General features: G+C 44.3%; 1 protein-coding gene, 2 long non-coding RNA genes and 1 pseudogene across 13 annotated transcripts; 1 reads left to right on the top strand and 3 right to left on the bottom strand.

Moving 5' to 3' along the window:
* Window positions 1-30,418: 30,418 nt before the first annotated feature.
* LOC134735666 (uncharacterized) lies at window positions 30,419-49,369 on the bottom strand. The gene is made up of 2 exons (XR_010119005.1): window positions 49,003-49,369; window positions 30,419-32,208 (listed from the first exon to the last, which is right to left on the bottom strand). It is a non-coding gene; the product is annotated as an uncharacterized lncRNA (long non-coding RNA).
* Window positions 49,370-58,365: 8,996 nt separating this feature from the next.
* Window positions 58,366-149,923, top strand: SAP130 (Sin3A associated protein 130). Of its 11 annotated transcripts, none has more exons than XM_055261467.2 (21): window positions 58,367-58,520; window positions 60,156-60,273; window positions 68,574-68,809; window positions 69,942-70,100; window positions 71,572-71,683; window positions 73,704-73,828; window positions 76,458-76,582; window positions 85,482-85,629; window positions 85,788-85,878; window positions 86,089-86,193; window positions 91,688-91,829; window positions 94,790-94,911; window positions 98,539-98,841; window positions 101,440-101,614; window positions 110,424-110,528; window positions 132,355-132,713; window positions 137,287-137,535; window positions 137,702-137,827; window positions 145,578-145,681; window positions 148,612-148,725; window positions 148,984-149,923. In XM_055261467.2, exons 2-21 carry the CDS (start codon window positions 60,162-60,164, stop codon window positions 149,140-149,142), a joined length of 3,171 nt encoding a protein of 1,056 aa, XP_055117442.1. In that variant the 5' UTR covers window positions 58,367-58,520; window positions 60,156-60,161; the 3' UTR covers window positions 149,143-149,923. The 11 variants fall into 11 exon arrangements, with proteins under 11 accessions (XP_063488180.1, XP_055117442.1, XP_055117440.1 ...); XM_055261465.2 differs by having other exon boundaries at window positions 101,437-101,614; XM_055261468.2 differs by having other exon boundaries at window positions 58,389-58,520; window positions 85,485-85,629; window positions 101,437-101,614.
* Window positions 101,608-106,097, bottom strand: LOC129472089 (uncharacterized). The gene is made up of 3 exons (XR_008653843.2): window positions 105,822-106,097; window positions 103,671-103,750; window positions 101,608-102,637 (listed from the first exon to the last, which is right to left on the bottom strand). It is a non-coding gene; the product is annotated as an uncharacterized lncRNA (long non-coding RNA).
* Window positions 149,924-164,305: 14,382 nt separating the features above from the next.
* Window positions 164,306-174,195, bottom strand: LOC129472164 (archaemetzincin-2-like; annotated as a pseudogene).
* Window positions 174,196-205,155: the final 30,960 nt, after the last annotated feature.

Below are 205,155 nucleotides of genomic sequence, written 5' to 3'. Positions count from 1 at the left end.
ATTCGGGCAGCGGCAGCTTAGTCTACAGGGACTACTTTGTCATTTTATTATTTTTGTTTAACTAATATAAACCAGTTTAAAATTGTTTTGGAATAGGTAGCATTTAACCCACCCAGAAATGAATACCTCTTTGGAGGGTATATTTTTAACTATATTAAGTCAAAGTGAATGAAAAGCCACAAATTTTTTTTGGAGTTGGAGTCTCGCTCTGTCTCCCAGGATGGAATGCAGTGGCGGGATCCCGGCTCACTGCAACTTCCGCGCCCCCACCTGCCGCCGCCGCCGCCCCCGACCCAACCCGCATTCAAGCGATTCTCCCACCTCAGCCTCCCCAGTAGCTGGGATTACAGGCGCGCGCCACCGTGGCCGGCTAATTTTCTTATTTTTAGTAGAGACAGGGTTTCACCCTGTTGGCCAGGCTGGTCTCGAATTCGTGACCTCAGATGATCCACCCGCCTGGGCCTCTCAAGTGCTGGGATTACAGGCATGACCCACTGCGCTAGGCCCAAAATAATTTTAATAAATAAACATGAGCCAAGATGATGATGAAGGGGAGGGAGGAGAGGAGGATGACGGAGATGACTAATGGAACACTGATGAAGGCCGGGCGCGGTGGCTCACGCCTGTAATCCCAGCACTTTGGGACCCCGAGGCGGGCACATCATGAGGTCAGGAGATCGAGACCATCCTGGCTAACACGGTGAAACCCCGTCTCTACTAAAAATACAAAAAAAAATTAGCCAGGCATGGTGGCGGGCGCCTGTAGTCCCAGCTACTCGGGAGGCTGAGGCAGGAGAATGGCGTGAACCCGGGAGGCGGAGGTTGGTTGCAGTGAGCCGAGATCCCACCACTGCACCCCAGCCTGGGCGAGAGAGGGAGACTCCGTCTCAAAAAAAAAAACAGCAACAACAACAACAACAAAACACTGATGGATTCCAACCTTCCTTTTTTTACATTTTCTCCAGTCCCTGAGAGCAAGTTGCAGTTTTTTGTTTTGTTTTTTTTTGTTTTTGTTTTTTCCCTCTTGTGCTCAGTCGCCCTGTTCTTAGGTTTCTTTTCTCTACACTATGGTTCTCAACTTATTTTGGGGGAAATACCTTCAGCAGAATACAATGGGAAAAGAGTCTCTACTCCTTTCTGTTCGAAATTCATTTTTTTCCCCTCCTGTCTGAGCAAAAACTGTATAGAATCAACATTACCCAGCTCTGTGGGAAAAAAGAAAAACCTGCTCCCTTCGCTCTGCTGGAAGCTGGAGGGCTCTAGGCCCCTGTGTAGCAGAGCATTCAATTCTAGCTTTCTTCCTGCTTTCTGTGTATATTGGGCTCGGAGACTACACTGGGTCTGTATGTGAATATGGACAGTTAGCATTTACCAACATGTTTCTGTCTACTTTCTCTTGTTTAAAAAAAAAAAAACTTTAAAAAATGGGATTCTAGAAATCAGCAAAGGGTGGGTCTGAGATGTTTGGGTGGGTTAAGTGGACATTTTGACGACATGGCTTCTCCTTTGGCATGTTTAATTATAATGTTTGACACACATCCTTGCAATTTAAGATGACACTTTTAAAATAAATTCTCTCCTAATGATGACTTGAGCCCTGCCACTCAATGGGAGAATCAGCAGAATCTCTAGGATCTTATTTGTAATTGGCATTCTCTATTGTAATTTTGTTCCTGTTTATTTTTAAATTTTGTTTCACTGGAAAGGAAAGATCATGCTCAGCTTTAAATGTTAAAAGTGTACAAGTTGCTTTGTTACAATAAAACAAAATGTGTACACACACATACGAAAAGAAAGAAACATGAGCATTTTAAAATTTATTTCACAAGGGAGCTGCTGTGTTAGCTTTCCATAATGTGTTTTCTAGCCCTCTTTAAATCACATCAGCTAATGCTTACATAAAAAGGAAATTATTAATTCACCGCATTACAAAGTTGATTATATACTTTTTCTTGGCCTTATCTTGATCTTCTGCTATGTGGTACATGAACAAAACCAAAGTTTGCTTAGTTTTAAAATACAACTAAGTGGCAGCATAGAGCTTCTAAGAAAGTTGGATTTCACCTTTTCTAAACCTTTCTCTGAAAAGTGCTGCTTTATTTGAACAAAAACAGATTTTAAAAAATTTTTTAAACTTTTTATTTAGAAATAATTATAAATTCACAAGAAGTTGCAAAGATAGTACACAGAGGTATTTTGTACCCTTAAGCCCATTCCCCCAATGATTACATTTCAAATATTTATATTAAAGTATCAAAACCAGAAATTGACTTGGCACATTGTGTGGGGGAGACAGGTATATTTCCGTCATTTTGTATATGTCTGTACATTTGTGTAACCACTGCCAAAATGAAGACCCACAACTATTGCAGCACCACAGAGATCTCCCTTGTGCTACCCTTTTATGAAGTCAGAACTACTTTCCTACCCCTAAGACCCCTAGCCAGTGGCAACCATCATTTTGATCACTAAATATAAAATTTTTCAATTCTAGAATGTTGTATGAATAGAATCACTTAGTATGTAGCTTTTTTATTTATTTTTTTGCTCAGCATAACCACCTGTGGAGCCATACAAGTTGTAGATATCAATAGTTTGTGCCTTTTTATTACTGAGTAATATTCCATTGTACAAACATACAGATTCATTTTAGCATCACCTATTGAAGGACATTTGGGTTTTTTCCACTTCTGGACTATTACAAATAAAGCTCCTATTAATATTCATGTATAGGTTTGTATTTTTATTTATTTATTTATTTATTTATTTAAAATTACAAAAATCAGCCGGGCGTGGTGGTGGGTGCCTGTAATCCCAGCTACTTGGGAGGCTGAGGTGGGAGAATTGCTTGCACCCAGGAAGCGGAGGTTGCAGTGAGTAGAGATTGCGCCACTGCACTCCAGCCTGGGTGAGGAGCAAGACTCCGTCTCAAATTTAAAAATTTATTTATTTATTTAATAGATCAGTTCTCACCATGTTACCCAGGCTGGTCTCGAACTCTTGGGCTCAAGCAGTCCTCCCGCCTTGGTCTCCCAAAGTGCTGGGATTATAGCCATGAGCTACCACGCCCAGCCCTATGTACAGGTTTCTTACATAAACACAAGTTTTTTGTTTGTTTTTGTTTCTGTTGGGATGGAGTGTTGCTCTGTCACCCAGGCTGGAGTGCAGTGGCGTGATCTGGCTCACTGCAGCCTCCACCTCTGGATTCAAGCGATTCTCCTGCTTCAGCCTCCCAAGTACCTGGGATTACAAGTGTGTGCCACCACGCCCGGCTAATTTTTTTATTTTTAGTAGAGATGGGGTTTGCCATGTTGGCTAGGCTGTTTTTGAACCCCTGACCTCAAGTGATCTGCCTGCCTCAGCCTCTCAAAGTGCTGGGATTACAGGCATGAGCCACCATGCCTGGCCTAGACCTAAGTTTTTGTTTATCTGGGATGAATGACCAAGAGTGCAATTACTTGATCATATGGTAATGTACATTTTGCTTGTAAGGAACTGCCAAACTATTTTCTAGAATGGCTGTACAATTTTACATTCCCACCACCAGTGTATGAGAGATCCATTTTCTCTGCATTCTTACCCACAATTGGTACTGTCATTGTTTTTTTATTTTTGTTATTTTGATAGGCATATGTAATTCCTCATCATGGTTTCAGTTTGCATTTCCCTAATGGCTGGTGATGATGAACATATTTTCACATGGTCATTTGCAATCTGTATATCCTTTGGTGGAATGCCTCATCATGCCCTAGCTTATTCTCTAATTAAAATTATTTGGTTTTCCACTATTGAGTTTTGAGGGTACTTTATATATTTTAGATACAAGTTATTTGTCAGATATGTCGTTTGGAAACATTTTCTCCCTGTGTATAGCTTGTCTTCTCATGCCCTTAACAGGATCTTTCTCAGAGCAAAAGTTTTTAATTTTGGTGAAGTGCAGTCTATCCATTTTTCTCTTATGGACCTTGCTTTTAGTGACATGTCTAAGAACTATTCACCAGAGCTGGGCGCGGTGGCTCACGCCTGTAATCTCAACACTTTGGGAGGCTGAGGCGGGCGGATCGCCTGAGCTCAAAGGAGTTCGAGACCAGTCTGGCCAACGTAGTGAAACCCCCTCTCTACTAAAAATGCAAAAATGAACTGGGCATGGTGGCACAAGCCTGTAATCCCAGCTACTCAGGAGGCTAAGCCAGGAAAATCATTTGAACCCGGGAGGCAGAGGTTGCAGTGAGCTGAGATCATGCCACTGTACTCTAGCCTGGGTGACAGAGCAAGACTCCGTCTCAAAAAAACAAACAAAAACAAAGGACCTTTCCTGACTTTTTGAAATTCAGTCCTCAAACTATTACTATCGCTCCTCCACCTTTTCTTTTTCCATTTTATGTATGTTGATAGTTTGCATCCCCCACTAGGTGTCACTCCATGAGGACAGGGACATCATTTAGTTCAGTGCTACATCCTTAGCCCCTAGGACTTTGCTCAACCAATATTGGATGAACAGTTCTCTCTGCACCTCCCTCCTCTATCCATGAGGACACACTCAGCTGAGATGGCCAGCTGTTGCTGTTCACATCCAGGTGGCTGATGGGCAAAGGACACACCTTGAAATCAGTAAGTGCCCCTTGAGCTGCTGGAGACACAGCATAGAATCCTCTAGGTTTCTAAGCTCCCACCCAAATCTCATGTTGAACTATAATCCCCAGTACTGGAGATGGGGTCTTGTGGGAGGTGTATGGGTCTGGGGTGGGGGCAGATCCTTCAAGGCTTGGTGCTATCTTCAAGATATTGAGTGCACTCTCTCAGGATCTGGTCATTTAAAAGTGTGTGGCACCTTACCCCTCCCCACTCTCTCTCTTACTTCCTCCTGCTTTCACCATGTGACATGCCTGTTCCCCCTTCACCCTCTGGCATGATTGTAAGCTTCCTGAGGCCTCCCTAGAAGCCACACAGATACCTGCATTATGTTCCCTGTAAAGCCAACAGAACTGTGAGCCAATTAAACCTTTTTAAATTACCCAGTCCCAGTTATTTCTTTATAGCAATGCAAGAATGGCCTAATGCAATAGCCAAATAAATTCATTGTGGAAAGCAAAGTTGGCATTTAATGTTTGATTTCCAGATGGAAAAGGAGTGCAACTCAACGAGAGTTATAGTGATGAGGCCAGGTGCGGTGGCTCACACCTGTAATCCTAGCACTTTGGGAGGCCGAGGTGGGCAGATCACAAGGTCAGGAGTTTGAAACCAGCCTGGCCAATATGGTCAAACCCTGTCTCTACTAAAAATACAAAAATTATCCGGGTGTGGTAGCGCATGCCTGTAATCTCAGCTATTTAGGAGGCTGAGGCAGGAGAATCGCTTGAACCTGGGAGGTGGAGGTTGCGGTGAGCCGAGGTTGCACCACTACACTCCAGCCTGGGTGACAGAGCAAGACTCCCGTCTCAAAAAAAAAAAAAAAATTTATAGTGATGGACTGCACATGTGCAAAAGGTGACACATGAGAAGGCCATCATTTGCACTCCAAGTTGGTGAGACAGAATACAGAAAAAGTGTTATGGTCACTAAAATATTACTCTCCATAGACTGCCCATCCCAGGGGAAACTTGTTCAGCCATGAACAGCAGAGGGTAACCCAGAGGGGAAAGATGAGTTCATCAGTGGTACAGGAGGGGAATCACTGAGATCAAGATTTGGGGGCTGGGCAAGGTGGCTCATACCTGCAATCCCGGCACTTTGGGAGGACGAGGCAGGAGAGTCGCTTGAGCCCAGGAGTTTATGACCAGCCGGGGCAACATGGTGAACCACCCCCAGCCACAAAAAAATACAAAAAAATTAGCCAAGCATGGTGGCTCATGTCTGTAGTCCCAGCTACTTGGGATGCTCAGATGGGAGGATCACCTGAGCCTGAAGAGGTCGAGGCTGCAGTGAGCCATGATTGCACCACGCCTTCCAGCCTGGACAACAGAGCAAGACCCTATCTCAAAAAAAAAAAAAAAGAAAGAAAGAAAAAAGATTTGGGGATTGTTTCCTTCTAATTCCTAGACTTTAGGGCAGGAGGGAGAAAAGTATGGCCAAACAAACAGGCTGTTTTACTGAAGTGGAGTCCCTTAGATGAGCTAAATGCTTTCTGGCAAGTAGGACAACCTCCCAGAAAATCTCACTTACTGTCCCAAAGCCCTCTCACTCCCATTGTCAGGTACTCTGTATATTTTGTCTTGGACTAGAGATTAGCAACATCCATTTTGTGTGTTGTGGCCTCCGTGAATCACGTCTCTCTGTTGTGTGATGTTGTCATTCCTGCCACCCAGAAGTGGAGTCTGTCTTCTCACCCCTTGAATCTGGACTAACCTTGTGACTTGCTTTCACCCGGATAATGCAGTGGATGTGTCATTCTAGGACTTCTAAGCTCAAGCCTTTGGAGATCTGGCAGCTTCCACTTTTGCTCTCAGGGCTCAACCTCCAGGTAGAGAAGCCCAAGGCTACCCTGCTGGAGAAAGAGGTCACTTTTTACTTAAGAACAAGTTGTTAGGCCGGGCGCAGTGGCTCATGCCTGCAATCTCAGCACTTTGGGAGGCTGAGGCAGGTGGATCACCTGAGGTCAGGAATTTCAGACCAGCCTGGCCAACATGGTGAAACCCCATCTCTACCAAAAATGCAAAAATTAGCCAGTCATAGTGGCGCACCTCTGTAATCCCAGCTACTCGGGAGGCTGAGGTGGGAGAATTGCTTGAACCCTGGAGGCGGAGGCTGCAGTGAGCCCAGATCGCGCCACTGCACTCTAGCCTGGGTGACAGAGTGAGACCCTGCCTCCAAAAAAAAAAAAAAAAAAGTTGTTAAATACTTACCAATCTTGGAAGGGAATGAAATATTTCACTCTATCTTTCCTAGCTTTTGCATTTTAAAACATGCAGATATCACCTGTATAAAAAAAATGGGAATGGGCAGGGCACGGTGGGTCACTCCTGTAATCCCCAGCACTTTGGGAGGCCGAGGGGTGTGGATCACCTGAGGTCAGGGGTTCAAGACCAGCCTGGCCAACATGGTGAAACCTTGTCTCTACTAAAAATACAAAAATTAGTGGGGCATGGTGGCGGACACCTATAATCCCAGCTACTTGGGAGGCTGAAGTGGGAGAATGGCTTGAACCTGGGAGGCAGAGGTTGCAGTGAGCAGAGATAGTGCCATCTCACTCCAGCCTGAGCAAGAGCGAAACTCCATCTCAAAAAAAAAAGGGGGCGGGGGCGGGGAATTAGCCAGGCATGGTGGCTCATGCCTGTAATTCTGGCACTTTGGAAGGCCAAGGCAGGAGGATCACTTGAGGTCAGGAGTTCAAGACCAGCCTGGGCAACATAGTGAGACCTTGTCTCTACCTTAAAAAAAATGGAACTTATTTTTAAAATATATTTCAAACATGGTCCAAACAATAAAGTAGAAAGGAGAAGAGGCAGAAAGAATATGCAGATGGAGGCTGCAAAGGAAAGAGAAGGCAACACCTACAACCCACCCCACCAGTGAGACTGGAGCACTGGCTTGACTGGTCTGCGTGAGCAAGGAGTTCCACATGTACCTGCCTTCTCCGCTGCACAAGAATCCCTGATTCTATAGTCTAACTAGCCATGGCCCCTCAGAGCTTATGACAAAGCCTGACCTTTAGGGCAATGATGGTGCTGGAGTTGGCCGGCTGTACCATCTAGCAGGACTCTAGGATCAGCCCTGCTGATTACCAGCTTATTTCATGCCTGTATTCCTAAGTGAGCAAGCTCTCCAGGCACAGCTCTGACTCTCCTCATTACCATTACTTTCCCAACCCTCTTGGGGGAGGCCCAGTTGAGCCCTACCCAAATTGAGAGGATACTAATGCATAGTTCCCCAGGAATCATCACCTGCCTTCAGTCCATCTTGGTCAGATCACCCCTATCATCTGCATACACTGTAATCACCTAACTACAGGGTTCTTCCTGCCTACTGCACAGACAAAATTAATTTACTGAGACTGGGGCATTGCAGTAGAGAAAGAGTTTGACTCAAGGCCAGCCCACACAGGGAAACTGGAGTTCTCACTCAAATCAGTCTCCCTAAAGGCTCAGAAACCAGGGGAATTTTATGGACAATTTGGTGACTAGGGGGTCTATGGAATGGGTGCTGCTGAATGGTTGGGGATGAAATTATAGGAGTGTGGAAATGGTCCTTGTGCACTGAGTCCACCTTCAGGTGGGGGCCACAGAATCAGCTGAGTCAGACCTCCCCCAGGTGGGGTCAGTCTGAAAAAATCTCAAAAAAAAAAAAAAACCTTAGTTTCTACAATACTGATGTTATCTATAGGACCAGTTGGGAAGGTCACAGATCTTGTGTGCTCTAGCCACATGACTCCTGAGCAGTGAGGAATTATAAAAACTACACCTATCTTGGCCAGGCACAGTGGCTCACACCTGTAATCCCAGCACTTTGGGAGGCTGAGGTGGGCAGATCACGAGGTCAGGAGATCAAGACCATCCTGGCTAACACGGTGAAACCCCATCTCCACTAAAAATACAAAAAATTAGCCATAGGCCGGGCGCGGTGGCTCACGCTTGTAATCCCAGCACTTTGGGAGGCCGAGGCGGGCGGATCATGAGGTCAGGAGATCGAGACCATGGTGAAACCCCGTCTCTACTAAAAAACACAAAAAATTAGCCGGGCATGGTGGTGGGCACCTGTAGTCTCAGCTGCTTGGGAGGCTGAGGCAGGAGAACAGCATGAACCCAGGAGGTGGAGCTTGCAGTGAGCCGAGATCTTGCCACTGCACTCCAGCCTGGGAAACAGAGTGAGACTCCATCTCAAAAAAAAAAAAAAAAAACAAAATACTACATCTATCTTGTGGCCTCTCATTCGTCTTACAAAGGCAATTTCAGTGCTGGAACAGGAAAGGAGTTAGTTTTAGGGAGGGACAATTCTTATTCTTTTTTCAAAGTAAAACTATAAATTCCTCCCAAAGCTAGCTTGGCCAAGGACATGACCAAGGACAACTTGGAGGTCAGAAGCAAGATGGTCTCAACTATGTCAAACTTCTCTTACTGTCATAATTTTGCAAGGGCAGTTTTAACATGTACAACAGTCAAACTCAGAGGTCATCGGTCACAGGAAGTAATGCCATCACATGATGTTTTTTCAGATGGCAATTGGACACACAATTCCCAACTATCACCCCTCCCCCTCAAAACTTATGAATTTGGAATGGGAAGATTGGTTTCCAAGTCTTAATTTTAAATACTTCTATATCCTGAGGTTCTTTGTTTAATAAGGCATCCAAGTCATAACAATTTCTTACTGTTCTTGCAATATGGGTTCAACAATTAGGCATCCTGTCATTCCCAGGCTGATTTCAGTTACATTTTTACAGAACTTTGAACTATCATTTAGATCTACCCTATATGCCAGATTGCTTCAGAGGTAATGGGGAGGTTTGGAGATGGAAAATTGGGCATAAAACAACTGCCCTGTATCTCAGCAGTACATGAAAGGCTTACAGTAGCAAGCCAGGCATGGTGGCTCATGCCTGTAATCCCAGCACTTTGGAAGGCCGAGGCAGGTGGATCACCTGAGGTCAGGAGTTCAAGACCAGCTTGGCCAACATACTGAAATCCTGTCTCTACTAAAAACACAAAAAACTAGCCAGGCATGGTGGCATGTGCCTGTAATCCCAGCTACTTGGGAGGCTGAGACAGGAGAATCGCTTGAATTCAGGAGGTGGAGGCTGATGTGAGCAGAGGCTGTGCTATTGCACTCCAGCCTCTCCAGCCTGGGCGACAGAGAGAGACTTCATCTCAAAAAAAAAAAAAAAAGAAAGCCAATCACTGAGACAACAAGTATTGCCAGGAAAGAAGGCTTTTTATTTTGGAATGTCAGCCAGAGAGATGGAAGGCAAACCTCAAATCTGTCTCTCCTAACTGACTGAAATTGGAGGTTTATATAGAGGGGAAGGAATATAGCTATGTGTGGGAAGGAATAAGAGAGAAGTCATGAAGGATCATGATGCATGAGGGGTCTTGCATCTCCTTGTCTGGATGCTGTGACTTGATGAGTTCCAGTCCCTTGTGTGAGAGTTGGTTTCCTGAGGAAGGAACCCAGGTAAGACAAATGTAAGTATCAAGTTTTAAGACCAGGAAGGGTCAATTTTTGTATTTATTAAAAGAAAAATGGTAAACATTAGTTCTATGGGACAATTGAACCAGTTTCACAACCTCATGAGAGACCCCAAGGCAAAATCACTCAGTTTGAGCCACTCATAGATTCCCAACTTATAGAAACTATGTGAGATCATGTTTCTTGTTGTTGAATGTCACTATGTTTTTGCAAAATTTGTTACACAACCCAAGGCCTCAAAGAAGTGTGGCCCTGTGCTAGTGCACATAGTGTGGCCTGGACACACAGCCCAGGCAGACCTGGAGGCAGATGGCAATCGAGGAGATCACAAATTTTGTGACCACTGGCCACATGATTCCTGAGAAGTAAGAGATTATAGAAACTATACCTGGCCCAGTGTGGTGGCTCACACCTGTAATCCTAGCACATTGGGAGGCCAAGGCTGGCGGATCACTTGAGCTCAGGAGTTTGAGACCAGTCTGGGCAAACATGGTGAAACCCTGACTCTACAAAAAATACAAAAATTTTCTGGGTGTGGTGGCATGTGCCTTTAGTTCCAGCTACTTAGGAGACTGAGGCGGGAGGATAGCTTAAGCCCAGGAGGCAGAGGTTGCAGTGAGCCAAGATCATGCCATGGCACTCTATCCTAGGTGACAGAGCCAGACCTTTAAAAAAAAAAAAGAAAGAAAGGAAGGAAGGGTGGGAGGGAGGGAGGAAAGAAGGAAGGCAGGAAGGCAGGAAGGCAGGAAGGCAGGAAGGAAGGAAGGCAGGCAGGCAGGCAGGCGGGAAGGAAGGAAGGGAACTAGACCTACATTTTAGCAGAATTCAAGCTCCCTCCTAATCATTGGCATTTCATTAGTTTCACAAAGGCAATTTCAATCCACAAATAAGGAGGGGGTCAGTTTTAGGGAGGTGCTGTTATCATCCTTGCTTCAGAGTTAAACTATCAACTAAATTATTTCCATGGTTAGCTTGGCCTACACCAGGAATGAGCAAGGACAGCCAGCCCTTGAGACTGGAAAGCAAGATGGAGTCAGCCATGCTAGACTTCTCTCTCTGTCAGAATCTTTGCAAAGGCACTTTCACTAAGAATCTTTTTTTTTCCTTTTTTGTCTTTTGAGACAGGGTCTTGCTCTGTCACCCATGCTGGCATGCAGCGGTGTGATCATAGCTCACCAGAGCCTCAAACTCCTGGGCCCAAGGAATCCTTGCACCTCAGCCTCCAGAGTAGCTAAGACTATAGCCATGAGCAGCCATGCATGGCTAATTTTTGTAATTTATTGTAGACACAGTCTCCCATTTTTGCCCAGGCTGGTCTCAAACTCCTGGCCTCAAGCAGTCCTCCTGCCTTAACTTCTTAAAGTGCTGGGATTACAGGTGTGAGTCAGCCAGAAGTTTGGGTTTTGTTGGTGGTGGTGGTGGGTTTTTGTTTGTTTGTTTGTTTGAGACAGAGTCTCGCTCTATTGCCCAGGCTGGAGTGTAGCGGCATGATCTCAGCTCACTGCCACCTCTGCCTCCCAGGCTCAAGCAATTCTCCTGCCTCAGCCTTCCCATGTTTTAGTTAGTTTTTCCTACCAGACAACACAAGAAAGGATAATGCTGAATTTATTTTCATTCTCCGAAGCAACTACCACAGGGCTATTTATACACTTAGGAGGTAATTAGTAACTATCTACTCAGCTAAATATTTCGCAGTTTTGTAAAGTTTGAGAAAATGGCGGCCAGGCACAGTGGCTCATGCCTGTAATCCCAGCACTTTGGGAGGCCGAGGCGGGCGGATCACGAGGTCGGGAGTTCAAGACCAGCCTATCCAAGATGGTGAAACCCTGTCTCTACTAAAAATACAAAAATTAGCCGGGCATGGTGGCAGGCACCTGTAATCCCAGCTACTTGGAAAGCTGAGGCAGGAGAATCACTTGAACCCGGGGGCGGAGGTTGCAGTGAGCTGAGATCGGGTCACTGCATTCCAGCCTGGGGGACAGAGCAAGACTCCATCTCAAAAAAAAAAAAAAAAAAAAAAGACACAATGGCTGAGTACTTTCTGAATTCACACTTAGGATGTCAACACAGACTATATGTCTATAATATACTTATTATAGCTTGTGATTCAAATGCAGCCATGGATGGTTCTTACTACTGTAAAAGGTCTCCCTCAGTGGATGGTATTATGACTTGGTATATTTGATCCTATTCCCTGGAAAAAAGACTCTGGAGATGAAAAGTTTGGGAGAAGTGCTCCTGTGATCAGCTCCTGGGGAAATGTAGAAACTGGAATTGGGAAGAGGGAAAAGCTGAACTACAGTGCAGGTGCAACAGAAGGCTCAGGTTATCTCACATGGAGCTATGGAGCTGGAATAGCCACCTTGAGATAGGGTTCCATGCTTTTCTAGTGCTGCATCTACAGTAGATGGATGCAGACCATCTCTGAAGAGGAGGGATCACATTCAATCAGATGACTGAGTTGCCCTCTAGTTGAGGGCCACTTTCAGAGAGCAACTCAATAGAGAGCTTTCAGCCTCCAATATTCCCAAAAAACTAGAGAAACGAGTGCCTCCACCCTAAAGGAGAGCCATGGTTGGCACACTACAACATCCACCAATGTACCCCTTTTTTCACTTAGATGCACTTTTTCACGTAATAAGTTTTGGAATAGCTCTTCCAGGATTCTGATGGGTCTCTCTTCTAGAACAAACTTTCTTTTTATTTTTTATTTTTTTTTTTGAGACGGAGTCTCGCTCTGTCACTCAGGCTGGAGTGCAATGGCACCATCTCGGCTCACTGCAAGCTCCACCTCCTGGGTTCAAGCGATTCTCCTGCCTCAGCCTCCCTAGTAGCTGGGATTACAGGCACCCGCCACCACACCTGGAAAATTTTTGTATTTTTAGTAGAGATGGGGTTTCACCATGTTGGCCAGACTGGTCTCGAACTCCTGACCTTGTGATTCACCCACCTCAGCCTCCCAAAGTGCTGGGATTACAGGCATGAGCCACTGCGCCCGGCCGTAGAACAAACTTTCAAGAGGAAGACTAGTAGAAAAAGATACAGCTCCTACCATTGTAACTAGTCTCAAGGTCACAAGTGACGCTCATGTTTTCCTGCTTTCCTTCTGGATTCCTCAACCTGAGCTAGCACCTCTGCTGGTCTAAGTGATTTACCTTGCGGGTGACCCAGAACCCCATCTCTAAGGGGTCTGAACCCCTATCATCATCATGCTCTCCTCAGAGATGGCTGTTCAATTTGTCCATTTACCATCAAAATTGGGCAAAGCGTACAAAAGAAACACAGCAGGTGACCTAACTGCAAACATAGTCTTCCCTGCCCCATGATGTGACAAAAGCCCTGATAAACAGCCCTCGTGATGATCAGAGTCAAGCACTTCTGCCAGGACAGTGACTTCAATCCTAGCCTGCTGGTCTCTTGACAAGAAGGGCTTGAAGTGAGTGGGTGGCAGTCACTGCTTAAATGTTAATCTCACAGAGAATTCTGGAGTTAGGATGTCCTTCAGAATGATCGTACCTTGGGTCACAGGGGCCAGGCTGCTACAGTCAACATAAATCAGCCATTAGATGCAGGCTGCACGAAGGGAGAGGATGTGACCTTGAGGAAGACCCTCTAATTGGATGAGGCCGACTAATGGAGAGAGACTCAGTGAAAGTTGTTAACCACTGACACTCCCAGCAGTGAGAAAATGAGTGCCTCCACTCTGAAGGGTGATCTGAATGGCACATCACAGAATCCACTACACTTGATCACAAGTCCTTTAATTTGTTCTGTGAAGGCTATTGCTATGAATGCTTTAAAAATTATTTTATGGCCAGGCATGGTGGCTCATGCCTGTAATCCCAGCACTTTGGGAGGCCAAGGTAGGCAGATCACCTGAGGTCAGGGTATTTGAGACCAGCCTGGCCAACATGGCAAAACCCCAGTCTCTGCTAAAAATACAAAAATTAGCCAGGTGTGGTGGCATGCACCTGTAATCCCAGCTACTTGGGAGGGTGAGGCAGGAAAATCTCTTGAACCCGGAAGGTGGAGGTTGCAGTGAGCCAAGATCGTGCCACTGTACTCCAGTCTAGGCAAGAGTGAGACTCAAAAAAAAAAAAAACTTACCACCTGCCCTCTATTTGCCTGAAATTGCCACCATAGATTCTCTTCTGTCTTCAAACCCCAATGCAGGCCAGGTGAGGTGGCTCACACCTGTAATCCCGGCACTTTGGGAGGCCAAGGCGGGCAGATCACGATGTCAGGAGTTCAAGACCAGCCTGGCCAACACAGTGAAACCCCGTCTCTACTAAAAATACAAAAATTAACTGGGCATGGTGGCACGTGCCTATAATCCCAGCTACTCTGGAGGCTGAGGCAGGAGAATTGCTTGAACTAGGACCCAGGAGCTAGAGGTTGCAGTGAGCTGAGATTGTGCCACTGCACTCCAGTCTGGGCTACAAAGCGAGACTGTCTCAAAAAAAAAAAAAAAAAGATGAGTCATGAATGTTTTGTGATGCCATGAAATAAAGTAGTGCATGAATAAATATGGGAGAATCTGAAAACGACACAGAGCCAACCAAAGTAGTACTCAATGCCCAAATCCAGACCAATCTGAGAAATGAACTAAACAATGAGAGTAATGGATAATCACACATAGAATTTTTTTAAAGTCCATGATTACATGCTGATATGAATAAGTAATTGAATAAATAAATTAATAGGAGAGATAGGAAGGAAGAAACAGCCCTGCCTTGTGGAAGAATACCAATTATAAATGTAGAAGGGGCTGGGCACTGTGGCTCGCGCCTGTAATCCTTGTTCTATGGGAGGCCAAGGTGGGTGGATCACCTGAGGTCAGGAGTTTGAGGCCAGCCTGGCCAACATGGCGAAACCCCGTCTCTACTAAAAACACAAAAATCAGCCAGGCATGGTAGCGCACGCCTGTAATCCCAGCTACTCAGGAGGCTGAGACAGGAGAATTGGTTGAACCCAGGAGGCGGAGGTTGCAGTGAGCTGAAATCACACCACTGCACTCCAGCCTGGGTGACAGCGCAAGACTCCGTCTCAAAAAAAAATGTAGAAAGAATAAGAGAAATGTAAAATAACCATGGTCCAAAAGATCCTCCCACCTCCACCTCCGGAGTAGCTGGGATTACAGGTATGCACCGCCATCCCCAACTTTTTTTCTTTTAGAGACAGGGGTCTTGCTATGTTGTACAGGCTGGTCTCTGACTGTTGGGCTCCCACCCAAGCCTCCCAAAGTGTTGGGATTACAGATGTGAGCCGCTGTGCCTGGCCAAAAAATAGTGTTTTACATTGGAAACACCCAGCAGATACTACCTGAAACAAGAGATGAAGATTGGCCTCCCACAGCTCCCCTTGCACGTGCTCCTGCGTAACTCACACTAAAGAACCATGAGCAAAAGAGATCTTTAAAGGATTTTTAGAAGCTGAATATGTGGGCAGTTTGGGAGCATATTTTTTGTTTAATTAGATGAACAGAAGCCACAATTTCAGGCAAATAATGAGCAAGAAATTTCCCATCATTTTGGAAGTTTATTACAAATCCACTGAACAGTCTGAAATATGTGGAATTGAAACTGCCTTTGCAAAAATTGTAACAGTGAGAAAAGTGTGACAGTGACAGAGACCTCACCTAACCAACACTATCTTGCTTCTAACCTCCAAGCTGCCCTTGTTCATTCCTGGGCGTAGGACAAACTAACTTTGGGAGGAACATAGTTTACAGTTTAACTTTCAAACAAAGATGGTAACAGCCCTTTCCCCAGACAAACCTCCTTTTTGCCTGGGGACCAGATGGCCTTCGTAGAACTAACAAATTAGCCACAAGTTTTGCAACTTCCTGCTGGGCGGGGTGGCTCATGCCTGTAATCCCAGCACTTTGGGAGGCCGAGGCAGGTGGATCACCTGAGGTCAGGAGTTCGAGACCAGCCTGGCCAACACGGTGAAACCTCATCTCTACTAAAAAATACGAAAAAAATGAGCCAGGCCTGGTGGCAGGCACCTGTGATCCCAGCTACTTGGGAGACTGAGGCAGGAGAATCGCTTGAACCCAGGAGGCAGAGGTTGCCATGAGCCGAGATCACACCAATGCACTCCAGCCTGGGTAACAGAGCAAGACTCCATCTCAAAATAAATAAATAAATAAATAAATAAATAATGCAATTGGAATTTTTTTTTTTTGAGACGGGGGTCTCGCACTGTTGCCCAGGCTGGAGTGCAGTGGCCCAATCTCAGCTCACTGCAAGCTCCGCCTCCCGGGTTCAAGCCATTCTCCTGCCTCAGCCTCCCAAGTAGCTGGGACTACAGGCGCCTGCCACCACACCAGCTAATTTTTTGTATTTTTAGTAGAGATGGGGTTTCACCATGTTAGCCAGGATAGTCTCGATCTCCTGACCTCATCATGTACCTGCCTCAGCCTCCCAAAGTGCTGGGATTACAGGCGTGAGCCACCGTGCCCAGCCGCAATTGGAATTTCAATTTACGATAATCCATTATCCTCTCAAAATCATTTTTTTCGCACAGAATAGGTAAATTAAGTGGGGAATCACTAATTCCACATCTTTGTGTTCTTTAATGGTGATATGAATCTCTGAAATTTCCCAAGGGATGCTATATTGCTTTTGAAGGGGTGTGGGGGCAATTTCAGGCCTTCCACTTAGCACTTCCTACCATAACAGCAGCCTTCCTTCCATGGGTAAGAAAGCCAATGTGAGGATTTTACCAGTTATTGGGTATAGAAAAAAAAATACAGAGTGGGTTCACAGACCACTAGACTTACTGTGGGATGAACTTAGACGATAACTCCATTTATCATGACTCCGAAAGTCGCCACTTTGACTAGTGTGGAGACACTAGTGACTCCATCTTGGACGCTAATTTCCATGTTGACTTCTGATTAACCCACGTCCCGGGAATGCCTCCAGGATTTCCACTTTATTTACTGTCTTTAGTGTAAGAGCATGTCAACCTTGATGTTATCAGACAAATTATAGGCTATGACTCATACACTCTCCTTGGAGGGTTGCCTTCAACTGTCCTGCACTTTTTTTTTTTTTTTTTGAGATGGAGTCTCGCTCTGTCACCCAGGCTGGAGTGCAATGGGGTGATCTCGGCTCACTGCAACCTCCACCTCCCAGGTTCAAGTGATTTTCCTGCCTCAGCCTCCCGAGTAGCTAGGATTACAGGCATGCGCCACCACACCCGGCTAATTTTGTATTTTTAGTAGAGACAGGGTTTCTCCGTGTTGGTCAGGCTGGTCTCAAACACCCGACCTCAGGTGATCTGCCCTCCTCAGCCTCCCAAAGTGCTGGGATTACAGGCGTGAGCCACTGCGCCCAGCCAACAAGTTGATTTTTTTTAAGAGATGGGGTCTCATTATGTTGCCCAGGCTGATCTCGATCTCCTGGACTCAAGCAGTCATCCCACCTTGGCCTCTCAAAATACTAGAATTACCAGTGTGAGTCAACATGCACAGTGCCTACAGCCCTTTCAGGAAACAATTAGAATTTGAAGTCTTACAGTTTTGGAGGTCAGGAGTTTAAAACGGGTTGACCAGCTGCATTCTTTTTGGAGGCTCTAGGGGAGAGTCTGTTTTCTTGCCTTTTCCAGCTTCTAGAGGTTGTCCGCATCACTTGGATCATGGCCCCACATGCTCCAATCTCTCCTTTGTTGTCACATGTCCTTCTCTCTCTGACCTTCCTGACTCCCTCTCATGAGGACCTTTGCGATCACGTTGGCTCCACATGGATGATCCAGGATAATCCCCCCATCTAAGATCCTCAGCTTAATGACATCTGCCAACCCACAGATTCCCGGTTTCTACTCCAAGGAGTAGGAAGTGGACTACATTGGATTCCTCAGGACATAGCATCAATTAAGAGACAGTATCCAGCAATCCCTGACAATTCTGGATATTTTCCTTTCTACAATACATAATCACTATGGTAAAAGGCCACAGATCTCCCGTGGCAAGGCAAGGAAGAAGAGGCCATTTGTCTGTGTGGCCACGCTGCAGAGTCATTCTCCCCGGGGCTTTTCCTCCCCTTTATTCAAGCAGCGCTAAGTCTATAAACTGGCTTAGGTGTGAGAATTGGATGAGCGATAATGACCCTACAATCAGGTCTGGGGACTCCATAATTATAACATTTGCACTTATTCAGCCAGGTGCGGTGGCTCATCCCTGTAATTTAAGCCCTCTGGGAGGTCAAGTTGAGTGAATCGCTTGAGCTCAAGAGTTAAAGACCAGGCCTGAGCAACATGGCAAAACCCTGTCTCTACTGAAAAAATAAAAAAATTAGCTGAGAGTGGTGGCACATGTCTGTAGTCCCAGCTGCTCTGGAGGCCGAGGCTCTGGAGGATGGCTTGAGGCCTAGGAGGCAGAGGTTCCAAGATCATGCTACTGCACTCTAGCCTGGGTGACAGAGCGAGACCCTGTATTGGGCAGGAGGGGTGGGGGAGAACATTTTTACTTCCTAATATCAAGTAAGGCCAGGCGCAGGGACTCACACCTGTGATCCCAGCACTTTGGGAGGCTGAGGCAGTAGGGTCACCTGAGGGTCAAGAGTTCAAGACCAGCCTGGCCAATATGGTGAAACCCCATCTCTACTAAAAATACAAAAGTTAGCTAGGCATGGTGGCACACACATGTAATACCAGCTACTCGGGAGGCTGAGACCGGAGAATTGCTTGAACTGAGGAGGCAGGGTCGCAGTGAGCCAAGATCACGCCATTGCACTCCAGAGAGAGCGACACTGTGTCTCAAAAAACAAAACAAAAAAAGTAAGACTTTAGTGCAGTTCCCATATGTTTTATGCCTAGGGACATCACAATCAGTGAGACATCAGGGAGAATATCTTGAGTAAAGCCATTCTGATTATTGTCCATCCATGCGTACTGTCCACTATGATAATGATGACCCTATTTCTTTTTTCTTTTTCTTTTTTTGGCTAGTCAAGAGATGCAGTGGGAGTGGAGAAGGAACAAATAAATCTGTAACTGGCTGTGATCAATTGGTTGTAAACACCACTGCACATGGACCAGCAAGATGACCCTGTTTCTAATGATGCTTGGCCTGTACTTGGCCTCTGACACTCTAGAAACTAACTAGCAGCAGTCAAAACCACAGTTGCCTTTTTTGTTTTATGTGTATGTTTATTTGAGACAGGGTCTTGCCCTATCACCCAGGCTGGAGTGCAGTGATCATAGTTCACTGCAGCCTCAAACTCTTGGGCTCAAGTGATCCTCCTATCTCAGCCTCCCAAGTAGATGGGACTACAGGCGTGTGTCACCATGTAAAGGTAGTTTGTTTTTTTTTTTTCGTAGAGACAAGGTTTTGCTATGCTGCTCAGGCTGGTCTTGATCTGCTGGGCTCAAGCCATCCACCTAACTTGGCCTCTCAAAGTGCTGACATTACAGACATGAGCCACTGCGCCTGGCCAAGGAGCTCCTTCTTTACACTGTCAGGTACCAGGGCTCTGCCTTTTGGAGTGATTTCAACCACCAAGTCATAAACAGTAATGTGCTCCAGTCCTTTCTCTTTAATTACTTTTACAGTTCCAGCCACATTCAACTAATTTAGCTCTCAGCAACTCTTTGAGGTGTTTTCTTTCTGCAGTTTCTATCAACTTTTGGTTAATTGCTGCTTTCATCTGCACATCTTTTTTTTTTTTTTTTAAATGGAGTCTTGCTCTGTTGCCCAGGCTGGACTGGAGTACGATGGCACAATCTCGGCTCACTGCAACCTCCATCTCCCAGGTTCAAGCAATTCTCCTGTCTCAGCCTCCAAGTAACTGGGATTACACACGTCCACCACCACGCTGGGCTAATTTTTTGTATTTTTAGTAGAGATGAGGGTTCACCATGTTGGCCAGGCTGGTTTTCGAACTCTTGACCTCAAGTGAACCGCCCGCCTTGTCCTCCCAAAGTGTTAGGAGCACAGGCATCAGCCACTTCGCCGGCTCATCTGCACATCTTTATCTTGCTAACCATATACTCTTTGGCGGACTGGACTAAGACCCTCACTCTAGTTACATGCTTTTATTTTTATTTATTTATTTATTTATTTATTTATTTATTTATTTTGAGATGGAGCCTCGCTCTGTCACCCAGGCTGGAGTGCAATGGCATGATCTTGGCTCACTGCAAGCTCTGCCTCCTGGGTTCAAGCAATTCTCCTGCCTCAGCCTCCCGAATAGCTGGGACTACAGATGTGTCCCACCATGCCTGGCTAATTTTTTACATTTTTAGTAGAGATGGGATTTCACAGTGTTAGCCAGGATGGTCTCGATCTCCTGACCTCGTGATCTGCCCGCTCCGGCCTCCCAAAGTGCTGGGATTACAGGTGTGAGCCACCATGCCCAGCCTTATTTTTATTTTTATTTTTGAAAAGGAGTCTCGCTCTGTCTCCCAGGCTGGAGTGCAGTGGCTCAATCTTGACTCACAGCAACTTCCGCCTCCTGGCTTCAAGCGATTCTCCCACCCCAGCCTCCCAAGTAGCTGGGATTACAGGCGCCTGCCACCATGCCCGGCTAATTTTTGTATTTTTAGTAGCTGGTTTCACCATATTGGTTGGCCAGGCTGGCCTTGAACTCTTGATCTCAGGTAATCTGCCCGCCTCAGCCTCCCAAAGTGCTGGGATTAGAGGTGTGAGCCACCACGCCCAGCTCTTCTGCACATCTTTACCTTGCTAACCATGGTCTTTGGCTGCGTGGACTTAGACCCTCATTCTAGTTACATGCTTTTAAAGTATTGTTGGAAACGTGCAGAACAGCATATATAATGTGCTACTGTTTCTGTAACGAAAGGGAACCATACATATACACAGATTTGCTTGTAAGCATGTCGGCAACCTTGGGAATGACACACTAGAGCTGGTAAGGTTGGTTTCCTCCAGAGAGAAGTAAGAAAGCAAGAGACAGAAGTGGGAGGACTTTGCCATGTACACACATTTATAATGTGTGAATGCAAGGCCTATTTTTTGTTTGTTTTGTTTTGAGACAGAGTCTCACTCTGTCACCCAGGCTGGAGTGCAGTGGTGCAATCTCGGCTCACCACAACCTCCGCCTCCCTGGTTCAAGCGACTCTCCAGCCTCAGCCCCCCGAGTAGCTGGGACTATAGGCACAAACCACTGCGTCTGGCTAATTTTTTAATTTTTTTTTTTTTTTTTAAGTAGAGATCGGGTTTCATCATGTTGGCTAGGCTGGTCTTGAACTCCTTACCTCAGGCGATCTGCCCGCCCTGGCCTCCCAAAGTGTGCTGGGATTACAGGTGTAAGCCATCATGCCTGGCCTTTTTTTTTTTCTTTTTGAGGCAGACTCTCACTCTGTCACCTAGGCTGGAGTGCAGTGGCACGATCTCAGCTCACTGCAACCTCTGCCTCCTGGGTTCAAGCAATTCTTCCTTAGCCTCCCAAAGTAGCTGGGATTACAGGCATGCACCACCACACCCGACTAATTTTTGTATTTTTAGTAGAGGCGAGGTTTCACCATGTCGGCCAGGCTGGTCTCGAACTCCTGACCTCAAGTGATCCACCCACCTCAGCCTCCCAAAGTGCGGGGATTACAGGCATAAGCCACTGCGCACGGCCGCAAGGCCTGTTAAAAAAGAATAAAATGTGAAACATAAAATAGAGGGATTACTGGGTTTTTTGTTCCTCGAAAGCCTGGGCTCTGACTGGCCTCTTAATCAGAGTCAGCACTAGGCCCCACCGAACCATTAAAAGACAGGCTCAATGGTGGCCCTTGGGAACAGCTGGAGGCAACAGCCTGGCACTGGGTGCCTGCCTGCCCCTACTGATCCATCTGCTGAGAAGCCACCTGGGGGGATAATGGAATAATAAAGGACCCAGCTTCTCTGGGGACCCTGGAGCTCATTGCAGCAAGTTAGCGTTGGAGAAAATTATCCTTCTTAGGGGATGCTTACTGAAGTATTTTATAGTGAAGCAACTATGCCTGAACGTATATACAGTTCAGCGGAAAAAAGTGGGTGTATACAAATGTACACAATTATATACATGTATAGGGGGATGACTGAGGGCACAAGAAACGCAGATGTCCAAAATATTAAAAATGGTTGAACCGGCCAGGCATGGTGACTCACACCTGTAATCTCAGTACTCTGGGAGGCCGAGGCAGGAGGACCACTTGAAGCCAGGAGTTTGAGACCAGCCTGGGCAAAAAAAAAAAAAAAGTGAGACCCCATCTTTACAAAAAGCAAACAAACAAATAATCAGGTGTGGTGGCATTCACTCTGTAATCCTAGCTACTTGGGAGGCTGAGACAGGAGGATCTTTTGAGCCCAGGAGTTTGAGGCTGCAGTGAGCTGTGATTGTACCACTGCACTCCAGCCTAGCCTAGGTAACAGAAACTGTCTCAAAAAAAAAAAAGGTTGAATCTAGGTGGATGGAATATAGCAGGTCATTATACTTTTTTTCATCTCTTCTGTGATGTTTGAAAATTTCAAAATAAGATGGAAAAATAAAAATATTTTAAGTACTTCTGACAGTAAGCTTAAAGGACAAAGTCAAAACTAAACATAATGCAGAACACTGTTTCATCCTAGGGAGAAGCCTAGATAAGACTGGATATGTACATTTGCCCATTTGCCCATTTGCTCAGACTGGTTGCTTTCTAGATATATCCACTGTACCTGTTTGTCAAACTCTGGGTTTTGTTTTTTTGTTGTTGTTTTTTTGAGATGGAGTCTCACTCTGTCACCCAGACTGGAGTGCAGTGGCATGATCTCAGCTCACTGCAACCACCTCCCAGGTTCAAGTGATTCTCCTGCCTCAGCCTCCTGAGTAGCTGGGATTACAGGCATGCACCACTACACCTGGCTAATTTTTGTACTTTTAGTAGAGACAAGGGTTCACCATGTTGGCCAGACTGGTCTCGAACTCCTGACTTCAGGTGATCCACCCGCGTCGGCCTTCCAAAGTGCTGGGATTACAGGCATGAGCCACCGCGCCTGACCAAACTCTGGAGTCTCCATTAAGGGAGTGCTTGGGTACTGATGGTGAGGCCAGGCTCAGCCTAAGCAGTCATAGATGAATGTTGCCAGTGGCCAGAGAGAAAAAACAGACCAGGCAGGGTAAATCAAGCAGGACATGCTTGCCCAAAGGATACCAAAGGACATCAGTGCATTTAGAGATACGGTCAAAGCATGAGCCCCCTTTTCCAGGACAGCTGATGATTTAAGCTCCTGGACCCCCATTCTGTGACAGTGTGGTGCCTCCTTCTCTTCCTTGTTCTTGGAGATCCCTCTAGAGGCCAGAGTGTGCCACTGACACACAGGGAGTGCAGGAGCTGAGCTGCACAGAGTTCTCTCTGCGATGACCTCTCCTACAAATGGGGTTGGTTGGTTGGAGATTTAGGAGTGGTTCTTTCCCACCACCTGAAGGTATCATTCTGGTCTTATGGGAGCATGGAATTGCTCCAAATGTTGAGCAGGTGCCAGAGTGGGAATGCTAAGGAAAACCAAGGGCGTGGCGAACCTAATTACTGTAAACTGGCAGACGGGCTCTGCAAGGATGCACTGCGGGAGGTGGATGTGTTCCATATGGCCACCGACGGGGTTAAGTGAGCGATGGAAATGCGGACATCTTCGATCTAGAAGGCCATGTGTGGCACTACAAATGCAGGTCATGAGCCAGGCGTCAATATATGGAATGATATGGTCAGGGAAGCCACAGAAGTGGGGCCAAAACCCTCAGGAGGCAGGAATATGTCCACGGGACGTGGGACTGCAGGAATTCCTATTCTGTACTGCTGATGCTATTAGCTGTTTTTCTTTTTCTTTTTTTTTTGAGACAGAGTCACGCTGTGTCCCCCAACGCAGTACAGTGGCACAATCTTGGCTCACTGCAACCTCCACCTCCCAGGTTCAAGCGATGCTCCTGCCTCAGCCTCCCTCTTGCCACCATGCCTGGCTAATTTTTTGTGTATTTTTTTTAGTAAAGACAGGGTTTCACCATGTTGGCCAGGCTGGTTTCAGACTCCTGACCTCAAGTGATCCACCCGCCTCAGCCTCTCAAATTGCTAGGATTACAGGCATGAGCCACCGCTCCCGGCCTGATGCTATTAGCTGTTTTTCTAAGGGCGATCGGCTTCTTGGGTGGCCTTGTGGCCTTGGGTGGCTAACATGCCTTCTGGCTGGTGCATGGCGGTCCTGAAGTCACGGCACTGTGGGTCATTGCCTGGGCCAGGTGCCAGAGTAGGACCACTACGCTTGAGCTGCACTGCCAGAGCAGAGATGGAAAATGAAGAGGCAGCCTCAGGAAGATGTCAAGTCAATGTTAGGACCAAAGAAGTACTCAGTTAAGAGACTGGTCAGAAGGAGAGTCCTGGTAGTCACCAAAAGGATGGAAGCTGGAAGAAGCAGATAAGACAAGAATCAAGGTGAAGCACAGAGGAGGCAGGGCCTGAGTCTCTAAGAATGGAGCTGTAGAGATGTCCTTAACCTTTTATTTGCCACAGACCACCTTTGACAGTCTTAAGAAGCCCAGTCATCCTTCTCAGAAAAATGTCCTCGGCCGGGTGCAGTGGCTCACGCCTATAATCTCAGCACTTTGGGAGGTCAAGGTGGGCGGAGCACAAGGTCAGGAGTTCAAGACCAGCCTGGCCAACATGGTGAAACCCCGTCTCTACTAAAAATACAAAATATCCGGGCATGGTAGCAGGTGCCTGTAGTCCCAGCTACTTGCAAGGCTGAGGCAGGAGAATCGCGTGAACCCTGGAGGTGGAGGTTGCAGTGAGCCAAGATTGAGCCAGTGCACTCCAGCCTGGGTGACAGAGCGAGACTGTGTCTCAAGACAAGAAAGAAAGAGAGAAAGAAAGAAGAAAGAAAGAAGGAAAGAAAGAAAGAAAGAAAGAAAGAAAGAAAGAAAGAAAGAAAGAAAGAAAGAAAGAAAGAAAGGAAGGAAGGAAGGAAGGGAGATGTCCTTGAGTGTGTAAGATAAAATATATAGGGCTCCAAAGGGAACAAATTATATACACACGTTTATTATCAAAATGTATGAAAAACAAACCTGGGTCAGGCACAGTGGCTCATGTCTGTAATCTCCGCACTTTGGGAGGCTGAGGCGGGTGGATCACTTGAGCCCAGGAGTTCAAGATCAGTTTGGGCAACATGATGAGACCCTATCTCTACAAAAAAAATTTTAAAATTAGCTGGGCACAGTGGCTCACGCCTGTAATCCCAGCACTTTGAGAGGCCAAGGCAGGTGGATCACCAGAGGTCAGGAGTTTGAGACCAGCCTGGCCAACATGGTGAAACCCCGTCTCTACTAAAATCCAAAAATTAGCTGGATGTGGTGGCGCATACCTGTAGACCCAGCTACTTGGGAGGCTGAGGCAGGAGGATTGCTTGAGCTGGGGAGGTGGAGGTTGCAGTGAGCCAATGTGGCAGAGGGAGCCCCTGTCTCAAAGAAAGTGAAAAGAATAGAAGAGAGGAGAAGAGAAGAGAAGAGAAGAGAAGGAAAAAGAAAAGAAAAGAAAAAGAAAGGAAAGAAAGGAAAGGCAAATCTGTGCATAGTAATACCTATGCTTCATCAATTTTTTTTTTTTTTTTTGAGATGGAGTCTCATTCTGTTGCCCAGGCTGGAGTGCAGTGGTGTGATCTCAGCCCTCTGTAACCTCCATCTCCCAGAGACAATTCAAGTGATTCTCCTGCCTCAGCCTCCTGAGTAGCTGGGATTACAGATGTGCACCACCAAGTCCAGCTAATCTTTTTTGTATTTTTTTTAGTAGAGATGGAGTTTCACCATGTTGGTCAGGCTGGTCTTGAACTCCTGACCTCATGATCTGCCCACCTCTGCCTCCCAAAGTGCTGGGATTACAGGCGTGAGCCACCACACCTGGCCCTTTATCAATGTTTTAAGGAGCAAACTCTATCAGTAAATCTAATAACCAATATACCTTCAATATAGTGATGATTCCAATTTGTATTTTGACACAGAGTTTGTGCAATGTGATTTGAAAATACATGTAATTTCTATGGGTGACAATGTTACAGGTACTGCTAATATTACCAAAATCTGTTCTTGTATTTATAATGGAAGGAAACGGCAATTTTCAGAGACAGTGATGAAAATTAATATGCACTTTTTGGCCATCCAAGTTCACAGACCCAGTTGATCCTATCTCGACTCCTCCACTTTAGAACAGTGCTCTAGAGTTTTTAACCTACAGAACCCAAAGCCATAGAGGTCGTTTCTTTTTCTTAGTCCTTCCCTGGGAAATGTGGGACCAGGGTTCCTCTAAGTATGCCTTGTGGAAGGTTCTACTTCAACTGTCTTGCTTCAGAGGGAGAGGCAGAAGCTTTCCTTTTTCTAGCTCAGTATTTTTCAAACATTTTGACCTACACCCCATAATAAGAAATGCGTCTTGGCTGGGCGTGGTGGTTCACGTCTGTAATCCCAGCATTTTTGGAGGCCGAGGCAGGCAGATTATTTGGGTCAGGAGTTTGAGACCAGCCTGACCAACATAGTGAAACCCCGTTTCTACTAAAAGTACAAAAATTAGCTGGGTGTCATGGCATATGCCTGTAGTCCCAGCTACTTGGGAGGCTGAGGCAGGAGAATGGCTTGAACCCGGAGGCGGAGGTTGCAGTGAGCCAAGATTGTGCCATTGCACTCCAGCCTGGGCGACACAGTGAGACTCCATCTCAAAAAAAAGATAAAGATAAAAAGAAATGAATCTTGTATTGACACCCAGTACACATACTCACAACTGAAACTGCAATTTCAGAAAATAATATTCTACTCCATATAGCACATTAATTTGCTAGTGTTGTCATAACAAAATGCCACAGACTAGGGGGCTTAAGTAACAGAAATTTGTTTTCTCATAGTTCTGCAGGCTGGAAGTTCTAGATCAAAGTCTCAGCACAGCTGGTTTCTTCACCTCTGTCCTTGTGGTAGCCACTTCCTTGCATGATCTTTCCTCCATGTAGTTGGATGCTCCTGAAGTTGCTCTATGTCCAAACTTCCTCTTCCTATAAAGACATGGTCAAACCGGGGAAGCAGAGGTTGCGGTGAGCCGAGATCGCAGCATTGCACTCCAGCCCGGGCAACAAGAGCAAAACTCCGTCTCAAAGAAAAAAAAGACACCGGTTAGATTCTATTAGGGCCTGCCCTAATGACCTCATTTTAACTTAATCAGCTAAAAGCTCTGCCTCCAAATACGGTCATATTCTGACGTCCTGGGGCTAGGACTTCAACATATGAATTTAGGGGGAACATCATCCTACCCATAACATATAGTAAGGAAAACAACTATATTTACATAAATATATATATATATATATATTTTTTTTTTTTTTTGAGACGGAGTCTCGCTCTGTCACCCAGGCTGGAGTGCAGTGGCACGATCTTGGCTCACTGCAGGTTCCGCCTCCCGGGTTCACGCCATTCTCCTGCCTCAGCCTCCCGAGTAGCTGGGACTACAGGCGCCCGCCACCAAGCTGGGCTAATTTTTGTATTTTTAGTAGAGACAGGGTTCACCGTGTTAGCCAGGATGGTCTCGATCTCCTGACCTTGTGATCCGCCCACCTTGGCCTCCCAAAGTGCTGGGATTACAGGCGTGAGCCATCACGCTCGGCCTAAAAATATTCTTTTTTTTTTTTTTTTGAGACCGAGTCTCGCCCTATAGCCCAGGCTGCCATGCAGTGGCATGATCTCGGCTCACTACAACCTCCGCCTCCTGGGTTCTAGCAATTCTCCTACCTCAGCCTCCCAAGTAGCTGGGATTACAGTTACCCACCACCACACCTGGCTAATTTTTTTGTATTTTTAGTAGAGATGAGGTTTCACCATGTTGGCCACGCTGGTCTCGAACTGCTGACCTCAAGTGATCTGCCCGCCTCGGCCTCCCAAACTGCTAGGATTACAGGCATGAGACTCTATACTCGGCCACATTCTTCTTTTTCTTTTTTTTTTTTTTTTGACAGAGTCTCACTCTGTTGCCCAGGCTGGAGTGCAGTGGTGTGATCTTGGCTCAGTGCAACCTCTGCCTCCCAGGTTTAAGCAATTCCCCTGCCTCAGCCTCCCGAGTAGCTGGGACTACAGGCGTATGCTGCCACGTTCCATCTAATTTTTTGTATTTTAGTAGAGACGAAGTTTCGCCTTGTTGCCCAGGCTGGTCTCGAACTGTTGAGCTCAGGCAATCTGCCCACCTCAGCCTCCCAGAGTGCTAGCATTACAGATGTTGCCCAGGCTAGAGTGCAGTGGCGCTATCTCAGCTCACTGCAAGCTCCGCCCCCCGGGTTCACGCCATTCTCCTGCCTCAGCCTCCCGAGTGGCTGGGATTACAGGCGCCTGCCACCACGCCCAGCTAATTTTTTTGTATTTTTAGTAGAGACAGGGTTTCACCATGTTAGCCAGGATGGTCTCGACCTCCTGTCCTCATAATCCACCCGCCTGGGCCTCCCAAAGTGCTGGGATTACAGGCGTAAGCCACCATGCCCAGCCCAAAATATTCTTTAAATACAGCAGTGTCTTAGTCCATTTGGGCCACTATAACAGAATGCCATAGACTGGGTGGCTTGAAAAACAGACTTAAAAAAAAAAAAAGACAGGGTCTTGGCTGGGCTGTTGGCTCTCACCTATAATCCCAGCACTTTGGGAGGCCAAGGTGAGTGGATTGCTCGAGGTCAGGAGTTTGGAGTTTGAGACTAGCCTTGCCAACAAGGCAAAACCCCGTCTCCACAAAAAATACAAAAAAATTAGCCGGGCTGATGGCATGTGCCTGTAGTCCCAGCTACTCGTTAGGCTGAGTTGGGAGGATCACTTGAACCCGGGAAGTTGAGGCTGCGGTGAGCCGTGATGCTGCCACTGTCTCAAAATAACAAACAAAGAGACAGGCTCTCTCTACATTGCCTAGGCTGGAGTACAGCGGCTATTCACAGGCATCACCATAACACACTGCAGCCTGGAACTCCTAGACTCCTGCCCCAGTAGTAGCTTGAGACTACAGGTGCACGCCACCACACGTGGCTAACAACAGACATTTATTTCTCACAGTTCTGGAGGCTGGAAGTCCAGGATCAAGTCGTTAGCAAATGCAGTGTCTCCTAAGGGTGCTCTTCCTGGTTTGCAAATGCCATCTGCTCCTTGTATCCTCAAATGGTAGAGAGAGAGATGGATCATCTGTCTTATGACTCTTTTATAAGGGAACTAATCCCATAATAAGGGCTCTGCACTCATGACCTCATTATCTCCCAAAGGCCCCTCTCTGAATCCCATCACAATGGGGACATAGGAATGTGAGGAGACACACAACCATTCAGTACATAACAAACAGATAAATCCACTCTCTTCCACTGGGAAAAAAAAGTTTCTTATATATTTTACAGTTATATATTAATATATATATTACATTATATTTTCTCTATATATTGTAACGAGTGTCCTTGCTTCTTGATACATTCAGTACAGCCTGAAACACATGGACAACACACCATGCACAAGAGCCAGGACTCGCTTTTGACTTTAATCAGCTCAGGGTCACCTTTGTATTTGACATTGGAAGGTCACTGGAAACAGCGATAATAATAACACTACAATCTTTCTACTTGAGAGTTACATTTTTTCATCTTAATGTTTCATAATCATTCTTCAATGTAAATAAGAAATCGGCTTGTTCTTCAGGCCCCACATTTAATTCAATTATCAACACGTGGATACTTTATCTCAATATTTTTCTTTAATGTTTCACATTTTTCTTGTGGAATGGCAAGAGCAAAAGTTAAAGTAAGACAGATACTGTGAGATGTAACAATATCTCCCATTTTGTTTATTCAACCTATCTTCATTGTAATATTTTCTTCATATTGTAGCTAAGGCAATCATCATTTTATTCTTTTTTTTGTAACTTAGTGTAACAATAATGTCCTTTGAGCCCTTAAATATCCTGAATATGATAAATCATGCTTCCCGGACCTGCGTGGTATGTTGCAATGGTGCATGCCTGTAGTCCCAGCTACTCTGGAAGCTGAGGCAAGAGAAACGTTTGAACCCAGGAGGCCAAGGCTGCAGTGAGCCCAGATGGCGCGCTACTGCACTCCAGCCTGGGCAACAGAGTGAGACTCTGTCTCAAAAAAAAAAAAAAAAAAAAAAAATCTTACATGTCTCCAGGTTCTCAGCCATTTTTAGATTGGCCACCTGACATCACCCCAAAAATTATACCTTTCTGATGGTGGAGAGCAAGAGAGTGTTCCCACTTGGTCACAAGTCAAATTCTCAAGGACCTAAAACAAGATGAGACTTTTCATTTTGAGGACCACCAACAAAGTTTATCTAAATAGATGCCAGTGTGGTCAGAACCACAAAACTGACCAGTGTGCAAAGCCACCTGGAATAATGGGCTTACGGGGTTTTAGGCCATGTTCTACCCCCATCATATCCCTCTTTATGACGGAACAACACAGAAAGACTATGGCAAATGACAAGACTATTTCTGGGAGGAAAAGGGTCAGACAATACGAATATTCATACCAAAAATATCCAGAGTCTCTATACCCAACTAGTCACACAAACCTTTTTCTCCCATTTGTAAATCAAAGAAAATGACTGAGGTAAGTCTGAATATTTTAGGAGGCTTACTTGCCAAAGTTAAGGACACTCCCAGGAAAGACCTTAGGTCCACAGGAAAAGCTGTGGTCCATGCTTTTTCCAAAAAGAGTCTAAGGGGTCTCGATATTTAAAGGGAAAAGGGAGAGTATTGGAGAGAGAAGAAGTAATTTTTAAAAGGATATGCGTAGGTTAAGAGGCAAGTGCCTGCATCCTTTTGAGTCTTTGATCAGCCTTTTTGTTGTTTTTGTTGTTGTTGTTGTTGTTTTGAGACAGAGTCGCTCTGTCACCCAGGATGCAGTAGAAGTGGAGTGGCATGATCTTGGCTCACTGCAATCTCCATCTCCTGGCTTCAAGCAATTCTCCTGCCTCAGCCTCCCAAGTAACTGGGATTACGGGCATGTGCCATCATACCCAGCTAATTTTGTATTTTTAGTAGAGACGGGGTTTCTCCATATTGGTCAGGCTGGTCTCGAACTTTGAACCTCAGGTGATCCACCCGCCACGGCCTCCCAAAGTGCTGGGATGACAGGCAGGAGCCACCATGCCCGGCTGTACCTACCCTTTTTCATAGGGGAGGGAGGACGTGGGAATGTACACAATTCTTTTGAAGGGCAGTAAATGATGATTAGGGAGAATGAATGGATAAGGGAGATAAAAATTAACTTACAAATGATTCTGTTTGGAATTTGAATGAGCCTCAGAGGCACGCGTTAATCTTGTGAAAAAGTGTATCCAGGTATAGGTTGGTGCAAAAGTAATTGCGGTTTTGGACCATGAATTTTAAATTATTATAACTACGCTCAAACACATCTTTATTAATCAAAATAGGAACCATTACAATCAACACATATTTGTCAATGAGAAATAAGTTTGTTTATTCCTGTAGCATAAAAATCCATGCTTCAGGGCCAGGCGCGGTGGCTCATGCCTGTAATCTCAGCACTTTCGGAGGCCAAGGTGGGTGGATCACCTGAGGCTGGGAGATCGAGACCAGCCTGACCAACATGGAGAAACCTCCTCTTTACTAAAAATACAAAATTAGCCTGACGTGGTGGCGCATGCCTGTAATACCAGCTGCTTGGGAGGCTGAGGCAGGAGAATGGCTTGAACCGAGGAGGCAGAGGTTGCGGTGAGCCAAGATGGCACCATTGCACTCCAGCCTGGGTAACGAGCAAAACTCCATCTCAAAAAAAAAAGTTCATGATTCTTAGAAAGCATTTTCTGCATCCTGCTGGTTATGGAAGCATTTTCCTGCAAAAAGTTGTCAAGATGCTTGAAGAAGTGGTAGTCAGTTGGCAAGAAGTCAGGGTAATGTGGCAGATGAAACAAAACTTTATAGCCCAATTTGTTCAACTTTCGAAGTGTTGGTTTTGCGACATGAGGTCGGGCATTGTCATGGAGAGTTGGACCCTTTCTGTTGATCAATGCTGGCTGCAGGCGTGGCAGTTTTCGGTGCGTCTCACTGACTTGCTGAGCATTCTTCTCAGACCTAACGGTTTCGCTGGGATTCAGAAAGCTGTGATGAATAAAAAAATAATAGATGTTGAGCTGGGGCTGGATCATGGCAGATGGGAGGGAGGACTAGATTGCAGCCCTGGACACAGCAGTGTGTGGAGGCTTGCACTGTGAATTTTAGCTCCAGATCCACTGCAAGAACAGACCAGCAATCCTGAGAGGACCCACAGACCCTCTGAAGGAAGTGGACTGCTCCTGCAGGACCTGGGAGACACCCCAATACTGTGAGTGCCCCAATCCCAACCACAGAAGAGGGAAAGGGAGACCCCCCACTCTCCTGAATATACACCCCCTACTGGAGAAGCTGAAGGTCTGTTTGCAGGAGAAGTTCCCGACTTTACCTGGAGCTGAGTCAAGTTAGAGCCAAGCTGAGTGAAACACAGGGGTAGAGGAAACAGCAGAAAGGCCCTGGTAGCTCGCTGGGTCCCCAAGCAGCCCATTCCTGCCTGGCACCATAGGGATCCATTAGGAAGGTGACCAGAGGAGCAAGTGAGAGGTGAAGCCAGCTGGACTTCTGGGTTGAGTGGGGACTTGGAGGACTTTTTTGTCTTACAAGAGGATTGTAAAATATACCAATCAGCACTGTGTAGCTAGGATTGTAAAATGCACCAATCAGCGTTCTGTAGCTAGCTAGAGGTTTGTAAAATGCACCAATCAGTGCTCTGTAAAAGCGCACCAATCAGCGCTCTGTGGCTAGCTAGAGGTTTTTTAAATGGACCAATCAGCACTCTGTAAAATGGACCAATCAACACTCTGTAAAATGGACCAAACAGCAGGACGTGGGTGGGGACAAATAAGGGAATGAAAGCTGGCCACCCCCCGCCCCTCAGCCAGCAGCAGTAACCTACTCAGAAGCTTTGTTCTTTTGCTCCTCACAATAAATCTTGCTGCTGCTCACTCTTTGGGTCCGTGCCACCTTTAAGAGCTGTAACACTCACCGTGAAGGTCCGTGACTTTATTCTTGAAGTCAGCAAGAGCAAGAACCCACCGGAAGGAACCAACTCCGGACACAAAGGGGGTAAAACTCCACAGGGAGAAGGGATTCTCTAGCTGAACTTAGTAACAATTTGAGCCGAGCAAGAAGCCTCCTGGCTAGAACTGGGGCGGCGGGTGGAGGGGGCGGGTAGGGTGTGAATCTGGCAGAATTCACAGACAGAGGAAGAACTAAAGCCCAATTCTTTCACAATTGGGAGGTGGGAAGCCATGGGCAAATTTTCAAGCCCATTTTACCCTCCACCTGGAAACAGACTTGGGGCTATTGCAGGGGGCACAGTGAGAGTGAGACTGGCCCTTCGGTTTGCGTGGGACCAGGGTGAGGCCTGTGACTGCTGGCTTTCCCCAACTTCCCTGACAATCTGCATGGCTCAGCAGAGACAGCCATAATCCTCCTGGGTACACAACTCCAGTGACCTGGGAGCCTCACCTCCATCCCCTACAGCAGCTGCAGCAAGAACCGCCCAAGGACAGTCTGAGCTCAGACGTGCCTAGCCCTGTCCCCACCTGATGGTCCTTCCCTACCCACCCTGGTAGTGGAAGACAAAGGGCATATAATCTTGGGAGTTCTAGGACGCTGCCTACCACTGGTCCCTCTCCACACGGCTACAGCTGATGCTTTCTAGAAAACGCCACCTCCTAACAGGAGGCCAACCAGCACAAAAATAGAGCATTAAACCACCAAAGCTAAGGACCTTCCCAGAGTCCACTGCACTCCCCCGCCACCTACACCGGAACAGGCACTAGTATCTATGGCTCAGAGACCCATAGACAGTTCACATTACAGAACTCTGTGCAGACAATCCCCAGTACCAGTCCCGGACCCTGATAGACTTGCTGGGAGGCAGACCCAGAAGAGAGACAACAATCACTGCAGTTTGGCTCACAGGAAGCCACATCCATAGGAAAAGGGGGAGAGTGCTACCTAAAGGGAACACCCCGTGGGTCAAAAAAATCTGAACAACAGCCTTCAGCCCTGGACCTTCCCTCTGACAGAGCCTACCCAAATGAGAAGGAACCAGAAAACCAACCCTGGTAATATGATAAAACAAGGCTCGTCAACATCCCCCCAAAAATTGCACTAGTTCACCAGCAGTGGCTCCAAACCAAGAAGAAATCCCTGATTTACCTGAAAAATAATTCAGGAGGTTAGTTACTAAGCTAATCAGGGAGGGACCAGAGAAAGGTGAAGCCTTATGCAAGGAAATCCAAAAAATGATACAAGAAGTAAAGGGAGAAATATTCAATGAAATTGATAGCTTAGGCTGGGCGCAGTGGCTCACGCTTGTAATCCCAGCACTTTGGGAGGCCGAGGCAGGCGGATCACAAGGTCAGGAGATCGAGACCATGGTGAAACCCCGTCTCTACTAAAAATACAAAAAATTAGCCAGGCATGGTGGCGGGCGCCTGTAGTCCCAGCTACTGGGAGAGGCTGAGGCAGGAGAATGGCGTGAACCCGGGAGGGGGAGCTTGCAGTGAGCCGAGATTGCGCCACTGCACTCCAGCCTGGGTGACAGAGCGAGACTCCGTCTCAAAAAAAAAAAAAAAAAGAAATTGATAGCTTAAAGAAAAAACAATAAAAAATTCAGGAAACTTTGGACACACTTTTAGAAATGCAAAATGCTCTGGAAAATCTCAACAATAGAACTGAATGAATAGAAGAAAGAAATTCAGAGCTCAAACACAAGGTCTTCCAATTAACCCAATCCAACACAGACAAAGAAGAATAAGAACATATAAACAAAGCCTCCAAGAAGTCTGGGATTATGTTAAATGACCAAACTAAGAAAAATTGGTGTTCCTGAGGAAGGAGACAATTCTAAAAGCTTAGAAAACATATTTGCAAAATAATCGAGGAAAACGTCCCCAGTCTTGCTATAGACCTAGACATCCAAATACAAGAAGCACAAAGAACACCCGGGAAATTCATCCAAAAAAGATCTTCACCTAGGCACATTGTCATCAGGTTATCCAAAGTTAAGATAAAGGAAAGAATCTTAAGAGCTGTGAGACAGAAGGAAGCACTGGGTACCACATAAAGGAAAACCTATCAGATTCACTGCAGATTTCTCAGCAGAAACCCCACAAGCTAGAAGGGACTGGGGCCCTATCTTCAGCCTCCTCAAACAAAATAATCATCAGCCAAGAATTTTGTATCCAGTGAAACTAAGCATCATATATGAAGGAAAGATATAGTTGTTTTCAGACAAAAAAATGCTGAGATAATTTGCCATTACCAAGCCACCACTATAAGAACTGCTAAAAGGAGCTCTAAATCTTGAAACAAGTCCTGAAAACACATCAAAATCTATCTCTTTAAAGCATACATCACATAGGACCTATAAAACAAAAATACAAGTTAGAAAACAAAAACAAAAAACTAAGTACACAGGCCAACAAAGAGCATGATGAATGCAACAGTACCTCACATTTCTATACTAACACTGAATGCAAATGGCCTAAATGCTCCACTTAAATGATACAGATGGCTGGGCATGGTGGCTCACACCTGTAATCCCAGCACTTTGGGAGGCCGAGGCGGGTAGAGGGAATGTTGAACACCTGAGGTCAGGAGTTCAAGACCAGACTGACCAACATGGTGAAACTCCGTCTCTACTAAAAATAGAAAAATTATCCGGGCTTGGTGGCACACATCTGCAATCTCAGCTACTAGGGAGGCTGAGGCAGGAGAATCTCTTGAACCCAGGAGGCAGAAGTTACACTGAGCTGAGATCATGCCATTGCACTCCAGCGTGGACAACAAGAGCAAAACTCCATCTCAAAAAAAAAAAAAAAAAAAAGATACAGAACAGCAGAATGGATAAGAACTCACCAACCAACTATCTGCTTTCTTCAGAAGACTCACCTAACACATAAGGACTCACATAAACTTAAAGTAAAGGGGCGGGAAAAGGCGCTTCATGCAAATGGACACCAAAAGAGAGTAGGGGTAGTTATTCTTATATCAAGCAAAACAAACTTTAAAGCAACAGCAGTTAAAAGAAACAAAGAGCGCCAGACTCGGTGGCTCACACCTGTAATTCCAGCACTTTGGGAGGCCGAGGTGGGCAGATCATCTGAGGTCAGGAGTTTGAGACAAAGCAAACAAAAACATAAAGTGGGGAAAGGACACCCTTTTCAACAAATAGTGCTGGGATAATTGGCTAGCCACATGTAGGAGAATGAAACAGGATTCTCATCTTTCACCTTATATAAAAAGCAACTGAAAATGGATTAAGGGCTTAAACATAAGACCTGAAACTATAAAAATTCTAGAAGATAACATTGGAAAAACCCTTCTAGACATTGGCTTAGGCAAGGATTTCATGACTAAAAACCCAAAAGCAAGTGCAATAAAAAGAAAGATAAATAGCTGGGACCTAATTAAGCTAAAGAGCTTTTGCATGTCAAAAGGAACAGTCAGCAGAGTAAACTGACAACCCACAGAGTGGGAGAAAATCTTCACAATCTGTACAACTGACAAAGGACTAATAACCAGAATCTACAATGAACTCAAACAAATCAGTAAGGAAAAAACCATCCCATCAAAAAGTGTGCTAGGGACGTGAATAGACAATTCTCAAAAGAAGATATACAAATGGCCAACAAACATATGAAAAAATGGCCACCATCACTAATGATCAGAGAAATACAAATCAAAACTACAATGCAATACCACCTTACTCCTGCAAGAATGGCCATAATCAAAAAATCAAAAAACAGTAGATGTTGGCGTGGATGTGGTGGTCAGGGAACACTTCTATACTGCTGGTGGGAATGTAAACTAGTACAGTCACTAGGGAAAACAGTGTGGAGATTCCTTAAAGAACTAAAAGTAGAACTACCATTTGATCCAGCAATCCCACTCCTGGGTATCTACCCAGAGGAAAAGAAGTAATTATATGAAAAAGAAACTTGCACATGCATGTTTATAGCAGCACAATTCACAACTGCAAAATTCTGGAACCAACCCAAATGCCCATCAGTCAATGAGTGGATAAAGAACTGTGAGATATATATATATATATGATGGAATACTACTCACCCATAAAAAGGAATGAATTAATAGCATTTGCAATGACCTAGATGGACTGGAGACTATTATTCTAAGTGAAGTAACTCGGGAATAGAAAATCAAACATTGTACCCTAAAACCCTAAAGTATAATAAAAAAAAAGAAAGAAAGAAAGAAAATCAAACACTGTATATTCTCACTGATACATGGGAGCTAAGCTATGAGGACAAAAAGGCGTAAGAATGATACAATGGACTTTAAGGACTTGGGGGGAAGAGTGGGAGGGGGACAAGGGATAAAAGACAACATATATGGTGCAGTGTATACTGCTCAGGTAATGGGTGTGCACCAGGATCTCACAAATCACTACTAAAGAACTTACTTGGGCCGGGCGCAGTGGCTCAAGCCTGTAACCCCAGCACTTTGGGAGACTGAGGCGGGTGGATCACGAGGTCAGGAGATCGAGACCATCCTGGCTAACACGGTGAAACCCCATCTCTACTAAAAATACAAAAAATTAGCTGGGTGTGGTGGCAGGTGCCTGTAGTCCCAGCTACTCGGGAGGCTGAGGCAGGAGAATGGCGTGAACCCAGGAGGCGGAGCTTGCAGTGAGCCAAGATCATGCCACTGCACTCTAGCCTGGGCAACAGAGCAAGACTCCGTCTCAAAAAAAAAAAGAACTTACTCATGTAACCAAATACCACCTATACCCCAATAACTTATGGAAAAAAATAATAATGAAAAGATAACTGAAAAAAAATAGATGTTGGCATGACTGTGGTGAACAGGGAACACTTCTACACTGCTGGTGGGAATCTATACTAGTACAACCACTATGGAAAACAGTGTGGAGATTCCTTAAAGAACTAAAAGTAGAACTACCATTTGATCCAGCAATCCCACTACTGCATATCTACCCAGAGGAAAATAAGTCATTATATGAAAAAGATACTTGCACATGCATGTTTATAGCAGCAAAATTTGCAATTGCAAAAACATGGAACCAAACAAAATGCCCATCAATCAATAAGTGGATAAAGAAACTGTGGTATATATGGCTGGGCACAGTGACTCACAGCTGTAATCCCAGCTACTCGGGAAGCTGAGGCAGGAGAATTGCTTGAACCTGGGAGGCAGAGGTTGCGGTGAGCCAAGATCGTGCCATTGCACTCCAGCCTGGGCAACAGAGCGAGACTCCATCAAAAAAAAAAAGAAGAAAGAAACTGTGGTGTAAACATAGACAATGGAATACTACTCAGCCATAAAATGGAATGAATTGGCTGGGTGTGGTGGCTCAGGCCTGTAATCCCAGTACTTTGGGAGGCTGAGGTGGGCAGATCACAAGGTCAGGAGATCAAGACCATCCTGGCCAACATGCCGAAACCCTGTTTCTACTAAAAATACAAAAATTAGGCCGGGCACAGTGGCTCACGCCTGTAATCCCAGCACTTTGGGAGGCCGATGCAGGAGGATCACGAGGTCAGGAGATTGAGACCATCCTGGCTAATATGGTGAAACCCCATCCCTACTAAAAAAAAAAAAAAAAAAATTAGCCAGGCATGGTGGCAGATGCCTGTAGTTCCAGCTACTCAGGAGGCTGAGACAGGAGAATCGCATGAATTTGACAGGCAGAGGTTGCAGTGAGCCAAGATCGCGCCACTGTACTCCAGTCTAGGCAGCAGAGCAAGACTCTGTCTCAAAAAAAAAAAAAAAAAAAAAAAAAAGGAATGAATTAATGGCATTTGCAGTGACCTGAATGAGATTGGAGACTATTCTTCTTTTTTTTTTCTTTTTTTTGAGATGGGGTTTTGCACTTGTTGCCCAGGCTAGAGTGCAGTGGTGCAATCTCGGCTCACTGCAACCTCCACCTCCCGGGTTCAAGCAATTCTCCTGCCTCAGCCTCCCGAATAGCTGGGATGACAGACACGTGCTACCACTCCCAGCTAATTTTGTATTTTTAGTAGAGATGAGGTTTCTCCATGTTGGTCAGGCTAGTCTCAAACTCCCGACCTCAGGTGATCCACTCGCCTCAGCCTCCCAAAGTGCTGGGATTAAAGGCATGAGCCACCACTCCCGGCCTCTGGAGACTATTATTCTAAGTGAATTAACTCAGGAATGGAAAACCAAACATTGTGTGTTCTCACTCATATGTGGGAGCTAAGCTATGACGATGCAAAGGCATAAGAAAGACACAATGGACTTTGCAGGCTCGGGGGAAAGGGTGGGAAGAGAGTGAGGGATAAAAGACCACAAATTAGGTGCAGTGTATACTGCTTGGGTGATGGGTGCACCAAAACCTCACAAATCACCACCAAAGAACTTACTCATGTAACCAAACCTATGGAAACCAAACCAATAACCTATGGAAATAAAAAATAATAATTAAAAAGAAAGAAAGAAAGCTATAGTGGATCAGACTGGCAGAAGACCACCAAAGAGTGACCATGACCTTTTTTTGGTGCAAGTTTGGCTTTGAGAAGTGCTTTGGAGCTTCTTCTTGGTCCAACCACTGAGCTGGTTATCACTGGTCATTGCATAAAGTCCACTTTTCTTTCTTTTTTTTTTTTGAGAGGGATTTTCACTCTTGTTGCCCAGGCTGGAGTGCAATGGCTTGATCTGGGCTCACCGCAACATCCGCCTCCTGGGTTCAAGCAATCCTCCTGCCTCAGCCTCCCAAGTAGCTGGGATTACAGGCATGTGCCACCATGCCCAGCTAATTTTGTACTTTTAGTAGAGATGAGGTTTCTTCATGGTTGTCAGGCTGGTCTCAAACTCCTGACCTCAAGTGATCTAAAATCCAATTTTTACTGTCATAATTAAATTGAGAAATGGTTCACCACTGTTGCATAGAATAAGAAAAGATGACACTTCAAAACGACAGTTTTTAAAATTTTCCCTCAGCTCAAGAGGCACCCACTTACTGAGCTTTTTCACCTTTCCAATTTGCTTCAAATGCTGAACAACCATAGAATGTTCAATGTTGAGTTCTTCGGCAACTTTTCGAGTGGTTGTAAGAGAATCGGCTACAATGAGTGCTCTTAACTGGTCATTGTCAACTTCTCATGACCGGCCACTATGCTCCTCATCTTCAAGGCTCTCATCTCCTTTGCAAAACTTCTTGAACCACCACTGCACTGTTCATTAGCAGTTCCTGGGCCAAATGCATTGCTGACATTGTGAGTTGTCTCCATTACTTTACAATCCATTTTGAAATCAAATAAGAAAATCACTCAAGTTTGCTTTTTGTCTAACATTATTTCCACAGTCTAAAATAAACATAAAATAAGCAGCAAGTAATACGTCATTAGCAAAAAAATGAAGCGAGAAATGTGTGCTAAAATGATGCATAACATAACCACATTTATTTATTCATTTATTTATTTATCAAGACGGAGTCTCCCTCTGTTGCCCAGGCTGGAGTGCAATGGCACAATCTCAGCTCACTGCAACCTCTGCCTCCTGGGCTCAAGCAGTGCTCCAGCCTCAGCCTCCTGAGCAGCTGGGCTTACAGGCACCCACCACCACACCTTTTTGTGTTTTTAGTAGAGGCAAGACTTCACCACGTTGGTCAGGCTTGTCTCAAACTCCTGACCTCAAGTGATCCACCCAACTCGGCCTCCCAAAGTGCTGGGATTACAGGCATGAGCCACCATGCCAAGCCAATAACCACATTTATTTAAGAATGAATTCCAATATCAAATGGCAAATTCCAAAAATGCAAAAACTGCAATTACTTTTGCACCTAGGAATTCAAACATCCCTAGGTCTGAAATGAGATTTCAGTAAGGGGTTTAAAAGGCAATTGTGTTTCTTTCGACAAGAAGCTTTTTTAGTTTAGATAAGAAAATTTCAGAGAGAGTTCTTCTGTGCACTTTGGGGGAGGGGAGGGGAGAAAGAACAATACGAGATTAGAGGGTCCTTGACAAATGGGATCTAATTAAACTAAAGAACTTCTGCACAGCAAAAGAAACTACCATCAGAGTGAACAGGCAACCTACAAAATGGGAGAAAATTTTCACAACCTACTCATCTGACAAAGGGCTAATATCCAGAATCTATAATGAACTCAAACAAATTTACAAGAAAAAAAAAAAAACCCCATCAAAAAGTGGGTGAAAGACATGAACAGACACTTCTCAAAAGAAGACATTTATGCAGCCAAAAAACACATGAAAAAATGCTCATCATCACTGGCCATCAGAGAAATGCAAATCAAAACCACAATGAGATACCATCTCACACCAGTTAGAATGGCCATCATTAAAAAGTCAGGAAACAACAGGTGCTGGAGAGGATGTGGAGAAATAGGAACACTTTTACACTGTTGGTGGGACTGTAAATTAGTTCAACCATTGTGGAAGTCAGTGTGGTGATTCCTCAGGGATCTAGAACTAGAAATACCATTTGACCCAGCCATCCCATTACTGGGTATATACCCAAAGGATTATAAATCATGCTGCTATAAAGACACATGCACATGTACGTTTATTGCAGCACTATTCACAATAGCAAAGACTTGGAACCAACCCAAATGTCCAACAACGATAGACTGGATTAAGAAAATGTGGCACATATACACCGTGGAATACTATGCAGCCATAAAAAATGATGAGTTCATGTCCTTTGTAGGGACATGGATGAAACTGGAAACCATCATTCTCAGTAAACTATCGCAAGGACAAAAAACCAAACACCGCATGTTCTCACTCATAGGTGGGAATTGAACAATGAGAACACATGGACACAGGAAGGGGAACATCATACTCTGGGGACTGTTGTGGGGTGGGCGGAGGGGGGAGGGACAGCATTAGGAGATATACCTAATGCTAAATGACGAGTTAATGGGTGCAGCACACCAACATGGCACATGGATACATATGTAACAAACCAGCACATTGTGACATAGACATGTATATACCTATGCTGTTTACAAAAATTAGAATATACTTATTAATAAATAAGTGGGTATGGTTGTGTTCTAATGAAACTTTATTTACAAAATTTGACATATTGGGTCCATAGGCCATAGATTGCAAAACCCTGCTATAGACCAATTTGGGAAAACTGACATAAACAGTATTTAGTCTCAATCCATGAACATCATTCCCAATTTATTTAGGTATTGCTTAATTTCTCTCAGTAATGTTTTATAGATTTCATTGTACAGATCTTGGATATATTTTAAAAATTTTATTCTTACATGTTTTGTGTTTTGGGATACTACTATAAATAGTATTTTAAAAATTTTACTTTCTAATTGTTCATTTTAATATATAGAAATACAACTGATTTTTGTATATTGAAAAAAAAATTTCAAAATAAAATGTTGGGAGAAAAAAAAAAACAAAAAAAAGATTAGAGGGTCCTTGATTCTGGGGCTTATTTCTGAGGCATTTCAATTTTCAGAAATACTCAGCATGCCCAAGAGCCATATTTTAGAGAATCATTTCTGCATTTCTGCATGCCAACATCTAGCTTTTCACATATTCTGATGCCTCCTCTTCCCCAGAGGAGTCCTCTGCTATGTTCCTGCTTAGGCTTAGTCTTTGTTTTTTTATGGGGCCAGAGACAGGGCTGGGAGGTTGTCGGAGTTGAAGAATAAAGAGAGACTAGAAGAGCATCAAGGATATTTGGCAGGTGGCAGGGGGATTGAAGACTGAGCTAGTGTTAGAAACAAGTTTTGGTGCCACAAAATAGCACTCGAACAGAAATTTTCTCAGCAAGGCAAATTTACTTCTGCAGAAGGGTGCAGCTTGTGTCAGTCACGATCACAAGAGCACACTGAGCAGGGTAGGGGAGGGGTTTTTATCCCTAATGAAATTGGTTCCTACTGCTGTGTTCTTTCTTCATTGGCTGGGGTTGGACTGCACAGTCTAAACTAATCCAATCGGCTAATGTTTGAAATTGAACACAGCTATCCAGGTGGGAAGGGGAAGGCTATCCATTATGCATGTCTAGGCATATCCGAAGGCATATCTAGGCTTCTCAGGGCATGTCAGGGCACGGCAAGGGTGGGAAGGGTTGTTTAACAGCACAGGTAACTACAGAAACTAAAGAAACAAAGAACTGGAAGAACAGGGAATTAAAACCTTTTGAAGAGGAATTTATCATCTCTGCCAATTTCCCCCTCTAGATTTTATAGTTTTTCCTCTTCAAAATGCCTTAGCATATCTCAGCTCTGTTGTTCTTCTTGGGCATCTAGAAGGAAGAGTTTATCTGAATAAGGTGGGGGTGAACTAAGGGAGGTTTTGGTGAGAGCTGTTTCTATAATTTTTGCACTAAACCACGAATACAGTATATGATACAGCATCCTACAAGAATGAGCACACCTATAGTGATTACAAGGGAGGTGAGTATTGAGGTCATAATTCCTTTCCATTTTCCGAACCATTTTTCCATGAGGCTTGTAAAGGGGTCATTTATTCTAGAATTTTTATCTAACTAATTTGATAAGAAGGTAAGACCTTGTAAGGCTTTTTTTATTGTTCCATTGGGGATGGTGTTATTAGGAATAAAAGTACAACAATGGACTCCAAACATGACACAACCCCCACCTTTTTCAGCTAATATCATGTCAAGGGCTATTCTGTTTTCCCAGGCCATTTAGCTGGTAGGGCCTAATTGTTCAACTATTCCTTTAACAGCATCTCTAGTATAATTAACAAAGTGTTGTTGATTATAATAGATATAATTTATCTAAGCTACATTCTTGTTTACAGTTGACCACCAGAACAATATAGACTCGAATCCTGCAGCTATTTGATTTCAGGATTTGAATTCATCTGGTATCCCTCATGGTATTCTGGTAGTGTCTATATAAATATGAGGATCAAATGATCCGTGAGAGACATCTCTCTTTTTATGATATTCTGTTTTCAACTTTCTTGGTTAATGAAATGTCAAGGTGAAAGGGATAGCCAATTTAATTAGAGCGTAAGTGCCACTCCAGTTACTTGGCAGAGTACCCAGCAATAGTCCCCCGCAATACCACCATGTACCTGCTTGGGGATGAACAAGGGCAGACTGCTTGGTAAGCTCTTGAAAAGGCTTGATTTCACTGCACCCTGTTAAGTCTCCAAGGAATTCTAACATTTCCCACTGCCATGAAAGGCATGAGGTGAAGTTAACATTAGGGGCTGGAGGCCAGATGGCCCTCAGGGCTGACCCACACGGCTCTTGACCTCAGGAAACAACAGTGAAAGACTCTTGCATGACTCATCACCCCAGGCTGTGGGGTTCTGGAAGAGAGCTACCATACAGCTCATGCCTGGTCATGACAGTCCGTGAGTGGACAACCCAAGTGGAAAGGGGACAATTTGGGTCTCTGGCCTGCCTGTCACACAAGCATAACAGTCGCTTTTGTTTAGCTTGCGAACAGAATATTTAATCCATTCCAGACAAGCATTTGCATCCTGATACCCTGTTTCAATTGCTATAATCTGTTTTAAATCTTTAACCACTACAACAGCTACTTTGGTTTTATCATTGGATATATAACGAGAAAAGGTTTGGTTAGCAGAGAACTTAAGAGAGGGAGAAGGGGGTGCAGGAGGTGGGGAAGCAATGAAGCACATTTCAAAGGATCCTATGGGGTCCTTCCCTGAGACTTCTGCTCCTATATCATAAAAATGGCTTAATGAAGGGGAAGAACTCTGGGGAGCAGAGATGGTAATCTGTGCTGGATTACATTGGTTCAGCTGACAATTGGGAGGGGTAATTCCTTTAGTAAAATGAATATATAGTTTTAAGAAACTGAAAGTACTAGTTGGGGTGGTTCATACTTGCTCTTTAGTATTTCATAGAACATTGAACCAATTTCAGCAGAGAAGCTCTGCTCTAAGAGGACAAGATTCCTGGTTCACACTGGAATCTTCGTCAAACTTTTCCCTAACTTATCCCAGTTAAAAAATGCCCAATCTGAGGAGAACCAGGAAGGACAGAGATACTTTTCTGAGGTGGAGAGTTGCTTTTGACTTGACAAATCTCTGTGGGGTATAACAAGGCAAGCATCAAAGGTAATAGTTTGGGGTGAGCTTGACTTGGTTACATTAATGATAAGGGGACTAGTGATGGTGGGGGGCAGGGAAGGAAAGAAATACAGAATAAGAGGGTTAAACCTGCTTTAGACTTAGTTTGGAAAGAGTTGGTCCTGGAACAATGGTCCATGATTCTGGGAAGGGGGGTGCCTGCTTAACTTGTGTGTGATGAGTCCAGCTCTTCTCGGTGGTCCAAACTGCTGTCTCAGTTGTTAAGGGCACTAAATAAGGTCCTTCCCAAGTGGGCTCAAGCTTCCCTTCTTTCCAACTCCTGATGAGGACGTGATCTCTAGGCTGGTGTTGGTGAACTGGAAATTCAAGAGGTGGAGTCTGGGCTAGAATGCCTTGAGTCTTAAGGGAGGAAAGGGCAGAAGGCAGACCTAATATATAGTTTTTGAGAAATTGAGTGAGGGTTTTCTCACTCCAAGGCAAATAGGTCTCGGCTGTCCTCTGCTATTGGACAAGCCCAGAAGGCATCTTTTAAACCTATTACTGTAAGCCACTGGTGACTGTATGGGATCCTACTGATAACAGTATAAGGATTGGGAACAACAGTGTGTGTAGTTTGGACTATCTGATTAATAGCTCTAAGGTCTTGCACTAACCGGTATGACCCGTCTGGCTTCTTTACAGGCAGTATTGGAGTGTTATAGGGAGACATACAGGGTTCAAGAAGCCCATCACGGAGAAGACCTTTAATTATAGCTTTTAAATTTACCCTGGCTTCTAAAGGAATAGGGTATTGCTTTCGCTTTACTACTTCCCCAGGGGTTTTTAATTTAACAAGAATTGGAGGAATCTGTAACTTTCCTCTATTGCCATCTTTTGACCATACCTCGGGATGAATGTGTTCTTCATCTGCAGTGGTGAGCAAGTTTAGGGAGGGGAGGAATTTTCCATGATTGATTTGGAGGCCTAAGCATAATTTTAGCATGAAATCCCTTCCTAATAGATTTGTCCCTGCTTCTGGAATTAATAGAAATTTGATACTAGCTGATCGGTTTTTATATTTCACTTGTGTCTCCTACTTACTGTTTCCTTCTTTAAATCCATATTTTCATTCCTGGTTGTTATGTCTCCCGCCATCTCTCTCAGCCCATACGTCCTACCCAGAACAAAGCACTATTAGTTGGCCTATTAGAGAGGAGCTGAGCTGCTGGCAGGAGTGTGCTGATGGTCCTAATAGGCCCTGACCGCAGCCAGCCACACCTTTGCAGGGAATCTGGTTGCCGTAAACACACAGCTGGGCTGAAGTGGGCAATGCCAGGCGCAAGAGCCCTCCAGAGTGGTCCCTCAGCCAACATGTCCCAGCCACCCAGCTTGCAGTCAAACTTGCCTTTCTTCCTGTTTCCTCGCCAGCTTCACAGTCGTGCCGGGATGGGGTAAAATGATAAGCTTTTATCCACTTTAAACAGTCATGCCACACTGCCAACAGTTTTCAAAGCATTATAGCCTTCAAAGAGATCCTTTCTTCCTTTTCTAATTTTTAAGTTCGAAGGCTTTGCTTTTTGGTGCTCTTTCTATGGCTTGGAAAGTGGGGGCCTAGGCTCTTTATAGGTTCTCAGCCCCTGAGTACTTTGTTGTATGGTTGACGCAGAAGTCTTGCCTTCTGCTTTTGTTTTCTGTTTCTTTTCGCCCCTTCTTACGTACACTTTTGAGTCTCCCTAAGAAGTTTACTCATGGGACGGTTTTTCCAATTTTCTGTCTTTTGTAATTTCTTTGAAATATCTGTCCAACTGTTAGTAACAAAATGAAGTTTTAACATTCCCTGCCCAAGAGGATCCTCGAGATCTAGACCAGCATACTTTCTCATTTGTTCCTTTAATCTGTCTAAAAATTCTATAAGCCCTTTAGCTTTCCCTTGTTGAATATGAAATGCTTGGGTAAGATTCTGGGTTCAGGGTACTGATTTTTAGTTCCTTTTATCATCATTTCCCTAAGGTCTTGCATATTTTCTTGGTGGACTGCATTGTTATTGTCCAACCAGGGGTCTTGGGAGGGGAATTTTTGATCTGCTGCAGGAACGTTTTGGCCAGGAGGGTGTTCACGTTCCCAGACTACCATAGCAGCTCTGCGGATGATGCTTCTTTCTTCTCCTGAGAAGAAGTTGCCTAGGATGGACATTAGCTCAGCCTAAGTATATAACTGTGGTCCTAGAAATTGGTCAGTTTGGTTTGCTACCCCGTAAGGGTTGTCTAATAGTGGCTCAAGCTCTCTTTTTAGGGCCGGGCGCGGTGGCTCCCAGCACTTTGGGAGGCCGAGGCGGGCAGATCACAAGGTCAGGAGATCGAGACCATCCTGGCTAACACGGTGAAACCCCGTCTCTACTAAAAATACAAAAAAATTTAGCTGGGCGTGGTGGCTGGTGCCTGTAGTCCCAACTACTCGGGAGGCTGAGGGAGGAGAATGGTGTGAACCCGGGAGGTGGAGCTTGCAGTGAGCCGAGATAGCGCCATTGCACTCCAGCTTGGGCGACAGAGGAAGACTCCGCCTCAAAAAATAACAAAAAAACAAAGCTCTCTTTTTAGGTTTTGTACTTCTGAGCTGGTTAAAGGAGCATTTACAAAGCCAATGCCTCCTCCTCCTAGGGGCACCTCCCTCAATGGGAAGAGAGCTGGAGCTGATTCCCCTGAGGTAGAGGGGAAGGGGAAGTTTAGGGAAGTTTTGAATATCTTTTTTACATTTCTGTATTTCACGTTGAAGTCCCTTTAGGGAAGGGTACTTAGGCTGGTAGTGAGTGGGCTCTTGGGATGATTACCAAGAGGCAGGGTTATAAGGAGGGGGAACAACGGGGGTAAGAGAAGAGTCTGGGACAGCAGCTGCTTGAGGGGGAGGAAAGTTAGGAGTGTTTAGTGGGGGAAGGTGATTTAGCAGGTCCAAGGTGTAGATTGCTTGGAATTAAGAGTTCAGTTTCCTTAGGGGAAACATTCTCTGGCTTATGCTTATCTTTCATAGTTTTGGGGTGTAGAGAAGAACAGGTCCTTGCCACCCACACAGGCATAATCTATCTCTTCTTGGGAAACAGGACTCTTGTTATTAACATGTTCTATTAGAAGCTGACAAATCCAATACTCATTAGACCCAAATTTTGGCTAGAAAACTGAGGGTTTGAGGATTGGTTCCTGGGTCCAAATAAAACAACAATATTTTATCATTTGTTGCTTTTTCTTATGCTTAGTCCTTTATTATCTTTCAAATACTTTAACATGAGACCTAGGGGACTATCAAGGGGAATATCATTGCTGTTAGGTTTATCCTTTTTACTCCCTGTCTTACTTGGGGTATTTCCAATCTTGATGGTTTTGGGGTGAACCTTAACTTCCCCTACTGGAAATTTTTTTTGCCTTCCCTAACACTAGAGGTTTGTGTGAGGCTCAGTGCCCCCTACTGGAGATTTCTCACCTTTCCTTTCTTCTAGAGGCTCAATGCCTCGTATTAGGGATTTCTTGCCTCCCTTTTCTCTAGAGGCTCAACCCTCCCTGGTGGAGGCTTCTTGCACTCTTTTCCTTTTGTTTCATCCTCTCTGGCCACTTCCCCGAAGGGAACATCGGGTCCCTCTTAACGTTGGCGGGTCAGTATAAACCCCTGATGGGACCCTCAAAAGGCCACCATATGAGGTGACCATCGAACCACAGACTGAACTCACTCACTCTGCACACCAATAGTGCTTATTCACACACTTTCAGCTTTCAACCTCCAAGATGTCCCAACAACCAAGGAAATACGTTGTCAACCCAGTGATGTTTCTTACCTTGGTCTGTGCACAGAGTTACCTGGTTGCCATGGTATATGATGATCTTTTTCTTTTTTTTTCCCAGTTGTTGGTCTGTTTTTTCCTGCATTGCTGAGAGTCCAGGTTTATTTGTCACACCAGATGGGGTCTCGATTCCTTACCCCTGAGGCCACCACAACGAGGCAGCAGGGCACACCTCCTCACAGGAGAGGACTGGACCCTTCCCCAGAGGAGAATGGGAATCCCAGACAAGCCCACAAATTTGTTAGAAACAAGTTTCAGTGCTGCAAAAGAAATAGCATTCAAACAGAAATTGTCTCAGCAAGGCAAATTTACTTCCGCAGAAGTGTGCAGCTTACACCAGTCACGATTGCAAGAGCACACTGAGCAGGGTGGGGCGGGGTTTTTATCCCTAATGCAATTGGCTCCTACTGCTGTGTCTGTCTTCATTGGCTGGGGTTGGACCTCACAGTCTAAACTGACCTGATTGGCTAATGTTTGAAATTGAACACAGCTATCTAGGTGGGAAGGGGAAGGCTATCCTTTACGACATAATGCATGTCTAGGCTTGTCAGGCATGTCAGGGTGCAGCAAGGGCAGGATTAGTTGTTTACAGCATGGGCAACTATAGAAACTAGAGAAACAAAGAACTGGAAGAACAGGGAATTAAAAACTTTTGAAGAGGAATTTATCATCTCTGATGCTAGGAAGGTCAAAAGACAGTTGACCAATGTCTGAATTAGAGGTGTTACAACAAAAATGTGGATGTAAATAAAAAACAAAATTCTAAGTCCTCCAACTGACTGAATGGAGCCCCGTCTCCACCAAGGGGACCCAAAGACGCCTGAAAAACTAGTTCACGCCGTGACAGGAACGGGAGGTTTGGACATGCCTCATTGTACTCTCCTTCCCTTCCAATTTGGGCACAACTGACCAGCATTAACATTGAAACAGAGATCATAAGACTGACAAAACAGATTATTTGTAGCAAGAAAATAGCAAATTCCAACCTGACTCTAGTATATCATGATATGACAAAGAAGGAAATGAAAATATTTTACCTCAAAATTATTTCTTTGCCATACTTTGAGATGACCCTGCAAAGCCATATTTTGCAGGGAGAAATTTGCATCTGTGAAAAATCTCTGTTAATATAACTAGATTTTTTTCCCCTTGCAGGTCCTCCCAATCCTGAAGAGAGTAACTGAGAGTTTTGCACCCTTTAAAGGTCTAAATAAGAAGCATTTGGCCAGGCACGGTGGCTCACACCTGTAATCCCAGCACTTTGGCCAAGGCAAGTGGATCACTTGAAGTCAGGAGTTTGAGACCAGCCTGGCCAACATGGTGAAACCCTGAAACCCTGTTTACTAAAAACACAAAAACAAAAAACAAAAAAAACCAAAACATTTGCCATCTCTCTCTAAGAGTGACCACCTATGTAGACTTCATCTACATAGTAAGAATCTTGATCTCCACAATCCCCGATCTTAATCCAAAGAGTCTGTTCTATTGATTCCAGGTCTTTAGATAATCACTTTTTTTGGGGGGGGAGGTGGTTGGAGGGAACAGGGTCTCACTATGTTGCCCAGGCTGGAGTACAATGGCATGATCTTAGCTTACTGAAGCCTAGATCTCCTGGGCTCCAGTGATGCCTCCACCGCCCTCAGCCTCCTGAGTAGCTAGGACTATAGACATGCACCACCATGCCTGGCTTTTGTTTTTGTTTTTGTTTTTTTTGGTAGAAACAGGGTTTCACCATGTTGCCCAGCCAGGTCTCAATCTCTTGGGCTTTAGGGATCCTCCCACCTTGGCATACCGAAGTGCTGGAATTACAGGCATATCCCAACATGCCTGGCTAGATAATAACTTATCTCTTTCAACCAATTGCCAATCAGAAAATCTTTTAATCTGGCTGGACACAGTGGTTCATTCCTGTATCCCAGCACGTTGGGAAGCTGAAGCAGGTGGATTGCTTGAGCCCAGGAGTTCAAGACCAGCCTGGGCAACATGGCGAAAACTTGTCTCTACTGAAAATACAATAACAGCAAAAAATTAGCCAGGCATGGTTACACATGTCTGTAGTCTCAGCTACTGCAGAGGATGATGTGGGAGGATCACCTGAGAGCAGGAGATTGAGGTTGCAGCAAGCCATCATCACACCACTGCAGTCCAGCCTGGGCAACAGAGTAAGACCCTGTCTCAACAACAACAAAAAGAAAATCTTTGAATCCGCCTATAACCTGTAAGCACCCCTTCCCCTGCTTCAAGTTTTTCTGCCTTTCCAGATGGAACTAATGTATACATCACATGTATTGGTTGATGTCATCCGTCTCCCTAAAACATATACAACCAAGCTGTAACTCAACCACCTTGGGCACACGTTCTCAGGACCACTTGAGACTGTGCCTCAGGCCATCATTACTCATATTTTGCTCAGAATAAACCTGTTTAAATATGTTACAGAGTTTGGGCCGGGTGTGGTGGCTCACACCTGTAATCCCAGCACTTTGGGAGGCCAAGGCAGGTATATCACCTGAGGTGAGGAGTTTGAGACCAGTCTGGCCAACATAGTGAAACCCTGTTTCTACTAAAAATACAAAACTAGGCCGGGAGAGGTGGCTCACGCCTGTAATCCCAGCACTTTGGGAGGCCGAGGCTGGTGGATCATGAGGTCAGGAGATCGAGACCATCCTGGCTAACATGGTGAAACCCTGTCTCTACTAAAAATACCAAAAAAAAAAAAATTAGCTGGCCGTGGTGGCAGGCACCTGTAGTCCTAGCTACTCCAGAGGCTGAGGCAGGAGAATGGCATGAACCAGGGAGGCGGAGCTTGCAGTGAGCCAAGATCACACCACTGCACTCCAGCCTGGGTGACAGAGCAAGACTCCGTCTCAAAAACATAAAAAATAATAATAATAATAAAAATACAAAAATTAGCCAGGCGTGGTGGCAGGCACCTATAATCCCAGCTACTCGGGAGGCTAAGGCAGGAGACTCACTTGAACCCGGGAGGCAGAGGTTGCAGTGAGCTGAGATGGCGCCACTGCACTCCAGCCTGGGTGACAGAGTGAGACTCTGTCTCAAAAAAATAAAAAAATAAAAAATTTACAGATTTTGGTTTTTTTTTTTTTTTTGGGATCGAGTCTCACTCTGTCGCCCAGGCTGGAATGCAATGGTGCCATCTCGGGTCACTGCAACCTCTGCCATTCAGGTTCAAGGGATTCTTATGCCTCAGCCTCCCCAGTAGCTGGGACTATAGGTCCACGCTGCCACATCTGGCTAATTTTTGTATTTTTTAGTAGAGACAGAGTTTCCTCATGTTGGCCAGACTGGTCTCGAACTCCTGACCTCAAGTCATCTGCCAGCCTCAGCCTCCCAAAGTGCTGGGATTACAGGCGTGAGCCACCATGCCTGGCCAAGTTTGGCTTTTTTTGTCAACATAGGTACTATGGTATATAAAAATATTATGGTAAGAAAACAAGCCAGGCACGGTGGCTCATGCCTGTAATCCCAGCATTTCAGGAGGCCGAGGTGGGAAGATTGATTGAGCATAGGAGTTCAAGACCAGATTGGGCAACATATCAAGACCCCATCTCTACAAAAAAAAGTATGTTATATACTTTTATACAACTGGCAGAGCAGTAGTTTTGTTTGTTGTTTTGTCTTTTAAAATAGATACGACAGCCGGGTACACTGGCTCAAGCCTGTAATCCCAGCACTTTGGGAAGCTGAGGCAGGAGGATCACCTGAGGTCAGGAGTTCAAGACCAGCCTGGCCAACATGGTGAAACCCCATCTCTATTAAAAATACAAAAATTAGCCAGGCGTGGTGGTGCGCACTTGTAATCCCAGCTACTCGGGAGGCTGAGACAGGAGAATCGCTTGAACCCAGGAGGTGGAGGTTGCAGTGAGCCGAGATCACGCCACTGCACTCTAGCCTGGGTGACAGAGCAAGACTGTGTCTTGAAAAAAAAATTAAAATAGATATGGCTTCTCACTATGCTGCCCAGGCTGGTCTCGAACTCCTTGGCTCAAGTGATCCTCTTGCCCCAGCCTCTCAAAGTGCTGGGATTGCAGGCATGAGCCACCACACCTGGCTCAGTAGTTTTGTTTACACCAACATTACCACAAATATATGAATAATGCTTTGCAGTAGATATTATGACAGCTATAAGGTCACTAGATGACAGGAATTTTTCAGCTCCATTATAATCTCATGGAACTAGTCATATATGCAGTCTGTCCTTGAGCAGAACATTGCTACGGACCACATGGCTGTATAAGTTAACATTGTACAGGAAGTGCCATCCCACCACCTCTGCCATTTGCCATCGGTTAGTAGAAAGTTGCAGGTCCTACCTACACTCAAGGCAAAAGAATGATCCCTTTGCCTTGGTTCCTACATAAGGATAGGACCACTGGGAAGAGATCATGGGGGACCATCCTAGAGTATCCTGCCACACCTGGCATAGGTGCTGCTGGGGTGGGGGCAGTGGTATAGAATGTGATACCAGGAAGAGAGAGACTCTTGAGTTTGCCCAGGGTAATAAACAGATGGAAGTTATAAAAACAATGGATACGGGCAAGCTCAAAAGCAACACATCCTTTATGTGTGTAGCTCATTTAATCTATACAACAAGCTGGAGATAAATAAGGGTATGCTCGTGTTACATGAGTGACCTGGAAGAAACTAGGATTTCCTTGACTGGGAGGTTGAGTCAAGGGGAGTATTTGGACAGAGGGCAACTGCAGAGAGTCAGTATCATTAGACTGCTCATGCAGTGACTAAGTGAGAACCATCTGGGTCCGATGGTAAACAGGCCCACCAAAGTGTAATTACCTGGCTGACTCTGGGCACTCTGCCTATGAGTTAGCCCTGCTCCACAATAAAAAGTTCAATAAAAAGTTGCAGGCTACTACCACCAGTTTGCCCTGGAATTCTTAAAAACAAAATTTTTTAAGAGGAAAAAAATGCAACGAAGTGTTGGATCACCCAATGGGTTCTTTCTGTCCACTGTACAGACAAAATCAATCCACTGAGACCTTGGCATTACAGCAGAGAAAGTGTTTAATTGACAGGAGGTGGGCAACAGGGAAGAATTAGATTTATCACTCAAACCAGTCTCCCTGAAGGCTCAGAGCTTAGGGTTTTTATGAACAATTTGGTAAGCAGGGGGGATAGGGAATGAGTGCTACTGATTGGTTGGGGATGAAATCATAGAGGTATGGAAAACATTCCTCGTGTGCTGAGTCTGCCTCTAGGTAGGGCCACAGGACCAGTAGAGCCATGAGACACAAGTTCAGATCGGATCAGTATGAAAGATACCTCAAAAAAACAATCTTTACAACAGTGATGTTATCTATAGGAGCAATTGGGACCTCTGGCCACATGACTCCTGAGCAGTAAGGGATTATAGAAACTGACTACATTTTAGCAGAGTTCAGGCCCCTCTCATAATCCTATTCTTGTGGTCTTTTGTTGGTTTACAAAGGTGGTTTTGGCCTCCAAGCAAGGAGGGGGTTAGTTTTAGAAAGGGACTATTATCATCCTTGCTTTCAAGTTAAACTATAAATTCTGAAATGTAGCTTGGTCTATACCCAGGAATAACCAAAGACAGCATGGAGGTCAGAAGTAGGATGGAGTCAACCATGTTAGATAACTCTCACTGTCACGATTTTGCGAAAGTGGTTTCAATCACATCACCAAGTCTCAGGGACCATTTGCTGACATCTGACTGACTTCCACAGAACACTGACATAGAGAATCTGCTTTTCTCTAGAAAATCACCAAGCAGATATGATGCCTGTTGTATCTTTGCTGAATCCATTCAAAAGATCATGGGTGGACAACACTTTTTTTTGAATTTTTTATTTTTTGAGACTGAGTCTTGCTTTGTCGCCCAGGCTGCAGTGTAGTGGTGCAGTCTTGGTTCACTGCAACCTCCGCCTCCCAAGTTCAATGATTCTCCTGCCTCAGCCTCCCATGTAGCTGGGATTAATTTTTGTACTTGTTGTACTTTTAGTAGAGATGGAGTTTCACCCTGTTGGCTAGGCTGGTCTCGAACTCCTGACTTCAAGTGATCTGTCTGGCTTAGCCTCCCAAAGTGCTGGGATTACAGGTGTGAGCCACTGCGCCTGGACAATTTTCCAGAACCTCAAATACTAATAAGCTCCTGAAACTGGCATAGAGCTTGAATACTTGAGGAGTGTAGAAGGTTCAGTCTGGCTGGGGCACAAGGTGTGTTTTCTGCACACCAAGCTCAGTTGATGGGAATTCTAAACCGTAGTGATAAAAGATGGGTGAAGCACCTGTTTTCCTTTAAGTGTCCACTATGTGCAGGACCAGAGACATGGATGAATAAAGCCGTAGCTGCTGTCCCAAGTAACTCAGGAAAACTCCAATTTCAATCATATAATAACGCCGATGTGTTTGTGATTATATTTAGCACACATTTATTGAATGCTTCCTGGATCTAAAACCCTGTTGATAGGAGATATAAAGATAAATAATTTCTCTCTTTGCCTACTCCAGGAGGAATATGGGCAGACACAGATCAGTGCTCTAAGAGAGGTACTGAGGAAGTTCTATGGAAATATTCTAGAGGGTGGGGAAAAGAGAGGAATTGGAGGAAGGCTTCTTGCAGAAGAGAAACGGTTTTCTTTCCGGTTAGGCATTATAGAATTGGCAGAACTCTTCTAGATGATTGCTGAGCATCCTAGCCTATTAGAAGACACTTCAGGCCAGAGCAAAATGCTGGAAGCCAAACTGCGCAGATAACTAGTAGAAACTGTTGTTGGCAGAGTATCCAGTTTTTGGAGAGGTAGGAGAGACTAAATTATTAAGGCCTTTGGATAATGGGCATAGGGATTTGGAATATATTCTGAAGATACGAAAACACCGTGTACGGGAAAGATAGATCCAAGTTAGTGATTTAGAAAAAGAATTCTGGAGGACATAGTGGGTGTAGGAAGAGATTTCAGTGGGGGCAGCAGCACTGCTGCAATTCAGATAAATAATGACAGCTTGAGCCACAGCTATGGAAACAATAGAAAAGGAGGCAGAAGTGCATATCAATGTAATATGGTGGCTGTGGGAGATGGAAGAGTGTGAAACAACATATATGAAGCTGAAGACAGAAAGCATGGTGATGCCAGTAAGTAAACCCAGGTATCAAGGGGAGTACATAGGTGAAGCAAATCAATAAAGGTGTTCAATACATTAACTTTGAGGGGCTTGTAAGGCTTCTGTGTGGATTGGCCCATCAGGCGGAAATACAGGTATACAACTCAGAGAGGTCACCTATGCATAGGTAACATTTTCAAAGATATTTGAGGCTGGGTGTAGTGGCTCATGCCTATAATGCCAGCACATTGGGAGGCCGAGGTGGGCAGATCGCTGAAGCCCAGGAGTTCGAGACCAGCCTGGGCCTATGGTGGAACTCTGTCTCTACAAAAAAAAAAAAAAAATATATATATATATATATATATACACACACATATACACACACACACGTAATATACATATATATACACACACATATATACATATATACACATACAATTCCATCTCAAAAATATATATTATATATATAAAATATATAAATATATATTTTTGAGACAGAGTTTCGCTCTTGTTGCCCAGGCTGGAGTGCAATGGCTCGATCTGGGCTCACAGCAACTTCTGCTTCCCGGGTTCAAGCGACTTTCCTGCCTTAGCCTCCCGAGTAGCTGGGATTACAGGAATTTGCCACCTCTCCCATTTAATTTTGTATCTTTAGTAGAGACGGGGTTTTTCCATGTTGGTCAGGCTGGTCTCAAACTCCCAACCTCAGGTGATCCCCCTGCCTCGGCCTCCCAAAGTGCTGGGATTACAGGCGTCAGCCATGTGCCCAGCATATATATATATATATATATATATATATATACATATGTTTAGCGGGGTGTGGTGGCATGCACCTGCAGTCCTGGCTACTCAGGAGGCTGAGGCAAGAGGTTAGTTGAGCCCAGGAAGTCAAGGCTGCAATGAGCTGTGATCACGCCACTGGACTTCAGCTTGGGCTGAACTGAGAACCCGTCTCAAAAAAACAAAAAACAAAAAGGATGACATTTGAAACTGTGGAAATACATTAAACCATTTAGGAAGGCAGTATAGCATTAGCGTGTTGGAGCCCTGAAGAATACTGTATTTATGAGAAAGAGGAGGTATAATGGAGCTTGAGATAGGAGAAGCAGGAGACAGCCTAGTTCTAGAGGCCACGGGAAGATATGAGGAGGAATTACTACTGGTCAGTAAGCTAAACAAGATGAGATCTAAGTGAGGACCGATGGGTTTGAAGTTGAGTAGGTGTTGGCAACTTTTGGGGAGCAGTCTGAGAAGAGTGGCAACTCCAAAAGGGATAAGGACTGCCTAGGCGGAGAGGAGGCTGAAGTCTATCACAGCAGTCACTCTTCAGAAGTTTGAGAATGAAGGGAGGAAGGTGGAAAAGGAAAGTGGCTTGAAGAGGAGGAGTATCTGAGACTCATCCCTGGGCTATAGCCAGGAGCTACTCTCTTCTAACCAAGCAGTTGTCTTACACAGCTGTGCATGATAGGAAGAGGGGGGTCTGAGCCCCATTTATTTCCTAACTAACCACAAAACTCCAGGCCTAAATTACCATCTGGCAAGGGAAGAGGGAGACTTAATCTCTTATCAGACGCAAATATGGCCTCAAAAGATATGGCTAAGTCTTCTACAGGTGCATAAACTCCAACCCTGGACCCCAAATAAAATGACAAAACTGCCCCCTTCAGCTCCTTTATAATCCGGAAAGCGCGCGCAGGTGCGCCCCGGCCGCCCAGAGCCCTGCGCCCTGCCGGCCTGCTTTCACAGAGCCGCGCCCGCGCTGCGCCTGGCGGCTCCCGCCGCGCGTAGGCTGTGCCGACCGCGGTCCCCGGTGGGGACACCGAGTCCCACTCGCGGCATAGGGAGGCGGGCACCGTCACGACACTGGCCCGGCCCGCGGATCCCTTGGCCGCCGCAGTTGGCCTCCATTACCCTTTCCCGAGCCGCGCCTCCCCCCGGGGAAAATGAAACCCAGTGCCCTCAGGTTAAGGCACAGGGTGGGATCCACTGTCTTCTCACTTAGCCAAGAGAAAAGGCAGAACCGACTTCAGACAGCAAAGGGGTGTGTTGCCCTGGCCGGGTCGCCTGCGGCCCCGCCCCGGCGCTCTCCACCTCCTTCGCGGCCCGCCCTCCTGGCTCCCGCGACTACATTTCCCAGAGGACGCCGCGGCTCAGAGGGGCGGGCCCGTCCGCTCTCCCGCTCATGACCACCGGCGACTGGCTGACTCGGCAGGGGGCGGGGCCTGCGCCAGCCAATAGACGGGAGGCTCGTTACGGCGGCGGAAGCAGCGGCGCTGGAGTGAGGGGTGGGGGGCAGAGTGCTAGCTCCCCGGCGGTGGCTGCGAGTCCGGAGCCTGGGGACGTCGGCCCCGCAGACGGAGAGCGCGCGGGAGCGAGCTCAAGGCGGCGCGGCGGCCACTGGGCGCAGCACTCAGGTAATGGCGGGACGGGCGCCCGGGAGGGAAGGGGAGGAGACGAGGGGGCGGGGCGGCCGAGCCGGGCTGCAGCGTCCGTCCCGTGGCGCGTCCCCGGGGAAGGGCAGAGGATCCTCGTCTCCTGCGGCTCGGACCGCGGCTCTTTCGCGAGCTGGGCACGGCGGTTGGGCCGGCGACAGGGGCTGGGTGTCCTGTGGCGAGGAAGGGAGAGGCACCGGGAGGGGTGGGCTGACCCGGGCGTGGGGGCGTGGCGGACGTGGGCCTTGGCGGGGAAGCAGAGCGGCCGGGGGAGCGCGGGCGGGCGGGCGGCCCAGGGAGTTTGGCTCCTAGAGCAGTTTAAAGTGACTCTCCACATCCGGGCCCTGCGCCCGCCGCTTTCAGACCCTGGCCGAGGCGGGGCCTCCCCGCTCCCCGCCCCCCTCGCCGGGGGCGGCTGTCTTCCTCTGCCATTGGCTCAGCCTCGAGGGGTTTGGGCCGCCCCGGCCAGGCTCGCGCCTGATTGGCTGGCGGTCGGCGGGAGGGTGGGGCGGGCTCTGAGCTTGCAGGTCGCTGTGGATTGGTCCTGAGCCTCCACTGACGCGCCGGGCGTGGGGCCAATGGGCGGGCGGGGGAGGCAGGGGCAGGTTTTCGGGGGAAGAGGACTGCAAGCACAGCGGCGGCCGGGTGGCGGGGGTGAGTGGGGCCAGCGGGGCTGGACAGCGGCGGGCCCCGGGCGCCGCCGCCGCGATCCCTCCCCGCGCCCGCCGAGCACATCGCCGCCGCTGAGATGGGCCCTCCGCGGCACCCCCAGGCCGGCGAGATAGAAGCGGGCGGTGCGGGCGGCGGGCGGCGGCTACAGGTAAAGAGGCACAGTGCTCGTCTTGTGGTCGGGTCCCCAGATCGCCCGTCCGCACCCCCACCCCGGAGACGGGGGGGTCTCACACTCCGAGGTGTCTGGAAACCGGCGTCCTCCGGTCTCAGCGGGGGCTTCGCGGTGGGGTGGGGTTGCGGGCGAATCAGGGGAGATCGCTTGGCTCCTGAGAGAAAAGCGGGGGGCGATTTTAGGGAAGATGGAGAAGGTGTAGGGTCCTCTGGCTCTGTGAGGGGGTCTGTGAAAGGGAAAGAAAAGGAAATCCGTAAATGGATGCCTTTGCCGAAAAGCACTGGAGAATTCCTTTTGCATCAGGTCTGGATGTAAGATATCCGATCCTTTCTTAGGGCTGGATATCTTCCTCCGAATGTTCCTATGACATACTAATCACAGTTCTGTTCACCTTGTTGTGAGATTTGAGTGTTTCAAAGAGACATGCCATTTTCCATAAAACTTTACACAGAGAAATACACATGCATTGTGGTAATACCTGTCATGTGACTCTTGTACAGGATTCAATGGTGATTTTTTTAGCATAGCAATCCACAAGTATTTATGGAGGGTCATAGTACCCGCCAGCTCCGTATAAACAGTATTGGTAGAAAACTTAGGTAGTTTAGATAATGTCTGCATTTATATTGATCCGAAGTTATTGTTTTTAAATAAATGATGCAGCATTTGCTTTTCCAAGGGACTATCTCATAGGTACTAAAGATGCTTTAATTTCTCAGTATTGATTCAGATCTCAGAATCTAGTAATAACCATATAACTGTATGTACTACAGGTGGAAATGAGTTCTCAACAGTTTCCTCGGTTAGGAGCCCCTTCTACTGGGCTGAGCCAGGCCCCTTCTCAGATTGCAAACAGTGGTTCTGCTGGATTGATAAACCCAGCTGCTACAGGTGAGATATGTAATATTCTAATATATTTCTTCCTACTTTAAGAATATTACCAGTTTTCTAACTTAAAAATTAGCAGATTCCTTCTAGGATTTTAGTAAATTCTTGTTTCTTGAATTTGAAGAAAGGGTATATTACTATTCTAATTTAAACAAGGCTTTTTTTCCTTCCTGTTTTAATCACTTCATTCACATAGAGTACACATGCAACTTACAGCAGAGCGTGCCTGTAAGAACTATTTTTGAAATGCATTAATATATTCTTGTTTAATTAATGTCCAGGAGTATAGCATTAGTGCTGTGAGGGAACCCAGAGGTGTTTAAGGAACAGATCTTGCCTTTTAGGAGTTTATTATCTAGGAAAAGAAGTGGAAAACAAAGGATATGCGGTTTCCCTGTGGTGTCTGTGGGGGATTGTTTCCAGGACCCACCTCAGATACCAAAATCCATGATGCTCCACTTTCTGATGTAAAATGGTATAGTGTTTGCATATTACCTATACCTATCCTCCAGTATATTTTAAATCACCTCTAGATTACTTGTAATACCTACTACAACATAAATGGTATGTAAATAGTTGTTATACTGTATTGCTAAGGGAATAATGACAAGAGAAAAAAGTCTGTATGTGCTTAGTACAGATGCAACCAGGTTTTTTTTCCCCCCTGAATATTTAACATCCAAAGTTGGTTGAATTCACATCAGAGAATCCATGGATACAGAGGGCTGATTGTATACACATAGATAAAACTTGATTTTTAGTCTTACACCCTTTGAGTGGTAGAAATTAGTGGTTCTCAGTGACGGGTGTTTGGGGAGGTGATTTTTCCTCCAGGGGAATACTTGGCAATATCTAAAGACGGTTTGGTTGTCACAACTAAAGAGTACTATTGGCATCTGATAGGTAGAGGTCAGGGATACTGCTTAACATCCTACAAGGTAATGGGAAGCCCCCCACAACAGAGAAGTATCCAGTCCAGTCAGCAGTGCTGAAGTTGAGGAATTCCTTCAAATACTCTTTTTCTCTATGTATTAAGTAAATATATGACATTGCAAAGTGAAATAAATGCTTTTCTATTCCTTTTTCTTCACCACTCGATTCTGATGTTCCTTATGGTAAATGATACCACTGTCTACTCATTGCTCAAACCAGTAGCTGAGGCCTTTTTTTTTTTTACGCAACAGGGTCTCACTCTGTCACTCAAGCGGGAGTACAGTGGGATAATCACAGCTCACTGCAGCCTTGATCTTTTGGGCTGCCCAGCTAATTTTATTTTTTTTAAATTTTTTGAGACAGTGTCACTCTGTGGCCCAGGCTGGAGTGCAGTGGCGCGATCTCAGCTCACTGCAGTCTGTGCCTCCTGGGTTTAAGTGATTCTCATGCTTCAGCCTCTGAGTAGCTGGGATTACAGGCATGCGCTACCATGCCTGGGTAATTTTTTTTTTTTTTTTTTGTATTTTTAGTAGAGACAGGGTTACACCATGTTGGCCAGGCTAATCTCGGACTCCAGACCTCAAGTGATCCACCCTCCTTGGCCTCCCAAAGTGCTGGGATTACAGGCATGAGCCACCACACCCAGCCACATGTTCAGCTAATTTTAAATTTTTTTGTAAAGAGGGGATCTCACAATGTTGCCCGAGCTGGTCTCAAACTCCTGGACTCAAGTAATCCTCCGTTCTCAGCCTCCCAAAGTGTTAGGATCACAGGTATGAGTCACTGTGCTGGGCTGGAGGCATCTTTAATTGCTCTGCGTTTTCTTATGAGCTGTGGCCCTTGTCTAATGTTCCAGCCTCATGTCTCACTATTTAGCCTTCCTCCTGCCAACTTAATTTTTTTTTTCCAATGGAGATGGAGTCTTGCTATGTTGACCAGGCTTGTCTCAAACTCCTGGCCTCGGGGTATCCTCCCGCCTAGGCCTCCCAAAATTCTGGGATTACAGGTGTGAGCCACTTGCGTGGCCGCCAACTTAGTTTTTGTTATAAATTTATTTTAGTTCTCTTTAGACTTGAAGTGACTTTAAGCTACTTTATGACTCCTGCTCGATGGTATCTACTCGTATTTCTAAATAAATGATTTAAAAGTTCCCAATTTCATGACTTTGGGACTTTGCACATTCTTTTCCTTTTGCCATAGTCCTCCTTCTTCCTTTCCATATACTTACTTATTTGGCTAATTCCTTCTTTTTTCAAGTTTCAACTTAGATGTTATTTTCTCTAGAAGAAAATTATTATTATTATTCTTTAGAATAACAAGACTGTCTTCCACAAAAACTCAGGTAGAGGATCTAGAAATAGAACCAGATATATATAGCCAATTGATTTTTGATAAAAGTTCCTAAGTAATTCAATAGGGAAATGATAGTCTTCTTTTTTTTTTTGAAGCGGAGTCTCGCTCTGTCTCCCAGGCTGGAGTGCAGTAGCGTAATCTCGGCTCACTGCAAGCTCCGCCTCCCAGGTTCACGCCGTTCTCCTCCCTCAGCCTCCTGAGTAACTGGGACTACAGGCACCCGTCACCGTGCCCGGCTAATTTTTTGTATTTTTTAGTAGAGATGGTGTTTCACTGTGTTAGCCAGGATGGTCTCAATCTGACCTCTTAATCTGCCCATCTCGGCCTCCCAAAGTGCTGAGATTACAGGCATAAGCCACCGCGCCTGATAGTTTTTTCAGTAAAATGGTGCTGGAAGATCATAACATCTTTATGGGGGAAGAAAGGCTGGGTGTGGTAGGCTCATGCCTGTTACCCCAGCACCATGGGAGGCCAAGGCAGGTGGATCGCTTTGAGCTCAGGAGTTTGAGATAAGCCTGGGCAACCTGGCAAATCCCCGTTTCTAAAACAAATACAAAAATTAGCCGAGGCCAGGCTAATTTTACAGTGGCTCATGCCTGTAATCCTAGCACTTTGGGGGGCTGAGGTGGGCAGATCACCTGAGGGTGGGAGTTCGAGACCAGCTTGGCCAACGTGGTGAAACCTGTCTCTACTAAAAATACAAAAATTAGCTGGGCGTGGTGGTGGGTGCCGGTAATCCCGGCTAATCGGGAGGCTGAGGCAGGACAATCACTTGAACTTGGGAGGCAGAGCTTGCAGTGAGCCAAGATCGTGCCACTGCACTTCAGCCTGGGCAACAGAGCAAGATTCCGTCTCAAAAAAAAAAAAAAAAAAAAAAAAAAATTAGCCGGGTGTGATGGCTCATGCCTATAGTCCCAGCTACTTGAGAGGCTGAGGTGGGAGGATCGCTTGAGCCTGGGAAGCAGAGGTTGCAGTGACCTGAGATGTTACCACTGCACCCTAGCCTGGGTGACGGAGTGAAATCCTGTCTCCAGGGAAAAAAAAAACAAGAACTTATAACGCAGTAGTAAAAAGACAAACAACCTGATTTTTTTTTAAAACGGGAAAATATTTGAGTAGATACAGAAGAGCTAGATAAATCCCAAAGAAGCACATGAGAAGATGCTCACCATTATTAATCCTCAGGGCAGTGCAAATTAAAACCACTGTGAGAAACTACTGCACATCCAGTAGAAAGACTGAAATTACAAAGACTGACAATACCAAGTGTTGGTATGGTTGTGGCACAAATAGAACTCATACTTTATTGTTGGGAATGCAAAATGGCTAGCCACTTCAAGAAACAATTTGGCAGCATCTTATAAAATTAAATATACGCTTACCACACCACTGAGCAATCTCATTCCATAGGTATTTATCAAAGGTAAATGAAAATGTATGTTTATACAAGGACTTATATTCACATGTTCATAGAAACTGTATTCATAATAGCCAAAACAGGGTTCTCACCAAATGTGTATCAGATGGTGACTGGATAAGCAAATTGTTGTGTCTCCATCCGTGCAGTGGAATACTATTTGGCAATAAAAAGGACCAGACTACCAATACACATAACATTATAGCTAACCCTCAGTAACATTACACTAAGGAGAGAATCCAGATACATAGGACTACAGATGGTATGATTGTGTTATATGAAATTCCAGAAAAGACTATGCCATAGTGACAGAAAGCAGATCAGTGGTTTCTGGAGAATATAGGTTGGGGGGAGGGAATTGACTACAAAGGGGTATAAATGAACTTATTGGAGTAACAGGAAATGATCTGTATCATGATTGTGTTATACCGCTGTATACTTTTGCGAACATTTATCTAATATTACACAAAGAATTAGTGAATTTTATATGTAAATTGTACCTCAGTAAAGCTAATTGATTAAAATGGACAAAAACAAGCACGTCACTAAAGAAGATATATGTGAATGGGCTGGGATCACATAAAAAGATGTTCAATATTACTAGTCATCATGGAAATGCTAATTAAAACTACAGTGAGACACACACTACAACCCACTAGAATGGCTGTATATCAAGCATGAGTAAGGAAGAGAAGCAGCTGGAACTCTTGTATACTCTAATGGGAACAGACAATGCTACAACCACTTTGGAAATGACTTCGGCAAAGTTAAACATATACTTACCATTTGACCCAACCATTCTGCTCCTTGGTGTTACTGAGGATATTTGTAAAAAAATTATTGAACTTTTCTTGTAAACCAGTGGTGTTATTCTATGTGATTTATTCCCCAATAAAGAGGTTTTATAGATCAAAATTTTTAAAATTCTGAATGACCTGGGAGAAAAGTCAATATATAGTGAAAAAGAAAGTGTATATCAGTCTTTTCTTTCCTCTCTGTTTTTTTGTTTTTTGGTTTTTTTTTGTTTTTTGTTTTTTTTTTTTTTGAGATGGAGTCTCGCTCTTTTGCCCAGGCTGGAGTGCAGTGGCGCGATGTCGGCTCACTGCAACTTCCACCTTCCAGGTTCCAGCAATTCTGCTGCCTCAGCCTCCCCAGTATCTGGGACTATAGGCGCCCGCCACCATGCCCGGCTAATTTTGTATTTTTAGTAGAGACAGGGTTTCACCATATTGGCCAGGCTGGTCTCAAACTCCTAACCTTGTGATCCGCCCACCTTGGCCTCCCAAAGTGCTGGGATTACAGGCTTGAGCCACCGCGCCCAGCCACATCAGTCTTTTCATCCAGCACTTGTACTTTTAGAAATTTTTTCCTGAAGAGATCACTGGACAAGATTGTTGATAAAAGCAAAAATTTGGAAATAACCTAAAAGCCCATCAATGATACAGTGATTTTAAAAGCTATAGTACATCTATACGATAGAATCCCATTTCACTTTTTTTTTTTTTTTTTTTTTTTTTTTTTTTTTTTTTTTTTGAGACAGAGTCTTGCTTCGTTGCCCAGGCTGGAGTGCACAGTCTTGGCTCGCTGCAACCTCTGCCTCCTGGGTTCAAGCGATTCTTCCGCCGCAGCCTCCCGAGTAGGTGGGATTACAGGCAACCGCCATCATGCCCGGCTAATTTTTGTATTTTTGTGGAGACGGGGTTTCACCATGTTGGATGATGGTCTTGAACTCCTGACCTCAGGTGATCTACCTGCCTCAGCCTCCCAAAGTGCTGGGATTATAGGCGTGAGCCACTGTGCCCGGCCCCATTTCACCTTTAAAAAATCATGCAGTATTCTCTACTCAGTAGTTCCACTCCTAGGTATATGTTGAGTAGAAGTGATACATATGTTCACCAAAAGACATGTACAAGAACATTACTAGCACTATTCAAAATAGGAAAAAACTGAAAACTAAAGTGCCTCTGAAGAGTCAAATGGATAATTTGTACGTTACTCATGTGTCGTACTATATACGGCATTGAGAATGAAAGATCTACAGCTGTGTACACTAATGTGGATGAATCTCATACCTGTAAGTGAAAAAGGCAAAGCACAATAGGGTGTATTTGTTATGAGTCTGTTTATGTAAAGTTCAAAAACAGACAATACTAATCTATAGTGTTACAAGGTAGAAGATTGATTTCCTTGGGAGGATAGTGGCTAGAATAGGGCCAAACTAATTTGGGTCTCTGGGGGACGAATAATGTTTTCTATCTTGAGCTGGGTGCTATTTACTCAGGTTTATTCAGTTTATGAAAGTCCATTGAGCTGCACAGCTAACATTTGTTCACTTATCTTTATGAAAATCATACTTCAAGGAAAAAAAGTCAAATGAATAAAAACCCAAAATTTAAGAGGCGAGAACTGTCACCAAAACTTTAAGTGTTGGTGCATTTGTGGGGTAAGTTTGGGGGCAACATTACTTTGTTTATGGTACTCCAAATAATTTAAATTCTCTACATAAGTAAATGTTATCTTTATGCTCAGAGAAAATATTATTTTGGAAAAGTTATAGACAAATATGAGTTAGTATTTTCACAGGCTCTTCCTTTATTACATTAGTATTGTTCTCTTGATTTTTTTCCACTTAGTTTTTTTTTTTTTTGACACTGAGTCTTGCTCTTGTCCCCCAGGCTGGAGTGCAGCGGCAGGATCTCCCAACCTCTGCCTCCTGGGCTCAAGCAATTCTCTGGCCTCAGCCTCCTGAGTATCTGGGATTACAGGTGTGCACCATCACACCTGGCTATTTTTTGTATTTTTAGTAGACACAGGGTTTCACCATGTTGGCCAGGCTGATCTCGAACTCCTGACCTCAAGTGATCTCCCTGCCTTGGCCTCCCAAAGTGCTGGGATTACAGGCATGAGCCACCACGCCCGGCCTCCACTGAATTTTTAAATACTTAATTTTTAAATAGGCCAGGTGCAGTGGCCCACACCTGTAATCTCAGCACTTTGGGATGCCAGAGGTGAGAGGAACACTTGATCCCAGGTATTCAAGACCAGACCAGGCAACATAGTGGAACTCTGTCTTCATAAAAAAATAAAAGAATTAGCCAGGCGTGGTGGCGTGCACCTGTAGTCTTAGCTGCTTGGGCAGCTGAAGCAGAGGATCACTTGAGTCCAGGAGTTTGAAGCTGCAGTGAGCTGATATCCTGCCACTGCGTTACAGCCTGGAAGACAGAGCAAGACTTTGTCTCAAAAAAAATTTTTTTTTAATTAAAAAAAAAATTTAAATAGATTATGTTTTCTGGTAGTCCAAAACACCAAAAGAAAAAGAGCGCACAGTGGAAAATATCTCTCCTATCTCTGTCCCTCAGTTTTGAAAAATTGTATGTTCTTAAAGTTAGGAACTGTACTTAAAATATCTTTTTTTTTTTTCTTTTTTTTGAGACGGAGCCTCACTCTGTTACCCAGGCAGGAGTGCAGTGGCGCAATCTCAGCTCACTGCAACCTCCCATCTCCTGGGTTTAAGTGATTCTCCTGCCTCATCTTCCCTAGTAGCTGAGATTATAGGTGTGTACCACCATGCCCGGCTAATTTTTTTGTATTTTTAGTAGAGACAGGGTTTCACCATGTTGGTCAGGCTGGTCTGGAACTCCTGACCTCAAATGATCGGCCTGCCTTGGCTTCCCAAAGTGCTAGGATTACAGGCGTGAGCTGCTGTGCTCAATCCCCCACCACCTTTTTTTTTTTTTTTTTTTTTTTTTGAGACAGAGTCTCACTGTGTCATCCAAGCTGGAGTGCAGTGGCACAATCATGGCTAGGCTCACTGCAGCCTTGACCTCCCAGGGTTAAGTGAGCCTCCTCCCTTTGCCTCCAATATAGCTGGGATTACGGGTGCATGCCACCATGCCCATTTAATTTTTAAATTTTTTACAGAGATGGAGTCTTACTGTGTTGCCAAGGCTGGTCTTGAACTCCTGGGTTCAAGGGATCTGCTTGGCCTCTCAAAATGCTAGGATTGCAGGTGCAAGCCACTGCACCAGCCATACTGGTTTTTTTTGTTTTTTTTTTTTTGGAGACAGTCTTCTCTCTCGCCCAGGCTAGAGTGCAGTGACGCAATCTTGGCTCACTGCAACCTCCGCCTTTTGGGCTCAGGCAATCCTCCCACCTTAGCCTCCCAAGTAGCTGGGATTACAAAAAGTGGTTTTTGTTTTTGTTTTGTATTTTTAGTAGAGAGAGGGTTTTGCCATGTTGGCCAGCATAAAATATCTTTTTAATGTCAGGCTTTTATAACTTTTTCAGAGGATGTTTGAAATGAAATTGTCTTACATCCTATATTGTACTTTTAACTATTTCGGCTCATTTTAGATGATTTTCAGGTAGTTTATTCATAAGGCTACAATATCCAGAATAAATTCTATATTTCACAGTTGTAGCTCTTTTGTCTGATGTCCGTCAGGAGAATCCAGTGCCCACATTGACCTTGTTAAGAAAACACAAGGAAATGGCCACTTTGTCAATCCTGAGATTTAACTTCAGGTGCCACTCTTGTCTGTGCTGCTATCTTACACTGGGAGACTGTGACATACTGTCTCACTCTTAATGTCTTTACTAGTCAATGATGAATCTGGTCGAGATTCTGAAGTCAGTGCCAGGGAGCACATGAGTTCCAGCAGCTCCCTCCAGTCCCGGGAGGAGAAGCAAGAGCCTGTTGTGGTAAGGCCCTATCCACAGGTGCAGATGTTGTCGACACACCATGCTGTCGCATCAGCCACACCTGTTGCAGTGACAGCCCCGCCAGCACACCTGACGCCAGCAGTGCCACTTTCATTTTCGGAGGGACTTATGAAGGTAATGGAGAGGGTTAAAACTTCACACCGAACCAGAGCTCAAGACTGGCTGTTTGTAACAATTTGTACAAAATCTTAAGCTGTATCTTAGGATCATATTTCATTTTTTCTTTATGACCTATGAGTTCAGCTCCTTTGTGTAACTCAGCCCTGATTTTCTGCAGTGCCTTGTCTTGTGCTGCTAGGCAGTTGGCATCATAGGATCTTTGCTGTTATCCATTTTGGTATTGATATTATTCAACTTATGGGCATGTTAAGTTAGATATAATCTTAAAGGGACCCTCTTTTTTTTTTTTTAAGCCAGTCAGATTTAGCAGTGGGGGCTTAATGACACTAATGTTTTGTTTTTGTTTTTGTTTGAGATGGAGTCTTTCTCTGTCATCCAGGCTGGAGTGCAGTGGTGCGATCTCAGCTCACTGCAACTTCCACCTCCAAGGTTCAAGCAGTTCTCCAGCCTCAGCCTCCCAAGTAGCTGGGATTACAGGCGCACGTCACCATGCCTGGCTAATTTTTGTATTTTTAGTAGAGATGGGGTTTCACCATGTTGGCCAGGCTGGTCTCAAACTCCTGACCTCAGGTGATCTGCCTGCCTTAGCTTCCCAGATTGCTGGGATTACAGTCGTGAGCCACTGTGCCCAGCTGACAGTAATGTTATAAGTTCAGATAACCCAGTACCATGGGACCAAGTGGAGTGGCACTCTTCTTTAAGGTTTGTTTTAATAACTGGTTAATTTAGGGGTTTCTGAGAATATTGCCTGTGTATTACCTTGGGGTTATGTTTCGGTTACTGGGAGTTTTGTTCAATCCACCCAAACTTGGGAGGCAGCATCATGTAGAAGAAAGGGTGTGGGCTGTGAGCCATACAGCTCTGGGCTTTATTCCCAGTTCTACTTCTTACTGTGTGTGTGGCTTTGAGCAAGTCAGTTAGCCTTGCTTTGTATGTTTATTTATCTGTGAAATAGAAATGCTAGTACTTTAATGGAAACACTGTGATGCTAATAGATAAAATGTATAAAGCTTATGGCATCTTTCCTGGCACTTTCCGGGTTCGATTTGTGTACTTTTAATTGTGGATTGAAACGCATCACCAGTATGAGGCCATTGATATGTTTTGTGTGGTTTTCTGTTTGCAGCCGCCCCCGAAGCCCACCATGCCTAGCCGTCCCATTGCTCCTGCTCCACCTTCTACCCTGTCACTTCCCCCCAAGGTTCCAGGGCAGGTTACCGTTACCATGGAGAGTAGCATCCCTCAAGCTTCAGCCATTCCTGTGGCAACAATCAGTGGACAGCAGGTTTTTCCTTCCTTTTAATTTGCTGATTTTCGAACTGAAATGCCAAACTGTTGATCATGATTTATTGAATGCTAGCAGTACATTAGGCACGGTAATAAAAAAAGATTAAACAGTCACTGATACCTGCAAGTGAAGATAGTAGGTTTGAGAGAGAAGGATAACTGTAAAGGGAGTAGAAGCCAGTATCCATAGTGGCTATTTAGTCAGAATTTATTGAGTAGCTACTAGATGCTCGATTCAACCCTCAGTGTGATACATAAATCTAGATGAAACAGTCTATGTCCTTGAGGAGTCTGGAGTCTGGTTCGTGTTTGGTTTTAGTGTCAAGAACCTCCTCCCGGGGGTAGGCAGTGCTGCTCTGTGGTTTCTCTGAGGAGAGCAGATGTGCATCTCTTGGGATAGGTTACCTCAAGCAGCTCTCTAGTTGCAAACTTTTTTTTTTTCTTTTTTTTTTGAGACAGAATCTCACGGTGTCACCCAGGCTGGAGTGCAGTGGTGCAATCTTGGCTCACTGCAACCTCCACCTCCCGTGTTCAAGCGATTCTCTTGCCTCAGCCTCCTGAGTAGCTGGGATTACAAGTGTGCGCCACCACGCCCAGCTAATTTTTTTATTTTAATAGAGATGGGGTTTTACCATGTTGGCCAGGCTGGTCTCCAACTCCTGACCTCAAATGATCCACCCGCCTCGGCCGCCCAAAGTGCTGGGATTACAGGCATGAGCCACCGCACCCAGCCTTAGTTGCGAACATTTATTTTGAAGTCTTCTGTTTTAAGGTTTTTTTGTGAAATTTTGCAATCCTACTCTGCTGTGTACTTGATTAATTGTTTTACATTTTTTACCTGGAGAAAAAACTAAAAACTTTCCCTTCACATTTTCAAGAAAAATTTATATCCCAAAGAGGTGTACTGTGTTTTTTCCTTTTGTCATACTGCTGAGTACTCTCAGAAGTACCAGAACCCTTAGCTGAGAAGCCCTGACCTCTGTGGTTTGGGAGAATGTAAGGGACATTTCAGGGTTGAACTGAAGAACTGGTAGGGGAGCACCTGTTGGATACTAACTGACATTTACTTAGAAATGACAAAGCTTAAAGAATGGATGGATGCAGTGGTATGTAAAGGAAATAGTGAGAATGGGAAAAAAAATAAGCATTTGGCCAGGACAGAGAAAACAAGTGTGAAAGGTAATATTACAGATGAGAGTTTCTAAACGTAGATATGAAAGCATATTATCTGTTATTATGTGGGCCTGCAGCAGTTGTGGGGTCCTCATACTTCTCACATGCCTGTTAGCACCATTCATAGTACGGTATGGCATTAAAAGTAGCTCAAGCTGAATGTCCTTAGCCCTTTCCCTTGGGATACTCGCTATCTAAAAGAAACAACCTGACCCACATTTGGAGGCAGGTGACTTCCTAAAGGCAATGGCTAAGACCAAACATGTAAAAATAACGTTCTATCCTCTTTCTTTCAGGGCCATCCTAGTAACCTGCATCACATCATGACTACAAATGTGCAAATGTCTATCATCCGCAGCAATGCTCCTGGGCCCCCTCTTCACATTGGAGCTTCTCATTTACCTCGAGGTAACGACTTGCAAGTTTTGTTCAAACTCTCAAAATGCAGTAGTAGATACACGTTTGGTAAAATATATAACATAGAATGTATCTAGAATCAGCTTGTTAAAGTTTCAGGACAACAGTCTGCAGAACCGTGAACCAAATAAATAAAAGAAAAAAAGGCCAGGTGCTGTGGTTCATGTCTATAAACCCAACACTTTGGGAGGCTGAGGTGGTAGGTTCGCTTGAGTCCAGGAATTTGAGACCAGCCTGGGCAACATGGCAAAACCCTGTCTCTACAAAAATACAAAAAATTAGCCAGGTGTGGTGGCATGCGTCTGTAGTCCCAGCTACTGAGGAGGCTGAGATGGGAGGATGGCACTCAGGAGGCTGAGATGGGAGGATGGCACTCAGGAGGCTGAGATGGGAGGGTGGCACTCAGGAGGCTGAGATGGGAGGTTGGCACTCAGGAGGCTGAGATGGGAGGATGGCACTCGAGGCTGAGATGGGAGGATGGCACTCAGGAGGCTGAGATGGGAGGTTGGCACTCAGGAGGCTGAGATGGGAGGATGGCACTCGAGGCTGAGATGGGAGGGTGGCACTCAGGAGGCTGAGATGGGAGGTTGGCACTCAGGAGGCTGAGATGGGAGGATGGCACTCGAGGCTGAGATGGGAGGATGGCACTCAGGAGGCTGAGATGGGAGGTTGGCACTCAGGAGGCTGAGATGGGAGGATGGCACTCAGGAGGCTGAGATGGGAGGGTGGCACTCAGGAGGCTGAGATGGGAGGTTGGCACTCAGGAGGCTGAGATGGGAGGATGGCACTCGAGGCTGAGATGGCAGGATGGCACTCAAGAGGCTGAGATGGGAGGATGGCTTGAGCCCAGGAGGCAGAGGTTGAAATGAGTTGAGATTGCGCTGCTGCACTCCAGCCTGGGCGACAGAGCGAGAACCTGTCTCAAGAAAAAGAAAAAAAAAAATTGCAAGACAGTAGAAATAAACTTAGAGCAATCCATGTTTTTAGCATGGATTAATATGTGCTTATTATAGTTGTATTACAAGTGTGTATACTTATGCAATTAAAATGTTTAATATGGTCTAAAATTGTCCTTTGTATTGAGGAACTGCCCAAGCTTTGATAATGTCAACATGGTCTTTATTATTAGACTGCTTATCTGCAACATGGTCTTCATTTTTAATACGTAAGTCACAAATATTAATACTGAATATTTTTAAAGTTCAATGATGATCTTTACTCAGTTTTTTAACTTACGTAACAATAAAATGATGATGATGATAATTATTTTTTGAGACGGGGTCTCACTGTGTTACCCAGGCTGGTCTCAGATTTCTTGGGCACAAGTGATCTTCCCACTTTAGCCTCCTGAGTGGCTGGGACTACCACACTGGCTAAGATTAATTTATTTTTACACTTAAGTTCTAATAGGTTGTGAGGTAATAAATTAAATGAGTTTTGACTAGAAATTTTTACCTTTTGTTGGAGACTGTACAACAGTTGGAGATTGTTGGCAAAATCAAGTTAGCAAACGCAAGACCAGGTTTGCTTGGTTATAGCATAACTCAGCGGTTCTCCAAATGTGGTTCACAGGCCCTTATGGGGGTCTGCAGGGTGAAAAGTGCACGGTTAGGGTAAAGGTTAGGGTTCATAATGTGTCCCTTTCGCAATGTTGACATCTGCTCTAATGGAACGAAGACTGGAAGGCAAAGTGCCCGAGCCCTCATCAGAGCTGAGGCAGTGGCATCACACTGCTGTTCCCTGTGTGCTTTACCACTGTGCACACTTGCAGTTAACAGAAACAAAAAACAGCAGCTAGTTTCACTTAAGGTTGTCTGTGAAGAGGCAATATAAATTATTATTAAATCTCTTGAATACACATTTTCTTTGTTTTCCCTGTGATGAAATGGGAAGTATACATACCATACTTCAGCTCAATACTGACATGCTATCTGAGTTTTAGGAAACATACTGATTATTTTCCTAGGGAATATAACTAGAATAAATATAATAAACACTTTTTTTTTTTCAGGTGCAGCTGCTGCTGCTGTGATGTCCAGTTCTAAAGTAACCACAGTCCTGAGGCCGACCTCACAGCTGCCAAATGCTGCTACTGCTCAGCCAGCAGTACAGCACATCATTCACCAACCAATCCAGGCACGTCGGAGCCTGGGGTGCATTAAGGGCCTCATTGGAGTTACTCACTCTGCCAGGCACCAGGGACTTTCCATCTAGTTGCCAAGACATAGGGAAGTTTGAAAGATGCACAGTGTCATGTGGCAAGCTGTAAGAATGCAGAGGAGAGATGGTGGGAAGCCTTCCTGTTGGAAAGGCTGTGCTAATGAGGAATCAGAGAAGTGAAGAGGAAGTGAAGGGGGAAATGGACAGTGGCAAGGAAGGGAGTGATGGTTGTAGACAGCAGTTAGTAAAGGCTAGCTAGGATTGAGGGATTTTAATTTGGATTGGGGGGATCTGTGGACTCCTAAAAGTTATGCATATATCTATGTATGTTCCAAGAACATGGTCCATGCCATTCAGTTTTTTTTTTTTTTTAAGGAAATCTATGACCTCATTACTACTGAAGTATAATATATTTACAGGAAATATAGTATCTATAAATTGGGTTCTCTAGGATATGGAGTATAAACTAGACTTTATATACAGTAAAGAGCCACTGCGTTTTTTTGTTTGTTTGTTTTTGCTTTTGGAGACAGAGTCTCACTCTGTTGCCCAGGCTGAAGTGCAGTGGTGTGGTCCCAGCTCACTGCAACCTCCTCTTCCTGGGTTCAAGCGATTCTCCTGCCTCAGCCTCCCAAGTACTTGGGACTACAGGCGTGCACCACCATGCCCGGCTAATTTTTATGCTTTTAGTAGAGACAGAGTTTCACCCTGTTGGCCAGGCTGGTCTCGAACTCCTGACCTCAAGTGATCTGCCTGCCTCGGCCTCCTAAAGTGCTAAGATTACAGGCGTGAGCCACTGTGCCCGGCCAAAAATCATTTTTGTCTTTTTAACACAATGGCTCTGTGTATCATTGAAGTAATACTGTTGAAAGATGAGATTAGGCCAGGCGCAGTGGCTCACACCTGCAATTCCCAGCATTTTGGGAGGCCAAGGCGGGCGGATTGTCTGAGATTAGGAGTTTGAAACCATCTTGGGCAACATGGTGAAACCCTGTCTCTACTAAAATGCCAAAAAATTAGCTGGGCATGGTGGCGCGCGCCTGTAATCCCAGCTACCTGGGAGGCTGAGGTGGGAGAATCACTTGAGTCCGAGAGGCAGAGGTTGCAGTGAGCCAAGATCGTGCCAGTGCACTCTAGCTGGGGCGACAGTGAGACTCCATCTCACAAAAAAATAAGAAAGATAAGATTAATCTAGCCGAATCACATACAGGAGGTCTGTCCCCTTAAGCACTTTCAGGGGATAGACAGATGTATGAAACAACTGGGTTTAAGATAATAAGGAAGAGTCTTGATTATGATACTGGGTAGTATCTGTCTAGCCTACAGCTTTCAAGATAAAATACTTTTCTGGCCAAGAAAACAGAGTCAGAGGAATATTAGGCCTCTGGTAGTATATGTGATACATCTGAAGGGATAGAGGAAGACGAGAACCAAGACAAGGAGCTCCCAAGTGAGGAAGCTGGTGCTGTAGCCCTAGTGTGAGACACGCACCTGCATATGGTAGGAGCGGCAGGTGAAAGGGCTGCAGATGAAAAGCAAGGATGAGGAATGGGCAGAGATCGGCCATTTAGATGCATGTTTCAGGGTTAAGAGCAAGGGAAGAATCAGAACTCAGATGTTTCGAAGAATAATGGTGGGTACGTGGATGAAGCCCAGTGTGGAACTTATTTTTCAGAGGAAGATTTCACACATAAGTGTGATAAGGGTACTCTGTCCACGTGAAAACATCCAGAAAGCATGTGGGCACCCTGAACAATTACCTAGAAAAGAATACTGTTACCTTGAGTTGCCCTTGTACTCACTAACGTAGATGGCCTGAGAGCCAACAGCTCTATTCAGCAGCTGAGTAGGCCCTCTGTGGAGGTGCTGGGTTGGATGGCAGCATAAAATGTCTACACCAGGACCAACAACAGATCTGTGGCAACTCTAGATTGAAGGGTGAGATCCCAGTGGTACCAATAGTAGGGCAGAATTTTGACTCCAATCACATTTGCACAGGAGGGACTCATGTACTGTTCAATCAAAATGGGATTTTTTTTTTTTTCAAACACTTCTCAATGTTATCTTAATAAGGGATTTTTTTTTTATAATTCTGACTCTTAGTCTTTTTTTTTTTTTTTAATTTCTATTTTTTCAAGACGGAGTTTCGCTCTTGTTGCTCAAGCTGGGGTGCAATGGTGCGGTCTTGGCTCACTGCAACCTCTGCCTCCCAGGTTCAAGCAATTCTCCTGCCTCAACCTCCTGAGTAGCTGGGATTACAGGCGCGTGCCACCACACCCGGCTAATTTTTTTTGTATTTTTAGTCGAGACAGGGTTTTACTGTGTTAGCCAGGCTGGTCTTTAACTCCTGACCTCAGTTGATCTGCCCACCTCAGCCTCCCAAAGTGCTGGGAATTACAGGTGTGAGCCACTGCTCCTGGCCTGGCTCTTGGTATTATAACAACCTATCTGAAAAGAGAATTCCTTAATTGGAATGGTGAGAATTTATTTTTACTTGGGCAGAAACATACTTATCTGTAGGCTCAAGTTTCAAATTACACATTTAATATTTGGCTTCCTATATTTTATTTTTCTTTTAAATGAACTGTTTTTTCTCTTTTGGTAGTCTCGGCCACCTGTGACCACCTCCAATGCCATCCCTCCTGCTGTGGTAGCAACTGTCTCAGCCACCAGAGCTCAGTCTCCAGTCATCACTACGACAGCAGCACATGCTACTGATTCAGCACTTAGGTATACACGGGGAGTATGACGTTTGAACCTTCCTGCCATCCTCCTCCTTCACTCTTTTTTCTTTCATTACTTCATTTAAGTAAATATTTATTAAGTGGCTTTTTTTTTTTTATCATGAGCTATGTAGTGTTCTAAATCTTGGGGCTAAAGCTGTGAACAAAGAAATTCCTGCCCTCGAAGAGCTTCTGTTTTTATGGGCTGGAGACACAATAAATATGTAGCTTTTTAGATGGTGAAAAGTGCTTTGGAAAAAAATAAGGGTAAAGGGATTGGGAGTGACAGGGTGGGTGGCGCGGGGGGCTTACAGTTTCATGTAATGTGGTCGGAGAGGGCTTTGTTGATAAGAATACATTTCAGTAGAAAATGACAAGATACAATGAAGTGAGTGAGCTATATGATTATCTGAGAGAAGAGTTTTCTAGGCAGTGGGAACAGTAAGTGCAAAGGCTCTGAGACAGGGTTGTGTTTGCCACTTATAAGGACCACCAATGAGGCCAAGGTGGCAAGAGTTAGTTTTGGGGAGGTAGCAGGGTCTCCAGATCACATAGGCCCTTAGGAGCCACACTAAGGATGTGGACTCGGCTGGGGCATGATGGAAAGCCTTAGTGGAGTTTTTAAGCAGAGCGATGCAATGATCTGAAGTTTCAGTTGGTTCAGCCTGGTTGCTGGATAGAATAGGCTCTGGAGAGGCCAAGTTAGAAGCAGAGGTTGTGTAGAAGGGTATAGCCGGCATGTAGGAGAGATGAAGATGGATGTAGAAAGACACGATTAGATTCTGGGTAGATTATTATTATTTTTTGGAGACAGGGTCTCGCTCTGTCGCCCAGGCTCGAGTATAGTGGCACAATCATGGCTCACTGCAGCTTCAAACTCTCAGGCTCAAGTGATTCTCTTGCCTCAGCCTCCCAAGTAGCTGGAACTCCAGATACACACCACCATGCCTAACTTTTTTTATTTTCTTGTAGAGACAGGTTCTCACTTTGTTGCCCAGGTTGGTCTTGAACTCCTGGGCTCAAGTGATCCTCCTGTCGCCCTAAGTGCTGGGATTACAGGCATGAGCCACCACGCCTGGCCCTGGGTAGATTTTGAAGGATAGAGTCAAGAAGATTTCTGAGGACTCATTGGGGCAGTGGGTGGGGGTGTGGGAGTGTGAAAGAAGGAGAGGAGTCAGGATTATTTGCCAGTGCTAGTTGACCTGTACACCTAACAGGGTGGAGGAGAATGGGAGATTTGGGAAAGGAGTTTTATACTTTGATTTTAGGCATTTTAAGGTTGTGATGGCAAGATATAATGGCTCGTGCATGTAATCTTAGCACTTTGGGAGGCTGAAGCAGGAGGATCACTGGAGTCCAGAGGTTTGAGACCAGACTGGGCAACATAGGGAGATCCCATCTCTTTAAAAAATAAAAAAGTAGCCAGGCATGGTGGTGTGTACCTATGGTCCCAGCTACATGGGAAGCTGAGGTGGGAGGATGACTTGAGCCCTGGAGGTTGAGTCTATAGTGAGCTGTGATCGTGTCACTGCATTCCAGCTGGGGCAACAGAGCGAGACCCCATCATCTCCACCAAAAAAAAAAAAAAAAATAGGGAAAGAATTTAGGCTAGGTGCAGTGGCTCGTGCCTGTAACCCCAGTGCTTTTGGAGGCCAAGGTGGGAGAATCACTTGAGGCCAGGAATGCAAGACCAGCCTCAGCAACATACCAAGATCCCATTTCAACAAATTAAAAAAAAAAAAAAAATAGATAAGCGTGGCGGCATGTACCTATAGCCCTAGGTACTTGGAGACAGAGGTGGGAGGATCATGTGACCACAGGAGTTTGAGATGACTATGAGCTATGATTGTGCCACTACTCTCTAGCCTGGGCAACAGAGCGAGATCCTGTCTCTAAAAAAAAAGAAGCAAGAAAGATTTGTAGAGCCATACAGGGATAAAGTCTGGTTGATGAGGGATGATCTTAAAGGCTTTTTGTGAGTGACACAATCAGGGATGACATCATGCTGTTTTTCCTCATGATCTCCAAGTCACATTACAGGGAGGTTGGGGAGGGCAGTTGATTCTTGCCATTGGTTATATTGAGGGAAGGGAGCCTTTGGCAATAGTGCAGACAAGAAGGGATTCACTGAATCAAAGCAAGGATAGTAGGTGTGGAGAGAGGAATTGTTAGAAGCTAGCGGGGCACCACTAGGACCTGTCAGCTGGAAGCAGGGCAGAGTGGCAAGGAAGCAAGAGGAATCAGAGATGCCTCTTTGATTTCCTCCTTACTTGACCTAGCAAATGAAAAGGAAAACAAGGGAAGGAAAGCAGGTTTTAGAAAAGCTTGAGCTTTGGGATACTGAGTTTATCTGTGTAACAACCAACTGGCTGTTGTCAGTATGTGGTTGAAGAGATGTCTGTGCTAGAGATAATGGGTTTAGGAGTGATCAATGCGTGGGCCACAATGAAAGCCTTCAGGTGTCTATCCAAGGGTACTAGAGAGTGAGAAGAGGACCTAGAACAGAACTTTGAAGAAAATTATATTTAAATGAACAGCAATACCTGGAACTTATCTTTAGCCATTAGCTGTATTATCTATTTGTGTGACATTAAGCAGGTTTTCAACTCCCCCGATCCTTTGTTCTCTCTTCAATAAAAGGGATTCTTTACTTTGTGGCAGTTATTAATAAATATGTTGCCTGAGGTACAAAGAGACAGAACTACCCAACATAAAATAGACTACTTGTTGTTGCTCATTTTAACTTTATAAAAGTTACTATGTTCAGATGGTATGAGGAAATTCACAAGGTATAAATGGATATACAGTCATCTCTATCTATGGGGTCTTGGCTCCAGGCGCCCCTGCAGATGCTGAAATCCAAGGATGCTCAAGTTCCTTCATACAAAGTAGCATAGTATTTGCATATAACCTACGCACCTCCTCCCATGTATTTTAAATCATCTCCAGGTTACTTAGAGTGCCTGTTATGATGCCTACACATCACTTCATTCATGTGGATTCCATGTAGTACTTGGTGCTCAGCTAATTCAAGTTTTGCTTTTTGGAATTTGGGGAAATTGTTTTCCCCCTTGAATATTTTCAGTCCATGCTTGGTTGAATCCATAGATGTGGCACCTATGGATACTGAGGGCCAACTGTATGATGAAAACTAGGGGTAGGCTTTTTATTTTTAATCGTTTTGTCAAAGTATCTTTTCCATTGTGTTGAATGTTTTAATAAAACCTGGATATTGAATTTTGTTGAATGCATTTTTAGCATTCACTCATATAACACTAGCAATATACTACAAGTAGTGAATTAAACAGACAAAAACCCTAATCAGATGATTTTTCTCTTTATATCTACAATTACAATAAATTCCTAATGTCTAACTTTTTTTGAATTAAGATAGAAATTTTTCAACAGACCAATTTCCTAAGAAGAAATATAAAAAAATTTTAAGTACTATCTCTCACAAAAGCACCAGATCAGCTGGTTTCATAGAATTCTTTTTTGAGACAAGGTCTTGCTCCGCCAGCCAGGTTGGAGAACAGTGGCTCGATCATGGCTCACTGCAGCCTTGACCTTCTAGGCCCAAGTGATCCTTCTACCTCAGCCTCCCAAAGCTGGGACTACGGGCAGATGCCACCATGCACCATGCCTGGCTAATTTTAAAATGTTTTGTAGAGACAGGGTCTCTCTATGTTGCCCAGGCTGGTGTCAAACTCCTGGGCTCAAGCAATCCATCTGCCTCAGCCTCCCAAAGTGCTGGGATTACAACTGTGAGCCACCACACCCAGCCTTGGTTTCATAGAATTCTACCAAACCTTCAAAGGGGCCAGATAAATAGTGATAATGAAATTGATTCAGGTATGGAAAAAAAAGTAAAATTCCAGAAAAATATAAGTCATATCTTAATTTTTCTGCTAAATACATTCAATCTGTCAGTTCTTTGACCCTTGTCTTTTCAGTCATTACTTGGTTGAATGAAATTTATTTTCTATCACTTTCTTCAAAAAGGGCATATTTAAAGCACCAATATTTTGAAAGTTTACATGCTGAGAATCATTTCCCATTTATACTTAGGCAATAGTTTGGCTGATTGAGTGTTTTATTGTTTCTATATTCTTTCCATGATTATTTAGTGGGTAATTTTTCCCCCGTCTTCTAGATCTGGATGTTACTGCACAGAGTCTGTTTGTTTTTTTTTTTTTTTTTAACTGCTTACAAAGGCCTTGGTCTTTTTGCCTCATTGCCTGATTCTTTTTCGTTGAATATCAGCAAATTTAATAGCATTTATTTTGTAATGACCATTATTTATGGTTTTGTTCTAAACATGGTGTGCCTTTTCAATCTGTAGCATAAAACTATTTATTGGCCAGGCGTGGTGGCTCATACCTGTAATCCCAGCACTCTGGGAGGCTGAGGCAGGCAGATCACTTGAGGTCAGGAGTTTGAGACCAGCTTGGCCAACATGGTGAAACCCTGTCTGTCAGCTGGGCATGGGGCTGGACACCTGTAATCCCAGCTACTTGGGAAGCTGAGGCGGGAGAATCGCTTGAACCCTGGAGGCGGAGGTTGCAGTGAGCCAAGATCGCGCCACTGCACTCCAGCCTGGGCAACAGGGCGAGACACCATCTCAAAAAAAAAAAAAAAGAAAAAGAAAAACTATATTTATGAACAGTTTGGTTTTTTTTTTCTTTTGAGACCTAGTCTTGCTCTGTCTTCCAGGCTAGAGTGCAGTGGCGCAGTCTCGGCCCACTGCAGTCTCCACCCCCCGGGTTCAAGCGATTCTCTTGCCTCAGCCTTCCGAGTAGCTGGGATTACAGACACCCACCACCACCCCCGGCTAATTTTTGTATTTTTAGTAGACGGGGGTTTGCCATGTTGGCCAGGCTGGTCTCGAACTCCTGACCTCAGGTGATTTGCCCACCTCAGCCCCCCAGAGTGTTGGGATTACAGGCGATTCCCAAGTGTTGAATCTTTTTGCACTCCTATGTAATTTTTTTAACTGTTCCCTTTAATGTTGCTTTCGTACTCTTCTCCGTCCTTGACTGCATTTTCAGCATTGTCTCTCATGTTCCACTTCTAATTTTGCCTTCATTCTTGAAACTGCTGAGCAGTTGCCTTCTGTTTCTCTATTGAGCTTTGCCCATATATTTTGTCTTCTGTTCTCTCATAATTTCCACTGAGTTCTTATGTCTTTGCTTTGTGTTTCCATTTCATAGAAGCGGTTACTTCATTAAGTTTTTACATTCATGGTACAGTGTTCATCTGCATAGTGAAAGCACTTCTGGTGTGTTTCATTCCACCTTTTGTCTTTTAGCATCTTTAAATAGATCCTGTTTTGGGTCCTTTCTGAGTATTCATCTTGATTGGCTTGGCTTTATTCTGGATCCCCTATTTGTAATTGGTTCTTACTGTAGCCTGGACTATATACTGGGTTTGGATAAATTTTCCAAATGACTCAGTGTCCTGTGTTTGAATTTTGTTGGCCATTACCACTCCTGTCAGTGCAGATAGACCACTTAAAATGGCAAAGCCTCTCTTCCCTAGGTCCCCCGCACACTGTTCCCCACAGATGGGGCTTATCTGTGTCTGTGTGATTCCTGGTTTAACCCTAGATCTTTTGCTTTTTAACCCTTGAAACTGGTCCAAATGCTCCTTCACTGCCAGCTTCATTCCCACTGTTACACAAAAGATTTTGGTTTTCTCTGTCAGTTTGTGCTCATTTTGAAGCATTATACTTCATTACTGGATTTTATCCCCGGAATCATAGCCCCAGAAATTCTCTCTTTAGGCTGGGCAAGGTGGCTCATGTCTGTAATCCTACACTTTGGGAGGCTGAGGCAGGAGGATTGTCTGAGCCCAGGAGTTCAAGACCAGCCTGGGCAACAGTGAGAACATAGTGAGAATCTATCTCTTTAAAAAAAAAAAAAAAAAGGAAAGAAAGCAGTCCTCCCTTCATTGGCTCCTGAGTCCCTGTTTGGTTGTCCCTACCTTTTGCAGTTCTTCTGTCCCGTGGTTTGAGATTTCAGGTGTCTCCTAACTTTGCGAAAGGAGGATACTGTATTTCTCTTTTTTGTTTTCCTTACTATTTCCTTACTATTCTCTGAGAGGAGAAGGAGAAAATACCACACTGGTAGTCTCTGCCTACAATACCCTTGTCCTCCAAATAAGCCAGTCATGCAAGGACCCATCTGACACTGGAGGATAATCACAAGTCCATTTATCATTTAACCCCCGTATTTTCTGTAGATGTCAGATCACCGAATTGGGGCTCTATCCTTGGAGTTGCCTTTCAGGCTGTTAACACACACACACAAAAAAGCTGATCTGTGGGAGAACTACACAGCTGGGTATCCCTAAACTAAAATCCATAATATGCCAAAATCTGAAATTGTTTGAGCACAGACATGACACTCAAAGGAAATGTTCCTTGAAGCATTTCTGCTTTTTGGATTGGGGATGCTGAGTCTGTAAGTATATAATTCCAAAATCTGAAACACTTCTCATCCCAAACGTTTTAGATAAGGTATACTCAATCTGTAATATGGTGATTAAGACAACAGATTAGGGAGCACTTTCTGAATGACCTTACTTACTCCCTCTGACTGTTTTTGGTATGTGTGGGTGAGTCACTATGGACCTGTCGATATTAAATATTCAGACTGAATTTTTTTTGTTGTCGTTTTTGAGACAACGTCTCACTCTGTCACCTAGGCTGAATCACATCTTGACGCCCACCTGTAGTCCCAGGTACTCAGGAGGCTGAGGTAGGAGGAGACCTTGAACCCCAGAAGTCAAGGTTGCAGTGGCGGAATCATAGCTCACTGCAATCTTAACCTCTGTGCTTCAAGCTATCCTCCCGCCTCAGCCTCCTGAGTACCTGGGAGGTATGCCAAGATACCTGGTTAATTGTTTTATTTTTCATAGAGACTGCACCTTGCCATGTTGCTCAGGCTGGTCTCAAATTCCTGGGCTCAAGCAGTCCTCCTGCGTCAGCTCCCAAAGTGCTAGGGCTTACAGGTGTGAGCCACTGCGCCCAGCCTCAAAATGTTTTAATCAAAGTCTCTTTCTTTTGCTCCCAGTGCCCCAAATTGGGCTAGTGAGAACCCCTTTGAGCTGGCTCAAGTGTCTTTTCTTTTTTTTTTTTTTGAGACCCTCTGGTGTCGCCCAGGCTGGAGTGCAGTGGCACAGTCTCAGCTCACTGTAACCTCTGCCTCCCGGGCTCTCAAGTGATCCTCCCGCTTTGGCCTCCCAAGTAGCTGAGACTACAGGTGTGTGCTACCATGCCCAGCTAATTTTTCTATTTTTAGTAGAGGTGGAATTTTGCCATGTTGCCTAGGCCAGTCTTGAACTCCTGGACTCAAGCAATCTGCCTGCCTTGGCCTCCCAAAGTGCTGGGATTACAAGCATGAGCCACTGTACCAGGCCTGGCCCAAGTTTCCTTTTGATGGCTCCTGTTAGCCTTTGAGTGCTTTATTGTTTTTGCTACACAATGTCTCATGCTTTCTCCTGTTTGTTTTTTTTGTTTGTTTGTTTTGTTTTTAGTTTTCAAATAAGCTAATTCTCCTTGGTTCTTTTTAGTGGAGAGTAGTATTTATAACCCAAGTTCTCGGTGTTAGAAGTGTTCATTGTTTCTGGTGTGTCATTGCTTTTGGGCTCTTTCTGGGGACAAAGGTACTCAGTGTAGTAAAGATAGTCATGTCTTTCTGCTGATATTTTCCTCTTTTTTTTAATTTAATTTTATTTATTTTTTCAAGGCAGACTCTTGCTCTGTCACCCCGGCTAGAGTGCAGTGGTACAATCTCGGCTCACTGCAGCCTCTGCCTCCCAGGTTCAAGCGATTCTCCTCCCTCAGCCTCTACTGTGAAGTAACTAACTTCACAATTCTTTTTGTCCTCCAGCTAGATCCCACTAACCAGAGTGGCAATGTGTTTGAATGTCACAGTGATTCTTTTGTATTTTATTTTATTTTATTTTATTGGAGACAGGGTCTCACTCTGTCACCCAGGCTAGAGTGCAGTGGTGTGATCACAGCTCACTTTAGCCTTGGCCTCCCAGGCTTAAGCAGTCCTCCTGCTGGGATTACTGGTGTGAGCTGCCGTGTGTGGCCTCGCCTTGATTTGAATAGCCAACTCTGTTATATTGTCAAATTTTCTTGCCAGTGTTGCCGTTTCAGTAGCTTGCTACCAATTAATTTGGCATTCTCTGTTGATTTCCCTTCCAATCCTGAGGCAGTCATAACTAACTTTTTATCATTTTAGGAGTGTTCTTACATTTGCTAAGGAATGATGTAAAATTAGGGGGAAGGTCCGTGCTTCTAGGGTCGTAGTTTAAGCTGCTGTTAATCCAAATTGTCTCTGATCTTTCTTCAGGAAATTTGTCAAAAACTTATAGCATGTAAATTTATAGTATATTTTCAGATTTATCCACAGAGTTAAGTGCAGTTATTTTATGTTTATTTTTTATGTAGGCAAGGTCTTACTCTGTCCCCCAGGCTGGAGTACAGTGGCACAGTCATCATTCACTGTAACTTTGACTTCCTGGGCACAGGCTTTCCTCCAGCCTTTGTGCCCCCCAAAAGCACTGTGTCTACAGGTGTGAGCCACTGCACCTGACCTGAAGTGCAATTATTATAATGATAATAACTCAAGTTTGTTACGGAGTGTTGATTAACTACATCAAGGATACTGAGAACAACTAAGGGTTAATTTCTTCAGTTTGTGGTACAAATTGATGCCTTTTAAAACGAGACAAACTCAGTGCCCTTTTGCCACATTAGTGTGATTAAAGACCAAGTATTGATTTAACTCTGAACTTCATAGACCTATGAAAAAGTATAACTTGCACGACTGTAACCTAGCAGAAGATTGTAAATGACCTTGCCTGTCTGCATTGTGTCTTTGTTATCTTTTCAGTAGGCCAACTTTGTCTATCCAGCATCCACCATCTGCAGCAATCAGTATTCAGCGTCCTGCCCAGTCACGAGATGTCACAACAAGAATCACACTACCATCTCACCCTGCATTAGGGACGCCAAAACAGCAGCTTCATACAATGGCTCAGGTAAAACCAAAGGTGGAGAACCACCTGTGTATTTTGTTGGGTAAAACCAAAAGTGGGCAAAATGTGCTGAGGGCCTGGTGATACTGAAGGCATTGATTGCGTTTACCCTGGATGCAGTGGATAATGTTCTTATAAGTGTTGTGGGGTTTCCCTCACAGAAAACAATCTTCAGTACTGGCACGCCAGTGGCTGCAGCCACAGTAGCACCTATTTTGGCAACCAACACCATTCCTTCAGCGACCACAGCTGGTAAGTCCATGACCCTCCTCTTCCTTCTACTGGGGAAAAAGGAGGCAAGAGTGGTGGGTTAATTTTTCATTTCTCACCTTCAGTCAGAGAAAAACAACGGGCTAGAAAAATTCTCTTAACTTTTTCCAAGAGATTTCCCAGGTTTTTGAGAATCTGTAACGTGTGCAGAGAAGTTCTTGTTAAAGAATTTCCTTTTTTCCCCTATTTCAGGATCTGTGTCACACACGCAAGCTCCCACAAGTACCATTGTTACCATGACAGTGCCCTCCCATTCCTCCCATGCTACTGCTGTGACCACCTCAAACATCCCAGTCGGTAAGTGGCATGCTGCCTTCGGACAGAAGCTTACCAGGAGTGCTGTAACCCCTCAGACTAGGCCTTCATGGTGATGGCTAGTATTGATTTTTACAATTGTTGATTTCCTTTTTTTTTTTTTCTTTTTCTTTCCTTAAGTCTCACTCTATTGCCCAAGCTGGAGTGCAGTGACGCGATCTCAACTCACTGCAACCTCCACCTCCCAGGTTCAAGCAATTCTCCTGCCTCAGCCTCTCGAGTAGCTGAGACTACAGGCACACACCACCATGCTAATTTTTGGCTAATTTTTTTGTATTTTTAGTAGAGACGGGGTTTCGCTACGTTGGCCAGGCTGGTCTTGAGCTCGTGATCTGCCCGCCTCGGCCTTCCAAAGTGCTGGGATTATAGGCATGAGCCATTGTGCCCGGCCCAATTGTTTATTTTCAAAGCAACACTGAATATGACTTGTAATATTATGTATCATACAGACTTGGCATTGATGGTAGGGGAAAAAGACTATAACAGTTCTTGAGTACTCAAACTTTAGTTTTGACTTCCTTTCTTATCAAACTATACCTTTTATAAAAATAAGCAATACTGACATAGACAAAAACAATAGGAGAAGCAAAGATCTGGAATGGGGAAAACTTGTATACTTTGACAGATTGTTCAGGGAAAGTTTCTCAGTGACACAACAGTGGGAAGAACACCAAAGCTCAAGTGTGTTCCCCAGGTTTTCATCTGAGTGCTGCCCCCTAGTACATCACACCCATCCTAGAATTTCTTCTAGGCTTTCTTTATTCTCTTTCTAAGTATACGTATACTTGGAATTTTTAAAAAATCCCTGAAAAGTTTTTGGCAGTTCAACTTCAGTCATCAAGATCAGGGATTTGCACACTTTCTATAAACATTTTAGGCTTTGCAGACCACGTAGGTGTGTGTCACCACTGCTCAACTCTGTGTCGTGAAAGTAACTGTGGACAGTATGTAAACAGATGGGTGTGACCGTGCGCCAATGAGACTCTGCTTATGGATGGAGAAATTTGATTTCTTTTTTTTTTTTTTTTTTTTTTTAAGAGAAAGGGTCTTGCTGTCATCCAGGCTTGAGTACAGTGGCATAGTCATAGCTCACTGTAACTGGGGCTCAAGCTATCCTCATGCCTCAGCTTCCCCATTAGCTGGGACTACAGGTACATGCCACCATACTTGGCTAATTTTTGTTTTTTTTTGAGACGGAGTCTCACTCTGTTGTCCAGGCTGGAGTGCAGTGGCGCGATTTCAGCTCACTGCAACCTCTGCCTCCTGGGTTCAAGCAATTCTCCTGCCTCAGCCTCCTGAGTAGCTGGGATTACAGGTGTATGCCACCACGCCTGGCTAATTTTTGTATTTTCAGTAGAGACAGGACTTCACCATATTGATCAGGCTGGTCTTGAACTTCTGACCTCATGATCTGCCCACCTCGGCCTCCCAAAGTGCTGGGATTACAGGTGTGAGCCACCACGCCCGGCCTCTGGCTAATTTTTAAAAATTTTTTGTAGGCTGGGAGCAGTGGCTTACACCTGTAATCCCAGCACTTTGGGAGGCTGAGGCAGGGTGATCACTTGAGGTCAGGAGTTCGAGACCAGTCTGACCAACGTGGTGAAACCCTATCCCTACTAAAAAGAAAAATAAAAAAAGAAATTGGCTGGGTGTGGTGGCACATGCCTCTGTATTCCCAGCTACTCGGGGGGCTGAGGCAGGAGAATTGCTTGAACTTGGGAGGCGGAAGTCGCAGTGAGCTGAAATCGTGCCACTGCACTCCAATCTGGGTGACAGAGGGAGACTCCGTCTCAAAAAGAAAATTTTTTTTTTTTTTTTTGTGGAAAGAAGGTTTTGCTGTGTTGCCCAAGCTGCTCTCAAACTGCTGGCCTCAAGGAGTCCTTCCACTCTCAGCCTCTCAGAGTGCTGGGATTATAGGTGCGAGACACTGATCCTGGCCTGAATTTCATATCATTTTCGTGAGTCACAAAATATTCTTTTGATCTTTTTGCCCTCATCCATTTAAAAGTGTTAACTTATTCTTAGTTCATGAGACAGCAGACTGGATTGGCCTATAGACCATAGGTTGCCGACACCTATGCAGGGGACTGATATCTCACTGCCATAGCATCCGAAGCAGGGACTGTGGCCTCCGAGGCAGAACACAGCTTTCATTAGCCTGCCAGCTATAGGCTTTATTAATAGTTTCTAGTATTGTCTCTGCCTTGCTTTTATAGTGAAGAGCATGTCATCTTATTGTTCTCTACTCTCAAAAGATACATACAGGACAGCTGCCATAGCATCCACTTAGAGATAAGACTGCTTTTTTTTTCCCCCGAGACAGAGTCGAGTCTTGCTCTGTCACCCAGGCTATAGTGCAGTGGTGCGATCTTGGCTCACTGCAAGCTCCGCCTCCCAGGTTCACGCCATTCTCCTGCCTCAGTCTCCTGAGTAGCTGGGAGTACAGGCACCCACCACCACGCCCGGCTAATTTTTGTATTTTTTTTAGTAGAGACGGGGTTTCACCATGTTAGGCAGGATGGTCTCGATCTCCTGACCTTGTGATCCGCCCGCTTCGGCCTCCCAAAGTGCTGGGATTACATAGTCGTGAGCCACCGCACTCAGCCGAGATAAGACTGCTTTTTGTGAAGAGGACACCCTGACATACTGGTGACTGGACATGAAGTGTGGGTTCCAGCCCCTCTAAGCAAACTTTGAAGCCCATTTTCTGGAATAATGGTAGTACCCAGGAAGTCCCTACTCCTGTTCTAGGGTGACTAGCCTACACCAGCTCTTAAGTAGGTGCTCAGCCTCACAGAAGTCTTTTAGCACAGAGGGTGCTGCTACTGGGTCTTTTCTGCATCGCTGCTCACTATGACTTGCCATTGGAGAGACCAAATTTTTCCCGTAACCTTCTGAATTTAATTCATATTTGTCAAAAGAAGTTTTTTTTTTTGTATCTGTTTAGCATTAACCCACCTGTTGAAAAGGTAGTAAATTGTCCATATTGCCATTTCAGCCCATTTCCTTCCTCTGCCTGCGTCATCAGCTCTCCTGAGTGCTATCACGGCAGAGCCAAGCCCAGACGCTTAACCTTTATCAAGTCAGGAGCCTCACTCGGGTATTTGTATCTATGATCGAAAGTCAGACCAATAAAGAGGGGCCATTGTGGCCCAGAGGGACTGTCTAGTTTCCTCCTGACCCTCCACCATGAAGAATTTTTTAGAGATTGGTTCTTGTGAATGTCCTTCTATGTTCCTAAGAGATCCCACTGTGGAAGCAGACTCACTAAAAAGTACCAGGAAACGTACGTACATGTATTCTATGTTCCATGGGGTTTATGCTGTCATTTTGTTTTTCTCTTTTATGCTAACCCCATTATTTCTGAATTATAATAGGATCTCTCTAAGAAAGGTAGCTCAGTTGAGAAGGGAAACCTGATATAACCCTAGACCACTGATTTGCAAGTTTGGAAGTAAAACATACATATTAAAATCACCTAAGTGACTTTTTCCAAGTGAGCTTACCCTCTCCAGGTGATATTAAATCCAAATTCAGCTATTCTTATTAGGAATATGTTGACTCAGAAAAAAAGCCTAATAAATCACAAGTATAAGGTTTTTGCCTCTATTCCAATAGAATACCATTCTTATTTTCTTCATGTTCTGGTCAACATATGATCATGTTCTCAGGATTATAGAAAGCAAAATCTGTTTATCACATTATTCAGAAAATAGGGATAAGTTTTGAAGATAACATTATGACAGACTTAATGTTTTCTGTGCTATAGTTCCTTGGTTTTTATTTAATTATTGAGAATATATGGTTTTTTCTTTTTTTTGAGATGGAGTCTCACTCCATTATGCAGGCTGGAGTGCAGTGGCATGATCTCAGCTCACTGCAGTCTCCCAGGTTCAAGTAATTCTCCTGCCTCAGCCTTCCGAGTAGCTGGGATCACAGGCACGCACCACCACGCCTGGCTGATTTTTGTCTTTTTAGTAGAAACAGGGTTTCACCATGTTGGCCAGGCTGGTCTCAAACTCCTGACCTCAGTTGATCCGCTCGCCTCGGCCTCCCAAAGTGTTGGGATTACAGGCATGAGCCACCGCACCCAGCCTTTATGGCTTTCTAAATTAGAAAACAAGTAAAGATTTAAATTAATGGCTGAGTGGTGGGATGTGTCTGGTTACCAACCACTGGTTAGCTACTCTGTCACATGGCAGCTTCACTCCTACTGGAAGCATCATTTTCTCCCACCTTTCATGGGGCTCAGTGAAAAAACAAGGCTTAGTTGCTCCCTGCTCACCATCCCCACTGCTTACCTCCCTGGTGGAAAACCCTATCATGCCAACTTCTCTTTGCATTGGCCAATAGATGCGATCTTCAGTGGTCAGATGGGCATTCCTGTTATCACCCTGCAAAAACTTCTCCAGCTGCCTCCCACAGGAGCTGGCTGGGCATCACAGTGGGTCTGTGCAGCTTACCTTTGGTGTTAAATGCTCTGCATTTAGGGTAATATGTTGGCATCCTCCTAGTCTAGTCTCTTTGTTAATGTGCCTCTCACTGGTATAACGGGTTTTTACACAGATGGAAGCTGTCTGTCTGTATTTCTGATATAGATCACGGCTTTTCTTTCTGAATTCCCAGGCATACTGTTAATAGATAGATCTATAAAAAATAGTGTCAAGTATATTCTAGTTCAGCTATACCTTCCAAACAAAATTGGATTGCAAGTTTTAAAGGAGTACACATTTGGAGCCTCAGATTGAATTTGAAAACTCTATGGTCATTGATTTTGATTTTGCTGTAAAGTATTATATAAAATTGTAGGCCATTGAAAGGACCTTAGAAATTATTAAGTGATCTAGAGAAGGTGTCCTTATAGGTAAAGAAACAGACTTGGGAATTAAAGTGGTCTTCTCATTGCTAATGAGCTGCATTTTTTAGTTATGGACCTAGAGTAGAATCTAAGGTTTTTGGGTTTTTTTCCATTTTTTAATCCAAAATTGTGTGTTTATTTATTTATTTTGAGAGAGGGTCTCAGTCTGTGAGTGAGGCTGGAGCATAGTGGTGCAGTCACGGCTCACTGTAGCCTTGAACTCCTGAACTCAAGCGATCCTCCCACCTCAGCCTCCCACAGTGCTGACATGACAGATGTGAGCCACCGCGCCTGGCCTATTTACTTTTTAAACAGTTTACCCCTTTTAAAAACAGGTCATTAAAAAGCCAGGTTGGGAGAAAAGAGCCTGGTCACTTCTATCTTTGTTTCAGTATTAATGTTGAACCCTGCTTTAATAACAGTAGGAATATATCAGTGAATGATAGGATTGAAATAATTCTGTTGAACTTTGTACTTATTTTTCATTTTTTATTTTGATTAAAAATCCAGGCTTATTTTAATTGTTTGCTTTCCTAAGATTGCTGCTAGCCAAGAATGTTTTGGCATGCCAAAAAAAAGGTGTAGAATGGTCATGGAATTGGCGTTTACTGTTTGCAGCCAAGGTGGTGCCCCAGCAGATCACGCACACTTCTCCTCGGATCCAGCCAGACTACCCTGCCGAGAGGAGCAGCCTGATTCCCATCTCCGGACATCGGGCCTCTCCCAATCCTGTGGCCATGGAAACCCGAAGTGACAACAGGTAGGAGGCCGCGTGTCAGTTATTCTGCCTCACTGTCATTAATCGTTCTGCTTTATCAGCATAAAACAAAGTGTCCCACAAATATGGCCTATATTTATTACTCATGTTTTCAGATTTTCCCCCAAAAGTAACACTTCGTATAATTCCTTTTTTATGTGCGATTTTTTTCAAGCCAGTCTCCTTTTGATGGATGTTTTCCTAGTATCCATTTTTTGGGGTTTGTGTGTTTAATATTTTTTGGCCATTTTGAGAGTAAGGGTTGCAGCATTATGACTATTTATCCATAAGTACCTCCATTTGTAGCACAGAAGAGTAAAGACATTCTTTGACGTCACCGCGGTACAGCTATCTGAAAGGATTCCGAGCTCTCCCTTCTCTTTTTGAAGAGTGTGGAGAGGCCGGTTGTTTTGGGGAATTAGATACTGTCACATTGTTTCTTCATGGTTACATTCAGGTTATACCAGGTAAGCAGTGTGTTCTTCCCATTGCATCAGAGAGCTCATGCTGTCTGTTTTTCCCGTATTGGTAGTGTTAACATTCATTGCTTAGTGAAGGTGATGTTTGCCGGTTTTTTCTACTGGAAAAGCATGTTTTTATATGGAAATATCTGAGTATAAATATCCTGTTATCCAGTAAACGTTCATTCAATAGTTGTAGATCTATTATTAATTCCTGGCTGAATCAATTATTAATATGATAGTTGCAAAATAGTGAGTTTTTCTAACGCGTTGTCTATATATATTACCTGGCATTCTGATGTAAAGAAACTTTCTCTTATCCACCCCCATTTATTTATTATGTTGAGCATTTTATTGTTTTTTAATTGGCTCAGCCTTGTAGATTTGCTTTTATTCGTTATTAGAATCCATTGCTATCATCTATTTTGGTGCTCACATGATCTCATTTGGTCCTTGGGGGTTCTTTCTGTCTGCTTCTGTGGATTTTGCCACATCCCCTCTATTCTAGCCTTTCCTTATTTTCCAATGATGAGATATTCTAGATTCCTATTGAACTTTATCTGTCTGGCTCTGAAATCTGCTGTTTCTCCAAGGAGCCCTTTGTCATTTACAAACCAAGATCTGGGCATTAGCCCTGCTTGTTGCTATGGGTTGTCATTCTTCTAGGCCCTTTGAGCAGGCAGAGGTAGAAAGTATATAATATTTTAAGAACATTTGAGTTCATGCTGATACCTCTAGTTCAACCCCATCGCTTCCCCCATTCCATGTTTATATCTGCGTCTCCCATAAAGAACCCTATACAGTATGCACAAAGTAATTTCAAAAGCAAGTTATTGTTAAGTGTTCTAATTTGATCATTTATGTCTAGGAATGCTTACAGATTTTGATACATTGATATGTCCATCCACCTTGTTGAATACTCCTATTAGCTCTAAATGTTTATAGATTCTCTAAATAATTCTGTAAATTATTAGCTCTAAATGTTTATAGATTTATAAGTTTCCTATGTACATGTTTATTTTGCCTACAAATAAGGACAGTTTGAGGGGAAAGCAAGAGGGTCTTATCATTTTCATTTGTTTTTTTGTTTTGTTTTTGAGACAGGGTCTTGCTGTGTTGCCCAGGCTGGAGTGCAGTGGCACCATCATAACTCACTGCAGCCTCGACTTCCGGGCTCAAATGATCCTCCCACCTCAGCCTCCCAAGTAGCTGGGACTACAGGCACATGCGATCATGCCTGGCTAAGTTTTTTTATTTTTTGTAGAGATGAGGTCTCACACTGTTGCCCAGGCTGTAGTGCAGTGGTGCGGTCTCGGCTCTTGTAATCCCTGCCTCCCAGGTTCAAGTGATTCTTGTGCCTCAGCCTCCTGAGTAACTGAGATTATAGGCGTGTGCCACCACACCTGGCTAATTTTTGTATTTTTAGTAGAAGACGGAGTTTCGCCATGTTGGCCAGGCTGGTCTTGAACTTCTGGCCTCAAGTAATCTGCCTGCCTCAGCCTCCCAGAGTGCTCAGGCTGGTCTCGAACTCCTGAGCTCAAGTGATTCACCTGCCTCAGTCTCCCAAAGTGCTAGGATAGCAGGCATGAGCCACTGTGCCTGGCCTACTTCTATTTTCTTAGGCATTTATATCATGAATAACTATTGACTGCTGTCAAATATTTTTATCTTTTATGTTTTAAATTATTGTTCTCTTTTAATTTTTAAAATTTATCTAAAACGTGAATAGACACTTTGATGTTGAAGCATTTCTCTCCCTATGATAAACTTTATTCGATCATGATGTATTTAACTTTATATGGTACTTAATTCAATGTTATGTAGGATTTTTTTGTTGTTGTAGTGAGATTTGTTTATAATCTTTCTTTTGTCATATTCTCCCATTCCAATATTAGTATCAAGGCTATGTCTGTAGTCCCAGAATTCAGGCAGCTGAGGCAGGAGGCTTGATTGAACCTAGGAGTTCAAGGTTATAGTGTGCCATGATTGTGCTGATGAGTAACCACTATGCTCCAGCCTGGGCAACATAGCAAGACCCTGTCTCTAAAAAAATAAAAATAAATTGGATCCCATTTCTTCTTTCCATTGTTTCTGAAGCAGTTCGAATGAAATTGGGATTATTTGTTTTTTGTATTTTTAATGAAATTGGCCAGTAAAACCAATTTGAGTTGGGTGTAGTTCATGAGGAATTGAGCAGGGAATTTTTGATTACCGAGTTTTTGTGAATTGGTTTTCAGACTTATTCTCAAAAATCACCCATAGAATATTATCTATGTTTTTACATTTATTGATATAGTTATTTATAGTATCTACTTTTTTTTTATTTTTTAAGTTTTGCATTCTTGGTGTGTGTCCTGTGATGTAAGAGTTTGTTTGGGACACAATTTGAGCAAAGCTCGTTTGACAGTTCTGAAGGATACAGAGAGGAGCGGGGGTACAGGATCATTTGAAAGTGAAAAAGAAAATGACTGTTTTGTTTGCTATCATCTGTTCTGTCTCTAGACCGTCTGTTCCCGTTCAGTTCCAGTATTTTTTGCCAACTTACCCCCCTTCTGCATACCCACTGGCGGCACATACCTACACCCCAATCACCAGTTCTGTGTCCACTATCCGACAGTATCCAGGTATGAGCCCTGCTTTTTAGATGACTTTTCAGTTTAACTTTTGCCAACAATAACGTAGAAATTGATGAGGGGTTATTTTTAGTATGGGATTAATTATTTCAGCTTCTGTTTTCAGATTGAGATAAAACGTGAAGCTTGAAGGTCTTAAATAATCATCTTTGTGATCTATAAAATGTTGTTACTCAGTGATATTTGCATAGTATTATGCTACCCTGAGGATACTCATGTTAACAATTTTTGTTACTCCTTAAAATGACAGTAGTTACAATGAATAGAGCTGCACTTTTATAGGGTTTCCATTGTTTTATGCAAATATTGACTGTATTTTTAAAAAATTTATAAAGGTTTGTTTATAATAACTTTTACTTTAGGTTCCATGGTACTTTGTGCAGGTTTGTTATATTGATAAATTGCATGTCACAGGGATTTGGTGTACCAGTTCTATGTTTTTTAGTTCGGTTATGCTCTCCTCTCGCCATCATGACCTGTGAATAGTGTTCTTTTTGCTAATCCAGGAAAAACAATCCTTAAATGTCAGAGTCTGTGTAGTCTTTTCCTGTGGGACCCTCAGGTCACTCTGGGCATCAGAAAGCCTTATTTCCAGCCAGGCGCAGTGGCTCATGCCTGTAATCCCAGCACTTTGGGAGGCAGAGGCAGGGCAGGCAGATCACTTGAGGTCAGGAGTTCGAGACCAGCCTGGCCAACATGGAGAAACCCCATCTCTACTAAAAATACAAAATTAGCCAGGCGTGGTGGCACATGCCTATAATCCCAGCTACTTGGGAGGGTAAAGCAGGAAAATCGCTTGAACTTCGGAGGCAGAGGCTGCAGTGAGCCACGATTGTGCCGCTGCACTCCAGTCTGGGTGACAGAGTGAAACTATCTCAAAAAAAAAAAAAAAGCCTTATTGCCTGGGGCCAGGCGCTGTGGCTGATGCCTGTAATCCCAGCACTTTGGGAGGCCATGGTGGGCAGATCACTTGAGCCCAGAAGTTTGAGACCAGCCTGGGCAATATAGGGAGACTCTATCTCTACAAAAAATTTAAAAATTAGGCAGGCATGGTGGTGTGTGCCTCTAGTCCCAACTACTAAGGAAGCTGAGGTAGGAGGATTGCCTGAGCCTAGGAGGTTGAAGCTGCAGTGAGCCATGATGGCGCCACTGCACTCTAGCCTAGGTAACAAAGTGAGAGCCTGTCTCAAAAAACAAAAAAACAAAAAGACAAAAGAAAGTGTTATTCTTGCCTGGATTGTGGACATTGCCCTCCTGCCACACGGTGCTGTATGGCAGCCAGCGGCATGTGTGGCCACAGAGCACTTGAAGTAGGTTAGTACATGAAAACCTCGATTGTTAATTTTGTTTAATTTCAAGAAATTTCAAGTATGTTTGGAACAACTTAGCAATGCAAAACTACTTTTTCAGTTGTAGGCTTTGTGAAATCAAAATATAGATTAAGCATTTCTGATAAAAATTCATGAGATGTACTCGAAGAGTAAAATATACCCTAGATTTTGAAGACATAATATAGAAAAGAGGATGTAAAATATCTTGTTAAGAATTTTTAGGCCAGGCACGGTGGCTCACGCCTGTAACCCTAACACTTTGGGAGGCTGAGGAGGAAGGTCGCTTGAAATCAAGCTAGATGAGACCTAGTCTCTACCAAAAATAGAAAAATTAGCCAGGCATGGTGGTGCATGCTGTAGTCCCAGCTGCTTGGGAGGCTGAGGCAGGAGGATTGCTTGACCCCAGGAGGTTGAGAATGCAGTGAGCCATGTTGTTTGCGTCACCGCACTCAAGTCTAGGCAAGAAAGCGAGACCCTTGTCTCAAAAAAAATGTTTATTGATGACATATTGAAATGGTAATATTTTTAATATATTGGGTTAAATAAAATGTATGATCAAAATTAATTTGGTCTGTCTCTTTTTTTTTTTTTTTGAGACGGAGTTTCACTCTGTTGCCCAGGCTGGAGTGTAGTGGTGTGATCTTGGCTCACTGCAACCTCCACCTCCCAGCTTCAAGCGATTCTCCTGCTTCACTGTCCCCAGTGGATTGTATTATAGGCATGCGCCACCACACCCAGCTAATTTTTGTGTTTTTAGTAGAGATGGGGTTTCACCCTGTTGACCAGGCTGGTTTTGAACTCCTGCTCTCAAATGATCACCTGCCTCAGCCTCCCAAAGTGCTGGGATTACAGACGTGAGCCACCGTGCCTGGCCTGTTTCTTTTACTTTTTTTTTTTTTTTTTTTTGAGGCAGAGTCTCGCTCTGTTGCCCAGCTGGAGTGCAGTGGCGTGGCGCAATCTCTGCTCACTGCAGGCTCCGCCCCCCAGGGTTCACGCCATTCTCCTGCCTCAGCCTCCCGAGTAGCTGGGACTACAGGCGCCCGCCACCACGCCCGGCTAATTTTTTGTATTTTTAGTAGAGACGGGGTTTCACCATGCTAGCCAGGATGGTCTTGATCTCCTGACCTCGTGATCCACCCGCCTCAGCCTCCCAAAGTGCTGGGATTACAGGCGTGAGCCACCGCACCCGGCCTTCTTTTACTTTTTTTTTTTGAGACAGTCTTTCTCTGTCACTCAGGGTGGGGTGAGGTGGTGCAATCATACCTCACTGCCTCCTCAATTTCCTAAGTTCAAGGGAATCCTCCCATCTCAATCTCCTAAGTAGCTGGAACCATAGGCATGTGTTATGATGCCAAGCTAATTCTTTAATTTTTTTATGGAGATGGGGTCTTGCCATGTTGCCCAGGCTGGTCTCCAACTCCTGGGTTCAAGCATTCCTCATACCTCAGTCTCCATTGAGATCATAGGCACAAATCACCACACCGGACTCTTTCTACTTTTGTATTGTAGCCACTGGCAAATTTAAAGTTGTGGGGGGTGACCCACTATGCCATTGAACAGTGCTGGTCTAAAATTTCAAACATTATACGATACTTGTTTATTTAGGGAAAAGGCAGTTTATAAGTGTAAGATATTTAAATAGCTTTGAAAACAAGTTCCTACGTCTCTGGATTGGTTTGATGACTGAGGAAAAAGTCCTCTGTGTTTATTTTCTTTCCACAGATAGTGAGAAATTCCTCCTTTTTTGTTGCTTTCTGTGAATGCTTTTGTTTTCTTTTTTTTTTTTTTTTTTTAATATACACAGTAGATGGGGTGTTTGCCTTGTAGGACACAGGACACTTGCTTTGTTTTCTCTTTCTGGTGGATACGTGCCATTTGAAATTCATAACTACTGTATTTCAAAACCGCCTGTGATAGTGGCCCCATCAATTAAAGCAGAGGTTCTTGACCTGGGACCTCTGGGTGTATTTCTGACGTTTTATATTAATTATTTAGCACAGTTGCCTGGCTAAGATTTGCAATTTAATAGCTGATTGCCTTTTTTCTTGTTTTAATCATATTTCTAGTAATCTTTAGAAAGACAACATATTGGTAGGAAGTGAAAGGAAATAACAATCCCAAGTATATTAAGTTTCAAGTAACAGTGTTTGTTTATTTTTTTTTCAAACCATGGATTTAGATCTTATACAGTAGAAGAAATCTGTTTTTATTTTAATGTTTTTCTCTTTATGTGGACTGTGTGGAATGAAGCTAACCTTCTTGTAGTTACCTTTTGCATCATTTTTAGTTTCAGCTCAGGCTCCAAACTCTGCCATCACAGCTCAGACTGGTGTGGGGGTAGCGTCTACCGTCCACCTAAACCCCATGCAGTTGATGACAGTGGATGCATCGCATGCTCGACATATTCAAGGGATCCAGCCAGCACCCATCAGTACCCAGGGCATCCAGCCGGCTCCCATCGGGACCCCAGGGATACAACCCGCACCACTTGGCACACAGGGAATTCACTCAGCAACCCCAATCAACACACAAGGGCTTCAGCCTGCACCAATGGGCACTCAGCAGCCTCAGCCTGAAGGAAAGACTTCAGGTAATTTTAAATTTTTGCACAGAAGGTGGTTTGGACAAAAGAAATACATTTGGGTTTAAATCCTTTTTCTGCCACTGGCTTTGTCGTCTTATAATTTCTCTAGGCCTTCGTTTCTTCTTTGTGTTAATAATATGAGTTGCTTAGAACTTACAGTTTCAGGGTCACTGTAAATGTTAGAAATAATATACCTCACTGTAATCCCAGCACTTTGGGAGGCCGAGGCAGGTGGATCACGAGGTCAGGAGATCAAGACCATCCTGGCTAACGTGGTGAAACCCCATCTCTACTAAAAATACAAAAAAATTAGCCAGGCGTGGTGGCGGGCGCCTGTAGTCCCAGCTACTCGGGAGGCTGAGGCAGGAGAATGGCGTGAACCTGGGATGCGGAGCTTGCAGTGAGCTGAGATCGCGCCACTGCACTCCAGCCTGGGCAACAGAGTGAGACTCTGTCTCAAAAAAAAAAAGAAAAAAAAATACATCAACAGCCCTAGTATTCATTTGCACATAATGAGAAGTGTTGTCTTTTTTAAAAGCTCCTAGTTGTATAAAAAAAATTCACCTTATAAGTAGTATTCTCATTGAAGATTTTCTTCAGAGTTGTACATAAAGCTGTAAAATCTTATGCTGATGTTAGCTAATATTATGAATTCTTAAAAAAATACTAGTGGAATAACATTTTGAAAAATGGAATAAGTCATTGTATTTAGATCTTTTTGAGACAGAGTCTCACTCTGTCACCCAGGCTAGAGTGCAGTGGTGTGTGATCTTGGCTCACCACAGCCTCAACCTCCTGGGCTCAAGTGATCCTCCCACCTCAGCCGCCTGAGTAACTGGGACTATAGGTGCAAGCTACCATGCCTGGCTAATTTTTGTATTTTTAATAGAGACAGAGTTTTGCCATGTTGCCCAGGCTGGTCTCAAACTCCTGGGCTCAAGTAGTCTACTCACCTTGGCCTCCCAAAGTGCTGGGATTACAAGCATGAGTCATTACACCAGCTAGGTTATTTTTTTTTTCGGCTGAATTTAAGATTCCATGTACTTGGATTATTATTAATTAGCCATTTCTCTGATGTAGTTTAAAAAAACAAAATGGCTGTTTCTCAGCCAAGGCACTGATTTTTTTTTTTTTTTTTTTTTAAAGACAAGGTCTCACTCACTCTGTTGCCCAGCTGGAGTACAGTGGTACCATCATGGCTCACTGTAGCCTTGACCTTCTGGGCTCAAGCAGTCCTTATGCCTCAGACACCCGTGTAGCAGGGACTACAAGTGCATGTCACTACACCTGGCTAATTATTTTTGATTTTTTATAGAAACAGGATATTGCTTGTTGCCCAGGCTGGTGTCGAACTCCAGAGTTCAAGCTATCCTTCAGCCTTGTCCTCCCAAAGTGCTGTGATTACAGGCATGAGCCACTGCGCCTGGCTGGAGCTATGAATTTTAATTGTTCTGTAGACCTTGAATTCAACTATTTAATCAAAGTCTCTCTGATTTTTTATTACTAAACTACATGTCTATGATAGAGATGCAGTTTACCCATAATGACCCACCTGGTAGGATGGTGTACTACATGTTTAAGGGCACCTGCCAGAAAACTCAGGATATTAAGTTGACTCCTATGAAATTGCCATTTTTATAGGTCAAAAACTGTCAAACATGGGTATTTTCTGATTATGATCTCATGCTCACCAGTATTTTGTTGCTAACTTTAAGTGTATAGTTAAAATATCTGTTAGTTGAATGTGTTTCTAAAGATAGACTGGGGAGGGTACCATTATTGAGGGTTGAGAGAGATTGGTATTTTACAAAAACTGAATGAGTACATTTCTTGAAGTGTACATTGGAGCATGCTATCAGGCTGGTAGATGGTGTTTTCTATTTGTGGCTCTTGTATTAAGCCTTTCTTATCTGTCAGTTTTCTTATCTCTAAAATGGGAATTACAATGATGGTAAGAATTATATCAGTAAAAAATGTAAAGTAATAGAGTGAGAGACTATACTAGATACTATATACTTTGTTCACCTTATCTCATTTATTAGTAACTGTGATTATAGAGCAAAGAAAAAATAATGGTATGGGCCAGGCGTGGTGGCTCATGCCTGTAATCCCAGCACTTTGGGAGGCCAAGGTGGGTGGATCACTTAAGGTCAGGAATTCGAGACTAGCCTGGCCAACATGGTGAAACTCCATCTCTACTAAAAAATACAAAAATTATCCAGGTGTGGTGGTGCACGCCTGTAATCCCAGCTACTCTGGTGGTTAAGGCAGGAGAATCACTTGAACCTGGGAGGTGGAGGTTGCAGTGAGCTGAGATTGCACCACTGTACTCCAGCCTGGGCAACAGAGCAAGACTCTTTCAAACAAAGAAAAAGAAAAAATAATGGTATGGATCATGCATCAGTAGACTTAGTAACTGCTCCCATTTAGCTATCTGCTCTTTGTCGGATGAACGTTGTGCTCCTGTCCCTTGTCAATTTGAAATTGGACAGTTAGAACATGGATACCTAATTCTAGTGGTCTCATCATTTTTATTTATGTCTTCTGTGGCATTTTGTTTCCCTCTCTTCAATGGTCTTTCCTGTTGCCTCCCTCCTCTAGCAGTGGTGTTGGCAGATGGAGCCACAATTGTGGCCAACCCTATTAGCAATCCATTCAGTGCCGCTCCAGCAGCAACAACCGTGGTGCAGACCCACAGCCAGAGTGCTAGCACCAATGCTCCCGCCCAGGGCTCATCGCCACGGCCAAGCATACTCCGGAAGAAACCTGCCACAGATGGGTGAGTAGACCTGGTAGTGCCAAATGACACCTCTGGTTCTGGATATAACTGGTATACATAATAGTCACTCTTATCTAATGCTGGTATCAAACTCATCTCTCATTTTCTGTGGCGTGTTAAAATTTCCTCCAAAACAACTTGACCACAGGATTATTCAGTACAGCCTTACCCAGCTGAGACTGTAAGATCTTAACAAATCCTGGAGTCAGTGAGGTGTTAGTTTGTAAGCATCCGTTGCATACTGCTTTAATTCTCTCTAGTTCTGGAACTTCAATCATAGAACTTTTAAAGTAGTTTATAAGTAACTCTTGGGCTTGTGTAGATAGTTACATTAACTCATACTATATACTTCATTCAGCATGAATCGTTGCTGTTGAAATGGGAAAAGTTCCCTTGTCCCCCTCGCAGGGCGTGCAACAGTGGGAGTGGCTCACTTCTTCATTGCCCTGCTACTCAAACCTCTAGGGGAGCATACAGACGGGCAGGCTGTGGCGCTCCAACCCTGCAGCAGTGTCTAGAGGTGAATGTTTACAGCTGAAACCCCAGTGGGCATGTGTCACAGGGTGCTCTTTTAGTTTAGCCATCCATAGATGGCTTGTATTAACCAGCTCAATTAGACCCCTGCCTTATGGCAAGGACAGAGAGCTTTCTGTATCCCAGGGTTCTTGCCTTGGTGTACTGGAAGAATGGGATCACACGTGGGCTTGGAGAATGAGTGTAGGGTTTTACTGAGTAGAAGTAGCTCTCAGCAGATGGGGGAGCCAGAAGGGAGATGGAGCGGCCCCAGCTCTCTGACTGCCCTGGCCAAACTGCGTCGTTCCGCTGGTCAGTGGCCTGCTGGCATGCCAGCGTCTATCATGTGCTCTTCCACCAGCATGCTCCCGTTGCCGTCCTCTCGCCGTCCAGCTGCCTTTGTCTTTTGCCAGTGTGTTCCTCTTGACCTCCAGCCACTTGTGTGCCTGTCTGCTAGGGTTTCGGAGGTTTTTATAGGCACAGGATCAGGGCGTAGCAGGCCAGGGTGGTCTGGGGGAAATGCAACATTTGGGCAGGAAAACAAAAATGCCTGTCCTCACCTAGATCCGTGGGCACAGGCTGGGGATGGAGCCCTCACCAGGGACCCGCCCCTTCCCAGCACTTCCCTGCTCCCCTTCTATATCACTGTGGGCAAACAAATTCTGAAGTGTAGTAAGGGTCATATTTGGTAGCAGATAGTGTTTTGTGTTGCCATGTAAGCTTCTCAGTTCGTGGATCATAGGCAGGAAGGTATGTGCTGTGCTGTTTGACTTAAACGTTCTGGAGGTGGGAGATGAGCAGACATGTTTCAGAGAGCAGAGTTTCTGTGGCTCAGCTGAGCTAATAGCGTCAACATCAAAAGATTAAAGCAAGTGCAAACTTAAATTGCTGGGACTAGGGTCCATGCAGGGTTTTTATTTGCACAGAGCTGTGCATAGACCAGAGTCCCTATCTTTGCTGTTTATGAATACTTTGTACTTTTTTAAAGGATAAGTCAGTCCATGACAAAGTTACCTTATTAGTAAAAACACAAGGCAAAGCTTGTGGTTAAGATGACAGATTGATTACACACATCTAAAATCTCTCCATCTCATAACCCTATATAACTTTTTTTCAAAAAAGTTGTAAACATGCAAGGATGAGGAGAACAGGAGAGGACACAGTAGCAACTGAAGCTGGGAAGCAGACCATCACGCGATGGCGTCCTGGCTCTGAGAAAGCTAAATGTGAAGCTTGCGTAGGGGAAAGTTGAGAACCATCCTCTTTTAAAATTGGAAAATCTTCAAAGGGACCAACAACAGGCAGATCCTGGGGGCGAAAGAAGGGGCTCTCTCCTTTAAGGAGGATAAGTTAAAACCTTTGAGTTTGAAAAGTGTTAAAGTTAGAGCCCAGAATCCCATTTTCTACCTATGCCAAGTGGTGTACTGCCCCTTCCCGACTTTAGCAGGAGCCTGAAAGTTCAAACTCTGCAGATGGTCCACTAGAGGGTCACCCAGCACTATGGAGGTCATGAGTATTTTACCAGAAAGAGATTGTCACTCACCATGCGTGTATGGAGTGCTGAACACTTCCCAGTCCACTCCCTGCTTTCAGCTGATAGACCTCTGACAGGTGAACTTGATTCTAGATAGAAAATGAGAAGAGGACTCTACTTTCCTTCTGGGGAGTCTGTCCAGCCCAGGGGGAAGCTCTAAAGATACTGACACTAGGGCTTCCCTAAGGACAGGGTTAGATTACCCTACAGTGAACCTCATAGTAGACATGCCCTTCCAAAGCTTAGAGCTCCCAGCCAGCATTTCAGTCCCTCTCCCCGACTCTTAATCATGAACATACAACCAAAGATAGGCACATATCTGAGGGGACCTCTAACGGTGGAAGACAGAAACCACAATAAATACATGCCCAAAGCACCTTGGAAGATGTAGAGGCCTGGCAGGGAGAATAAAACACAAAACAAATGAACAAGGGTAAGCAAACACTATCCGTGATGCCTTCAGAAAGACAAAGAAAAGGTTGCATCCACGAAACAGTAACACAGTGCTAGGCAAAAAGAACATTCAGAGGGAGAAAACAACCGGTCCTGAAATAAGATAGCAGAAATTGAAAGATCAGTAGAAGAGTTGGAAGATAAAATTGAAGAAATCTCAAACGTGGAACAAAAAGACAAGAAAATTGGAGAAAAAGACAGGAGAAAATTTAAAACAACAATAAAAAGAACCAGTTCAGGAAATCCAGCCTCCAGGTAACGGGTTTCAACAAGAGAGATCAGAGAAAAGGAACAGGGATTACAAAGTAAGGAGTTACAAAGTAATAGAAAATTACCAAAACTGAAAGAAATGAGTTTCCTGGTTACAGAAATGCTCTGCACGGTATTCAATGGATGCAATAAACTCAGGCCAGTATTTTGAAATTTTGCAGCACTGGAGACAAAGAGATGTGCCTGCTTCTCCCGTACTTCCTCCCAAAGACCCTTGTACTGTGCCCTCTAATTCACAGCCTGTCATCACGTGACACTCCAACCTCCACCCCAGTGCCCTTGTCTCTTCTCTCCATACCTTCTTGCTTTAAACCTGGCTCTTCCTCAGGGACTCAACTTGCCCTGCAGCTGTCTAAAGTGGTCCCTGCCTCTTCCACATCCCTACTGTCACTCAGCCTGGAGGTAGACAAGGTGTCCTTGTCATGCCTCACTGCCATTTTCAGACCATTTCTCCTCAAAAGCATTTGATCTGTGTTTAGATTTCATAAAATGTACAGTTGAAAAAGTAGTTTCACATAGCCAAGTTTTTCCAGACAATAAAAAGTTTCTCAATAACTGGGTCGAGTATCCATTATAAAATACAAATTAATTAAAATGAAATGACATTAAAAATTTTGTTCGTGAGTTGCACTTGCCACATTTCAGGTGCTCGGTAGTACCATATGGCCTTCTTGTTGGGCAGGGCATATCTACAGGCTGAGAGTCAAGTTAGATTTTGCAGGTATATCTGTATGCCCTTTGGAAGGACATGATGTCTGGCACTTTTTAGGGATAGTGGAACCCTCTCTTCGCCTTTAATGATCAGAAATGATTTTCCAGCTCCCTGGCCCCTCAGGTGCTTGAATGCTTCTCCTGCCTCCACCCTCCCCACCAGTGTGGGCACTTAGCACATAAGTTCAGTAAGCCTTCCTGACCTTGTCTCTGTGCTCCCATGCCCCTAGCCCACCTTCTTTCTTCCCACCTCCCTCCCAACGGAACTGCAGCCCCAGAGGGACCCCAGCAGCCTCCAGTCCATTGATCCACCTTTTCATGTTCCTCACTGCCTCTCATGGCCTCTTTCTCTGCTCTTCCTTATTCAGAGTCTGTGGTCACTTGCAGCCATTTCCTTACCCCCCACCCCACTTCGCTTTGTCAAAACCAGACTTAAATCCAACTTTCTGCTTCATTTATGCTGGCACATGTACAGCAGATTGTGGCAGGGAAAGCCACCTTGCCAGCTGGTCTTGCTTAGCCTCACAGACGCACTAAGGTCTTAAAGCAGCCCAACAAAGTATACTCTCCTGCACCACTCCAGATAACTATTCTACGTTTCCTTCTCTCAAAACTCCCAGGCTTCTTCTATCTTCACTATTAGTCGACAGATTGCTCCTTTTTTGAGAAGAAGAAAATCGAAAGACAACTTCCACAGTCTGCAGCTATCACATCTATAATACTTACGGTGGCAGTACCCCGTGTCCTGCCTCTGTCTGTTCCTCTAGACGAGCTCTCTGGGCTCCTCTCCAACATGCCCTGTCTCCTCCTCTCTTGCCTATTCAGGAATGATGCTCTAGTTCTTCTCCCCTGTCTCCTACAGCCTCAGCTTTTTCTTGTTAGTAGATCATTCACATAAACAGTATAAACATGCTGTCAATTCTTCTGTCTGAAATATCCTTCTGTTGAGCTCACTTGGCTCTACTGTCTACCACCCTAAATTTTTTTTTTTTTTGCTCTTCTTTTTTTTTTTTTTTTTTTTTTTTTGAGAAGGAGTCTCGCTCTTTCACCCAGGCTTGAGTGCAGTGGCGCGATCTCGGCTCACTGCAGGCTCCGCCCCCCAGGGTTCACGCCATTCTCCTGCCTCAGCCTCCTGCGTAGCTGGGACTACAGGCGCCCGCTACCTCACCCGGCTAATTTTTTGTATTTTTAGTAGAGACGGGGTTTCACCGTGTTAGCCAGGATGGTCTCGATCTCCTGACCTCGTGATCCGCCCGCCTCGGCCTCCCAAAGTGCTGGGATTACAGGCGTGAGCCACCGCGCCCGGCCATTTTTTTTTTTGCTCTTCTTTGTAAAAAGAAATTGTCTGTGTTTGCTGTGTCCAGTTCTTTTGTCAGTCTGTTTTTCATCATTTTCATGGAAGTATATAGAAAATGTCACAGATATGTATGTATAGTCTCAAAATAAACAGTGTCCAACCACTGTATAGGTCAAGAAACAATGTTACTGTAAGGTCAGCCAAGAGAAAGGATGAGGAGACCCAAAGTCAGGCCAGCAAGCTTTATTGAGCTGCTTGGCTGCTGCACCACAGTTAGAGGAGGCAGCCCCCCTTTCAGACTAGCAGGGTTTCATAGGGCCAGAACTGGGTCGGGGTCGGGGAGCTGAGTCAGGGGTGCAGGAGGACTGGGTCGGGGTGAGGGAGCTGAGTCAGTGCAGGAGGACTGAGTCAGGGTGAGGGAGCTGAGTCGGGGGTGCAGGAGGACTAGGTCGGGGTGAGGGAGCTGAGTCGGGGGTGCAGGAGGACTGGGTCGGGGTGAGGGAGCTGAGTCGGGGGTGCAGGAGGACTGGGTCGGGGTGAGGGAGCTGAGTCGGGGGTACAGGAGGACTGGGTCGGGATGAGGGAGCTGAGTCGGGGGTGCAGGAGGACTGGGTCAGGGTGAGGGAGCTGAGTCGGTGCAGGAGGACTGGGTTGGGGTGAGGGAGCTGAGTCGGGGGTGCAAGAGGACTGGGTCCGGGTGGGGGAGCTGAGTCGGGGGTGCAGGAGGACTGGGTTGGGGTGAGGGAGCTGAGTCGGGGGTGCAAGAGGACTGGGTCCGGGTGGGAGAGCTGAGTCGGGGGTGCAGGAGGACTGGGTCGGGGTGGGAGAGCTGAGTCAGGTACAGGTGTCTTTACCTGCATCCTGGAGATGTTTTTTGCCAGCTTTGTTATGCGAGGTGAACAGACATGTTAACCGCATCCTGTAACTGTCTGGACAGTTACTGGAGGAGTCAGCGAAGGGTGGGGCGGGGGTTTGTCTTTTGCCTTGGGGTAGCTGTGAGGAGAGTGCGAGGGACTGTATTGTAAAGCCTGTGGGAGGGGGAGGGAATGGTCTGGTTGTGGTGACCTTAACAGTTACCAGCATCTTTTCCCAAAGGTAACTAACCAATGGATAGATACAATCATATGTTGTGCATTTTTTTGTGTGAGTCTGACTTTCATCACTCGGTTTTATGTAATTCATCTGCATTATTGTATATGATTTTTTTTTTTTTTTTGAGATGGGGTCTCACTCTGTCTCCCAGGTTGGACTATAGTGGTGAGATCACAGCTTACTGCAGCATTTACCTCCCCAGGCTCAGGTGATCCTCCCACCTCAGTTTTTGTATTTTTAGTAGAGATGGGATTTCACTATGTTGCCCCGACTGGTCTCGAACTCCTGGGGTCAAGCATTCTGCCTGGTCAGCCTCCCAAAGTGCTAGGATTACATGCGTGAGCACCTGGCCTTGATTGTAATTTTTTAATTGTTGTATAAAATACCATGTATAACAGTACTGTGTTTTATCCATGATTATTTGAGTTGCTTCCATGTTTTCCTGTAATAATACCCTGAACATTTTTGTGCATGACTTTTGATTCATGCATGGGTACATTTCTGTTAAATACTGAGGCATTTGCTATGTCATAGGGTGTGCTTGTTTTAAACTTTCGTGGATCATGGTTTTCTGTGTGGTTTTACCCATTTACACTCTCACCAGGAGTAATCATTGTTTCATCCTCACCAACACTTGTTCTGGACAGTCTTTGTGAGTTTGGTCATTCTGTCGGTTTATAGTGATGTTTCTCATTAGGTTCTTTTTTTAAATTTGTTTTTGCTTTGGTTAGTTTTTGGCCAGTGTTGGGGGTGGGAGGGGTGGCAGCAATGCAGTTGGTCTTGCTTTTTTAACTTTTATTCTTATTTTTATTATGGAAAAGTTTAAACATAAGAAAATTCTGTGGCCGGGCACGGTGGGTCACACCTGTAATCCCAGCACTTTGGGAGGCCTAGGCGGGCGGATCATCTGAGGTCAGGAGATCGAGACCAGCCTGGCCAACATGGTAAAACCCCGTCTCTACTAATAATGCAAAAATTAGCTAGGGCATGGTGGCAGGCACCTATAATCCCAGCTACTCGGGGGGCTGAGGCGGGAGAATCACTTGAACCCAGGGGGCGGAGATTGCAGTGAGCCGAGATCATGCCACCACACTCCAGCCTGGACAACAGAGCGAGACTCTGTGTCAAAAAAAAAAAGAAAGAAAGAAGTTATGAACATATGAATACATGCCTGTCACCCAACTTTAGTTCTCAGCTTATCAGCTCTTGGCCAATTTTGCTTCACCTATATGCTTACCTACCCGCTCGTATCATATTATTTTGAAGCAAATCCTAGGTACCATGTCATTTCATTTGTATGTATTTCAGCATGTTCCTATGGAGAGACACATAACATTAAAAACCAATAACCCCTTAGTATCAAATAGCCAGTCATTGTTCAGGTTTCCAGTGGTCTGAAATGTCACACGATTTGTTATATTTTATATTATTTATTTGAATGAGTATTCTGATAAGATGCATACATTGTGATTAGTTAATATGCCTTTAAAAGCCATTTTATTATTGAGGTTTCCTTTATCTTTTTTTTTTTCCTGCAGTTTATTTGTTGAAGAAACTTGGTCTTCTGGGCCATACCCCTTCTGGATTTTGTTGATGGCATCCCCAGTGTATTCATTTCCTAGGGCTGCTGTAACAAACTACCATAAGTCTTCTGGCTTAAGGCAACAGACATGTATTATCTTATAGTTCCAGTAGCTAGAAATCTGAAATGAAGGTGTCATCAGCGTCAGTTCCCCCTGGAGGTTCTCAGGGAGAATCCACTCATGCTGGCTACCAGTGGCTGCTGTTGATCTTTGTGTTTCTTGGCTTGCAGGCACAGCACCCCAATCTCTGCCTCCGTCGTCACATGGCCTTGCTCTTGTACTTGTGTCTCAAATCTCCCTTCCCTTTCTGTTACTAGGATACTTGTCACTGGAGCTTAAACTAAACTCTACATCCAGAACTCTACATCTAAATGTAATTAAGGATCTCTTATCTTGAGATCCTTAATTACATTTGCAAAGGCCCTTTTTCAAGTAAGGTCACATTCACAGTTACTAAAGATTGGGATTTACATGTATCTTCTTAAAGAACTCAGTTCATCTGACTGCACCCGTAGTATAATTTCACTTGTTCTATCCTCCACATTTTCTGTAAGTTGTTACTTGACTCAGAAGGTTTGATCTGATTTTTCTTTTTTTTTTTTTTATTGCTTCTTATGGCAAGACTACTTCATAGTTTGGTGATTTAGTCTCTTACCAGAAGACACATGATGTCTGATGCTCACCCTTTTTGAGATGTTAGTGGCTCTGAAGATCAGTACCCGGATCCATTAGTGATTAAGTGTTGTAAACTGGTATATTCTTGTCTAGTTATTTTCTCTCGGATCCACTCTCAACTGGTATTTGTTCCCACCACTCTATCAAAACTAAAAGTGTCAAGATTGCTCATGTTTTCATAGTGCTAACCTGATGGGTAATTCTCTGTCAGAGCCTTACGTGGCCTCTCTGCTGCACAGCGCAATTGATCTCCAGCTCTTCCTGGAGCAGGTTTTTTCACTTGGCTTCCAGGTCTTTATAAACACCATAGGCATAATAATAATTGTAAACACTTAATATGGATGTCAGTGTTAATAACATTAAGTAGAAAGGAGATGTGGCATGCTAGAAGCAGTGGCTAAAAGAGTCACAATGGTTGCTTCCTGGAGGGAGCCTGACAGGAAGTGAGCAGGAATGGGGAAGGGACCTGCTCTTTTTTTTTTTAAGATTTTGTGTACTATTTGGGTTTTTTGGTAATGTGTCTGTGGTGTCTGAGAAAATGAAAATCCATTTTAAAAATACTTAGTCAATGTAGGGCTTTTATTTTGTCCTAGGTATGCCTGGCAAATGTGCATCTTTTATTTCTTAGCCTTGAATGCCCTTGGACTGCTGTTCTCCGGGTTTGTCTCTTGTCTCTTTCAGAATGGCAGTTCGGAAAACCCTCATTCCTCCTCAGCCTCCTGATGTTGCTAGTCCTCGAGTGGAAAGCTCTATGCGGAGTACATCTGGGTCACCTAGGCCTGCAGGGTGAGCACCTACGTGTTCTTAGCACTCTTGCTTTTACCCACACATCGTTGCAGTTGGGGGGAGTCTAATATTCCTGCGTGACATAGTCTTGTTAGATTCTATTGCCCAGGCTGGAGTGCAGTGGCTATTCTCAGCCGCCGTCATCGAGAATCCTAACATACGACAGCCTTGAACTCCTGGGCTCAAGTGATCAGCCTCAGCCTCCTGAGTAGCTGGGACTATAGGCGTGTGCCACCACTCCCAACTTAGATCCACTTTCTAGTTGCATGACCTGAACGCGTTTTTCAACCTCTCTGATTCCCATTTGCCTCATTTATAAAGTGGGCATTGAGCATTCATATAACATCTGCCTCATAGAATTTTTGTGTATTTAAACAAAATCATACTTTTAAAACACTTTGTATGTGCCTTATAGCAAACACCCAGTTGCTATGGCATTCAAAGATGACATCGTGACAGTATTTATTTTTGTTTTTTCTGTTTTTGAGACAGAGTTTTGCTCTGTTGCCCAGGCTGGAGTGCAGTGGCACTATCTCAGCTCACTGCAACTTCAGCCTCCCATGTTCAAGCGATTCTCCTGCCTCAGCCTCCAGAGTAGCTGGGATTACAGGCATGTGCCACCACACCTGGCTTTTTTTTTTTTTTTTTTTTTTTTTTAAGTAGAGACAAGATTTCGTCATGTTGGCCAGGCTGGTCTCAAACTCCTGACCTCAATTGATCCACGTGCCTCAGCCTCCCAAAGTGCTGGGATTATAAGCATGAACCACCATGCCGGGCCTTATGACAGTATTTGTTCTTTCTCTTCTTAATTCCACAAGTAATATTATATTGGAAAAAGTAATTAGATAATATAAAAATACTTAAAGTGAAAATTATTGTCTCATTCTCTACCCACATTGCCAATCCCACTTCCTAGAATAATGTTGACTGGTAACAGTTTTGGGGTTTTGTTTGTTTTTTCCTGTAGACTTCCTCTATGATCAAGATAATAGTTCTGATAAGTATCTTTCCACGTCTCTTTCTGCATACGCATGTAGATAGATTGATAGATTCTTTTTGTTTGTTTGTTTGTTTTGAGACAGAGTCTTGCTCTGTCACCAGGCTGGAGTGCAGTGGCGTTCACTGCAACCTCTGCCTCCCAGGTTCAAGTGATTCTCCTACCTCAGCCTCCTGAGTAGCTGGGACTACAGGAGCGTGCCACCACACCCAGCTAACTTTTGTATTTTTAGTAGAGACGGAGTTTCACCATGTTGGCCAGGATGGTCTCTATCTCCTCATGAACCGCCCACCTTGGCCTCCCAAAGTGTTGGGATTACAGGCGTGAGCCACCGCGCCCAGCCCCAATTGATAGATTCTTAAAAGAGATCTTACTGATTATATTGTTTTATGTCTTGCACTTTTACTTATATCAGTAATAGTTTGCCATGTTAGTATATTTAGATCTACTTCTTCATAAAACTGCATTTGAGGAAAAAAAAATTGTGAATGCCTTGTTTGTGCCAGGTATTACTTTAGGATGTGGGGCTATAGAGCAGTCACAAAAATAGATGTAATGTGTCCATTCCCTTTCAGTTTACTTTCTAGTGGATGTGAGAAAATAATAAATGTAGGAAGAAAGGGAGACAGAGGAAAGGGAATAAAAAGTAATGGGAGGAAGAGGTGATGATTTACAGAAAAAGTCTTCTCTGAGAAGAGTATGAAGTAATAAGCCATGTGCTCCTTGATGCTGGAATGTGTCAGGGTCAGGCAGAGGAAAGAGGAACCAAGGCTTTGATATAAGGATACTTGCAGTTGTCACTTTGCACATTAGTGCAGTAACATAAAAATGACCATAAAAAAATGACCAGCCGGTCACAGTGGCTCACGCCTGTAATCCCAGCACTTTGGGAGGCCAAGGCGGGCAGATCACGAGGTTAGGAGATCAAGACCATCCTGGGCTAACATGGTGAAACCCTGTCTCTACTAAAATCAATTAGCCGGGCGTGGTGGCAGGTGCTTGTAGTCCCAGCTACTCAGGAGGCTGAGGCAGGAGAATGGGGTGAACCCAGGAGGCAGAGCTTGCAGTGAGCCAAGGTGGCACCACTGCACTCCAGCCTGGGTGACAGTGTTGTGGAACATCTCCAAGACTTCATTAAATGTGAAGGTTTTTGCCAGCGTAACTTCTGAGACCTCTTCATCCTTTTCCTCAAAACCACTTTGCCTTCACTTCTCCTTGGACTCGGGGTACACACTTTATAGCACCATATTTCTGTGTGATGGCAGTTAGCTGATTCACTCAACACCACTCAGTCATATTGACTTCTGAAATGCTAAAACCAGCCTTCACTATCAGTAATTCATTTTCCTAATTACCATTTTCTTTCAGTGTGGCAGCTAACTTCAGTGCTTCAGCCTTGAATAATTGTAATTTTTTTTGGTTATTACTATTGTCAATCCAAAATAGAAATTAACTATTTCTGCCATAGGTGGCTTTCCTGGTGCAGTTTAAACTGAAAGATGATATTAAAGCTACTTTACCATCCTTTTTATATTCACTAGACTTTTTCAATATGGTCCATAAAGCTTTTTACAAGTCTAGGTCTTACCCTTTTTTCTCTTTGCTGGACCATTTTGAAATCTTCAAATCACATACAATTTCACTTCTGGCCTTATCCCTTTTTGGTCTTTTGCTGCATTTTCATCTTGGTTGACCCATTCTCACATTCAGTCTTCCATTTTCTTAAAATTTCACGTTGGTTTATCACTAGGATGCCAGAGCAACACAACTACATACTTTGTTTTCTTTATGAACTGTTTATGCAGAACTGTTTATGGTCAGTGATTCATCATTACCAGACTTAAGAAATGATATGATTGGTTACTGATCATGATGGGCATCTGTTAGTTACATGGTGATTTGGGGACCGCGGAGCTAGCCGCATAACAATGGGGATACATTCTGAGAGATACATCGGTAGGCAATTTCATTGTTATATGAACATCATGAGTGTCCTTATACAAACTTAGATGGGATGGCCTACTGCATACCTAGACTATATGGTACCACCTATTGCTCCTAGGCTAAAAACCTGTACAGGACTTTACTGTACTGAATACTATAGGCAGTGGTAACACAGTGGTACATATTTGTGTATCTAAACATAGAAATTATAATCTTTATTTATTTATTTTTGAGACAGAGTTTCACTCTTCCTGCCCAGGCTAGAGTGCAGTAACTCAGTCTCGGCTCCCCATAACCTCTGCCTCCCGGGTTCAACCGATTCTCCAGCCTCAACCTCCCGAGTAGCTGGGATTACAGGCATGCACCACCATGTCTGGCTGATTTTGTATTTTTAGTAGAGACAGGGTTTCTCCATGTTGGTCAGGCTGATCTCGAACTCCCGATCTCAGGTGATCCGCCCGCCTTGGCCTCCCCAAGTGCCGGGATTACAGGCGTGCACCACCGCGCCTGGCCAGAAATTACAATCTTATGGGACCACTGTCATATGTGTGGTCCCTTGTTCATTGAAACATCCTTATGTGCTGCATGACTATATCTGATATTTACATGTGTGAGCTTCGTGCTCAGTGAGGACTGCCTGTATATTAGGAATCACAGGACCAGCAAGGAAGACTAGCCTGGCACCAGAGGGGAGAGTTGTACAAGATGGCTTAGAGATGAGATTGAGAGCTAGATTATTTAGGGCCTTGTGGGCTATTCAGAAGCCTTTGGATTTTATTCTAAGATGAAGAGCCATTGGAGGGTTAAGGCATAGGAGTGACATGATCTGACTTATTTTAAAAGAACCACTCTGGCTACTGTGCTGAGAATAAACTGCAGCAGAGCAAGGGTGGAAGCAGGAAGACCAAGTGAGAGCTGATAAAATCATTAACTATCTTCATGGCTTGAACCTGCATGGAGGTAGTGTTTGTTTGTTTGTTTGTTTAATGAAATAGGGTCTCACTCTGTCACCCAGGCTGGAGTGTAGTGGTACAATCTCAGCTCACTGCAACCTTAACCTCCTGCGTAGTTAGGACTACTTAAGAGCCACTATACCCAGCTCATTTTTGTATTTTTTTGTCGAAACAGGGTTTCGCCATGTTGCCCAGGCTTGTCTGGAACTCCTGGGCTCAAGCAGTATTCCCACCTCAGCCTCACAAAGTGCTGGTATTATAGGCACGAGCACCACACCCTGCTCATATGTCTTAACAAGTGTTTGGATTCTTGATATGATTTGAAGGTACAGCTGACAAAATTTTCTGATGGAATGGAGAGAAAGAGAGGAGTCAAGGATAGCTCCCAAATTTTACCTGAGCATTCTAAAATGGGGAAAGCTATGAGAATAGCAGGAAAAAAATCAGGTTAGTTTCAGTCGTTTTACTTTTGCAATATCTAGGTGGTTGGACACCCAAGTGGAGATGTCAAATAGACAGATAGAAAATTCTGAAGGAGGCCGGGCGCAGGGGCTCACGCCTGGAATCCCAGCACTTTGGGAGGCCGAGGCAGGCGGATCACCCGAGCTCAGGAGTTTGAGACTAGCCTGACCAACGTGGAGAAACCCCCCCTCTACTAAACATACAAAATTAGCCAGGCGTGTTGGCGCATGCCTGTAATCCCAGCTACTCGGGAGGCTGAAGCAGGAGAATCTCTTGAACCCGGGAGGCGGAGGTTGCAGTAAGCAGAGATCACGCCATTGCACTCCAGCCTGGGCAACGAGAGCGAAAGTTCATCTCAACAACAACAACAACAAAATTCTGAAGTAATACAGCTCTAGAATTGAAGATAGAAGTCCATGCTGGTGATAGAGATTTGGGAATTATAAGCAGATAGATGTTCTTTAGAGCTGTGAGAGTGGAAGGTAGTATAAATAGAGAACAGAAGTGGTGCAAGGACCAGGCTTGAGGACATAGCATCTTTAGAGGTCAGGAAAATGAAAAACCAGAAAAAGTGACTGTTTCCCAGTACTGTGTGATGTTCTGAGGTGTGTTGGTGCCACAATTAGTCTTCAGCTAATGAACACTTTGGGTTTTTGTTTGCTTATTTTTGTTTTATTTTTAGAGGCAGGGTCTTGCCCAGTCACCCCGGCTGGAGTGCAGTGGCGTGATCATAGCTCACTGCAGCCTTGAACTCCTGGGCTCAAGGATCCTCCCACCTTAGCCCCCTGAGTAGCTAGGACTGCAGGTAGGCATCATTATGCCCAGCTATTTTTATTTTTTTTATTTTTTATTTTTAGGCAGAGTCTCACTCTGTTGCCCAGGCCGGAGTGCACTGGCACCATGTTGGCTCAGAACAACCTCTGCCTCCCAGGCTCAGGTGATTCTCCTGCCTCAGCCTCCCAAGTAACTGGGATTAAAGGCACCCACCATCACGCCTGGCTAATTTTTGTGTTTTTAGTAGAGACAGGGTTTTACCATGTTGGCCAGGCTGGTCTCAAACTCCTGACCTCAAGTGATCCACCCACCTTGGCCGTCCCAAAGTGCTGGGATTACAGGGGTGAGCCACCACGCCCAGCCTGCTAAGCTGATTTTCACGTTGTTTTTGTAGAGATGGCAGTCTCACTGTGTAGCCCAGGCTGGTCTTGAACTCCTGGCCTCAACTGATCTTCCCACTTTGGCCTCCCAAAATATTGGGATTACAGGCATCAGCCACTGCACCTGGCCTGTTTTTGTTTTTGTCTTTTTCAAAACAAAGTCTCATATGGACTTAGTTTTCAAGGGTTGGTCCTGAAGGTGAAGAACCTGCCGTGAGGTACCAAAGTCTTCCTGTGAGCAACAGCAGGTGCAGAAATAGGGTGAGCAGGGGCTATTTTTTAGACTCTTCTGGGATTTGGTGTGCTTCAGAGAAGTTGTGGAGGTAGGGTCCACACAGGCACTCAGACTGGCTTTATTTGCAGTAGTCAATCTGTGGCACCTGAAAGAAGAGAGCATTTGGATTGTGAAGAAATAACTAGCTGGAAGAATAAACCCCCCACACTCCCACACCCAAGTAAAAGTAATCTTATATAAATGGCTGTTTTAGAAATAGCCAACTCCATTCACTGATGAGTAACAAAAAAGGATTAATATGAAGATAATTAAAATTAAGACATAGGAAAGGAAGAACAAAGTATACCAATCCATTCCCTAAGACACTGACCAAAAAATGTTGACGGGGGACAGATGAAATTTATGATGAAACATGCCACCATAAATTTAAATAACATAACAAAATAACCACCTCTATGAAGGAAAACACAAAGTTCAAATACAAAAGACTCCTGGAGTAAATGGCAAAACGTGAAGTGATGACGCAGGAGTTGACAGGACTCAGTAGAGAACTAATGAAGATACCACAGAAGGAAGGCAAAATTAAAACTGCACAAGAGAGTATTTATTGGCCATAGAAGATAGAAATGAAAAAGTGGATAAAATAAAAAGAAAGATAGTCATGTGTCGTGGCTCATGCCTGTAATTCTAGCACCTTAGGAGGCCGAGGTCAACAGATGGGGGGAGCCCAGGAGTTCGAGATAAGCCTGGGCAATATGGCAAAACCTGAGCTCTAAAAAAAATTTCAAAAATTGGCCGGGTGTGGTGGTATGGGCCTGTAGTCCCAGCTACACAGGGAGGATCGCTTGAGCCTGGCAAGTTGAGTTTATAGTGAATTGTGTTCGTGTCACTCTACTACAGCCTGGGTGACAGAATAAGAACCTGTCTAAAAAAAAGAGAAAGAGAAAGATAAAAGAAAAACCATACAGAGCATACTGTGATAGAAGTAAGACCAAGCATGCGTCATATCATGTCATGTCAGTGGCTTCGTTGTGGGTTGAGTTGTGTCCCCCAAAAGTCAACTCCCAGTACCTCGGAATGCAGCCTTATTTGGAAATAGGGTCATTGCAGATGTAGTTAGTCAAGATGAAGCCCTGCTGGAGTAGGGTGAATCCTCAATTCAATATGACTGGTCTTTTTTTTTTTTTTTTTTTTTTTTTTTTTTTTTTTTTGAGATAGTGTCTTGCTCTGTTACCCAAGCTGGAGTACAGTGAGCGGTGTGATCTAGGCTCAAGTGATCCTCCCACATTAGCCTCCCGAGTACCTGGGACTCCAGGCATGCATCACCATGCCCAGCTAATTTTTTTTTTTTTTTTTTTAGACAGAGTCTTGCTCTCTGTTGCCAGGTTGGAATGCAGTGGTGCGATCTCGGCTCACTGCAACCTCCAGCATCCTGGTTCGAGCTATTCTCCTGCCTCAGCCTCCTGAGTAGCTGGGATTACAGGCACGCACCACCATGCCCAGCTAATTTTTGTATTTTTAGTAGAGACAGGGTTTCACCATGTTGGCCAGGATGGTCTCGATCTCTTGACCTCGTGATCCACCCACCTCGGCCTCCCAAAGTGCTGGGATTACAGGCGTGAGCCACCGTGCCCGGCCCGTGCCCAGCTAATTTAAATAATTTTTTTTTTTTTTTTTTTTGAGACAGAGTCTCGCTCTCTCACCCAGGCTGGAGTGCAGTGGCGTAATGTCAGCTCACTGCAACCTCTGCCTCCCGGGTTCAAGAGATTCTCCTGCCTCAGCCTCCCGAGTAGCTGTGACTACAGGTGCAAGCCACCACACCCAGCTAATTTTTGTGTTTTTTTTTTTTTTTTTCTGAGACGGAGTCTCGCTGTGTCGCCCAGGCTGGAGTGCAGTGGCGCAATCTCGGCTCACTGCAAGCTCCGCCTCCCGGGTTCATGCCATTCTCCTGCCTCAGCCTCTCCGAGTAGCTGGGACTACAGGCACCCGCCACCACGCCCGGCTAATTTTTTTTTGTATTTTTAGTAGAGACGGGGTTTCACCGTGGTCTCGATCTCCTGACCTCGTGAGCCACCGTGCCTGGCCAATTTTTGTATTTTTAGTAGAGACAAGGTTTCACCATGTTGGCCAGGATGGTCTCGATCTCTTGACCTTGTGATCCACCCACCTCGGCCTCCCAAAGTGCTGGTATTACAGGCGTGAGCCACTGCGCCTGGCCTAAATAAATTTTTTTAGTAGAGACAAGGTCTTGCTATATGGCACAGGCTGGTCTCAACCTCCTGGCTTCAAGTGATCCTCTTGCCTTGGCCTCCCAAAATGCTGGGATTACAGGCATGAGCCACCATACCTGACCCATGACTAGTATTCTTAGAAAAAGGGGAAATTAGGACACAAATACATTATGTGAACATGAAGGCAGAGATTGGGAAGGTGCCGAAGAGTAACAAAGATTTCCAGCAAAGCCACCAGAAGCTGGGAGAGGAGGCATGGAATAGTCTGTCCTTCAAGCCCACAGAAAGAACCAGCCCTGCTGACACTTTGATCTCAGACTTCTGGCTCCAGAACTGTGAGACAAGCTACTTCTGTTTAAGCCACACAGTTTGTGATGATTTGTTGTGGTAGCTCTAGCAATCTAATACAGGTCTTAACTCGCCTGTTTCCAGATTGCATTGCAAAGCAGAACCCACCTCTGCTCTGCCTTGTATACAGAGGCAGGCCAAACACAAAGTGATTCAGGAAGGTCAAAATGAAACATTAGGTAAAGGGATGCTGAACTTGACTTGTGCTAATTCACAAGAGTAGATTGATACATTATCAGGAGTTTTATGAGGCAGGTGTTAGACACAGCCATTGAAAAAATTATAATCCTGGGTAAAAACTCATAATTAAATTAAAATACCCAGTACTTCCTAATTATTCAACTACGTTTTATACTTCTTCCCGTGGAATAATTATGTAGAATGGTGTGCTGTTTCATGTCCCCCCTCCCCCTGCCAACCTCCACCCCACTCCACACTGAGTCATTTAGTATTGGCAGCTTGAAATTGGCCCGGGTGGGAGCACTTGTTCCACAGAAATTATCAATGGCACTTTGTTTACTGTTTTGTTGATCATCTAAGCAGAGATTGGTAAGCGTTTTCAGTAAGGGGAAAAATAAATAGTAAGTTATTTTAGGTTTTGTGAGTCGCGTAGTCTCTGTCATGAGTCCTCATGTCTGGTGTAGCTGTATTGAAAGATTTCATCGGCAAAACTGATGTTGGGCCGGGTTGTAGTTTGTCAACGCCTGGTCTAGACATAAGAAAGTAATGGAGAAAACGTTAGTCATACCCAACTTGAAAGTGCTTGTCAGGCCAGGCACAGTGCCTGCGCGCCAGTAATCCCAGCACTTTGGGAGGCTGAGGCAGGTGGGTTACTTGAGGTCAGGAGTTTGAGACTAGCCTGGCCAACATGGTGAAACCCTGTCTGTACTAAAAATACAAAAATTAGCCGGGCGTGGTGGTGCACCTGTTGTCCCAGCTACCTGGGAGGTGGGAGATTTGCTTGAGCCTGGGAGGTGGATCTCTGCAGTGAGCCGAGATCACACCACTGCACTCCAGCCTGGACAACAGAGTGAGACCCTGTCTTTTTTTTGTTTTTGAGATGGAGTTTTGCTCTTGTCGCCCAGGCTGGAGTGCAGTGGTGCGATCTCTGCTCACTGCAACCTCTTCCACCCAAGACCCTGTCTTTAAAAAAAAAAACAAACAACTCTGGGCATGGTGGCTCACATCTGTAATCTCAGCACTTTGGGAGGCCAAGGCGGACAGATCACCTAAGGCCAGGATTTCGAGACCAGCTTGGCCAACATGGCGAAACCTGTCTCTAATAAAAATACAAAAAATTAGCCGGACGTGGTGGGGGCCACCTGTAATCCCAGCTACTCCGGAGGCTGAGGCTGGAGAATCGCTTGAACCTGGGAGGCGGAGGCTGCAGTGAGCCGAGATGGTGCCATTGCACTCCAGTTTGGGGAATAAGAGTGAAACTCTGTCTTAAAAAAAAAAAAAAAAAAAAAATGCTTTACTATAGCTGTTACATTATGAAGACGCCAAAAATTTAAGGAAGCGCTCTTGTTCTGCATATGTTCAAAACCGTTACCTGACTCGGGGAAGAAGTCTCACCTGTCATTGTGAATTTTTCCATTTTCCCTCACTGATTTTTTAGGTCCTTTCCATTGTAGTTGGAAAAGATCTTTTGTTTGGGTACAGACTTTATAAATTTTTTGAAATTTAAATTTTGACCTAACGTATGGTCTATCCTGGAGAATGTCCCATGTGCCCTTGAGAAGAATGTACGATCACTGTTATTGGGTGGAGTATTCTATATATCTGTTAGGTCTAGTTGGTTTAGTGTTCCAGTCCTCTGTGTCCTTGCCAAGTTTCTGTCTGGATGTTTCATCCATTATTGAAAATGGGGTATTGAAATCTCCAGCTATGGCCGGGCGCAGTGGCTCACGCCTGTAATCCCAGCACTTTGGGAGGCCGAGGGGGGTGGATCACAAGGTCAGGAGTTCAAGACCAGCTTGGCCAAGTTGGTGAAACCCGTCTCTACTAAAAATACAAAAATTAGCTGGGCATGGTGGCGGATACCTGTAATCCCAGCTACTCGGGAGGCTAAGGCAGAGAATTACTTGAAACCCGGAGGCAGAGTTTGCCGTGAGCTGAGACTGCGCCACTGCACTCCAGCCTGGGTGACAGAGCGAGACTCCGTCTCAAAGAAAAAAAGAAAAGAAAAGAAATTTCTAGCTATTCTTGTCATCCTATCTGTCTCTCTCTTTAATTCTGTCAGTATCTCCTTTATTCTGTTACATGGGGCACCATTCTTTGATGTGCGAAGGTTTATAATTGCTGTATCTTTTTCTCTTTATTGTGGTATGAACACTTAACATGAGATCTGCCCTGGTAGGGAGAAGTTTAAATGTACATTGTTGTTCATTGTAGGCACAGTGTCACACAACAGAGCTCTAGAATGTCTTCATTTTGCTTAACTGAAACTTTATGCCCTTTAATTGGTAACTGCTTATTTCTCCAAATTCTTTGATCTTCTTGATGAATCTTTTATTAATATAGTATGTCCTTTGTCTTGTTTTGGATTTAACGTCCATTTTCTCTGATATTGATAGAGGCCCGCAGCTTGCTTTCACTTACTGTTTTCATGAAGTATCTTTTTCCATCCTTTCACATTTTGTATGTTATTGAAGTTAAGTTGGTATCAATGCAAACTAGATTGATATGAATTTAGAATGTTGATTGTAATCCCATGGTAACCAGTTTTAAAATACCAATGAAAAAGGTAATGTCATCTGAGGACTCAAATTACACACACAAATATTTTTTCAAAAGATTTATCAAGCAAAGGTAAACAAATTGAAATCTTATCAGAAAAGGTAGAATTCAGCTTAAAAGCAAAACACAGAGGGTCCCTTTTTTTTCTTTTCGTGAGACGGCATTTCACTCCTGTTGCCCAGGTTGGAGTACAGTGGCGCAATCTCAGCTTACTGCCGCCTCCGCCTCCTGGGTTCAAGCGATTCTCCTGCCTCAGCCTCCTGAGTAGCTGGGATTACAGGCACATGCCACCACACCCAGCTCATTTTTGTATTTTTAGTAGAGACAGGGTTTCACCATGTTGGCCGGGCTTGTGTCGAACTCCTGACCTCAGATGATCTGCCCACCTCGGCCTCCCAGAGTGCTGGAATTACAGGTGTGAGCCATCGCACCTGGCCCACAGAGGGTCCTTTATAATGCTGAAGAATCTACTTTACAATGAAGTTTGTTTTATTTATTTTTATTTTTTTGAGATGGAGTCTCGCTCTGTCCACCCAGGCTGGAGTATGATGGCATGATCTTGGCTCACTGCAACCTCCACCTCCCAGGTTCAAGCGAGAATCTCCTGCCTCAGCCTCCTGAGTAGCTGGGATTACAGGCGCAGCCACCATGCCTGGCTTATTTTTTTGTATTTTTAGTAGAGACGGGGTTTCACCATGTTGGTCAGGCTGGTCTTGAACTCCTGACCTCGTGATCTGCCCGCCTCAACCTCCCAAAGTGCTGTGATTACAGATGTGAGCCACCACACCTGGCCTACAATGAAGTTTTAACAGTTAAGAATATCTGTGTACCAAATAATGTAGCATTAAGACTCATAAAGCAGAATTTACAAGAAGTATGAGGAGAGTTTCAAAGAGCAGCTTAGGAGCAAAAGGGCTTTAATTCACGTTTTTCAGGCCTCATCAGTTCTAGCAGACAACAAATAAATAGGATATAATAATAAATCGAAATAATAATAAGGGGAAATAGATACTATTAAATTCCATGTGTTAATTACGCGTTTTTTTTTCTCTCTCTCTCTCTCTTTTTTGAGACAGTCTCGCTCTGTCACCCAGGCTGGAGTGCAGTGGCATGATCTCGGCTCACTGTAATCTTCACCTCCCTGGTTCAAGCAATTCTCGTGCCTTAGCTTCCCGAGTGGCTGAGATTACAGGCGTGTGCCACTGTGCCCAGCTAATTTTTGTATTTTTAGTAGAGACAGGGTTTTCCCATATTGGTTAGGCTGGTCTCAAACTCCTAATCTCAAATGATCCACTTGCCTCGGCCTCCCAGAGTGCTGGGATTACAGGCATAAGCCACTGTACCTGCTCCCTGCCCCGCTCCCCCACCTCTCGCTTTTTTTGTTTTTGAGACAGTATCTCACTGTGTCACTCAAGCTAGAGTGCAGTGGCACAATCCTGGCTTGGCTCACTGCAGCCTTGACCTCCCAGGCTTGAGTGATCCTCCCTGTTCTGCCTCCAAAGTAGCTGGGACTACTTGAGTTAGTGTTAGTCTGGGTTTTTCTGTTCGTTTTGTTTTGTTTAGAGACGGAGTCTCGCTCTGTTGCCAGGCTGGAGTGCAGTGGCACGATCTCGGCTCACCACAACCTCTGCCTCCCAGGTTCAAGCGATTCTCCTGCCTCAGCCTCCCGAGTAGCTGGGACTACAGGTGCACACCACCATGCCCAGCTAATTTATTTGTATTTTTAGTAGAGATGGGGTTTTACCATGTTGGCCAGGATGGTCTCGATCTCCTGACCTCGCGATCTGCCCACCGTGTTCTCCCAAAGTGCTGGGATTACAGGCATGAGCTATCACACTTAGCCTGTTTTTTTTGTTGTTGTTGTTGTTGGGGTTTTTTTTTTGTTTTTTTGAGACAGAGCCTCATTCTGTCACCCAGGCTGGAGTGCAGTGGCGCGTTCTCAGTTCACTGCAACCTCCACCTCCCGGGTTCAAATGATTCTTGTGTCTCAGCCTCCTGAGTAGCTGGGATCACAGGCTTGTGCCACCAAACGTGGCTAATTTTTGAATTTTCAGTAGAGACAGAGTTTCAACATGTTGGCCAGGCTGGTCTCGAACTTCTGGCCTCACGTGATCCATCTACCTCAGCCTTCCAAAGTGTTGGCATTACAGGCATGAGCCACCATGCCCAGCCAGTGTTAGTCTGTTTTCTAAGTTATTAGTTTCTGATTTTATATTTATTGTTTCCTTTATTTTTGTTTGTTTTCTAGTTTTTCAGCTGACAGTTTTCGGTATTTAAGGCTATGAACTTTCTTCTAAATAATGCTTTCATTGCAGCCCACTGATTCTGCTATATAATGCTTTCATTGTGGCTTTTTTTATTTACTTTTTTTTTTTTTTTTGAGATGGAGTTTTGCTCTTGTCGCCCAGGCTGGAGTGCAGTGACACGATCTCAGCTCACTGCAAACTCCACCTCCTGGATTCAAGTGATTCTCCTGCCTCAGCCTCCCAAGTAGCTGGGATTACAGGCATCCACCAACACGCCCAGCTAATTTTTGTATTTTTAGTAGAGGCAGGGTTTTACCATCTTGGCCAGGCTGGTCTCGAACTCTTGACCTCAAGTGTTCTGCCTGCCTTGGCCTCCCAAAGTGCTGGGATTACAGGTGTGAGCCACTGCACCCAGACTAAATTTCCTTATTTTTTAGATAAGGTCTCACCGTGTCATCCAGACTGGAGCGCAGTGGGTGTGAACAGTTCACTGAAGCCTTGAACTCCTCGGCTCAGGTCATCGTCCTGCCTCAGGCTCCTGAGTAGGGGACTACAGGCACATACCACTATGCACAGCTCTCAGAGAACATTTTAAAATGGGTAAAAAGGGCTTTCTGTTTTCTCCTTTCTTTCCTATTTCTAGTTTGCCTGCCTAACACTATCCCAATCGAGATAAACCATAAAAATATTAAAAAGGAGTTTTTTACATTGAACCTACGTAGTTCTATGCAAATAATGATAGAAAAAACCATGGATAAATGTATGTGGCTGGGGAGGCCCCACATTCATGGCAGAAGGCAAGGAGGAGCAAGTCACATCTTATGTGGATGGTGGCAGGCAAAGAGAGAGCTTGTGCAGGGAAACTCTCCCTTTTTGAAACCATCAGATCTCATGAGACTTAGTTACTATCACGAGAACGGCACAAGAAAGACCCGCCCCCATGATTCAGTCATCTCCCACAGGGTCCCTCTCATAACACAAGGGAATCATGGGAGCTACAAGATGAGATTTGTGTGGGGACACAGAGCCAAACCATAACACATCATGACTCAAAATTCAGAATCTATAAAAAGAAAGTTTTGGGAAATTTGACTCAGGGCTGGTTATGGTGGCTGACACCTGTAATCCCAGCAATTTGGGAGGCCAAGGTGGGCAGATTGCTTCTAACCCAGGAGTTCAAGACCAGCTTGGGCAGCATGGCCAAACTCCATCTCTACAAAAGACACAAAAATGAGCTGGGCATGGTGGCACGCACCTGTGGTCCTGGCTACTCAGGAGGCTTAGGTGGGAGGATTGCTTGAGTCTGGGAGGTCGAGGCTACAGTGAGCCAGCATCGTGCCACTGTATTCCAGTCTTGGTGATAGAGTGAGACCCTGTCTTTAATAAGAGAGAGAGAAATTTCACTCAGTAAAAATTATTTAAAAAACAAACTACTTTTGTCAAGAAAAAACTTGATAAGCAAAGTGGAAGACAAATGATGAATTGGGAAGATACATTTCCAACTCATATCACAGTCTAACGGCTAATCTTCATAGTATGTAAATAATTGCCAGAAATGAAGAATAAAGAAGTAAGTCCAGTAGAAAAACGAACAACCTTTTTGAACAATTTTAGTTCACAGGTAAAGAAGTATCAGTGGTCCATAACATGTGGAATAATGCTTTATATCAATAGATGAGCAAACTGAGAGCACACTGAGTCACCATCGTTTACCTTTCATACTGGCAAAATCCCAGGAGTTTGAAATATGCTGTTGGAAGAGCTGTGGATAATTGGGTGCTTTTATTCTTGGTGAGAATGCAAACTGTATAACCCTTATGGAAAGGCAACTTGGCAATACTTACCAAAATTACAGAGGCATTTTTCTTTCCCACGTATGTGTGGTAATTTATTATTCGGATACACTAGCACACATATCAGATGACCGAGGTGTCAGTGTGCTGAGAGCTAACACGCCAGAGTTGGAAGGGCTCTGTTGAAAGATAGCTGGCTTGCTGCTCCCTGGACAGCTCCACTCTGAAATGCAGCTCTCCTGAACAGTCAGCACCAGAGCTCACAAGCACCTCCTCCCACCCCTGTAGTTTTCATGCCACCGTCACGTTCCCCAAATTCCTTAGGGTAGAGAAGCAAGGAAGCAACATACTTTGGGAAGTCTGACTCTGACAGCAAGTAGTTTGTCCACTGTGGCTGGGCATTGCATTTCTTGGTAGGATGGAGAGCCTGGGGAATTGTGTGCATTCCGCTCACCTTCTGCCTCCAAATATTCCCAGTTAAATTTGTAGTTTTTTAGTCTGTTGAATGTTGTTATCTGTATTGGTCTTTATACTCCACAAACAGGGGACTGGGTAAATAAAATATAGTTACAAGTCAAAAAAGCAACCCAATTGAGTCAAAAAAAAAAAAAAAAAAGCAAGGTATGAGGTATATGCTATGACAGTTTTGAAATAAGCAGGGAGGTTGGGTAAGAAAATAACATTTGGGCCAGGTGCAGTGGCTCACACTTGTAATCTCAGCATTTTGGGAGGCCAAGATGGGAGGATCACTTGAGCTCAGGAGTTCGAGACCAGCCTGGGCAACATAGCAAGACCTTCCCTCTACTAAAATTTAAAAAAAAAAAAAAAAAATTAGCTGGGCATGGTGGTACACCCCTGTAGTCTCAGCTGCTAGAGGGGTTGGGGAGGGGAGGCTGAGGTGGGTGGATCGCTTGAGCCCAGGAGTTTGAGACTAGCCTGGACAACATGGCAAAACTCTATCTCTACAAAAAATACAAAAATTAGTCGGGTGTGGTGGTGCACACCTCTGGTCCCAAGCTACTGGGAGGCTGAGGTGGAAGGATTACTTGAGCCTGGGAGGTCGCGGCTGCAGTGAGTCCTGATCGTGCCACTGTACTCCAGTCTGGGCAACAGAGCCAGACCCTGTCTCAAAAAAAGAAGAAAAAGAAAAAACATCTGTATTTGCTTATGTCTCATTCATAAGTACTCTAAGGTCATACAAGAAATTATTATATTTCATTGATTGTGATAAACAAGGTTTTAAAACCATAGCATCTCTAAAATCAGTATCTTACAACTGATGACATCTTAATATTCTAGAATTCAGTTATTGCATTTTTAAGTATGCACAAAATAATGGTTCATTTTATAACTGTTGCCGTCTTAGAGTCAGTGGAATGCTGAGGTATAGTGATATTGTGTGGAAGCTAATAGTAGATGGGTTAGAAGAAGGGAGCTTTCTCGATATATCATTTGAAACATGTGAATGCATTACTAATTCAAAACAAACAAAATTTTTAAGGAAAATTAAGATATTGAAAAATATAAAATAGATTAAAAAAGGAAATCCGATAGCTGTCAATATAAGTAAATTTAATTTTTTTAAGTTATGTAGTACTACAAGGCTTATAATGTTTGTGTAGGTTTTTCTAGGTATCACTAGTTCATCTTCAAACTTTCCACCAAACCTACAGAACTGCTCTAAATGAGTTAAACCTGTCAGATCTCTGTCATTTGTGCTTTTGCTTGATCATACCTCTCCTTGAAGCCCTGCTTCTGCCTGCCCCAGTCTGTATCGGTGCCTGTCTGGACTCGGTGCCCAGCTGTTGTTCCTGGTGCCTCCTTTCTCCGCCAGGCTCTGATTTCCCTTCACCTTGTCACCTGGAGCCTGTATGCTTCCTTTTTCTTGATTTACCCCCTTGATTTGTAAGAGCACCTCTTCGGTAGTAGTGACAGAATGCCCAAGACGTCAGTTTTTCATACTTGGCATATCAGAAAACATCTTTATTCTGTCCACACTCTTCAGTCCGTTTTCTCTATATTGTTCAGATTAGGCTAATTATACTGATCTGTCTTTGGCCTCATTGATTCTAAGGCAGATGCGATGGCTCTTACCTGTATAGTCCCAGCTACTCAGGAGGCTGAGGAGGGAGGATCATTGGAGGCCAAGAGTTGGAGGCTATGGTGCTCAATGATCATGCCTGTGAAGAGCCACTGCACTCCAGCCTCACCAACACAGCAAGACCATCTTATTTCAGTTATTGTATTTTTTATTTCTTTAATTTCTATTTGGTTCCAAAATTTTTATAACTTTGGTTTTTTTACTAAGATTTTTCTATTTTTTTCATTCAAGTGAATTTGTAATTGCATATTAACACATATTTATGATATCTGCTTTAAAGTCCTTGTCAGATAATTCCTTCATCATTCTTATTCAAGTTGTGATTTTCCTGTTTCTTAATGAGTGATTTTCCATTTGGAACTGGACATTTTAAGTGTTAAGTTATAAGACTGGATTTATATATAGGTTATACTTCAGCAGGCCTCCTCTCAAACTACCCCAGCAGGGAAGAGGGGGCATTGCCTTGTTACTGCCAGGTGATCAGTGAAGGCCAAGTTCCCGGTTGGCCTCTGATGATACCGCATGAGTAGTGGGATGGGGAGGAGATTGAAGCCTCTCACTACAACCTGGCTAGGGAAGTCTAGACTCTTCTCAGCCTTTTCCAGGGCCGCAGTTGTTTTCTGTGACGTTTCACTGGAGTACAGCAATTATTGTCTACAGGATTTTCATCATGCCAAGCCACCCCTTTTTGTTGGTTCTTGGGCTAGACAGAGTAGGCTTTTCTTGGGACTTTTTTTGTCTCTGCTCTTTGGTATTTCCATGTTATCAGCTTCTCCAGCGCCCTGTCCAGGGCACACAAGGCAAAAAGCAAATCCAGGGAACTGACTGCCACGCCGTTCCTGGGGTCCTGAGGTCCCTAGACAATGTGCCTTTTTCTCCTCACTTTTCAGCAGCTCGTTATGCTTGGTTTATATTATAACACTCACAATTTTCAGCTATACTTTGTGGGAGGAATAGGAAAAAGTATGTCTACTCCATCATTCCTGAAACACAACTCCTCACTCTTAAATGCTAGAATGGCAGGCAGAATTTTAGATGGGAAATCATTGCTCTTTAAAAATATTAGCCGGGTGTGGTGGCTCACCCCAGAGCTTCAGGAGACCAAGGCAGGCAGATTGCTTGAGTCCAGGAGTACGAGACCAGCCTGGTTAATATGGTGAAACCCCGCCTCTACAAAAAATACAAAACTTAGTCAGCCATGGTGGCACATACCTTTAGTCCCAGCTACTGAGGCTGAGGCAGGAGGATCACCTGAGTCTGGGAGTTTAAGGCTGCAGTGAGCCATGATCATGCCACTGCACTCCAGCCTAGGCAACACAGTGAGAGAGTCTCTCTCTCTATCTCTGTTATCTGTCTCACTCATATATATGAGCGAGAGTGTGTGAAATACATATAAAGGTATTACTCTGTTGTCTTCTACATTTTGTTTTTACTTTTGAAAACCCAGATACGATTTTTGAATGCTGTTCTTTATATCTTATATGTTCATTTCTTTCTGAACGCTTTAATGATCTTTGTTCTCAATGTTCAAAAACTTGACAGTAGAATTTGGGTTGGTTGTTTTTTGAGACGGAGTCTCGCCCTGTCGCCCAGGTTGGAGTGCAGTGGCGTGATCTCAGCTCATTGCAACCTCTGCCTCCTGGGTTCAAGCGATTCTCCTGCCTCAGCCTCCTGAGTAGCTGGGATTACAGGTGCTCACCACTGCGCCCCACTAATTTTTTGTATCTTTAGTAGAGGCAGGGTTTCACCATGTTGGCCAGGCTGGTCTCGGACTCCTGACCTCGTGATCCTTCTACCTCGGCCTCCCAAAGTGCTGGGATTACAGGCGTGAGCCACTGTGCCCGGCCTTTTTTTATACTTTAAGTTCTGGGATACATGTGCAGAACATGCAGGTTTGTTACATAGGTATACATGTGCCATGGTGGTTTGTTGTACCAGTTGGTTGTTTTTATATGTGCTGGATACTCAGTGGTCTCTTCAGTCTGAAAACTTGTATTGGTCGATACAGGGAAATCTCGATGTATTATTTCTTTCGTAATTTGTTTTCTGCTACTCAATTTTCATCTCCTCCCTTTTTTGGGGGAACTCTTATTTGTCAGGTGAACTTCTGGAATTGATTTTTTTTATTTTTTCTCTCATTTATTTACTATCTCTCTTTTCTCTTTTTCTTTCTAGATATCTTCAACTTTGTCTTAAAGCCTTCTCAATATGAAAATCTGTAAATATCTGGGAAAATAGAGAAAATAATAGTAATCAAACAATGTAACTGTTTTAATATTTTGTCGTAATTTATCTTTTTTTTTTTTAAGAGACAGGGTCTCACTCTGTTGTGGCTGAAGTTCAGTGGTGCCATCATAACTCATTGCAGCCTCAACCTCCCAGGCTCAAGCAGTCCTCCTGCTCTTCAGCCTCCAGAGTCGCTAGGACCACAGGCACACACCACCACGCCCAGCTCATGTTTGTGTTTTTGTAGTTTTGGAGTTTCCCTACGTTAACTAGGCTAGTCTCGAATTCCTGGGCTTAAGCGATCTTCCTGCCATGGCCTCCCAAAGCACTGGGATTATAGGCGTGAGCCACCACGCCTAGCCAGTTCTTTCTTATACCTATTCAAACATGCAGTTCAGACTCTCTAGTGTCTTTTCTTTTTTTTCCCCTTTCAGTGTTTACACTTTTATATTCCAGAACTTCTAGTCCCTCTGTTGCGCAGGCTGGAGTGCCAGTGTTACAGTTACAGCTCATTGCAACTTCAGACTCCTGGGCACTCAGCGTCCTTAGTAGCTGGAACTACAGGTGTATGCCAGTGCACCTGGCAAATTAAAAAAAAATTTTTTTTTAAGAAATGGGGTCTTACTATTTTGCCCAGGCTGGTCTCAATCTCCTGGCCTCAGATGATTCTTCTGCCTCACCTTCCCAAACTGCTGAGAATTTATAGGCATGAGCCACTCTGCCCAACTCAATATTTTCATTTCTATGGGTTAAAAATCCCAAGTATACAATTGCTCATCTGAGAATATAGGAGTAAAAACCAAAGTGTTTTTGTTTTTGTCTTCTCTCATTCAACAACAACACAGAAACTTATGTGACCTTTGGTTAGTAAGAAGTGGGGGAGGATTTTTCCCCGGCAACCAACCAATCAGTTTTGCAGAAGACACCAGGTGGGTGCCCTCTAATTCAATTATGACACTTGGAGATAGTGTCAGATCTCACAGGTTGAGGGCTCAGTCCCACAAGACTGCACCTAACTTTTTTTTTTTTTTTAATTTTTATTATACTTTAAGTTCTAGGGTACATGTGCACAAGGTGCAGGTCTGTTACATATGTATACATGCGCCATGTTGGTGTGCAGCACCCATTAACTTGTCGTTTACATTAGATATATCTCCTAATGCTGTGCCTCCCCCCTCCCCCCACCCCATGACAGGCCCCGGTGTGTGATGTTCCCCTTCCTGTGTCCAAGTGTTCTCACTGTTCAATTCCTACCTATGAGTGAGAACATGTGGAAGACTGCACCCAACTTTCAATGCCAAATGCAAGCCCCAGGTGGTTTTACTTGTTCTTCTGACCAGCTAGTTCCCATGCATAAGTTTGATTAATTTGCTAGAACAGCACACAGAACTCAGGAAAACACTTCACGTACATTAACCTATTTTCATAAAGGCTATTACAGAGGATGCAGATGACCAACCAAATGGAACAGACGCATAAGGCCTGGGAGAAGGGATGTGAAGCTTCCATGGCCTCTCCAGGCACGCCTGCCCTCCAAGAATTTCCATGTGCTAGCTATCCCAGAAGCTCCTGAACCCAGTCTTTTTGAGTTTTTATGGAAATTCAATTTATACAGGAATGGTTGATTAGGCATTGGCCATTAGTAATCAGCTCAACCTCAGCCCCTCTCAATTACAACTGTAGCTAAAGAAAAAAAAAAACAAAACAGAAAAATAACCACTCCAAAGACAACATATATATTACAGAATTCTGGGAGAAAAGGTACATTAATATTATGAAAATTGGTTGTGCTATGACTATACGACTTTGAGTGAGTTCTTTAAAGTGTTATTTTCTTAGTTAATTTTATTGCTGCTTATAGAAACTTGGGAGCAGGACGTACAGTATATCTTTAAAACCTGATTTCCATTTAAAATTGCTTCGTTAAACTTTAAAGTCAAGAAATAGAGTATTAGAGCTGGGCACGGTGGCTCACACCTGTAATCCCAGCACTTTGGGAGGCCGAGGCAGGTGGATCACTTGAGCTCAGGAGTTGGAGATCAGCCTGGGCAACATGGTGAAACCTCATCTCCACAAAAAAATACAAAAATTAGCCTGGCATGGTGGCACACACCTGTAGTCCCGGCTACTCAGGAGGATGAGGTGGGAGAATCCCTTGAGCCCAGAAGACAGAAGTTGCAGTGAGCCAAGACCACGCCACTGCACTCCAGCATGGGTAACAGAGTGAGACCCTGTCTCAAAATTTTTTTTTAATTAAAAATTTTACAAAAGGAAATAGAGTATAAATTGTACAGTGTGCTGGACAGAAATAATTGGACAAATACTCATCCTCTGAGATGTTGTAGATGAAGGCAGTTTTTTTCTTATTTGCTACTGTGCTTTTCTTTTGTGTTTTAGTGCCAAACCCAAGTCTGAAATTCACGTGTCTATGGCCACTCCCGTCACTGTGTCCATGGAGACTGTATCCAATCAAAATAATGATCAGCCTACCATTGCCGTCCCTCCAACTGCCCAGCAGCCCCCACCGACCATTCCAACTATGATTGCAGCAGCCAGTCCCCCGTCACAACCAGCCGTTGCCCTTTCAACCATTCCTGGAGCGGTCCCCATCACTCCACCCGTCACCACCATTGCAGCTGCACCACCTCCATCAGTCACTGTGGGTAGCAGTCTCTCCTCCGTCTTGGGCCCTCCTGTTCCTGAAATTAAAGTGAAAGAAGAAGTAGAACCAATGGATATCATGAGGCCAGTTTCTGGTAAGTCCATCCATAGAATACTCTCCATTGGCAATTGCCTCTTCCCCTTCCCTAATTCTCCTTCAGCATCCAGATTCTTCTGTAACCCTCAGCCAAGACTCCCAGATACCCATTTTAGATGTTGCATGTTATTAGTTTTTGACAAGTAGAAGAAAGCAATAAACTCATTGTGAAAACTAAAACTACTTTGCTTCCCTTTTGTAATTAAGTTTAATTTCTGGCCAAAATCATGAAAGAGATTAATATTTCCCCATGGATATCCTTCAACATAGTTTCCTTGTGTGCATTAAGAAAATGCTACTATGTAAAAGGGGTCACAATATGGCTTTAGTACTATTTATTCCAAGTTTCATTGCCTTGTTATGCAATCAAGTAAGATTTATGTTGCTGAAAAACCTATATGTGATTAGTAAAATCTTAAAACAATTCATTTCTCCTTTACCACTTCATCTTAACTCTAAACTTCCGGTTTGAGAAAGTCAAATCACTCGAGAGGTTTTCTTTTTCTCTTTTTTTTTCTTTTCTTTTTTTTAATAATTTATGTAGAATTTTGTTTTTCCTACAAAAGTAACATATTCAGTATACAAACTGTGTGAAGTATAAACAAATCCAAAGAAGCAAGCAAGTTATTTGTGCTCTGGTACCCAGTATTACCTACTATTTCAGTGAGAAGGCCTCCATTTCTTTCTCATGTCGTTTGCCCTATAGAGGTGTGATTGTGCTATGTCTATAGTTTTTTTTAATGTACTGTTTATTTACTCATCTGTTTATTTATTCTGCCATGAAATCTCTTTCTGAGGGTATATTTACCCTTGGCACTTTCTTTGAAAGATACCATGAGTAATCCAGAAGGGAAAATGAAGCACCCTCAGTTATGCTACTCATCTGCCCTTTTTGGCTGGTTCCTTTTACCTCTCTGTGCTAGAAAACTGCCTGTAATCCTACCTCAACCTATAGGGGTCTATTCCAGGAATTGTTCTGGGCACTGACAATGCAACTTTGTATAAGACAAATGCAACTTTATCCTCTTAGATCTTACATTCTAGCGAGGGAGACAAAAGCAAAAAGATGACTAAATTATATATGTATGTATGTGTGTATATGTATGTTTGGGTGATAAGTTCTATGGAGAAACAAAGCAGGGACAAAATATAAGGGAAAGTTGTAGCCAGGGCTGGAATTTGTATAAAGGGTTTTAGGAGAAAGCCTCACTGACGAAGTGACCATTGAGTAGAGACATTAAAGAAATGAAGTTGCTGGCCATGAGGATATCCGGGGAAAGGGTATTCCAGGCCAGAGAGCAGTAAGTACAAAAATCTTGAGATAGGAGCCTGCGTGATGTGCTCAAAATATAGCAAAGAACCAAAGGTCGCTGGATCTAAGTAATACGGGGAGTGGCAGGCAGCAGGATCAGATCATGGTTGAACAGGGCCCACAGGCTATTGTAAAGGCTTTGGCTTTGCTGGGGTTGGCAGGGAGCTGTTGGAGCAGAGCAGGGAGTGTGAGCAGAGCAGTGCCAAGTGCTCACTTAGGACTGAAGATAAACACTCTGGCTGCTGGGGAAAGAACAGACTCTGGGAGCAGGGATGGAATCGAGGAGACCCGTCAAGCGACTGTTACATTAATTGCCAGGAACAATGAAGGCTCAACCAGGGTGGTAGTAGTGGAAGTGGTGTGAGGTGGTAGGATTCTGTTTATGTTTTTAAGGTAGAGCTAAGAGTGTTTAATGATTGGATGTTGAGTGTGAGCGAACAGTATCTGGGACAACTTCCAAGATTTTTGGCCTTAGCAGCTGGAAGCCATAGAGTTGCCATTGGCTGAATTAGGAAAGCCTGCTGGAGGACCACGTTTTGTAGGGAAAGATTAGGAGTTTAGTTTTTGATAGGGTAAGTTTCAGATGTCTGTTAGACATTTCAAATGTAGACATCAAATAAATAGTTAGATCTATGAGGCTGGCTTTTGGAATAGAAAATGAAGTTGCAGATATAAATTTGGGAGTTGTCATTATATATATAAATTGTGTTTAAAGTCATGAGCCTGGATGAGTGGTTCAAATCACTTAGGGAATGAATGTTGATAAAGACAGAAGCAGTCCATGATCTAGTCTGAGGATAGTGCACTATCATGAGATGGAGGAGGAAGTAAAGTCCAGCAAAGGAGGCTGAACGGAGGGAACACAGGGTAGGAATATCACTTATAGTATGTGGTGTCCTGGAAGTTGCAAGAACAAAAATATTTCACGGAGGAGAGAATGATCAGGTGGATCACATGCTCTTCAGAGATCAAGGAAGATGAGGTCTGAGCAGTGACCTTTGGATTTGGCAAACAGAGGTCTCGAGAAAAGCAGTTTTTGTGTGATGATGGGGTAAAAGCATGACTGGGGGCAAGTTCAGGAGAAAGCCGGGAGAGATAGAGACATTATATATAAACAGCACGTTTGAGGCATTTGTTCTAAAGGAAGAGAAAAAAGATGTTTGAAGTGACATGATGTCAAGAAGATTTTTTTTTTTTTTTTTTTTTTAGATGGAGTTGTGTTCTTTCGCCCAGGATAGAGTGCAGTGGCGTGATCTTGGCTCACTGCAACCTCTGCCTTCTGGTTTCAAGCAGTTCTTCTGCCTCAGCCTCCTGAGTAGCAGGGATTACAGGCACCTGCCACCACACCTGGCTAATTTTTATATTTTTAGTAGAGATGGGGTTTCACCATGTTGGCCAGGCTGGTCTTGAATTCCTGACCTTATGATCTGCCTGCTTGCGTTAGCCTCCCAGAGTGCTAGGATTACGTAAGCCCCCATGCTTGGCCAAGAAGAAGATTTTTTTAAGATGGGACAAATAAGAGTTTTGTATGTTAATGGGAATGATCCAGTAGAGTGAGAAGAATTGATGATGCAGGAGAAAGTTGTGAATTCCTGGAGCATTGTTTGAGGAGGCGAGAGTGGGTGGGATATGTGTGTACCTGAAGAGGTTGGCCTTTGCTGAAAGCATGGAGAGAAGGAGAATATAGGGACACAGTGGAGATGGAGAGGTGAGGTGGTGGGACTTGATGGACATGTTCTTGTGATTACATCTATCTTTTTCAGTAAAATAGAAAGCAAGGCCATCCACTGAGAGTACAGATGGTGGAGGAGGCATCGAGTGTTTGAGGGAGAAGAAGGTGTGAAGTAGTCATCCCGAGAGAGACTGGACTTAGTAGATAGGGTTGTCCAAGTGAGGCCAGTCAGCATGATAGTGTGTCTCCCTCTGGTGACATTCAGTTGCGTAGGTGCAGACTAGTTGGAGAATAGGATTTAACCTCTTGTCCTTTTGCTAAGTGAACACAGTAAAGCAAGAAAAAGAAGGGACAATGAAGGAAGAAAAGAAATACAGTGATTATAGGGTTCAGACCTGGCGATGGGGGAGGATAGACATAAGAGGGGTGAGTGACTTGCAGGAGCGTGGTCTGATGAACAGGTTCCTTGTAGGCCTAAGGAGTGCTGGAGGCTGAGTACTGAGGGGAGGAACCTGGAAAGAGAGTTGGATTTACCTAGGGAGTTGGATGCTAGAAATTGAGATTGGGTGTGAGGCAGTTTCTATTTAACGGTGACAGGAAGGTTTAGGGTATGACTGTTGGGAGTGGGCAGCAGAGTGGGTAGAGGAAAATAGGGCAAGTATGTGGCAGAGTGAAAATAAGAGTTTAGGTGAGCCCTTAACATGATTTTTAAATTCCTAGACGTATGATTCATACAAGCTCAAGCAAATGTTTACGTCCTCACAACACATGCTTTTTATCTGGAGGTAGCACACTGTGGTCGGTGAGAGTCCAAGCTCTGAAGCCAGACTGCCTCTGTCAATCCCAGCTTGCCCACTTCATACTTGTATGACTTGTGCCATATTTTCTCATTTGTGAATTGGAGGATAATAATATTGCCTACTTATTCAGATGATTTTTACGATAATGAGTTAATAGGTTACCTGCTAGACATTTATGTTTAAAAAGTGTGAAAAATAATAGCTTCACTCATAAGGTCCTGTTATCTCCTTTGGAGCAAGTCCTGAGGCAAACAGTTCAGGGATGGTGTGTGGACTTCATCAAATTATTAGAAAGCCAGGCTCCTTCTACCTCTTCGCCCCACCACCCCTAGGATTTGACCTTCATGCTCTTGATTCAGGACAGCTGCTGATGCTGCAGCCATCTCATCTGAGTTCCAGGATCACAGAAAGAAGACAAGGAGTAGATCACGCCTGCTCTCTCTCTTCCTCCTGGAAATTTGCTAAAAGTGCTACAAAACACTTCTACTTCCATCTTAGATGACCACACCTATAATGGAGGCTAGGAAGTACATTCTTTAGCTGACTATCATTGTGCCCTTGTCAAAGGGAGGTCCTGGAACCAAGGAAGATGAAGATATGGGCTATTAGGGAGGAGTTTGCAGCTTCTGCCCAGAGTGCTTAGCACAGTGCCAGACACATAGGAAGACTCAATAAATGTTGGTGCTCTGTGCTGTCTTCTTAATCGTTGTCTTTGTTGGAAGGAAGTAAGTAAAACTTTGTTATGTTTGAGTTCTTACAGATATGTGTGCTCCTTTTCCTATGACAGCAGTTCCTCCGCTGGCTACCAACACTGTGTCTCCATCTCTTGCATTGCTGGCAAACAACCTGTCCATGCCTACAAGTGACCTACCACCTGGTGCCTCCCCAAGGAAAAAGCCTCGAAAGCAACAGCATGTGATCTCAACAGAAGAAGGTGACATGATGGAGACAAACAGCACTGATGATGAGAAGTCCACTGCCAAGAGTCTTCTGGTGAAGGCTGAGAAGCGCAAGTCTCCTCCCAAGGAGTATATTGGTAATGGTCACAGGCTGACTTGTGTTATGACGCTTCCCAATAAAGTCAGAGTCCAACCCAGAGGCTCGTTAACATAGTCGGCCTCACTTATACCTCACTTACTGGAATTGAACTTTGAGGATTGTTGACAATGTTACTAAGTTGTTTAATGTCTTCTCTTTAATAGATGAGGAAGGTGTGAGGTATGTCCCAGTGCGTCCAAGACCCCCCATTACTTTGCTTCGTCACTATCGGAACCCCTGGAAAGCTGCTTACCACCACTTTCAGAGGTACAGTGACGTCCGGGTCAAAGGTTAGTTTCCCCAGAAACATTTGATATTAATGCATGAAATTGGTATAAACTTAATTAAAATAGAAGAGAAAAACAGAATCACAATTTTCCGGTTTCAAAAAAACCATAAATTTTTGTTACAAAATCTTGAGGCTCTAGTGTTTAAGTATGTCCCGTAGAATATAAAACCTAGAAAATTACCCTTTTCCCTAGCAAGCTGTGTATATTTATTGGAATTGCAGTTTAATGGTTAAGTAACAGCCTTGGTTTTTGTAAAACCCACGTGTTAACAGCTCCCAGAGTACTGATGGATGATACCTGTGGCTTCCAGAGTCATTGTGGAAGAGCTGTACTGGGTTACTGTGTAACACAGTTCTTAGTCCACAGTAGTTCCTAAGATGCTAAAATATGCATGCATTGTAAGCATTTCTGCCAAAAGATCTTTTGTTTAACAAATATACAAAGCTCTTGGAGTGGTCTAGGGTAAGCCGTCAATGAATGTTTTGTTGTTCTGGTGGAACCTGAGAATAACCTTTTAATAAACCCACATATGATTGAAAATGCTGATCGTACTTTGCAAATACCTGCAAATATTTCTACTGATGGACTTTAAGTGCCATTAGTCTCAAATATAATATATGTACAAAGAAATGTGAGTCTCTAGATAATTAGTCACATTTCCCGTTCTCTTACATAAATTCCATTTGGAAACTGCGCTAAGGGTTTTCTTGAAGGCTCAAGATGAGTCCAACTTGGATGGAGTACTGACTAATTAAGCAGAGGTAGAGATGCTAACAGTTCAGTCTCTGAATGGAAGTACAGAGGCGGCTACATTTCCCAGCTTTTCTTCCTCACAAGTGTACTCTGAGGTTTGGAAAGAAGGTGAGATTTGCAGAGGTCAAGAAGTGTTGCCTTTTAGGGGAAGTAGGATATGAACCACTAAACATCTCTTCACGCCACAAGAATTCCATAGAAAAAATATTTAGGAATTTGCCTGGTAGCATTTCAAGCCACACTACAAGAGTCTAAATGCTTATTGAGACTTGCTCTTCAAAAACTATCTCAAAAAAGATAACTTGACAGCTGAAAGGTTTATGATCCCTAAATCTTCTGTTTCAGTGTATTCATACTAACCTCCTTTACACAGTGCCTCTTGACTATGAAAGTTTAGTGTAGCTATTTTGCCTCAGCTATAAAATAACATATAAATTATATACATAAATACATCAAGATAGACTAAAACTCACAGGAGGCCGGGCGCGGTGACTCACGCCTGCAATCCCAGCACTTTGGGAGGCCGAGGCAGGTGGATCACTGGAGGTCAGGAGTTCAAAATCAGCCTAGCCAACATGGTAAAAACCCTGTCTCTACTAAAAATAAAAAAAAATTCGCCAGGCGTGATGGTGGGCGCCTGTAATCCCAGCTACTCAGGAGGCTGAGGCAGGAGAATCTTTTGAATCCCAGCTACTCAGGAGGCTGAGGCAGGAGAATCTTTTGAATCCCAGCTACTCAGGAGGCTGATGCAGGAGAATCTCTTGAACCCGGGAGGTAGAGGTTGCAGTGAGCCAAGATCGCACCACCGCTACCACACTCCAGCCTGGGTGACAGAGCAAGACTCTGTCTCAAAAAAAAAAAAAAAAAAAAAAACTCACAGGAAAGAAAAGAGAAACAAAAAAGAAGTACAGAAAACACATAGTAATGTGGCAGACCTAAGCCTTACATACTAGTTATTGTCATAAATGTAAATAATCTAAACATACCAATTAAACACAGATTGGCAGAATCAATGAAAAGAAACCGTCCAACTATGTGCTGTGTACAAGAAACTCACTTTGAATACAGTGGCATAGGTAGATTGACAGTAAAAGGCTGGAAAAATACATACAAGCCAGGCATGGTGACTCACGCCTGTAATCCCAGCACTTTGGGAGGCCAAGGTGGGTGGATCACCTGAGGTCAGGAGTTCAAGACCAGCCTGGCCAACATGGTGAAACCTCGTCCCTACTGAAAATACAAAAATTAGCCAGTCATGGTGGTGCACACCTGTAATTTCAACTATTCAGGAGGCTGAGGCAGGAGAATCGCGTGAATCCCCGGGAAGTGGAGGTTTGCAGTGAGCCGGGATCATGCCACTGCTCTTCAGCCTAGGCGACAGAGTGAGACTCTGTCTCAAAGAAAGAAAGAAATAAATAAATAAACAATATGAAATTAATTCACACAATATGAAATTAATTTACAGAAAAGCAGGAGTGGCTATATTAATGTCACATAGAGTAAAATTCTGAGGAAAGAAAATTGCTAGAGACACAGAGGGACATTACATACTGATAAGATAATCAGCTGACCAGGTAATGATCCATTTCTCTACAGTGTCTTTTAAAATATAGGCAAGGACATTCCAAATTTATTTTATGAAGCCAATATTTTCATGCTATCAAAACCAGACAGTGTACAAATATAGAAAATGACAGGTCAATATTCCTCATGAATATAGATATAAAAATGCATTAATAAAATATTAACAAATCAAATCCAGCAGTATATACCTTGACCAAGTAGAATTTATTCTTGCTGTACAAAGCTGGTTCAACATTTGAAAACCAAAGTAATCTACCCTATTAACTGGCCTTATTAATTTCCTAGGGTTGCCATAACAAAGTACTGTGAACTGGGTGGCATAAAACAGTACAAATTATTCTCTCATGGTTCTGGGGGCTAGAAGTCCAGAATAAAGGTCTGATAAGATCATGCTCTCTGTGAAAGCAGTAGAGGAGACTCCTTCCTTGCCTCTGTGGTTTCTTGTGATTGCCAGCAATCTTTGGTGTTCCTGGCTTGCACCTGCACCACTCCAGTCCCTGCCTCCATCTTTAAATGGCATTCTTCTCTGTCTCTCTCTGCCTCTCCCATCCTCCTTTCTCTCTCTCTCTCTCCTTCTCTCCCCTTCCTTTTCTCTCTCTCTCTCTACTTCTGTCTCTCCCTCCCTCCTTGTATGGACACCAGTCATTGGACTTACAGCTCACCTTAATCTAGTATGACTTCTTCACCAAATTACCTTTTTTTGTTGTTTTTTCTTCTGATGGAGTCTTGCTCTGTCCCCCAGGCTGGAGTACAGTGGTGCAATCTTAGCTCACTGCAACCTCTGCCTCCCGGGTTCAAGCAATTCTCCTGCCTCAGCCTCCTGAGTAGCTGGGATTACAGGCGCCCACCACCACACATGGCTAATTTTTTGTATTTTTAGTAGAGACAGGGTTTCACCATGTTGGCCAGGCTGGTCTCGAACTCCTGACCTCAAGTGATCCACCTGCCTCAGCTTCCCAAAGTGCTGGGATTACACGTGTGAGCCACTGTGGTCAGCCTACATTACATTCTAATATAGTTATAGTCACAGGTACCAAGGAACTTCAACATATCTTTTGGGGGGAAAACCATTCAACCCACAACAAAAGCTAAAGAAGAAAAATCACATGATTGTATCAATCAATGTAGAAAATTTGACAGAATTATTGGTCTATTCAGAGATTCAACTTCTTCCTGATTTAGTCTTGGGAGGGTGTATGTATCAAGGAATTTATCCATTTCTTCTAGATTTTCTAGTTTATTTGCGTAGAGGTGTTTGTAGTTTTCCCTGATGGTAGTTTGTATTTCTGTGGGATCAGTGGTGATATCCCCTTTATCATTTTTTATTGCGTCTATTTGATTCTTCTCTCTTTTCTTCTTTATTAGTCTTGCTAGCGGTCTATCGATTTTGTTGATCTTTTCAAAAAAACCAGCTCCTGGATTCATTAATTTTTTGAAGGGTTTTTTGTGTCTCTGTTTCCTTCAGTTCTGCTCTGATTTTAGTTATTTCTTGCCTTCTGCTAGCTTTTGAATGTGTTTGCTCTTGCTTTTCTAGTTCTTTTAATTGTGATGTTAGGGTGTCAGTTTTGGACCTTTCCTGCTTTCTCTTTTGGGCATTTAGTGCTATAAATTTCCCTCTACACACTGCTTTGAATGTGTCCCAGAGATTCTAGTATGTTGTGTCTTTGTTCTCATTGGTTTCAAAGAACATCTTTATTTCTGCCTTCATTCCGTTATGTACCCAGTAGTCATTCAGGAGCAGGTTGTTCAGTTTCCATGTAGTTGAGCGGTTTTGAGTGAGTTTCTTAATCCTGAGTTCTAGTTTGATTGCACTGTGGTCTGAAATTGTGGCAATGATCAGTAGCTTACCAACCAAAAAAAGTCCAGGACCAGATGGATTCACAGCCGAATTCTACCAGAGGTACAAGGAGGAGCTGGTACCATTCCTTCTGAAAATATTCCAATCAATAGAAAAAGAGGGAATCCTCCCTAACTCATTTTATGAGGCCAGCATCATCCTGATACCAAAGCCTGGCAGAGACACAACCAAAAAAGAGAATTTTAGACCAATATCTTTGATGAACATTGATGCAAAAATCCTCAATAAAATACTGGCAAAACAAATCCAGCAGCACATCAAAAAGCTTATCTACCATGATCAAGTGGGCTTCATCCCTGGGATGCAAGGGTGGTTCAACATATGCAAATCAATAAATGTAATCCAGCATATAAACAGAACCAAAGACAAAAACCACATGATTATCTCAATAGATGCAGAAAAGGCCTTTGACAAAATTCAACAACGCTTCATGCTAAAAACTCTCAATAAATTCGGTATTGATGGGATGTATCTCAAAATAATAAAAGCTATCTATGACAAACCCACAGCCAATATCATACTGAATGGGCAAAAACTGGAAGCATTCCCTTTGAAAACTGGCACAAGACAGGGATGCCCTCTCTCACCACTCCTATTCAACATAGTGTTGGAAGTTCTGGCCAGGGCAATCAGGCAGGAGAAGGAAATAAAGGGTATTCAATTAGGAAAAGAGGAAGTCAAATTGTCCCTGTTTGCAGATGACATGATTGTATATTTAGAAAACCCCATTGTCTCAGCCCAAAATCTCCTTAAGCTGATAAGCAACTTCAGCAAAGTCTCAGGATACAAAATCAATGTACAAAAATCACAAGCATTCTTATACACCAGTAACAGACAAACAGCCAAATCATGAGTGAACTCCCATTCACAATTGCTTCAAAGAGAATAAAATACCTAGGAATCCAGCTTACAAGGGATGTGAAGGACCTCTTCAAGGAGAACTACAGACCACTGCTCAATGAAATAAAAGAGGATACAAACAAATGGAAGAACATTCCATGCTCATGGGTAGGAAGAATCAATATCATGAAAATGGCCATACTGCCCAAGGTAATTTATAGATTCAATGCCATCCCTATCAAGCTACCAATGACTTTCTTCACAGAATTGGAAAAAACTACTTTAAAGTTCATATGGAGCCAAAAAAGAGCCTGCATCACCAAGTCAACCCTAAGCCAAAAGAACAAAGCCAGAGGCATCACGCTACATGACTTCAAACTATACTACAAGGCTACAGTAACCAAAACAGCATGGTACTGGTACCAAAACAGAGATATAGATCAGTGGAACAGAACAGAGCCCTCAGAAATAATGCCGCTTATCTACAACCATCTGATCTTTGACAAACCTGACAAAAACAAGCAATGGGGAAAGGATTCCCTATTTAATAAATGGTGATGGGAAAACTGGCTAGCCATATGTAGAAAGCTGAAACTGGATCCCTTCCTTACACCTTATACAAAAATTAATTCAAGATGGATTAAAGACTTACATGTTAGACCTAAAGCCATAAAAACCCTAGAAGAAAACCTAGGCAATACCATTCAGGACGTAGGCATGGGCAAGGACTTCATGTCTAAAACACCAAAAGCAATGGCAGCAAAAGCCAGAATTGACAAATGGGATCTAATTATACTAAAGAGCTTCTGCATAGCAAAAGAAACTACCATCAGAGTGAACAGGCAACTTACAAAATGGGAGAAAATTTTCGCAACCTACTCATCTGACAAAGGGCTAATATCCAGAATCTACAGTGAACTCAAATTTACAAGAAAACAACAAACAACCCCATCAAAAAGTGGGCAAAGGATATGAACAGACACTTCTCAAAAGACATTTATGCAGCCAAAAAACACATGAAAAAATGCTCATCATCACTGGCCATCAGAGAAATGCAAATCAAAACCACAATGAGATAACATCTCACACCAGTTAGAATGACGATCATTAAAAAGTCAGGAAACAGCAGTTGCTGGAGAGGATGTGGAGAAATAGGAACACTTTTACACTGTTGATGAGACGGTAAACTAGTTCAACCATTGTGGAATTCAGTGTGGCGATTCCTCAAGGATCTAGAACTAGAAATACCATTTGACCCACCCATCCCATTACTGGGTATATACCCAAAGGATTATAAATCACGCTGCAATAAAGACACATGCACACGTATGTTTATTGCGGCACTATTCACAATAGCAAAGACTTGGAACCAACCCAAATGTCCAACAACGATAGACTGGATTAAGAAAATGTGGCACATATACACCATGGAATACTATGCAGCCATAAAAAAATGATGAGTTCATGTCCTTTGTAGGGACATGGATGAAACTGGAAACCATCATTCTCAGCAAACTATCGCAAGGACAAAAAACCAAACACCGCATGTTCTTACTCATAGGTGGGAATTGAACAATGAGAACACATGGACACAGGAAGGGGAACATCACACTCCAGGGACTGTTGTGGGGTGGGGGGAGGGGGAGGGATAGCATTAAGAGATATACCTAATGATAAATGACAAGTTAATAGGTGCAGCACACAAACATGGCACATGTATACATATGTAACAAACCTGCACATTGTACACATGTACCCTAAAACTTAAAGTATAATAATAATAAAATAAAGAAAATTTGACAAAATTAAACACCTTTTCATGATAAACAATGTTCAAAACATTCAAAAACATTGTTCAAAAAGAAGGGCTCTTCCTTGAGTTGATAAAGTTGTTCTGCCCTTGGAAAGGCTCCCCCAGCTGTCTTAGGCTTTGTTCTGTCCTTCAAACCAGCCTGCACATAGTCTAGGCTGTATCTTCATTAGTTCCACAAGTCTCCCCCAATTCCCTTCGCCACAGCCTCCACTGTTCTCGGGAACACCTTTAGGTTTGAACTTCTTCACACTCTTGCAAATGGACTCACTTCCTTCAGGAAGAAATTAGAAGGTTTCTGTTTTATAGCCCACTTCTTCCAGCAAAACGTTTGATCCAGGGCCTTAGAGATGGGGGAGGCCCTGGCTTGACATGTGGCAAGCTTCTCTCTGAGTGACAGCCCTGCTTTAGGAGGTAGCACTTAATGGAGGGGAAGGAGGGGAGTAAGCAGCCTGGGGTCCTCTTGGCTTGCCTCTCCTAGATGAAACCATTACCTCAAATAAAGTTCTTATGGCCAGGTATGGCGGCTCATGCCTGTAATCCCAACACTTTGGGAGGCCAAGGCAGGCAAATTGCTTGAGCCCAGGAGTTCAAGACCAACCTGGGCAACATAGCAAGACCTCATCTCTACAAAAAATACAAAAGTGAGCCCAGCATGGTGTTGCACACCTGTAGTCCCAGCTACTTGGGAGGCTGAAGTAGGAGAATCGTTTGAGCCTAGGAGGCAGGGGTTGCGGTGACCCGAGATTGTACCACTGCCCTCCGGCCTGGGTGACAGAGCCAGACACTGTCTCAAAAAAAAAATAAAATTCTTGTTAAAATAATGGCATTTATGCTGCTCGAACACAAATCATTTACCTTTTTAAACACTGAAATACACGTATTTTTATTTTTTATGGTTCCAGAGGAGAAGAAAGCTATGCTGCAGGAAATAGCTAATCAGAAAGGAGTATCCTGTCGTGCTCAAGGCTGGAAAGTCCATCTCTGTGCTGCCCAGTTACTACAGCTGGTAGGTGGAGTTCTAGCCCTTGTTCATCACGCTGAAGAGAGGAGAAGACACTTCAGATAGCTGAGTTCATAGAACTTTTTAAAAGTAACTCTGAAGCATTCCCAGCTAACGGGGGTTATGGTAGAATTTTTATGTGCGCTATATAATATCACACTGTGTCAGTTACATGTGATTAAAATTGAAATATATCTGAGTTCTGGTACCCAGATCCAAAATACATGGAACAACTGTGGTATAAGACCTAAATTTAAGATTCAGTGTTATGTGACGTTGTGACATCTGAAATAGGGGGAGCCTCAAACGGCCTGAGAGTCCCTTCTCCCACCTCTGCTCCCTCAGATGAAGTCTCCTAGGTAAACAACCTTTCATACCACAGGGACCAGGCACACAATTCCTGCTCCTGGCTGAGTAGTAGGCTCCAGTTCCCTGCCAGCTTCCAATATTCCAGTATTACTCAGATAAGCCAGTCACACACATCATCATTCAGAGACCAGGGCATACCTCTCCCTCTTTCCTGTTCGTTTTTTTGTTTTTGTTTTGTTTTGGTTTTGGTTTTTTTTTTTTTTTGAGACAGGGTCTTGCTCTTTTACCCAGGTTGGAGTGCAGTGGCACGACCATGGCTTACTACAGCCATGATCAACCTGCTGGGCTTAAGTAATCCTCTCACCTCAGCGCCCCCCAAACAGCTGGGACTTACAGGTATGACCCATTGCACCCAGCTGATTTTTAAAAATTTTTTGTAGAGGCCGGGCACAGTGGCTCACACCTATAATCCCAACACTTTGGGAGGCCAACGTGGCCAGATCACGAGGTCAGGAGTTCGAGACCATGGGCAACATGGTGAAACCCCCGTCTCTACTAAAAATACAAAAATAAGCTGGGCGTGGTGGCAGGCGCCTGTAATGCCAGCTACTCGGGACGCTGAGGCAGGAGAATGGCTTGAAACCAGAAGGTGGAGGTTGCAGTGAGCGGAGATCATGCCATTGCACTCAAGCCTGGGTGAGAGAGCAAAACTCCCTCTCGGGGAAAAAAAAAAAAATTGTAGAGACAGGGTCTCACTGTTGCCCAGGCTGTACTGTGTCTTAATTTTTAATAAACAAGTTTAAAAAGTTAAATTTTTTTGTAATAGAAAATAAGGGGCCAGGTTCAGTGGCTCAGGCCTGTGATCCCAGTACTTTGGAAGGCTGGGGCAAGAGGATTGCTTGGACCCAGGAGTTTGAGGCCCACCTGGGCAACATAGTGGGACCCTGTCTCTACAAAAAAAAAAGTGTTTTAATTAGCCGGGTGTAGTGGTGCACACCTCTAGTCCCAGCTACCTGGGAGGCTGAGGTGGGAAGAACTCTTGAGCCCGGAAGACCAAAGCTGCCCTTAGCCATGATCGCACCACTGCACTCCATCCTGGATAACAGAGTAAGACACTCTCAAAAAAAAGGAAGAAAACAAAGTTTATAGAATAAAGATATAAAGAAAGAAAATATTTTTTGTAACCTCCCAACAGTGTCCACATTTGTCCGACAATATGTGTTTTAAGCTAAGTTTTATTGCAAAAGAGTCAAAAAGTTTAAAATAATTTAAAAGTTTATAAAGTAAAAAGTTACAATATGCTATGGTTAATTTGTTATTGAAGAAAGAATAATATTTTTAATAGGTTTAGTGTAGCCCAAGGGCACAGTGCTTATAAAGCCTACAGTAGTGTACAGTGATGTCTTAGACCTTCACATTCACTCACTGCTTACCCACTGACTCACGCAGAGCAACTTAACAGTCCTGGTAGACTGCATTCATGTAAGTGCTCTTCACCATTTTTAATCTGTCATGCCGTATTTTTAGTGTACCTTTTCTATGTATAGATAGGTTTAGATACACAAATACTTAACACTATGTTTCAGTTTCCTGCACTATTCCTTGCAGTAACATGGCGTACATGTTTGTAGCCTAGGAGCAGTAGGCTCTATCATATCGTCTAATATGTGGTACTTCATAACATCTGGGTTTGTGTAAGTACATTCTGTGATGGTCACACAACAATAAAATTTCCTAAAGACATTTCTCAGAACGTATCACTGTCATTAAGCAGAGCATGACTGTATTTGTGACTCATAAACTGCTGTTAATCTTACCTGTCCAGTGTTGGATCTTATATGTTTGGCCATATAACCCTAGGGCAAGAATCCCTCCTTCACCAGCAGGTGAAGAGGAGGTGACAACCTCATAAAGTTTTTCCTTCTTTTCAGTAGCAGTGACCTGAAGAACATTGTCTGTTGTCAGTATCTAAAAAATGTAGTGCCTTGGCTACTTCTGACTTAGCAGAAATCACTTCTATGAAACTTGGAGACTTGTGTTTCAGAAGAATTGTGGATTCAAGGCAGTATTCAAAAGTTATCCTTGAAGATAGGCTCTGAACTATGGCAAATTATAATGTAAATCTTTGTTGATCAGTTTCCTTTACTGGTTTTATTTTATTTATTTTTTTATTTTTTAGATGGAATTTCGCTCTTGTTGCCCAGGCTGGAGTGCAATGGCGGGATCTCAGCTCACTGCAACCTCTGCCTCCCGGGTTCAAGCGATTCTCCTGCCTCAGCCTCCCGAGTAACTGGGATTACAGGCATGCGCCACCACGCCCAGCTAATTTTGTATTTTTAATAGAGATGGGGTTTCACCTTGTTGGTCAGGCTGGTCTCCAACTCCAGACCTCAGGTGATCCACCCACCTCGACCTCCCAAAGTGCTGGGATTATAGGCTTGAGCCACCGCGCCCAGCCCCTTTACTGTTTTTAAACCTTAGTATCTTAGTCCTTAGGAGAAAGGACGTTGTCACCCAAACAACTCTTAGACAGTTGACAAAGGTGATTGAAGGTGGGTTCATTTGCCTGGGGTTGACATAGAAAAATATTTCCAAGGTTATGATATCCTCCCTTTTGTGTGTTGCAGACGAATCTAGAACATGATGTCTATGAAAGACTTACCAACCTGCAGGAAGGGATTATCCCAAAGAAAAAAGCAGCAACTGATGATGATCTCCACCGAATAAACGAACTGATACAGGTTTGAGTGAGCCCTTCCCTTCTGATCATCCACTTTATGAAGTTGCTTTCTGTAAAGCCGTACTTCTCCCGTTTCCCCCCGTCTCCCTCATATCTTCAGTAAAAACATATGTGCTTCAGCCTGCACTCCTGAGAAACAAGAAGACATTTTCTCTATTGTGGAAGCCTCAACATGGCCTCTGCCCAAAGGCAAGCAGTTTTTTAAAAGCTGTACTATCCTCATGATCACTGATTGATGATGCAATGTCTTCTGTTTCAGGGAAATATGCAGAGGTGTAAACTTGTGATGGATCAAATCAGTGAAGCCAGAGACTCCATGCTTAAGGTTTTAGATCATAAAGACCGCGTCCTGAAGCTGCTTAACAAGAACGGGACTGTCAAAAAAGTGTCCAAATTGAAGCGAAAGGAAAAAGTCTAGACCCAGAGCAATCAGGAGATTGGAAGCAAATTTATGAAGAATGATGGTGGGGGTGGGGGGAGGGTTTTGGTTTTTTCCAAAGTGGAACATTGAAATAAAGGAAGTGTTCCTTAGTTCCCATGTGAAAGCAGAGGGACCCATGACATCCAGTGGCATGAAAGGATCAGAGCTGACTGGACACAGTGAGCTGCCTTCTTGCATTCGGGTGCACCCCTGTTAAACCCGCTCTGTGTCATAAGTGACTCCGGATGCATCAGTGTCCACCAGTTGGAAGCAATGACAAGGATGGCTGGCTGGTGTTTTTCAGCCTTCCGGTTTATAGACTGTATTTATCTAGTGGATTCCTGCAGGCCCCATACTGAGCCTGGACTGAAAGTATCCACTCGGACCATCTGTTCTCTCTCTACACTGAAAATAAAACCTCTTCCACCCACCCCATTCAGTTCTGCCTGACCTTCAAATGCCCACGTTGGCCTTTTACAGCAGTGCCACGGCACCAAGCGAGCTGCCACATCTCACACTCTAAAGGGTTTGAACTATTAGTTCTTGTCATTTTTTTAAAGAAACCATTCCCAAGTGAAATTGTTATATCGTCTGTCTTGCGTGTGTCAGAACTGGGTTTTTGTGGAGGTTCAGAGCAGGCAACACCGTAAGTTGCTCTCAGATCCTTGTTCTGAAGTACATTCTTGGTTATCTGTACTTCTGTAGCTGGTGTGATGCTGTTAATTGTATGTACCACACATCTCCAGACGTTAATAAAGGACTCAAAGAGGTTTTTGTACTTGCGCAGTTTGCATCTGTTTGTAAAGTGAATCAGTGCCCCACACTGACACTCACTGAAATGTTTACCCTGCTTTGGTTTTTCACACATTGTTGGGAGCCTACTTTGTTGAAGTTATGCTGTTCGCATAGAGTTCCTCTTATCAGGGTAGTTTAGATATGCTACAGTGGTGAAACCTGTTGGATCTTGGCTCCCTTAAATACGAGCCTGTATTGTGGCCCAGTGCAGATATAAATTGGTCCGATTATAGGACTGTTAAGGCTGCAGTACTTGGGGTGGAGCTTTCGGGCCGGTGGATGGTCTCCACACGTTGCTCTTCTTCTGAACTAACCTGAATGGAAAGGTAGCTCAGATCGGCTTCCTTTGGGCACAAGACCAACCATCTCCATCTGGTCTCCATGTGAGAGACCAGGAAAGATTTTTCTCAGAGGCTTCTGCCTCTGTGGACAAGACCTGACCACTCTCCTTCCTTAGGACACCTGCTTTCAGCTACCAGGTTGGGGCTAGAGTGCTTCCCTTTGCTCTGACCTGAACAGATTTGAGATGGGCCATGTTCCATTTCTGCCCATGCCTTTGAGACCAATGTCCTGGCTCACCTGAGACAGCCTTCCTCACAGTAGAATGGTAAGCTGTCATCTGTGGGATTGGGGAGACCACCCAGGCCTGCAGAGCCTAGCCTAAAGACAGCCTGGGTGCAATCGAGGCTGCTTGACTAGAGTATTTCATGAGGATATGGAGAAAACTTAAAAAGGTTTTACTAGGTGCCCATCTAGCGTAACTCCTAGAATAGTGTTCCGTTGCTGGAGTTTCTCATCAGTACACACATTGCCTTAGTGGTCACATGTGGTCTTTGGTTAGAGCAGGACAGGATTCAGGTATGTGGGATCCTATTACTATAGACACATTCTCTATGGGTTTTTTTTTTTGTTTTTTTTTTTTTGAGACTGGATCTCACTCACCCAGGCTGGAGTGCAGTGGCTCAATCATAGTTGACTGCAGCCTCCAACTCCTGGGCTCAAGCGATTTTTCTGCCTCAGTCTCGAGTATCTGGTACTACCAGTGCTTGCCACCATACCCAGCTATTTTTTTTTGTTTTTCTTTTTAAGAGATGGGATCTCACTGTTGCTCAGGCTAGAGATTACTTTTTTGAAGAAAGCTTGTCAGTACAAGCCTTGAAGTCAGTGCAGGTAAGAAAATAGTGTTTCCAGGATTTCTTCCCCTTATGAGGACAATGCAGTCAGAAGTTAGGAGAGGCAAAGGGGATGATTCTTGCCTACAAACAATGGTTTTTGAATATAGTTTTATTGGCTGGGCGCAGTGGCTCACACCTGTAATCCCAGCACTTTGGGAGGCCAAGGCAGGCAGATCACTTGAGGTCAGGAGTTCAAGACCAGCCTGGCCAACATGGTGAAACTCCGTCTCTACTAAAAAAAATAAAAATTAGCCAGGTGTAGTGACGCATGCCTGTAGTCCCAGCTACTTGGGAGGCTGAGGCAGGAGAATCACTTGAACCTGGTAGGCAGAGGCTGCAGTGAGCCAAGATCACACCACTGCACTCCAGCATGGGTGACAGAGTGAGAACCTGTCTAAAAAAAATACAGTTTTATGAAAGAGGAATAGTGGCCCACGCCTATAATCTCAACACTCTGGAAGGCCGAAGCAGGAAGATCTCTTGAGCCCAGGGGTTTGAGACCAGCCTAGGTAACATAGTGGGATCCCACTTCTACAAGAAAACATTTAAAAAGATAAGGGCCGGGCGCGGTGGCTCACGCTTGTAATCCCAGCACTTTGGGAGGCCGAGGCGGGCGGATCACGAGGTCAGGAGATCGAGACCACGGTGAAACCCCGTCTCTACTAAAAATACCAAAAATTAGCCGGGCGTGGTGGCGGGCGCCTGTAGTCCCAGCTACTCGGAGAGGCTGAGGCAGGAGAATGGCGTGAACCCGGGAGGCGGAGCTTGCAGTGAGCCGAGATTGTGCCACTGCACTCCAGCCTGGGCGACAGAGCGAGACTCCGTCTCAAAAAAAAAAAAAAAAAAAAAAAAGAAAATGCCTTATAATATTTTTATGTTTTCATAACGAGTGATTTTTTTTTTTTTTTTTTGAGACGGTTTTGGTGTCACTCAGGCTGGAATACAGTGAGGCAAACACAGCTCACTACAACCTCAACCTCCCGAATGCACGCAATCTTCCTGCCTTAGTTTCTTGAGTAGCTGGGACTGCAGGTGCACACCACCGTGCCTAGCTAATTTTTTAATTTTTTGTAGAGGCAGGATCTTACTGTGTTGCCCAGGCCAGTCTCAAACTCCTGACCTCAAGCAGTCCTCCTGCCTCAGCCTCCCAAAGTGCTGGGATCACAGGCGTGAGCCACTGCACCTGACCTACTGATTTTGTCATAGTAATAATAGAGAGTCATACAATTATAGGGTTGAATATTTATTTACAGATTATGTGGTCCAACCCAACCAATGATGAAATGGACTCCTTAAAAACAATTTTTTTCTTTTTACATTATAAAATGCCACACATCCGAAAGCCTAGTACATGAAGCAAATGCGTAGATTCATAAATTCTTAAGAACAACTTTCAGATCACCCCGATGGTAAGAAATCGAAACTTGTCAGTCATCTCCAGAAGCTCCGCCACTGCCACATCCAATCACAGCCCTCCACTGCCCCACTAACTTTTTTTCCAAATAATCATTTTTACGGTAGTATAAATAGAGTCGAATGCTCAAATCCTAATAAGATTTGTCAAAATCTTGTGTTTTGACAAATATATACACCCATCGCCAACACCCAAATAAAGATACATGATATTTCTATAATCCCAAAGGAACACCTCTTTGTAGTCAGTACCCCTCTGCCTCACCCCGCCTCCCACAAAAAAAAGGTAAATACTCATCTACCACCTGTTAACACAGATTAGTTTTGTCTGTTTGTTAACTTCATTTAATAGATTCATACAGTACACACTCATGTCTGGCTTATTTTGCTCAACGTAATTTGAGCTTCATCCATTTGTCATGAGTATCAGTACGTTGTTTCTCTTGCTGAGTGGTATTCTGTGTGAGCGTGCAACAGTTCGTCCACTTCCCTATTGAAGGACCCATTGGTTTGCTTTCCATTTTTGGCTATTATGAATAAAGCTGCTATAAACATTTGTGTGCAGGTTTTTATGTGTAAATCACTTTTCAGATTGGGTAAAAACCTAGGAGTGTGATTGCTGGGTTGTAAGGTGAAAAACTGTTTAGTTTTGTAAGGAACTGCAAAACTGTCCTCTAATAGGGGTGTATCATTTTACATTGCAACCAGCAATGAATGAGAGTTCCTGTATTCGGTGTTGTCAGTGCTTTTTGGATTTTAGTCTTTCTAATAGGTGTGTAGTGGTATTTCATTTTCATTTGCAGTTCCCTGGTGATATATGATATTGAGCATTTTCATATGTTCATTTGCTTTCTTTGGTATCCTCTCAGGTGAAACATCTATTCACATCTTTGCCTTTTTTATTATTATTATTATTATTTTGAATTGAGACAGGGTCTCGTTCTGTTGCCCAGACTGGAGTGCAGTGGCATGATCACAGATCACTGTAACCTCGACCTCCCGGGCTCAAGCAAACCTCCCATCTCAGTCTCCTGAGTAGCTGAGACTTCAGGGATGCGCCACCACACCCAGCTCATTTTTGTATTTTTTGTAGAGATGGGGTCTCACTATGTTGCCCAAGCTGGTCTCAGACTCATGGGCTGAAGGAATCTCCTACCTCAGCCTCTCAGCCTCCCAAGGTGCTAGGATTATAGCACTGTGCCTGGCCAGTAGTACCTTTTGAAGAGCAGAAGTTTTTAATTTTAATAAAGTACAACTTTTTAATTTTTTCTTTCATGAATTGTGCTTTGGACATTAAAGATATTGCTAAACCTAAGGCACCTAGATTTTCTCCTGTTTTCTTTTTTTTTTTTTTTTTTTTTTGAGACGGAGTCTCCCTCTGTCGCCCAGGCTGGAGTGCAGTGGCGCAATCTCGGCTCACTGCAAGCTCCGCCTCCCAGGTTCACGCCATTCTCCTGCCTCAGCCTCTCCGAGTAGCTGGGACTACAGGCGCCCGCCACCACGCCCGGCTAATTTTTTTGTGTTTTTAGTAGAGACGGGGTTTCACCGTGGTCTCGATCTCCTGACCTCGTGATCCGCCCGCCTCGGCCTCCCAAAGTGCTGGGATTACAAGCGTGAGCCACCGCGCCCGGCCTATTTTCTCCTGTTTTCTATGAATTTTATAGTTTTATGTTTTATATTTAGGTTTATGACCCATTTTGAGTTGATTTCTGTGAAAGATGTAAGGTCTGTCAATGATTTTTTTTTTTTTTTTTTTTTTTTTTTTTGAGACAGGGTCTCGCTTTCTCACCCAGGCTGGAGTGCAATGGCGTGATCATGGCTCACCGCAGCCTCAGTACTCTGGACCTAAGCGATCCTCCCATCTCAGCCTCCAAAGTATCTGGGACTCAGGTGCATGCCACCATGTCCAGCTAATTTTTGCATTTTTTGTAGAGATAGCATTTCACCATGTCGTCCAGGCTGGTCCTAAACTCCTGAGCTCAAACAATCCACCCTCCTCTGCCTCCCAAAGTGTTGGGATTGCAGGCATGAGCCACTGCACCCAGCCAGGGTTTTTGTGTTTTGGTTTGTCATATGAACATCCAGTTGTGTTCCAGCACCATTTGTTGAAAAGCCTCTCCTTGCTCCATTGAAATCCTAATAAGATTTCTCTTTGAAGCCTTTGCTAATAAGCCTTTGCTCCCTTGTCGGAGATCAATTGACTGTATTTGTGCAGATTTCTCTTCTGTTCCATGGATCCACTTCCTTGATGAATAGCACATTAGTGTAGTTTTATAGGAAGTCCTAAAGTTGGGCAGTTGTTCTTCATCTTTGTTCTTCATTCTTGTGTTGGCTATTCGGGTCTTTTGTCTTTTCCTGTAAATTGTAGACTCTTGACATCTACAGAATAGTTTGCTGAGGCTTTGATTAGCATTATGTAGACTTTGTAGATCAAGTTGGAAATAATTGATAACAGTGTTGTGTGTTCTAATTCACAAATATGAACTATCCCTTCATTTATCTATATCTTTGATTTCTTTCACTAGAGTTTTTGCAGTTTTCCTCATACACATCCTATACATATTTCACTAAGATTTGTAAGTGTTTGTTTTTGTGGTACTATTGTAAATGGCACTATGTTTTTAGTTTCAAATTCCAGTTGCTCACTGGCGGTATATAGAAAAAGCAATTGAGATATATATATATCTATATATGTTTTTTTTTTGTTTTTTTTTTTTTTTTGAGACGGAGCCTCACTCTGTCCAGCCAGGCTGGAGTGCAGTAGTGCAATCTCGGCTCACTGCAACCTCCGCCTCCTGGGCTTAAGCAATTCTCCTGCCTCAGCCTCCCGAGTAGCTGGGATTACAGGCTCACGCCACCATGCCCAGCTAATTTTTGTATTTTTAGTAAAGACAGGGTTTCACTATGTTGGCCAGGCTGGTCTCGAACTCCTGACCTCTCATGATCCATCCGCCTCGGCCTCCCAAAGTGCTGGGATTATAGGCGTGAGCCACCGCACCTGGCAGCAATTGACACTTCTGTGTTATTAACCTTGGGTGCTGCATGTTGCAGTATTTGCAGAAGTTTTTTGTTTTGTTTTGGTGGCCTTTATTGTCAATTCTTAGAGATTTTCTACAGAATCAATCATTCCATCTGTGAACACATAGTTTTATTTCTTCTTTCCCTATCTGTATAACTTGCATTTCCTTTTCCTGACAATACATTAGCTAGGACTTCCAGAAAGATGTTGAATAGGAATGGAGAGAGGGCAAATTCTTGCCTTCTTTCTAATCCTAAGGGTAAGGTGTTCAGTTTCTCACTATTAACTGTGATGTTAACTGTAGGGTTTTTTGTAGATTTATTTTATCAAGTTGAGGAAGCTCCCTGCTATTCCTCCTTTGCTAAGAGTTTTCAACCATTGAATAGATGGTAGATTTTGGCAAATGCTTTTTTACATCAACTGATATGATCATATGAATTTTACTTTTAGACTGTTGACATAGCAGATTACATTAACTGAATTTTTATTGTTGATACAGCCAGTCCAACCAGCATACCTGGAATGAATCCCACTTGATTGCTATGTGCAATTCTTTTTATACATTGTTAGATTCAGTTTGCCAATATTTTGTTGTATCTATGTTCATAAGAGTTAGTGGTTTGTGATTTTCTTTTTTGCTCTATCTTTGCATGGTTTTGGCATCAGAGTAATACCAGTCTCATACAATGAGTGAGGAAGTGTTCTTTCTGCTTCTATTTCCGAGAAGGAGATCATAGACAATTGGTATTTCTTCCTGAAATGTTTGGTAAAATTCAGCAGTGAAAATATTTAGATCTGTCATTTTCTTTTTTGGAAGATTATTAATTGTTGATTCATTTAAAATAGATATAGGCATAGTCAGATTGTCTATTTACTAGTTTCTGTCTTTGAAGGAATTGGGTCATTTCATCTAAATTGTGAGATTTGTGGGCATAGAGTTGTTCATAGGATTCCTTTGTCATCCTCGTCACACCCATGGAATCATTAATGACAACTGTCATTTCATTGTTTAAAATGATTTATTGAGATATTACAATTTACATACCATATAGTTCACCTGCTTGAAGTATACAATTCAATGGCTCTTACCATAGTCACGGAGTTGGGCATCCACCATGATAATCAGTTTGAGAACATTTCTGTTGCCCCCAAAACAAATCCTCACCCTGTAACTGTCACCATCATTTTGGTGTTTATTGTGAGTTAATTTTTGCATGTGGCGTGACATAGAGAGATCCCACTTGATTTTCTTAATATTACATGTGGCTAACCAGTTGTCCCAGTACCATCTGTTGAAAAATGATTCTTTCTCCACTGAATTGCCTTGGCAGCTTTTCAAAGATCAATAAGTTATAGGTGTAAAGATTTGTTTATAGACTCTCAATTCTATTCCATTGCTCTATATATGTGACAGCCACTACCCCACTGTTTCACTTATTGTAACATTGTAGAAAGTTTTGAAATAGGCGTGGGCAAGGACTTCATGTCTAAAACACCAAAAGCAATGGCAACAAAAGCCACAATTGACAAATGGAATCTAATTAAAGAGCTTCTGCACAGCAAAAGAAACTACCGTCACAGTGAACAAGCAACCTACAGAATGGGAGAAAATTTTTGCAACCTACTCATCTGACAAAGGGCTAATATCCAGAATCTACAATGAACTCAAACAAATTTTTTTTTTTATACTTTAGGTTTTAGGGTACATGTGCACAATGTGCAGGTTTGTTACATATGTATCCATGTGCCATGTTGATTTCCTGCACCCATTAACTTGTCATTTAGCATTAGGGATATCTCCTAATGCTGTCCCTCCCCCCTCCCCCCACCCCACAACAGTCCCCGGAATGTGATGTTCCCCTTCCTGTGTCCATGAGTTCTCATTGTTCAATTCCCACCTATGAGTGAGAACATGCGGTGTTGAACTCAAACAAATTTACAAGAAAAAAACAACCCCATCAAAAAGTGGGCGAAGGACATGAACAGACACTTCTCAAAAGAAGACATTTATGCAGCCAAAAAACACATGAAAAAATGCTCATCATCACTGGCCATCAGAGAAATGCATATCAAAACCACAATGAGATACCATCTCACACCAGTTAGAATGGCCATCATTAAAAAGTCAGGAAACAACAGGTGCTGGAGAGGATGTGGAGAAATAGGAACACTTTTACACTGTTGGTTGGACTGTAAACTAGTTCAACCATTGTGGAAGTCAGTGTGGCAATTCCTCAGGGATCTAGAACTAGAAATACCATTTGACCCAGCCATCCCATTACTGGGTATATACCCAAAGGACTATAAATCATGCTGCTATAAAGACACATGCACACGTATGTTTATTGCGGCACTATTCACAATAGCAAAGACTTGGAACCAACCCAAATGTCCAACAACAATAGACTGGATTAAGAAAATGTGGCACATATACACCATGGAATACTATGCAGCCATAAAAAATGATGAGTTCATGTCCTTTGTAGGGACATGGATGAAACTGGAAAACATCATTCTCAGTAAACTATTGCAAGGACAAAAAACCAAACACCGCATGTTCTCAGTCATAGGTGGGAACTGAACAATGAGAACACATGGACACAGGAAGGGGAACATCACACTCCGGGGACTGTTGTGGGGTGGGGGGAGGCGGGAGGGACAGCATTAGGAGATATACCTAATGCTAAATGATGAGTTAATGGGTGCAGCAAAACAACATGGCACATGTATACATATGTAACAAACCTGCACATTGTGCACATGTACCCTAAAACCTAAAGTATAATAATAAAAAAAAAAAAAAAGAAATTGGGAAGTGTGAGTTCTCCATTTTGTTAGTCTTTTTTTTTTTTTTGAGACGGAGTCTCACTCTGTCGCCCAGGCTGGAGTGCAGTGGCGCAATCTCGGCTCACTGCAAGCTCCGCCTCCCGGGTTCACGCCATTCTCCTGCCTCAGCCTCCTGAGTAGCTGGGACTACAGGCGCCCGCCACCACGCCCGGCTAATTTTTTGTATTTTCAGTAGAGACAGGGTTTCACCGTGGTCTCGATCTCCTGACCTCGTGATCCGCCCGCCTCGGCCTCCCAAAGTGCTGGGATTACAAGCGTGAGCCACCGTGCCTGGCCAGTCTTTCTTAAGATTGACCTGGCTGTTCTGGGTCCATTAAATTTCCACGTGAATTTAGGATCAGCCTGTCAACTTCTGCAAATAAGTCATCTGGGATTTTGATATGGTTTATGTTGAATCTATTGAGCAGTTTGGGAAATTTTGCCATCTTTGTATTAAGACTCCTGATTCATAAACATGGGATGTCCTTCCATTTATTTAGTACTACTTTAATTTCTTTCATTTGAAGTATTCAGAGTATAAGTTCTTCACTTCATTTGCTAAACCTGTTTCTAAGGACTTTATTGTTTTTGATGCTATTGTAAATGGAATTGTTTTCTTTTTTCTTTTTTTTTTTTGAGATGGAGTCTCACTCACTTGCCCAGGCTGGAGTGCAGTGGCGCAATCTTGGCTCATTGCAACCTCCACCTCCCAGATTCAAGCGATTCTCCTGCCTCAGCTTCCCAAGTAGCTGGGACTACAGGCGCATACCACCGTGCTCGGCTAATTTTTGTATTTTTAGTAGAGACGGGGTTTCACCATGTTGGCCAGGCTGGTCTTGAACTCCTGACCTCAGGTAATCCGTCCACTTCAGCCTCCCAAAGTGCTTGGATTGTAGGCGTGAGCCACTGTGCCCAGCCAGAATTGTTTTCTTAATTTCATATTTGGTGTACTCATTGGTACTACAATACCAATGAGTATACAATAGAAATCCAATTGATTTTTTAATTTTTTACATTTTTGGCCAGGCGCGGTGGCTCACAGCTGTAATCCCAGCACTTTGGGAGGCTGAGGCAGGCGGATCATGAGGTCAGGAGTTCAAGACCAGCCTGGCCAACATAGTGAAACCCCGTTCTCTACTAAAAATACAAAAAACTTAGCCAGGTGTGGTGGTGGATGCCTGTAATCCCAGGTACTTTGGAGGCTAAGGCAAGGAGAATCGCTTGAACCAGGGAGGCGGAGGTTGCAGTGAGCCGAGATCATGCCACTGCACTCCAGCCCAGGAAACAGTTTGGACTCCATCTCAAAAAAAAAAAAAAAAAAATTAAAACAGCTTTATTGAGATACAATTCATATATCATACAACTTACCCATTGTAAGTATACAGTTCAAAGATTTTTGATACATTAAATTACTAATTTTTAAAACTGTATTAAAATATATGTAACATAAAATTTGCCATTTTAAGTGTACAATTCAGTGGCAATCATTATACTCACGATGTTATGCAACATTACCATTATCTAATTATAACAGTTTTTCATTACTCCTTTGTAACCAATAAGCCCCTGGTAATCTCTAATCTACTTTATTTTTACAGATTTGCCTGTTCTAGATACCTTGTATAACTAGAATTGTACAATATATGTTGTTCTGTGTTGGGCTTATTTCATGTAGCACGTGGTTTTCAGGGTCCATCCATGTTGTAGCACACATCAGGACTTCATTCCTTTTTAAATCTGAATAATATTCCATTGTAAGTATATATCACTGTATATATCACTTTTTAAATTCATTTATGTGTTGATGGATACTTGGTTATTTCTACCTTTTGGCTGTTTTAAGTAATACTGCAGTGAACACTAGCATACGAGTGTCTGTTTAAGTGGATAATTCCTTTGGATCTATATCTGTGAATGGAATTGCTGTATCATATGATAATTCTGTGGATAGCCACCAAACTATTTTTTTATAGTAGCTGTAACATTTTAAATTCTTTTGTTTATTTATTTAAGACAGAGTCTCACTTTATCGCACAGGCTAGAGTGCAGTGTTACAATCTTGGCTCACTGCAGTCTCAACCTCCTGGGCTCAAGTGAGCCTCCCAACTCAGCTTCCCAAGTAGCTGGGACCACAGGCACGTGCCACCACGCCCGGCTAACTTTTGTATTTTTTTGTAAAGACAGGGTTTTGCCATGTTACCCAGGCTGGTCTCAAACTCCTGGGCTCAGGCGATCACATGCCTCAGCCTCCTGAAGTGCTGGGATTACAGGCATGCGCCACTGTGCCCAGCCCCATTTTACATTCTTAAGTATTCTTTTGAAGCTATTATAAATGGAATTGTTTTTAAAAATTTGCTTTTAGGCCGGGCATGGTGGCTTACACCTGTAGTCTCAGCACTTTGGGAAGCCGAGGCGGGTCAGGAGTTCAAGACCAGCCTAGCCAACATGGCAAAACCCCATCTCTACTAAAAGTACAAAAATTAGGTGGGGAGGTGTGGTGGTACACGCCTGTAATCCCAGTTATTTGGGAGGCTGAGGCAGGAGAATCACTTGAACCTGGGAGGTGGAGGTTGCAGTGAGCTGAGATCGCACCACTCCACTCCAGCCTGAGCAACAGAACAAGACTCTGTCTCCAAAAATAAAATAAATAAAATTTGCTTTCAGACTATTTATTGCAAAAGTATAAAAATACAACTGATTTTTGGGAGTTAATTTGTATCCTGCAGGTTTGCTGAATTTTTAAATTATCTCTAATAGTTTTTGTGGAGTTGTTAGATTTTTCTACAAATAAGATCGTCAAAAAAAGATTCTGTCATCTGCAAACAATGATAACTTTATTTTATTTTCTAATTTAGATGCATTTTCTTGTTCTTACCTAATTGTTCTTCTTAGAACATCCACTACTACATTGAATAGAAGAGGTGAAAGTGGGCTGGGTGTGGTGGCTCACACCTGTAATCCCAGCACTTTGGGAGGCTGAGGCGGGTGGATCACTGAAGTCAGGAGTTCAAGACCAGCCTTGCCAATATGGCAAAACTTTGTCTCTACAAAAATACAAAAATTAGCTGGGCATGGTGGCACTTGCCTGTAATCCCAGCTACTCAGGAGGCCGAGGCAGGAGAATCACTTGAACCCAGGAGGCAGAGGTTGCAGTGAGCAGAGATCACGCCACTGCACTCCAACCTGAGCGACAGAGTGAGACTCTAAGAGAAGAGGTGAAAGTGGGCACTATTGCTTTGATCATGACCTTAGAGGGAAAGCCTTCAGTCTTTCACCATTGATTATTATGTTAGTTGTAAATTTTTCTCACATGGGCTTTATCATGTTTAGGAAGTTTCTTGCTATTCCTGGTTAATTGAGTATTTTTATAATAAAAGGAGGTTAAATTTTTTCAAATCTGCATCAATTGAGATGATCATATAGTTTTTTTTTTTGTTTTTTTACTTGTTTGTTTTAATCATCTGGCTTAAAATGTCATTATATGGTTTTATTCCTTCCTTCTATTAATATGATATATTACATTAACTTTAATATGTTGAACCATCCTTGCTTTCTAAGGATAAATCCCACTCAGTCATGGTGTATAATCTGTTTTACATGCCACTGAATTTAGTTTACTAGTATTTATTATTTTTATGTATATTCGTAAAGGATATTAGTCTGTATTTCTCTTGCACTTTTGTCTAATTTGAGCATCAGGGTAATACTGGACTTGTAGGGTGATATAGAAAGTATTCCCTTTTCCCTAGTATGTTGGAAGTGTTTGTGAGTAATTGTTGTAGAATTATTATAATTTATCAGAGAAGCCATTCGGTTGTGTTTATTTGTTGAGAGGTTTTTTGTTATTGATTCAATTTCCTTAATAGTTCTAGGTCTATAGTTGTGTATCCCTCAATGACAGGGATACATTCTGAGAAATGTGTTATTAGCCACTTTCATTGTTGTGCAAACATCACAGGTTGTACTTACACCAACTTAGGCTATATGGCATAGACTATTGCTCCTAGGCTACAAACCAGTACAGCATGTTATTGTACTGAATACTGTAGGCAGTGGTAACATAATGGTAAGTATTTGTGTATCTAAGCATATCTAAACATAAGAAAGGTACAGTAAAAATATGGTGTAAAAGATTTTTAAATGGTAACTTGTATATAGGGCACTCTCCATGAATGGAGCTTGCAGAACTAGAAATTGCTTTGGGTGAGTGAGGGATGAGTGAATGTGAAGGCCTAGGACATTACTCTACACTACTGTGGGCTTTATAAACACTGTACACTTAGGCTACACTAAATTAATTCACAATTTTTTTCTGACCAGACACAGTGGCTCACGCCTGTAATCCCAGCACTTTGGGAGGCAAGGCAGGTGGATCTCTTGAGCTCAGGAGTTCAAGACCAGCCTGGTCAACATGGCAAAACCTCATCTCTACTAAAAATACAGAAAATAACCGGGCATGATGGTGCATGCCTGTAGTCCCAGCTACTTGGGAGGCTAAGGTGGGAGGATTGCTTGAGCCTGGGAGGTCGGGGCTGCAGTGAGCTGTGATCACACCACTGCACTCCAGCCTGGGCGACAGAGTGAGACCCTGTTTCAAAAAACATAACAAATATACTCTAAAACAATGATTAAAAGTATAGTGTAGTAAATACATAAACCAATAACATAGTTGTTTATTATCATCAAGTATTATGTACTGTACTTAATTGTATTTGCTATGCTTTTATGATTGACAGTGCAGTAGGTTTGTTTACACAAGCATCACCACAGACACATGAGTAATGCGTTGCTCAACAATGGCTACGATATTACCAGGCAATAGGAATTTTGCAGCTCTATTAAAGCTTATGGGACCACAGTCATTTATGAGGTCTGACTCGCCCAAAATGTCATTATGTGGCAGATGACTGTTTTCAGATTTTCTATTTCTTTTTTCTTTTGTGTGCAACTATTTCATTTTAATTACTCCTATTAAAAGATTGTTTATTTTGGAGGGCTGAAGGCATCTTATTATCCACTCTTTTCTTAAAAGTTTCCATGGGTCTGGTAAATTCACATTATTCCCATGATAATGTTTCAGAGTGACTCCAGGAATGTCAGGAGATTTCATCATCAAGCACTTGGTTACCTTTCTAGTGTTGAAACCATAGCACATTGCAACTTGCAGAAATAGATGGGCAAATAGACGGGCTGCAATGAGCTGTGATTGTGCCACTGAGCCTCCGAGTAGCTGCTCTACAAGCACATGCCACCACGCCCAGCTAATTTTTAAATTTTCTATAGAAATGGGGTCTTGCTTTCTTGCTCAGGCTGGTCTTGAACTCCTGTCCTGGACTCCCAAATTACTAGGATTGCAGGTGTGAGCCAGTGCACCTGGCCTTTTTTTTTTTTTTTTTTGGAAATTTCAGAATTTTATGATATATAGAGAGGGTGAGTTGTTATACTTTTATGCATTGCGGGTTTAAATCCCTTTTTTTTTTTTGAAATGGAGCCTTGCTCTTGTTGCCCAGGCTGGAGTGCAGTGGCGTGATCTCAGCTCACTGCAACCTTCGCCTCCCAGGTTCAAGTGATTATGCTGCCTCAGCCTCCCAAGTAGCTGGGATCACCACCACGCCCGGCTGGCTTTTGTATTTTTAGTAGAAACAGGGTTTCTCTATGTTGGCCAGGCTGGTCTCGAACTGCTGACCTCAGGTGATCCACCCGCCTCGGCCTCCCAAAGTGCTGGGATTACAGGCCTGAGCCACCACGCCCAGCCTAAATTATTCTTATAGAAAATCTTTCTTTCTTTCTTTCTTTCTTTCTTTCTTTCTTTGTATATATTCAAGGAATAAAAATGCAGTTTTGCTACACTGTAATATATTGTGTTGTGGTGAAGACAGGGCCCTCAGTGCATCCATCCTTGGAGCAACACACACTGTACCCACTAAGCAAGTCATCCATCTTCCGCTCGAGTCTTGCAGCATTGAAACGGCAAAATACGCACCATTCCAGGACTGTAATTGTCACTTGAAGATGTTCTCTGGGATGTCTTCACATTGCTTTTATATCATGAACAATAAAAATCACTGCCATACCTGGCAAAGCTGAATTCCTCACACCATCTGTCAAAGAAGCCTGTCCAAACACAAAATTCCAGGTGTCTCTTGGGTTAAGATCAATCATTGTTATCCCTGCAACATAGAATGCGTCTTTAGGTTTCCTTTTTGTTTTTTTCACTTCAGAATGTGCCCTGCATGAATTTGCAGGTTTGGTACATTATCACCGACTCTGAAAGAACACCTCATTGCAGAAATAGGAGCTGGTTCTGGGAGTTGTACTGTCAAGCCATAAAATAATGCTTCATAGTAGCCCATGAACCATTGAATATATTCTACACTGATAATTCTGGTATTTCCTAGAGATTCAGTATATACCAATGGACTATACATAAACACTGCATTTCTCTGGGGCATTTCTCCTGTAAAGATCATAGAAAACTGTTCAGTCTTCAGAAGCCTTCCTCTCAAGCTGACTGAAAATGCAAGCTAGTGGGTCCAAAGTGATCACTGTCTGGTTGGAAGCCTGCTTTCATAGAACAGTCGTCCCCCGTATCTGAGCTCTCATACTGGGATATACATGTTGTGTTCTTCAGCGTGAGAACTGTCGTTAGCATCTTTACAGAGGGAGGTTATCATTGAATATTTCACTTTACAAAGACATGCATGTCTGCGTCTGGCCCTGTTGTATGAGATGCCTTCACCCCCAACAGCCCTCGACACTGCCAGCTTGCCTTCCATGGGACCCCCGCCTGCATTCATTTCTTGAGTCAGTTTGGGTAGATGGTGTGTTTCTAGAATTTATTACATCTAATTAGTTGTCTTCAGTTGTGGCTAGGTCGGCTTATCCAATTTGTGGGTTTGTAACTATTCATAACATTCTCTTATAGTCTTCCATTTCTATAAAATTGATAGTAGTATCTCTACTTTCATTTTCTAATTTCAGTAATAATTTTTCTTTTTTTATTTCCCCTTTCGAGAATGAAAGATTTTAGTAATTTAAGTCTCCTCTCTTTTTTTGTAGTCTAAAGATTTGTCAGTTTTGTTGATCTTTTTAAGAACCAACTTTTAGTTTCACTGATTTTCTCTACTGATTTTTGATTCTGTACTTCATCTATGCCCTACCATCATGATTCCTTCTTTCTCCATTAGTTTGCTTCTACTAGTTCTGTAGGTGTAGAATTAGTTTATTGATTGGAGATATTTCTTCTTTTTCAACATACACATTTATAGCTATAAGTTCCTCTCAGCACTGCTATGTTGTGTTTTCGTTTTTATTCGTCTCAAAATACTTTTTAACTTCCCTCGTGATTTCTTCTTTTACCCACTGGTTGTTTAAGACTTTAATCTCCACATATTTGTGAATTTTCTGGTTTTCCTGGTGTTATTCATTTCTAGGTTTATTCCACTGTGACTGGAAAAGGTGCTGTGTATACTGTTAGTCTTTTTTCCCTTCTCTCTCTCTCTCTCTTTTTTTTTGAGACAGTCTCATTCTGTCACCAAGGCTGGAGTGCAGTGGCACAATCGCAACTCACTGCAACCTCTGCCTTCAGAGTTAAAGCAAAATCATGCCTCACCCTCCCAAGTAGCTGGGATTACAGGTATGTGCCACCATGCCTGGCTGATTTTTGTATTTTTAGTAGAGACAGGGTTTCACCATGTTGGCCAGGCTGGTCTTGAACTCCTGGCCTCAAGTGATCCACCCACCCTGGCCTTCCAAAGTGCTGGGATTACAGGCATGAGCCACCACGCCTGGCCTAATGTTAGTCTTTTTAAATTTATTGAGATTTGTTTTATGGCTTAACACATGGTTTATGCTGCAGAATGTTCCATATACACTGGAGAAGAGTGTGTATTTTGCTGTTGCTTGGTGCTCTATATATGTCTGTTAGCTCAGACTGGTTTATAGTATTGTTCAGTTTCCTGATTTCCTTATTGATCTGTCTGTTGTATCTGTTACTGAGAGTGGGATATTGAAGTGTCTAACTATTATTGAAGAATTGTTTCTCTCTTCAATTCTATACATTTTTGCTCTGTACGTTTGGGGGCTGTATTATTAGTTATAAATATGTTTATAACTGTTATATCTTTTTGCTGTAGTGAACATTATAACAATATGAAATGTCCCTTCTCTCTTGAAACCATTTTTCATTTAGAGTCAATTTTGTTTAACAATGATACAGTCACTTTGGCACCCTTTTGGTTATTATTTGCATGGAATATCTTTTTCCATCCTTGCATTTTCAGCTTCCTTGTTTTTTTATATATGAGTATCTTGTGGACAGCATATAGATTTTTTTTTTTTTTAGACACAGAGCCTTGCTCTGTTGCCCAGGCTGGAGTGCAGTGACACAATCTCGACTCACTGCAACTTCCACCTCCCAGGTTCAAGTGATTCTCCTGCCTCAGCTTCCTGAGTAGCTGGGATTACAGGCACCCACCACCAGGCCTGGCTAGTTTTGTATTTTTAGTAGACACAGGGTTTTGCCATGTTTGCCAGGCTGGTCTCGAACTCCTGACCTCAGGTGATTCACCCGCCTCAGCCTCCCAAAGTGCTGGCATTACAGGCATGAGCCACCATGCCCGGCCAGATTTTTTTTAAATTCATTCTGCTAGTCTCTGGTTTTTTGGTTTTTTTTTTTTTTTTTTTTTTAGACGGAGTTTCACTCTTGTCACCCAGGCTGGAGTGCAATGGTGCGAATTGCTTGAATCTCTGCCTCCCGGGTTCAAGCTTTTTTCCTGCATCAGCCTCCTGAGTAGCTGGGATTACAGGCATGCGCCACTCTGCCCAGCTAATTTTGTACTTTTAGTAAAGACGGGGTTTCACCATGTTGACCAGGCTAGTCTCGAACTCCTGACCTCAGGTGACCCACCCACCTCGGCCTCCCAAAGTGCTGGGATTATAGGCATGAGCCACCAGAGCTAACCTGTCTTTTTATGTTTCTTTATTTTGTTATTGATACATAATAATTGCATATTTATGGAGTGCACGTAGTGTTATGATACATGTATGTAATATGTGATGATCGAATAAGGATATTTAGGATATTCATCGTCTCAAACATTTGTGTTGGGAACATTTCAAATCTTCTAGTTATCTTTGAAATGTACAGTATGTTATTAACTATAGTCACTGTACTGTTCTGTTGAAAACAGGACCTTGTTCCTTCTAACTGTGTGTTTACACCCATTAACCAACCTCTCTTCATCCCCTCATTCTCTGCCTTCCTTTTCTTTTTTTGAGTCAGGGTCTCTGTCACCCAGGCTGGAGTGCAGTGGCACAATCACAGCTCACTGAAGCCTCAACCTCCCAGGCCCAAGCTATCCTCCCTCCTCAGCCTCCTGAGGAGCTAGAACTACAGGCACCTGCCACCACAACTGGCTAATTTTTAAAATTATTTGTACAGACAGGGTCCCACTATGTTGCTCAGGCTGGTCTCAAATTCCTGGGCTCAAGCAATCCTCCCCCCTCAGCCTCCCAAAGTGCTGGGAATACAAAAATGCAAACCACCACACCTGCCCACCCCATTCTGTCTTTTAATAGGAGAGTTTAGTCAGCTTGCATTGAAGGTGATTGCTGATAAAGGATTTACCTCTGTTATTTAGCTATTTTTTTTCTGTGCATCTTCTAGTTTTGTTTCTTAATTCCTCCATTACTACCTTTTCTTGTAGTTAGCTGATTTTTTATAATATACCATTTTGATTCCCTTCTTTACTTTTCTGTATGTTTTTAAAGTTCTTTTCTTAGGAGTTACCTTGGGTATTTCAGTTAAGATTCTAAACTGTTGACGATATACTCTGAATAATACCAACTTAGTTTCAATAATATACGTTAAATAAAATGTATGGGAAGCCATTGGTTTGTATTGAGCTCCTGAACCAGACCCCAGTAGACCAAACCAAAATGGAGTCACTCATGCTAAAGTATCATGTCACCAAAGTGAGACTAAGTTATTTATCTGACCTTCTAGGACATCAGGAGAGAGAAAGATAATAACCACATCTCCAAACAAGCCAGTTTTAGCCAGCTTGCTAAGAAAGTCCCCCCTGCTTTAACTCTTACAAAGAAAATACCTTGAAGTAACCTGATGTGACCAATCTGCCTTTGGTTTTTTTGTTTGTTTGTTTGTTTGTTTTTTTGAGATGGAGTCTCGCACTGTCGTCCAGGCTGGAGTGTAGTGGCACGATCTCGGCTTACTGCAACTTCTGCCTCCCAGGTTCAAGCAATTCTCCTGCCTCAGCCTCAGGAGTAGCTGAGATTACAGGCACCCGCCACCACGCCCAGCTAATTTTTTATATTTTTATTAGAGACGGGGTTTCACCATGTCGGCCAGGATGGTCTCGATCTCCTGACCTCGTGACCCGCCCGCCTCAGCCTCCCAAAGTGCTGGGATTACAGGCATAAGCCACTGTGCCGGGCCTGCCTCTGGCTTTCTATTTCTGCCTTCAGCCCTTTTTCTACATGTAAAGCCAATCTCTTCTGCTCAGCTTATCAGAGCACCTTTTCTAAATTTTTAGAGTAAATGCTGCCCTTATTCATGAATTGCTAATAAAAGCCAGTTGGATGATTTAACCAAATTATTTGTGATTTTGGCTTTTGACAGTTCTGACGATCTGTGAAGCAACCTGAAGGAGATTTCTGATGGCCCTTGAGGTCCCTAAGGAACACAGGCAAGACGTCACTGACTCCTGCCGGGTCCTGTCTTTCTCACGGAGCCCTGGGGTCATGAGTAGGTTCCTCTGAGGTCTGGGCTGCTTGAGCCTAATCCTTTTGGCTTTTGTATCCAAGGTCCATTCGTGCTGTGAGAGCAAATGACCTTTAGATACTGACAGGGTTTGAATCTGTGTCCCCACCAAATCTCATGCAGAAATGTAATCCCCAGTGTTGGAGGTGGGGCCTAGTGGGAGGTGATTGGATCATGGGGGTGGATTTCTCATGAAGGGTTTAGCACCATTGCCTCTTGGTGCTGTTCTCATGATAGTGAGTTCTCATGAGATGTGGTTGTTTAAAAGTGGGTGGCACCTCCCCCCTTCTCACTCTCTCTTGCTCCTGCTTCTGCCATGTAAGACATGCCTGCTCTCCGTTCACCTTCCACCATGATTGTAAGCTTCCTGAGGCCCCCAGAAGCCAAGCAGATGCCAGCATTATGCTTCCTGTACAGCCTGCAGAATTGCAAGCCAATTAAACTTCTTTCTTTATAAATTACCCAGTCTCATATATTTCTTTTTTAATATTACTTTTTTGGAGACAGTCTCTCTCTGTCACCCAGGTTGGAGTGCAGTGGTGCCATCTTGGTTCACCACAAACTCCACCTTCTGGGTTCAAGCGATTCTTGTCCCTCAGCCTCCCGAGTAGCTGCAATTATGGGCATGTGCCATCACGCCCAGCTAATTTTTGAAATTTTTTGTAGAGACGGGGTTTCACCATGTTGGCCAGGCTGGTCTCGAACTCCTGACCTCAAGTGATCCACCCACCTCAGCCTCCCAAAGTGCTGGGATTACAGGTGGGAACCACCATGCCTGGCCAGATACTTCTTTATAGCAATGTAAGAATGGAAAATACAAGTACCAAGGATTCATTAGTGCTGTAAGAGGGCAAATGTCCTTTTGGGGTTTATGGTGACCAAGGGATCACTGACAAGTGCCAATGTTTAAAGGTAACTGGTGGCAGTTGCAGTAAGTGATAATTACTACTAGCTGGTGATTCCAGTTTTCAGACATTTGCAGGGATTTGGGTTTTCTCCTCTGAATTAGGGAAAAAACTGGCTAAATTGTTCAAGGGACTCTTGGAGCCAAGCCACAACTTGACTGATGAGCACAGGAAGGGATCCTAAGAGCTCACAGAGTGCACACCACCTACAAAGAGGCTTCCAGTGAAAGGATCATACAGTGGGTCAGTTTGACACTAGGTCACCCACAGCTTCAAGACAACTTCTTTTTTTTCTTTTTTGAAGCAAGATCTCGCCCTGCCGCCAAGGCTGGAGTGCAGTGGTGTGATCTCAGCTCACTGCAGGCTTGACCTCCCAGGTTCAAGCGATCCTCCCACCTCAGCCTCCCACGTAGCTGGGACTACAGGCACATGCCACCATGTCTGGCCAATTTTTCTTTTCTTTTCTTTTTTTTTTTTTTGTTAGAGATGGTGTCTCAGCCTGTTCCCCAGGCCGGTCTCAAACACCTGGGCTCAAGCAATCCTCTCCCCTCGGCTTCTGAAAGGACTGGGATTGTAAGTGTGAGCCACCACGCCTGGCAAGAAAATGTCTATGCAATAAGAAACACTGAAAACTTCAGATGACCCCACTCCCATATAATTCCCTGTTAGGCTTTTATTTTGGCTCTCAGAGACCCAAGATTGGATGTAAAAAATGGGATCCTTAATTTCCTTTTTTTTTTTTTTTTTTTGAGACAGGGTCTCTCTCTGTGACCCCAGCTGGAGTGCAGTGGGACTATCATGGCTACTGCAGCATGACCTCCCCAGGCTCAGGTGACCCTCCCACCGCAGCCTTCTGAGTAGCTGGCACTACAAGCATTCGCCACCATGATTGGCTAATTTTTGTATTTTGTAGAGATGTAGATTCAACATGTTGTGCAGGCTGGTCCTGAACTCTGAGGCTCAAATGATCTGTCCTCTTCGGCCTCCCAAAGTGCTGGGATTGTAAGCATGAGCCACCAGACCCGGTCCTTCCGTTTCTTCTTTTCTTTCTTTTATTTTTTAGAGACAGTCTTGCTCCGTCACCTAGGCTGAAATGTAGTGGTGCGTTCACAGCTCACTGTAACCTCAAACTCCTGGGGTCAAGTGATCCTCCCACTTCAGCCTCCCAGAGTACTGGGATTAGAGGCGGGAGGCACCAGACCAGGCCACAGATCCTTGATGTTTAAAGAACTGAGCACTCCACAGTCCTGCTATGCCTACCTTTTATATGGATAAGAATTATTGCCCTGGAAGCCCTTTTGTTGTTGTTGTTGTTGTTTTTTGTTGTTGTTGTTGTTTTTGAGATGGAGTCTTGCTTTGTCGCCCAGGCTAGAGTGCAGTGGTGCCATCTCTGCTCACTGCAACCTCCACCTCCTGGGTTCAAGTGATTCTCCTGCCTCAGCCTCCCAAGTAGCTGGGATTACAGGTGCCTGCCACCGCACCCAGCTAATTTTTGTATTTTTAGTAGAAACGGGGTTTCACCATCTTGGTCAGGCTGGTCTCAAACTCCTGACCTCAAGTGATCCACCCGCTTTGGCCTCCCAAAGTGCTGGGATTAAAGTGTGAGTCACCACACCTGGCCGGAAGCCCATTTTTATAAAGACTTAGAAAAATGATAAAATCTCACCCAATGATAATTGAGAATTACAGTGGTCATTATAAAGAACATTACAGGTGGACAAGATCATCCATCTAAGAAGTACATTTGAAAATGAGGAGTCCGGGCGCACTGGGTGGTTCAAGGCCAGGCGCGGTGGCTCATGCCTGTAATCCCAGCACTTTGAGAGGCCGAGGCAGGCAGATCACCTGAGGTCAGGAGTTCAAGACCAGCCTGCCAACATGGTGAAACCCCACCTCTACTAAAAATAAAAAGGTTGGCCGGGCGCGGTGGCTCACGCTTGTAATCCCAGCACTTTGGGAGGCCGAGGCGGGCGGATCACGAGGTCAGGAGATCGAGACCACGGTGAAACTCCGTCTCTACTAAAAATACAAAAAAATTAGCCGGGCGTGGTGGCGGGCGCCTGTAGTCCCAGCTACTCGGAGAGGCTGAGGCAGGAGAATGGCGTGAACCCGGGAGGCAGAGCTTGCAGTGAGCCGAGATTGCGCCACTGCACTCCAGCCTGGGTGACAGAGCGAGACCCCGTCTCAAAAAAAAAAATAAAAATAAAAATAAAATAAAAAAATAAAAAAAAAATAGGTTAGCCGGGCATGGCGGCGGGCACCTGTAATCCCAGCTATTTGGGAGGCTGAGGCAGGAGAATCACTTGAAGCCAGGAGGCAGAGGTTGCAGTGAGCCGAGATTGTGCCATTGCACTCCAGCCTGGGCGACAGAGCAAGACTCCATCTCAAAAAAAAGAAAGAAAAGAAAATGAGGGGCACAGCATGGTGACTCATGTCTGTAGTCCCAGCTACTCAGAAGCCTGAGGTGGAAGGATCACTTGAGCCCAGGAGGTCGAGGCTGCAGTGAGCCATGATCAGGCCACTGCACTAGCCTGGACAACTAGTGAGACCCTGTCTCAAAAAAAAAAAAAAAAAAAAGAAAGAAAGAAAAGAAATGAAGGGCTCCCATATTAGATGCACCCAGGGACATCTATTTTATTTGTCATGCAGATCAAATAGCCGGGCATGGTGGTAGGCACCTGTAATCCCAGCTACTCAGGTGGCTGAGGCAGGAGAATCGCTTGAACCAGCGAGGCAGAGGTTACAGGGAGCCAAGATGGCGCCACTGCACTCCAGCCTAGGTGACAGAGCGAGACTTCGTCTCAAAAAAAAAAGTAAATAAGTAAAACATAGCAGGACCCCAAAAAAAATTTTTTTTTGCCTATTTAAAATACTCTTTTATTTTTTTTTATTTATTTTTTTTTTTGAGACGGAGTCTCGCTCTGTCGCCCAGGCTGGAGTGCAGTGGCGCGATCTCGGCTCACTGCAAGCTCCGCCTCCCGGGTTCACGCCATTCTCCTGCCTCAGCCTCTCCGAGTAGCTGGGACTACAGGCGCCCGCCACCACGCCCGGCTAATTTTTTTGTGTTTTTAGTAGAGACGGGGTTTCACCGTGGTCTCGATCTCCTGACCTCGTGATCCGCCCGCCTCGGCCTCCCAAAGTGCTGGGATTACAAGCGTGAGCCACCGCGCCCGGCTAAAATACTCTTTTAAAAAGGCAAATAAGAATCTTAAGCAGGCTGGGTGTAATGGCTCATGCCTGTAATCCTAGCACTTCAGCGGGGAGGATTGCTTGAACCCAGGAGTTTGAGACCAGCCTGGGCAACATAGCAAGACCCTGCCTCTACAAAATATTAAAAAATTAGCCAGGTATGGTGGCATGTGCCTGTAGCCATAGGTACTCAGGAGGCTGAGGTGGGAGGATCACTTGAGCCCAGCAGTTCAAGGCTGCAGTGAGCTCTGATCATGCCACTGCACTCCAGCCTGGGCAACAAAGTGAGACGCTGCTTCTAAAGCTAAAAATAAAAAAGAATCTTAAGCAACTAACTGATGACAAAAAAATGAGTTTATTTACTAACCTTTTGGCTTAGTGACCTTCCCCCTGCCCCAAGACTAATAGAAAGCTAGATAAAGTGTTTATACAGGTTACACCACTAGGTCAAGAAAGTTTGCTTCTTTAGTTATCTTTCTGCTGTGGCCAAATTCCTGAGCTCAGAACCATCCATGCTGAGTGTAGGCAGAGGAAAAGCTTTGTCTGCCCTGTTTGTTAATGAGCTCTGCCCTGAACCCAACAATCTGGTTACAAAAAACAAAACTAGAGGCTAAACTGAAAAGCTTCCTATCTAACTAAATTATTATCCAAAATATGCCTTTCTTGGCCCTCAGCCAGTTATTTTGAAAATCTGCATAACTCCTGGCTAACATGGTGAAACCCCGTCTCTACTAAAAATACAAAAAAATTAGCCGGGCGTGGTGGCAGACGCCCGTAATCCCAGCTACTCAGGAGAATGGCAGGAACCCGGGAGGCGGAGCTTGCAGTGAGCCGAGATCGCGCCACTGCAGTCCAGCCTGGGCAACAGAGCGAGACTCCGTCTCAAAAAAAAAAAAAAAAAAAAAAAGAAAGAAAATCGACGTAACAAGCCTTACCTTTGCTGACCATCTTGTCTTTTTTTTTTTTTTTTTGAGACGGAGTCTCGCTCTGTCACCCAGGCTGGAGTGCAGTGGCGCAATCTCGGCTCACTGCAAGCTCCGCCTCCCGGGTTCACGCCATTCTCCTGCCTCAGCCTCCCGAGTAGCTGGGATTACAGGCGCCCGCCACCACGCCCGGCTAATTTTTTGTATTTTTAGTAGACACGGGGTTTCACCGTGGTCTCGATCTCCTGACCTCGTGATCCGCCCGCCTCGGCCTCCCAAAGTGCTGGGATTACAAGCGTGAGCCACCGCGCCCAGCCGACCATCTTGTCTTAACTGGGCTTTTTACCCATACCCTTCTTTGTTTTGGCAAATGATGGTATTTAGACCTAAAATGTAAACTATACTCCTTTAAGATATAAATGTTCTGCCCTTGTTTTAGCTAAGAGCTATCCCGTTGGAAATGCAAATGTAGGGAGGAAAAGTTTTCGATGCTGAGTGAAAATGTGCCAGGCCATGCGCAGTGGCTTCCTGTAATCCCAACACTTTGGGCAGCCAAGGCGGGAGGATTGTTTGAGCCCAGGAGTTTGAGACCAGCCTGGGCAACATGGTAAGACCCCATCTCTACAAAAAGTTTTAAAATGAGCTGAGCGTAGTGGTGCATGCCTATAGTCCCAGCTACTCTGGGGACTGAGGTCAAAGGATCACCTGAACCCAAGAGGTCAAGACTGCACTAAACCCTGATTGTGCCACTGCACTCCAGCCTAAGTGACAGAGTGAGACCCTGTCTCAAAAAAAAAGGGCTAAATAAAACAGATGTTGATGAGGTTAAAACCAAGGTCTAATCTACCAAATGTTGGGCATGCCAGAGGGACCTCCTGCCAGGCCCCCAACATTACAGAGCCCCAAACTAGTCTGCTCTATTTATCCCAGTTTGGAGAAATTTTTAAAAAAAGAAGAAAAAGATTACAATGAAAAGTCTAATCTGAAATTACTTAGGGCAATCATCAGGCAGGTCACTAGAGATAAGGATCGAAAATGGGGCAAGGATCTTTGATTCGGCCCCTGCTAGAGTGAGTAAGGCAGTCAGGTGGTGAAGACATCTGTAGGCCAATTGTTTGATAGAAAAGTAAGTCAATTGAAAGATTGGTAGTCTGCAGGCAGGGGGTACTGTTTAGGAATAGGCAAATGAAAAACCTTAATGTTTGCACAGAGACACCCTCATAGGAAAAAAGAGGCTGGGTGCGGTGGCTCACGCCTGTAATCCCAGCACTTCAGGAGGCCGAGGTGGGAGGGTTACCTGAGGTTAGGAGTTCGAGACCGGCCTGGCCAACATGCTGAAACCCTGTCTCTACTAAAAATACAAAAACATTAGCCGAATGTGGTGATCCATGCCTGTAATACCAGCTACTCGGGAGGCTGAGGCAGGAGAATCACTTGAACCCATGAGGCAGAGGTTGCAGCAAGCCAAGATCGCACCACTGCACTGCAGCCTGGATGACAGAGCGAGACTCCATCTAAAAAGAAAAAAAAGAAAAACCTTAATGAAAACTGTAGATCCTTGCATCTGTCTGCATGTAAGCTCTTGAAAGTGCAGAAATGGACACAAACGCTTTTGAATTCACATAACTTGGGTAAATCTTTGGTAAATAAGACGAGTTTAATATTGTTGGTTTAATAATAAACAGAGGGCCCAGCATGGTGGCTCATGCCTGTAGTCCCAGCACTTTGGGAGGCCGAGGCTGGCAGATTGCTTGAGTCCATGAGTTTGAGACCAGCCTGGGCAACATAGTGAGACCCTCATCTCTACAAAAAATAGAAAAAATGAGCCAGACATGGTGGCACATACCTATAGTCCCAGCTACTCGGGAGGCTGAGGTGGGAGGATGACCTGAACCCGGGCAGTCGAGGCTGCAGTGAGCCATGACTGTGCCACTTTACTCCATCCAGCCTGGGTGACAAAGTGAGACTCTGTCTCTAATAATAATAATAATAATAAAGAGCTCAGTCTTCTGAGTTATCAGCAAAATCTATGTATTTAACTTTTTGGTTCTTGCTTTGGGGATGACTGCTTAATGTGCATGTGCTGTAGAAATAGTTAACAGGGAAGGCCAGGCACAGTGACTCACACCTGTAATCCCGGCAATTTGGGAGGCCAAGGCGGGCGGATCACCTGAGGTCAGGAGTTCAAGACCAGCCTGGCCAACATCGTAAAACCCTGTCTCTACCAAAAATATAAAAAGTTAGCCAGGTGTGGTGGCGGGTGCCTGTAATCCCAGCTACTCAAGAGGCTGAGGCAGGAGAATCTCCTGAGCCTGGGAGCCTGGGAGCCGAGATCGCGCCACTGGACTCCAGCCTGGGCAACACAGTGAGACTCTGTCTCAAAAAATAACAACAACCAAAAAAAAAAAAAAAAAAACCTGTGTGGATGCCAGGCGCAGTGGCTCATGCCTGTAATCCCAGCACATTGGGAGGCCAAGGTGGGTGGATCACTTGAGCCCAGCAGTTTGAAACCAGCCTAGGTAACATGGTGAAACCCCATCTCTACAAAAAAAAATACAAAAATTAACTGGGCATGGTGGTGCATACCTGTAGTCCCAGCTACACAGAAGACTGAGGTGGGAGGATCTCTTGAGCCTGGGAGGCAGAGATTGCGGTGAGCCGAGATGGCACCACTGCACTCCAGCCTGGGTGACAGAGGGAGACCCCGGTCTCAAATAAACAAAAAACAAACAAACAAACAAACAAAAACTGTATGGATGAGGAGTTGCTTCTTATGGAATAAGCAAAGAAAGAGGCTTTTTTTTTTTTTTTTGAAGCAGGATCTTGCAGTAGTGTGACTACAGATCCCTGCAGCCTTGACCTCTTGGGTTCAAGTGATTCTCCTGCCTTAACCTCCCAAGTAGCTGGGACTACAGGCGCACGACCATCATTCCTGGCTAATTTTTTACTTTTCATACAGACAGGGCCTCACTATGTTGCCCAGGCTACTCTCAAACTCCTGGGCCCAAGTAATCCTCCCGTCTCAGCCTCCCAAAGTACTGGGATAACAGGCATGAGCCACTCCGCCTGGCCAAAAGTGGCTTCTTGAGATGAAATCTACTCCCAGGGAAGATGCTGTGAACACTGTTGAAATGACAACAAAGGATTTAGAATATGATATAAATTTAGTTGATAAAGGTGTGAGGGGGTTTGAGAGGATTGACTTCAATTTTGAAACAAAGCTGTACTGTGGATAAGATTTGCTATCAAACAGCATTGCATGTTAGAGAGAAATCTTTCACGAAAGGAAGAGTTCATCAATGTGGCAAACATTATTGTTGTCTAATTTTAAGAAATTGCCACAGCCATCCCAGCCTTCAGCAGCCACCACCCTGATCAGTCAGCAGCCGTCAACAAGGCAAGACCCCCCCCAGCAGCAAAAAGATTGGGACTCACTGAAGATTCAAATGATCATTAGCATTTTTTAGCAATAAAGTATTTTTCATTAAGGTATGTACATTGTGGTTATTAGACCTAATGTTATTTCACACTTAATAGATTACAGTATAGTGAAAACAATTTTTTTCTGAGACAAGGTGTCTCTTTGTCATCCAGGATGGAGTGCATTGGTGCAGTCATAGCTGACTGTAGCCTCAAACTGCTGGGCTCAAGCGATCTTCCTGCCTCAGCCTCCTGAGTAGCTAGGACTGTAGGTGTGGACCACCACAACTGGCTAAGTTTTTCATTTTTTGTAGAGATGGGGTCCCACTACGTTGCCTAGGCTGGTCTTGAACAACTGGCCTCAAGTGATCCTTCCACCTTGGCCTCCCAAATTGTTGGGATTACAACCATGAGCCACCACACCCAGCCAACATAACTTTTATATGCTCTGGGAAACCAAAAAAAAAAATTGTGTGACTCACTTTATTACAATATTTACTTTCTTGTGGTCATCTGGAACAGAACCTGCAATGTCTCTGAAGTATGCCTGTATGGAGACATATAGCAGTTATTTCATACTAATGAATGAGGCTGAGTTATTGTTGTACAGCTTTTTCACTGTACAGAAATTTTTCACTGTAAGATTTCTTTATCAGGATGTAGAGATCTACCTGGCTCTTTTTCCCAAATGTATAGTTTTTCTTTTTTTTTTTTTTGAGACGGAGTCCCGCTCTGTCGCCAGGCTAGGGTGCAGTGGTGCAATCTCGGCTCACTGCAACCTCCACCTCCCGGGTTCAAGTGATTCTCCTGCCTCAGCCTCCTCAGTAGCTGGGAATACAGGCGCCCGCCACTGTAGTAGCCTGGCTACTTTTTTGCATTTTTAGTAGAGACGGGGTTTCACCATGTTGCCCAGGATGGTCTCGATCTCTTGACCTCGTGATCCACCCACCTCGGCCTCTCAAACTGCTGGGATTACAGGCGTGAGCCACAGCTCCCAGCCCAGTTTTCTTATATAAACATGTCATAGGCTGGGTGCGGTGGCTCATGCCTGTAATCCCAGCAATTTGGGAGGCCGAGGCAGGCAGATCACCTGAGGTCAGGAGTTTGAGACGAGCCTGGCCAACATGGCAAAACCCCGTCTCTACTAAAAATACAAAAATTAGCTGGACATGGTGGCACGTGCCTGTAATACCAGCTACTAGCCAGGCTAAGGCAGGAAGATCGCTTGAACCTGGGAGGCAGAGGTTGCTGTGAGCCAAGATCCTGCCATTGCACTCCACCCTAGGCAACAAGAGGGAAACTCTGTCTCAATAAACAAAACAAAAGAAAACAGGTCATAGTGAAATCAGGAGTCATTTTCCCTAGTCATGAAGCTCTCCCTTAAAGATAAAATCAAGTGGCAAAAATTCTTTTTTGCATCACAAATAATGGTGCACCTAGTATTGGTGTTTTGTGCACATGTGCATGACACTTAGAAATGATGTTGTGGGGTCCAGGCATGGTGGCTCACGCTTGTAATCCCAGCACTTTGGGAGGCCGAGGCAGGTGGATCACAAGGTCAGGAGTTTGAGACCAGCCTGGCCAATATGGTGAAACTCTTTCTCTACTAAAAATACAAAAATTAGCCAGGCATGGTGGCGTGTGCCTGTGGTCCCAGCTGCTCGGGAGACTGAGGCAGAGGAGTCACTTGAACCCAGGAGGCAGAGGTTGCAGTGAGCCAATTGTGCCATTGCATTCCAGCCTGGGCAACAGAGCAAGACTCTGTCTCAAAAAAAAAAAAAGATGTTGTGGGCTGGGTGCGGTGGCTCACGCCTGTAATCCCAGCACTTTGGGAGGCCGAGGCAGACAGATAACCTGAAGTCAGGAGTTCGAGACCAGCCTGGCCAACATGGTGAAACCCCGTCTCTACTAAAAATACAAAAATTAGCAGGGCGTGGTGGCAGATGCCTGTAATCCCAGCTACTTGGGAGGCTGAGGCAGGAGAATCGCTTGAACCCGGGAGGCGGAGGTCGCAGTGAGCTGACATTGCACCATTGCACTCCAGCCTGGGAGTACAAGAGCAAGACTTCGTAAAGAAAGGAAGGAAGGAGGGAAGGAGGGAAGGAAGGAAGGAGGGAAGGAGGGAAGGAAGGAAGGAAGGAAGGAAGGAAGGAAGGAAGGAAGGAAGGAAGGAAGGAAAGAAAAAGAAAGAAAGGATGCTGTGACAGCTCTCCAGAGGAAACTGCTGTTAATAGCTGCTATGTGTCCTTCCAGTCTTTTTTTTTTCCAGGCTGTGGCATGCAAATAGAAAAGTATACAAATACATACATACATACAGAGAAATACATCATAGTGTCTGTGTAGTCATGAAAGCAGAATCGTGGCTGGATTTTGATAGGTGTTGCCAAGTTGCCTTCCAAAAAGGCCACACCTCCACTTCCCCACTTCTCCACACTCCCTTACATTGGCAAGTGTCAATGGTTTTAAATTTTACCAGCCTAAGCTGGAAAAATGTTCTAATTTGCACCTTCCTGCTTGCCAAGAGGATCAGTCATTTTAGTGTAGTTTATTAGCCATAAACATTACTTGTGCTATGCATTGCCTATTCATGTGATGGCCAGTTTCTTTTTTTTTTTTTTTTGTCTTATTGATTTGCAATCAATAATCTATAATCACTCTGGAAATTAACCTTTTGACTGTTAAAAGTGTTGCAAATATATTTCCCGGGGTAGAACTTTCTCTTCGGCTTAGTTTTCCTAACAGTTTTGCTACTTCCTTTTCATTCACCATCATGTTAGCAAACATTAACTATAATGTTATCATCTCACTTCAAGAAAAAAACACAACAAAAACTAAGTCCCTAATTTGCTCTCATTTTTAAATACTAAGTAGATTCTCTTATGTCTGAATATGAAACATTCACGTAAGTTAGCACTTCCTAAAAACATTTTTCTTTTTCTCTCTCTCTCTTTTTTTTTTTTTTTTTTTGAGATGGAGTCTCGCTCTGTCGCCCAGGCTGGAGTACAGTGGCATGATCTCAGCTCACTGCAACCTCCACCTCCCGGGTTCACGCCATTCTCCTGCTTCAGCCTCCCGAGTAACTGGAACTACAGGCGCCTGCCACCACGCCCAGCTAATTTTTTTGTATTTTTTAGTAAAGACGGGGTTTCTCCATGTTAGCCAGGCTGGTCTCGATCTCCTGACCTCATGATCCGCCCGCCTCAGCCGCCCAAATTGCTGGGATTACAGGAGTGAGCTACCACTCCCGGCCCATTTTCTTTTCTTTTCTTTTTTTCTTTCTTATGAAAGGATTTCACTCTGTTGCCTAGGCTGGAGTCCCACGGTGCAATCACAGCTCACGGCAACCTCAACCTCCGGAGCTAAGTGATCCTCACACCTCAGCCTCTAGGATAGCTGGGACCACAGGTGTGCACCACCACACCTGGCTATTTCTATTTTTTGTAGAGACAGGGTCTTGGTGTGTTGCTCAGGCTGGTTTCAAACTCCCAAGCTCAAGTAATCCTCCCACCTTGGTCTCCCAAAGGCATGAGGCACTGTGCCCGGCACTAAGACCATTCATTCTTGGTCTCTAAATGTATGTATTCTATGAGTGTATTATATTGACTCGATATACCTCACAAACTATGATGTGTGGCCTCAGTCCTTGCAGGACCACAGTGACATGAGAGGGACAGGGGCTTTTCGGCACCTCTGGTGGCCAAACATTGGAAACTGTTGAAGAAACATATGGAAACTGCCTGCCATTATGTCTGCCTTCTAGCAGGACCTGAGCAATTGATGGCTGTTATTACTGTGCATGTTAATTACATTTAATGTTGTATTTCCATGGGAACTTAGTTGTATGACTTTACCTCCTAAAATTAACAGTGCAACTAAGTGGCATCTGAATCTGCACATACATAATTTCCTGCTGACATGCATATACACAATAGAGTACTATTCAGCCATAAAAAAGAATGAGATCCCATAATCTGCAACAACATAGATGGAACTGGAGGTCATTGTGTTAATTAGAATAATCCAGGTATAGAAAGACAATCTGCATGTTCTCACTTATTTGTGTAAGCTAAAAATTAAAATGATTGAACTCATGGGGATAGAGAATAGAATGCTGGTTACTAGGCTGGGTGCCGTGGCTTATGCCTGTAATCCCCACACTTTGGGAAGCCAAGGTGGGCAGATTGCTTGAGCAACATGGGGGCAACATGGCAAAACCCCATCTCTACCAAAAAATAACAATAACAACAACAATAAAAAGTACCCAGGTGTGGTGGTGCACACCTATAGTCCCAGCTACTCAGGAGGCTGAGGTGGGAGGATAACTTGAGCCCAGGAAGTTGAGGCTGTAGTGAGCTGAGATGGTGCACTGTACTCCAGCCTGGGCAACAGAGCAAGACTGTGTCTCAAAAAAAAAAAAGAAAGAGAAAGAAATAGAAATAAAAATAAACAATGAAAATAGTATAATTGGATTGTCTGTAACACAAAGAAAGGATAAATGCTTGAGGTAATGGATACCCCACTTACCCTGATGTGATCATTATGCATTATATATATGTACCAAAATATCTTGGCTGGGCCCAGTGGCTCACGCCTGTAATCCCAGCACTTTGGGAGGCCAAGGCGGGAGGATCACCTGAGGTCAGGAGTTCGAGACCAGCCTGGCCAACATGGTGAAACCCTGTCTCTATTAAAACTACAAAAATTAGCTGGGTGTGGTGGCAGGTGCCTGTAGTCTCAGCTACTCGGGAGGCTGAGGCAGGAGAATGGCTTGAACCCAGGACGCAGAGGTTGCAGTGAGCCAAGATCGTGCCATTGCACTCCAACCTGGGCAATAAGAGTGAAACTCCGCCTCAAAAAAAAAAAAAAAACCTCACGTACCCCATACTATGTACCCATAAAAATTAAAAACAAAATTTCCTGCTGAGTTTCCTGAAATGTCCAGGCTGAGATGTTGGCAGTTAATAGATAAGAACAGCTTCCATAAAACATAAAATTGCCATTAGCTTAGCTTTTTTAAGGCCACTCAGGAAGACTGTATTTGGCACCACTGTCTTGGCACCATAGTTACCAGCAATAAGCTTAATGTGAGGACATGGCAGCTATAACTGCAAATGATTTCCTTGAAGACAAATTGTGAACAGCATTTCTTGGAAAGCTGGCTTTCTAGAGCAACGTGGAAAGCTTCAGCTGACAAATGCAGAAGGGTCAGGAGCCGTGGAGAGCCTCTTTTTGCATCTGCCTGCTGACCATGCCAGTCCCAGCCTGCCTGTCATCTTGGCCGTCACAGTTGCAGCCACGAATGGGTCCAGTGGATGAAGCTGCCAACTGCAAGGCCATGGCACTCCCGCATCCTCACCACCGTGCTTACGGCTTGCTGAGCTGTCCTGTGTGTGCAGCTCCTCGGGTGCCTGGATGGTGGCTTCACATAGGTCATTTAATCTAACAACTCACCTGTTGGACAGTCGTGAATCAGATGAGAAGGCTGAAGCTCAGAGCGGTTAAGTGACCTGCTTGGTCAGTGATGGAGTGTAAATGCAAGTCCCCGATCTGTGCCCTTCTCTCCTGGCACCATTCTACTCTTCCCGGTACACTGATGATTCTTTCCCTGCCCAGTGTGCTCCTTGGCACATTCATCTGGCCTTTCTTCTTCTTTTTTTTTTTTTTTTTTTTCTGAGATGGAGTCTCACTCTGTTGCCCAGGCTGCAGTGCAGTGGCGCGATCTTGGCTCACCACAACCTCCGCCTCCCGGGTTCAAGCGATTCTCCTGCCTTAGCCTCTCAAGTAGCTGGGATTACAGGCATGCACCACCATGCCCGGCTAATTTTTATATTTTTAATAGAGACAGGGTTTCACCATGTTTGTCAGGCTGGTCTTGAAATACTGACCTCGTGATCTGCCCGCCTCAGCCTCCCAAAGTGCTGGGATTAGAAGACTTCACCCACCGCGCCTGGCCTATGTATGTATTTTTTAAGAGACAGGGTCTTGCTCTGTCATTCAGGGTGGAGTGCAGTGACACAATCATGGCTCACTGCAGCCTCAAACTCCTAGGTTCAAATGATCCTCCCACTTCAGCCTCCTGATTAGCTGAGACTACAGGTGTACACCACCACACCTGGCTTTTAAAAAGCTTTTGTGAGGCCAGGCACGGTGGTTCACACCTGTAATCCCAGCACTTTGGGAGTCCAAGGCAGGCGGATCACCTGAGGTCAGGAGTTTGAGACCAGTCTGGCCAACATAGCGAAACCCTGTCTCCACTAAAAATACAAAAAAAAAAAAGTATCTGGGCGTGGTGGTGGGCGCCTGTAGTCTTGGCTACTTGGGAGGCTGAGGCATGAGAATCACTTGAACCTGGGCGGCGGAGGTTTCAGTGAGCCGAGATCGTGCCACTGCACTCCAGCCTGGGCGATAGAGCAAGACTGTTCTAAAAAACATAAATAAATAAATTTTTAAAAAATTTTTGTTTTTCACCACATTACCCAGGCTGGTCTGGAGCTCCTGGCTCCGATGATTCTCCTGCTTCGGCCTCCCAAAGGGCTGGGATTACAGGGGGAGGACACCGTGCCCAGCCTGGATATTGTTTACTTTGTGAGTAGTAACTACATACCTAAAAGAGCACAAATCCTAAGTATACCGCCCATTGGATTTTCACCAAGTGAACACACCTGTGTAATCACACCCAGATCAAGAAACAGAACATTACCAACATTCCTGAAGCTCCCAGCCATTAGTCCCAGCTGCCACCCCAAGGATAGCCACATACCTGACCCTTAACACCATAGATTTGATGCACCTGGTTTTTGAACTTTATGTAAAGGTACAGTGTGTCTACCTCTTTTGTTCAACATTACGTAAAATTCATCCATATTGTGCATGTTGTTTTATACTTTTGTCTGACCGCCCTCCAGAGACAGGGTCTCCCTATGTTGCCCAAGCTGGTCTTGAACTCCTAGGCTCAAGTGATCCTCCTGCCTCGGCTTCCCAAAGTGCTGTGATTATAGATGTGAGCCACCACACCCAGCCCATTCTCATTGCTTTCGTCCCACGTGTGAATATGCCACAAACGATCTATCCATTCCACTGTTGATAGGCATTTAGGTTATGAGAGACAGGCATTTATCCTGATGTTAAGACTGAAGAAACCTGACACCCAAAAAGACTGGGCAGTTTGGCCAAGGACCCAGAGTAATGATTTGAATCGATCTCTTCGCATCGTACCACAGCATCTGCCGTTACCTCCTAGATGAATTCAGACAGTGCACGGAGCTAAATCTGTTGGCTGGGCACGGTGGCTCATGCCTGTAAGCAATCTCAGCACTTTGAGAGGCTGGGGTGGGTGGATCACTTGAGGTTAGGAGTTTGAGACCAGCCTGGCCAACATGGTGAAACCCCATCTCCACTAAAAATACCAAAAAAAAAAAAAAATTCGCTGAGCATGGTGGTGGCGCCTCTAGTCCCAGCTACTCAGGAGGCTGAGGCACGAGAATCGCTTGAACCTGGGTGGCGGAGGTTGCAGCAAGCCGAGATCACACCACTGTACTCCAGCCTGGGTGACAGAGGGAGACCCTGTCTCAAACAAAACAAAACAAAACACTCTCTTTACCTCTCAGATACTCAGATTAGGTGGAAAGCAGAGTAGGAGTTTCTGTTAAACTAACTCTACATGTTATATGTAGACTTCAGCAATGATTTCAAGCCTCTGGATGTCATCAGGTAAATCTGTGCCCTGTTGGTCTTTTGTGGAGTTGACAGCCTTCCAACATCGCCACCTATTCTGGCAGCTTAGAGACAGCTCAGGGCTTGGCGTACTGCAACTCTCTTCCAACACTAACCACCCACAGTGATGAGCATCAGACTCCACAGCGTTAAAGACATGGGCCCTAATAAGACTTCCGCACTGCAGACGCCACCCACAAGCGGGGTCCCCAGGACATCTGCACTTCTGACGGACTGGGTACAAATCTGGGAGATGCCCAGGATCCCCATCAGGCTTGACATTTCACTAAAATGACTCACAGAACTCAGGAAAGCACTACACATACAATGACAGTTTAATTACAAAGGATACAACAAGAACAGCCAAGTAAGGAGCCACGTGGGGAGAGGCCCGGGACTCCTGGATGCAGAGCTTCCCTGCCCTCTCCCTGTGGAATTGGGATGCAGTGCCCTCCTGGCACACTGATGTGCTAACCACCTTGGAAGCGCCACTGAGCTTGGGGTTGCAACGTGTAGGCGTGATTGAACGATGGCCACCTGATTGCACATGCTCTAGAGCCCCCTCGCCTCTGCGGAGATCCGGCTGGCTCAAACCCCAGCCCTCCAATCACATGGTTGGTCTTTCTAGGACCAGCCCCATCCTGAATCATCTGCCTTCAGCATACACTCAGGTCGTTTCAAAGGGGCCCATGAATAACAAAGACATTCCTATTACTGAGAAAATTCTGAAGACTTAGAGACTCCCTCCCACAAACAAGGGACAGCAAATTGTTTTTTGTTTTTTGTTTTTGAGACGGAGTTTTGCTCTGTTGCCAGGCTGGAGTGCAGTGGCATGATTTCAGCTCACTGCATCCTCCGACTCCCTGGTTTGAGCAATTCTCCTGCCTCAGCATCCCGAGTAGCTGGGATTACAGGCACATGCCACCACGCCTAACTAATTTTTTTGTATTTTTAGTAGAGACAGGGTTTCACCATGTTGGCCAGGATGGTCTCGATCTCCTGACCGTGTGATCCACCCGCCTCGGGTGGATCCCAAAGTGCTGGGATTGCAGGTTTGAGTCACCGCACCTGGCCGGCAAATTGTGTTTTATACAATGTTATGTCTCATAGGGTTTGTCCTATCACGGGACCACCCTGGTGTCATTTTTTCTAGCAGAAGTGCCTGAGCCTCACTCAGTGGGTCTGGTTATGCTTGTTGTTCTTGACGGACCTGCCTCCCCACCCAAATTCACATGTGGAATTCCCAGCCCTAGTACCCCACTGTGTGATTGTATTTGGACATGGGGCTTTAAAGAGATAAGTAAGGTAAAATGAGATCATGTGAGTGGGTCTTAGTCCAGTGTAGCTGGCGGCCTTGTAAGCAGGGGCGATTAGAACACAGACACCACACAGATCCAAGGGTGACTGTGTGAGGAACAGCAAGAAGGCACCAGCTGCAAACCAAGGGCAGAGGCCTCAGGAAAAACCGACGTGCCAGGACCTTGTTCTTTTACTTCCAGTTTCAGCACAGTGAAAAAATAAATTTCTGCTGGTTAAACCACAGTAGCAAATGAATACACCTGTCTGATCCAACATCAGTGTTTTCCTGTCAGCTTGCCTAATATTTGCCAGATGCTGTGAGCCCAACACTGGGCCTGTGAACACCAGCTCAGCTTTGGTTCAGGAGGGCTGCCCTCCCACGGGGCCATGAGTTGGATCACATCTCTCGTGTTCCCCTGTTTTACCTCCACTTTCACTAGGCTTTTTTGGTTTTACTTTTTGTCACTGTCCTTAGACAGCTACTCCCTCTAATTAGTTTGACTACTCCACAATTTGCTTCTTTTTTTCTTTTTTTTGAGACAGGGTCTCACTCTGTCACCCAGGCTGGAGTGCAGCAGCGCAATCTTGGCTCACTGCAACCTCCGCCTCCCGGATTCAAGCAATTCTCCTGCCTCAGCCTCCCAAGTAGCTGGGATTACAGGTGCTCACCACCCGCTCGGCTAATTTTTGTATTTTTTTTAGAGATGGGGTTTCACCATGTTGTCCAGGCAGGTCTTGAATTCCTGACCTCAGGTGATCTGCCTGCCTCGGCCTCCTAAAGTGCTGGGATTACAGGCATGAGCCACCGAGCCCGGCCCCCACAATTTATTTCTAAGTGAAAGGAGCAAGTGGGAGTTGTTGCCATCACCTGCCCTTGGCTCGTGCATGCACTGTCACATCCCCTGCTTCCAACTTAGCTCCAGAGTCCGGAGCTGAGAGCACCCTGCTCCTCCTTCCAGAGTGATGCAGGCTCTGGGCTCTTCCCACTCTGGCAAGTAGACAGGTTCTCACACTTCTTTTTGTTCTTAGAGACAGGGTCTCACTCTCTTATCCAGTCTGGAGTGCAGTGGCACAATCATAGCTCACTGTAGCCTCGAACTGCTGGGCTCAAGCAATCCTCCCGAGTAGCTGGGACTATAGGCGCACGCCACCACGCCTGGCTAATTTTTTAATTTTTTTGGAGAGATGAGGCCTCATTATTTTTGCCAGGCTGGTCTTGAACTTCTGGTCTCAAGTGATCCTCCTGCCTTGGCCTCCCAAAGTGCTGGGATTGCGGATGTGAGCCGTCATGCCTGGCAGAGCACTTCTTTTAACTTTTTTTTTAAACTATTATAAATGTATGCCCATTATAGGAATTGAGAGGACAAATAAGTCTCTTAAAACCTGATGCAGGGATAAACACTAATAATATCTTATCATCACTCATAGCAATAGAGCTGCTATTACTTGTTATGTGTGCAGCCAACACTGTTGTGATGTTCTGTCTCCATCACCATCTGTACCCATTTATCAGGTGCAAATACCGAGACTTACTGTGGGGAACTGACTTGCCCCAAGTCATACAACTAATAAAATTGCAGAGATGGGACTTTGACCTTGGGTCTCCACAAAGCCCTGGTTCGTGGCCATTATTCTGTTTCCTTCTGTCTCTTTAAAATGTGTAAATGGCCGGGCATGGTGGCTCACACCTGTAATCCCAGCACTTTGGGAGGCCAAGGCAGCCGGATCGCTTGAGCCCAGGAGTTCAAGACCAGCCTGGGCAACATAGCGAAACCCCATCTTTACAAAAAATTTGAAAAATAGCCAGATGTGGTGGCACATGCCTGTGGCCCCAGCTGCTCAAGAGGCTGAGATGGGAGGATCACTTGAACCTGGGAGGCAGAGGTTGCAGTGAGCCAAGATTGGCCACTTCAGCCTGGGAGACACAGCCAGATCCTGTCTTTAAAAAAATAAATAAATAAAAATAAAATGTATATATGCCTTTTTTCTTTCTTCTTCTTTTTTTTTTTTTTTTTTTGAGAAAGTCTTACTCTGTCACTCAGGCTGGAATGCACTGGCAAGATCTTGGCTCACTGCAACCTCCACCTCCCAGGTTTAAGTGATTCTCCTACCTCAGCCTCTCAAGTAGTTGGGATTACAGGCACCGGCCACCACGTACAGCTAATTTTTGTATTATTAGTAGAGACGGGGTTTCACCACGTTGGCCAGGCTGCTCTTGAACTCCTGACCTCAGGTGATCCGCCCGCTTCGGCCTCCCAAAGTACTGGGATTACAGGTGTGGGCCACCGCGCCCAGCCATATATGCCTTTTTTTATAGTTGTGATAAAACTGTATATAAATTTTTTTATTCTTTCTTGACTGAAACTTACATCAAAGACACAGTTTTCCATATCATGGAATGAGTCTTTCCAGCATAATTTTTGATGGCTGAATAAAGTGATGGAGGGAACACTTGTAATATCCTTGAGGGTTTTTTATTATATTTTTTTCTTTGGGGCTTTATTCCTCTCTCTTTTGTTAGCTGACTCCTTTTCAGTTTAAGGGGAAGCTCAGCCACATAGTTTTTCTTGAACTTGAGAGATTGTTTTGGGTATATTCTGGGGTTCCCTTCTCATCCGGTAATAGCCAAGCCAACCTGAGAAGTGGCTGGCAGGCAGAGCAGGGTGCACGCCGGGTGGCATCCTGTGCTGATGCGTCGGTGTCCACCCCAAGAGCTTTGAGAGTGACACGTGTTTCATTCCTCACTATGCCAGGACATCGGGCACCAGGCAAGCCTGCCCCAGCCACAGGCCATAGGAACCATTTCTCAGGAGCCCCCAGGTGCCAGAGAGCAAGAAGCCACACCCTTCTCCCTTCTCCACTCAGGAGGCCTGACTTTTTTTTTTTTTTGAGACATAGTCTTGGTGTGTTGCCCAGGCTGGAGTGCAGTGGTGCGATCTCGGCTCAGTGCGACCTCCGACTCCCGGATTCAAGCAATTCGCCTGCCTCAGCCTTCCACGAAGCTGGGACTACAGGCGCCCACCACCACACCCAGCTAATTTTTGTATTTTTAGTAGAGACGGGGTTTCACTATGTTGGCCAGGCTGGTCTTGAACTCCTAACCTTGTGATCTGCCCACCTCGGCCTCCCAAAATGCTGGGATTGCAGGTGTGAGCCACCACGCCCGGCCTACTCGTAGGTATTCATATTGGGAGTCTACAGAAGAATTTTTTTGAAAAAAGGGTTTTGCTGCTCAGGAGTTAAAAACCCTAATTTTTTTTTTATTATTATACTTTAAGTTCTAGGGTACATGTGCACAACGTGCAGGTTTGTTACATATGTATACATGTGCCGTGTTGGTGTGCTGTACCCATTAACTCGTCATTTACATTAGGTATACCTCCTAATGCTATCCCTCCCCCCTTCCCCCAACCCCAACAGGCCCTGGTGTGTGATGTTCCCTACCCTGTGTCCAAGTGTTTTCATTGTTCAATTCCCACCTATGAGTGAGAACATGTGGTGTTTGGTTAAATACCCTAAATTTAATCCAATTCCTTTATTCTACAAATGAGGAGACTGAGACCAGAGCCGGAAAGAGTCTTATTTGAAGGCAAAGCAGCAAAGCTCGGGCACAAATCCAGGCCTCCTGACGTGAAGGCCAGAGCTGTCTGTGCCAGAGTTGAAATTTCCCAGGTGTTCTAGAAGCAAGGCTTCCAGAGAGTGACCAGCATCGGCAGACCCCGAGGATATGTTCTAAATACAGCACTGGGGAAATTAAATGGGAGTGCAGAATTGGAGAGTCACGAGTCTAGAATGAGGGTCTCGTCTACGTAGCTAACAGTGGCCATTTTCATTTCCAAAGCTGTCTTGGCCATCTTGGGCTGCTATAACAAAATCCTGCAGACTGGATGGTCAAACAACAGGCATTCATTTCTTGCAGTTCTGGAGGCCGGCAATCCAAGATCAGGGCGCTGGCCAACTCAGCTCTGCTGAGGACCCTCTTCCTGGCTTGCTGGCGGCAGCCTTCTCCCTGTGTCATCACAGGGCAGGACTGGGGTGGGGATATCTCCCTTCCTCTTCTTTTTTTTTTTTTTTTAGGTGGAATCTCACTTTGTCGCCTAGGCTAGGTTGGAGTGCAGTGGTTCAAACTCAGCTCACTGCAACCTCCACCTCCCCGGTTCAAGTGATTCTCCTGCCTCAGCCTCCCGAGTAGCTGGGATTACAGGTGCAAGCCACCATGCCCGGCTAATTTTGTATTTTTAGTAGAGACAGGGTTTTACCATATTGGCCAGGCTGGTCTTGAACTCCTGACATCGTGATCCACCCACCTCGACCTCCCAAAGTGCTGGTATTACAGGCGTGAGCCACTGTGCCTGGCCACTCCTTCCTCTTCTTATAAGGCTACAGTCCTGTCAGATTAGAGCTCCACCCTGATGGCCTCATTTAACCTTAATTACCTCCTGAAGATCCTACCTCCAGATACAGTTGCACTAGGGTCTGGGGCTTTAACCGACAGATTGTGTGGTGCTGGGAGACACAATTCAGTCCATAACAGCAGCTCATGCTTCTCAAACCTTGGTGGCTTTAGAATCCCCTGGACAGGCTGGGCGCAGTGGTTCACACCTGTAATTCCAGCACTTTGGAAGGCCAAGGCGGGTGGATCACTTGAGCCCAGAAGTTCAAGACCAGCCTGGGCGACATAGTGAGACCCTGTGTCTATACAAAATTATATATATATTTGGCCGGGCGCGGTGGCTCACGCTTGTAATCCCAGCACTTTGGGAGGCCGAGGCGGGCGGATCACGAGGTCAGGAGATCGAGACCACGGTGAAACCCCGTCTCTACTAAAAATACAAAAAAATTGGCCGGGCGTGGTGGCGGGCGCCTGTAGTCCCAGCTACTCGGAGAGGCTGAGGCAGAAGAATGGCGTGAACCCGGGAGGCAGAGCTTGCAGTGAGCCGAGATTGCGCCACTGCACTCCAGCCTGGGCAACAGAGCAAGACTCCGTCTCAAAAAAAAAAAAAAAAAAATTATATATATATATGTTTTTGCCATGCGCGGTGGCTCATGCCTGTAATCCCAGCACTTTGGGAGGCCAAGGTGAGCGGATCACCTGAGGTCGGGAGTTCAAGACCAGCCTGGCCAACATGGTGAAACCTGTCTCTACTAAAAATACAAAAAAATTAGCTGGGCATGGTGGCATGTGCCTGTAATTCCAGCTATTCAGGAGGCTGAGGCAGGAGAATTGCTCGAATCTGGGAGGCGGAGATTGCAGTGAGCCAAGATCACACCACTGCACTCCAGCCTGGGCAACAGAGCAAAGCTCTATCTCAAAAAAAAAAAAAAAAAGGAAAGAATAATGATTACACATTTTTTTGAGCTCATGATCCTTGGCCGCAAGGATTAATAGTAGGGTGGCACCAGTCCAAGATTACACAAGCAGTTGCTGCCTAGATGTCCCTGCAGAAGTATCTTTTGTGTAAGATTGCAACAGTCTTTGTGCAATGCTGTGGTTTTTGCAGTCTTTTTTCTTAAAAAAAAAAAAAAAATACAGATGAGGTCTCACCATGTTGGCCAGGCTGGTCTCATACTCTAGGCTTCAAGTGGTCCTCCCACCTTGGCTTCCCAAAGTACTGGGATTACAGGCGTGAGCCACCACACCCAGGCTTGCGGAGTCTTTCGTGATAGTTTTTGTTATCAGGCAGACAAGCTTGAACCCTCTCTTCATAGCCTTCTCTGATTCCATGTGTCAGGGTTTTCCAAAACACAGGTGACTTCATTTTTATCCTGACAACTTTCACAAAATTAAAATCAGTATTAATAAAAGAAAACATAAAGTACCAATTTTTATAACCTTCTTTAAAAAGCCTTTTGATTGATGACCAGGTGCGGTGGCTCACGCCTATAATCCCAGCACTTCGGGAGGCTGAGGCAGGCAGATCATCTAAGGTCAAGAGTTTAACACCAGCCTGGCCAATATGGTGAAATCTCATCTCTACTAAAAATACAAAAATTAGCCAGGCGTGGTGGCAGACGCCTATAGTCCCAGCTACTCTGGAGGCTGAGGCAGGAGAATCACTTGAACCCAGGAGGCAGGGGTTGCAGTGAGCCAAAATCATGCCACTGAACTCCAGCCTGGCCAACAGAGCGAGACTCCATCTCAAAAATAAAAGCCTTTTGAATTAATGCATGAATGAACAAGCAGATGCTCAAACACATCTTCAATCTTGCCTCTTTTCCTGTAATAAAGGAATTCAAGGGGGTATTTATTTATCTATTTGTTTTGAAGCAGGGTCTCGCTTTGCCTCCCAAGCTGGAGTGCAGTGGTACAATCATGGTTCACTGCAGCCTGGAAGTCCCAGGCTCAAGCAACGCTCCCACCTCAGCATCCCCTGGTAGCTGAGACTACAGGTGCACACCACCACACCTAAATTTTCTGTGGAGATAAGGTCTCCCTATATTGCCTACGCTGGTCTCAAACTCCTGGGCTCAAGCTATCCTCCTGCCTCATCCTCCGAAAGTGCTGGAATTACTGGGCTGTGCCGCAACACTAACCAGGGTATTTATTTTTTTAGAATCTCTTCTTTTACAATTATGTGATAAGGTATTTAATTAGGATATCTTGGGACAGTTTCCTCCTGCTGCTAAGGTTCCTGAAATAGCTCAAGAAAAGTGTCCCTTTGTAACAAGAATTTGAGGATTAACTGTCTGCTAAAGTAGTTGAAGTCTATGGGACTTAAGTATAAAATCCGATGATACAGCTTGTTATAATACAGTAGTTTTAGGGGTGTCAAGGAGGAAAAACTTTTCCTTTCCTCTTAGGTTCAGTGTCTGTGGGCCTGTGGATTAAAATAACAAAAGGCAGATTAACAGGAGAAAAGGCACATAGTTTTGGTTTTGGGTTTGTGTTTTTTTGTTTGCTTGTTTGTTTTTTTGAGATGGAGTCTTACTCTGTCACCAGACTGGAGTGCAGTGGTGCGATCTCAGGTCACTGCAACCTCCACCTCCTGGGTTCATGCGATTCCCCTGCCTCAGCCTCCCAAGTAGCTGGGACTACAGGCGTGCGCCACCATGCCCAGCTAATTTTTTGTATTTTAGTAGAGATGGGGTTTCACCATGTTGGCCAGGCTGGTCTCGAACTCCTGACCTCAGGTGATCTGCCTGCCTCGGCCTCCCAAAGTGCTGGGATTACAGGCGTGAGCCACCATGCCTGGCAGCACATAGTTTTTATTATTATGTGTAGGGGAATTGACAGAAGTGAAACTCAAAGACGTGGTTATACTGGAGGCTTTATACCCTTTTAACAGAGGAAAGAGGATTTGGGCTTCAAGGGATGATAAACTGTGGGAAAGTGACCAGAAAATAGATGGGGGAAGTTAAGGGCTATTTTAATAAGGTCTATTTATTTAAACTCATCTTGGTGTTGACTTCCTGCCATCAACGATAAGAGTTGCTCTGCTCTCCCTGGTACAAAGACAGGGCTGGGTGGCCCCACAATTTATATAGCTGCTCCTACCTGACACCGACGCAAGCTTCGTTTCTTTTGTTTTTTGCTAAGGTTTTTTTGTTTCGTTTTGTTTTTGTTTTTTCACTTTTTATTTTGAAATAATTATGGATTCACTGAAAGTTGCAAAGAAACAGCATTTTCAGCTGGTCCCACGGACCAATCCACTTTCTCCCATTGGTTGTATTTTCCATAACTATATCCAAAGCAGGAAATTGACACTGGCAGAAATAGTGTGTATAGTTCAATGTCATTTCATCACATAGGTAGATCAGGGTGACCACAACTGTGGTCAAAGATCTCCCTTGAGCAATGCCTTTATAGTCACACCTACACCCTCTTCTCCCTACCATCCCTAATTCCTGGCAACCACTAATCTGTTCTCCATAAATTTTGTCCTTTCAAGAATGTTATATAAAGGCAATTACACCCTCTAGGGCAAAATGGGCTTTTTCACTCAGCATAATGCCCTTGAGATCCATCCAAGTTGGGATGATCAAGAGTTTATTCCTTTTTGTTGCTGAGTAGTATTCCATGGTGTGGATGTACTGGCTTGTTTAACCGCTCACCTGTTGAAGGACATCCGGGCTCTTTCCAGTTTTCCACTATTGCAAATAAAGCTGCTATGAACAATTACGTAAGGGTTTCTGTGCAGACTTTTCATTGCTTTGGGATAAGTGTCCAGAGGTGCAACTACCAGGTCATATTGTAGTATGTGTTTAGGTTTTAAGAAAATGTTGGCTGGGCAAGGTGGCTCATGCCCATAATCCCAGCACTTTGGGAGGCCAGTAGTTTGAGACCAGCCTGGGAAACATAGAGAGGACTCATCTCTACTAAAAATTTTTTAAAAAGCCAGGTGTAGTGGTGCACACCTGTAGTCCCACATACTCAGGAGGCTGAGGCAGGAGGATTGCTTAAGCCCAGGAGTTCAAGGCTGCAGTGAGCTGTGATCAAGCCACCGTACTCCAGCCTAGGGGACAGATCAGGACCCTGTCTCAAAAAAAAAAAAAAAAAAAAGACTGGGTGCAGTGGTTCACGCCTATAATCCCAGCACTTTAGGAAGCTGAGGCAGGTGGATTACCTGAGGTCAGGAGTTCCAGACCAGCCTGGCCAACATGGCGAAACCTCGTCTCTACTAAAAATACAAAAATTAGTCGGGCGAGGTGGCGCACGCCTGTAATCCCAGTTACTCATGAGGCTGAGGTAGGAGAATTGCTTGAACCCAGGAGACTGAGGTTGCAGTGAGCCCACATTGCACCACTGCACTCCTGGGCAACACAGTGAGACTCTGCCTCAAAAAAAAAAAAAAAGAAAGAAAAAGCCAAACAATTTTCCAAAATGGTCGTACCATCTTCCATTCCCATCAGCTGTCTATGAAGGATCGTTTCTGCACATCCTTGCCAACATTCAGTATTACCAAGGTTTATTTCAGCTGTTCTGAAAGATGTGTAGTAACATCTCAGTGTGATCTTAATTTGCATTTTGCTAATTGCTAGTGATGCAACTTTTCACATGCTTAATTTCCTTCCATATATCCTCTTCAGTGAAATGTCTCTGCAAGCCTTTTGTCCATTCTCTAATTGGATCACTTGTTTTTTTTACTGTCTTCAGAGTTCTTTACATATTGTAGATATGTGTCTTTTATCAGTATTTTCTCTGTGCCTGTATTTTTGTCCTCTTTGAGGGACTTTCACAGAGCAAAAGTTTTGATGAGGTCCCACTTATTAATCTTTTTTTTTTTTTTTTTTTTTTTGAGACGGAGTCTCGCTCTTTCACCCAGGCTGGAGTGCAGTGGTGCAATCTCGGCTCACTGCAAGCTCCGCCTCCCGGGTTCACGCCATTCTCCTGCCTCAGCCTCTCCGAGTAGCTGGGACTACAGGCGCCCGCCACCACGCCCAGCTAATTTTTTGTATTTTTAGTAGAGACGGGGTTTCACCGTGGTCTCAATCTCCTGACCTCGTGATCCACCCGCCTCGGGCTCCCAAAGTGCTGGGATTACAAGCATGAGCCACCGCGCCCGGCCTTAATCTTTTTTTCTTTCGTGAATTGTGCTTTTGGCATTATGTCTAAGACCTATTCACTAGGCTACAGGTCCTGAAAACTTCCTAGTACATTTTTTTTCTAAAAGTTTCATAGTTTTATTTTTTACATTTAAAGCTACAACCCATTTTGAATTTTTTTTTTTTTTTGAGATGGAGTCTCACTGTGTCACCAGGCTATCTCAGCTCACTGCAACCTCTGCCTCCAGGGTTCAAGCGATTCTCCTGCCTCAGCCTCCCAAGTAGCTGGGACTAAAGGCACGCACCACCACGCCTGGCTAATTTTTGGATTTTTAGTAGAAAAGGGGTTTCACTGTGTTGGCCAGGCTGGTCTTGATCTCTTGACCTCATGGTCTGCCCACCTCAGCCTCCCAAATTGCTGGGATTACAGGCGTGAGCCACCACACCCAGCCCATTCTGAATTATTATAGAAAGTGTGAGGTTTAGGCCACGGTTTTTTTTCCCCTATGGATTTCTAACTACTCCAGCATCATTTGTTGAATAGACTCTCTTTTTGGTGGGGCACAGTGGCTCATGCTTGTAATCCTAGCTCTTTGGGAGGTTGAGGTGGGCGGATCACCTGAGGTTGAGAGTTTGAGACCAGCTTGGCCAACATGGTGAAACCCCCCATCTCTACTAAAAATACAAAAATTAGCCAGGCGTGGTGGCGGTGCCTGTAATCCCAGCTACTCGGGAGGCTGGGGCAGGAGAATCACTTGAACCTGGGAGGCGGAGGTTGCAGTGAGCTGAGATGGCGCTACTGCCCTCCAGCCTGGGCATGAGAGCGAAACTCCGTCTCAAAAAAAAGGAAAGAGAAAAGAAAAGAAATCTCTTTTAGGCTGGGCACGGTGGCTCATGCCTGTAATCCCAGCACTTTGGGAGGCTGAGGTGGGCAGATCACAAGGTCAGGAGATTGAGACCATCGTGGCTAACATGGTGAAACCCTGTCTCTACTAAAAATACAAAAAATTAGGCGGGCATGGTGGCAGGCACCTGTAGTCCCAGCTACGTGGAAGACTGAGGCAAGAGAATCACTTGAACCCGGGAGGCGGAGGTTGCAGTGAGCTGAGATCGTGTCACTGCACTCTAGCCTGGGCGACAGAGTGAGACTCCGTCTCAAAAAAAAAAAAGAATCTCTTTTCAACATTGAACAGTTTTTGCACCTTTATCAAAAAACAATTGGTGGCTGGGCACAGTAGCTCATGCCTGTAATCCCAGCACTTTGGGAGGCCAAGGCAGGCGGATCACCTGAGGCCAGGAGTTCAAGACCAAGGTAGCCAACATGGCGAAACTCTGTCTCAAAAAATAGAAAAAATAGCTGGGTGTGGTGGCGTACGACTATAGTCCCAGCTACTTGGGTGGTTGAGGCAGGACAATCACTTGAGCCCGGGAAGTATAGGTTGCAGCGAGCTGAGATCACGCCACTGCACTCTAGCCTGGGTGACAGAGGGAGAGTCCATCTCAAAACAAACAACCTACCCCCCCATCGCACTCCCCCCCAAAAAAAACCAATTGGCTGCACTAGCATGGGCTCTCTCTGAGCCCTCTATTCTGTGATCTCTGTGTCTGTCCCTCAGCCAGTACCACATGGTCTTGCCTGCTATAGCTACAGAGTGAGCCTTAATATCAGGTAGAGTTAGTCCTCCCACTGTCCTTTTTTTTTTTTCCAAAATTTTTTTAGCTATTATAGTTTCCATGTCTTTCCACAGGAATTTTAGAATAGCTTTTCTTTTTTTTTTTGAGATGGAGTTTCGCTCTTGTTGCCCAGGCTGAAGTGCAATGGCACGATCTCGGCTCACTGCAACCTCCGCCTGCCAGGTTCAAGTGATTCTCCTGCCTCAGCCTTCTGAGTAGCTGGGATTACAGGTGCCCACCACCATACATGGCTAATTTTTTGTATTTTTAGTAGAGAGGGGTTTCACCATGTTGGCCAGGCTGGTCTCGAACTCCTGACCTCAGGTGATCCACCCGCCTCAGCCTTCCAAATTGCTGGGATCACAGGCATGAGCCAGCTCACCTCGCAGAAAATCCTTGGTAGAATTTTGATAAGAAATGCATTAAACATGTATATAGATCAATTTGGAAAAATCCAACATCTTGTTATCTTCCAATCCATGAACACGATATGTCTCTCCCCTCTCTAGATCTTTTTTCAGTTCTTTCATCAGCATTTCGTAGTGTTCATTATATAAATTTACATATTTTGTTAGATCGATACATGAATAATTTTTTGAGCAATTGTAACTGATATACATTTTAATTTCGGCTTCCACACGTTCATGGCTAGTACAGGTAGCCCTCTGTATCTGTGAGTTCCACATCCACGGATTTAACCAACCTTGGATTGAAGATATTCAGAAAATAAAATTGCATCTGTACTGAATGCGTACAGACTTATCTTGTCATTATTCCCTAAACAATACGGTATAATAACTATTTACAAGGCACTTAAATTGTATTAGGTATCATAAGTAATCTAGAGATCACTTAAAGTATACAGGAAGATATGTGTAGGTTATATACAAATACTATGCCACTTTATGTCAAGGATTTGCAGATTTTGGCATCACAGGAGGTCCTGGAACCAACCCTCCATGGATACTGAAGGACTACTGCATACAATTGATTTTTGCGTCTTGTGGCCTTTTTTTTCTTTTTTTTGAGTTGGAGTCTCGCTCTGTTGCCGAGGCTGGAGTGCAACGGCGCCATCTTAGCTCGCTGCAACCTCCGCCTCGCCGGTTCAAGTGATTCTCATGTCTCAGCCCCCTGAGTAGCTGGGATTATAGGCACCCACCACCATTTTTTGTAAAGACGGGGTATTTTTTGTAGAGACGGGGTTTCACCATGTTGGCCAGGCTGGTCTCAAACTCCTGACCTCAGGTGATCTGCCTGCGTTGGCTTCTCAAAGGGCTGGGATTACAGGCATAAGCCACCATCCCCAGCCTAACAGATGCATTTTTAAAATGCTGAAGATGGTTTAGGAGAAAAAGTGTTTTGCAACTTGTAAAAGAAAGAAAAGATTTTTAAAATTCTATTTTTAGTATGTATTCAACATGGAGCTGGAAATAGTGCAATATGACACAAAAAGAAAAAGAGAAGAAAGAAAAGAAAAGGAATACAGATTGGAAAGCAATAAATAAAATTGTCCCTGTTTGCAGATGATATGACTGTTCACATGAATATCCCAAGGAGTCTACAAAAAAACCTCCTAGAGCTAATAAGTGAGTTCAGCAAGACTACAAGATACAGGCCGGGTACGGTGGCTCATGCCTGTAATCCCAGCATTTTGGGAGGCCAAGGCGGACAGATCACCTGGGCAGTACTCTAGCCTGGGCAACAAGAGCGAAACTCCGTCTCAAAAATAAATAAATAAATAGACCAGGTGCAGTGGCTCATGCCTGTAATCCCAGCACTTTGGGAGGCCGAGGTGGGAAGATTACTTGAGGTCTGGAGTTCGAGGCCAGCCTGACCAACGTGGTGAAACCCCATCTCTACTAAAAATACAAAAATTAGCCAAGCGCGGTGGCGCATGCCTGTAATCTCAGCTGCGGGAGGCAGGGAATCACTTGAACCCGGGAGGTTAAGGTTGCTGTGAGCCAAGATCAGGCCACTGCACTCCAGCCTGGGTGATGGAGCAAGACTCCGTCTCAAAAAAAAAAGAAAAAAGTAAAATAAAATAATTTAAAAATATATCTGCTAAACATTTACTGAGCATGCACTCTGTGCACACCTCTATGCTGAGAGCTGAGGGGTGGAGGTGAATGATCTTCAGTTCATTTTGAAACAGCTCCTATTCCAGAAAGAGAAACAGACAAGGAAATACACAATCGCCCTCCTGGTAAATACCGGCCCCCGAGACAGTGAGTACAGGCAGGCTCCAGGTAGAGGCACGATGACTGCTCAAAGCAGCCTGTGCTCCCTCCTCCTTCCCGGTGGGTGGGGCAAGGGGTGGTGGGAAGACGGGCAGGGGAACTGCTGAGTGACCAGGCCATTCCTGCTGCCTCTACCGGGGGCAGCTCTTCCACAAGAGCACAATGGATTACATGGTCTTGGAGGCCCAAAGCCTTATTTGTTTGGGGTTCTTCAAGTAGTGTAATTTAAAAAAATGAATAGAGGAAAACTCAGTTCCGTCTTGGGGAATTTTTAAGTCCTTCTTCTGAGTAGGGCAAGAGACAGAAATATGTAGTGAAGGTCTCGTGTCTAAATCAGGCAGCTGGCAGAAGCTGAGCTATTGTCGTCTCTTCAGGGTGCTGAGTCAAAAATACCTCTGTGCTTAGAGGCTAGAAAAACCCGATTCATTCCCGGCGCAAACGGGATGACGGGCCCAAGGCTGCATCACATGCCTGTGTTCTCCTGCCCTGCTCCGGGCTGACATGCCCTGTCCCCAGTGCTCTCCCGGGCCTTGCTTCCTATGGCTGGTGTCAGTCAGAAGAAAGACGTGTGTGTACTGGGATGTCTGGGCTGTTTCTCCACAGAAATGTGTGCCAGGGTTCTAAGGCTCTACAGCTTAGGAACTCAATTTCTCCAGAAGTTAAGATGGCTGCCCTAAGAAGAAAATATTCCTGACATGTTCAGCCCATGGAATTCACCCATTTATTCACTCTCAGTTGAACAGCCTTGCTGTAGATCCATGGACCTTCCCACTCTGACGTGTCCCACATGCATGATGTGGTAGGAAAGCCTTCACATTTTTTTTTTTTTTTTTTTTTTTTTGGAGACAGAGTCTCACTCTATCTCCCAGGCTGGAGTGCAGTGGCATGATCCCAGCTCACTGCAACCTCAGCCTCTTGGGTTCAAGTGATTCTCCTGCCTCAGCCTCCGAGTAGCTGGGATTACAGGCATGTGCCACCACACTCAGCTAATTTTGTATTTTTAGTAGAGCCGGGGTTTCACCATGTTGGCCAGGCTGGTCTCGAACTCAGGTGATCCGCCCGCCTTGGCCTCCCAAAGTGTTGGGATTACAGACATGGGCCACCGTGCCCGGCCAGCCTTCATGTATTCTGATGGGTGGGGGGAGACAGTGGGACCAGTGAGCCAGCAGTCCTGAGGCCACCACGCAAACTTGGTGTCACCCTCAAGTCATTGGATGGTTTCTCTTTCTCTGTGTCTGTTCAGTGATTTCCATTCAAATGGTTACTCTGTGTTGCCTCCAGAAGCCTCAAAGCTTAGTGTGGCTGTCCTCTATACCCATCATGTCCATGCCTGCAGTTTGTGCTTCTCACAGCCTCTTCCTTCTGGGTCCCAGGTCCTTGCTCTTCTTCTGGGGTTAGATGTCAATTGTTTATGCGGTCTCATCATTGCCCCATCACGTCTGCACATCAAGGCCTCCTACCAAAAAAGTGAGGGAGAATAAAACAGTCTTTTGTTCTCATCTGTTTCCTTCTCTGAACTTAAACTCACTATATTAAGAGAGTCCTTGCAGCATGTGTAAGGCATTAATTCTTGGAATGTATCTCATTGACCTCAGAGAGGGCTCAGAAGGGAAAGTGTGGCTGAGATGGGCTCTTTCCTCGCCCTGCTGTATGTTAGGAACCAGAAGTCCAGGAGCACAGCAAGCCCTGAGCTGCCAGTCTAGGGACGGTGAGTTTTCAGCATCATTGGGAGTAGGCCCAGAACTTCAAAGGTTTCAACCAAGCCAGAAGGAGCTGCTCCTGGCATATCCCCAGAAGAGCCAGATGCAATCTTCTCACTTTGGTCACACCTTGAGGTGATGGCTATGCCCTTATTTACCTATTCTTGCTGAGGCCAAGCCCACTCTTCTCAGGGCTGGGCCCAGGAGTCTACAACTACATTTCCCAGATACTCTCACCGCTTGAGTTCCTTTTAGATTCCGCCAGTGGGAGGTGCTGGGGAAAGACCAGACGGTGGAAGGAGAAAAAAAAAAGGACATCTCTTCCTGATTTCAGCAACGATGGCACCCCTCCAGCAAGTGCAGGAAGTTCCAGCTCCCCACTTCTCAGGCTCTTTGACACTGGCCCAAGGGCACCTCTTAAGAGTTCTCAGCAGCAGCCCCATGGTGACCTGTCCTCCCAAGTTCCCCGGTGCTAGTAATGCTAATTCTTCCTTTTTGTTCTCCCAGCCCTAAGGGTGCTAGCTCCTTCCTATAGTTGCTTATTTCTGGGTTACCTCAACATCTGCTTCATTCTTTTAGCCTTCTAACCATGTGACCAAAAATCTCCTTTTGTTTGAAATGCCTGCTGTGGTTTTTCTTTCCTGAACCCTAACTGATACAGTACTTGGAATCAGAATTAGAGTTTATTTACCACCTTCTGGAACACATGTGATTTTCAAATGAATCTAAGGTACTTACCACTTCCTGCTCATTGGGTCCATTCGACAACATTGCACCAATGTAATGAATCAATGTGATATTCTGTGGGATGTCGGGAGGCTTAAAGTCTCTGCAGATAAGATTACGGCAGTAAGAAGGGTATGTAGCATAGCCCTGAGGCTAGACAAACAAAGGTGCATTGCTATCTCTGAAATAATTCCTTGTAGATTGGACCCTGGTGGACACAAGTATCTTTATTTATTTACTTACTTTTACAGAGACAGTGTCTCACTATGTTGTCCAGGCTAGTCTCAAGCTCCTGGCCTCAAGCAATCCTCCCGCCTCAACCTCCCAAAGTGCTGGGATTACAGGCATGAGCCACCATGCTAGGCTCAACATCTTTTTTTTTTTTTTTTTTTTTTGAGATGGAATTTCACTCTTTCGCCCTGGCTGGAGTAAAGGGGCGCAATCTTGGCTCACTGCAACCTCGGCCCCCTGGGTTCAAGCGATTCTCTTGCCTCAGCCTCCCAAGCAGCTGGGATTACAGGTATGGGCCACCATGCCTGGCTAATTTTTGTATTTTTAGTAGAGATGGCATTTTGCCACGTTGGCCAGACTGGTCTCGAACTCCTGACCTCAGGTGATACACCTGTCTCGACCTCCCAAAGTGCTAGGATTACAGGCGTGAGCCACCGCGCCCGGTGGTGTTTTTGGCCCAACATCTTTAATCACGAAAATCTGAGAGTGAGCTACATTTAGTGTACATGAAGGAACCATATTTTTCCTACCTTCCATCTCAATCCCCTCACTGAGGTTGTAAAACAACAGGAGATCTTGCAAAAAGCTTAAATCTCTAGATTCAGGGAAGAGAACAAGATTGCTTTAAAAATAATGCCGGACAAACAAAGTGTGGCATATTGTTCAATGTGTATTGAATGGCATAGTATTCTGTGCATCAAAGAAAAAGAATGAACTATAGTTGCACATAAGCAAAGGGATGTATTTCCTGGACATAATGTTGAACAAAACAAACCAGACCCAAAGGAGTATATACTGGATGAGTCAACTTGAATGTCCATGAATTCAAGAGCAGGCAAAACTATCCCACAGTGATAGAAGTCAAAATAATGGGTATCTTTTGAGGGGGAATTAAGAATGGGGAGAAGGCACAAGAGAACCTTTTGAGCTGCTAGAAATATTCCACATCTTAAATTGGATGATGGTTACATGAATGGACACTAATGTAAGAATTGGTCAAGCTGTATACTTGAGATGTGTGAATTCTAAACATGTATGTCCTCTCTCAATAAAAAAGCAATATAAAATGCTTGGTTACAGAGTAGCCATTTAGAGAGTATTTGCAGAATAAATGAATATGTGACTTGCGCTCTCCAACTCTATTGCATCTATTTCATTGGTAGTACTAGTTGAGACGGAGTCTGGCTCTGTTGCCCAGGCTGGAGTGTAGTGGCGCGATCTTGGCTCACTGCAAGCTCCACCTCCCGGGTTCACACCATTCTCCTGCCTCAGCCTCCCGAGTAGCTGGGACTACAGGCGTCCGCCACCACACCCAGCTAATTTTTTGTATTTTTGGTAGAGATGGGGTTTCACTGTGTTAGCCAGGATGGTCTTGATCTCCTGACCTCGTGATCCGCCCGCCTCGGCCTCCCAAAGTGCTGGGATTACAGGCATGAGCCACTGCGCCCGGCCGCTAGTACTAAAAGTTTAGAACTTTTTAAATGTTAAATTCTACACCCAAGTGACATACAAAGTTTAAAACACATCTTCTCAGGCTGGGCACAGTGGCTAATGCCTGCAATCCCAACACTTTGGGAAGCCAAAGTGGGAGGATTGCTTGAGCCCAGGAGTTTGGAGACCAGTCTGGGCAACATAAGGAGACTCCATTTTCTACAAAAATTAGCTGGGTGTGGTCGTGCGTACCTGTGATCTCAGCTATTTGGGAGGCTGAGACAGGAGGACTGCTTGAGCCAAGGAGGTAAAGGGTGCAGTGAGCTATGGTCGTGCTGCCACTGCACTGCAAACACACTACAGCCTGGGCAACAAAGCAAAACCCTGTCTCAAAAAAAAAAAAAGAAAGAAAGAAAGAAAACCTTCTGAATAATGTGGCTTAACAAACAAAACACTGGAGGGCTTATTTATTTAAACTACTTTTTACCTCTGAAATATTCAACCCATGTAGACATCTGTACATACAAAGATTTGTTTTAATCAGGTAAGTACCGATCATACCTTTGACGTGCCCAAGTGGACACAGTGGTGGAGGACACACAGGAGACGGGGGCCATCTCTGAAGTCTCTCTGGGCCTGCCTTTTGTGGAGGGGAGAGCACAGATGCAGACCAAGGCCAGACTCACTTCAAGTTGAGAAATGGGACAAATGGGACAGATAAAATCTACATCACCCACCAAGATCCTGTCTGAAACCTTATTTCATTCCTACTAGTTAGCAAATGCCTTTAGCTCATCATTGATTGCTCACAAAAGGAGCAAATCCAGAAGAATGTGTATGCCCAGTATACAGGCTAACTTCATGCTGATCTCAACATTCTAATGCTCACGAGGCTCAGTTACTGAGCATCAATCTGATAAGGTTTATAATGTACAGACTTATTGGTATTTAAATCTCATAACATCCCTATGAGGCAGGAATGCTATAATCCCCATTTTACAGATGATAAGCCTGAGTCACTGATGTAACTTGTTCGCAGGTATTCAGTCAGGGCTGGGATTTGAACCTATG

Source organism: Symphalangus syndactylus, chromosome 22, assembly GCF_028878055.3.
Source record: "Symphalangus syndactylus isolate Jambi chromosome 22, NHGRI_mSymSyn1-v2.1_pri, whole genome shotgun sequence".
NCBI lineage: Eukaryota > Metazoa > Chordata > Mammalia > Primates > Hylobatidae > Symphalangus > Symphalangus syndactylus.
This window is presented reverse-complemented; position numbering and strand designations above follow the sequence as displayed.

Excerpts from the sequence above, each read along its gene's own strand:
- SAP130 (XM_055261462.1), top strand. The coding sequence starts at position 59,287 with ATGGGCCCTCCGCGGCACCCCCAGGCCGGCGAGATAGAAGCGGGCGGT. Across the intron at positions 86,194-91,687 it reads CACCTCAAACATCCCAGTCG|CCAAGGTGGTGCCCCAGCAG; the intron begins GTAAGTGGCATG and ends TACTGTTTGCAG. Across the intron at positions 132,714-137,286 it reads TATCATGAGGCCAGTTTCTG|CAGTTCCTCCGCTGGCTACC; the intron begins GTAAGTCCATCC and ends TTCCTATGACAG.